This window comes from Neolamprologus brichardi, chromosome 10, assembly GCF_056152115.1.
Source record: "Neolamprologus brichardi isolate AB-2024 chromosome 10, ASM5615211v1, whole genome shotgun sequence".
Lineage (NCBI taxonomy): Eukaryota > Metazoa > Chordata > Actinopteri > Cichliformes > Cichlidae > Neolamprologus > Neolamprologus brichardi.
This window is the reverse complement of record NC_142113.1, coordinates 16123003-16355491: the sequence shown is the minus strand read 5'-3', so window position 1 is coordinate 16355491 and position 232489 is coordinate 16123003. Positions and strand designations below refer to the sequence as shown.

The following is a 232489-nucleotide window of genomic DNA, read 5'->3' as shown; positions in this document are numbered from 1 at the left end:
GCCAAATGGAAAATACAAAGTATAGATTTTATTTGAACAACAGAGTCTGCGTCTAACTAATCAAAAGGTTTTTAACCCATGAAGCAGTTCAGCAAACATGTAACGCAGCAAAAATACACTAAAGGTAGAAAAGCGTTTTAAATAATTAATTACTGACGGAAGACTCACTCTAGTTTACTTGAGATAATTTATTTAAATTCAGCAAGAAAGGGGAAAACAATTCACAAACCCGAGGGATACTAAACTTTATGCAAAACACTCACGGGGTGGTGTGAACCAAAAAGCCAACAAATGGTGTCCACAACCTGAAAAATGGCGCCATCTTGTGGCCTCTATCTGTCACTGTAATTCCTTCAAAGCTTTGTGGAAAATGCTTCACCTGTAAAACTTCCGAAGTCACCGCTGACAGTTTTGTTCAGCTACAGAGCGTTGAGCGGCTTCAGTCGATGACGTCACAGGAGAGTCAGAACGCAAAACTAGCAAGGAAACTTATAACGTTCATCTCTGCATCATTATATTTGGATGTAATTGGTGGAGAAATATCAGTTAACACTTAGCAGCGTTCCTCACAGCATTCACTTGGCTTACTCTACATTTACATCGTGTTTTTAAAAAGCTTGCTAAAACGTTTTCAGACAACTTTAAACGCCTTTCGACAGTCTGAAAGTTTTAAACCAGTCAGCTTAAAAGTTGGACAACTGTACCGACCAGTTTCCTCCAGACTGTTTTCATAGATCAAATGGAGACAGGAGACGGACAGCATAACGACCCCATTCGAAGTAACAGCGTGATTTCAGATGGATTATCTGACAGTTTGTTACTACACATAACAATTTCTAAAATTTTAAGGCCTCAGTCATACAAGCCCAGAGGCTGGTTTGTGACCCCTGAAAACCTCCGTGTGGTACGGTGTATTTCCTGGTGCACTGGGAATACACATATTTCTCTTTTAATCCACTTTGCAAAGAGTTGCTTTGCAAAGTGGATTATTTAGACTTTGCATTACATATTATATATAATTATAACAAAATCCTACTTAATTAGTTTAATAGTGTATTACTACAGTGAGGGCTGAGGAAAACATTGAAATAGTGACATTTATAGGCTGCTGCTCGTCGACTAAAGCCTTTTTTTTTTAAATTGAAGGAGCAGTCACACTATAATAATTTTAATGTATGCATGTTTGTATGTTCCCTGTGTAGTTGCACAAATTGGATTTTGTGGACAGTTTTGGCATCATATGAATGATAACAATAAAATATTTCTCTATTTATTGTTGTAGGGGTACCAATTCCCCAGCTGCTTCTTTTACTGGAGCAACATGAAGAAATCGATGCAATTCGCCCGATGGTCCGCTGGCTGCAAGTCGGTCTTTCACGTGGTGTCTTGACAGAAGAAAGCCTCCTTGTTTTGAGTCAAGTGATTCTTCAAGTGCCGCAAGATGAAATTGACGACAATCTTCCTAATAATGAAGAAGAGGCTGATGTTCTTGCAGGAGGAATTGAAATTAATCCACCTCAGGAAGAAGAAGGACCCTGGGAAAATATCATAGAAGAGATCCCAGCAGAAGAAATTGAATTAAACCCGGCCCAGCAAATAGTGGAAGAAATGAGATGGTTCTGGGAAGACGAGGGGTCTGCGAGTGACAACGAAAGTGTCCCTAAAAGTGACAATGATGACAGTGATCCTGATAACAGTGACAATGATGACAGTGATCCTGATAACAGTGACAATGAAGATTCAGACAGTGGACAGGCTGCCCCAGTGTTATTGCCCCCCAGCCCAGTACCGGGGGGTTCCAGGAGGAGACCAAGGGAAGAGGAGGACGATGAAGAGGAAGATGGGAGAGACAGAAAACATTTTAAATGTTGAATTTTGCTGCTGGACACTCAGCATTGCACCCCATCTTCCAATCCCAGTGTCCGACATGTAACTCCTAAGAGACTGAATCTTGGCTGGTCTCCTCTGACCCACTGATTTAATTCCCTGCCACCAGGGACCTTTTTACCCGTGGCACAATATGATTGTGCATACAAATGGATTAGCTTTTCAATACTACCCAAGAACGAGGACGGCTCACACTGGAGCCGACACTGAACTCATCAGTGTCAATCAAACTCATCAGCAACCAGCTTCAGGTATGTTGCTTTGACTGATCATTATACCTTACAGTGATATCACTTATGATTGTAATAACTTGTTTCAGACTTATTCACTGTTTATTAGAATATAATATACATTCTGTTTCTTTCTCCAGAGGAGCTTGAATCCGATAAAAGCAGCAGGGACAAATCCAGGAAACAAATGGTTAGACGGAAAGAGTGAAAGGGTACACCGTGCACAAAGTTTTGGACCTCATCACAGTGCCAGTTTGAGATGGGGTTTTGGTCCACTCATCTGGTCTGGATTCTGCTGACTTCAATGAAGGGATAGATCCTTGCCATGAAATGCAGGGATGTATTCATAAAATATAGTTTGAGTTAGAGTTAATGGCACCAAATGTGATTTAATAGAATGAATGAAAAACTGATGTGTGTATTAAAAACATTGAATATTAAACTGCAAATCTGTCCTCAGTAGTTTTCCTCTGACACCGATGCATAAACTCTACTGGTCAACTCCGTCCCAGCGGTAACCCAGTGGAATATTGAACTGTTTTGGAGCTGGAGCAGGGCCTTTATATCGAGGTATATTGTGGGAGTAGACGTGTGTTTCCCTAGATCAGGGGTGTCCAACTCCAGGCCTCAAGGACCGGCACTCGAGGCCTGGAGTTGCCTACACCATTCTCTGAGCATCTAGAGCAGGGGTGTCAACACACTTGAGTCAGATGATTAGTTCATTCCCAGGCCTCTGGAGAACTTCAAGACATGTTGGAGAGGTAATTTAGCCATTTGAATCAGCTGTGTTGGATCAAGGACACATGTAAAACCTGCAGGACACCGGCACTCGAGGCCTGGAGTTGCCTATCCTGACATAAACCAAACAGCATGTTTTTAAGATAATGATTTTACACATTTCTCCATGGATTTATATAGCTTTGTCATACAAAGTTAATCCGAAGTCATGCCCTTTAATTCATAAAAGCGCATTACAAACATAAAGTTACATAAAATGTGACTCAGGGAATTCACAAAAAATAGAAACAAACAAACAAACAAACAAAGCCCCAACATAACAATAACAGGATCGCCAAATGTATACTGCAGTTGAAGCACAGTACTGAACACCAATAAATAGTATCAATAAATAAATAGTAACAGCTTACAATAACAGTGGCAAAACAGATCAAACTGAAAGGTTCTGTTCTGTTGATTTTAAATCACTACAGCATGAAGCAGAGCTCACATTACCTGGAAGGGCGTTCCAGAAAAGTGGAGCATAAAATTCAAATGTAACTTCTGTATGTTTAGTCTTGACTCTTGGAGCAGAAAGTAAACCTTTTGCAAGTGATCTGAGAACAGTTCAGGGTAGCAGCTATTGTTAAGAGATTGGTGGTTGAAAGAGGAGTGAAAGAAGCCATGTATGTCCACTGTGAGCGACCATCTTTTAACAGAGGCGGTGGTTTACGACACCGTCTGCCATCTATAATCCAGTGTTGAGATCCCTTCCCAGACGCCTTAACGCCCACTCACATCCTGGGCCATCTGACCTCAGGAAATCACATGATAGGGTGGGGCTAGGTTTCACAATGAGCTCACTCAAAACCTTGGCTGATTGTGACCTACACCCGCTTTCACACCTTGGCTCATGTGATTAGGTAGAGGATCATTAGGGGGTCCATTGTCCCTCTCGGTGGGTTACTCCCACAGATCTTAAATCTGGGACTTTCCACCATTGGACCCTAGAACTGAAGAAGCTTCTCGGATGAGAGGTGAAACGTCTTCAAGCAACTTAAAGAAGTCCAGACGCTTTTCTTTCCAAGCTCCTTAGAGTAAAAGGACAAGCTTCTTATGAATCCTTAGCTTCTTCTTTTAGGAGTCTTTAAAGACACCACTGGAGTTTTTTTTTCTTTTTAAATCATGCCAAAACATGACCCCTTTAAATCATTATTTAGTGTCAAGGTGAAGATAAGACTGATTTTATAATTAGAAACACCCCCCCTCCCCCCCCACACACACACGTTCCATTTTCTTCATCTCAAACTTTCTATCTCAGTCCAGTGAGCTCTGAATTCACAGTAAATTAGAATCAGGTTTTAAGTTGTATCTTTATTGAAAACACAGGAAACAAATGCAGCATCTTCCACAGTAATATTTACCCACATACCCAGAGTACAGCTGTGTTTATGCATACAAATAGCAAATCACTGAATATTTATGTTGAACCATATCTGAGTCATCATTATTACTGGAAACATTCCAATATTGTTTCAGTGCTTCTTGGAAGAAAAGATTAGACAGAGAGAGACGGTTACATCTGTGCAGCATGTTGTTCAGCGTTTTTTATGCAAGGGATGTTTGTGGACGTAGACAAAAAGCAGAGATGGGTTAGATGTGTGTGCTCGTGCACTAGCCTGTATGTTTTCTGTAAAATAGCTTTCTTAGCTGTGTGTATGATAGAAGAAAAGCAGCAGGTAGACCATCCAGGACCAGGAGTTCTTCAGAAGCAGGCTTACAGCTGAGCAGCTGAGAATATTATCTGCCAAAGAAGAAAAGTGGGTTCACACAGACCTCTTAATATTTGTCTTCCCCTCGTGCCCACTGCTTCAGATCCACCCATACATGCGCACTTGCCAGTACACTTACCCTTCTGAACAGTGATGTTTTCACCCTGCCCAGATATTTTGCACAGGAAGGTGGTGTTGTCTGAGAGGTTATCTCTGAAGTCTGACAGCGTCATTCTGTAGCCGACGGGCTCCAGCTCCTCCACTCTGCTTTTGTCTTTGAACTCCTTATTTGCTGAATCACCGGACACATTGGTGTTAATGGTCTCCTGCCTGGGTCCGATAGACCACGAGAACTGATAGGTGTTGATTTTATTAGGCTTGGGCTCGATCAGACAGTCTACTCTCAGTTCCTCATCATCTTCCACGCACACGGTAATACGCTTAGATTTTACTGGAATGAGCATCACTGGGACAAAAAACACAAAATTACATACTTTGTGAAGCAGTTTCAAACCTAAGCATTCAAGTGCTTTTTTCCCTCCTCGACAGTAATATTTCCTAAAAATGTTTCTCACCTCCCAACACTCCATATACAAATAGAGACTTAAGCATGTTGAAAAAGTCCCATCCACCTTTAAACTAAAAAAAAGAGGAAACCTGAGGACAAAGAAAGAAAGAGCAACACATAAATTGTAAACAAGCTTGCAGTGACGCATCAAATTGTATTATGATCTCTGTGGGTTGGGCTCTCTGGGTTCATATGAGGTCAGATTGGGTGAGGTCATAACAATATTTCTAGTATGGATTTTGATTTAAAAAAACAAAAACAAAACAAGGTTAAAATGCTCTGTCCTCTGCCTACATCCACAACTTGATCCACCTGTGGCAAAATCTAATGATGATGCAGAATAAAAAAAGAGGATGTCACGGTTCTGGTTTTCCCTTGTTTGTTTAGTTGAACTGTTTCTCATGCCTTTCCAATTACATTGAAACACTTCATATTTATCGTTATCACAAGCATTATCATTTTAATCTTAAAGGTTAAAGCCTGTTTGTCTCTGCTCGCAGCTTTTGCCTGCTATCATAATCTGGGTATTTCCACAGGCTTGCTCATCTAGTACCATCCAGCGACCCAGTCCTCACATATAGTCCCTGAAGGTGCAGATGAACATCTTCTTGGGGTCTTACCTCCTGCCAAGGCTGAATGATGCAGCAGCTTCTTCCTGCGTGGTCTCGTCTGGCTGTGGAGCTGCAGGAGGTCACCTCAATGTGCTGCACCACAGAGCCCGACAAGTCTGAGAAGAGATGGAGCAGCACAGAAATGTGGAGGGAGAGTGGGAGGGATGATGGTTGAAGAGAGAGTGCTGATTCGTCTTTCTCCTCTGCAGTGCCTGACGAAGGACATCGGTGGGCAGGCTGTCTGCATGGAAAGGAAAAACTCAGTCATCATTTTTACCAACACAGTGTGAGGACAGTGAGTCTCCTCTCCTCCTCCGGTCATCTCACCTTTCTCGTACATTCTGAGTCCTCTCCTCCTAATTTGTCCTTCATTTTGTTATCTTGTACGCTCTGTCTGATTTACTCTTCTGCAATATTAATGACTTTCAACATGATGAATAATTCTTTTAATGCGTTTTATGCAACAAGAATATGACTATAACCTTACTGTACTGAACAGAGGTACGACACAAATTATTTTGCAGTATAGAGAGAACACACACACACACACACACAGAAGCTAGAAATTTCTAGCACCAGTTACAGTGACTCAGGGTCTCCATCCAGAGGCCAATTCAAGGAATTGCACAGACTGATGCAGATTTTATATAGAGCTCGTCTAACGTGACTGTGCTGGGTTTCCTGTATATGGACTGATATAGAGACTGATTAGTGAAGGGCCCTGCCGGGCACGCTATATTAAATCGCCACAAAGTGGCTACAAAGAAATGTAAAACAACTGATATTAGACACATAATGTCATACAAAACACATAAAACAACAAAGAAAAGAGTAAAAAAATGATCCAAATGAAACAAAAAGTGATAAAAGTGGGACAAAAAAATAGGTGCAAATGACCACAAAGCTACAAAGATTTGTTACAGATACAGAATAACCGAAGCGAGACAAAAACTGTGATGCAAAATGAGCAGAGATGGAAAGCAATTAAAAGCAAGTAACAAAGTAACTATGAAGACATCAAACTAATATTAGAGTACAAAAATAAGTTTAAAGAGATGTAAAATGATCCCAAGGTTACACAAAACGAGAACAAATACACAATGTGAAACATAACTCTCTTTAAGTGTGGGTGTCCTCAGTCGTTTACATGTTGGTTCCCATGTTCATTTAATCATCTGTGTACATATCAAATATCAAAAGTACTGTGTAAAAATGACAATATGGAAGCCATCTGCATCATCCACAGTCTGATATTTAGAGAGTAAAAACATAAGGAAGTATGCAAACTTCTAATATGAACATTTTTTTTCAATACTTTTTTACTCTCTTCACCTGTTTTCATGATCACATGGGATTGTGCAGTTCCCAGGCTGTAAGAACACATCTGGACAGGTTGCTTGTTGCTCAGATGATAACACTGGCAGATTATTAAAATTCATACTATAGCTATAGTCCACTTACAGCTGCATGAGCTGAAAGCATTGACCTCACAGAACAGTGCTGCCTCTTTCCCTTAAATTTTCAATTGCATTCTCAGTCTTGCTTCCTTATATGCTGTAATGTTGTAGATTCGATTTCGGGTGCCTTTCTGGAGCTGCCCTCTGCAGCAGTCACTCTGGACATACAGGCAAGGGTTTAATACTTTATTTTGTAATCATTTCACCGTGATGCAGACTCGTTCATACAATTAATGTTATCATTAAATAAAATTTGTTAAAATTAGTTTATGTCATTTTCTATAATGCAGGGATGGGTATTTCAGCATATTCACATATGACAGGAAACTATTGAGTCATTTAGTCTTTCACATTCTCGCCATGAATTACTAGGATTTAAAGCAGTTTATATTTTGATCTTGTCTGATATAATGCTGTGCAAAAGTCTTAAGCCACCCATCATTTATTTATTATTGCACAGTTTTAAAAAACTTCTTGAAGGACATTCAACCAAACATTGGATGTTTGGTTCCTTTTGTCTTCTTCTCTGTCAAGATGATCCCACAAACTCTAGGAGTACTTTTGTACATGGATAATTCCACCAATTTTGACATGGTATCCAACACTACAGGCTGTAATCCAGACTCAAACAATGACAGAGTCTCCACTATGCTTTACAGATGGCTGCAGACATTCACTGTTGTACCTCCCTCCTGACCTCCTCAGTAACTACTGATGATGATTTAAACTGAGAGTTTCCTGCCACCACTGATTTTCAGATAAGTCCTTGTGGAACTTAGCACATCTCTGGTTTTTCTCCCTGTTTCCCTTCTTTAAGAATTATTTCTTGACAGTTGCCTTAAGATCATTTCTGACGAGGCTTCAGTGAACAGAAAATGGATCTGCTTAAGGTCCAGATGCATCCAATTTGTAAGGACACGTTGCATGTTGAGATGTACCAAGTTTTTGGCTAATAGCTCGTCTAAGCTTATTGATGTGAAAATACTATTTTGTGTCTGTTAAACTGTGATATCTTGGCATTTTCTTTGTAGACTTGACTAAAGAAATGAGAAACAAATGATGTGTTTTTGACAGACAGTTAGTAACAAAATGCATAAAGTTGGTTCTTTGTTAAATTGTCTGTTATGTGTGGACACAGCGCTGGTTCATCCCTGAGTTAGGTGCTTTTGTATGGTGGAACGATTCATTTTACAGTACACTGACTGGATTAAAATGGGTGAAAAAGAAGAAAGACTTTAGAAGAAGTCTGCCTTCTTAAAGTATAAATATATATTTATATACATACAAGAAAATATAAAGTAAAATAAAGAGACAGCACAAATCAGTTGAAACATTTTTTTTCCTGCAACACCTAGGCTCCATTATTATTAACTGATTGCTTAATTCAAAAGGTATCATGCAGTATAGACCACAAATGTAACTGTGGCTGTATTAATGTGTAAGGTTTCAGCTCGTTGTTAAAGGAGGGTTGGCAGGGGTAAGTCCCCCCGGACCACAATTGCTGAATCTCTGCTTCTGTCCGAGCGCTTAATTGCGTCAACTGAGAGTGCTCATTTAAAATAGGATGTACACACTAACAGTTTGCGCTGCTCAGCCCTCACACAGTGGCAGATATCTGTCAGGCGGGACTGGGGGTAGGCTCTCTCGGAAATAATCTGCCCACGCGTTAAGCTGCTTTATCCCCGCCAAGCCTCGGTCGGACAGAGACGCCGTAGCTCCGCTCGCAGTCACAGCCTCAATTAGAAGAGGGGCAGAGAAAGGAAAAGTGACCAAAGGTGCGGAGCAAGTTTGAGAAATCGTTTTCTTTTTTCAGGATAGCAGTGTGTGAATCAGAAGTGTGCGCTGCTGTTTGCTCGGATACATGACTGGACTCAGACAGACGCTCCTGAAGCCGAACCTACTGCTGTCTGGGAGGCAGGAGGCGTAAAACAAGTTAACAGAGGGAATTTAATAGCCACAGCCAGACGCTGGCAAGGGTGGCATGGGCATGGAAAAGGCTGGAGTGTGGATATTCCTGATAACAGCTTGTTTTAATCCAGGTGAGCTACTCTGCTTTTACAAAAGCCCGTTAATTAATGTTAATGTGATGGTTCTGCTCAACCAGGTGAAAGTAGTGCTGTGTGATACGATGTCGATCCGCTACCTGTATTGCCGACACCAATACCAAAACCGATACTTTGAACCTGTAGAGGCAGCTGTAATTTAAGAGATGAATCAATGTCAATTTGCTAATTCTGAACACAGTTTAATGACTACTAAATCACTGTGATTTTTACTTTGCACGATAATTAGTTAACAGCATAAAAGCACACCTTTCAGGTTCTTGTACATCACAGTCAGCATAAAAGGGTTCATAAAGTATTGGACTGATCATGCTAATATCAATTCAGTACCATTAGTATCGATACTGCCGATTTTTGGATTGATCTGCCCAACTCGAGGTGAAAATCATGATTTCTCCGCTCTTTGGCGATCCCAGTGAATGGGATGAAGTCAAAAAAAAGAAACTCATTTAATATAAACAGGTTAACCCAAAAGATAGAGAACTAACATGATTTTCAGAGCTTTATGATATTTATAAACCCTTTATAAAATAGAGAATTAACACATCTCTGACTGGTATTTTATTAATGCACACTTATTTTGGGTTGCCAGGTTGTGGGTGGTTATTACTTCTGCTAAATATTAGTGCATTTTTGTATGTTTATACACCAGGTGGATATATTAATACACATTACCATTAATGATAGCATCATAAAATGTTTGCATGTTGCATTAAAGGCAGAAAAAATCTAGACATATTTGTTGCACCCTGGATCTTTTTTTTCACTGTGATTGACACGTTCACAGCATGAAACTCCACTCTCATCTGCCCGTTTAAGCCTTTTCATCTGTCAAACTACAATCAGCAGTGATCAACTCCACAGGAAGTCGTACAGAATGTCAGCAGGTGCGCTGCTGCAATCACACTAAAAACACAGGTGCCAGCGGAGAAAGTGTGCCACGTATAAATGTGTGTGTATGTGTTTGGATGAATGGAGTAACTCTTGCTGTAATGTAACAGGTGCAGCGGTGTAATCACACTAAGCCAGGGTCAAACATGCAGCTGTCATAAGAGTTGTGGTCTTGTAATATTGAAGCAGAGGGTGGGCGGGTGGGACCGAGGTATACATATTGCGTAATGGCAAAAGCTATTGTGGCTGCATATGGACGCTGAGCTGCTCTGACATCTGCTGTGATTGCTTTTTTCGCTCGTTCAGTGATAAACCCCCCAACTCCTGTGTGAGCTGAGCAGTAGTTTGCCTGTGTGCATACATGTGTTATTAGTGAGTATGAGGCTGGTGCATGTGTGCAGGATTGTCATGTTGAAGGCCAGAGCTGTGGATTAGAGCAGGGTGCAGAAGGGTGTAACAAGTTGATTGCTGCCAAGTCCCAGCCGGCTGACTGTTGCTGCAGTGTATCTGTCTTTTCTCTGGGCTCATGCAGACTCAGAGCACCTCTGCAGGTCTGTCGGATGGTGTAGGGTGTCACCAGGCTGATGTGAGTGCTGTCGCCACACTGTCCCCCCCTTTTGGAATATAAAAGTTTGAAATCCGTGTCTGTGGACTGACACAAAAAAAGGCTGAGTGAGACCAACAAATAGACATCCTCATGAATTCTAGCATAATCCACTGTCCACAGCTGGAACACACAGACGCTACCCCACAAAAATAATCCATCACAAACACACAGCCCGTCTGTTGCCTCCAGTTTTTTTTCTTTCTCTTCTGTGTACCCCTTTCTCATTAGAGTCTGCAAATATTATGTCTCCCCCCCGCCGTCCCCCATTGTCTCTCAAACATTTGCTCTTCCTTCACATATATTTTCCTCATTTCTCAGCATCTACCTCCCCCTCTTGGCTCTGTGTTCTCCTTTCATGTCTCAAACACAGATGCAGCAGCCATCATAATCCTTCATGAACTGCCCGCTGAACACCGGCCAAGCGTACTCTCCACGTTCCTGTGCTGCCACAGGGATTACACACTCGCATAGACACAAACATGTGTGGGTGTGTATTACACGCGCACAAACACACGTGCACACACATTCCAAACAAACACAATGAGAGCTTATAATCGATCTGGGGGGAAATTAAAGAGAAGTTGTTGTTTTTTTTCATTTCATATTAGACAGAAATAGGCTGGAGCTCACACAGTTTAGTAAATGGAGTAAATGGAGGTCTACAAGTCAGTTTGATGCTGTTCAACCTTTTTGTTGGTGTTGCTGTGTGAATTTACATATAGTGGCATATATCATATCATATATGTTACTGTCAGGCCACCTGTAGTATGCACAAGGCAGGCTTTGGTGTGAGTGTTGTGTGTTTTTGTGCATGAGCACTCTACCTTTTAAAGAGGGCCTCTTTACAAGTCTTACTATATTAGTTTTTTAATATCTGATTGACTTGAAGTTTTGAACTTTTTATAGTAAATTTCTCGCATAAAAAATGGACTTAGTGTCAGTCAGGCCCCCAAAAAGAGAGAGGGAAATAGTTTGGTTTTCCTCTTTTGCCAGTTTAATCACTCAAATGATTTTAGAATGTGAATATAAAATAATAAAAAAGAGACAAATAGAGTGTATAATCCCTGATCAATCACAGATTTGATGGCCTAAAGATTAAACTGCTAATCTGTCCTCTTCCTCTGTCACATCAGGTCAGTTTTTTCTTCTGGGTAGCAAAAAACTGCAGTTTATTGCAGAAATCTTTATTAACAGAACCACGGCAGGTGATGAGATCAGTCTGAGGTTTTTTTTAAACTCTCAGACACATGTTTGTAGTTACTTTATTTGTTTGGTATTGAGTTTGATCTCTGTGAACCAGTCCAAACTTTGTTCATTTCATGAGTTAACCATAATTTAGAAAGTTGTTTAACTGCAATTGAATGTTTAACTTGACCAAAATTGTAAATTAATTTACTGCAACCATAACTACAGATTTATGGCTACTGGTTGCTGCAGAGGTACTTTAAATTTAATGTATTGTCACATTAGGTCATTGTTTTTCATTGGTTTTGTGGTTTCAGACAGACTTTAGGAGTTGTTTTAATTAGAGTTTCAATAACTAGTAATCTCTTTAGGGCTGTATTTTACTGGTTGCTTACATTTGCTTAGCAAGCAAAAGGTTGGTGGGTCACTTCCAGCCGGAGACACAAATCCCCTTTGGGGTTGTGTCAGGAAGGGCATCCGGTTTAAACTGCTGTCAGATCAAACATGGAGAGCGACCTGTTTGGGCGACCCCTTGTGACAAGGGAACAACGGGAAAAAAAGGCAGCTCTAAAGAAAACAGAGATCAGCATTTTTACAGGAACTTAAAGTAATTACAGCGACAACTTGTACAATAATAAAACTCATGCTTGAACTGTTAATTAAGAGATGTAAATTGATCGTGATAATGCTCATAAGTTGGGGCCTTTCTTCCTTATTTTTTAAAAGCCTTCTACAACACCTGCAGGCACCTCTATTTTGAATTGTCACACATACAAGAAAATGTTAAAATTTGCCTCTTACGTAATGGCGCAGAAAGATGGGGGATATCCACTCAGGATGCGAGGGAAAGGTCCAGCATGGTCCTCTGGCTGTTCTGGCTGCACGTTGCACATTCAAGTGTGAAACAATATTGCTATTGTTTTGTGCTTTTCCCATGCTCTTCTGTTGCCCATGCAGTGCTGTTTATGGAGTATTGCCATGTGGAGCTGTGAGGTCATTTCCCATACTCTAAACAATGGAAGAATGTGAATGGACGCAATAGGAAAGAGGAACGTGGGAGAGATGTAGGGCAAATGAGATATGAATGTGGTGTGTGTGTGTGTGTGTGTGTGTCAAGTTGGACTATCGGTTCTTACCTTAAGCCCATAATGAGCTCAGCTGCTCAGCTCAGTAGGGGTTGCTATCAATGGGAGGTGTGTGTGTTAAAAAAAAAAAAACCCACATAAGTGAAAGTGGGTCACGCCATGGATGAAGTTACAATTACACTTTTCAGTGGTACTCGCCGTGTTGTCTCATATTAACCAGATCTGATTAACAGTGAAAGAAAATTGCCCGGTTAAGTGAACTGCAAGAGCAAATCTTAAGCGGTGGGATAAGCAGCAGGTTAAAACTCACTGCTCGACATCTTTGGGGTTAGAAGCAGGAAAAATAGGTAGATTAAGCAGATCTGTGGGGTCAGGAACCTTTTCTCTAAAAGGAGTCATTTTCATGCATGGAGCTGCAAACTATATGTGAGCCTTACAATGAAGGTGACACAGCCTGTTCAGCAGAAATTAGCATCATCGTCACAAATTGGTGTAAAAAATCTTTTGGAACATGCGATTCCTCTGCAGTCAGCCATTTATGATAATCTGGTACTTAAATAATGATCTTTTGTTCTTAAATTAATGAAGTGGAACAATTCCAGGCTTTTTCCACCACCACCACTAGTGTATATGCCACAGGTTAACCTACCAGTATGCGCAACCTCTTTAATCAAAATTATATTTTTAATGCTAAAATAGAATTACTGGGTAAAACTTTATAATAATGTCACACCATTAAGTGTTATTAAGGTATTAGCAAGTGCTTTATTCATAATTTGGCTTTCTTAAAAGTCAAGTTTGTGACAGATTTCTAAAATATTGGTCTAATAAATGTGTTAAGCAGTGTATAGTTAAGGCAAAGACTCCTTGTTATCTTGGCATGAATAATTTCTTGTCACAGCCACTCGAAATGTGTTTCCGCTGCCACATTTGTTCCCAGTCCTAAATGTATTTAGCATACCTTACCATAATGACTGGAAACAGGGTGCAAGAGTTTTCCTGGCTTATATAGCTGGCTTCCCAGCCCCTCTGGTAGTTATGGTACAGTATATTTCCTGAACTGTCTGGCCCACATAAATGTCACCACACATTTCATTCTTCATGATTTTGCAGGCTTTTTCAAAGTTTTAAGTGTGAGTTGAAAGAGCTAACATATGATTGAGCACACCAAAAGACAAATGCTGTGGCATTAGTGAGTCACTTTAGGATCCTTTTAAATGCCATTTACATATGTGTTTATAATTTTTTAGCCATTAGTGGCATTTTTTTTTGCGGCAAGCTGTTATTTGTTACTTTTAAAAAGCTTTGAGTTGAAGTTGAAGACAAATGCTCCATTGTTACCTTTCTGAGGTGCTATATCATAGAATTACATGAAGTAAATGTACGCCATAACCTGTACTTATTCTTGTCGTGCTGTCAGGCCACAAAAAAATAAAATAAAAATTAAGGGCTGTCCTAGACACATTCTTAATATTGTCATGATCAAATTCTTTTCAACAGTAAATCAAAGAAACTGCAGTTCTAATAATGAATTTTTTCATTTACCTAAAAACTGGACAGCCAGTGTTGTATCATAGTGATACAGATATTTCGTTCTGCAAACACACAGCTTCTTTATGTTCATCTTCCACCAGCTGTGTTTACCTTGATTCAATATGTTTTCGGGGAAATAGCTTGCATTCACTGGCAACACTTTTGTTAAAATTGAATAGGAGGTGATGGCTGAAATATTACATATTTCCATATTTAGAACAAGAAGAATGCTCCAGGTTAATTGTTATATAGATATATATATATAAAAAAAGTGAGACTCCATTTACTGTAAAAACATCCACATAACTCTTGTCTTAACAAAATGGTTAGTTTAGAGCAGACTCTGAAAACAACTATGCATTACTTCAACCAAAGCAGGTTATAATGATGAGCTGTCTATATGCACAGTAGTAAATGGATCATAAATTCTGTAATGCAAATGCACTTTAATATCCTGAATGCTGTAATCTGACATTGCTGGCCTTCCCCCCCCCTCCTACAGACCCCCCGCAAAAGCACACAATGCATAAATGAAAATGAGCTTGCAAAGCGCAGTGAACCCCAGCATTAAAACAAAACTTGCTAATATCATAAAACACACAGCTGTGTTTGACCATGGAAAGATTTTATTCATATTGTGCAGTTGGGTCCTCCTAAGAGAGCTGTCCAAGCTCTTGAGTGCATGTTTGCATGCAAATGCACAAAAGCCTATTACATTCTCTGCAGATGTATATGATGAGACCAAACAAATCTATTCAAGTACTGAGTTTATACACTTTTCATGATTGGTTTCTGTAACGTGACAGGAAAATGACAACAGCCTTTTCTCTGTAAATCTGTGTTATTTTGTGTCCCACAAATCAGTGTTCACAATCAAAATTCAGTTTGGCAACGGCTGAAATTGAACATTTGAATGAGGTACTGATTAAATAGCTAAGAGAGGACGGTGAAATTAGACAGCAAATTACCTTTGCCTTATCAACTGTCTTAGTTCCTAATCGCACTGATTCAACAAGGTGCTGGAAGATGGCTACACTACTGCAACATTACTCAAGCAGGCTGGGGTGTTTAAATGACTCACGTGGTGGTCATTTATGCAAAATATTTGATGCTAATATCCAGATGTTGCAGATGAGATTGGGATTCATGAGACCAGGCAACATTTTTGTTCTATTATCCAAGTTTTGGTGAGCACACAAGAATTATGGCCTCATTTTCATGTTCTTAGCTGTTAGGAGTGGCATCCCGTGTGGTCTAAAGCTGCTGTAGCCCATCTGCATCAAGGCTTGATGTGCATTCAGGGGTGCTCTTCTGCATACTGTAGTTGTAACAAGTGCTTATTTGAGTTACTGTTGCCTGGTGAGCTCATCACTGGACCCACTTCAGTTTGCCTACCAACCTGACATTGGAGTGGATGATGCCATCATCCACCTCCTCTCTCACCTGGAGACTGCTGGGAGCACTGTGAGAATCATGTTCTTTGATTTCTCCAGTGCCTTCAACACTATTCTTCCCTTGGTTCTGAAGGACAAACTGGAGAACTCTGGAGTGGACCATCACCTCACTACCTGGATTTTGGACTACCTCACCGACTGACCACAGTATGTGAGGTCTCAGGGCTGTGTGTCGGACAGGGTCATCTGCAGTACGGGGGCCCCACAGGGAACGGTTCTGGCTCCATTCCTCTTCACCATCTACACTGCAGACTTCTCCCACAACTCCACCCAGTGCTTCCTGCAGAAGTTCTCTGATGACTCTGCAATAGTCGGCCTCATCACTGATGGGGACGACAAGGAGTACAGAGGACTGACTCAGGACTTTGTGGACTGGTGCCAGCTGAACTACCTCCAGAGTCAATGCCAGTAAAACCAAGGAGCTGGTGGTAGACTTCCGCAGGCACAAGCATCCTCCACTGCAACCACTGAACATCCAAGGTATGGACATTGAGGCTATGGACAGCTACAGGTACCTTGGTGTTCATCTGAACAACAAACTGGACTGGACTCATAATTCAGAAGCCCTCTACAGGAAAGGGCAGAGCAGGCTGTACCTGCTGTGGAGACTCGGGTCGTTTGGAGTAGAGGGCCCACTCCTGAAGACCTTCTATGACTCTGTGGTGGCCTCAGCCATCTTCTATGGTGTGGTCTGCTGGGGCGGCAGCATCTCTGCTGGGGATAGGAAGAGACTGAACAGGCTGATCCGAAGGGCCAGGTCTGTTCTAGGATGCCCTCTGGACCCAGTGGAGGTGGTGAGTGACAGGAGAATGACGGCTAAGCTGTCATCCCTGTTGGACAACATCTCCCACCCCATGCAAGAGACTCTGACAGCACTGAGCAACTCCTTCAGTGGGAGACTGCGGCACCCACGGTGTGGGACGGAGAGATTTTGCAGGTCTTTCCTCCCCACTGCTGTCAGACTCCACAACAAAGACTTTTGCAGCTGATCAAACCCTCACACGTGCAATAAGACTGCTATATGTGCAATTCTTGTACAATTCTTCTTCTGACGAAGTTGTACTTTTGTATTTTCTTACTCAGTTGTTTTGAAATACTTCAAAAATCAAAATCAAATTTCATTCCCATTCTGATAATCGATTTGAACTTCGGGTGGTCTTAATCATATCTCAGTGTATTTAACTGCTGCAATTTGATTGGCTGTTAGATATTTGAGTTACCAAGCAGCAGTGTTGGTCAAGTTACTTGAAAAAAGTAATCAGTAATTAATTACTGATTACTTCCCCCAAAAAGTAATCCCGTTACTTTACTGATTACTTATTTTCAAAAGTAATTAATTACTTAGTTACTTAGTTACTTAGTTACTTTTTAAAAACATGATTTACAACCTGAATAGGCGATAAAGCGATAGATCTTTCAGCCCAATTCTACTTTTTCTACATAATCCATCATACAAAATGTAATCAAATGGAAAAGTCTCTTTTTAAAACTTGTTTTGTTATTTTTAATCTTTTAACTTTATGCATGAAGCAAAATTTTAATTATATGCACCATTCTGTGACTGGAAGAAATTAGTTTAACATTTAAACCTATTTTCTGCACATTCCAGCACATACATACATACACACACACACACACACACACACACACACACACACACACATATATATATATATATATATATATATATATATATATATATATATATACATATACATATATATATATATATATATATACATATATACATATATATATATATATATATATATATATATACATATATACATGTGTGTGTTTACACTCACTCTTTCAGATGCAAGTAAAACACAGCAGAAAATAAATAAAGTCAAGACTAGCGGTCCTTTTGCTCTATTTTCACCTGTAAAGCAGGAGTAGGGTAGGCGGAGGGTTATCCTGGTGCAGGTGTGCCGCAGCGGTCAGTGGAAGGATACGGCAGTTTCTCTGTGAGTTTCCCATTACGTCGTAGCGCACTCGGTGCTTGCTTGGAAGTTTAGGGGGTTTTTTTCGCTGTAAAAAGAAGTTTTCTTCCCACGCACAACGGACACTAATGTTTTTGTCACTTTTTACGGAATCAAACTCAAAATAAGGTCAGTACGTCCACGCTTTAAACGCTGCACGCTCATACTCTCTCCCGCACTCGATATATGATCCATTGTTGATCTGCACACAGCTGTTGTCACACACCTCACACTCGCTTACGTCACTGTCATGAGACATTCTCGCAAGAAAATCACGGTTTTAGTAACGCAGTAACGCAGCGTTCCTACGGGAAAGTAACGGTAATCTAATTACCGTTTTTGCAATAGTAATCCCTTACTTTACTCGTTACTTGAAAAAAGTAATCGGATTACAGTAACGCGTTACAAGTAACGCGTTACTGCCCATCTCTGCCAAGCAGTACATAATAAAGTGACTTTTGTGTGCCACTGGGTGACAGTTGTTGTAAATTAGCATTATATAAATAGAACAGAATTATTGAATTATTGCCCTTAATGTTACCATTTGATTTGCCAGAAACCAGATGTAGTAGAAATGCTACTATCTATTCTTTAATTACAAATTCTCCCCTTTGTACTGCATAATCATCTGTTAGACGAACAGGTGTGCCTAACAAAATCCAGTGAGTGCCTATAGGATTGTAGCTGCTCAGTTTGTCTCCTTTGTTGTATTTTCTTGTTCATGATGCTCCAAATGTTTTCATTGGATGACAGTGAGCCAACAAACAACCATGTTCCTCCATACCATGCCGTTTGCTGGCTTTTGAACTGTGAGTCGTTAAAGAGTCCGTGCAGTGATTTCCACTGCAGACTCTGGTGATCTCTGGATTTTCTGAGTCTTTTGATGATTTTATGCACAGTAAAATGAAATTCCCAAACCAGCTCTGATGTTATGTTGAGAAATGCTATTCATCAGTCGTTGAAGCATTTGGTCGCAAACTCTTACCCAGAGTGGTAGAAACACCTCCCCATCTTTACTTCAGAAAGACTCAGCTTCGCTCAGCTCTGATATTTTTTAGTCTTGTTACACACTTTATCATGCAACAGACTGGCGACCTGTCCAGGGTGTACCCTGCCTCTTGCCCTAAGACAGCTGGGATAGGCTCCAGCGCCCCCGGCGACCCTGAAAAGGATAAGTGGAAGCGAATAGATGGATAATGTAACAGCCTATGAAAAAACAAACAAACTGTGAGGTTTATACCAGCAACTTTTTCCATATCCCATTTTTTTTTAAAAAATCTGTCCTTAGTATGTGCTTTTCAAAACCCAACAATTTCAGTTGCAGCATTTTAATACATATATATGAAGATATGTCCAACAAATTATAGGGGTTAAAAGTTTTGCAAATCAGTTTTCTGGTTATCTTGGTCTTAGGCCTTAAATCTGAGCCCTTGCAATTTTGCTTTGCTGAAGATTTTCAGTGCTAAGTGGGTGATTTCCCATGATGCTTAAAGTTCAGAGAGTGGTCAAACTATTTGAAAGGATTCTTAACAGTCCTGATTGAGGCAATTGAGTTTTGAACAATGCTCTGGAGTTCACTTTATGTTGGTAATGAACTGTGTCTACATCAGCAAGATCTCTGGAATTAAATCAGAGATACAGCTGTGTGTTGTTAGCACAGCAATAATAAAGTGTGTAACAAGACAGTGCAGTCCAGGAGTAGTAACGCAGCAAATATCACCGGAGCACTATTCGAGACCTCGGGAGAACCACAAAGCTGTATTCAGTCCTATCAGTTAGTATCTTTATCATAAACCCACTCTACTTCCTAATTCACAGCCACCTCTTTAATCATAAACAGACAGTTGAAATTAAAGCTCAATACTAATTCAATAGATCCAAATGCACACACTCTGAGACTGGCAAGATTAGAGCAAACAGAAAGTAAGCTTTTAATAAAACAATGATGGGAACTTGCAAGCAAAGTCGAAAGTTATTAGATCCTATTCTGAGCTGCTCCCTTATTCAAAAGCTAGTAAATATGCAGCTGGTAGCACTGCATATTTAATTTGGATTTTTACACCGCATGCCTATTTTTGCATGGCTCAGGATGTTTCACTTGTTAGGTGAATTTGTAAATGGTTATTCTTAAGGAGTCACCAAGCTAAGCTGATAATACGTCCAAAGTAAATAAGGAAACCAAAACTAACTAGACTAAGATAACCAAAGGCAGGGAACTGATAAAGATGGATTTATTTAAAGTTCAAATAATTTTTCTAATGATACTATTCAAAGTGCTTTAGACTACAAGTCCATAACCCTATATTCATACAGTACTGTATACACTCCAAGAACTGATTTATTAACTAATTTATTTTCTATGATAGAAAGTAAACTGAAGCATCTAATGGACTCTATTCATAACATGAAAATATTGGCCTGCAGAATGAAATATGGCACCTCGTGATCTTGTTTGTTTTCTTCTTTTTTTAATTATTTCAAACACGGAAACCCCTCCATGTGCAAATTATGTCTACGGTGTCTAATGTAGAATGATGGTTTGGTTAGTTAGTAAGTTCCACTAACTAACTTGTACTTGTGTATGTGGTGGGTGTGGCTCTGTGTTGGATTTGTTGAAGGGGATCAGTAAGTCAGTGGGGAAAGTAACAAATCACGCTTATTTTTATCTCTCTCTAATCCACAGCATTCCACCTCAGCTGACCCGTTATGCTGCTGAAATCACCTCTCAGAGCTCAGCTCACTTTATGAGCTCAACATGTTTGCTGAGTGTGAACAACTTAACGCTGTCAGCCTGTGTGTTTGTGTGTTTGTTCATGGGAGTGTTTGTGTGTCTTTAACCTCTTCTGCTTCTCCTCCAGGAATAAATGGACAGACTGTGGAAATGGATGATGGGAAGTCAGGGTATGTTGGCTCAAGGGTGGATCTGCTGTGCCGGTTCATTAACAGCTCTCCGCCTGTCAAAATCTCCCAGGTATTAATTGCTCACCTGAATGAATGTACTATGCCAAGTGTATATGGTCCAAAATGTACTAAATCACAAAAACACAGTATATCCGGTCCAGGGGGTGCCTCATTTGTCACCCTCCCATCAAGGATGGCAGATGGCTGCCTCTACTTGGGTCTGGTTCTACTGCAGGTTTCTTCTGGTGAAAAGCTACTTTTTCCTTCCAGCTGTCACTAAATGCTTGCTCAGTGTTGATCGTCTGGTTGTTAGCATTTTCCTTCTATTATTGGAGGGTGTTTACCTTCCAAATAGAGCACCTTTAAATCACTATTAAATGACTATTTTTGGCAGTCTTCAAAATTGAATTAAAGACTTTGACAGGTGGGATTGGCTCCAGTCCCCCCTGTGACACTAAAAATGGATTGATAAATGGATGGATGGATATAACAGACAAAGTAATTTGCCTTTGCATGCAAGCGTGGTGGACATAGTAATAATAGTAAACCTCGATCTATTTTCTAAACTGGTTATCCAACCGGGGTCATGAGAGGCTGGAGTCTATTCCAGCTGACATTAAGCAAGCACCAAAGTAACACCCTCGTCAGCCACTTACTCTCACATCCTCACCTATAGCTAATTTAAACTCACCAGTTAAGCTAACATATGACTTGGATCTTTGGGAGGAGATCTGAGAACCTCCATGCAAGCAAAGAAAAACATGAAAACCCCACATAAAAAATCCCCAAACTGACCATCAGGTTTGATCCAAGTGTGCAGAGGGCTGTGAGGCGCTGGTGGTAACCACGGCAACACGATGTTGAAAAGCTATAATGTTTTAAAAACATTTTTTCTATTCATCAACAAGCCACGAGACTCTTGTCGAAAATCTCCATGCACTAATTTCACTAATTTCAATGGAAATAGGAAACTATTTCTTCTGTATATGGATGTTCAAATTAAATCCACCATAGAGAGCAAAAACAGGAATACATAGACTCAAATTTGAAGAGCTGAACCAGCAGTTTTGCCACTGAAACCATTACGTTTATAGTACAAGTATTTATTACAACACAGAACAGGTTCTTACATGGATTTCTCAGTGGTGGTTTTCACAAATAGTAGAAATGCACTAACATTTAACAATAAGATGTCAGTCTTGTAAACTGCTTTTTATCCCTACAACATTGTCTCTGTGGTAAGAAGTCAATCTAAATCTGTATTTGAAATCTGTATTTGGTTGAATAAAACAAATAAATAAACACTGCTAAATGCAATCTGGTCCATAAGTACTTGAAAGTGGTGGAGTTTTCACAACTTTCTGTCTCTTCCCCATCATAGTTACATTTAAATGAATCAGTCAAGATGCATTTGAAGTACAGTTAAGAATTACAGACATTTTTTTAACCCCACGTTCAAAGTTAACTGAGCAAACTCATAATTACGCTCATGGATTTTTGTAATCACATGAAGGCAAATCATTTGCAGCCCATGACTGAAACCAAATGCTGATTTTCTTCCTCTGAGATGCTTTATCAGGTTGCTGCTTGTTTATGTGTATTTCTAAATTCAGTTTTATTGCTAGTAAGCGACAGACATGCTTAGTGGAGCGTGGTCGACTAATTGGCTCAGTCATTTTGGGGTTATTATCTTTTTGCACTGCATTTGATTAAATCAGAAAGTGTCATTTCGAAATTCATCCTGCTACTTCTGCCAGCAGTCACATTATAAATAAACACCAGTGAAGCAATTCGTTTGGCAGCCATACCTGCCCACAACCTCACACACTGACCTAGCAGGTGTGTGAGAACCTGGTGTGCTTCGGATAATGAGCTCTTTCTATCCTTCTCCCTGCTTTTCTTTTCCCCCATTATTCTGGTTAAAGCCAGTCTTAGTTTAATCTGTCCAATGAGCGTTTCAGACATCCTGAAAGGTGACTCTAGTTCATAGAGTTTGACTGTAATAAGCATACCACCTTGAGATTGTTCTTGACTTGGCTTTGTAATAAACAGGAAAACAACTCTACAGTCATCCAGGTCACTTGTGTTCCTGTTTGGTGTTACTGAATTGGCCAGTGTCTTTCAAATAGCTAATTTTAGACACTCCTTAAGTTTCTCCTGTCTCTGGATATCTTTTGTCTTTCCTGCCTAATTTCACCCCATTAGCGTCTCTTTGGACCTCATATTGAGAGCATATTGAAATTAACTTCAGACCTTTAGTCTCCTGAATTTATTAGTACTTCTTAGTAGGGCTGGGCGATATATCGAGTTGTTTAAAAATATCGATATATTTTTATACGAGATAAGATGTGACAATATCCTTTATATCGATATAGTCTATGTTATGTTATAATTATAGTTGTGGAGCCGCAAGTTTGCCTCTCTTTTGTCTTTACGCAACGTTACTCGGCCTCGCCTCTCCTTCACTGAACACAACTCCCCCTCCTTCCCCATCACTTCACCTGCAGGCAGCGAGAAGATGGACATGGCAAATCTCCGTTAACGAGTTACTGCGCATCGCCCCGTGCGTGGGGCTGGACGGCGTCAACGTGTTAACGAGCTAACCACGCTAACGCCATGAAGCCCACAGGGGCTGCACGACCTAAAATCCTTTCATTCTCTCAAAAGTTGACAGCGCGCCTTTTGTATGAATTCTGGTTGTGCTTGATGACCGCGAACCGATTTTATGTGGAACACGGAGCTCAGCAATCTGTCAAAAAATGTTTTAGTACGACTTTGGTAAGCTACGGAGCTGCACCGCTTGATGGATTGTCGGAGCATTACGGCTACCGAGGAGCCTCGTGTAGTGATACATCTGTGCTTCAACGTAATATTACCGTATTGTGTGTGTATAAGGACCATAAATGCCACCTGTTAAGAGACATGGTTACGAAGCGGATTTCAAACTCCAGGCTGTCAGTCACGCAGTAGAACTTGGGAACAGAGCAGCTGTGAAATCTGTCTCTTTGTTATTATGCTCAGCGTCTTTTAGTTTACATTTTGACTGCACAATTGTGAGCTCTTTGTTATACACAAAAACAACATAGTTTTCTTTTATTTATGGAGCATTATTATTTAATAAATGCTCAGAATTTATTTTTGAGTAATTCTTTTCATGTACATCTATGCTGTATGTTATTAAAAGTGCCTGTGTGACATCAGGGACACAGCTTTGACTAAGAACTCTCTTTTTGTTCTTACTTTATGGCTTTAAAAAAAATATCGAGATATATATCTTATATCGCCATCCAGCTTAAAAATATCGAGATGTGAATTTTGGGTCATATTGCCCAGCCCTACTTCTTACCGCTAAGTTGTTCAGTGGGTGTTGTTCCTGGACAAATGGGGCACTATGTAAAATGGGTTTAGTTAACAGTTAATGTAATATTATTTAATATTTTGATCACATCCTGATTATTTGGATCCAGATTATTAACTTGATTCTGGACCTCCTAACAGACTGACCACATGGTGAGGATGGGGAGCAGAGTCTCCTCTGAGCTAACAATCAGCACAGGAGCACCACAGGGCTGTTGTCTCAGCACTAAACTCTTCACAACACTGTCATCATCAAGTACGCTAATGGCGTCACCATCCTCAACATCATAAAAGGTGGGGGATGAGTCTGCATATAGGGACTTGGTTAAAAACAATGTCTAGTAAGAGGAGAATAACCCCCTCTTCCTCCTAAACATAAAAAAAACCATATGAAATAATTGCAGACTTCAGAACCCCCCCCCCCCCCCCCCGCTTCTAAAGCCATCAATAGGACTGAGGTAAAGAGAGCCGACAGCCACAAGTTCTTTGGTTTTCATGTGACATTGATTATGACTGTAAACATCACAGCAACCGTGAAAAAGCTCCAGCAGCAGCAGCTTTATTTCAACATGCTGCTCAGGAAGGCAGAAGTGAGCATTCATGCCCTCGCTCAAGCTTACAGAGAACTGATGGACAGCATCCTGACTCCTGGCATTACTGTCTGGTATAGAAACACCACCCAAGCCGAGAGGAAGGCTCTCCAGAGAGTCATAAAGACTGCAAAGGGATTATAAGGCTTCATCTTCCATCAATGAAACAAACCACTGTAAGATGAGAGCACTTCATATCATCCGAGACATCCCCATCCTTAATAACAATAAAAAAAACAATCAGCACACAGCCTGAGGCGCAGCACAGCAGACACAGCACACTTCCACTACAGCTTCTCTCCTGCCACAATCAGAATGATGGCAAAAAACAAAATAAGGACTGACTAAAATACACACAAGTGTAATAAACATTTCCATAGCATGCAATGTGTTTTCATACTATAGTTATTTAAGTGCTTATAGTAATTTACAGTGACTTGCTGTTCCTTAAACTTGGAATAACTTGAAATATTGCCCCTTAATTTATCTTTGTTTTATTTAGCTTTGACTCTAATCGCTGCTCAATGTCTCTAGTATGTGGCAAATAAAGATTTTTTAATCTATCTTTTCTCCATGATTTAATTTTAAATAGGTTATGATGTACAGGGATACAATTACAAAACTTGTGCCACTGTCTAAAAAATGATGGGCCTGACCCAAATGGGATAAACTCATTTCCTACAATAGTAATGTTGCCTCAAATCATATTTGTTGTGTGACATCTGTGGCTCATCTAAGATCTTCCAAACTTGAGCAGTATGATGTTCTCCCTCATGTCAGGCATCTTTTCTCCATCGTGAATCATCCTTCTTTCTTTAGGTAACATGGCAGAAACTGGTGAACGGCACAAAGCAGAACGTGGCAATAGCAAATCCATCCCTGGGTGTGTCTGTGGCCCCGCCCTACAGGGACCGCGTTACCTTCAAGAACGCAGCGGTGAGGCGACGAACTCCCACTCTTGAAGACACCACCATCACTTTCTCTTCACTTCGCCTCTTTGATGAGGCCACCTACATCTGCGAATACACCACCTTCCCTGCAGGAAACCGTGAGAACACAGTGAACCTGACTGTCTACGGTAAGGCAGACCTTTGATGGATGATCTGTCGGTGTAGCACAGGTGGATTGCCATCCTCCATCCTTGACAGGAGATGCTGGACGTAAAATTGTTAGAGTTATGATAAGCATAAAAGGTTCATGACTTTAGAAACTGGAGATTCATGAACAAAAACTTGTAACGTGAGGTCCATATTCAAATGCATCTACTCCTCATGTTTCTCTAATTTTAACAGACAACATCAATCGCTGTCATCATGTATCTGCCAGCAGGAAAACCAATATGAATGTCAGAGATGATGGATTTGGTTATTTGAATATTTAGAGTGCCAGTGGATTGCTCTCTTAAAAATATCAACAGTCCCACCATCTTTTAAGCTGCTTATTACAGAGTTTTTTGATTATCTGAACACTCACAGTCAGACATGCCAGGACATTTGAAGACATCATATTCAAATCAAGAAACAACCCAACTATTTCATAATTTTGTTTGGCCTAAATAAAAAAAAAACTATCATCAGTGCACCGTTTAAAAAAAAAAAATCCTGTTTTGTTAGGCGGTTCTTTATTCATCTGTAACAAGTTTAGTGTTTTTTCAAGGTGGAGAATGCACTGTCGCACTCATTTCTTCATTCATATAACAGAAGTTTTCTTGATTGATTTTGTTACTTTCCTAAATATACAGTGTAAACCAGCTTTCAGGTGACTGCTGTTGATACGCTATATGAACGAAAGCTTTCGCTTAATCGTTGAATTCAGGTGTTTACATCCGTACACTTAGCCTCTGCAAACATTTGTGAAAGAATTGGTTGTTCTTAAGGTGTTTAGGAAACATAGCAACTCTGGAAAAAAAGAGCCAGACCACGTAAAGAATCACAAGTCGCTGAGCTCCATAGCGCGTAAAAGTTGCTGACTCAGTAACTGCAGAGCTCCAAACCTCCTCTTACATTAACATCAGCACAAAAACTGTGCTGGGAGCTTCATGGCTCCTGTACATGTAACGTGTGGCCTGGTACTTTTGTCTATACAGTTTATATAAGGTCAAAGCCATAGTTTTACTTATCAGCACTTTCATCACACATTGTGTTGTATTACATTTTCACAGTTCGCCCAACAACTCAGATGAGTCTGTCCACACCAACACTGGTGGCTCGTTCATCCAACCTAAAAACTCCAGTGGCTACCTGCATCTCTTCCAATGGAAAGCCACCCGGTACAATCAGGTGTGTGGGAATTCACTTTTCCTTTTCACAGCGTGCTGTCCTCTGATTAAGGTTTGCCTTTGTCATCTTCAGATAACGAGAGTGTTACTGCTAAATCTGTCTCATCTCCATGCTTTCCTCTTTTTAAAAACTTCTACTTTTTGTCCACTAAAATAAACATTTAGGTTACATTTACTGCATACACATGTATTTGTGCATCTCCATTAAGTCGTCACTGATGTGAGCAGGTGGGAGACCAGGGTACCTGGAGAAGTGACCACCCGAGAGTACAGGAACTCAGACGGGACATTCACGGTTCAGAGCGACTACATTTTGGTGCCCAGCAAAGAAACGCACAAAGAGACGCTCACCTGCGTCACCACCTACAACGAGGAAGTCTACACTGACAGCGTCACCCTCGATATTCAGTGTAGGCCTCTTTTAAACCTAACAACCACATGACAGTACAGGCACTGAGAGCTTTTGTTGTGATAGTATTGCCAGCTAAATGTTTGTGCATGTGTGCACCAGATGAGCCAGATGTTTTAGTGGATGGGTTTGATGGAAACTGGTACCTGAACCGAGACAATGTTCAGCTGAGCTGCATAGCTGATGCCAACCCAGCCGTCTCTCTGTATCAGTGGAGAGTGTGAGTATAGCTCTAACATTTATTTTCTTACTTTCAGCACTCATGCAGCAGAGAGCAGATCATTTTCACTGGCTTCACCAGCGTGGTGTCCGAGTGTGATTCCAGCTTCTGCTTATGCATTATATTAAACTGCCATTTGACTGATTAATAGTCACAAACACCATGTAAACCCTTTATACTATTGACCAAATTACAATACTGTCAATTTAATTCAGTTTAATTTTTTATGCCATCTTGGGTGCAATGGCTGACCTAACAGCTCATTCAACAGCTATATTTTTAGTTGTCACAGAAACCCTGTCCCACAGCGATGTAAGCAGGCTTTTATATAAAGAACCAGTTCAAATAATATAGACTGAATGTAACTTTTAAACTCTTGCGAGCCCTGAAGTGAGGTTCACTCTTGGTTTTATTTCTTTCCCTTTTAGCTTCCTATGATAAAAGCATTCTTTCTTCCTTTTCTGGGGAGAGTGTACGTAGTGGTCTCTGTTGTCCTACTAGTCACAGTTTTAGCGCTAGATAGCTCCAGGAGAAACCTGTTTTGATTCAACAAGTCTTCATTTTCCTGGGAGATTTCATTTCTAGTGGCAAATAGTGGTAATGAGGCTTATAAGAACAGAAGGTGTTTTTATAATTTAGCTTCCACATGGGGAGATCAGTATCTGCTTCATAATTAAAAAGTTAAAGCCTAACAGCTGCTTCTGAGTGTCTAAGAAACATTATAATATCTGGTCTTACTTTATCAGTTACACAGGAGTCTATTATTCCTAACGGCTTTATATATTTTTGTAGCTTCTGTTTTGTGGGGTACTCCTGGGTTTGTAAACTTTGATTTCACACCACTGTGTACTGTTCAGGATTAATGGCACCATCCCGAGCAATGCTGAGACCCGAGACAACGTCCTTACCTTTAAAGGGCCGGTCACGTATGACCTGCAGGGAATCTACGTGTGCGATGCAACGAACAGCATCGGGACACGATCGGGCTCCGTGGAGGTCAGCGTTTTAGGTAAGATTACATGAATTTGAAATTCAACATTACTACTTCTGATATTGTTAATGCTTTACTATTAATAATAGTAATATATAACACTCCTCCAGAAACAAGGTTTTGCTTACTGTGACTGCTTTACACTCACATTTTCCGTGCTGCACAGTTTTTGGAGCTTTTCCTTAAAAGTGTGTTGTTGTTTTTTTTCTGCAGAAAAACCATTACCGCAGATCGCAACGAGTGACGTCATCAGCGTAATCGCCTTATTATTGGCTGCTGGAGTGCTCCTGGGCATTACTATCACAGTCCTGGTGCTTAAAATAAGAAGTAGAAAGTACGACGCCTCGTACGTAAACAGCTCTCCATCTTTTTGCTTCACACGTGCCTGTTTTTTACGACACGGTTTAAAGCCTTTAATACATCACTTATTTTGTTTTCTGCTTGATCAGTGACTCTCCATCCAGAAAATTGTCCCAGCCAATAAGAAAAAGGCCAGCAGATGACGTCCAGGTAACGTTTGCACTGAGTGGAATTTAGATATCACATAATTAAAAAGTTTGTAAAATGTCCACATGGATTTGGCTAATCCACTAATAAAATAGAAATAAAAATAAAATTGTTCCGGGCCACTACTGAGAGGACAGAAACTTCAGTGAGGACTTCTATGTCGTAAAGTATGTACCTATAGTTCAGGATTTGTACTAGCTTGGATACAATTACCCCTCATTTCTTCATGTTTTCCTGCTTTTTCCACTGTTCATGATCATTTTTAGAGGAATTATTTGTTTGTTTGTTAAACCACTTAACACCGACTGAGTCATTTAAGCTTAAAAAAAGTCACCTAACTCAAAGGATAAACCAGTGTTGAGTGTACACACTGGCTCAAAAGAAAGAACCAATTTGAAATTGTACTGTTAGACACTTTATTACCAGCAGCCCCCCCCCCCCCCCCCCCAAATTTAGTTATTTGAATGTCAACCTTAACACAGTTCGACAGGCATAAAATAGTAATTTGGCATCTAGATGATCCCCAAATAGGTTTTAGCCAAAAACCTTGATTGGTGTGCAGTATGTTCTCAGGAAATTTCAAGTAACTGGACAAATGGAAGACAACAGAAGACCTGAAAACTATTTACAGCAGATAAACAGTATCTGACGCCACTTTCTTAAGAAACAGGAAGAAAAATCCAGCAAGAACATGACACAGGAGCTGGGAGATGCATCTGGCCCCTCTCTTGAATAGCCTGCTGTTCACTGATGCCTCATCAGGATTGGTCTCAGTGGAAGTGTGGATGTTAAGAAGCTTCTTAATGAAGGGAAACAGGGAGAAAAGGGTGGCGGTATGCCGCATTACACAAGAACTGGCCTGAAAATCAGTGTCAAATTTATAAATGTCATTAGATATCAGGTCAGGATAGAGGTACAGTGACTGTCTTCAGCCATCTGTAAAACATTGTGGAGGTTCTGTCACGGTTCAAGGCTGCATTTCAGCCAGTGGTGAACATAGATTATAGTAGATAGAAAAACATGAATATAGCAAATGACCACAAACACACTTCCAATTCTATCCAAAGCATACCTGGATAGAAAAACACAGTGGAGCACTATCAGTCATGGATTGTCCTCCCCAGACCCTGGACATCAGCATTAGCTGCGTGGGGTCATCCTGACAGAGAATGGAGGAAAAGCCAGCCAACATCCAAAGAAGAGCTTTGAATATCTTTCAAGAAGCTTAAAGAATTATTCCTGAAGACTAATTAAGGAAATTACAATAAAGCTTGACTGAGAGTGTTCAGGCTATGTTGAAGAGTAAAGGCAGTCATACTAAATACTGACTGTAAATCTTATTAGAATTGTACAAACTCTTTTTTTTGCCTTATATGCCTTATGTATTTCCATGTAAGTTTGCACCTGTTTCCCATCTTCCTTCACTGAAAAAAAGACCATGTTGGATTTACTTAATTCAATAGTGGACATTGGTGGCACACAGTTGTTTTGCTTTGGCAGAAACTTAAACAACTTAGTTAAGTCAACACAACTTATTCATATTCAATAAACCTGTGCATTTTGTGTTGATTAAACATGATTGAAACATATGTAGATGAAGTAAGTTGAACTCCTGGAATATTTTAATCGTTCACAATTTTGTCATTTTATTCCACAACTATTCAATAGCTTTTACCCCAGTACTACATGGTCACTTAAATACTACATGTTATCTTCATATTATATAATGTTCAACAAAGTCTATAGTCTGGTTAACATAAACATTAAATGGATTTACAGCAATTACCTTCCTCCTATCTTTATACAAGTTGGAGGGGGGCTGGGGCATAACCCTGAAGTGATAGATTAAGAGGCAGGGTACACCTTGGACAGCTCACCAGTCTATCACATAGAGACAAACAACCATTTGGAATCACCAATTAACCTAACTCCAATAACTGCATGATTTTTAACTGTGGGAGGAAACCAGAATACCCAGAGAGAACCCAGTGCAAACTAGCCAGATTGCAGATTTGAACCCAGGTCTTTCTTGCTGTGAGACAACAGCACTAACCACCATGCCACCAATCCAGGATTGACAAAAATTTGAAATCTCATGTGATCTTGTGAATTTCATAAGTCCAGCAACTAACCACTCTTACTAGATTGTATCATGTCATCTCAACAAGAACAAATTAAGGTGTTGAATTTCATACAAATCATACATGATTTAATTACGTTCACCATAGAAAGATGAAATTATTTTGTTCAAATTACAAGTTAGACTTTTGTAAATGTAACAACCACCCAGCCTCCAGCGGCTGCTCGACTTGACTGAGATGGATGCCTTCCTCAAACCACGATCCAAAGCCGTCGAGATGAAATCACATGCAGTGTCGCGAGATTTAACATTGCTATATTATTGACTTACTTACTCACTCGAACATGATATGAACAATTTAATATACCATCTCTGCATATCATGCAGTTTCTTACACTATATCTACACTTCACTTTAAAGCATCAGGCAATTGTGTTGAATACACGCAAGATGCTTACATAAATCCAAGAGATGGACAATCCCTTTTTTCAGTGTAGTGAAATTTAAAACCCCCCCACAGATGATTCAAGACTCACAATACTGTAGATCTTTAATAAACACGCCTCCTTTCTTCACAGCATTCAGCACGGTTTTACGAAGAGCTTCCAAGCACAGCTGACTATGTGAGCTACAGACTGGCCTGTAACAAAGAGGATTACCCAGAGCCCTACTCCCCTCCAATCAACCCTCCTCTTACATTTCTTCCCCAGCACCCCTACCACTCTACTTCTCCAAACCCTGCAACGACCATCAGCAGCACCGCCGCATCAGGAAACACCTTCTCTCCTCCTTCACACACCACTGCCATCTTTAAATACCCCTCTGTACCAGGTCTGTCCTCTCCTCCCCCAGGAGTAGCAGCGTACACTTTTCCCAAAGAGCAGTATGTCTGAAACGACATCAGCGAAACGACACGAATGAAAAAAAAAAACAAAACCCAAACATATTTAACCTGACTGGACTACGAAGCAGTGTCTCTGCACCACTGAGGATAAGGACAATAAAGGTTTGGCTATTGGACTTTGAATTAAGGCCAGTTTGGAAACATTTTCTCTCTTTGTCCTGATTTATTGTGCTCTATTTGTTCAATGAAAAAAGGAAGGCTGTGACCCTTAAAGGTGAATTGAATTTCTTTTGAAAAATGTCTATTTCATGGTTGTATTAGATTTGATTATATCAAACTGAATGGATGGGATTATCTCTTGACGTGGTTGATTACTTACTTTATCCTCTATAGCATCATTTTGTAAAAAAAAAAAAAGGAAAAAAAGGAAAAAAGAAAGAAAAGAAAAGAGGAAAAAGAAAATGGAAACAAAAAGAAAAAAGAAAATACAGTTTCCTACTTGATATTTGATTCCCATTGTCTTCATCCTGTGGAACAACAGATATTACCCTTTGATTTTAACTCTTGGTTTAATGTAATACTACTGCTGTGCTTGTATTTTGTATAATCTACCTTTTTTTCTATGTAAAGAAAAATGTTTTTATTTGTGGTATCTGTGGGTTTTAGCATTCATTGACACTGGTTGTTTGATGAACTTGAATTTGTAGCATTTAAATAAAAATGATCACATAAACGTGCATCAACAGTCTAGTAGCTGGGTAAAACGAGCTCACCGCGACATGGCTGTGATGGTTGGACCCCCTTTTGACATTCAGATCTGTTTGAGATCTTCGTGGCACAGATTCAACAAGGTGGTGGAAACACTCCTCAGAGCTTTTGGTTCATACCGACATGGCAGCATCACACAGTTGCTGCAGATTTGCTGCAGGTCCAGGATGGGAATCTCTGGTTCCAACCAATCCCAAAGCTGCTCTATTTAATTAATGAATCTAATAATGATGTGTTATCCTGCTGGAATCAGGAGCCTCAAGACGATGAGTACACTGTGGTTATAAAGACAACCTGTGGTGTTTCAAGGACGCTCAGTTGGCACCTAAGGGCCCAAAAAGAAAAATCCCCCACCATCACACCACCACTCTGAGTCATTAATAAAATCCAGGATGGATTCATGCTTTTACGTTATCTACACTAAACTCTGACCCTACCATCTGAGACTCTTCTTTTCAGTTGTCCAGTTTGGTGAGTCTGAGATGCTCTTCTGCATACCTTGGCTGTAACAAGTGGTTATTAAAGTTACTCTTGCCTTCCTATCAGCTCAAACCAGTCAGGCCTTTCTCCTCTGATGTCTGGCATCAATAAGGCATTTTCATTCGGAGAACAGCTGCTCACTGGATGTTTTCTCTTTTTCTTGTCATTCTCTGTAAAACAGAAAGATGGTTGTGCGGGAAGATCAGCAGTTTCTTAAAATATTTAGAACAGTCCATCTAGCCAATAACATTGCCACGTTCAAAGTCACTTTATTCACCCTACAACTCCATTGTAATGCAGGTCATCTCGACACTGTCTACATGCCCAAATTCAGTGAGTTGCTACCATGTGATTGGCTGATTAGATCTTTGAGTTAACCAATAGAACAGATCTACCTAATCAAGTTTCTATAAGTAGGCGTCCCATTTAAATAATTGTGTTGCAAACACTGAAGTCTGCAATGACTTTCTTTCATTTTGGATAAAAAAAAAAAATCTCTCTAACATTAGTAACCAATTTAAATTTTATCTAGTGAGACTGCATAAACAGTTATTAAAATTTAACCTGTCAATGCTGAAAGGGTAACTGAATTTGTTTGTGTATGATAGTTTCACACACAAACAAACTCTCCCATGTACACAACTATGCACTTACGGTGATTTAAATCCCTCAGGGATTTAGCTAATTATTTCAACGTGCAAAAGAAGCAGATTAACAGCGGGATCAAGAAGTGTCAGCCCCACTAATTGTAAGAACAACCAGAAATGACACTTTAGCTTCCTAATGCTGAAGTCCTGTTTATTTAAAATGTGGATTTGGGCCAACAAGGCTTAGCACTGAAAGGAACAGGATATTAGCTTAGTAATAACATCAATGTTACAGCTTAAAACATGAACACTTAAATCACTTAAATCTTCATCATTCTGACACTGGTATCATTAACTATCATTAACTGACTGACTACCTAAACCATGTTAATTAAAACATTTTTTAATGCTTTATTTGTGTGTTTTGATTTAATGATTATAATGGCCATTATATTTACAATCTAGATGTTTAAAAAAACAGATCTATTATGGATTCTATGTCTGGCTCATAGCTCCCCCTCTCTCCTTGTCAGCTGCTACTTTCATGTGCAGTTTTTATAGTGAAAGCGAGTGCATCGACTCACTCTTGAGTCTGCTGCTGCCGCTGGGCTTTAAAGTTGATAGATATTGTAATCAGTTTCTGATTGTACCAAGGGAACGCCTTGTTCCTCTGCATAAATCTGATCAGATTTACTATTAAGCTCTCAGACAATAAATATATAAATGCATACGTTGTACTTCCATAAAATAAAACTGCTCCGAGTGGCACCAGGCTCAGATTATTTTCTTTTGGTTTCATTTTCTGATTTATTATGAACCTTAATATCTTGTTGGGATTTGATGAACTGACGCTAAAACTGATCTCATCTCACATTACATGCTACCTAAAAGTCCCTCCTGCTCCTCTACAAAGATAAAAACTTTCTTTAAAAAGAATGATTAGGAAAAATGGACCCCAAGACCGTGTATATATGCAGGATCAGTTTTTTATTAACTGGAAATATACATCTTGGTATGTGCAAGGATAAAGACCATGCTACGAGGAAACATGGCAAATGACTGCAAGATGCCAGATATCTAAATCAATTTCAACACTAATCCCATCAGTAGAGGTTAAGCTTCCCATTTGCTCCTGATATGATCCAATGAAGAAATCTGAAGCCTTTAATTTCACTGTTTACCTAACAAAACAAAGATACAATAAAAAAAAACATTGTTTGATCTTACTTTGACTATACAAATGAATATTTTTGCTGAGATCCTCGCCTACTAAATCATTAAAACCTCTTGTTTTTTGCACAAGATATTTTTGTATTTAAGCTGACACTAAAAGAAAAACAAAGGGCAAAGAAAATATAAGAAGATATTAATCTCTTTTAATCCCCCTTTTTTTTTATCCCTGAGCTTTGAGTGCATCCTCTGCGAGGCTATATGAAAATGACTGTTGATAACATTGATCAGCATTCCCACTTTGGTCACAGCTTGAAGAGGATGATGTAAAAAATAAAAGAAAAACTGCACTCTATGAATATGAAAAAAAAAAAGGATTTCATTACAGTAAAACCTCTGTGAGATTTTCACATGTGAAAGACGTGTAGAGGAATGTCAGCTTCATCCAGTGCAGCCTTGGCTGTATGAGTAGTTGCGTGAAAGGCTAACTCATCCACTCATGCATATGTCTTGCATAATAGATGATTTTGGTATAACTGATATTCTAAACCAGCAGGAGAAACAAAGACGGACAGAGAGAAAGGAAAAACTCATTAATACTTCGGTCTAAATCAGTTTACCGATCCTCCGTCCCTTCCTGCTCTCAGTCTTGTGAAGTCAGTCTCTGCAACTGGATTCTCCGAGAAACTCGTGCTTCAGAAAGACAGAACGATGAAAACCTCAGGCACCTGAGGGCAGGCAATAATGTGCTATTTTCAGGGCCACTAAATATTCATCTTTCAATCTCAAACACATTTTTTTGGAGTAAAGAAGTTGTTGGACTCAAGATCATCATGATACCATGGTGGCACCACTGCTAGGACTGGCTGTTCTGTTTCTAACTACCAGTCTGGTCACTTTGGGGGCAAATGGTAAGAGTTTTCCAGTGTCCGTGGATTAATTTACACTTTTATTGTTATTGTCTACATAACATCAGACACTAATTATTATAACATAATCTAAGTGGCAAGTTAATTTAGATTAAGAGAAGTATTTTTTTCAGTACCTGCAATTCTGTTGAATTATTGCATAACAGACAAACTAGTAAAGGCTTATTACAATTTCTATGGTATTTTTTTTACTCTCTGTCACATTTCAAAATTCATTATGCTCAAAAAAACGTGAGACTTTTGTACTGTTTTTTAAACAGAAAAACAGATAAATCTGTTTGTATTTGTCTCACATGGATCAAATGATGATAAACAGAACCTTGCAGATGAAATTAAAAACAAAGAAGAAGGAAAATGTGTTTGAAAAACTGAATCTGGCATTAAAAGAAATATTAGAATTGCTTTTTATAACATTACACTGCCTCTGAAACTGACTGTGTAATCAATCCTGCAACCAAACACTGACCGGGCATATGACACCACCGTCTCCTGTTGCTTAACAGATACCCACAAACAAAGTGTTTGTGTGTGGGTCCATTATTTTATTGACCCACACACATTGTACCCACACACATTGGCCATTGTATCCTCTGCCTCCTCCAGATGTGCAGATCAATCATAAAGGGGAGGTGGTGTACCAGGACACCAGTGTGTATGGGGTGGTGGACAACGCGGTGACCCTGGAGTGTGGTACCACCGTGCCTGACATGTATATATGGAGCTTCACCAAACCCGGCACCGAAGCAATAAAGGCTGTGGTGTATAATGTGGGTCAAGGAATAAAGACCCAGAAGTTGGCTGAGACACTCGGCCAACCAACAGTCATCTCAAACAGCTCAGCTTTACAGATTGAGAAGCTCCCTCTGGCATCACATGGCTTATTCACCTGCCAGGCCTTCTATGACATAACACAGGAGGCCAAAGTCTACTACTACTATGTCCATCTGACTGTTCGAGGTAAGAACTCCCCTCAGAAACAATGTTCTTCCTAAACACTCTCAGATCATGGCAAAAAAGAGCTAGTCTGCATAAGGTGAAAAACTTCAGCGGCTTTATAGAAACTAATATTTGAAGCAGTTGCAAAATAATCTTGGAGAAACTAAAAACCTTTGGGACATCTTTCATCTTGGTGCCCTATGTGTTGACCAAACTTTAAAAACAATAGTTAATGGACATAATTTTAATTCTATAAATATGTACATATAACGACAGCATTAACCAAGAGTCACGAAAGAGAGAATAGTACACTAAATGTGGAGGCCAAGAAAGTGAAGGCATAAAGTGACACCTTGATGTCCACACAAGTGTGGGCCCTTTTTTCATATCACCCTACACACAGTTTTGGAGCTCAGTTGGTCAACACAACCTGCCATAAATTCCAAGATGCTTATCAGTGTCACCTGCTGTGATCAGTGATTCTTGATTCGAACTACTAGCCATCAATGGCAGTACTTCGCTTTGCTGCTCAATGTAGTGAAAGATGTGTTTCAAAGAAGTTTCCAAAGAGACTTGCAGTGGAAACGTGGTTTCCACTAGAGCGATACAAGAGGAGAGCTTATGTATTTGGTTGCTCAGAAAATTACCAAGAAGGTAACTGTGAGCCAGGCTGTTTGTCTTTGCAGGCAAAGACCAGATCCTCCTCCTTGTGCATGCAACAGTTATCTTGTTTGTTGTACTTGTCTCAGCTTTCTACTACTATAAGCAAAGATTAAACAGATAGAGAAGGAGTTGCTGTTGGCCTTGTGACTACATCGGAAGACACAAAAACAGGCCCAAGACCCAGGCAGTGAGGTGCAGATGGAGACTCTGAAATATGTTAGAATCTGACACATTCTCTTGTACATGCCATCAAGCATTCCTGACAGAAGAAAGACAACAGCCAGAGTGCTGAAAATGGTGTGATAAAGTATATAATGGAGTTGAAGGGTGTGATGTTTATGACTGGGCTATAAGTGCAAAAGGTCAAATAGAGGTCCTTGGTACTGAGGGGGGAGGGGGGGGGGGAGCCTTGGGAAGATGAACTGATATCAAAGCCTCTTCGAAGCTGAAGATTGTGTTATTTATTGAACACTGTGACTCATTTTCAGTGAAGACGGTAAACATACCTTCACGTGTGTAACCTTATCTTAACCACAGTGCCTGTCAGCAAGCCTTACCTCCTAATGAACGATGCTCCTCCAGTGGAAGGATCTATAGTGTGGATGAACTGCAGTGTGGAAAATGGGACTGGACCGATCCTGTATGTGTGGCACTATGAAACCTACAATGGTAACACCACAACCTTTGAAATGGGCAACAGCAGCATTATTAACATGACCAACGTTAACCGCAATCACACCGGTTGGTACCGATGTGTGGCCAGCAACGCCGTCAACAGCGAGAGCTCCAAACGTCTATGGCTGGACATCCTCTGTGAGTGTAATTAGATCAGGGAGACCTATTTCTTCATTCGTAATTAATTTCTTCATTTAACAATTAAAAGAAAGTATCAGCATGTAAAAACTTAATGCACTGCAGGTCAGTGTTTTGAGCATTTTTCAGTTAAATTTATTTACTTCTGTATTGTTAAGTTGTTTAATGCCTTGTTAAGAATTTGGCTTTTATCCCCAAATTCAAAAAATGCTGATCACAGTACAAAAATTATGTAATTATCTGAATTTTTAGGGAATTACACATATTTTTAAAAAAGTTCCAGATGTCATGTGTTGTCAAAAATTAAAAACAAAAGATTCTGCACTTGTATTTTAGATTCTTATTAGAGCTGATTCAAGTTAGGGTTAATTTAGCTGCTGTATGTCTCAACTGCTAATGTAAAACTAAGTACGAGTCCTACTTTAAACTGGATTTCTTATTAGCTTTCTGTAATTTGCATATAACACGCCTGTGTTATGTGGGCTTGGGCTTGAAGCTTTCCTTGTTGATAAAGCTTATAGTTAGTGATGGATCAAGTTAGAGTTAGTTTTCTTTCTATCGCATAAAACAACGATTTCTTTGTTTCACAGGCACATAACACGCCTGTGTCCCTTATTTCTTGATTTGCGTTCATATTCTTTCTCCTCAGTTGGACCAGACATTCCTCAGATAGACGTGACTCCGTACACTATGACCAGGCGGGGTTACACAGCTCTGGAGACGGAGGCTGTTTCCTTGCTGTGTCAGGCCCAGTCCAATCCAGCCAGTCAGTACGTCTGGTTCTACAACAGCTCCCAGGTCTACACCAGGCAGAAGTTCACCATCACCAAGATCCTCCGTATGCACACTGGCGACTACACCTGTTTGGCACAGAACACCTACCTCAACACCAGCTCCAATAACACCATCAGCCTGACTGTCTACTGTGAGTGTGACCTCTGACCTCGTGGCCATGCTATTAATCATCTTACTCCTCTGTCAATCCTCGTATGCTGCACTGACCTGAGCTGTTCCATCGCTGTACTGCATTTCACCAGGATTATAAAACACTACAATGTCATTAAAATCACATCACAATTTAACATTTTTAATAAAACACTACAAACAACTTTTATTTTCATCTTTCTTGTTCATGAATATCCTACCAAGTTCTAACTTCATATGTTATCCCCCACAGACCCCCCAGATGGCTCCCCGTCCTGTTCTGTGGAGCCGGCTCTAAATCACACCTCTCTGCGGCTGCTGTGTTCCTGGCCTGGTGGTTTCCCCTCACCTTCCCTCCACTGGACTGGAGACCTGATACAAGATCAGTCCAACACACCCCAGCAAACAAGTTCAGCCTCCAGCACTACCATCCTCATCAGCACTGCAATCTCGCTGACCTCTGGAGGCCCGACTTCTAATAACAGCTTGTTTACGTGCGTGGGCTCCCATCCTGCCCTGAAACAGTCGACACAGTGCAGGACACGCACATGTGGGTGCAGAAATGTCAACAAAGAACAACAGAAAGTTAAACAAATGAGAGTGTAAATGTGAAGATTATACACTTTCAACATCACTCATTTGATTTCTCTTCCATCAGATATTCCCCCTGCAGAGCCAGTGTGTTTTGTTGACGTGACTAATGACAAACAGTACTTCATGATGTCCTGCTCCTGGGAAGGAGGGTTCCCTAAAGCCTTGGTGTGGTGGGAGGGACCTGCGGGCCAGAGCATGGGTGGAAAAGAAAACTCCAACATCCTAATCCTTCCGTACGGGACAGCTCACAGCGGGAAACCTTACACCTGCTATGCCAGGCACCCACTTCTGGTTCAATCCAAGACCTGCAGCCTCACACTGGGTCAGTGCGAGTGATGTTCAGCTTACTTACAATCTGAGAACCATGTTATCACTTCTACATAAACATTTCACAAAGTTTTTAAAGGATCCTTGAAATTCTAAGCCTTTGAATTGTGACAACTTTATGTACAAATCCAGACATGTTTTAGACCTTTTAAATGGAAGGAAAAATGCCATTATTAATATATTTGAAATTATATTTTCTAATTCAGGATGTTACATAGAATAAGTTAAAATATGTCACGTTTATCTAAGTGATGCTTTGTTATAACAAATGTTCATCATACGAATTTGCTCAACCACATGAATTCAATTTAGTTTTATTTATAAAGCACCATATCACAACAAGAGTTGCCTGAAAGTGTTTTACATTGTAAGATAGACACTACAATAATACAAAGAAAGCAGAGAAAACTCAAACAATCATATGACCCCCTATGAGCGAGCGCTTTGGCGACAGTGGGAAGGGAAAACTCCCATTTAACAGGAAGAAGCCTCAAGCAGAACCAGGGTTGCTAAGGGTCGGGCATCTGCATCGACAGTTTGGGGTGAAGAGAGGAAGACAGGAAAATAGGACAGCTGTTATGAATAGAGAAACTACTGTATTCATAGAGACCAAAAGAATTTATTTTACCAGTTTGTAAACATGTTTTATATTTCCTATTAAATCTGCATTTTAATATATGAGCAGGCCATTACAGATGTTGTCTGGTCAAACCAAGAACAAAATTATACTGGTTGAGAAAAACTTTGGGACAAATATTATGAAGTCTTTGGGCCCTTTCTTAGGTTTGAACCTGGATTTGACTAAAGCTTACATACCAGAGGTTAACATATAATCTATATTTTTAGTCAAAAATGTGACAATATTCTTCTTCAACAGACCTGCATGTATGAATTTGTCTTAAACACAGTGTCTGTCAGTAAGCCTTACATCCTGATGAGTAATGCTTCTCCAGTGGAAGGATCTTCAATGTGGATGAACTGCAGTGTGGAAAATGGAACTGAACCGATCCAGTACACCTGGCACTATGAAACCTACAATGGTAACGCCACAACCTTCACACTGGGCAACAGCAGCATCATCAACATGACCAATGTCAACCGCAACCGCACCGGCTGGTACCGCTGTGTTGCCAGCAACGCCGTCAACAGCGAGAAATCTGACCGCCTATGGCTGAACACTCTGTGTGAGTTTTAATATATAAACATTTTTAAAACAAGTTTTCAGGTAAATACATTGGAAACTACAAGCAATTAAAAGCACACAACTGTTACAGACCACAAGTAAGTAAAATGTTTTGTTTTCTATACTTGGATTTTTTTAGTACCCAGCATGATTCATTTTTTCTTTGATATTTTATGTCTGATTAAATTTAAAGAGAATGTGCTGGTATCTGGCACCAAGATTTTAGTAACAGATCCTTTAATTCCCATACGTTGTAAGATAGGGCCTCCATAGATATGACCTATATCGCCGACAAATCCCACAGATGCTCGAAAACACCTCAGACTTGTTGTTGTACTCCTCAAACTATTCCTGAAACATTTTTACTTTGTGGCAGGGTGCCTCAATCCTGCTGAAAGAGGCCAAAGCCAACAGCAGAAGCCTGCTGATGCTGTCTGCTCTTGTTAACCATAACAGCACATCCCACAAGTTGGCAAGAATCCTGAAAGTGGCACAGGGACCAAGAAAACCACATCATTGTCTGTACTGTCTTCTCCTTGCTTCCTGTAATATCAGGAACAGAATTAAAAGTCCCTCTTTTCCCGTAATTACTCATTTACATAATATCCTCAAATCCTAACAGTAACATTTTGACCCAAAAGAGAGTGCTCTCAGGCTTACTTGTTGTTCCTAGATTTTCCTAAAGTACACTGAGAAGTGGAGCCTTTAGCTATCAGGCTCTCTCCTGTGCAGCTCCCTCTTTGGGTTTGGGAGACAGAGAGCTACTCTACTTTTAAGATTGGGCTTGAAGCTTTCCTTGTTGATAAAGCTTATAGTTATGGCTGAATCAAGTGAGGGTTAGTTTTCTTACTGTAGCATAAAACAAGATTTCTTATCAGACTAATATGAGTTTTGCACATAACACGCCTGTGTCCCTTATTTCTTAATTAAAGGAAAGAATTCATATTTTTCTCCTCAGTTGGACCAGACATTCCTCAGATAGATGTGACTCCGTACACTATGACCAGGCGGGGTTACTCGGCTCTGGAGACGGAGGCTGTTTCCTTGCTGTGTCAGGCCCAGTCCAATCCAGCCAGTCAGTACGTCTGGTTCTACAACAGCTCCCAGGTCTATACTGGGCAGAAGTTCACCATCACCAAGAGCCTCCGTATGCACACTGGCAACTACACCTGTTTGGCACAGAACACCTACCTCAACACCAGCTCCAATAACACCATCAGCTTGACTGTCTACTGTGAGTGTGACCTCTGACCTCTTGACCATGATTTCAACTCCTTTGTCGGCCCTGTACCACTACCGTGTGTTCTTCTTCCTTGTGTACTCACAGACACACAAACAATTTCTCTTGGGAAGTGGAAATATCGAATGACGAAAACACTTATTTTATTCTGTTATAATAATTTCTACCTAACGTCTTTAGTATCGCTGCCAAACAATAACCTTTTTCTGTGCTATATCCCCACAGACCCCCCTGATGGCTCCCCGTCCTGTTCTGTGGAGCCAGCTCTGAATCACACCTCTCTGCGGCTGCTGTGCTCCTGGCCTGGTGGATTCCCCTCACCTTCCCTCCACTGGACTGGAGACCTGATACAAGATCAGTCCAACATAGCCCAGCAAACAAGTTCAGCCTCCAGCACTACCATCATGCTGCCCTCTGGAGGCCTGACTTCTAATAACAGCTTGTTTACATGCCTGGGCTCCCATCCTGCCCTGAAACAGTCGACACAGTGCAGCACACGCACATGTGAGTGCAGCAATGTCAACAAACAGTAAAAGATAAGTTAGAGGCAGTTTTGTGATCATGTATCTGAACATGTTTATATCTCTCCTCTCCTTCATCAGATATTCCCCCTACAGAGCCACTGTGTTTTGCTTATGTGACTAATGACAAACAATATCTGACGCTGTCCTGCTCCTGGGAGGGAGGGGCCCCGAAAGCTTTGGTGTGGTGGGAGGGCCCCGAAGGTCAGAGCAAAGGTGGAGAAGAAACCTCCAACAACTTTACCCTTCGCTATAGCACTGTACAATTTGGGAGACCTTACACCTGCCATGCTAGACATCCACTTCTGGTCCAAACCAAGATCTGCCGACTCAAGCTGGGTCAGTGCACATTTTCGTGATGTGATGAGATTTATTCATTCTTTTTGATCGATGCTGATGCAGTGCAGAGTCGTATTTGTATACACAGGAAATTATTTGGGGTGTTCCTTCCACCTGAAAACAAATGATCTACCTTTCAGTAAACTAACATGATTTTAAAATCAGCATCTGAGGTCCTTTGATACAACACATGCAATAACTGACCACCAGCTAAAAAATCAATATGTGATGTCTTACTACCCAAAATTATACACCAGTACAAATATATTCAAAATGATCTTATCAGTGTTCATAAGCTGGGGTATTTTATATTTTTTATTTTTAAGGTTCATTGTGCCTCTAAAGCTGACCATTTAAGAGTTGTCTTTGCTTGATCTATTAAAAACAATCTCAGCGACAACAATTTGTCCTTTTAACTCTGCAAAACACGACTGGTTAAGTCTGAGCATAATGACAAATGGTATACACATGTCCCTTTATCTTCATAAAATAGTATCACTGCATCAGCATTTATTAGTCATTTTGTATTTAACATGCCCACATCCGATTAAAACTATACTATCCAAGAAACTTTGAGGCTCTTTCTCAGTTTGGCCAAAAGTTCACATATAGTGGAAATGAAATTATAAGATCATCTTTTTAGTGTTTGTTTACTGCCCTTCAGTTCTACTACTGACTTTTAACATCCAAACACGTGTGTTATTCATCTTCATTGTAGTCCCCGTCAATAAGCCTTACGTCCTGATGAGTGATACTTCTCCAGTGGAAGGATCTTCAATGTGGATGCGCTGCAATGTGGAAAATGGGACTGAACCGATCCGGTATGTGTGGCAACGTGAAACCGGCAGTGAAGACGTCACAACATTTGCACAGGGCAACAACAGCATTATCAACGTCACCAACGTCAACCGCAACCACACCGGCTGGTACCTCTGTGTTGCCAGCAACAATATCAACAGCCAGACATCAGATCGCGTATGGCTGGACACCATCTGTAAGTATTGAAGCTGAGGTAGGGAATCACTGGACAAAAGAGAAAACAACCAAAATCATGATATTTTGGTCAATGGCTTATCTTTTCTGATCAGACTGAGTGAATAATTTTTGGCATTATAGCTGCTTTACAACAAATGACCGCCACAGTTGGTGACCTAATGGCAACAGGATGCAGTAATTTTTGTGTGTGATCCTACATGGATCACATGATAAAACTTTTCATTGTACCCTGGTTTGAATTTTAGCTCTTAACAACATTTTCTTGCTCTGCTTTCAGCATAAGTTGTTTGTTTCTTGTATCTCTTACATGCACTGCTACGTTTTCTCATCAGTTGGCCCAGATGTTCCTCAAATAGATGTGACTCCACCTCGTACAGTAAAGCAGGGCTACACAGCTCTGGAGACGGAGGCTGTTTCCTTGCTGTGTCAGGCCCAGTCCAATCCAGCCAGTCAGTACGTCTGGTTTTACAACAACTCGCAGGTCTACACCGGGCAGAAGTTCACCATCACCAAGATCCTCCGTGTGGATGCTGGCGACTACACCTGTTTGGCACAGAACACCTACCTCAACACGCGCACCAAAAAAACCATCAGCATGACTGTCTACTGTGAGTGTGACCTCTGACCTCTAACCATTATGATCAGAGAGGAGAGGTTCAATTAAACCTCTCCTGTAATGCAGAAATCCTCATAGGTTCCTTTGTTTTAATTCATTCTTGGCTGTGGGGATGAACAGTCTGGGGATGACGTCTGACTCAGATACTAATTAAAGATGTCAATAAGAAATAACAAGAAGCAGAAGTGCCACACCTCAGTTTCTACAAAGACAGACCATGCTCCATGTTTATTGGACAAATATGGTAGAGAAATATAATGGCCACTCCAAGGCGACTCCTAACCCATTTTAACGTGTTTTGTGTTGGTCAAATGTGAGACAAGCCTTTGTTATCCTTTTTGGTCAGGAGTGGTTTTCTCATTGGAGCTCTTCATTGGATGCCATTTTTGCCTAGTCTCTTTGCTGTTGTTAAATCATGAAATCTAACCTTGACTGAGGAAAGTGAAGCCTCGATTTCTTTAGATGTTTTTCTGGGTTCTTTTGTGACTTTCTGGATGAGTTGTTGATGCACTACTGGAGTAATTTTGGTAGGCCTGCTACATCTGGTAAGTTTCATCACTGTTCCAAGTTTTGATTTGTTATTTGTGGATAACTCGCTGGAATCCGAAAGATTTCGAAGTAGCTTTGTAACCCTTTCCAGACAGATAGATGTCAGTGACTTTGTTTCTCATCTGTTCTTGAGTTTCTTTAGAACTTTGATGTGTTGCTTTCTGAGATTTTTTTTAGCCTACTTCACTTTGTCAGACAGATTCCAGTAAAGCAGCTTCTGGTTCTGTCAGTAATCAGGCCTGGGTGTTGCTCATGAACCTGAACTCAGCTTCCCAAAATATGTGTATATAATCAAATAATTTTATAACTTACTCATGCCCAACATTATAAATACACGACATCTTTCCTGGGCCTTGATTTGACCATACTTTACACATCATTACCTTGTTACCTCTATCATATCCCCACAGACCCCCCTGATGGCTCCCCGTCCTGTTCTATGGAGCCGGCTCTGAATCACACCTCTCTGAGGCTGCTGTGCTCCTGGCCTGGTGGTTTCCCCTCACCTTCCCTCCACTGGACTGGAGACCTGATACAAGATCAGTCCAACATAGCCCAGCAAACAAGTTCAGCCTCCAGCACTACCATCATGCTGCCCTCTGGAGGCCTGACTTCTAATAACAGCTTTTTCACTTGCCTGGGCTCCCATCCTGCCCTGAAACAGTCGACACAGTGCAGCACACGCACACGTGAGTGCAGCAATGTCAACAAACAGTAAAAGATAAGTTAGTGGCAGTATTGTGATCATGTATCTGAACATGTTTATATCTCTCCTCTCCTTCATCAGATATTCCCCCTGCAGAGCCACTGTGTTTTGCTTATGTGACTAATGACAAACAGTACTTGATGCTGTCCTGCTCCTGGGAGGGAGGGGCCCCAAAAGCCTTGGTGTGGTGGGAGGGCCCCGAAGGTCAGAGCAAAGGTGGGGAACAAACCTTCAACATCCTGATCCTCCACTATGGCACAGCTCGCAGTGGGAAACCTTACACCTGCCACGCTAAACACCCACTTCTGGTCGAAACCAAGACCTGCAGACTCACACTGGGTCAGTGCACATTCTCACTGTACAACAAATAGCAGATATAAATTGTTAAATAATTAGTCTGTACATTGTCACACGTAGAGGCACCAGTGCTGCAGACACAGCGCAGAGTCGTGTCTGTGTACGAGGGGAGCGACGTTCAGCTTACCTGCAGTCTGAGAGCCAACTACCTTCCTGTCAATGAAATCACCTGGTTTAATAATCAGGGTGTCGGTGTCCAAGACACCTCAAAGTACATGCTTCTGAGAACGTCTGCATGGGCCAATCTGACTGTGAGAGACACAGATGAAACTCAAGACAGCGGCGAGTACAGGTGCTCCACTTCCAACGCAGTGGGAGGAACCGAAATCAATATCACTTTAGTCATCAAGAGTAAGGACCTGTTTTATTTTTCTGATCTTTTTTGGGCTTGTTGAATAATTTCCCTGTTGAGAACTGTATTACATTCCTTGAGTCTGTACAGCATATGAATCTCAGTCAGCTTAGAATAAAGATGTGAAGCGAGAGGGAAATGTGTGGACTTCTTCTCCTGATTTTTTCCAGTTAAAAACACCTTAAATCAGAATTCAATACACCAAAAAATTACATGGAAAACTCATTCTTTCACTTTTTACTTTTGTGCAGTTCAGACAATGCTTTCACTGTCTAAATTCAGCCAAGGGGTTAATATCTCCAGTTTAATATATTAGTAATAGAAGTATTACTTAAAAGTAATTAGTAGTCTGGGAATTGACTACACATTATTTAATGGAAATCCACACATTAATTGATTAGATATACAAACTGGATTGATGTCATATTGAAGTCATATTTATTTATGTTTGTTTTATGTGTGTATAAGAGTACCCCATGCCACCCAATGCAACCCTGGTCAGAGTGATGTACACCAGCCGACAGCGTAATGAGGTGGAGCTGGAGTGGGTGGTGGAGAAAGAGGAAGCAGGAAGTTGGACAGGTTTCTTCTTGGAGCACCAATGGTTGTCTGAGCGTCCACGAAGGAAAGGAAGCGGGAATGACTCTTCAAGTGAGCGGGTGGAGGAGAAAGTTAGTCCCATAGTCTGGTACCGTAACATCCTCCAGGATCCAGCTGTCAGGATTTATACAGTGGGGAGCCTGACGCCAACGGTTACCTACCAGTTTCGCATCATACCGGTGAACCACCGCACTATGGGACACCCTTCTACTCCAAAGAAACCAGGTACAGGAAATGCGAGACATATGAGACCTCTGGCAAAAAACTGGGCAAAGTGGGTGGGGGGCTTCAACAAAAATGTATTAATATTTATCTGAAAAATTAACCCACAATACTCTAGTTCAACAGAGTTTACATTAATGGGGAACCTAGTAGTCATTCCTATTATGGGATAACGGTACGGTGAACGCTTATCACTTTGCAGATGTGTTTTCACAGAGCTCAGCTCCTTTGCAATGTTTAACTCTGATGTGTTTTAGTGGAACCACGCAACAATTTGTACCCCGCTGTGATTGGAGCAGCTATCGGTGGGATGATTGCAGCCATTGTCACTGTTCTGCTGCTCATGTTCATCCTCCGTAACTGCAGCATCAATCCTCGTGAGTCCTCCACACACGACCACCACCAGCATCCTGCTGACCTATGCATAAAGCAACATTATGCAGCTTTAATACTCTGTATCTTCCCCCCAGGACTCCATGACTTGCTGTTTGGCTTGTAAGTATATGTGTATCTGTTGCAACCTTCACCCAGCACTTTATTAGGTACACACTGGTAGTATTGAGTTGGACCATCTTTTGCTTTCCAATCTGTCTGAATTCTCTGTGATATTTTCTGACCTGAACAGTTTCTGTTATGTTTCAGTCTTGTTTCCAGAACAAAACGGCTACATGTTAATCAGAAGTTATTGTGGGTAACCTCTGCTTGTACAGCTTACAAGGGATAACCTCAGGAAAACACAGAATCTATTCTAATGATCATCAAGCCATGTCTTTATTGATCATTACTGAGGTGTCAAAACTTGTTATTAAAGGTACTCGAGAGATGTTCAAGGGGTAACAAGTTAAGTAAGGTCTTGGAAACATCATCCAGTGCTTTTTAGTTCAATTCAGTCCAATTCTATTTTATTTATACAGCACCAAATAACAACAACAGTTGCCTCGAGTAGCTTTATATTGTAAAGTAAAGAACTTACAATAATAGAGAGAAAACCCCAAAATCAAATGACCCCTATGAGCAATCACTTGGCTACAATGGCAATAAAAAAACTTCCTAACAGTAAGAAACATCCAAAAGAAATTGACTCAAGTTGGGGGTGTTTCTACAGCTTATAGAGGTCACCTGCCCCATCATGTCAAGTCCTCCAGGGGAAAAACAAGGCATTTTGTACTCAGCAGATATATAATTTCTTCAGTTTTTTCTAGTCCTGTGCCATCATTTTCTTCCAAATTGTACAAAACGCCACCGTCAAGAGATGCCTGAATGGAGCTCTTCATCCTGCATTTGTAAATATTAGCGAGTCTTTTCTGCTTATACTTTTATCTGTCAGCTGATTCAAAACACTGCAGCAAGAGTAATAACAAGGACTGGAAAGAACGAGCCTGAATAATCAGGCTCTATTATATTATAAATACCTTTTTGTACTATATCATCCCAATAGAGGGCTTCAAGCTCCGTTTCAAGGCTTATTTCTGATTCTGAGAATTTCTAGAATCAGCAGGCGAACTCCTGCTCTACCTCACTTTTGATTAAGATTGCAGTAAATAAAGCAACCCTCAAGCAGCTCTTAGTTATGTTGCTACAGCCTGTGTTTATGTGCCGCTCTTGGATAGCAGGGATGTTTGCTTTCTCTTTTCTCTTTCCCCTCCACCCCTACAACCACTCAAGACAGATGGCTGCTCTTCCCTAAGCCTGCTTCTGTCAGAGGTTTCTTCCTGGTAAAAGAAAGTTCTTGCTCCCAACTATTGAGGGTTTATATTGCAATATAAAGTTCAACAAGACAACTGATGTCAATACCTGCAAATGGTGGGCCCACTGGTGGGTGGTCCCATGAGGCTATTTAGTATAGGTTTCATAGTATTCACAGTATTACTTATTTTTAAATAAGTAAACTTGGTAATGGACCATCTGAACTTGAGATTGTTCATTCTAGCATTTATTCCCAGTTACTTGCATAGTACGGACTAATAATTTTTTTTTTTTTTTTTTTTTAAAAAGACTCACCTCAGATCCCTGCACATTCAGTATTTTTTACATGTGAACTTGTTTTTGTAATGTATATATACACAGTATAAGTCTAACAAAAAGAGGCCCTTTGAAAAAAAAGAGGTCGACATCAAGAGACGATGAGCTGCTTCTGAAGTTTCTAAGCAGGAAAGGGGAACTGAGACTCAGGGTTCATGCAGTTCTCAAGAGAAGGGAGCAGCAGGGAAAATTTCATGGTTTGATGCAGCAGTTGAAACTGCAACATGGACACTTTTGTACATATTTCAGGATGTCAGTGGGGCAGTTTGAGTTCGAGTTAGCAGAGATGGGACCACATCTGAGGAGGCAGAGAAATCATTTTAGAGACGAATGACCCGAAGCAGTCAGTTTTGAGCTTAAAAGCGCACTTGTTGCCAAAAGCATTAATCTGACTGGTGAGATCTGTTTATTCTATACTGAAAAATTAGAAAAATCGAGCTTGATCCAAAAAGACAAATGCAGAATATTCATCATGTGAAATTAACGGCTGTGAACAACTTTAGTAAGACAGGCGAGTCCAAAAACTATTTGGACTAACGCAGGAAACATTAGCATGAATTTTACTAGTTAGGTTTATAAAGGCCTTTAGACACAGAGGCAACACTCATATATTTTCCCCTTTTGGACATCTACTCTTTGCCTTTAATCATTAGCTTGACATTGTATCCTACTGTTTCTCAGCTGCTTCTACTAAAATGAAAACATAAGCTTTAAGCGGGTCAGCTCTAACTCACACTTATAGCCACAAATGCAGCAGGGCTTTGGCAGGTATGGCAAAAACCTATTTATGCACAGGTAATGACCCCTTCAACAATAAGGTGAACAGGTGTACCTAATGAAGTGGCTGGTGACTGGTAATGAAACATTTCCAGTTCGCAGCGCTGATGGTAACTAATTATCTATTAGTAATGCCTTTTCATCTTTGATGATGACTGCAGGCAGCACAGCCAGTCGCAGGAAAACATCAACTTCCCAGAGGATGAAGTGTTTGGTGGGTCAGAAGGAGCAACTGGTGGCTCATCCAGTCCAGGAAAGTTGAATAGACACATTTATAGATTCATAGTCTCGAGTCCAGATTAAATTATTTTCTATTTTTAATTAATGAAAAAAAAAATCCAATAGGTTCTATTTTATGGATTTTGTTGTTGTTGTTATGTGATTGTTTTATGACTTTATGTTTTAGCAATAATCAATGCCAGCACTCTTAGTTATCCATCTGCATAGATGCAAATGATGAATTGGACTAAACTTCATTTTCTAACAGATATTTGCTCATTTTTCCCTCATTATGAGCTTTGTTGAAAAAAACAAAAGTCTTTGATGTTTGTCTTTTTCCAGGTCCAGCAACGGTTTTACCCCAAGCAGCTTCAACCCTCACCTCCTCACCCATGAGTGCCACCCCCATCCCCATCACCACTAGCCAAGCCCCTCGCTCTGGAGACGATAACAAGCCAGTCAGCGCCACCATCACCGTCAAGGCGACGGGCTCATAGTCACACGCAACTCTCTTTCAGCTGTAATTCACATGTGACTGTTTTTGTTGACAGTTTGCTTTTGAGCTCTTTTAAAATACCGTAAAAATTTATGAGTTCCCCACATCGACTTTTCACTGCAACGCTCACAGTCATTTAAAGCATGTTCGACACAGTAAATTAAATGTTATACAGAAAACTCTGACCAGCCTACTGTAGTTTTTTTATTTATAAAATAGGAGAAATATTTTGTTTTAGCATCTTAGCCACATGTTTTGAGAAGCCCCTGCAGCTTCTTCATTCACAGTCAGAGGCTTGAATTTATAACTGGGCCTACCTTTCATCTAAAAATGAAGTGAAATCTTTGTTAACTTTCTGTGTGTGTGAGAGTGCGACAGAAAGAGTTAGATGAGTTGTATGTTTGGGTTTAAAGTATTACACTGGAAATATCCTGTATACTTATATAAGGATGAACTATTTAGTGTAGATGAGTATCCGGTCGATCTACGTCCCTACCCTCACCTATGGCCACGAGCTGTGGGTAGTGACCAAAAGAACAAGATCGCGGATACAAGCGGCAGAAATGAGCTTCCTCCGAAGGGTGGCTGGCCTCTCCCTTAGAGATAGGGTGAGAAGTTCGGCCATCCGGGAGGGGCTCAGAGTAGAGCCGCTGCTGCTCCACATCGAAAGGAGCCAGCTGAGGTGGTTCGGGCATCTGGTAAGGATGCCCCCTGGGCGCCTCCTGGGTGAGGTGTTCCAGGCATGTCCCACCGGGAGGAGGCCCCGGGGCAGACCCAGGACACGCTGGAGGGATTACAGTGGGGCAAAAAAGTATTTAGTCAGCCACCGATTGTGCAAGTTCCCCCACTTAAAATGATGACAGAGGTCAGTAATTTGCACCAGAGGTACACTTCAACTGTGAGAGACAGAATGTGAAAAAAAAATCCATGAATTCACATGGTAGGATTTGTAAAGAATTTATTTGTAAATCAGGGTGGAAAATAAGTATTTGGTCACCTCAAACAAGGAAAATCCCTGGCTCTCACAGACCTGTAACGTCTTCTGTAAGAAGCTTTTCTGTCCCCCACTCGTTACCTGTATGAATGGCACCTGTTTGACCTCATCATCTGTATAAAAGACACCTGTCCACAGCCTCAACCAGTCAGACTCCAAACTCCGCCATGGCCAAGACCAAAGAGCTTTGGAAGGACACCAGGAAAAGAATTGTTGACCTGCACCAGACTGGGAAGAGTGAATCTACAATAGGCAAGCAGCTTGGTGTGAAAAAATCAACTGTGGGAGCAATCATCAGAAAATGGAAGACATACAAGACCACTGATAATCTCCCTCGATCTGGGGCTCCACGCAAGATCTCATCCCGTGGGGTCAAAATGATCATGAGAACGGTGAGCAAAGATCCCAGAACCACACGGGGGGACCTGGTGAATGACCTGCAGAGAGCTGGGACCAAAGTAACAAAGGTCACCATCAGTAACACACTACAACGGCAGGGAATCAAATCCCGCAGTGCCAGACGTGTTCCGCTGCTGAAGCCAGTGCATGTCCAGGCCCGTCTGAAGTTTGCCAGAGAGCACATGGATGATACAGCAGAGGATTGGGAGAATGTCATGTGGTCAGATGAAACCAAAGTAGAACTTTTTGGTATAAACTCAACTCGTCGTGTTTGGAGGAAGAAGAATACTGAGTTGCATCCCAAGAACACCATACCTACTGTGAAGCATGGGGGTGGAAACATCATGCTATGGGGCTGTTTTTCTGCCAAGGGGACAGGACGACTGATCCGTGTTAAGGACAGAATGAATGGGGCCAAGTATCGTGAGATTTTGAGCCAAAACCTCCTTCCATCAGTGAGAACTTTGAAGATGAAACGAGGCTGGGTCTTCCAACATGACAATGATCCAAAACACACCGCCCGGGCAACAAAGGAGTGGCTCTGTAAGAAGCATTTGAAAGTCCTGGAGTGGCCTAGCCAGTCTCCAGACCTCAACCCCATAGAAAATCTGTGGCGGGAGTTGAAAGTCCGTGTTGCTCGGCGACAGCCCCAAAACATCACTGCTCTTGAGAAGATCTGCATGGAGGAATGGGCCAAAATACCAGCTACTGTGTGTGCAAACCTGGTAAAGACCTATAGTAAACGTTTGACCTCTGTTATTGCCAACAAAGGTTATGTTACAAAGTATTGAGTTGTATTTTTGTTATTGACCAAATACTTATTTTCCACCCTGATTTACGAATAAATTCTTTACAAATCCTACCATGTGAATTCATGGATTTTTTTTTCACATTCTGTCTCTCACAGTTGAAGTGTACCTCTGGTGCAAATTACTGACCTCTGTCATCATTTTAAGTGGGGGAACTTGCACAATCGGTGGCTGACTAAATACTTTTTTGCCCCACTGTATATCTCTTGGCTGGCCTAGGAACGCCTTGGTGTTCCCCCGGATAAGCTGGAGGAGGTGGCTGGGGAGAGGGAGGTCTGGGCCTCTCTGCTTAGGCTGCTGCCCCCGCGACCCGGCCTCGGATAAAGCGGATGAAGATGGATGGATGGATGGATGGAGTTTGTATCAAAGTGCCAGATCCTTTTTTTCTAATAAGGTGAAATCAATCAATCCACAGTGATGAAACAAGGTGTGAAATGTGACTGACAGCAACAATACTGTAGTTGGGGCAAATAAATATATATTTTTAAATTCATATATTCAGAATTGAACCACAGGGTGAGTCCATCCATCCATCCATCTTCTGCTTATCCAATTCAGCGTCACCACTCAGGACATAGTGTGGTTCATCGACCAATTAGAAACAACTCCTCCAGTCTGCATGTTGAAGCATCCTTGAGTTGCCCCCAGTGTGTCTATTCAAGTGTGAATGTGTATTTGTGAAAGAAATCCTAGTTTCAGACACTAGAAAATGTCACTTTATAAGGCACATCTCTCATTCAGATCAGTGGATATGTGCATTTTTACAACAATAGCTTCTAATTACCTGAAAAAATTCTGTGATTCACTTTTGGAGTTCTTGTAGATGTTTTCTGCATCAACTGATGTTAGGGTGATTTGGATAGGATGGCCAGTGCTGGACTCGCTGACAGTAGTTTGAAATTTAGGCCAATTTTAGATGATTTCAGTGATTTCCCCTAAAGTAAAATGATTGATCTAAAAAAAAATCTTTTTAAAACCTCTTTTTTAAGCCTTTATTCTGATGCCTTACAGATCTCGGCATAGTTACACTGCACACTACAGTAGCAAAGAGAACATTGTAGATATCAGGTGATGTTACTGGAGATGGTCAAAGAAGATTAAGTGTTTGTAGTCCACATACATAAAAAAAACAGCATTTTTTTTTATTGAGACTTACTACCCGTTTCGTATCATTCTACACAAATTTGGTCATATTTGGTCAAGACTGAAGCTTTACACACAATATCTTTTATAGCTGTATCAAAAGGTGTTCATTACTGGGGATGACTGGACAACATGGAGGCAAGAACATCTTGAATGACTCTATACATAAATCATGTAGCATCTTTCAAAATGCTGAATTCTGTGTTTAGAGTGCTAAAAAAAGACAAAGCAAACCGATTGGAAGCCACCATAAATTATAGGTAACAGAAAGATTACAACCAATTAGACACTGTATAATTTGTTTATGAACATGTATGTGGATCAAAATTGAAATTCTTTTTGGGAAAACATGGGCACCTTTTCCTTCGACCAAAGAGAAAAGGAACCATCTTTTTTCAGTGCTTATCTTCTTTTCTTTTCTTCTTTAAAAAAATGTATTTGTTGTTTGATGTGTGGACATGCTGCAAATCAATTTCCCACTGGGGACTAAAGAATAAAGTCACTGACCACTGACTCAGCTGAAAAGCCTGCGTCTCTGATGGCATGGTGTCTACAAACTTGGCTGCTGAAAAAGTACCATCAATTCTGAGAGGTGTATACAGGTTTTAGAGCAACATATGTTCCATCCAGGTGACATCTTTTTCAGGGAAGGCCCGAATATTTCAATAAAACAATGACAAACCGCATACTGCATCTACTGCAGCAACATGTCTTTGTAAGTAGAAACGTCTAGATGTGAAAACATTTGAAGTATCATCAAGCAGCTATATCCACAAAACTCCAGCAGCTGCTCTCCTCAGCTCCCAGGTGTTTACAGACTGTTGTCAGAAGAAGAGGGGATGCTACACAGTGGTAAACATGACACTGTCCCAACTTTTCTTGTCTATATGCTAAATATAATACAAAAACAAAACATGCCAACAAATAGAAAAGAGCTCTTAGCCAAATTGTTGTAGTGAAAGGCTGCATCTGATTTGAGAAATTATGATTCTGAACGGCACATTTCTGTGCCTGAGAACCAGTCAGTCAGTATTGAGAGCTAAAATTCAATCTCATCAGTTCTCACCAAAACTATCTATAATAATAACAAATAATAATGATATTTGAGGAATTAATTGCATGGGACTATAGACGCCTTAATTTCCCTCAATAAATCTCACGCTGGGATAAAGCTGCATTTTAACATTTGATTAGTTTTCGCTAAATAAGGGAGTAATCTGCTGTATTCCAGCCTTCTGTTTGTCTGCCAAGTGAGGGAAACTGATCTGCGCCCTGCATTCATTCATGACAAACGTCTCACATTACATACTCATGGCTCCACCAAGCAGTCTATTCTGCTCTTGTATAAACATAAACACATGCTGAAAATTGTTTAAAATTACTGAATAAAAGTGTTCGATGGACAGACTGTGCATTCTTGCAGTCCACTGTAAAGTGGAGATTACATTTTTAAATGTTAGCATGTAATGAGAGCATGCTGTGAGGCAGCATGATGGTGAAATACTGAATACTTTTACTGAATAATTTTAATCCCACTGGTAGAGTTTACTCTGCTCCTTGGATTCTCATAAAACCTTTGAAATCTGAAGCCTTTAATCTCACAAGTCACCCAAGATGACTGCACATTACAAATGCAGTTTAATCGTACTCTGACTGCATAAATGTTTTTGCAGAGCTCTCCACCTATATATTTTTGTCTTGTATATATTTATACATTTACATATATATAGAGAGAAATTTTATATATGTTTATGACATTCCAGAGATCTGAAATTTGTATGAAATTCCAGTGTAGAGGATTATGGTATTAAGTCCGCAAATGACAGATTCAGCTGCAACTGTGACTGCATTAGTTAATGTGCAGGTGTGTGTGTGTGTGTGAAAGGCCAGCCCATCCACTTACGTGGCTTTCTTGTATAATAGATGGTCTCGGTGTCAGTGTGTTATTCTAACCCAGCAGAAGAAAGAAAGAAGGATGGAGGGATAGAGAGAAAGGAAAACACATTAATAATTGAGCCTAAATCAGTTTACTGACCCTCCGTCCCTTCCTACTCTCAGTCGAATGCACTGGAATCTCCAAAAAGACCTGCAGATCAGAGAGTACGAAAGACGGAACATCAGGCATCTGAGGGAGGGCTGTAATGATCAGTTAGGCTTCACCTTTTGATCTTTTCCACATTTTTTTGGAGTAAAGAGGTTGTTGGACTCGGGATCATCATGATACCATGGTGGCTCCACTGCTAGGACTGGCCATTCTATATCTAACTACCAGTCTGGTCACTTTGGGGTCAAACGGTAAGAGTTTTCCAGTGTCTGTGGATTCATTTAAACCCCTACTTTTTAAACATCCTTTATAAAACCAAATTAAGAGAAGTGAATTCTTCAAGATCTGGAATGTTGTTGCAAAAATGTAGGATTTGAATACTTGCATGTCATACATTTACATTTTCTGAAAGCACATATCAGTATGTAGACTGTATAAATAATGCAAAGTATTCAATATAACATTTCAAAATTCACCAAGAACATATATTTGGCATTTCTGTAATCAAATTTGGGGTGAGCAGCAAATACACTGATGCATCTACAGTTATTTGGTTCTTACTGATTTAAATGACGGGTCACAGGGCACTGTAGATAACAAGCAGAAAGGCTATGTTAGCAAAAGCTGTTTTAGAACCTGCATGTGGAAATTAAGAAAAAGAAATGCCTGGGATCACTTGTAACAAGGTTACACTGCCTCTGAGACTCACTGTGTAATCAATCCTGTGACCGAACACCGACGAGGTAAACAACACCAGCGTCTCCTGTTCCTTTACACTCATATCTTTGTATCCTTTCCCAACTCCAGCCCTGCAGATCAACCCCAATGGAGAGGTTGTGTACAAGGACACCCAGATGTATGAGGTGGTGTACCAGGACGCCAGTGTGTATGGGGTAGTGGGCAAAGCCGTGATCCTGGAGTGTGGTCCCTCTGTACCTGACATGTACATATGGAGTTTCACCAAGCCTGGTACTGAAGGCATAAAAGCTGTGGTGTATAATGTGGGACGAGGACCGAAGATTCAGAAGCTGGCTGAGACGCTGGGACAGCTGACTGTCATCTCAAACAGTGCAGCTATAAGCATTGAGAAGCTGCCTCTGGCTGCACAAGGCTTATTCACCTGCCAGGCTTTCTATGACATAGAGAAAGAGCCCAAAGTCTACTACTACTACGTGCATCTCATTGTCCGAGGTAAGACTTCCTGCTGTCACGAATGCTACAAATCTTTAGTCAGTTTATAGCTGAAACAGTGGCGCTGCAAGAGACTGACATTCAGTCTTGTTGCCCAATTTCTCCAACAATCTTATATATTCCAAAATAGGACAGTAGACTTGTTGTGTTTACTTGGGTGTATTATCCTAAATTATTATACAGTGTATTCAAATGACTGTAGTGAGTCATTACTATCCCTGTCGCCATGTGCATTGGAGAGAAAGAGGAAGAGATGGAACACTGCAGAAAAATAAAAATCTGGAGATATTTCTCTCTTTTTTTGTCCTTTATCATCTAAGAAACTTTACTGTTCAGCATGTGCTGCTTTGTCTTTTGATTATTTGTTGGTCTTTTGAACAGAGCATTTTAAAACTTTATGAAAAAAAAGCTTCTTTACTTTATTTGGCAAAGACAATTTAGATTATAAAAGTCTAAAACACAATTCCCTATAATCAGGAGATTATAGCTTTGTATTAAGGTTGGCCATAGAGGGACCATAGACTGCATACAAAGATGAATACAGGCACTACAGATTATTTCGAGCTTGTTTTTTCAAGCCCACAAAATAGGAATTTTAGGATAAGGGGGTTGAGGCCCAGCTTATGCAAACTAGCTTGCTTGGCAAGTGCCTCCATAAACTGTATTGAGGTTTTGCAGACAGGTGACCACTAACCACACCAGATAGACAAACACAAAAAACTACAAGCAACTGTGGCACTCTGATAGCAACCAAAGCAATCACACAGAGAGTTTTGGTGTAGCACTTTCTTTGCAACCAGATTCCACAAGTGAGAGTCAGCAACCTCCAGGAAACATCGCCAACCAGCCAAGAAATATGTTTGAGAAGCTCATTAAGTGCAATATGGTAGACATGAAAGAACTATTGCTAAACATTCATTCACTTCGACTGGAGCACAGACTCTAGAAAAGCTGTTAGATTAAATACCTAAAAGGAAACATTATTTTGTCAAATGACTGCAGTGAAAATGCTAAATGCTAACAGTGGTGAGCTCCTGTTTTGTAATCGAAATTAGCATAAGTAAAGGCAGGAGAAAGTAAAAAATTAGCCATAGCAAACAAATTATACCTAGCCTTTGTAGGGCCCCTTTTGACACTGGTCTCATGTTCAATCTCCAATGTTGCTGCTTGTGGGAACTTTCAGCTTTGTTCTGTTTGTAAAATGACCTTTCTAGTTACTGAACACTGTGTTTCTTCGTCGCTAATGCAGTCCCCGTCACTAAGCCTTACCTCTCGCTGAGTGAAGTATCTCCAGTGGAAGGATCTACAATGTGGATGCGCTGCAATTTGGAAAATGGGACTGGACCGATCCAGTACGTGTGGCAACATGAAACCCGCAGTGGTAACATCACGATCATCGCACAGGGCGGCAGCAGTGTTATCAATGTGACCGACGTCAACCGCAACCACACCGGCTGGTACCGCTGTGTGGCCAGCAACGCAGTTAACAGTGAAAGCTCCAACCGCTTGTGGCTGGACACCATCTGTAAGTTGAGGAAGTTGGATCAATATGGAGATTTTTGTAAAACTTTTTTTTTTAAAAGAAGCAAAAAGAATAAGACAGTGGTTTAAGTTACAGTCTTAAAGAAACAGAAATTGGTATGACTTTGATATTTTCTGTCTAATTTAAACTTGTCTTTGGCATTTTCTGTGTGAGTAATCAGTAAATTACAGGTAAACTGTGCATCATCAGCATTTGTCACTCTCAGAGAAAATGTCATCTTGTGAAACTAAACTAACTTGGATGAAACATTTTGTTATGAGTCAGCTTTTGTGGACAATTTTTTAAATAAAGCAGAAGATCCATCACATTAAATTTCACAGCAATGATTTTTCTCCTCAGTCGGCCCGGACATTCCTCAGATAAACGTAACTCCGTACAGTATAACAGAGCGGGGTTACTCGGCTTTGGAGAGAGAGACTGTTTCTTTGCTGTGCCAGGCCCAGTCCAATCCAGCCAGTCAGTACGTCTGGTTCTACAACAACTCACAGGTCTACAGCGGGCCGCAGCTCACCATCACCAAGATCCTCCGCATGCACACTGGCGACTACGCCTGCTTGGCTCTGAATACCTACCTTAACACCCGCTCCAAAAAAACCATCAGCCTGACCGTCTACTGTGAGTGTGACCTCTGATCTCTGATCATGCTATTAAGCATCTTACTCCTCTGTCAATTCCTGCACTCTACCCTAACGCCTATTGTTCTCTCTTGTTACTGCAAGGAGTGTAAAAGAGTCAAATGTGATCAAACTGTTCAGATTTGACATTTTCAGTACAATACTATCAACGGCTTAAACTCCTAAGACCCAAACTCTTCCATGGCATGCATTTTTAATTTCTCTTTGATATTTGGGCATATTGGGACCCGATGAATGTATAAACAAAGAATTACCAGAATTTTTTTTTTACCTGATTTTTGTTCCTAAGAAAAAGAGAGCTACATATGAGGATATTCATTTTTAATTTTAAGAAAACAGAGGCAGTATAATGTCCTCATAAGTGGATATCAGGCCCTTGTAGAGCAAAATTAAGTATTTTGGTCTAGACAACCCAAAATGTGATGTCCACATATGTGGATGCCAGGTCCTAGGAGGTTAAACATCTTGGATTTTCACACAGGATCTCTGACCTAGAAACATCTCCCTGATCATTTCACTTAATGCAGAATCCTTTTCAGTTTCTTTTTCTGAATGTCTTCTGACTCCATTCAGCACATTCATCTGATATACTTATTTCAAAAGCTTAAACAACTCACACACACACACACACACACACACACACACACACACACACACACACACAGCAGATAATGGAAAGCTTGCTGACCTGTTCTCCTGTTTGGACCATCTTCGAAGTTGATGGGACTCTCTGGCAGGTATCTCACTGTGATGTCACAATTATGGCAAGCATGTCATTCACTCTCCCTTTTTTTGTTTTTGCACACGTCTTATGTTTTTGCTATTTGCTAAGATTACATTTTCAGAAGAACTCCACCACCAACAAAAGAAAAAAACTGCAAAATCATAACAACATATCTCTTCTTCGATAATTTTTGTATAGTTATTTTAACCAAACATCCGTAACAATGTAGCAATAATCCAAAAAAAAAAAAGAAAGAAAAAAGGTTCCGGGCCCTGATGACGTCAGTTTACTCCACTCGGCACATCATTACCTTGTTACCTCTATCATATCCCCCACAGACCCCCCTGATGGCTCCCCGTCCTGTTCTGTGGAGCCGGCTCTGAATCACACCTCTCTGAGGCTGCTGTGCTCCTGGCCTGGTGGAATCCCCTCACCTTCCCTCCACTGGACTGGAGACCTGATACAAGATCAGTCCAACATAGCCCAGCAAACAAGTTCAGCCTCCAGCACTACCATCATGCTGCCCTCTGGAGGCCTGACTTCTAATAACAGCTTTTTCACTTGCCTGGGCTCCCATCCTGCCCTAAAACAGTCGACACAGTGCAGCACACGCACATGTGAGTGCAGCAATGTCAACAAACAGTAAAAGATAAGTTAGAGGCAGTTTTGTGATCATGTATCTGAACATGTTTATATCTCTCCTCTCCTTCATCAGATATTCCCCCTGCAGAGCCACTGTGTTTTGCTTCTGTGACTAAAGACAAACAATACTTGATGCTGTCCTGCTCCTGGGAGGGAGGGGCCCCGAAAGCCTTGGTGTGGTGGGAGGGCCCCGAAGGTCAGAGCAAAGGTGGGGAACAAACCTTCAACATCCTAATCCTCCACTATGGCACAGCTCGCAGTGGGAAACCTTACACCTGCCACGCTAAACACCCACTTCTGGTCGAAACCAAGACCTGCAGACTCACACTGGGTCAGTGCACATTCTCACTGTACAACAAATAGCAGATATAAATTGTTAAATAATTAGTCTGTACATTGTCACACGTAGAGGCACCAGTGCTGCAGACACAGCGCAGAGTCGTGTCTGTGTACGAGGGGAGCGACGTTCAGCTTACCTGCAGTCTGAGAGCCAACTACCTTCCTGTCAATGAAATCACCTGGTTTAATAATCAGGGTGTCGGTGTGCAAGACACCTCAAAGTACATGCTTCTGAGAACGTCTGCATGGGCCAATCTGACTGTGAGAGACACAGATGAAACTCAAGACAGCGGCGAGTACAGGTGCTCCACTTCCAACGCAGTGGGAGGAACCGAAATCAATATCACTTTAGTCATCAAGAGTAAGAATTAGTAATCTATGTTTAATTCTAAATTACTTTCTTGCTGAATGTAAGATCAGAATACTATAACACCTCTGATGTTTGTACAATTATTGTCCATAAAGTTACAGTCAGCATGAAAGTCGATATATAGCTACAGTGGGGCAAAAAAGTATTTAGTCAGCCACCGATTGTGCAAGGTCTCCCACTTAAAATGATGACAGAGGTCAGTAATTTGCACCAGAGGTACACTTCAACTGTGAGAGACAGAATGTGAAAAAAAAATCCATGAATTCACATGGTAGGATTTGTAAAGAATTTATTCGTAAATCAGGGTGGAAAATAAGTATTTGGTCACCTCAAACAAGGAAAATCCCTGGCTCTCACAGACCTGTAACGTCTTCTGTAAGAAGCTTTTCTGTCCCCCACTCGTTACCTGTATGAATGGCACCTGTTTGACCTCATCATCTGTATAAAAGACACCTGTCCACAGCCTCAACCAGTCAGACTCCAAACTCCGCCATGGCCAAGACCAAAGAGCTTTCGAAGGACACCAGGAAAAGAATTGTAGACCTGCACCAGACTGGGAAGAGTGAATCTACAATAGGCAAGCAGCTTGGTGTGAAAAAATCAACTGTGGGAGCAATCATCAGAAAATGGAAGACATACAAGACCACTGATAATCTCCCTCGATCTGGGGCTCCACGCAAGATCTCATCCCGTGGGGTCAAAATGATCATGAGAACGGTGAGCAAAGATCCCAGAACCACACGGGGGGACCTGGTGAATGACCTGCAGAGAGCTGGGACCAAAGTAACAAAGGTCACCATCAGTAACACACTACAACGGCAGGAAATCAAATCCCGCAGTGCCAGACGTGTTCCGCTGCTGAAGCCAGTGCATGTCCAGGCCCGTCTGAAGTTTGCCAGAGAGCACATGGATGATACAGCAGAGGATTGGGAGAATGTCATGTGGTCAGATGAAACCAAAGTAGAACTTTTTGGTATAAACTCAACTCGTCGTGTTTGGAGGAAGAAGAATACTGAGTTGCATCCCAAGAACACCATACCTACTGTGAAGCATGGGGGTGGAAACATCATGCTATGGGGCTGTTTTTCTGCCAAGGGGACAGGACGACTGATCCGTGTTAAGGACAGAATGAATGGGGCCAAGTATCGTGAGATTTTGAGCCAAAACCTCCTTCCATCAGTGAGAACTTTGAAGATGAAACGAGGCTGGGTCTTCCAACATGACAATGATCCAAAACACACCGCCCGGGCAACAAAGGAGTGGCTCCGTAAGAAGCATTTGAAAGTCCTGGAGTGGCCTAGCCAGTCTCCAGACCTCAACCCCATAGAAAATCTGTGGTGGGAGTTGAAAGTCCGTGTTGCTCGGCGACAGCCCCAAAACATCACTGCTCTTGAGAAGATCTGCATGGAGGAATGGGCCAAAATACCAGCTACTGTGTGTGCAAACCTGGTAAAGACCTATAGTAAACGTTTGACCTCTGTTATTGCCAACAAAGGTTATGTTACAAAGTATTGAGTTGTATTTTTGTTATTGACCAAATACTTATTTTCCACCCTGATTTACGAATAAATTCTTTACAAATCCTACCATGTGAATTCATGGATTTTTTTTTCACATTCTGTCTCTCACAGTTGAAGTGTACCTCTGGTGCAAATTACTGACCTCTGTCATCATTTTAAGTGGGGGAACTTGCACAATTGGTGGCTGACTAAATACTTTTTTGCCCCACTGTATATAAAAAGTTACAAGTGGTCATCACAAAGAAGTCATACAGATGGGGATATTTCTGTTTGTGTTATCTCTGTAGAGAACCCCATGCCACCCAATGCAACCCTGGTCAGAGTGATGTACACCAGTCGACAGCGTAATGAGGTGGAGCTGGAGTGGGTGGTGGAGAACCAGGAAGCAGGAGGTTGGACAGGTTTCTTCCTGGAGCACCGATGGATGTCTGAGCGACCACAAAGGAAAGGAAGTGGGAATGAGGAGAAAGTTGGTCCCGTAGACTGGTACCGTAACATCCTCCAGGATCCAGCTGTCAGGATTTATACAGTGGGGAGCCTGACGCCAACGGTTACCTACCAGTTTCGCATCATACCAGTGAACCACCGCACTGTGGGACACCCTTCTGCTGCAAAGACACCAGGTACAGGAAATGTGAGACATATGAGACTTTTAGCAAAGAGATGGGCATTTTCGGCTTGTTAAGCTTAAATAAAAAGAGGCAAAATCACAAAGATGATGTAATATAACATGTAAGATATAATATGTAATATAGATGATGCATATATAGATGTAATAATAACTTTACTGTTCTGAAAGGTGTGTTCAGTTTCAAACTTCTCCATTAACATGACATAAAACATGATCATGATGAGCTCTAAAAGTAGATAAGACCCCAATTAAACAAATGATACAAACATATTAATGATCAGTTCTTTGCTGAGGAAGATGATCCAATCCAACTGTGACTGACAAAGGTATGTGAAACATTGCTTTCTGTACAGACCTAACATTATGCAGAAGTAACTGCAGCTTAAACATCGGTCTGGCATACAAGAAATTGGCTTAAAGTTGGGACTTTGACTTTACCTATTAAAAGAAAATTTGCATTAAATCAATTTGTGATCGAACAGGATCCTCATCTTGCTGCAACACCCAACTTTCTCCTGACAGGCGGGAACGAAGTGATCTCTTTTCTCCAAACACGCAATTTACAATTAAAATACAATTAAAATACAGTTAAACCAAGCATCTATTTTGTTCTCACACAGTGGGCCAAATATTACACCAACAGGACTCTTATGTGCTGTGGACAGAGTTCTTTTTGAACAGCCAAGCACACCATGATTGCTTATTTACTCATGAATGTGAAAGAGGGCTTTATTACACAACATGCTTTGATGTTCAACCACTTCGATGGAGGATAACAAAGACTTATTAAAAAGGATCTACCTAGGTGGTAGATAATATTTTTGTGTCATTTGCTTAACTGTGTTGTCTTTTTTACACTCGTGTTAAAATCAGATGATGCTCCAGGTTATTTTTATACAGGAATATAAAAAATTCTTTCGAGCAGCATTGCTAATTATGAGATACAATCTTTAATGTTGTGTTATGATTAATGTGTCTAACTGTGGTGTTTTTTTTGTTTGTGTTTTGTTATCCACTCAGGTGAAAGACTCAAACAAAAACACATGCAAACAACGACACATACCTCATGGTTACACACCTTTCCCTCACTTCCTTGTTACTTTCTTCTTTTCTGTCCTCCTGATCTTCCCTCGAATTCATCCTGTGTGATAAATGTGCCACTTTGTATTATATTATTGCAGGAAACTGTTCTGAATAAGCCATTTGTTTTATTTAGGTTGAAGAGAAACCTGTGCAGTTATGGTCAGATTTTCATACACTCATCATTGGCATGAATGTAATTTTGGGTTTCAGCAATTTCTTTGATTTTTTCTTTTTATAGGCTTGTATGATGGTGCAGCATATGTCTTTATTACAGATGTAATAAGGAATTATTACATCTGAGGGCACTCCCTGGATTGACTAATACTCACAACAACAGGAAAGTCCAAGAAATTCAGTGAAGAGATTTGCAGTTCGGAAAGTCTCTTAGAGCCATTTCTAAAACAGATTCTAAGATCATTGGTTCAAACAAGAGTGTATAAGTACAAGTTATTCTGATATGCCTCCACTTTGCCAAGGACGCAAAGAAAACCCAAACGGTCACCCTCAGATCAGAGGAAATTGGTTATGATGTTCAGGAACAACCCAGCAACCAACAAGGCTCAAGCCTCCCATTAACTAGAAACTGCTGGAACACCAGTATCACTTTCAACACAAAGTGAACTATTTGACCACAATGACTAATAGGTATGTTTGGAGGAGTAAAGGTGAGACTTTCAAAGCTAAGAGCACTGTGCCAGACATCAAGCATGGTGGTGGTAGCATCATACTGTGGGGCTGTGTTGCTGCCGATGGCACTGGCATATAAAGTTCATAAAGTGGGTGGAATAGTGAAGAAGGAGGACTACCTCCAAATTCTTTATTTTCATCATTAATCAGCAGCTACATGGTTGAAAATGCAGATGACACAGGCTAATTTCTATTCTCTGTTGATTACAGAAAAAAAGAAAATTGTGCACCCAATTCTTGTTTTTTTTTAGTCATTAAAGATGTATGCTGTACAATCCTTCCACCCTGAAAAAAGAACAGTTCAAATAAATCATTAAAACCCTTAATTTATCATAAGATTCATGCCCCTGATGAGTAGATGTAAACATCTGACTAGAACTGTAACATGGTAGGATGGTTCAGTGGTTTTCAACCCATGTATGAATGAATGAATGAATCCACGTTGTTCTGTTCAACAGAGCTCCTTTTAAAGAAGAACCTAAGCAACATTTATTTACAGGATAATAGTAAAGTGATGTTTTCAAATCATGACCATGATACACTGACCTGGGTTGAGAACCACTCGAGCTCCTGGATGTAGCTGCGGTGTTCTGACAGATATGAACTTTTTTGCAATCTGTAACTATGATGTGTTGCAGCTGAACCACGCTACAATGTGTACCCTGCTGTGATTGGAGCGGCTATTGGTGGGATGCTCTTTGCAGCCATTCTTACGATTCTGCTGCTCGTGTACATAATCCGCAACCGCAACAACAACCCTCGTGAGTCCACCGCACATGAGCACCAATATCCTGCTGATCTGTTTAAAATCACTGTGATGTTAATGTTGTCTTCTTTCCACCAGGACTACATGACTTGTTATTTGGCAGGTGAGTATCTAGATATATGTCTATAAAACCAAGAATTAATGATTTCCTGTTTGCAGTTATTGCTACAGGCATGGCGTTTTAACATTTCCTGCTTCCAGGCAGCACAGCCAGTCAAGGGAAAACATCAACTTCCCAGAGGATGAAGTGGTCAGCACGTCAGAGGGAGGAATAGAGGAGATTGGTGGATCATCCAGCCTAGGCAAGATGAGCTACCCTAAGTGACCATAAACCCATAAACACACATATAGACCCATATAGGATGTTGCTGATGGCCCACATGGAAGTGACGGAAATATCTCTAAGCAGATGTTTCAACCGTCAGCAGGCCTAAAAATAGTAATGCACATCTGTCTTATCTGCTGAACTTTGATGTTTTGCAGGTCCAGCCATGGCTTTACCCCGGGCATCTTCACCCCTCACTTCTTCACCTATGAGTGCCACCCCCTCAACCACCAGCCAAGCCCCTCCCTCTGGAGATGATAATGAGCCAGTCAGCGTCACCATCACCGTCAAGGCGACAGGCTCATAGTCATATATCTGACCCATCCAGCTGGAAAAGCACAAAACCCTTGAGCCATCTCCCATTTCTTCATATTTTGCTTCCAAGGAGACAGCAATACATCTTCAGGCTTTCTGATGGGTTTTTCTTTGGACATTGGCTGCTTTTTCACTCATTTTCAGTCCAGTCCTTGTACCTGAGCATTTTCACATTAATGTTTTTAACACTGATAAGAAAGCTCACTGTTGTGTCACATGTGACATTAAACACAGCAAAGAGTCAGTTTGAAATCATGTCTTTGGACACCCTGTTAATATCAGATTTTCATGAAAACATTATTTTGTCATATTTCTTTATTTCAATCTAAAAAAACCCCACAGAGGACAAAAGAAGTGGCAGGCCTAAAGGCTATTTACAGCAAGTGAACAGTATCTGAAAGTCGTGTCCATGAACAAATCCAACAAAGACCTGAAACGGGACCAAAAGATCAGACTTGATCAGAAATGTGTCATCTGACGCGTGGCTGTCAAAAAGCCATTGTTAAAGAAAGAAAACTGGGAGAATAGACTGAGGTATGCCAAAATACACAAGAACTGGACTGAAAATCAGTGGTAACAGTTCTTATGGAGTCACGAATCCAAATTTGTCATGTTTTACTGAAATTGTCATCAATACATACAGAGGAGGTCAAGAGAGAGGTACAAGTGGGGTCCACAGCCACTCTGTCGTGGTTGGAGCAGCATTTCAGCCTGTGGTGTTGGAGCTTTTCAAAACCGACGAAATTATGATGAGCAAAGTACTACTGTTTTGATCCAACATGCAACATCATCTGTAAACCATCTCATTGGCAACAACTTTTCAGAAGGACAATGATCCCAAACACACTGCCAGTATAATAAAAGCTTACATAAACAGAAAAAACACACAGTGGAACACGAATTGGCTTCCCCAGACCTGTATCTTTATATTATTGAAGCAGTGTGGGATCATGTTGACAGATATCCGAATAAAAAGCAGCCAACATATAAGGAAGAGGTTTGAATGTCATTCAAGAAGCCTGGAGAACCATTCCTGAAGACTACTTAGCCTTGAAAGTTCAGGCTGTGTTGAAGAATAAAGGTGGTCATATCAAATATTGACTTGTTAGAATTGCCTTATACTCAATATTTCTATTTATGTTTGCATATGTTTCTATAAATAACACTTATGTCTGTGTAGATCCTCACTTATTCTAGGCCGTGATAGCCTTAAGATAAGACTAGCAAACTAGCACCTAACAAAGTATAAAGCAATGAGGTGTAACTCCAGACTTTAACAGTACTGTGTACTTGATTTTCATGGATAACAGCAAAGCAACAGTGTGAATTTATCAAAATACTCCGCGCACAACTTTGGTCTTTTAATAATTTATTCAAGACTTTGGACTGTTTAAACATAATCAGAGAACATCAGTCTTTAATAGCAAAAACACAAATGACAATGTAGACATACTCATACTCACTCAACAGCAGAATACATGAAAAACATCAACAAAACAAGTAAATATATACACAGGTTTGCCTCTCTACAGTCCATAGTAGAGAGCATTTGTGTGAAGATCTGCTCACTTAGATGGGGACCAAAATCTTTTGAGTGCTGATTATGTCACCGAGCTTGTGTTTGATCTTCACAAAGAGACGCTTGAACTCCAAACCATCGCCCTGGAAACACACACACACACGACCGTCTTGATTAGATGAAAGTGCACTCATACACTGAGGACATTGTACTCTTAGACCTGTTCATTAGGTGACTCAGACCAGTGAGTTTCTCTGTATCAATTCTGCTACAGTTTGTCTTTCAGTAGTTTAAACAAACATGAGTGAAACCAACCGACCTATAAGGATGACTGCGTGCATACATCTATATAGATAGAGTTAAGTTTACAGATATTTTACATGAATATAGGCTACAATCTAAGCCCTATATGCCTACATCTGTTTACCTACGGGTATCATTAAAAACAATATTGTTTTACAGACACAAATGGATGAACATTAGAGGTAATATACACTAACAAGTTCCACTCAGACAAACAATATAAGCAGTGTGTCTAAGTGCTCTGATGATGATAATAATAATAATAATAATAATAATAATAATAATAATAATAATAATAATCCATGTAAAGGTTTTCAAGTAAGTTTATTGGTTCAGCCAGTTTAATAATCCTTATTTACAGACAGCTGAAACCAACTTTCCACCAGTCTGGGGAAAAGACTGAAAATGATCTTCATGTCTTCCATTGTCCAAGTTCAAAAGCACAAGTCACAATGTTTGTTGTAAAGTCATATGGATTAGAAAGCTTTCAAAAGGACTCCATGCAGTCCTGCAAAACACAAACTACATCCTTACTGCAAGTGCCAAAGCCCCAAGAGCTACATCTCAGACTCTACAGGACTCAGTTTGCATGCTAAATATTAAGCAATCATTTAGAAAAAGGTCTAGTTGAAACAGACTGAACAAGTAGGGCTTGTTTAGAAAGGCTGCCTTTTTTTCTAAAAAAAAAAAAGAACAGGCAGCACAGCTTAGGTTTTCAAAGTCGCATCTAAATACACCACAAGACTTCTGGAAGAATTCTTTGGACAGATGAGACAAAGGTAATTATGTTTAACTATAATACACAGGACCACGTGTCAAGCACAGTGGTGGCGGTGTCAAGATTAAGGCTTGTTCTGCAGCCACAGGACCCAGGCACCTTGCGGTCACTGAGGTTTCTGTGTATATCAAAGTATTCTAGAGACAGATCTGAGGCCATCTGGCCAACAGCTTAAGCTTGGCCAAAACTGGGTCATGCAACAGGACAACGATCCCAAGCACAGCAGCACATTTATCACAGAGGTTTTGCAATGCTCCACTCAAAGTCCAGACCTCAACGTGACTGAATTGCTGTGGTGGGACCTTAAGAGAACTATGTATAAACAAACCTCAATAAAGTGAAGCAGTACTGTAAAGAAGAGTGGGCCAAAATTCCTCCACAATGATGTGAGACACTGATGTAGCTACTGAATCTGAATTTCATTTTTCACACGACTGCATGGACTGCAAGCTTTAGTGGTTAAGATGTCCGAACGTGCAGAAGGCAGGGGATAAATTGTGTTAGAAATAATATACAATTCATTTTTAAAATGGTAAAACCTACCTTAGACAGTCTGAAGTCCAGCAGCACTCTCTGATTCATATCAAACAAATGAATTTTAAAGATGAGCTTATTATTGCGTTTGTCAAGCGTGCTCACGGTCACCTAAAATGTGTGTTATAAAAAATAAAAGTATGTTATGATGAGATAACATACTTTATCACAAGGCTGTGTTATCAGGAAATATAAAAATCTTGTATATTTGAGTATAGATATACCTGTTTGGTGCTAGTGAGTTTGAAGCCAAGTGCCAGGGCTTCACAGATGTCTTTCAGGGCAGTTAAGGAGGCATCAGCACTGACAGTAGTGAAGAAACGCGTCATTCTCCGCACTAACCTCTGCCACGGCGACTGTGCACAGAAAGAAGAAATGAGGACATGTTAAATAGCTCACAGCAATAATGCATCAGAGTTTTGTTGATATTCAGATGCCTTTAAATCAAAAGAAACATTGGAAAAAAGGTAAAAAAAGAAAAAGAATAATCTCTGTCTTCGTGTGCTTCAATGACAATAAATACACATATAAACATTTACGTAGTGAAACTAATCCAGCACTGAGTATGTGAATTACCTGACTGGCTCCTGGTGTACCTAGTAACTGACTACCCAGTAACATGTGCTCAGGTTTGGTCGGCTGGGAGAAGCTGACTTGACCGTCATTTTGACTAATTAACAACATGGCTTCCCAGCCACCGGCTGCAAAGTCAGGCTGAGAGCTGGAAAACTGCATCCTGTCGTCACTACAGAAAGAGAAAGACATTCTTAAGATTATCAGACACAAAAAGAAACTGAGCTAAAATGAGAAAAGCGCAAAGTTCTGACCTGTTGGCCCGAGATATGAGTGACCCATCAGATCGAAGACTGTTGTTCCCTCCTGAGTGCAGAAAACTTGTTGGCTGCTTCACTCCTACAGAGACAGAAAGACAAGTATGAGTACAGTGAACACTGAAGCTAAACTAAACCTGTTGCTGGGACTTGCCTTCAGTAAACCAGCGGTCTTTCTGGATGTCTGTGATGGAGATGCGTGCATCTGGACTGGCCAGCAGCAATTTGGATAACAAACCTGAATTTAAAGAAGTTACACATGAACCAAAGAACAACATGTAAAACATGCAGTAACTAAACTTACAATAGCTTGACACTCACTAAGAGGCAGTGGTTGTATTTTCTTCCAAGGAGGTAGATATGTTTTCTTCTGAAGCCAGTCTGCGTACTCCTGACAGCTCTCAGTTGGCTGGTCCCACGGCAACTCTAACAAGGAAACAACAAAAAGGTTTCCTCACATTAACTGCATGGACTTCAATGATGCACGACCTCAGGGAAGTAGAGTTTGCATTTTTTCTGATGATGTAAGACATGCTGTCTGATCTTTCAGAACTGTATACAATAAATAAACTGAATTTTTAAACAGACCTCAATCTAAAATAAGCTTGTATTGTTTTGTTTTTTTACCATTGCAGTGATGTGATTGTATTTCAAGATAACTAAATCACCTTGTGTCTATAATTTGGTTAAGTTTACAACCAACTCTTAAGCGTATAAACACAGATATCTATATCTGTATGTGATATAAATATATCTATAAAACTGTAACTTGCCAGCGTCCATCGACTAGAAACTTTGTCACAAACATGTAGTGACAAAGTTTCAAGACAACGTACACAGCTTTCACCTTAGAAATACTTATGTTAAATTTAGTCTTTTCCCCTTCACGTCCCTCCTGCTGGGTGTCACTGCTAAAGTAATGTGCCCTCTCACGGTGCAAAGCTCAAGCATCTCAGTCTCTTCCATTGGTTCTAAAAGGCAACTTGAATTTTTGCCTCAATGTTTGTCATGTTCAACAACAAAAACAAAAAACAAAACATGTTTTCAATACACTGTGTGTCAACTCCATACCAGCACTCTGGACTAAAAGTTTCACCCTCCTGGGGTAAACAACTTTTCTAGCGCACAACTCCTTGTCAGAGAGATGGACTGCTACTACTGCAACCTCAGTAGCAGTGCTGATTTGCAATGTGGAGGTTGGGGCAGTTAAACATAGAAGTTAATCTTTAAACAAGTTTGACATTCATGGTGAAATCAGAGACGGGTCAGAGCTTTCATGGGGAAAAGAAGAAAAAAAAAAAAAGTCAAAAACTGCTGAACAGAGGCCAAACTTAAATCCAGTAAGTGTTTAGATTTTTATGGGCAGAGTGAAAGAACTTAAATGGCACCGTGTACAACAGTGAGAACCATGTGGACCTGTACGTACTCTCAACATCACCAGAAGGGCACAGTCAGGAAATCCATCAAATGAAACAGATTAAGGCTTTAATGTTTTGTTGTTGTTTTTTTAAATATATACACTGACTGTTTACACTTCTATTATAAAAATTCCAACCGCTATAACCAAAGAATTTCATATATAAGAGATAAATAAAGTATTTCTTCTTTTATTTCTATTACCATGTGATCTCCTAGCTTGTTTGTACTTCACTGACTTAAAATAAGATGATATTCAGGTAAACAGGTCAGGCTGTAAAGATTGAAAACTGAATCTGCTCGACTGTAAAGTTCAGACAATGTCAGACTGAAGATGGAGACGAAGACTGAGGATGGTCCTGTCTGACATCAAGCAGAAATATGACAGCAAGTTACAAGACAGTAAACATGATGAAAAATCAGCTATTTCATTTAGTAAAATCAGTAATTCAATCAAATGCAAATTCACACAGCACAACAACCACTTGCAGCTTTGACACTGGCCCTGCTGACCTAACAGCTTTGTGATATCATCAACTTCTCGTTGCCAATGCTGTCATATGGTATTGGATTACAGATGTGTGTATGATCTTCAAATTTTGGATCTTACCACCAGCCAGCATGGCAGTGAGGACTATGCCACAAGCCCAGATATCTGCAGGCTGAGCTCTGTACTCTGTTTGGCTCAGAAGCTCCGGAGCCACGTAGGGAAGAGTCCCACACAATCGATTCAGAAGACGCTCTCGGCCTTTAAAGCGAAACATGGTTGCCAGGCCAAAATCTGTCAGCTTCAGGTTATCTGAAGGTAAAAAAATAAAATAAAAAAAATCAACCCCAGAGGGCGGTGGTTATAAGAAATAAAAAAGAATCCTAAAAAGAGAATCCCTCAATAAAGATTACATTTCCTCACCTTTGTCATCCAGCAAAATGTTCTCTGGCTTTATGTCTCTATGTGTGATGCCAAAATCATGGAGGTACTCCTAGAAAAGGTCAAATAAAAAAAAAAAACTTAAAAAGAGAATAACAGCAGGAAAATATGCAGGAAGTCACATAAACACAAAGATGTTCTTCACTCACCACAGCTGCTATTAGCTGCTGGAAAAATCTATGAGCATCCTTTTCAGCCATCCCTACATCAGGCTCTAAAGAGAGCGTAAAAGAAGAAAGAGAGTAAGCCTGAAATCAAATATTTGCAAAGAATAATTACTGAAGACTCCAGACGCATTTCAGCTAAGTTGAATTCATGTATTCATGCTAATCATATCTGAGTCAGGAAAGTTACAGTTGGAAGAATAAATCAGCAAACAAAAGGTTTTTCTTGTCAAATGTGTGTTTGCGGCTCACCGATTCGGTCAAACAGCTCTCCCCCGGTGCAGTACTCCAGGAAGAGGTACACAGTCGGTCCTTCCTTCCGATGGCCAAAGAAGCGTACAATGTTGGTGTGTTTGAGCATCTATGAGTTAAGTGCACACACAAAGATCCTCAAAACAGTGCTCTCAGCTATCATTCTACTTAGCTAAGAGCTTAATGTTTGTAATTAATTCTACAAATATAAAAATAAATCCAACTTCAGTCTGTGTTAAATTGCTTACAATCAGTTTGTACCTGTAAACTAGAGCAACAAACTGGTCAGTCTCAGCCAGTTTATCTTTATGAATCTCACCAACATTAATAACAAATGCCAGTTCTTTATATTTTACTTTAGTATGAAGTACGACTTCATACATGTTTGCTTTCAGTTTGCCTCTTCGGTGTCTGTTCAGCTAGTTTTTGGATCTTCTGTCATCATGTCACATCATTTTAGATGAGCCAAAAAAGCAGACACATCTGTACATCTGCATGTTTGCTTTCAGCTTGCCTGGAATAGCATTAGCTTTAACAAACTTTTCCCAACAAATGACACCCTCGAGCTGAGGGCTACCAACGTCCCCAGATCTGCTGAGGCTAGAGTTGGTTTTCAGAACCGTAACAGTTTTTTATCTAATTCTTACAGTCTGGGACTGGCATGAACAGGCTGTGGGTTTTTTTTAACTGATGCAAGGAAAAGGGAAATGAGAGCATACAAAGCTGTGATTTAGTTAATTAACAATTTATTTCATGCAGCTGTTTACTGTATTAATATATGGATTCAAGAACAGCTGGACTTGTTTTACAACACACCACTGAGCCGCTGCTTTCATTCATACTAACTGTGCAGGTGAAGGTGATGGATGTACCTTGTGGATGCAGACCTCCTTCTTGACATTTTCAGCACACTCTTTTGCCTGCGAGGTATCGATGACCTTCACTGCTACCGCCTCTTCGGTCTGTCTGTTCACCAGCAGCCTCACTCTGAGACCAAGAACACAAAGAGGAAAAACCGGTTAGATCATAAAGAGAAAAGAGAACACGGAGGTGAAGAGAAGTGAGAGGAAGTCTGAATGGAAACAGGATGCACAAAGAGCTAAAGTCTTCCTAAAGTGTTTCTAGATATAATTTTCAAGTAATTTAAACTCTGTTAAACTTTTCAATAAAATCAGAAGGTCAGATGTCAAAGTCTGTCTGTTTTAGTTGTTTATATTTTGTTTATTTTTCCCCTTCTATATTTTACTGCATCGCTGTTGTGCATTTTATTTATTTTAGTTGCATTTTAGATTGTTAAGTACTTTGTGCAGCATGCAATATTGAAAATGTGCTATATAAATAAACTTGACTTTGATCTCTAGAAAACAAGAAAAACAAACAAACAGAAATATTTAAGATCATTTTAAACCCACTCAAAGAGTCAATCTAAAGTTAAAAGGTTATTTTTGTGCAGTAGTTTTCTTCTATAACAAACTTTGCGCATTGGTATCTCTGGACACCTCATTTAATGGTGGCATAATGCCATAATTTAAGAATGATAGAAGCAGTCATTGCTACCCTGACTGTTTGATTTGTTTTCTAACAATTCCATGGCAAAAAACATGGAATTGTTCTGGTAAAAATGGTTAAACTTTCAGATCAACACTACATTAAACATGTTTTAGCACATGTAAGGTCTCATTTTTACCTACATTTTGATACCTGGTTCATCTTTCTTTTTTTCAAGGCTAACTGTGACTGTGATGGAGTTAGGTGTCTCCTGTGAGTGATGTTTTTGGATTATCAGATGAACATTTCTAGTGCATATACATGTCTGTCATAATCCCATGAAACAAGGAAAAAAAACCTTGTGCGATGGCTAGAAGAGGACAGCTATTAAAGGCGATAAGCTAATGACAAACAATGATAAGGAAGCTTTCATACTCTCCGTAGGCTCCTTCTCCCAGAGTCTGAACAACGTCCCAGTCCTGCACAAAAGGCACCGCCATGCTAGAGACAGAAACACACGCATTCATCACTTTCGCTTTGTAATATTTACTTATGTATTCATTTTTTCATAACATGGGTCCTATTTCTTCTAACAAGTGTCTGTTAAGCATTTACCAGTTTACAAAACTGTTAACTTTGACAGTACTTTGACAGAGTTCTGTCAAATCTCATGATGCTCAAAAGAAAACCGCTAAGAAAACTAAAATACGAAAATATGACAAAATAACCTACCTGCTCAGCCTTTTCACACAGCAGCGACTGCCACATGTAGCTATCCTTATAGCTCAGACGCACGTCTTCATCCTGCTGCACTGACTTCTGAAGATTTTTCACAAATTTGGCGCGTTGTTGTCTCATTGGCGATAACTTCCGCTTGGATGTCATTTCCGCCTTGTCTTCTTCTACGCCTCTCTTCTTCTTCTTCTTCTTTGAGTTTAGCCGGTCAGACACATATTTCTGCCACCTACTGTTATCCAAGTCTTATTCGAATTAAACATGCCAGATTTACAATTCATTAAAACTGATGTCCTAATATCTATTCCCTTGTACAGTATATTTACCAATATTTATACACTCACTTAATGTAATTACATGTTAATAATCTAATGCGACTCATTGTGCAGTGTAAAAAACTACGTAAGAAATACAGATTATGACATTTACAATAACATGCTAGCTGCATGTGGAATCCACAAGATTCAATTTTAGTAACAAAAAATGCTACAATACAAGTGGGTCAAAAATAAGGGAATTGCAATGCAGCTGTGAGTTTCATGCAAATGAATGTTCAAAAAGCCTTTCTTCCCATGTGAGAAAACATTTTCTAGTTAATGGATGTTACAAAGCTTTTATTTAAACCACTTTCAGGTGTCTGAAAGTGTGAAGCTTCAGCTGGAAGCTCCTGCAGATACTGTCATTTCTGAAGGCCCTTACAGAACTAAGGCTTTTCAAATTGAGGGCACTAAAGGGAAAATAATAGTGCCTCAGGGTTTATTCCCTGGAGGAACTGATGTGTCCAGTATTCACACTGTAAAACTGCCCAGTTAGTCTGTGTGGCATGTAAATTAAAAAGAAGACAAAAAAAATCACATTTTCAAAACATAATTTCTTAAATGTTTTTCATAAAACAAACTCAAAGCCAGAGAGAGCTTGAGGCATGACGGAGTGTTTAATCAATACTTGAATCAATGTGTCAACAAGCAAGCCTGGTGCTTTTGGGAAATGATGAAGCGAATGTTTGTACTTTGTCTTGGTTTCACAATGACTTTGTTTTTTGTGTAACATGTGACAGCATGTGTACACATAACGGGAAATCTTGGATCCAATAAAAAACTTAGTTAAGGTCAGGACACACAACACAAACCATGCAACCTACATTTGTAGTTGATGCATTTAACTATTTCATATATAAACAATTGAATAAATGAAAACAGTACATCAAAAAATCAAAAAATCTGAGTCAAGAGCACTTTTGTTACTGTAGTGCTTCACCTTTTGTTTTAAGTGAAAGATAATTGCTTAATACAGCAGTTCAGCTGCTCAGCTGCTTTCTGTTTGTCACTTCTTACTGCACCAACCAGGTGTTATAACACAACATAGTGTTATAACAACAACATCACATAGTTTGGCATCTTTTTCATAACATGAGCAAAGTCTTCCCTGAAAAAAAGATATCAAGAAAAAAGACTGCAAAATATTCCTAGTAAAGTGTCAAGTGTGTCTTTAATGGAGGACCAGCTGGAGATTGGGGGCATTCGGGATCAGTTCTTGGCCTCGTGCCTTGTGTACTCTGAATTTGTCGGTTTTCCACGTAGTCTTTCCCAAAGTGATGAAGTGATCTTCATTCTTATTGCTGAAAGATGCAGACTCTTTGTATAGCAAATCTTATTACTAATGAACCTAATCAGTTTGGTAAATGTTTTGCTACTGGTTGTATTTATTTATGTATTTAACTGAGATGCTGGCATCAGCACGTAATAAAAGTAAAGCGAAGTTTACAAATAATAACTACTGTAAATAGCGTCCTAGCTCACATTGTAAGTGATATATTAGATAAGAGATCTTTGCGTGATTCTAAATAAGTTATCAGTTGAGAGGGATTTATGTAAATGTGGAAATTGTTTGAGTGTTTTCTGTGATAAACATGTATTGATCCTCTTTTACGGGTCATAAAGTTAATAAGTACCAGGATGGTCTTTGTCCACTCCCAGTTTAAACATCACTCTCTATTCTGAAATAAATCAGCCACTTCTGCAATATACTCTCATTTTTAAACTGTCCCCCAGTTTAACTTCAAGATGGGATTTTCAATCCACTGGAGTTGGCTTGCAGCGCTTTTATGTGCACTTTGGATGGGTAAGATACTTTTATTTTAGATAAAAAGTTATATACAATTTTGAATTTCCAGTAATGTGTTTGTTGTTTATTTAGGTTTATGCATTGTATAAGGTTTAGTATTCATAACATAGATATAAAAACTGATAAATATTCAAATATATTTATTTATTAACTAATATATAACTGAATATTTCACAAACGTCCTTCTATCCATCAGGTTTTAGAGACTTCTATGCTTACTTTTCTTGAGGTACAATAGTTTTATGTTCTTAAAACTATGTTATGTTCTTAATTTGAGGTAGTTATATTGCCAAGAATAAAAAAAATAAAATAAAATCATTATCAAGTAGCAACATCATCAAATGTGAACATTATAGTGAATTTTAAAGATTTTTTTTTTTCAGAAAATGTAAGTCTGTTCTAAATTTTGTTCATCATCTATTTATGGAAATAAAGAAATAATGTTGTGTTAAATATAAAATATCTAACTTTTTGCATTTTTTTTTACACATTAAAACATAACAATTTAAATTCTTGTAATACAAACAATACTTCGCAAAGGTAAGTAAAACAATGTATAAATACTTTTTGATGATAAGATCACTAACCTGGTGATTTTAGTAAAAGAACGTTTATTCATTGCATACTGTGTACTTTAAAAAAGGCAAATCTTCAATTTTACACTACTTTAGTAATTGTGTAATGGTACGTATGTAAGTGTATGATATACTTAAATTGTAGCCTCTGAGATCTGTGGACATTTTTTTTTCAGGAGCTGGTGTTCGATGTGATTGCCCTGAGAGTAATTTGCAAATGCAAGGAGGGAATTACACACTGAGTAACAACCTGGAGAGAGGCAGCATCTTGGTATACCATTGTCCCGAGGGCTACTATCCATACCCAGCAATAACCCGCTTATGTCAGGCTAATAACTCCTGGAGACCAAAACCCAAAAGCCAGAGATGCAGGCGTGAGTGGCAAAGATGTTTCTCCCTTGCCTCACACTGCCTGATAACAACATAGTAATTGAGGGTGCTTTTGTTTTGTTTCACAGTGATTGAATGCCCAGACCCCAATGTGCTGGAGTACGGAAATGTCTCCCCCCCTGAGGAGAGGTACTATGTGGACAACGAGACCACGTATGAGTGCTACTCTGGATACAAAATGCGAGGCTCAGCCACACGCGTGTGCTTAAAAAATGGGAAGTGGAGCGGCTCCACTCCAATCTGCAGCCGTGACTGTGAGTCCCGAACAGCAATGATTAAAACTTGATCATTGCTGTTCCAGCTTTCTAGATTTCATTCTCGTATTTAAAAAAATACAATTTATTATGTATTTTTAGACAGACTGAAATTGACATTTTATACCTTTAGATTTGACAGCTGTTAAAACACACAGTATGATGAATGTAAGTTTTTTTTGTAACCCCATGACGGTCTTTTCTTGAGTAGGTGCTTGCATTCAGGCCTTCCATTGTGTTTTTAACATTGGGGTTTTTTCTTACCAAAGCTGGGGATCATTGTGCTAATCCCGGTATCCCACCTGGTGCCTCAAGAGTGGGGAATATTTTTGGAATTGATGACACGGTGAGATACACCTGCAATGGAAACCTGTTTTTGGTGGGCTCCAGTGAACGAGTGTGTCAGGAGAACAGCCAGTGGACTGGCAATGAGCCTGCATGCTACTGTAAGCAAACACATACTGTTTACACTCTGTGCCATCATCTTAGCCACTCTTTGCTCTTTTAAATGTTCTGGTTGTATGATATATACTGTTTCCCCTTTGGAGGCCTTAATGGTGGGAAGCCAGTGTGGGATCACGTCCTGCTGTGACTTAGTCACTGGTTAAGCAAATAGGATCTGCAGATGTGTACTGACCATCTAAATATCACGTGTGCAGTGACAAGCATAAGATCCCTCACCAGCTTCTCATCTATAAATGTTTCTTGAAACTCCTGAGAGTCACCTTGTTATAAGGTCTTTCTTTAGTATAATTGTTATATATCACATATGTATTCCTTGCAGATAAACACACCTTCGACACACCACTGGAGGTTTCAAAGGCATTTGGCAATTCAATTAAAGAGAGCCTGACCACTTTAGAGTCCACAGGTAAGTTATTGATCAACAAGTATATACTCTCACTGGACACTATATTAGCTACATCTTGCTAGTACCATTCTGGAGCCCAGGTACAGGGTATCAAACGTTCAGCAGAGATTTTGGTCTATATTCACATGACAGCGAAACGCACATTTGTTGGCTTCAGATGTGAATCATCCCCAAATGTGTTCTGTTGGGTTGATATCTGATGGCTGGAGACCATTTGAGTTAATTTGTTGAAATCTTTGAGAAACCAGCTTGAGATGATTTGGGATTTGAGACCTCAGTAGATGGGTACCCTTGCGAAGTTACCATGTCTGCTGCGAAGCACAATACTTAGGCAGTGGTATTAAAATGTGTTCTGTTTGGCCCAAAATTGGTCAAGAAAACCATCCCACATCATTGGACGACCACCAGCAGGGTGAATTGCTCGTGCTTTCATTGAGTTGTTTACGTATCATGAATGTCTTTGCACTACAATCTGAATGTTGCAGCAGAAATCAAGACTCATAGAACCAGGCAACATTTTTCAAATCTTCTGTTGTCCATTTTTTGTGAGCCTGTATGAATTGTAGTCTCGGACTCCTGCTCTTAGCTGACAGCAGTGAAAGCCAGAGTGGTCTTCTGCTGGTGCGGTCCATCTGCTTCAAAGTGTGATGTTTCAGGCATTCAGAGATGCTCTCCTGCATACTTTTGTTGTAACCAGAGGTGGGAGATGTACTAAAGTAGAATTTCAGGTTTTACTTTACTCAAGTATTTATTTTTCTGGCAACTTCTTCTTGGTGTCACAGATACTACTGTCAGAGTCAGGTTACATCAAGAGCAGCAAAGCTGAATTTGATGCTGAGATTCATTGCCTGAATTTGGCCTTTATATCAACTTTATATTGGAAATCAGCCATGTTTGTGAAACATCTGCTTACATCTCATTGAACTCAGTTTTGTAAATCCACGAACAGCATAAACCTCAGAGAAGAAGCAGCAAGTCAGCTGATCGCAGCTTGTACACCAAGAAAATCTACAACTCACAATAAAAATTATGCTGAGGTTATTTTTTCCCCATGCTGAGTCAATACAACCGATCTTAGGGTTACCACACCCTGTACAAATTTTCCAGTTTAGGTGTGAAGGCAAAGTGACCCTCTAACACACAGGTAACAAAAAAAAATAGAGCTTTTTTTAAAAATAAAAGTTCTACTTTTTCTCTACTTGTGTTTTACATATCTGATGAAAGCTTTAGTTTTTCATTTTTACTTGCGTAAAAAAGTTGATTCAGTACTTTAACTTTTACCAGAGTATTTTAACACAAATATCTGTTCTTCAACTTAAGTATAAATATGGGTACTTATGCTACCTCTGGTTGTGACAAGTGGCTATCTGAGTTACTGTTGGCTTCCTATCAGCTCAAAGAAGTCTGGCCATTCCTCTATTTCCTCTGACCTCTGGATAGGTAGTTTTTTCTATGCATATTCTAGGAATGGTTGTGCGAGAAAATCCCAGTTGGTCAGCAGTTTCTGATCTACTCAGTCACCTTTCTTCAGTCTGATGCTCGGTTTGAACTTCAGTGGGTCGTCTTGACCACATCGGCATTAGATTCGATTTTTGCTTTAATGAGCAGTTGAGCAAGTGTATCTAATAAAGTGATGGGTGCGTTTTGCTGTTTAGGCATATTTAAATAACAATAAAACTACTTGTGGCAATGACTGGGGGTGTTATGAGAGAATTAATCATAGCATAATAATGCATGCTTCTTTATTGTTAATTCAGTCCAACAAAATATGCAAACATATAGTGTAACAGAGTTGCTATCTGTATAATAATTTAACAATGACGGTCTTTATTCAGACTTTTGTTTGTGATGTGTAAGCTGACAGTATCTTTTGTCATTCAGATGAAACACAGGAGGGGAGAAAAATCAGGATTTCAAAAAATGGCACACTTAACATCTACATTGGTGTGGATATTTCTGACAGCATCAGCAATGATTATGTCAATAAATCCAGAGACGCTGTCGTGAAACTCATCACAACGGTGAGAAACAAACAGCTTTTCTTTTAAAGATTGAGAAAAAAAAGTCAAAAGTAGAGTTTTCCAAAATGATATGAAAGCATATTTTACTGGAAGCTTTTTGTTTTTTATGCTGCTACAAAACTCTCTTTGTGCTATAGCGTGCAGATTTTGCAAACAGTCAGCAACATTGGGCTTGGACTGGAGTTATATTAGGATTGCTTTGCAAATTGCAGGCTCAGTTTGGAGGTCTAACGGTGTGCATAGGGTGAAGCTACAGGCTGCTGTTGAAGGATGCTGGCAACATATTCGCTGAGTCTTTAGAACATTTGATCAGATATTTGATAAAATGACAGGCTGCAGTTTAATTATTCATGTGTCACTGGTTTATTTCTGCCTTTATATGTGACACGTGGCCCCACGGGGGTACGTGAGTGTGAAGCTTTTTACTCTGACACACTTTAAGGAGTGCATCTTCCATGATGTACACATAACGTACACACTAAATCTCATCCAATCTGGCTGCCACCGCAACGGCCCATTAGAAGTAAATTTCATTATGTATTACAATTCATAACCGTGACTGATGCTTCTTGGCATGAGTCCTTTGGCTGGTTGTCAATGTTCAGCACAGGATACGCTAGCTGCTGATTTATGGACCAATTACTAAACAAAATAACAAACATAAGCAATCTGAAATGTAAGGAGGTGTTGCATTAAGTTTACACGTGTTCACAATGGCGTGACAGAAATTCATATGCGATCAACAACCTTTTATGTAACCGATTTCCTTTATGTATCAACAGATTTCCTCCTTTACCGTGACCCCAAACTACGAAATCATCTTTTTCTCCTCTGAACTCTATGAAATTGTCAACATTATTGACTTTATGGACGGCACTGCCAAACTATCAGATGTCAAAACTAAATTAAAAGAATTTGATGTTGGTGGTGAGTAAAGCGCGTATTGCTATTGTACTGTGTTAGTTTGTTTCTAACAATAAGTTATGGAATGTGCGTTTTGTGCTTCTTCCTGCTCAAAGACAGAAACACGGGAACAAATCTGAACCTTGTCTTTGAGGAATTCTTGGAGAAAATGGCTCTTATAAAGATTCGAGCTGGAGAGAATTTTGAGGAGCATCGTCACGTCATCATCGTTTTTACAGATGGTATTTCCAGCCTCTTGATTAACTCTGCCGTCAACAATAAGAAATGCTCGTTAACTTCATGTTATCACAATATGGGGGTTTTTTTTGGCTCTAATAATGTCTAAAAATATCGGTTTTGCCACTGGAAAGATTCATCAATCACAGAACAAAAGGCAAAAGTTTTTTATTCATTTCTATCAAAAATAGTTATCACAGTTTTTTTAAAAAAGGTTTTGTCATTGTTTTTCACAACAGGGGCTTATAACATGGGCGGTTCACCAGAACCCACTGTAGCAAAAATAAAAAACTCAGCGTATTTGAACCTGGCAGATGGATCCAGAGACGACTATCTTGGTGAGTTTTCCATCCAATTTGTGCATGTTTCTATTTTTATACAGTGTAATCATTCAACCTTGATCCTTCTTTACAGTAACATTTTATTGATACACAACAGTTTCTTGTTCGATGCTCGCTCAATAGCATTCTGTATATATTGTATATAAATAAACATGTTATGCTTCATTCTGCTACAGACATTTATATCTTTGCCATTGGAGATGACATCTTTGATGATGACCTAATGCCCCTCACAGCAGGAACTGGAGGAACCCATTATTTCAGAGTTAAGGACTTAGAAAAACTACAAGACACTTTTGATGAAATGATCAGTAAGTTGTGTTTGAAGTGAAGCATGAACGTCCATCTGTTTGTAGTTCAGCTGTGTGTGTATTTGTGTGTTTGCATTCACTCCAGCATTCATCATCCAGCACTAATAAACACAAGGGAGACAAATGATCATAACTGGAGGCCTGCTTGGTTCTCTCGTTTCCTAAAGTACCTGAGATCAGAGCGATTACTCTTTATCTAGCCTGACACCAGTGATGTAGCCGTGATAGAAATATGATCATGTATCCCGCTGGACCTGTGTAATGCAGTTTAATGTAATGCAAAGGGTTTGCGATACTGAAATCCAAACTGAATGCAGCCTAATGTTCATTGTTCAACTTCAGTCTTCACTGCTGCTGCTACCAACTACTACTAACAACAGCAGTACTGATGATAATAATTTATAAAACCAATTTAGAATTGAACAAAATTGCAAAGTGCTTTGCAGAACAGATGAAAATGAAATTTTAAAAACTTCAATAAGAAAATAATGATAACAGTCATGAAAAAAACATCTTACTGTGAAACTGCACACTCATTGAGCTGCAGTGTTAATGTGGACTGTATTTTACAAAATATAGATGATGTTGTATTCAAGAAGACTTTAAAATGAGGACCTGTGAGCATATTAGGAATGGGCTTACTGTGCTTACATATGCAAGCACAGTTATTATAGTTAACAAATGCTCTCCACAACATAAAAACTAAAATGAAAGCAAACCCACTACGTAAACAGACATTAAACTTTAATTATTTCAGATTTAAGGACTTAGAAATTAAACTGAATTACAAACAAACACATTAGAAAATACAAAGCCTGGGGAATTTTTCCCATTCCCTTCCATACAGGCAAGCTGCTGACCAATGAAAAAATCCAAGTTGCTTCATGTCACTCACAGAAGCTACGTGCAGTTTTACATGCAGTCATATGTGAGTCCATGACCATAAGCAACCTATGACCAGATGATTAATGTAACTATCGTGGTGTCAACCACTGGCTTTTTGCATCTTGCAGCTAAGATGTTGATTTTGGGGACTGGAGGGGCAGGTCTGAATGGGAACTCGCACACGCATTGTTTTTTTGTTTGTTTGTTCTTTTTAAACATACTTAATATTTCAATAATAAATTACAGAGATCAAGACAAAAAGCCTTTTCCCCTGTAAACTTCTACAGCACCACAATTACCCCAATCTGGTGGCCGTCTAATAGAATTTAGGCTTAAAGTACTTCTGAATTGGCACTTTGAAATTCATTTTTCCGATCTGGAGGCTACATCCATGTTGTATGCTTATGCAACCTGTCTGTGCAGCAGGCCACAGTCCCTGTCTGCCTCACGTCCTTTATCATTTTACCTGTAACAAAAAGATCAGCTGTTTCCTGCCTCAGTGATTACCGCGATTACTCGCCCCATCTCCCTGACTATTTTAAATGGTAAGCTAAGTGCCCCTTCTCTTCTGTGCTAAAAGCTGCCAAAGAAATTTAATTGATGAACACATGACAAAAAATAATGGATTCCTTGTCTTCTGCTACCTACATGAACAACACTGGATTTTCCATTTTTAATGATCATTCATTTATTGTTTTCATGCAGATGAAGATGAAGTCAAGGGTCTCTGTGGACTTCACAAAGAGTATACCCGCAAGGATACCCGCAATGAGCTGAAGAGGAAAATGTATCCATGGATGGCGTTTATTTCTACTCAGGTGAAAGTTTCGCTGTTCCATTTAAACCAGTAGAGTAATGCGACTGAATATATAAATCTCTATCTTTACATGTTTGCTACAACTTTGTGCTGAACATTAGAGGGGGGGTGGGGGGGTGGGGGGGTGGGGGGGGGGGTGGTGTCTGATTTACTCAGATTTAAATAAATAAATCTGAGTAAATTCCCATAACCCCCCTGGAAATTACGCCCCTGCAAAAACTCATTGATTTAGTGAATTTTTATTTTTAGGTGAACAGACATCAGAATCATCTACCACGTTGCTATGTTCTCCCTACCAGATGTTTTACATAGTAGATTAATTATCTAAATTAAGCGTGTCTTGCTTCAGTGCATGAAGCAGTCTAAGTATATGATTGTTTTTATTTCAAATTTAAGGCTGACGGTCACTCGAAGAAATGTATGGGCTCTCTGGTGACGCCTGAGTTCGTCCTGACTGCCGCTCACTGCGTGTATGGTTTTTTGCCTGAAAAAGTCACTGTTGAAATTGATGATGGAGATAACAAAAGTAATGAAAACTTTATCTAAAGATAGCATGATACCCTGTTTTATAAATTTGCTATAGATAAATATGTCTAATCTTATTGATTTTTTTTGATATTAACAATAATACAACTGATTTTTTTTTTCAGTTAAAAAAGCAAAAACTTTATTTTATCATCCACTCTACAATGTTACTGCCAAAAAGGATAAAGGCATTAATGAGTTTTATGACTTCGATGTGGCTCTGATCCAACTGGAAAAATATGTTGTCATATCCAATGAAGTGAGGTAAGAAATTAGGCTATGCAAATTATTCTGTTTGTACTGTACTGATTTACTGATTATTGATAAAACACTTTTTAATGTTTGGAATGTTTGAAATAATACATTTTTTCAGGCCCATTTGCATACCTTGCACCCTGGAGACCAATGCTGCTCTACATTTGGTGGACCAGAGCTGCCAGTCACAAGGTGTGATAACTTTGTCTGTATGCTGTATAGCTTCATCATAGAGCCAAGTCTGTAAAAACAACAAAAGATATAGAATTTTATGTAGAGCTGGGTGATGTTGCCTAAACAGACTATGAGTTATTGAGCTCAGAGCCACACTGTCCTTATATATTTGTAAAATTAGCTTTGTCAATGTCTTGCTGAAATAAGCAAAACCCTAACAGGAAAAGTGGATAACTGGACTGCACGTGGTTGCAGACCTGGTCCAGTTTTAGAAGCAACCATTGGAAAGGCAGCAAGATCGCAAGTTTATCACACACAGTTGTGCTGCAGTGTCCAACCACTGTTTTTCTTGTGTTCCCCACAAGGAAAAAAATGTGTATCTCGTGACCAGCGTTTAGATGCAGGATGCAGCAGACAAAGTGATCCAGTGTTTAGGGACTCACTTTGCAAATTTTCACTGACACGCAGATGTTTGCTACACATTTCCATTATTCTTATTCTTCGTGCTGCTGCTTGGTTTTTTTTTCTCCCCTAATTACTACTTATGTGTCTGGTGTGCATTGGCTCCCTGTCTGATGGTTCTTTATTGCTTTTTAGCTTTTCCCCCTGTTTCATCAGAAAGCTTGGTCTTTTGTTGGGTATACACTGTGAATAGGTGTGCTTTGTTAAAAAAAAAAAAAGTTAAAAACTGATGGAACGGGTTGCAGAGTGGCTCACCTGTATTCTTCTTTCTCCCTGTTATCTACAGAGAGACTTCTGTTAAAAAATCACCTCGAAAGACTGAATTTCCTGACAAAGACACAAAATGTAGTGGACCTGAAAGATGTCCATGCTAAGCTTGGTGATAATGTAAGTTTTACACTTGTGAGCTGTGTTGTGCATGTGTCTTTGGGTATGTAAGCACAGGTTCCTTATTCTTCTCCTAAAACCTCTCCGATGTAGAGATATGAATGCATCAAACATGCAGTAGGTGTAGAGGGCATAACTGCTGATACACTGAGAGATGCTGTGACGGATAACTTCATATGCACTGGTGGTCGGGAACCTTTCAGAGATCATATTGCATGTACCGGTAAGTTCCTAATTTTATATCAAATTTTATACTCCAATACAGTGACAGTGGTGCAGATGAGTGACTCGGACTTTGTTTTCTGTTTTTTTGTATCTCTGTGTGTTTCTATTCATTGGCACAGGTGACTCTGGAGGTGCTGTGTATAAAAACTTTCAATATCGCACAATACAGGTAGGCTGCAATATACACGGCGCAACCACTGCACTCAAAAGGTTCTGCTGCAGAGCCATTACAAACAGAAAAAACACACATTTTAAATTTGGCTGACATTCCGTGCCAAAGTCCTATTCTGAACAGGCAGACATCCAAACAACAATTTTAGCAAGAAGAGCAGGTAATGAGCAAAGATTTCCTTGGTTTGGTGGCGTGAGTGGTAACACATTGGTGAGTTGACAGTTCCGGGAGACAAATTTGCAGGACTCAACCCCGTGATTGTCAAGGAGAAAGCAGAAATAGTAAAGCGATAAGTCGTGTACGACCGCTCCCTAAGGCTATCTTACATGTGAGGGCAAATCAGTGAAATCTAAATCAGCTACTTTGTTTTGTACATCACAACCAAGTATAACATTAGGGAATAAATTCACTAAGAAAATAAGTTCATGTCATTTTACCTTGTACATTCTTTTTTAAATAACCAATTGTTTTTTTGTTTTGTTTTTCTGACAGGTCGCATTGGTCAGCTGGGGAAGCCAGAAAGTGTGCACAGCCGGTGGTCTTAAAGAATCAACGTCAAATTCCAGAGACTTTCACATTAATCTCTTCAGAGTTGTCCCTTTCCTCAAGAGTGTACTTGGAAATCAAGACATGGACTATGCACCACTTGAGTTTTTGGAAAATTAACCTCTTTGACATGCTGCAATTCATTTTGGGATTTCTCTTATACAATGTGTGCTCTGTTTAAAACACTGCCTTGGTTTATTTTTCTAATTGAAGAACATGTGATTGAACCCACTGAATCATTCATTTATTCATTTTGTCACACTGTAAATTCACAGTGAAAACAGACTTTCACAAAGTCTGTTTTCACTTTTTTACTCAGAATTTTCTGAAATAAAACCAATAATGGAGGTTTGAGCTGTGCTTTGCTATGTTTTGAACAGAAGCTCATTCAAGATCAGTTCGATCAGGGTAAAAGATATGACCGTTTGCAGGAAAGAAATGAACATTTTATTAGACGCACATAGTTCACAACCTGCCAAAACAAACTAACAAACAGACTTTAGCTTCTGTAAACGTTACAGACCCAGGTCACAGTTCATGAACACGTCCCTCTTTACAAAAGGGTCGATAAGAGAATCTTCACTAATACAGCAGATGGGCATTGCAGTATGGATACCAGGAGAGCGGCTGGGATTAATGAGGAATGGGAGCTGCTGTGTAATGTGACTGTGTATAGATAGTTTTTATATGGGCGCTTCCTGCTGTGGAAGGTAACTCCATTGAAAAGTGCAGAAATGCATTTGTTATGGTTTTAATTTCTAGTTTCAAACACTTAAGTGGCTGCATTGTTAGTGATTGGGTTGATCTTTATATACACGGACACATTAACCTCATGCAGTCCCACTGATGCAAATGTTATGAATTCAATCGGCAAAACTAAAAAGTGCCTTGCAATCCATTTCACACACACACATACACAGACAGAATACAGACAAAATTAGGACACAACATTTCTGCAATATCAAATATAATGTCAGTGGAGTGTCACACACACACCTGCAAACAGACATACCTGGTCCTTTTTTGAAAGAATTAAAAACAACTTAATGACAACAGCATAGATGTCAAAATTTTCTATCATTTTCCAAACAGATGCCATGATCGCATGATCTTTGACACATCCCATGTAAACAGCTTGAAATCCTAAGGTTTTTATTCAGACTGAAAACTATGTGTATACAGCATATCTGCAAAAACATTTTTGCACCTCCAAAGCTCAACATTTCCCCAAAACTGACATAATGTGTGATACAGATCGCAGGGCCTCTGTACAAATTAGCATGATAATAAAATTATCCCTGACAAACCTTTAAATCCCGCCTGAACTGTAACGCTCTGTCTAGAAAGCCACAATAATAAGAAGGATAGCGTATACACGGTGATGCTGCTTGGTAATAAAATAACAGAGAGCCCTTTTTTAAATAAGCAGGATGCTTTTTGTTTCTTTGTAGATATGGACAGAGATCTATCACAAAGCTAGCACACAGTTTGGTTAATGGTAGTGCTTTCCTTCCCTCAAACCCATTTCCAAAACTAGATTAACAAAATGAATGACTAAAAGAATTACTTCAGCTATTTAAAAGGTTTCATCAAAACTCTTTTATGGACACTCAGCTCTGCTGATAGAGCCGTCCGGCTCCCCTCAGGTCAGTGACTCAGGGCCCATTTCCAGCTCTCTGTGCGGGCGTACGCAATGCGGACACTTGGTGTGGGCAGCGTGCCAACCTCTGATAAGCCAAATTGAATTTAGTGGAAAGTTGAGTTCTTTTGTAGCATGTAATTAAGTTTTTTCTTTCTCTTTCCTGCTTAAAGACTGGAATTAACTGAGTTTGACAGTCGTCGTATTTTTACAGCCCGCAAACAAACAAGCTCATTACATTACGAATGATTTGTTGTGGTCAGAGCCAGTTTATGGCTTCAAATCATGTTATTTTAATTACGTGGCTTTGTCTCAGTGAAATGTGCGTTTAGCAGTTCTCTCTGCTAATGCATATTGGCTTCAACATCACAGAACAGAGGTACATTTTCAACATTAATGCTAGGCTTCTTTATGAGGGGGAGTGTCTACACATGTGTGGTGGTGCTTTGCGTTAGTGATGCACTGGCTTCCCATGGGAATATTCATCTGGTTTCCCTTTAACTAAATGGTAGAGAGGGTGGAGGCAGAGAAAGAGGGAATATGTGAGAGGAAGATTGAGGAAGAGAGGCTTAATTTAATGAAACCCTCTTCTGGTCTCAGATGCTATAAACAAGAAGGAAATTTAAACCAAGGCCCATTCCTTATTGAATCCCTCTTGAGGACCCTATAACCCCTCTGTCTTCTCTTTTATCGTTCAGAGCGCAGGGTAATGCAAACGTCTCGTACTCCTCCTTCAGTTTATACAAAGCTGAGCCCCTGACTGAAATCAGTCTACACCTAAACTGATTAGCTGTGTTTAGATAGCGCAGCATGCATGAGGACAGTATTTTCAGAGCGGCCCCGCTGCCCCCGCCCTGGCTCCTTATTCAAAGCTAGCACACACAATATATTCCTGATGAAGCATCCTGCTGTTTAAACTCTGGCTGATCTGTCTCTCTGCGAGCCTTAAATCAACCTTATGGGCCATTTCAGAAATTACTACCATTAAGAACTGCATACATACACTTTTCCTCCATTTGTGCTCTGAAAAGCGGGTCACGTGCACATGCATCCTTGGCTTCAGTTCATCCTGCTGACTGAATATAAAACTGCAGCGGTAAAACTGCGTCTCAGTAATTTGACATGCTAATGCCTCTGCAATTGAGCTTGTCTACAAAGTTGTTTTTTTTTCTACCAGTCTTGTTATCTGCAGGTTTCCTGTCTGTAACTGGAAACAGCAACAAATAGCTAGTGGGTCTCTGGCCATGTAGCAATTTACCTACTAGCACCTTTAAAATTCCTGGGCTAGAAACCACAATCTGTATTCAAAAGATGGACATAATCACTGTGACATCACCCAGTGGTTTTGGACTACTTGAAACTAATCTGAAGTTTAAGATTATGAACTTGTTTTTGTTTTTGTTTTTCAAAACAAAGTTATTCCACTTTGAAAAGGGAGGAGTGGTGAGACATGAGCTAACAAGGTAAATATGCATGCACTGTTGTAGATCAGAATAACAGTGTGTACAGAGAGCTGGCACTGAAAGCAGCTACAATCCCTTATCTCTTTAGTGAGTAAAATATATATAACTATTCAAAATGAGTGCTGCACTGAGAATTTGACATGGGGGACCATGTCAAAGTAGTGCATGAACAATTCATATAACACACCAGTTTACAACCCACACTGTCTTAAGCAGGGAAATCATCACAACGCACAACAATTTGTGATACAAAAATACTTTTAACACTAAAACATTTACAAAGCTACGCCTCTAGGCAGCAAGCTACTTATAACCAGGCAGCATGAAGCCTTTTAATTACTAAATTCAAGACCATTAAAGACAGATGGAGGAGGAAGAAAAGATATCACAGACCCACCAAAAGTTATGATCTTCACCAAAACGGTGAAGATGACACACATGAAAATGACCAAAAAATTGATCAAATTATTAAGTCAAAATTTTGAAATCATAACCCAGATTCTTTTACTTACACATGGCAAAAAATGTCATTTTTAGTTGCAATGAAGGAAAAAGCTTCCATAATAGCAGACAGGCAAAGGTCTTTGACTCCCGTAGTGCTTTTTCTGATTAAACAGAGTCGCTGCCCAGTCAGAGCTTGATTGTAATAGACACCTACAGCCCCTTGTTGGCTTCTGTCTCTCACTTTGGCTGCAGATAACAGCAGTGGTGGTTACAGGATGCTAGTTTTCACACTGGACTGCATGTTGCATCTTACTTTAGAGGAGTTAAAGTGTTAGCTAGTCGGCTTTAGCAGCCCAAACTTTTTCTATGTCCCTATTTCTTTCCTGGTTCATACAGTCTATGCACACTGCTGCAGAAATGCTGGCTCTTTGTTGATATGTAAAATCACTGTCAGAAAAGAGAACTACTCCCTGAGTCCCCAACTTACATTATTATTAAAAATAAAAAAGACTACTTAAAGACATTAAATGGTCTTAATTATCATGAAAGATACACTCCTTCATGATTACAGGAGTTATTTGGGGGGTGGGGTTGACTTACTTACCATGCCTCATTAAATCTTGAAAACAGTCGTGAGGTTGTTGATATTCCCTGAGCTGTACACTTCAGTCTCACCAGTACACAGACAAGACCTGATAAAAGAGATTTTAATAATAACGGCCTAAATGTGTTGTAGGGCTTGCCTGCTGGTTGTACGTGTCTGCTGTGTTTGGCTCTGTCTTGCTTTGTAACGAGAAACAATCCGCAAGAATGTTGAGAGAATATCTTAAAATATCCCTGATTGAGTTAGAGGGGATCATTTTCATGTAACACTTTTGTAATGATAATATCCAAAGCTTAAGTAATAAAGGAAGGAGTGAAATCTGCCTCTTGTCAGCATTTACGATGAGAAGCACTTGCATGATTAGATGTCTTGCGATCGATGCAGCCTCTTCTCCCAATCATTAAGACTGCTCTTAACAGATTACAGCCCCCTCCCAAACATGCAGCCCTTCCTCCTCTTCTCCCTGCTCCTCCTCCTCCTGTCTCACACACTCCCCTTTTTCAGCAGAAAGAACTGGAGCCGAGACGCTCTCGTACTTCTCAAGCTTTATTTTTTTAATTTTAGCCTCTTTTTATAGCCTTTTCTTACACCTAAAGCTGAAGCTCACCTCTTTTGGTATAGGTGGCCGTTATCTGCTTTCACGTGAGCACTTCTGATGACCTGGCACATGAATGGACAGCAGAATGAAAAAGACTAAACTGTAATACAAGATTTTGTGGTTAGAGAAAAGACAACAAAGATGGACCTGCGGACAATCCTTTATCACTTGCTGCTTTTCTGCTTTGATCCATCTACAGCCACAAGCCTCATAACAGGTAAGACGCACTCACACACAAAATTGCTGCAAAGATACGTCTGCTTGATTTAAGTGTGGATCTATTTTTGCTTCCTCATGTGCTGAATATCTGAATACAAAACAATCTGATTGTGTGCTGAACTTTTGGCTCCTGAAGCAGATATATTTGAAGCCAGAGGTAAGCACTGTACTTCTACTGAAACTGAAACACTCTATAAAGACGTATAACTAAGTGTATTTTTGTAGTTTTCCCATATTTACTATTACAAAGTAATTTATTTGTTGGTGTATTACAGACTATTTAGTAAATGCAAATGTGAAGCCAATTCAGTTTATATCCAGCATGAACAATGGTGTGTGTGTGTGTGTGTCATAGGCCAGCGCGTGTGCAAGGCAGGAAAAGGGAAGCCGTGCTATAAGCTGGCCTACTTCTCCGAGCTCCGCCGTAAGCTGAACTTCGTGGAGGCAGAACGCGCCTGCAGACGGGATGGGGGACAGCTCCTGAGCGTGGAGTCTGAGTCCGAGCAGAAGATCATAGAGCAGCTCATCACAGAGCTCCGCCCAACTGATGGAGACTTCTGGATAGGTCTCCGCCGAAACCATGGAGGCGAGGATAGCAACTTGGACTGCTCTTCCCAGTATTACTGGCTGGATGGTTGCAAGTCCACATTTAGGTGGGAACAGAGAGTCAGTTTGTGAAAAGTTAATTTTAAAGCTGTGATGTAAAAAAAAAAACAAAAAACTGCCCCTGGTTTGTTTCCACCAGATGAGAAAACATAGACTGTATAAAAGATGGATGTAGCTTGTAGAGATTTTAGCTGAATTCTTTTTAACGGCGTGTAGGGGTTGAACCATCTTATTAATACTTGCATAGAAATCTATGAGTAAACAGCCTCTAGCTGGTTTTGTGTCCTCAGAAAATACTTTATGCATGACTAAATCGGCAGTTTTAGATAGTGTTACGTTTGTTTGTTATTTTTGTTGTTTGCATCGTTAGAGAATAAGTGTGTGCATCTCCCCTGTACATTTGAATTTAAATGACCAAAAATTGTGGTGGTGCAAACACTCATGGCTTCTTAACGCGACTTCATTAATCAGCTGATTGAGTGGCTGCGTCCATCGTTTTATAGAGTCTGTGTGAGAAGACAGGTTTTTCTCGTTTGTCTGATCTGCTCAAAGACGCTACCTTTTGTTATTCCAGACCTACTTATGCTTTTCACTTTTGTGTTAAACTTGGTGAGTTTACCTGTAATGAAATGTGCTATATAAATATAATTGGCCTTGTCGTTGTCAAAACCAGTTTGGTAGAAAAAGGAAAAAAAAAAAAAAAAAACAGGACAAAAAATCTTTATTTCAAGGATTCACATGAAAAAGGTTAAATGCTCCCTTTTTTGCAGTACAACTGATATTGTTTTTAGGTCTATAGTGTAGTACAGCACAAAATCTTGCAATTAAGATTTGCTGTAACATATTCAACAATTTTTTTTAAACTTGAAACCTTTTGATGCCAGCTTTAAATAGTGTACAGCTTAAAAAGCAAAACACCAAAATATCTTTTATTTCATTTTTTGTAATTAAAATGATAGTTAAAGCATCCATTACTCAATCTTTAAAAAAGTCAGGTTTCAAACACTTTGTCGCTTTATCACTTTGTCACGTTTTATTTCATTTTTGTTCGTTATAATACTCATATGTGCTCATATTTGGTGTTAAATAATCAGCAGCGGGCCAGCAGAGCTCGACGAGGTCGAAGGGACAGTAGTTACCTCTCACGTTACTTTACAATACCTTGAAAAGTCATTATAGATTTTTTTTTTCTCCAGTGATGCCAAAAATATGTTGCCTACTTCGGCTTTAAAGCAGCTTTGAGACAGTGGTTGCTTTGTGTGCGTCTGTATAGGAACTGGCACTGGGATGAGCCATCGTGTGGTTATGAGGTGTGCGTTGTAATGTATCACCAACCGTCCGCTCCTCCTGGTATAGGAGGGCTCTACATGTTCCAGTGGAACGACGACAATTGTGAAACCAAGAACAACTTCATCTGCAAATACACTGCAGGTATTACTCAGAGGTCATTTAATCTTTGTTTGACTTGAAATTGTTGTTACTGCTGAATTCATTTTTTTTTCTTCCCAGAGGAGCCACTGGATCCTTCTCCTTCACCTAACTCCACTCAAACAGGTAAAAAAAAAAGATATTAGCTTTTAGGCTGATGTTGACATTTTGAATGTTTAGAGACTGATAGCTTTCATTACAGATGTCTTCCCTTCACCCGTGGTGCCATGGAATCCAAATGATCACAACCACAACCAAACAGGTCACTATGATAAACATTTCAATCATTTGTGAAAAAAATCGGACAAATTTAGACCTACACCACAATTACTAAATCTGTATCTTTGTTGTCTGTCTTTTATTTAGTTCTGAATTTGGTTTACATCATCATTCCCACCATTCCCCTCATACTGCTGCTGCTGACAGTGACAGGCGTCTGCTGCTTCAAGCTGATTGTCCGACGGTGAGGATCCAAAATAAAGGCAAATACTAAATGCAAGAATACTAAAGACAGCAATGTCATGCGGTTATGGTGACATAAACACACAGTGGGCATGAATCTCATGGTAACTGGGAGCAAAAGGTGGAATTTATTTGGGATTTTCTCTAAATCCACACAGGGCCAGAATTATTCATACATCCCCACTAGTATTTGACCTTTCCAAAGTTCCAACCTCAACCATATTGAAAATTCATGGAGCTGGTCCATGCCAGGAAACTGAGCAATTTAAATTGACTTTACCAATTCTAAAAGGAAGAGTGGTCAAATATCCAGCCAGAGGAATACCAGAAGCTTGTTGAAGTCTACCAAAAGCATCTGGTTGCAGTGTAACTTGCTAAGGGAAATTTAACCATTTGAGGAGATTAATGTTTCCCAATTCAGTTTTCAGTATATTTGAGATCATTGGCCTGTTGGGACACCCAACTGTGTCCATGTTTCAGTTCATGGCAGGTTTGATCCTTCAAGCTTTCTGGGTTCTTCCTAAAAATCCTAAACAAATTTCCTCTCATCTGGGTTAAAAAATCTGAGTTTCTACTGGACCTTGGCAAAGTGATGGCACATCAGAATAATTTGTATTTGTGTACACTTGTTTGAACTGATGATCTTGAAATCTGCTCCAAGTAACCTTCCCAACATCCTTCTCAGATATTCACTGAGTTCCTAGGACATTCTTATTGTTCTAAGTATTGGTCAATCCAGTGAGTGCTGTTAAATAAATCCTTTATATGCTGGAAAAGGAAACTACCAGTTTTAATCAGTTCTGATCATTAACAAAATGGTAAATGGTCTGTATTTGTATAGCGCTTTACTGGTCCCAAAGAACCCCAAAGTGCTTTACACATTCAGTCATCCACCCATTCACACACACATTCACACACTGGTGATGGCAAGGCGAGGCCTTGTCAAGTTAAAAGACACTGTAGTGCTTCAGCAACTTCAGCACAACTTATTAAAAGATTTAAATAAGTGTATGTATATATTTGAGCCTGTGTGGATTAGAGAAAATCCTAAATAAATTTAAACTTGTGCACCCAATTATTGTTCTTTAACGTTATTGAAGATTTATGCTGTACAATCATATTTACTCTGGAAAACAACTGTTTAAAGAAATCATTAAAAGCTCAAAATGACTGTGATATTCATGCCCATGACGACTGCATCTAAACGTCTAACCACAATTGCCATGCTACTTTCCCTATTTCTACCTCTAATGGTATAAAAAAAAAAAAGGTTTTCCTCTTTATAGCATTATTTGAGCTCTTCTTCCAATTACATGCTCACTTTTCTTCCCTATCAGTAGCACTTAGTCCGCTATAGATTGACAAATCCGAAATGGTTTAAAAAGGTAATTTTTTTTTTAATTAAAATGTCTGAAAGATTTCTAAACACAGCTGAGATCTGCAGTTTTTCATAGACATGACTCATACTGAAGTACACTGAGGAGGAGTATTTTCAATGTTGATTAATACACAATATTAATTTATGGCAGCATTCACAATGATGTATGTGGGGTGACATAACACACAGTAACAATCCATAATATGAGAGAGAGAGATAGAGATAGAGAGATAGATAGACAGAGTGAGTCATGTTGTTTTTTGTATGCGTGAATGTTTTAAGGTGTCTTGTTTGGTGTCTCCTCTCTCTCTGTGTGACAGGAGGAGGAAACAGCAGAAATCCGAAGTATGTCAAACAGACCCAGGACTGTGCCCAAGCCCAACTTCAACTGATGTCTACAACGTCATTCGTTCCCAGAAGGATGACGACCTCGTGTCAGCTCGCCCGCAGACCAAGAACACCTCCTTTTTATGCCCCTCCCCTGATACACCAACTGGTGACTACGATAATCTGGGGGGCCGGGACACAGAGAGCGGCTTTGTGACACTTGCAAGCGCAGAGAGCTGTTTCCTAAACTTTGACCTCAACGACCTCAGCCTCGGGCGCCGTGGCACTAGTGACTTCTGCGACACCAGCTTGGGCCGCTCAGGGAAGAGGGACGTGAGTGGCAGCAGTTTGGGTCGCACGGGTCACAGAGAGTTCTACGACAAGAGTCTGGGTCGTCGTACAACGAAGAGCGAGCATTTCGGCAGCAGCCTATACAGGGACCACGGACTGTATGATGGCAGCACCACAGCAGGGAGTGACCTCTATGATCCCAAACTAAGACCTGGAGGTTACACACGAAAAGCTGACCTGTATCAGACATACTTCACCAATGGAAAGGAAGACACTTACCGAACCAGCCTTGGAACCTACGGAACCTACGGAAACCGAAAGTCCTACAACGCAAATGTGGATTGCTACAGAAATGGCTTGAATTTGGACAGTGGAAGAAGATACTTCAACGAGCATGAATGGATCAACAGGGAAAACTACTGAGCGCCTCAAAATCTCCTTTATTATGTGTACAGCACTGAATGAGTGAATGATACTGAGAGAGTGGCTAAAGACTGTGCATGGTTTTAAATGTTTCTAGCCTGTTATGTTTAAAGGACTGAAAATCAGGTTGAAAAAATATATAATTTATATTTTATTGCTGGCCCAATAATTCAGCCTGTAGCCTGCTGGTAGACTGTGTAGCATTAGTTTTTGGTAAATGAATACAATTTTGTCTACGAATACTAAAGTAATCGGGTGGTGCAAATAAGCCATTTTTGTTTATGCAGATAGTTTGATGTGCTCCCGTTTCATGATGTCTCAGCCTCTTCCTCTACAGTGATGCTTACTGAAAGAACGCAAATCAACGAAAAGATTCGGGTTACTCAGAATCATTCAGACCTACTGTAATGAATTTCTTTTGAAGACAAGGTCCTAGGATTATTTGTGACTTTATTACAGGGAGGTAGAGGCAGAAATACATCAAAGCAACAATAACAAAAGGGGAGTCTGTTACTGGCATTTCCACAATTTTACGCATTGATTTCTGTTTACAGTTCACCCTGAAGGGTCTGCGTATAATGCCTTAAACGATGTCCATTCAATCTGTGCCGTTCTGTGCTTTAAAACTTCCAAAGGCGGAACGAAAAGTGTTTTAGGTTTGGGGTTAGAAGAAACAAAAATGCATGGAATAACAAAGACAATGTCTCAGGTTAAAGTTTCGTCCTATTTAAAAATGATCCAAAGTGATAATATTACACGAGATCAATTCCAAACCACCGGAGTACCCTTGACACAAAGGTCACCTACATGGTAAAGCCTCCAGATTTAATAATTTTTCTGGACCTCACTAAAGCATCCAAGCAAATATTTCAATATATGCATGCATAGGAAGTTTTTGGAAAGAGCCATAATACAGTTACATTACATTACAGAAATGACCCAGTAAAGAAGCACCTACTGTAAGCTAAGCTCACCTTTTTCTTGTGTACACGGCATCATTAATAAAATGTAGACGTTTACAGTTGACTCTGAGGATTATGAGCATCTTTGTCTATAAAAGCATGTGTGTTTTCATGTGTGTGTCGCAGCCTGTTTTGCATGGTCGTGTCATGCTGTGCTTGCTTGGTAAGATAACTGAGGTCTTGGACTGTTATGTTTGCTGTGCTTGAAAACTGTTTTGTACACCCAAGTATACCTGAGAGATGCGGGCTACCTCAAATAGATTAAACACAATAAACCAGTACTGCTCGTGGAAGTTGGTTGTATTTATCTCCTGTGTGGTTTTATATTGCCTTAAATTGTGAGGAGACCTTAATTTTACACACTTATTAAAGTATTTATCAAAGCCATTCTTAAAAAACAACGGTAAAAGTGCAACGGTGGCTGCTACAATTTAGCTTGAGTGCCTGCAGCCTAACCAAACATTACGGCATGCTATTACAGTGTAATATAAAACAAAGCATCATTATTATTACTATAAATTCAGAATGTATTATGTCTTGATATCTCTCCTGTAAGTGAAAGTGGTTTGTATGTTTGCTACATAAGGAATATTCCAATAAAATGAGATGAAAAACCAACCTGTCAAATAGTGACTTTACTGCCCCAATAAAAACAACATCAGATTTATATTCACAGTCAATCATGATTTTATTAAGTTAAATTACTTAAGCATCCTTGGTTTTATTTATCTTCCACACTCATACCCGACAGAGCACACAACAGGACACTGTTCAAGCCCAGACGCGAGAGGATTTCTGCGTTTCACTGGTCAGAGAAATTCCTCCAGTCAGGCCACATTTTCAAGTTTCGAATACGGGCTGAATTAATGCAAATAATTTGTGGTGTGCATCCCCTGAAAGACATCCGGCTCAACACAGGCATACAAAATAAGATAAAACGTCCAGCTGATACCCTGCCAAGCATTTTCTTTCACTCTCACATGCACTCTCTCACACAGCTCAAAAGCAGACTGATGTCTTTTCCACATATTTTTCTCAACTTTTTCTAATACGTTTCTGCCTTTCATCCACACGCAAACACTGTTTGGTCACCAAAAAGTGGTCCGGGGTGGTGATATTCAGAGAGTCTGTGTAGTGTTGATGACAAGTAAACAGGGGGATTGATGTCTTTAAAGGGTCTGATAGCTTCAAAGGTTTCGTGAGACAACATGCACACTGACACACAAATACCAGCTGTTTTGAGAAGAGGTGATTGACGTCTTTTGTTGGGATTTTGTACAACTGTACAGGTTCGGGTGTAAAAGGTCAGCCGTGGCTCCGCTTACGAGGCTGCTTTTGCCGCCGCGGTTTTAAGATGGCGTAGCGCCTAAAGGTGGTGTGGTGGTCAGATATGAATGGGATGTAGAACGCTCTGAAGAGAGGAGATGACCTGAGAGAAAAATGCCTTACATGTAAACAATCTGCTTCACACTGTAGATCTCCTTAATGTTTACATTTTCTCAGGATGTTTCCTTTTCTTTTTAACTGCAATACGTTATGCTTTTTCCTTCATTTACAGATTTTAATTTTACTGTTTTTTCCACTTATTTGTAAAACATTTACTTGTAAAACTACCTTGATGCTTGAAGAAAAGGCTTATAAGCGATGATAGTCCACTCCTCTTTGCTGGCTGAGTAACGTGGCTCAAGCGGCGTCTCTTCATCTGTGTCTAGGTCCACTAAGTAGTGGCACTGTTTTAAATCAACCTGCACAGACAAGACAAATACATTTTTAATTTATTTGCTCTTAACTACAGTATTAGTTAGCAAACATGTCTGTGTCTAAGGAACTTACATATCTGCTTGGCTCCTCCAGGTTCTGATCGTTCATATTAGCTGGGATGATCTGTGTGGCCAGAGGACCAGAGGCATACGGCTGAGGCAGCTGCCCCTTAAACTCAGACTGAATGAAGTGCAGTTGCCAGCTGGAGATTAAAAGAGAGACTTTTAGCTTAGTAAAAACATAAAAATGAGAAATCACCCTTACAGACTTTATCAGACACTGAAAACCTGTACAGATTTTCTGGACACTGACTTGTGTGGGAGAAGAAAACTGCTCGGGAAGCGATACCACTCTTTGCCAACACATACGCTGACAGGCCTGCTTTCAGGGACCGAGTGAAGAGTCGGATCCTTGGCAATGCGGTGAAATTCTGGGTACAGGTCCAGAGGGGCATGGTAGCCTGTAAACAGACCAAAATATCATGAGCCTTTGCTCAATGCTGATGCTGGTGCTTAGGGAAAATGGGACACACAAACACACACAAACCTCTGAAGAGGGCGACAGAACGAGACAGCGACAACACAGCGAAGACCACCACTGCGCTTAAAGCCAACCAGTTCGAGGAGACGGTGTAGTGTTCCAGTCGGTATCGCTGGAACAGGAAGTGGTAGCATTTCTGTAAATAAAATGAATAAAATCCATTTCATTTACGTGCACATTTGTGACCAAATGGGCCTAAAAATGCTGAAATCAACTAACACAGCTGGCTGTTTTGCTTTGAAAGCCAAAATTAGACAATGGCAAACTACACCTGTAATGAGGAGAGGGCAACTGCCCCGCTGAGGCAGATGAGAGGGTAAATAGGAAAGAAAAAACGCTCTTCTTTATGAGGTCTAGTGAAGAAAACCAACATCCACAGATACATGGGAGAGAGAGTCAGCCAGTACGGGCGGCCCAGGTTCTGCACTGAAGAAAACATGTGTGTACAACAAACTCTGTAAACATGCTGGAAGATACTGAATATACTGCACTGTGGAGCACAGTGACTTAGAAGAGTGCTAACCGGTGGCATTTTGTAAAAGTTAAAGAGTTAATGTGAGACAGTAGATGAAGGTAACTACCTGGACTAAATCACGAACAAATGTATATAGGTGAGTGAATCATTACAAGTGTAATTCGAACACACACGCACACAAGCCAAAATCAACATATTTTGTGCATACGCAGGAAAACACACCATTGAACCTGTGTAACAGTGTCTCCATGAGAGCAGTGAGTGGCAGGGAAAACAGTGCCAGAGCAAACACCAGGTTGAAGTTCAGGACGCCGTTTACAAAGTAAAAATGCCACGGCTCCGTACCTGGAAATTAAACAACAGAAAGCAAGTGAAGTTACCCTGTGCCCAACAAAAACTGCAGCAACAAACTGTTAAATCTTAATATTTGCTTGATATTGTCATTGACGTATTATCAGTCCAACAGTTACTGTAGTAAATTAGGCAATTCATAAAAGGCATATCCAACATTGTATATCCTAAATATCTCATACTTTATATAAATATCACATGTAGATGTATTGAGGTATTAAATGTGACAAAATAGGTCATTTACCATATAGATCAGGCCCATGTGGTGTAAAGACATTGTACAGGAGAATATTGAGTGGCGCTATGACCAGTTTGCCATAAAAGAAAGAGTCCACCGCCACCAGAGGTACCTGAGAAACACAAGATGAGAAGGAAAGTGAACTGACGCAGGTCACATAAACATTAAGCTCCTGCATAAAAATATTCTATAATTCACAAAGAACTACAGATACAGATGGACAAAAGTGTTAAGCCACACCACTTAAATCTTTGAATTCAGGTGTTTTTTCATCCCATTGCCACAAACTAAAAGAAAATCACCAACCTAACTATGCAGTCTGCTTTAAAAAATATCTGTCAAACAGATACATTTTGAGCGTAGTGCTGTAATAGGATGTCATCATTTCAACAAATGAATTTGTCAAATTCCTTCCCTACTAGATATTCCACAATCAGCTGTAAGAGGTGTTCCTGCAAAGTGGAAGGATTTAGGAACCACAGTAATTTAGCCACGAAGTGATAGAGGACATAAAGTTACAGAGTTAGGTTAGTGAGTGCTGAGGTGCACAGTGTGTCATCAAAATCCTCCTGACTCAATAACCTCCACTGGATTAAACATCAGCATAAAAACTGTGCACTGAGAGCGTCATGACATGGGTTTCTATGGCCGAGCAGCACCTGTAGGTGTAGGTGGCCCAGTATTTTTTAGTATAGTTTACATATGTTGTGACAATGTGACACATGACAGCAAAATGCATTATTATATTCCTGCTCCTGTGGTACGCCCACAGAGATTTTGTGGGGAACGCTCTACCTGTGACAGAGAAGAAACCCATTATTCTAGTAGTTCTATATTCTTACCAGCAGCAGAAGCAAAGCAATAAATGACCAGGTGATGAAACTCTTCCACTGCCTCTTCAACACAAGCAAGTCGAAAGCAATTGGAAGCCTAAAGAGAGAGAAGAAACTTCAATGACACAGTAGCTGATCCGGCTCACATTCATCCCAGTTCATATGTTATTGTAATGTGTGAAATACAGCAGAAAGTCAAAAAAGTGATACATTTTTCTTGTCAGTGGTTGGCTGTATTGCACAAACTAAAAAGACTTAAACTCCACTGAAAGTTCAAGCAAGCCCGTAAACATTCATATCCAAAACAAAGTAAAAAATTTTTTTTTAAAGGTGTTTGAGTTTTTTCAAAAAAGCTGTATTACAATTAACACATAGTTAAAAGCCTGCAATGCCAGTATTTACAGTCATACCCGATCAATGCAGAGAATGGCCATCCAACAATGGCGCCGGCAGCCACGCCGATGATGGCTAACGGTGTCGAGTCTTGGAACCAACCCGTCATGGCAACCAGTGTTGTGTACATACAGAAAGATGAAGGTAGGAAAGCTGTAGAGAAAGAACAAAACGTAATCAGAAAAAGACAAACCACAAACACAAAAATGTCCCTACAGCGTTAATGGGAGCACAGGAGAAATAAATCATAAATATGAAATGTTCCTTAGAGGCAAACACTGCACACTGTTCGTGTGGCAGTTCTGCTCTTCTCTGCCAAAAGGCCAGAAAAGCAAGGCTTTGTAATGAGTTGCTTGATGTAAAAACCAACAGATGTAAGGATGGAGGCAACTGATAGTCCCCAGAAATGTAGCTAAACATGACCAACCTGCAGAGGAGCAGAACATTCCTGTGCTCAGGACGAGGAATGCCAACATCAGACGACCCACGTGCAAACCAAACTTCTTACAAACTGCTCTGTGGCACACACACACACCCACACACACACACACACACACAGAAAATAAAAATGCTTAACTTTAATAACATATCTTAATCAGAAAAAAACGCTGCAGGAAAATTGCTTTGTAACAGACGATTCTATACATCTACGAAATTATCCCAAAATGTGAACACCAAAGTGCTAAAATGCCTTGCATTTAAGAGGAGGGTAAACTCACTTGTAGAAATAGAGCTCACAGACACAGCAGGAGAATGCTAAGACACATCGCACAAAGTAGAACACCAACACCTGCAACACAGTCATAACACAAGCCTGAAACTACTGCACATGTCCCTCTATAACGTTACACACACCTGTGTGTGCACACATGTGTGAATTCATGTATTTTAAACTTTAGATGCCCCGTGGAGGAATACTGAACTTTTTAGTCTATCCAGATTTTAGTTTAAAGCTTCTTTTAATAGAAGTATTATGTCCTGCAGGTAAATATAGTTTTCAATTTTAAAAAGAAAAAGTATACTGATGGTGAGCTTGTCAGATTTTACACAGAATACATTCACTGTGGTGTTAGGATCAGCATAGAATTTCAGAATCGGTGCATCCCTGTTATAAAATACAGGAACGTCAACACATGGCAAAATCCGACCTTGCGATACTTACCTTGTTTGTCTGTAGAACATGGGCGTGCAAACAAGCAGGAAGTGCATGTAACCATAAGTAAGCATAGGACCTGATGGCATACAGTGGAGAGTATTCCCATGTTTGCATTCCTGTGCCGTAGAGCAAGTAGTGCATCTGTCAGAACACAGTAATAAAAGACAAACATAATCCATTGGAACAAAAGAGAGATGCTACAAAATGATTCTGAAGCAGGCATTAGAAAAACTGTCACACAAAACACTATGGTAGGGCTGTGCGATATGACCAAAATCTCATATCCCGATATAACACATTTATCGTTCTGATAATGATATAAATCACAAAAATGTAACATTTTCTGTAAATTCTGTGAATCTCGGGCAACTCAAATTGCATGAAGTGTTTCCAGCTGGGCCTTTACCTGGAGTTGAGTGTTTTAACAGATGCATGAAACTATACATTTTTAGACATAAGTTGTAATGGCCACCATTTTCTTTCAAAGTTTGACTCTAAGGTTTATTTTTTAGCACCTGACGCTCTTTTTTGCTTCTCATCCGTAAACTCTCGGCATACTCTTTCACGTGATTCAATTTATTTTGAAAAGTCTCAACAGGATCTTGAGCTTTATTGTGAAAGGTTTAGGAGGAAAACAAACGAGCCACGCGGTGGTTTTACCGTCATTGCTGCTAACGACAAGTTTAAGTGAATATCAAAACAATGAAAAAATATTGCTGTAAACAGTTTATTTTACGACACCACGAAACAAACGACAGCGTAATAGGAAACGATAGATGTTTTTATATTGTCATCCGATATATATCGTTATATCGAACAGCCCTACACTATGGCACTTTCAAATGCCCCACAGCAGAGATCCGTACTCACAGGCTCCCAGTAGTTAAACGTCTCATCGCAGTCGGAGATGTTGCTGAGCAAAGCTGCACAGAAGCGTGCAGAGAGCAGGCATTTAAATGCAGTCGAACCTTCTGGAGCCCATACCTGACCCCCGCGACTTATTGACCTATTACAAAATAAAGATTAATATGAACATTCATTCAATGCATATGTATACACTTATGCTAATATAAATCAGAACGTTCCCTTTACACAAATAAAAAGATAAATAAATAGTCTACATCTTAAATAATATAAATATTTATGTGAGCATTGAGTGGGTGTTTTATCACATACCAGTTTAACTGCTTTACTACACTCGTGCGCCTGCTTTTAATAAAATATCAATTAAGCCTCATTATTTCAGAGCTGGGAAAATAATACACAGATAATCCCAAAATGTGCGTGCCAGTCTGTCAATCTGTTGTGTATTCCCAGCTCACAGTTCTGTTCACTTTTACAAAACACTTAAATATTTTCTCCAAATTTATTCCAGTTTCATATTTACTTTAGGAAATACTCTTTAAACAGTTTCTCTCTTTTCCAAACCAACATTATTAGTACTATTGTGAATAACAACTTCAAATGTTTATATTGTTTCTATATTTTTCTCCAATTTCTTTTCACCTTTTATGTTTCTTATCCTGCCTCTGGATTTTGTATTTTAAAAGTATCTGATAAATTATTAAAACCAATGTTTTTTTGTGAGTTATTAACAACAAAAAGAGAGCCAGTGTGATATTTATTTTAGTATAAGAAATATCAGCATCAACAAACTTTTTTCAAAAATTTATGTAGTTCCATATTTCTCTGTTTCTTTTTTTTTTTACAATGGCTAATCAAATATTGGTGAGTTAAGTAGCAGAGAGGGCTGCTTTTCTGTTAATGACATTAATAACGGGTCCACTGAGGGGCAACAATGAGACTTGCCTATAACAGGAATGTTTTACATGGTGGAGGCCGCTGACATTTTCCTTAGTCATGTTTTCTGACTGTTTTTTCACTAGTTTTGCATTTGGCCAGGGTCAGTGTCACTACTGGTATCATGAGGCAATACCTGGGCCATACAGAGGTTGCACAGGTAGTCCAACTGCTCCAGGATAGCACATCAATATGTGGCACTTCCAGGAGGCTTTTTGTGTTTCCCAGGACAGTCTCAAGAGCATGGGAAAGATTCCAGGAGACAGGCAGCTACTCTAGGATAACTGAACAGGGCTGCACAAGGTCTTTAACCCATGAGCATTACTGGTATCTGCTCCTTTGTGCAAGGAGGAACAGGATGAGCACTGCCAGAACTACAAAATAACCTCCAGCATGCCACAGGTGTGAATATCTCTGACCAAAAAAATTTAAAACAGACTTCATGAGGGTGGCCTGAGAACCCAACGTCCTCTTAAGGATGAAGGAATTGATATCAATGACTGGCTTTGTTTTAGTCTGACCAAAATGGGACATTATGTTTTGGTCATCCGACTCCACCAGGTTGCACCTTAGACAGCTCAGTGATGCCCTGGTCCAGCTCTGCAAAGACATCCCCCAGGACACCATCCCACATCTTATTAGCACCACGTAGGACCATACAAACTACTAAGTGGCATTTTGAGTTGCTGCAATGGAATTTCAGCAGCAGCAACTAGCCTGTCTCATCTTTTTATCACTTCGGGGTGTCTTCCATCAAACAATGTGGTATCATTTCATTCCTAACGCATTATCCAGTCCATCTGAGCATAGATATCCAGCTAGATTTTTTCCCATTGCGATTTGATGTTTTTTTTCTAAGTGTTAGTTAATTTTTTCTGAGCGGTGTATACATATGATTCTGGTCTGAGCAGATATTCTCATTTCTGTCAATTATGATCACTCCTAGTTAAAATGTTATCATTTTCAACTCTGCCACCTCCAGATCTGACTCCAAACCACACATCACAGCCGATCACACTATCATCTTGTAAAATATATAAATAATGTGCACTTTCTATCGGTTAGGAAATACTTATATCTTTATTGTCTAACAGTTATAAAAACTTCTCGTGTAAAGAGAACTGTGTGGATAATACAAACGTGTGATTTGCGTTCACAGTGTTGCTTATGTGTTGCAGTGTATCTTTTGTTCGCACCCATCATCAGATTAGTCAGATTATAGTCGGCTCAGCTGCAGCTCAGCCCTGACCCTCACGTTACGTCTTTTATGACACGTCACCTTACAAACTGTCACTTTCCCCCCAGCAACCTATCAACAACACCACCCAATCGTCTCACACGAGCGTTTGTGTAGGTCCAGAGCACGAGTTTACCCACGCCACAACTGGCACCACAGCCAGTTACCACATATCTGACACTAACAGAATGAATGGAGCTGACCACTGCGATTGACTGCTCCGCTAAAACATAAACAACGCAACTTAGTTAGTACGGTGGACACACAGCTAAACAGCCACTGTGGTTCATATTAATGTAAATACACACTGGTGTAGTTTGTTCGATGGTCATTACCAGGCGTTGTTATCGTGTCGTTACAGTCAAAACTTACTAAGGTATCAAAGTAGCTAGCTTAGCTAGCTTCCCCTGCTCAGGCTGTCAGTCACACCTCCTCATGCAGCTTGTGTCTCCTCTGGATTCATACTCACTCTTGCCGAGTCTCTGTGGTTTTGCTATCATCGGTGACTTTCTCCTCTTTGGGTGCCCGAGTTTCGGCGGGGACGTTCACGTTGTTTGCATCTTGTCTGCTGCCTCGCCTGGTTCGCTGCCGAAGCGCCTTGGCCGCCATGTTTACCGACGGTACTGCTCCCGAGTCGTGATTCGTTCATTTTCGGCTGTGTCCGGTTATTGACAGCTCTAATCATACAGTTCAATTAAGCGTTGAAGTTACAAGTACTCTCTACTGCGATTCAGTAAAGTTTCAGTTCGCTTTAGATTACTTTTATTTATTTAAACGTATTTGTTATTAAAAATAAATAAATAAAAACGTTTAAATAAAATAAGGAAATGTGTGTGCGGGGGAAGGTCAGAGAAGTTCAGATAAACGCGAACTCAGCACTCTGTAAAGGCAATTTTCGCTCTCAATAAAAACATGCATCAGTGCTTACTGAAAATTAGACCTAAGATAAATTTTTAGTTCCAGTTTTAGGTCAGTTCACGGACTAAACTTTCAATGAAACCAGGAGGAATTACGAAAATTACATTTTGACCTCTGACTTTTTGGCAAAAATCACCAAGCCACCTTTGTTTCAACTATTTAAAATATTTGTTAATTTTCAGATCTTATGATATTGTCTCTATTTAATCTTTTCTCCGCAACTCTTCCCTTGGATTTGATCTGTGTTGCTGCAAACACAGAGTAAAGTTAATTTTTTTTTTAAAACATCTTAAAAAAATCTCACAAGTAATAATTTTCATCACATTTTCCTTGCTGAAAGTACCGTGACTCATAGAACCTGCTCTAGTGAAATGTATATAACCTTTGCATTTGCTGCCCCACATGTGTGACCACCTTTATGTTTTAACATAGCCTGAACGCTTTCTTGTCATGTCATGTCTTCAAAACATCAAAAATTTTGAGACATTGGGGAGACCAATCAGTGAATGATAGTGTTACATTGTGAGTTTTTCTATCGAGCCATGGTTTCACTGCATTAGCAGTGTTTTTGTTATCATTGACATGCTAAAAAATAATGCTGTTGGCAATCAGAAACTTTCCAGAAAGCATTGCATTGTGGATCAGAATCTGATGGTACTTTTTCTGTGTTTATTATTTCTCCAGTTTTAACAACAGCACTAGGTGAAACGCAGCCCGAACAATGAGAGAGGCTCTTGTACATCTCTCCGGACCTCCTCCGTACATATGATTAAAATTTGAGTTAAAACATTTTTTTAATTTGGATTCATCACTCCATAACATCAACATCATGTTTAAACTAAAGGAATGGGAACAAATTATGTGCTTTCATAACAGGCTGCTAGTAACAAAGTGCCTAAAGGTACAAATTAAAACAGTTTTTTGTTAGGTTGTCTATTATGTGTAGATAAAACACTTATTAGGTTTCTTTTTTACGTTTGAATGAAGTCAGAAAGAAAATAAGACTATTTTAAAACTGCAAGAAAGTCTGACTCCTTGGACACCAAATATAAAGAAATTATGGGTGGCTGAAGACTTTTGCAGAGTACTGTGGTAAACGTTTATTCTTTTGTGACACAGTTAATTAAAGGAATTATTTTATTTAAAGTTTTTTTTATATCTTTACAACGTGTGTGTAATGTGACCACTAACTAATCTCATTCTGTTCTTATTGAGAATTGTTTACTTTATGTCAGTGTCACAATGTTGCCATGTGGTGCACCATATGTGTCTTTTACTCTTTTACAGTAACTCCAGAGGCCAAAAATTTACATTAAATAACAGATTTATTGTTTCCTTGAAGCACAAACATATACACCGAATTACAATCACAATGTAGACACAATAGAGCAAACAACACCTCAACAACTGTAAACACTGTTTATCTGCAGATTATACATTTATAATTTTCTATGCAGATATAAACAGATAATGCCTCTTAAGAGTAAGAGTGTAAATCGTCGTTCTTCTCTGAGTTTCAAGTGATGGCTACCTGATGGTGACTTGTAATCGAGAGGAAAGTAGAGTCTCCAAGTGTTTGTGAAACTGGAGTGCTCGTGTGTGTGACAGAGCATGTGTGTGTGAGTGGTAGATGAGTCTGTAGCAGTAACTGGTCTGGCTCAGATCAGGATGTGAGAACCTGTCAATGAGTTTAACTTGCTCCACGGTCCCACAACTAGCCTCTCGGACCACCGCGTGGAAATTCTTCTCCTCCCACGTAGGCCCAGTCCAGAAGCTGATGTCAAAGATGAAAGGTTCGGGATACAGGCAAAAAGGATGAAACGGAGTCCCCGGCGATGGGTGGGATGAAAATTGTTTTAAGAAACGTGGGTCATGTGACCAAAGCAGCCTCCAGTCAGGGAGCGAGAACAGGAGCACGGCGAGTAGGTCCAAATTTAGAGACGCAGTGATGCGGACATGATTGTTGTTGTCACTTACATCGCTTGCAAACACCTTACCAACCAAACCCACTGGCTGCGCTTTCAGACGCAGACCTCCCTGCTCTGTTACTATGGAGACGCCAAAAGGAGCAAGTAGCGTTTCCAGCTTTTCTCCGAGCAATTTACCCGGCTCACTTTCTGAAGGAAAAACACCTTGGATGAGGAGCTCGTGAAAGGCAGGCATAGCCCAGAGGCCGATGGGTACATTTCTAAAAACCACACCACTAATTCCATATAACAAGCTGGTAACACCATTACAGCTCCCACAGGACTCATCCTTCTCATTTCCTTCACTTTCATCACTCACCTCACAGTCACCGTGACCATCGGCGTTAATTATCGCCTCTTTTTTAGCTAGAAGCTCTTCCATCTGAGGGAGCAATGATGGACGTAGCATGTGCATACCACTTTCCCCTTCAGGATCAATGTCAAGAGAGCATGCTGACCTGAAGCTCTCAACTCCTTTGATTCTCACCCTATCTCCTTTATTTGAGGCAAGACATGTGGGCAGCAGAGTCTCTGTGGGTCTCGGATCATTTTCTTTGTCTGCAGAGGTATCAGTGTCAGAGGTGAGGTCTTTCTGAAGCAGGTGGATCCAGTAGCATTGTGCGCTATCGATGCCACAGCAGTGTGTCTGCAGCTGTTTTGCTGTGAGGAGGAAGGGGATGGTCTCTGTCATCATGGAGACCGGCCATTTCTTCATCAGACCTTCGAGAAGAAAATCTTGCACCAACTTCACAGGGTGGACAGAATCTGAGCAGAGAAATCTCCTGATGAAAGAAAAGAGGTTGTAATTATATTTATGTGATTTATGTGTGTGTTGGTGGTGCAAACACCCGGGTAGCCACTGTGTTACTGTACCTGAATATGTAATCACTGAGCTCTGCTGGTATTTCGTACTGCACTTTCTCTCCTTCAACGACCTCCTCCACCTTCAGCAAATGAGCAGGGGTGTAGGGGATGCTGCGAGTAAACATGTGGACCAAAGCTTTCTCCACATGGAAGCCTTTATCCTGGCTCCTGTCCAGCAGCGATATCATCATTAGTGCCAGGCATGCAAACATACAAGGAAAACACAAAGAGATACAGCTGGGTTGCTTTTATACATAGACTCACCTTTACTCCTTACCTGTATCCAGTGCACTTGTAGCTCTGGTGCTTATCATTTTCAAAAGGATGGATGGCACTCAGAATTAGATCTGCCTCCGCTGCCATGGCAACCGCCTGCCAGCTGTTGTGCCACTCTCGCTTCGGCTGGTCCGCTGGTGTTCCTCCTTGTCCGTTGCACAAGGAGACGTGAACCTCCCCACCTTCAGCCAACACTTGAACACAACTGGAAGAACAACAAATTCACATTTTAAAATGTCAATACATGTATGACACGTACATAAATGATTATTTTCTAATAACCAAAGAAGCAAATGTTATTATTCAGTTACCCTGCCATAACACAGCTCGATTTCTCATGATAGTGGGTTTCTTATTTAGTGATCGCAAGAAAAAAAAAGTTTATTTCCTCTTTATTTATTAGAGATCAAAAGAAACAATTAAGCAAGGAAAAACTTTAATAAAGTGCTAGACACCAAGCGACCTCACAGGCGGGCATGCTTCAGTGCTGCTAGTGAGACTCAGTGAGAACCAGATAAGAAAATCGGATAGCAGATAATCAGATTTTGATACTGGCATTTAGGGAAAAGCCGTTTTCTCAGTAAATCTGCCTTTTTTCCAAGGTAGCAAGATAAATTAACGTGTCACCACAGGCTTTATTATTTTATGTTTTCTGCAGAATTATACTAAATAAATAAAAAGAATTTCAAGCACAACCATTCACTGTCCGATATAAACAGTTCCAATTTTTAATTTAAAAACATGTTGCAATAGACACAATAAACAAGGTTAAATGATGATATCATTTTGAGATCACAGTGCCAAGCCAGAAAATTTTTTTTTAATGAAGTGCGAGACTCCCAGTCTCCTGACAGGCCGGCGCACCTCCTGCTGAGACTCCCACAGAAATCAGAAAACCAGAAAGAAAAACTGACCTTTTGATAGTGACAGTGGGGGTAAAAGGCTATTTTCTCAATAAATCTGCCCTTTTCCTCAAGGTAACAAGGCCTTACCACAGAGAAACAAGCTTTATTATTTCAGGTTCTCTCCGTTCATTGTGCCATTAAAACTGTTTACATTTTTATTTAAATCAGTAACTATTCGATCAAATAACAGCTAGAAGGGTCTGAGCATCCTGTAGAAGCTTTCATAACCTGGTCATTAGTTGCTTAAAACACCTTAAGTAGACACAAGAAGCAAGATTAAGTGATGATATCAATTATATTTAGGCAATAAATTGTAATTATTCCAGTACATGTCACATAAAAAGGGATATAAACTGTTATAAAAACAAACTGAAAAACACATACAACCTTTTAAGCCCCAATAATGATGAGCTTGAGGCATCAACAGCCTCTTTTAGACTTCTTGCAGAGATAGAAATGAATGCAAGTGATGCATGTGATGATGTTGTGATCATGGCATGATGCAGTCCTACCTGAGGAAGAAGTTTCTGAGAAGTTCTCTGTTCTTTTTAACCCCACTCTTTCGCCCATAGTGAGGGAAGTTGAACACCACACGGTCAAATCGATGGCCCTGCAGAGAGGCGCATTCGTCCAGCTTTGTGCAATCCACCTCAAACAGCACAGTCCCTCCTGAAAGAACAAACAGTGTTAAAGATAGTATGCAAAAAAAAGAAAGAAAGAAAGAAGAAGAAGGGGGGCACAACTCCATAAAACTCAAAATAGCAGCAGTTATTACAGCTGGTAAAAAGCCGTACCAGAGTCCTTGATGGTCTGGATGTTATCAGCTGCGCCTTCGTGCCGCAGTGCCTCCTCCTGATGCTGCAGACAAGTGGCCGTTACGGTGGTCTCTGATCCGGAGTACAACTGACAGGCAGAGGCCGAAAAGGAGAAGTTCCCTTCTCCCACCATTAATACTGCCCGCGAAGGAGACATATCCAGGGTAAAGCGCAAACAAAGCTGCTTCCCAAAAACTCAGCTCTGTGAAAACTTGTCCCCAAAATCTGTCCCTGAAAGGGATGAGCCGCGTGTGCGGGTGACAGCGGCCACCTTCAGTCTTCTTCACGGGTCAATATTGTGGTTTTGGAACCATGTTTAAGCTTTTTGTTTGTTTTTGTTGCCTGAGACAGGCTCGAGCGAGCGATACGCTGTTAGTACCGCTGCTGTTGGAGAATAAAAGCTGATGACCTTCTCCAACTCGAGCTCCGCAGTATGTGAAAGCCGAGCTCACCTGTAGCAGCTTGCGTTAGAAGCGGCGTCGCAGATAAAATAGTCCGACTAGAAACAAAAGGCTCCCCTCCCGGGGCCTCAAAACATCAAATCAATACAATAATAATAATTGCCTGAACGGGAGCCAATAGTCAATAGCTGCAATTTTAATAACTTGGCCGCAGAAGTGCTAGTTTTATACAGTAAGGTGTAAAAGTGTGCAGTTTTCAAATCCGCAGGGTTCCCGCCGTGGTTTCAGAGGGACTCATTTGTGGGGTGGCACACGAGGCAGCTATTTGCAGCATCAGTGAAGCTCAGCATCAGCTGGCTTTGCATCTCAAGTTGGTGTTTGTAAAGAAATTAAGGGAAAATCCGCCTGACAGTTTTCCTGATGTGCGGTTCTCATTTCCGCTCGGGATTTTAAGGTCTTTCGATCAAATCGGAAGTAGGTAGTAGAACAGTTAGCACACATACATGTCTGTTTTTACCGATGCTAAGGTCATACTAGCCGACGGATCTGCGGCACCTGCTCATATAAACCTCAGAACACCATGCATGACGTGCAGAGCCATGCAGACCTGGTTTTAAAATTCTTGGAAACCAGTATGATGAGACATAACAAGCTCTCATACATTTAAAATGTAGGTTTGTGCTGTTAATTTTGATGCAATTTGTAATTCTGATATTGAGGTTTTCTAAAAAAAAAAAACAAACAAAAAAAAAACAAACCCAAAGCTGACTAAATAAAAATAATAAACATCAATTTTTTCCCCATAAATGCACTTAAGAAGAGGTTAGTCCTCTTCCCCTGTTCTATCCTCGCACAACAGAGTTTTTCTTTTTTAGCAGGTATGAGAAATAAATCTTGTCTTTGTGTCTTGTAGGGAGTGTTGCACCCACATGGGCAGCGTTCTGGCTTTGTCTTCCAGTCCGGGCCATCAGAACTGGCCTTTCTCCACAGACCCACCTCCTTCCCGCTGGGACGCACACCCTGCTCACTGGGATAGTCCACCGCGCTGGGAGAGGAGGGATGGCCGCCTTCCCAACCCAGGCAGCTTTCACTCGTTGCACAGGAGCTGCAAAGGTATCACTGGTTAGCATAGAAGAAGTGAGGAGTGCTCACCATGCTTAAAGTGAGGCAAAAAAGACGCTGCAGTTGCAACTGTTTTGCTGTAAAATGGTTAAATGTCAATTACAGTTTTACTTCTATTGCACTTCTAAAGCAGCAAGGTTGACCCAAGTTATTTTAAAGTTATTTAAAAAAAAACAAGATAAAACCGTGGATAAAACTCCATGTTTCCTTGTATAATGTGTGGTTCTAGCTACTCATAATCCTTTGAGGCTAAATAAAGCAGTCCTCATGTTTCTAAATTCTGTTACTAGCTGTGAACAGCTACAGAAATACAGATTCTATTATCTAAATGTTTCTTGACATGATTGGTTTTTTCCTCTTCAGACGTCTTTCCTCAACAGATTGAGGGTGTTAAGATGATACTGAATAAAACCCTGAGCAGCTTCTTCAAGGTGATTTTTTTTCATTCACTTTAATTTAGATGCAAACAGTTTGTAGCATTTAAAGGCGATAATTATTAACCAAGGAATGCTTTCAGGTCAGCCATACGCTCCACCTCAGCGCTGTAAGTCCGTCGTATTATCGATTTCACGTGGAGCACCTGCAGAGTGACGACTATAGCAAAGACAAGGTCAGGTTTGAGTCATCACAAAGCTATCTTCATAATAAAAAATTTTAATGGTAACAGCGAGGGAGCTGCTGCCTTTTTGTGTTCACAACTCGCATTCTGTTCCTTTGTCAAATCTCAGGATGCTCCAGCGTTGATCGGGGAGATGGACTCCTCAGGTAGTCTGAACGCCCACGCTCTGCTGCATCTCACTGAGCGCGTGCGAGCCAGAACAGTGTTTCAGGTGTGATCATAACATCTGACGTCTGTATACATGCCATTCATTCATTCATTCAGTTCCCTCCTACAGCTATTACAAATCTTGACACCTTTGACATCTTTCTTCAGAATATTTGTCTTTACTTTCTCTGTTTGTAATGTATAATTCTCCATGAAAGGATACCTGATCTGTTTTCTGTTATAAACTTTATCTGTAGAGTAACATTTTTTGAACTGCTCAATGTGTTTTAGACCCAGCAGTCCCAGTTTGTAACGTGGCAATTTGAAACTGAGTACAGAGGGAACGATTTTACCGCTGCTGTGACATTGGCCAACCCAGACGTCCTCAGAGAGTCAGGTGAGAAATGGCAGGTGGAAAAATGAGCAGAGGATTAACCATTAGGGTCTGATGTATGGAAAGTTGGAGACAGTGCTCTACACTGGAGTTATAGTTCCCCTATTTCTAATGTGGACCTGGCAGAGGGTGTGTTTCTGCTTCAGGGGGATCATAGCCCTCACCCTACCTGCAAAGGTCCTTGCCAGGGTCCCAGAGAGCTAATTTATACACAAAGAGTCAGTCAGAGCCTTTCTATAATTACCCGCACTAAGTAATGTCTGAAAAATGAGAACACCTGTTGAGGGAGGGCAGTTTAGATGATTGAGAGGAGGTTGAAGAAGAAGGAATATGCCTTCTACAGGGGTGAACTGGTCTGTTAGAAACTGCTGTGAGCTGTATGAGGTCCTGAGGACTGAGACTCAGGTGGAACGCAGGATTTATCTATAAGAAAGCCGCATCATTACAAACTATTCCACCTTACAAGCATCAGATCTGTGTGGAACAGCTGACCTGTATGATGTGTAGAAGAAACAACAAACTGATCTCAATCTTTTTTAATAAAGATATTGTTGCTGTGCTCTTTTTTTCTTACTTTTTCTGCAGAGTATAGGAGCTTATTAAAGTTAATATTACACATGATTGTCACATCAATAGCTGAATTTAGATGGACATTTTCAGTATATACTCTAGGACTCATAGATAGAGACGTTTTTAGAAAAGAAGAAACTACAACTTTCACAAATCCTACACCAAATAACAATTTTTTTTACTCTGCAGCCATAAAAGACTGACAGGCTATTGTCGGCATAACTTTATAAGTTGAGAACAAGGTCACGTAGGATTTTGGAGTTGATACCATAGGTGTGTGTACTAGGAGGCTGTGGGGTAGCACTGGCAGGTATTTTTTAGAGTTAAATTCACAGATAAACTGTGCAGCAAACCTTAGTAAATCACATTTGTTTGATTTGTTTAAATATTTTCCCAGCATTTTGTGTTGTAACTTCTATAATACATTTGCCATAAGATCAGCCACCAAGTTACCTGCATTGTCCCCACTTTTCAGCTACAAAACCGACACTGTGGCTACTCTCATTAAACCCTGACAGTAGTTTCTTAACCCTAAAAGAGGACTTTGTTGTAATGCAGTGTTAGGAAATCTGGTCCATAGACACAGTTATTTGTGCCCTTGCTTTCATTAAATATGTATTTAGATTTCCTTCCAGAGCTCGCTGGGAGTCACAATACAACATCCATGCTGCCAATAGAGATACCTCTCAAAGTAAGCCGATGGATTTGCGGTGTTCATCATTTTTCGTCAAAATATGCAAAATGGTCCACAATGAACGTGAGTGCAGTCATACAGCTCTGCAGTGCCAGAGATCACTTTCATGTAGTTTGTTTTTCCTTCTTCTGTCAGATATAATATTGTTTGACAAAATGCTACAGTTAATCTGTCTTGATTCACGCTCAATCATCCAGGTAAGGAAACTCCAAAAAGTTGATTCCGTTCATCTTAATGCAGCGTTTGAAAATGTAGTTGAAAATACCCACCAATAATAGGACTCAAAGATCAGAAGTGTCTTAGATTTGACTTTAATAATATTGTAGTATTACATGGCGTACAGGAAAAAATAAATAAGCAATGGCAGTTGACATTGTTATATTCTAACGTCAATACATAGACGGGTCAGCTGTAACACAGATTTCAAGTTTACACGGTGGAATATTTGAATCCTGCACTCCGCCTGAGCTGTCAGATACGTTTGTAACTCTGACGGTAACTCTGTGAAAAGCAGAAGAATTCAAATTCACCAGAGAATAAATAAGGGAGAGACATGGCATCAAAGTTAGATAGAGCACAGTCCCACAGGTTAAGAATGAAAAAGAGAAAATACATCCCAGGAGGCGAGAGCTAAAGGAACTGATGAACATGGTCAGACAGATGACTTTATGTTCCTAAATTCAGTCTGACATTTTATCACTGTTGCTCAGTTATACTTTATTAATGTAAACTTGCCGCACTTGCCGTGTGCATGCACATGGATGTGTGCATGACCAGTCTGCTCCGTTACTTAAGCAAAAAACACTCCACCTCTGGTCACAGGCTGCCCCAGTTCCTGTACATCTGTAGTGAGAGCTTAGTCTGGATTGCTGGCAATATGCGAGACTCATTCCCAGTGGGTGTCTGCCAAGACCGACTGTTACTGATTCTTTTTATAATTTTTATGGACAGAATTTCTATGAGCAGCCATGGGGTGGAAGGTTGAGGGTTGGCAGGTCTCAGAGGTTTATCTCTGCTTTGCAGATCATGTCATTGATTTCAGGCGGTGGCCTCCAGCTTGCCCTTGGGCAGTTTGCAGCTGAGTGTGAAGCGGTTGGATGAGAATTAGCTCCTATATGTCTGAGGCCATGGTTCTCAGCCAGAAAACAGAGGTGTGCCCACTTTGAGTTGGGAATGAGTCGTTGCCTCAAGTGGAGGGGTTTAAGTATCTCGGCATCCCCTTCGCGAGTGAGAGGAGAGTGGAGTGACAAATTGATAAACAACTTGGCGTGGAAGGTGCAGTGATGTGAACGCTACACCAGTGTGTTGTGGAAAAGACAGACATGAGCATGAAAGTGAAGTTGTCATAGGTGACTAAAGGAAGAGTGGAGCAGTGGAAGTGCTTCCTCCAAACAACTTCTCGATTCACCCTGAGAAGCTTCGTCATTCAGGAGGGTAGTTACTCCTCTACATTAAAAAGAGCCCGTTAGGGTGGTTCAGGCATCTGAAAGGATGCCTCCAGGGCACCTCCTAGGTGAGGTGTTGCAGACGTGTCCTATTGGGACATGTCCAAGCTTGCTTGGGAACACTTAGGCTGTGTCCCAATTCAGGGTCTGCACGCTTGAAGTACGCGCACTACGCGTACTACGTACAGTGCGTACTATAAGTACGAGAAGTGCGGAAGTGAGAGGCTTGTGAAATGGGACGGTCTAGCCTTCGTCGCGCTGTTCAGGTTGCCTAGCAACCATGATACTAACTGCGAGAAACGCGAGATTGTGTGACAAAAATGAAGGAGAAAAATGTTTTGTTGGTCATTCATTTTTGTCATGACATCACTTTGATTAGTTGAGTATCTGAGGCTGAGACCACAGGACTGTAAAACATGATAGTTGGGCTTCATTTCTGCACTGAACAGTCAGTTCAAGAGTAGTTAGTAAATAACAATTAGCTCTTGTTGTTCATGAGACTAAAGTCATCTCACTGTGGTAATGTAAATATAATATGGCCAATATTATAGTATTGTCAGATTATTATGATGAGAAGCAGGTCTAGGCATCTCTACTTAGAAAGCTGCACATGGACCTGAAAGAGTGACAGGAAATAGATGGATGGGTGGATGTTGGCTTTTCTTTGTTATCCCGCAACATGAGAAGAAAATAATTTAACACTTTTTCTGGTATTTTTCACTGACGTGCCCCTTGATGATTTTTCTGTTATCTTGCTGTGTGTTTTTCCTGGACAGTTATCCTGGTGGCGCATTTCCTGCAGAGCGTTTCTTCTGGGCTGGTGTTAGGAGGAGAGCTGGTCTACCATCGGGGACGAGCAGAAGAAGGAGGCATCCTTACTCTGGCTGGACAGTACTCAAGTGAGATGTTGTTTTTACTCATGAATCTGCCTCACATATCACATTTTAACAGAGCTGGTATCATCTCTCCTTTGTTGAGCTTTGATTTAGCCACAGTGGGGGTGATGGGTGGGTGTTCTGTCTCTTCATGCAGGACCAAACTGGGTGGCAACATTGAATGCTGGCAAAGGAGGTGCCCATGCAAGCTACTATCACAGAGCCAACAAACAGGTACAGCCAGTGCCACCCATAAGCGTAAACACCATTTACCTTAGTGGCATATCATTAATGTATGTTTGCGCTTTGCAGATACAAGTAGGGGTGGAGTTTGAAGCCAGTACCAGGACACAGGAGACCACAACATCCTTTGGGTATCAGATGGAGCTCCCAGAGGCTAATATGGTCTTTCGAGGTAAATTTCCTGATGTAACTTTGAGTCATGCGCAATGTTAACTATTATGAAAGCACAATGCATGAGTCTTTTGTTTCTTTGTGTGTATCCAGGTATGATAAACAGCCGGTGCATAATAGGAGGTGTGTTGGAGAAGCGCCTGACTCCTCTCCCAGCCACACTGATTATGGGTGCCTTTGTAAATCATAAAGGTGATAAACTGCAAGTGGGTCTAGGCATCAACGTGGGTTAATCATCAGCTAACCCCCGCTGGAATTACACTCCGCTGCCTGGTATCCGTCCAGAGGCACGTTTCAGAGGCTTCATTAACAACGTGACCTTCCGAGACTTTTTCAGCCTCACCAAAACACTTCCTGTTTCTTTAAGTCACCTACCTCTCTAAGTGGAGGCAATGTTTGTCTGACTGAGTGACAACAAGAGGATTGCACTGAGAGGAGTGGATGAGCACCTCGAGGGGCTCCACGTACAGTATGTGACTACACAGATGTTTCAGTCTCCCTAAACCCAAACTGTGCATCCACTCCTGGACACTGAACCAAAAGGATAAAAGGCATACGGTACTGTAAAGTTAAAATAAAGATTTTATATTATGGGTAGTCCTAAACAAATCTAATGTAAGTACACTGTATTAAAGAACAATAGTCTTTTTAATGTATTTGCCCATCAGCTACAATTTTAATAGACTATTTACACAAGATGCTTACAAAAGATGTGTTTGCCCATCTAACAGGCAGTGATTGGTTTACATCAGCGCCAGTATCAATTAAAAACAAAGCTCATCAACTCACCTGCCAAAATATAAAAATTTAGCTTGAATGTACAATCATTTGGTGCTCTCTAACCACCACAAACAGAGAAAGCATTAAACTGACAAAGTTCAGCGCTTACTCATAAAAAGTCTGTGTGGGCTAATCTGCACACAAGCAAATGCTTAGAGGATCATTCCAAATGGCAGCAAATGCTGAATCTGAGTATGAGTAAATGGGTCGGCTCACGTTAAAACGTCAGTAAGAACCTTAAAAAATATGCATGAGTAGGTGAATGTTTGTTTGATTGGGTACAGATCTTTTTTTTTGTGTGCCGGCATATTATAGTGTGCAATCCACACAGAGAAAGGTGCTGCTTCATACTGTATATAGTAATTTAAGGTTCTGAGGGTTGAGAAAGAGGCTATGCACTAAGTCTGCTGATTGAGGACTGCGCTGTATGTATACTGTATAGATGAAGGCATTTGGTAACACTGACTGTATGCAACCTGCACTACTCGTACTGCGCTCGACCATTTACAGTCCTCTTCAACTGGGAAATGTTGCATATATATGATTTATTCATTGTATAAAGTCAGCATGGAGAGAAATGGAAGGGATGGCTATCTTTTTGAACTTAATTTATTAAAGATGTTATTTCTGTCATTGTTTCTTTTGACTGTATGTCATGCATTTCAACAGACAGCTACCTACCTACAGTAAGTCTGAACCTAAACTCGGCACCAAGGTACCTTTTTACGTCCTGTTGCTTATTCATAGCTCAGCAAGACACAAACACGAAAGCCAGATATTTTTCACTTAAATCATTAGAGCTGAAGATTGCAGATTCATTAAGAATTTGCTTAAACTGAACATTTTCCACTCTCGGATCCACATGCAAATATTCCTTCCCATTATCTTCCATTAAGTTGAGATGATTTTCCCTGATATACTGTTTTAGTGGTGGATGTCCCTTTTAAACAAGGCCAAAGTTTCAAATACCGAAATCTGCACAAAGATAGATGGAAGCCCAGACCTCAGACTGCAATAAGATGCTACATTTTGGAAAGAAAAATTTCTGTGTTTGATTTTGGATGATGGCTATGAGAGTGAATACCTTTTAATATGCTTGTGGAAGGCACACAGCTCATGCTGACAGCACAGAAATCCCACTTTCTGTTTGTCAGGGGCAGCTAGTCATAAGAAAGTGGGTTCAAAGGAGAGGGTGTGTTGTGAGATTGCACTGAGGTCTAATGTGTGTGTGATTTAAAAAAAAAAGAAAAAAGAAAGAAAGATTGTTTTTAAACTTTGAATAATGTGTAACATAGTAAAGGATAAGACCTGAAAATGATAGGTCCTTTATAATCTCTTATTCCTTCGTATTTGCATGCTGCCTCTAAAATTATTGTAAACTTTTGTCTTTAACCTTCTAAAATCTGAACTCTTCCATGGCATGCATTTTTAATTTCTCTTTGATATTTGGGCATATTGGGACCCGATGAATGTAAAAAACAAAAAATTACCAGATTTTCTTTTTACCTGATTTTTGTTTCTAAGAAAAATGAGAGCCACATATGAGCATATTCGTTTAAAACAGTAGCAGTATAATGTCCTCGTACGTGGATATCAGGCTCTTGTAGAGCAAAATTGAGTATTTTGGTCTAAATAACTCAAAATGTAATGTCCACACATGTGGACGCCAGGTTTTAGGAGGTTAAAAAACTAGAAGTGACTTAAATAATGCAAGAACAGATGATAACATATCCAACACTCAGTTGAGACTTTTTTTAATATAAAGTATGAAATTAATAATACATTGTATATACATATATACAAATATTGGTATGTAAACAAGTCACTTGTTGCTAATATGGCATTAGTGTCCATTATCTGGCCACAAAAGACAGAGTGGCAAAGAAAATTGCGGATACTGTCCATTTAAACCTGGGAGTCTTCTTGCTGTTATATATCTTTGAAAAAAGAGAGGAATCCTTTCGATCCTTCTCCCTTCATTCTCAAAGACTTGCTTCTTTGGAGTCCTGTAGCACCTTTTTCCTGCTGGCTCTCTTTCTTCCTCTCCTCCTCCCTTTGCTGAACCTGTTGATTTATCACCACCCGCATGTCCTCCTGCAGGAAGAGCAAAGGTTCAGATTACAAAAGTATAATAATTTTTTAAAGTCCATTTTTCCAAAAGAGACTATCTGTAGTTTTGAATGCAGGTACACAAACCTGCCAGGCCTCCAGCTCTTGAGACAGCGCCACCTTCTGCTTGATGGTGTTGAGAAGCTGCTGAGTTAGTGATTCTTTCTCTTGACGCACCGTGACCAGTTCACTTTCTAAGGACCTAAATGGAAATTTAAAAAACAGATTTATCTTAATAAAATCTAAATAAAATTGAGAGAAACTAAACTAATCAGCAGTTTAGCGTAGCATTACCTGTAGCTTGGCTTTCCTGAACTGCGGCCACACAGCTGAATTTCCTCCCTCAGAGACTCGAGTTCTTCTCTCTGACCTTCAAGCTGAAGTGTAAATACATCACTCACATTGATCATAACATTGCATATTAGAGAATGATTGGCCTCCAAAATAAATGTGATATTATAAAGTAAAGCACAGATAAAAGCTGAGCAGAGGAAAATAGGCTACATAATGTCACACAGTTAACCTCAAATCGTCACATCACACACGTCTTCACAATTTAATCAACACATGTTGATTAAATTAATTCAAACTTAAACATACTGATTCTATAGCACATTATTAAAAAATGTAATTCCGTGACTTCAATTGGTGCTTCCTATATTGTCTGTTTTTGCTTGACAAATCAGTCTTTTTCTATTCCTGCAGCAGTAAGGACAGTATATATACAGCATACAGTTTCACTGACCTCTTCTTTGAGTGCCTGTATTTCTTCATCTCTCGCTTGCAGCACTGTGGAGTGAGCTAGAAGAGCCTCTTTAGCCTGTAACAGGAAAGATATACACCACATCACAAAAAGTCAGAGGGGTCCAACACTTATCTAGGCATTTGTGCTGTTAATGCAAATTTGTCCTGCAAATATGTTGCTTTTTTGGGCAGACTTGTGCACTATGGGGCGAGATTAATGTATTAGCAAGGTAAATTTGAAAAAGTGAGATTTTTTCAGTGTGGAAAAGGACTCTTTTTACCTGCCTAGATCACCACATTCACTTATGCTGAATACATAAGTTGATCTGTACCAATTTATGTCAGTGTTTTCTCAAAAACGTTTGAACACTCACAACAGACGGCTGAAAAAGTAATATGTACTAAGATGAAACAGCTAGGGGAACATTTTGCAACTAATTGGGTTAACTGGCAAACAGGTCAGTTAAAGACTGGGTTTAAAAGAGAGTGTTTAAGAGAGACAAAGTTTCTCAGGAGCAAACAAAGGCAGCGGTCACTAATCTTAAAAAAAACTGTGCCTACAAATTGTGGAACAAGTTCATAATAATGTTTGTCAATGTAAAAAAGTGAAGACATCATCAGCTACAGTACATAATAAAAAGGTTCAGAGAATCTGGAGAAATCTCTGTGCTCAAGAGACAAAAATCAATATCGGATGGATCATGTAAACATACACGAGTACAAGGATTATCCAGACAAGCTTTGGTACACAGGATCGGTACACACTGACTTAGACTGTGGAGTTACTCGGTGTGTGTGTTTCTGTGGGCACCTGTGACTGCTGAATTTCACTCAGCAGAGACAAAGGTTCTGCTTGTGTCCTGTCCAGGATGCTGTCTTCATCCAGGTTCAGAGCTTTTTGCTGTAGAGAGCGATTCAAGGTGCGCAACTCAAACACCACTCCCTGCTCCTGCTCTATCTACACACCGAGCACATGCACACACACAGATCGAGAACGTGTTAGTGACCTCTGCTTGTGATGAGCAATGCTTCCTGCAACAGATATAACTGCTTCAAGTTTCATCGGTCAACACCACGGCTGATCCTAAATTTGCCTCCGATTTAATGCTCACCTCTGCTTCTTTCTCTTTGAGTTTCATCTGCATTTCTGACAGTCTGTCTCTCAAGCGCTCTCGCTCCATGCAAAGTCTTTGGTTGTCTTCCCCTGAAGCTTTTAGTTGTGTCTCCATGTGTGACAGCCGCTCTTGCAAAACTCTGTTCTGTATGAGAATGATCAAAAGGATAGACTCGCAATATAGAAGCTGTTTTAGCATTGTCAGCCCAGATGTCACCCCAAAGCCTACTTCCTGCACACCTCGAGGTTGTTAAAAGGTTTATAAAATCAGCATCCTGATTGTTGGTTTACACCTCAACTGAACATTTTAAGAATTTTCCACTATTTCTCGTTACAGTTATTTTGTAACCAGATTTTCATGCTTCATGATGACACGAATTATTGTGACTGAAGACTTGTCAGACCTCCATGACTTTAAGAATTTTACTTATTTTTGCTGGTATTTAGTCTCAAGCCAGACTCAAGTTATCCGTACATGAGATTTGATTTTAGCTTATGCTATATGAAAATTGACTCCCAAAAGATGTGGTTTGTAGACTTTTCATTGAGAACTTAAGACTTGCCTCTAAAAAACAGGTCTTGTACTTTCATGTGGTGCTACTGCTGTTCTTTGTGCTTTTTGGGTGTGCTGTTCATAATAAAACCAAAACTTTTGTGTTTGCAATGTTTTACTTATGGGTATACCTCTGCTTGTATGCTCTCTAACTGTGTAAAGCTGATGTTTCGGCTAAAAGATGATTCTTCCATTTCGTCTCTGATGGTACGCAGTTCAGTCCTCAAGGAATGCTCCAGTGTCACAGCCTAGATGTGTGAGAAATGGGAGAAAGGTGTGAATAATAAAGGTAGGACTATCTAAACCCGTTAGTCGGCATTTTCCTGTGATGCAACATACGTGCAGAGATTCACTGATCCATTAAAACAAACCTCTGCCAGCTGCTCAACCAGTCTCTGGTTATGGTTGGCTAACTGAATCATCTGCTCGCTTTCATCTTTTCGCCGGTCACGCCCTTGACTCTGATGTTTCTCCACCTCAGCCCGCAGAGTTGTTAAATCAGCAGTTAGCTCCGCCTCCCTCTGTCCAAATGCCAGTTCATTCATCTCCAGCTTCCTCTGAAGAACGTGCTTCTCCTGCTGTAAAGCCTGTATTAAACACCATATGAACCAGCTTCAATAACCAGACTTTCCTGATAACATGTATGATGGCTCCACTCCATGGACATGGCAGTGTGACAGCAAGCCAGCATGCTCAATAGGAAAACTCAGAAAAAAAAAAAGTTACAAAAACATTCAAAGAACATTTAACATGGTATTTCATGAAAAATACTTTTCTGTTTATTTCTTTGTGCTTTTCGATTCTGCACTGGGGGCAGATTTATTAATTAAAAACCTAAAAGCTGTAAAAACAGTATAACTAACACAAAGTCACATGAACCTGATTTATGGTGAAGATCTACTTAAATGACTTCTTCTAAAGTTAAAAGTACTTAACTCACATTAAGTTGGAGCGCATGCAGGTTAAGTAATGCATACTTATCAGGAATTGGAAGCACCGTGTTATGTCCCATACATTTCACTGTAGCGCAAAATACTGCAAATTTTTGGTATCATCTGATACCAAGTAAATAAAAGGCCAGTATTGTTGATACTGATAATGATACTTTAATTCTGAACACATTTTAATAACCACTTAAATCATTGTGATTTTTACTTTGCCCAATTATTTGTTGACACAATAAAACACACCTTTCAGCTTTGCATGTATTTTAAAACCTTTTTAGAGCCCTGCGATGTAAATTTTCCTGTCTCTAAAGCACTTTGGGTCAGCTTCTGTTTGAATGTGCTATAGGCTATAAATAAAACAGACACTACAGTCAACACAAAAAGGTCCAGCCATTTTTCATAGTGCATGTTTGGGGTATATTTTCCAAAAATATGTTTAACCCAATTGAGAAGGCTACATACTGAACTTAGAGGATTGAAACAACATATTGATCTCATCACTCTAGTATCAGTCCGATACCAGTAGCGGCATTGGTATCGATACTAATGATATTTAAATTGATTGGCTCACCTCTAATGCAGTTGCAGAAACACTATTTGGAATAACAGCGGATTAAGAAATCATGACATGATGGCTGCCATGTAATCATGGATCATTATCATAGCCAGCCTAAAAGATTGTTATGGCTGTATAACATATGATTACATATGGTAACTGGGGAACATAGCTGATGTCACATGCTATGACCATTTTTAATGATTAGACTGCATACTAGAACTAAAATGATGAATTTGTTTTGTACTGCCACATTTAATGTTAAATTTATTGTTATCTCTGTAGAGAAAAAAACAAATGGTTTAAATACTTTATATATAGATAAAATCTATCTATATATCTATTTCTGATAGCATTTTCACACTGTGTAACTTGAATTATTTTGTAAAGCAGTAGTCAGTAATGGTATGTCTGCAAGTCCCTTAGTGATCTATGGCAGCTTTATGAGACAAAGTTAGCATTAGCTTCCTAACAGCTAACCAGACATAATCTCCTTCAGCACAGTGAACACTAAAGTGATTAGCCAGCTAAAGGTATTGTATAAGTTTCAGTCTGCGGTTATACATTGTTGGAGCTCTTTCTCCTCCAGTGGGGGTGGTTATCATGGTTGCATTGTCTCCTTGCTATCCGACAAATCTTCTGCCCACTGGTGGAATGACTGTGCACTGCAGGCCACATCCAAAAGTTTTGCCTTCATGCAGCGATTTGCTTGTAATTTTAGCTAATCTTACTTCCCATTTCATTTTGTGTAAAAATGTGTTTATCAAATATGACCTTTTGGGAGATTAAGGGACAACAGTAGCTTTAATCTTACCTCCAGCTCCCTTTCCCTCAGCTCCAGAGAGGCTGTCAGCTCCTCATTCTTCTCCAGTAAAGCCCGTCCCAGCTCAGCAGCTAGAATCAGGTCAGTCTCTATGCCTCCTCCACTGTCAGTGCTTCCAGGGGAGGATGTGGATAAGGGGAGACCAAAGGAGAGAGAGACCGAGGAGGAGGGAGAGAGGGGAAAGAACGAGTCCTCCAGGCTGGGTGAGGGAAGACTGTTTTTGCTGAACATAGCTGACAGATGAAGGATCAGTTAAAAAGTACTATCCCAGGTCCTGCAGTTGTGATTCAGTCTCCCACTGGTGGAAGACAATGGCTAGAGAATCAGGACTTTCTGTTTCCTGATGGTTTAGTTTACAGGTGTTTGGGTTCCACTTTTGTTATCCAGAGTATTCCTTGTGCTTCAGTGTGTGGTCCCAGTGCTTATATCATTCACTTCTTCTTCTCTTCTGGTGTTTACCGGGACATCTTTGGGCAAGAAAAGACATTTAATAACACAGAAAACCTTGTGTGAATATCACACTAGCTGCTTTCTGGTAATATAATCCAGCATGGCCTAAAAGGAGATCTTTTGTCTGACAGGTGCTTTTGTAGCTCTGACCGAAACACCAACCTGCACTATTATCATTGTCTCCTCCCTAAATTCCACAGGCACTGTGAACTGCTACTTCTTGTGATCACTACAATGTGTTGAGTATTTCAAGTAGACTCTTAAGTAATACGTTTAGGTCAAATTATCAATAAACAATCAGCATAGGCTTAAAAAAAAATCTTTTTGTTTGATAATTCACTGCTATCATGAATAATTCCCAGATTATTTTTATTCAAATTTAGACCGTGTAAGCTGAATTTCAGTCGCAGTGTAGCAGTGTCAGTATCTGGAGTCTCCCCAGCCTCAACTATCAAGTCTGTCACTATTTGCTTCTCACCGGTATCATGAATCTGTGCTGACATGCTCTTTAAAGTCCTTTAAAATACAAGTAATAAACTCAGTCCTACTTTATTGCCAGTACAACAGTTGACAGAATCCGTGTTAACCTATTTTCCACCAGACTTTGAAAAATGATAAGTTAGGTCTTACCTGACAGCTCTCTGCCACCGCAGGCTAACAGGTACAGTCTTCCTGTTTGGGAGTGTTTGCGCAAGAGAAGCTCAGCTGGTTTCCTTGGTAGTGGAAACGTTCATTATGTAAATAAAGCACATGGCTCCACCTACTGAGTTCCAAAGGTGAAGCGAGGGAAAAAGCAAGAGGAACTGAGAGAAAGAACAGGGAATACTGGAAAAGTGGGGTAAAATTAATAGCTGCTGATTGGATATCAGGCAGTTAAACAAGGAAGTGATTAATTCTGAGGAATTCACTGGGGGGGGGGGGGGGGGGGGGGGGGGGGGCATTGCGTGACAGATGGAAAAGTCTAGGACACAAGCAGGGGTCTGTCTACTCCCCACCCCCTTTGCCCCATCCTGTTTACCTGCTTGAAGAATTTCAAAGGAGCTCTGTGTGTGCTCATATGACGAAGGGTTGGGGGAAGAAGAAAAAGGGGACTGCTTCTGCTGCACCTTCATTTTAAGAGTGGCCAAACAGACTTACAAGAAGACTGAAAACCAGGACCTTCCTAGCTGAGAAAAAAAGGCTTTTCCATCAGTAGGTGCATTGACGTAAAGACATGGCTTTCGAACTGTGGTTTGCTCTTTCCCTGTGCCTTGTGTTGGGAACCTCTGAAGCTGGAAAGCAAATGCCTAAACTCTCTGACAAGAAACTCTGTGCTGACTCCGAGTGCAGCTGTAAGTATCAACTGTTTTATTTTGCTTCTGAAAAAAAGTTCAGATTCATATCACATTATAGCTCATGACATTTGTCCCTGCACAGATCCTATCTTGATAGCTCGTGCACTGCAGGACTATTACCCTGGAGACTGCAGGTTCATCCCCATCAGGCAGGGGCAGCTTGTCTATGTTTATGCAATGCTAAAAGACAGAGGGAATCTCTTCTGGGCTGGCAGCGTGAGTAAAAGTGACATATTTATGTGGCTATAAATGGCCTGGGCACGGCTCTAACCATAAAACTGTGAAAACGTCACAGGCTTGGGCTTCCATGTGCAGCAAAACATTTAAAATTTTTGAATGTTATCAAACAAATGTTATCTGCGTCATCTTTTCCCAGGTACAAGACGCCTATTATGGACAACAGGAAGCTCGCATTGGCCACTTCCCCAGTAGCATAGTGGAGGAGACACATGCTCTCATGCCAGCCACAACTGAAGTCAAAACTACTGTAGGTGAACACACACACATGCACATGTGCATTTGAATTATTTAGTGCTTTCTCCTGATTCAGTGTATCTTCTTTTTTCCAGAAATGGGACTTCTACTGTTACTGATAATACACTTCCCAAGAAACTTAACTTGATATGATGCACACTGCTGACAGCTTATTTTTATGCATCTAATAACATGAGCGCCAATAGAAGTATGCATAAACTCTGCACAGCAATGAGTGCATGTATTATTATGAAAACGTATTATTATAATTTCATGTCTCCATTGATAGTCTTGCTGTCTTTTGATGACTTAGACATCAGCAGCGGTTCTGCAGCCTTGCTTTGTTGACAGATGAACGATGTACATTGTCTGTAATGCTCCTGTTTATCTGAGGTTTTGCAGATAATAATAAAAGTTGTCCATTGTGCACTTATAAATGAAGGAAGCACGAGTTGTGCCCTCCTTTTCTCTGCTAAAGCTATTCCTTTATCGTGAGCATTGTGTGTCTTATCAACAGGCAATGTCAGATTGTAAAAACTGTTTTCAAAGCAACAATGAAGTAAGAAATTTCAATTTATTAGATATCTATATATATTAGACTTTTGCATTGTTTAATAAATAAAGCGTGCTGCAAAGCATTTATCTGGTGCTTTTTGAGACCAGGCTAAACCTTCATTCCTGAAAGCTCCAGTTCCCCAATATTAATAAAGTGTCTGAAAAAAAATTTATCAGCAGCTCTACATTCACTGTACATAACCACACACACCTTTTGCTGCATTGTTGCATTGCACAGGTTCAACTAGTTACTGAAAACATTCTTCAAAGATTTTCACATGATATCATCAAACACTTGCTGCATATTGGCTGCACATTCATGACGTAAATCTCCAGTTTCACCACATCCCAAAGGTGCTGTACTGCATTGAGAGCTGGTGACTGTGGAAGCTATTTGAATACAGCAAACTCATTGTTTTTTTCAGGTAACAGGTTTTAGATTATTTAAGTTTTGCCACATGGTGTGTTATTCTGCTGGAAGCATAAGATGGGTACACTGTCATAAAGGGATGGAAATGATCATTAACAGTACTCAGAAGGCTGTGGCATTTAAATGATGCTCGGTTGGTTCTAAGAGTGCCACAGCATCCCCCAAATTGTTACACAACCACCAGCCTGAACAGATACACGGGAGGATGAATCCATGCTTTCACATTGTTTACGTCCAATTCTGATCCTGTTTTTTAGCTACACCTTTATACAGTGTACCTAATAAAGTGGCAGCAGAAATCAAGACTATTAGATCAGGCAACAGTTTTCCTTCTATCTTCCCTTCTTTTACTATTGTCCAATTTTGTCAAGCCCATGTGAATTGTAATTGACAGGTGAAGGACCTAATATAGTTTTTTGCTGCTGTAATGGCCTGTGTTTGTATAGCGCTTTACTAGTCCCTAAGGACCACAAAGCGCTTTACACATCCAGTCATCCACCCATTCACACACACATTCACACACTGATGATGGCAGCTACATTGTAGCCACAGCCACCCTGGGGCGACAGAGGCGAGGCTGCCGGACACTGGCGCCACCGGGCCCTCTGACCACCACCAGTAGGCAATGGGTGAAGTGTCTTGCCCAAGGACAAACGACCGAGACTGTCCGAGCTGTAGTTCATCTGCTTCTGATTCCTACTCTGAAACTTCAGCAGATCATCTGGACCATGACCATGAGTTCTTGCCATTTGATTGGCTGATCAATATTGATGTTAATGAGCTACTGAACACCTTATTAAGTGGTCAGTGAGTGTATGTTGTTATTTGAAGTCCATTTGAGAACAGCAACACAATAGACAGAAGAAAACCTTGACAATGATTCAAAAACACACACAACCGACCTGTGAATTTGAATCTCCATATTTATTCTACTTGCTGTTGTCAGTGTTAATATTCCAAAAGGCTTAACAAATATAATAGAGTTGTAATTCTTGCATCTACAGGTATAAATGCGCTCACGTACATTCACAATCATACTACCCTTAGCAACTCAGAGGTCATGTTCCCCAGTGAAAAAGGGGCCCTGTCTGTTTCTCTCCTTTGTCCACAACTTTGCTTCTTGCTCATTCGCTCTCATTCTCTCAACACGCCTGGTCCCGAGGCCTTTGGTGGCTTTTTCTTCTTCTGTTTATTTATTTATTATTTTTTTTACTAAAAACAAACGGGCTGTCTGTGCCTCCAGAAAACCTCCTCCTCACACATGCAGAAACCAATGCTCTTCCCACAGAATGAACACAGCACATTTTCCATCTTACTAATACCCGCTCACTCTGCTCTGTGCGCTGAAAATACATCTTTTGTTAGTGTGTTATCACTTTTAGTGGATAGTACTCATTAGTATTAGTATTTCTCTGCAGAACCAGTAGATGCTGCAAGCTTATCTGGGTTCAGTTACTAACTAGCACATTTGCCACTGAAGTGAAAGGTTGCTAGAGTCATGTGCTTCTCCAAATGCCTGATGGTGGTTATGAATTTGTCTTTGGAAATACTGTTACATGTGCGACTGTATTTTGCGTAGAAGCCTAATCTATTTGATTATGATAGGGAAATGAACTCTTGGGAGCTCAATATCCTGGAACTCACCATGATGTGTCTATAAAAGCTGTACTGTCAAAAACAGACTCTGTTACACGTGCTCCACAGTTTTGCTGAGACAACACAATAATAGTGAGTTAGGGGTTAGGAACTGGTTTATTAGACAGCAGTTTTAGACATCTAGAACTGTATGACTACTCTATATGTGTACGGCACTGCCAACATAACAGACAATATAAAGGGTTAATAGTAAAGCAGCATCTGGTGCGTCAGGCTCTGCTCTACATTTTCTGTTTCTGTGTTCCATCTTCACAGGAAATAGGAATATTGCGCTCCAGCCCAGTAGATGACCGAGGTGCTGTGATTGTCAGTATACCATCACACGACAGACTGGAGGTGACCTCGGCACCTGTCACACCAGAAGGAAGCCTGTACTTCCTCAGAAACTCTCTTGACACATAGCCGTGGTCATCCTGAAACAGAATTAGTGATTGCATCAGAACAGTGTGGCTAAATTTATTTTCTGGTGTTAAATTTGCTCATCTGACCTGTCTGTCTTCATGTTTGCCGTGTATTGTGATGAAATCATCACTAACGCTGACAGACAGCTCATCAGGGGAGAAATGCTTCACATCCACATAAATGACATAGCGATCCTTTTCCAAGCGCATCTAAATACATACAGTAGAGCAGTGAGTCAGCCTGGGATAAAAACCCATAAAAATCTTGTTTAATGAAGGACTTGCACCTGAAAATTACACAAACACTCATGATATCAGTGGAGGTTTGGACTCTGATGATCATTAATCCAAACCTCACAAACGAAAGGCCATAAAACACTGACATTTGTGCGTAACTCCCATGATGTAATAATCTTAATTACACAGGTGAACTGTACTCTACCTCACTGTGTCCATTGTCGGGCCAGTTGAACCAGCGCATAAACAAAGGGCGCATCCAGGGGAAGGACCAGGAGAATGGCCACATCATTGGCCAGTCAGTGAGAGGTTCTGCCATGGAGAGGTCAGGAAATCGATGTGGGAACGCCCGGCGGTACCAGGGATACTGGATGGGGATATCCATGGTGAGATTCCAAGAGGGTTGTAATAAATGACGAGGCAGGCTGACTAGGTCTGATTTGGTTTGAGATGGGTGCTGCTGTGCTCTCCTGCACTGAATTTATAGGTCTTTCCCTCCCATCCAAGCCAGACTTTGCCTCTGTTCACCACTTCTACACCCCCTCCCCTTCGTGACCTCCCATGCACACTTGCATATGGACTCTGCCAACAGCCTGATCTTTCTGGAACAATGATGTCAACTGTTTATCCCTCCATCACTCCCATTGTTTTATCTGTCTGATTGAGACTGGTTCTCTCCCTCGCCGTTACCCTCTATCTGTCCCTGTTCTCTCGGTCATGAGGTGACACTGGCTAGGAATACTGCTGACATCCTCCATGTTCATTCCCCAGGAAATACTCCTGTCTGGTGTGTGTGTGCCTGTGTGTGTGTTTTTGTGAGGGTTTGTTTGAGGAATAGCTGCCAGAGCATTAGCCTGCTGTGCTCTGAGTGCCAGGAGCTTTAGGTTTGTGTGTGGAGTGGATGTGTGACTGAATGGGAACTGATGAGTTTGTAAGGGCCAGCATTAGATGACACTGTGCGTATCATTTTGCTATGAGCTCAGATGTAAAATATGAAGTCCTTTGCGTTGGTTGTGCCAATAAATTTCTTTCATCCTCCCAGTCATGTTAGTACTGAAGGCTATATGCATTAAATTATATCTGCAAGCATAGAGGTTCATCAGAAGCTTTTAAACCATCACACCATGAATTTTAGTTTTAGTGCTTTGCAGACCAAGCCCAGGCACTGTGCCTGAGCCAAAGATCAGTCCAATCAAAGCTGGAGTTTTTATCTATCATTAAATTGCGAGCTGCTTAATTGCCCAATATAAATGTTAGGTTTATGGACAGGTGGAAATGAATTCAGGTAAGAAAGCAATAAAGTCACTCCAAGGCACTAAAGCATGAGCATGGCAGGTAGCAGTAAAAGCCCTGACTGTAGTGAATTAAAGGATTTGTATTTTACTGATTATAAATGAAAGCTTTGTAAGTGTAAGACATTATATGTTTAATCAGTCTTTGTTAAACTGTTACCTTTTTAAAACTGTCCAAAAGCTCAGCAGAAATATGTACTGAATTCCTTTTTCTTTTCTTGCCCTTAAGGCCTTTCAGGAAGGTTCTCCAAAACGTGGTTAACGTTGTTTGTCGCAAACTATAAGTTTTCCCTACACACGGGAAACTAGTTTTCATTCTTAAACCCAACAAAAGAATAGAAAAGAAACAAAGAAAAGGAAAGGAAATACGGTATCCACAAAGTCGGCCCTATTAGCGTCGCTTGTTACCATGGTGATGTGTCTTGTCCCGGTCTCTTACACTGGAGCAGTTTTGTTGGTGTAGTTGGAAATAACCAACATAAATGTGCTAGCCGGTCAGAATCGTTTTTGTGGACGCAGAAATGGATTTACCAGCGTCGTATTATGGGGAACTTGATCAAAGAAACCCAGTACTTTCAGCTTTTAAGCGAGAGATTAACTCGTTTATAACGCTGATGAAACAAGTGGCTTCGTCGAACAACCAGGACAACAGCACTTATGCTAAAGGGTGAGATGCTAAAAAGCCAAGTCAGCGCTAGCTTATAAAGCTCATATTATAGGAAACTTTAGCTTCCTATAATAAAATCAACGTAGGCTTATTTCAATATTTTTTTTAAAGCTAGTTGCGTGCAGTTTTTATTACCGTCATTGTTCCACTAAAATGTATTTAGCTAATACTAAATGATACACTGTGTAGCTTATAATTAGTATGGTGTTTATGATTTGACCATAATATATATAAATGTTTGATAAGGTCCAGTGACTAGTCTCAAACACTTGGCTTGTAAGAAAAGTCTTGAGTGCACCATTTACATTTTTTGCTTTGCTATAACTGCAACACAAATCTGCTGTATAAAGCAGGATTGCAGTGGCCTTTAAAAATAACTTCAATATCATACTGCAAGCTATACTTTTTAGCAGACGCTGACAGTTGTTGCAAGCCAGCATCATTAAAAAAAAAAGAACAACCGAGTCATCAGCGTACATCACAGCATAATTAAAGGCTTTCTCCTATCATGCATCCACTGAATGTCCTTGTTTAACTTTTTAAAAACATCATGTAGAAAATGAAAATAACAATGTTCAGTTTGTCAGTATCCCAAAAAACAGATTTGAACATATTTTATATTACATAGATCTTGAACCAGTTAGAGATCTCTTGGTGTTGGTGTTTGCTTATTTATGTTATTTATTTTAAAGCTATGCTTTTCTGAATTCATTTTCAAAGGATTAAAATCCTGGTGGAGATATGGAAAAAGTTCAAACATCGACTGCCTTTGAAACTGTACCAGGAGCACATGTTGCAAATTGCAGATTTTCTCTTTGGAATAAAGGTAAAGGTATCCCCCAAATCCCCCAAATTAGAATACCTACTAATATTTGGTTACCACAGACTTTTTCTTTGATTAAATATTAATTCAGTCTGCGCGACACAGTTTTATCAGTCACTATCGTCAGTCTTGGTTGCTGTGAATTCTTTGTTTTACTACTTGACTCATCGGTTTTGTTCTCAGTATTTGCAATCTTGGTTTTGCTGCAGTAAAACTATAAGAAGCCTTTGGATATGTTGTCTTCTGCGCATTAATTACATGTTAACACATTCACAGTGTTATTTTTCTTCCCTCTGCTTCTTCAAGCTGTACCAGCTGGCTCTAAGGCAGGGCTACAGTCTCCACCTGTCACAGTTCAGCTCAGTGAAAATAACTGACATCACAAATGTGGATCAGTTTATGGCCTGCTTCTTCCCCGAAGGGCTTGATACAGACCAAAATATCTTTGCCATGAAGGTAAGGTACACATCACTGTGTGACTGTGTGTGTCCTGTGTATCTCTGTGTAGAATGTTGTGTAATAACTGTTTCCAGGATTTGCTTTGTTGTTTTATGCTACAAAGAAAGTTTACTACGTTGGCTGAGGTCATTGACATTTTGAGACATTTTTATTAAAAATTTGCTATTATTCTGTATGTATCCATGTGTCTGTGCCTGTGTGTCTGTCCTCTATATGTGTGTGTTTGTGTCTGTGTGTGTACAGGTACGTGCCATGCAGGGCTGTGCCCTGTGTATATTTGAGCTGGAGAGACAGCACAGTTTCCTCAGCCAAAAGGGGCTCTGTAAACTGCTGCGTGTGCTGAACTTCACGAGGACCATGATGCAGGCATTTCAGCAACATGAGCACCTCTACTGGCAGATATATAATGGTATATTAGAAGAACTTGTATAATTCAGTGTGATATTTCTATCTAGGAGTAATATTGGTAGAACAAATTGAGCTCTCAAAATGTGAAGATAAAAATGAAAATGAACTGCTCATAAACTGTTTAAATACTATTGTATTAAGTATTGTGAGGTGTATCTGCCCTCCTAATGTATTTCTATCTCTTGTCATCCAGGTTCATTACACATTTACAATGTCTGCCGTTATTTGATGACTATGCAGTGTAGCGCGCAGGTACTGTTCACTCCTGCCACTTTTCACTTCTGCTACTCATTCCTAAAGCAGGGATGTCAAACATAAGGCTCACAGGCCAAAATCAGCCTGTCAAGGTCTCCGATCTGGCCCTCTGGGTTGCTTTGAAAAATGTGAAGAAAGGCATACATTTGGGGTTTTTAACTGTGATTTGTAACTGTGATTTCCTAATGATAAAGACCTCGTCTATTGCCATTCATACTACATCAAAGTAAGCAGTAGATAAGCAAACAAGTTCCAAGTTTTTTTTACTCAATCAAAGTGGGCTGTATCTGGCCCACGATGTGAAATGAGTTTGACACCCCTGCCCTAAAGGAAAAGAAAAACATGAAGGATGGCGAGAAAATCATGTGTGACAGAGACTGAATGTCTAAATGAATGTTGGAATATGGCTTTGGACTGATTTTGAGTGACAATATTTCAGTTTTAATTGATTGAGCCTCTGCACATTGCAGAACACACAACTAAATCTGTGTAATATTGTTATATAATGAATGTAGTGTATAATAAAATTGTGTAGTTGTCTTTTTAATCCTTTGTGATACTTACAGCCTCCGTTTGTCATCCTATTCAGGCACTGGAGTACCTCCTGTGGGCAAGCATCAGTTTGGAGTTGTCCATCCCTCTGATGACAGCTAAGTATCTGCCAGTGATTGTCACACTCTACTGTGCCGTCTGCCAGTGTTACTATGACAACCATGCTGAGGTGCAGGCAGAGGTGAAATACGTCAGCGTCAGACACCTACAAATACACGATTTGATCCTTCACAGGCTGATCTAATCAGTAATAAATGCTAATTGTAACTTGGTGTTCATCTTTATATAATTTTCTTAGCCTGCCTGCTGTTAATCAGCACAAGGCACTAAATTATTCCTCATGCTTGACTGTACAAAAAGAAAGTCTTGCTGGTATGGTTAACCCATGAGTATATTTGCTAATTACATTTGTTTGTATATTTTATTTTGAAATGCAACCATCATATTGTTGCAATAAAAGTTAATTGGAGTCTGAATTCCCATTTTGGGCTCTTTGTGTGTCCTCAAATGCTCTCAGGAATTTGCCCGGAGAGCCCTTGGAAAAATCAACGAATTAGCAAAACTCGGGGAGCACAGTGAAGTTCCTGCCACCAGAGAGACTCAGAGAGCTTACAAAGATGCCTCCATCAAGGCAAGAAACTTGGCCTTGAGATACATCAGCACACTATGTTGTTGTGATAAAATGCTGTTGTTTCTTAGTGTGTTAGATACAGCAATTTCCATACTTACATGCTCACAACTGAATATAGTCACTTCTGAAGAAGCTTACTTACCTTGTCAGTGTTTTACAGTATCGCTGTGCTCTTCTTTGGTTAACATATGAAAGGCGATTGAGAGCGTTCTGTTTTTCAGCTTGGTGCCATGATTTTCAAGCGAGCAGCATTTGAGACCCGAAAGAGACCCAAAACCCTGTACAAGAGCAAAATCAAAAGCACCCTGAAGGACATACCTAATGTAATGGGATCTGCTTTACTGCCATATCATCATATTTAATGTTAATTCTTACTTTTAAATGCAGTGTAATTTAGGGGCTCTTGTTAGTTGTTTAACGCTGTATACTCTGTGTTATCACTTTAAATCTTCCATCACTCAATGCATTGCCTTTGTTAGATTTCTTTAATAATAATAACAATTAAATAACCCCTAGCCATATATTTTAATTGTTTGAACCCTAGATTTCTGTCTTAGTTCTGTTTGTTTTTTACAACCTGTTTGCTTCTAAGGAAATCTAATGTTGTGAGTCGGTGTTGTAACTAAAATCACATGCCTATGTGTGTGTACTGTAGGTGCCATGGCCTCGTACCCCAACAGAGCGCCTGCTAATAGGCTTGTTTGAGTGCAGTGCAGCACAGTTCCTGGGCATTTTGGAAGCACTCTGGGACAGCAACATGCGGCCACTTCAAATGAGAATGCCTGAAGATCCAGAGCTACAAGAGGTCTACCTGGAACTCTTGTCTGCTGGAATTAGTTTGTTATCTGGTTAGTGAAACAAGTACACAATAAAAAACATTTTGTGATTTCAGTAAGGTGAGGGATTCTGAGTGGGTAATGTACATGTATGGCCATGTCTGTTAAGGTGTCACTGGTGAGCAGAGGTATGATGACCACCCGTGCCTATCTCCTCTTGTACTGACACAGAATTCGACTCTGATAGATCTAGCCATTTCAGGTGAGTCATTTTGGTCCTTTATTACAATGAGCATGTGTGTTTGTTTTGTGCATTGCTTTAAAAGTCAGTATGAGATAAGGAAATGTGTTGTGTTGCTAGGAGAAAACAAAATACCCATCATATCTGCAGTGAGGTTCATCAAACTGCTGTTTCAGTACAAGCAGCTGGATGCATTTACTGAACTCAGCACAGAGATGCTGCAGGTTTTGACTGTAAGTAGCACACAAGCAAAAATGCTTTAATTCATATTAATGAGAAAAGTGGAATACATCAGGTTTCACTTGCATTTCAAGATTGATGATTCGGTTTGGGGCGTCCACTGTTTGAATGATCATCAGGGAAGTTTTTATTTAATTTGGCTTTCTCTAATCACAGAGTTTGGATGGCCAATCATTCAGGAGGGAAAAGCAGGAGCTTGCTTTGCTTCACAGTTTCAACATTTTGCTGTCTACCCAGAGGAGCCCTCCTAAAGAAGACATCACAAGCAAAGGTAGCAATGTTAAATCTGCCAGACTTATTACATTTTTCAGGCTCCAAACTTTTATTTTGAAAAATAAATCTTATTAATAAAGGATTCATTAAATAGCTTTCTGCCTCTCTGTCCTTGAATTTTACATTTTTGTTTGTGTTTTTAAGCTGCTACAGAGTTTATCAGTATATTAATTTTTTACCGCATGTAATACATCCAATTTTGATCAAAATTATCAAGATTAGTATATCTGGAATCTAATTTTTCAAATCAGTTACCCCAGCACCATGCTAGCACAAATTCTGAGTAATGTTCAATCAATATTGTGAGAATAGAGCTGGTAAAGGTTTAGATATTTCACTGAAAGCAAGTAGGTATTATGTAACTTCTGTCCAGGGATCACCACTTACCTAAATCAAATAGAGTACATATGAGAAATGTCAACTGCAAAACATGTCTGGATCTATTTTTTCGTGTTGTTTTTAGATCAAATAATGTACTAAACATTGATTAATTGTTAGTATGGTGGTCAGTGGTGAGCCTTGGTTCCTCAGATTATTCAAAACTAATCTCAGCAATCACAATATAAAGTGGTCATGTTCTCTTATGTTTCCACAGACCAACATAAGGCTTCACTTTCTATGAGTGATAAACTGATGGATCTGGTAGAAACCCTTCACAAATCCGTCTGTGATTCTGCTCCTGTAAGTTTCTATGCCACGTACTGTTTGCAGGTGTTTGTGTTGAGGATAAAGGATTAGGGTTCAGGCTAAAGTTAGAATTCAGAGGAGGAGATTTATAAGCATATAAGCTGTGTGTGTTCGTGTCTGTGTAGGAGGTGCAGCCAGATGCAGACCTGATTCTGGATATTGTGTTGTTCCTGTGGGGTAAGATGAAAGCGGTGATACAGAGAGATCCTCTGCAAAATCAAGAGAAGGTGTGTGTTCAAATAAATATTCCCTGCGGCTGCTTCCGACTTTATTGCTGTTAAATATAAAACTTTGCATATTACATTCATGAATTTTCATTGTTCTGTTCATTTGTCCTTTTTGCTGTTTGTAAATCTATTTTTGCAGTGGTTGTGGTGTCTTTATGTGTTGTATGAGGTGGCCCTCCCCTGTGACCTGGCAGCTGTTGACTGTATCATGATAGCAGAGATGAGCCACACATTGGGCAGGCTGCTTGAGAATGCAGCTGAATATTTTCTTGAAACTTCAACGTCAGGTGCGAGGTTATTTTCTGCCACTTGCCCTGTTACGGTCTGCTGGAGATTTAAAGCTATTGTTGTTTGTACTGTATCTATTTGATCTTGCACCGTCACAAACACACACATACGCACACATGCACTACAGACACAAACCAAAGCTTTGAGAATATTTTTATTCTCATGTCTTCTCTCCAGAAGTTTGCGAAAGACACTGTGATGATGCAAAGCCAAACTCTTTCTCTATTCTTGAGGTATGTAAATAGACTGGTTGGGCATACCATCAAAATGTGAACAAATGACATCTATTGCGTGCTACTGCGCAGTGTCCTGTCTCTTGTTTACTGAAAGTATGAAGTGAACTTTTTATATGTGTGTTTGTGTTTGCAGAGTTCAAGCACAGAGCTGCTTCAGAAAGTGTGTGAGGTGGTAAAGAGGGGTCTTGAAGCTTTGGCAAAGGTTGCGGCTATGCTGGCCCCCCAGGACTGCTCAGCTTTCACTGACTTTGCGTTCATGCAGGTACACAGTCATCTTGTCCCACACTCATTTCTAGCATGTTGGTAAATATTCTTTCTCACATTTACTGAGTTTATTTACTAAATCTTGTATGGGCATGCAGTTTTTTGTTTTGTTTTTTTAAATTGCACGTGTTCTTCTTCTGATAGAAATTTAGTCCCCTCCAGTCATCGGCTTTTTCCACAACCTCTCCAAAATCATCAAAACACAGAAATGAAGACGATGGAGTAAATCTGAAAAAAGGAGAGGTGGAAACTCAGACAGAATCTGACTTTAATGGCTGTCGACAAACTGAAGCCACATGCACGTATCTTTTGATCAAAGATCTCCACCTAGAGTTGGACATTATCCTCCACAGGGCTTCCCTCAAGTTGTTGCAGCTAAATGCAGGTCAGAGTTGCTCTGGTGGTTTTACTCACCAGTGATTTTGGACAAGTAGTTCAAGCTCTGCACTGACTGAATTGGCAAAATATTGCTACTTCACACTTGCACATTTATAAACAGAAGTTAAAATCTGGCAACAGTAAATCATAGTTAGAGGGAATTAAATAAATATGCTTACCGACAAGTTGTATGTCTGACTATAATATAAATTGTGAGTAAACTGTCTTTGTTTAGTTGTAGAGTCTGAACTGTTGGACCGGATCAAAAAAAACAAGGTGTCCAAAGCTCTGTTCCTGATCCAGAAAGCTTTGCTGGTGTACAACAACATGGAACAAAGTGACATCAGTGAAACCAAAAGTCTGCTGGAGGTTAAACAAGCAGAATACTCTCTCAACATTTGGTTGATTATAGCCACATTTGGACTTACTGGTGTTTAATATTAGTTTTAAGGACATGTGAAAATTATACTGCTGTGCGCTGTTGATAGGATGCTGCTACCCTCATAGAGAAAGCAGGTATGGAGGAGAGAAAAGTGTACATGTCCTCAACTCCTAATACTACATCTGAAGATAAAGGGATAGTAATCAAGGAGGACAGACAGAGCCCTCCACCTCCTCCTGTCCTACTCTCACGCAACGACCACTCCATGACCTTTGCCCCAGCACCTTATAACTTAGAGGGACAAGTGAGATTTACATTTAATTAGGCCATCATTTTACTAATCTTAATAACCTAACAGTGAGCAAATAATCCACACATGTTCAACACTTCTTTTGTTTCCTTTGAGGTGTGCTGGTACCAGCTTTGCGGTCGGGTAGCTGAGGGCATAAACCGGAAAGTCCGGCTTGGAGACTGCAGCCTTCCAGGAACTGGAAATATGGTGCAGTTTATTTCTTCACAGAAGAAGAATATCAAGTGTAGTGAAAACTTATTTTTGTCATTATCACTTACCTCTGTGTATATGATTTTGTTTCAAGGTACCTGCTGTATCTGGTGAGTGTGTGCTGAGGGTGGAGGGTCTGGAGCCCAATCAGAAGTATGTGTTTGCTGTTGCAGCATACAACAGTCAGGGAGAGCTACTGGGCAGCACTATAGGGGGGACAACATTACCACTGTTGGCATCCATGCCTGTACCGCTGCTCTCTGCTTGGGCTCATTTGGCTAAGGTACAATTTCAAGCTACTCTACACTTGTACCAAGTAGACAGAGAAAGGTTTGGGCTATGTTTTTAGCCTTGTTGACTTTTTCCTCAGGTGGCTTTTCAGACAGAGCAGTATGCTGTAGCAAAAAGAGCCTGCAGAGAACTTTGGAGCCACTGCACCTACCCTGACAGTGAGTCCAACAGCACAGAGGGCAGACTAGCCACCACAGGGTGAGGAGGGAAACACACAGCACACAGTACCAGTCAAGGAATTTTCTTTTTTGTTTTGTATTTACTTACCTCCTACTCTGTCTTCATTTATCATGCTAAAGACTACACAAAGAAATCCTGCAGTACTCCTCTCTTCACTTGTGTCAGCTGTTTCTCACGTCCATCTTCATAGAGACAGAGATCAACATTCAGCAGGGATCACTCTATTGTGACTCATTCAGTGACAATGGACCATTTATCTGGGAAAAAGTAAATACCTGAGTCTTGTTGAGCACTATGCAGTGACACTAACTTATACACTTATTTTGCATTTTCTAAATGGAATGCTCTTCCTGTTTGTACGCAGGAAGCCAGACTGGCAGAATGCGAGCGAATGCTGGTGGCCATGGACTTGGCGATGTGTTTGAATGATGCGGCTGCTGCTTTGCAGGCTGCAGTTAGCTGCTACGGGCTCCTGGCACCTATAATGTTCCATCAGATTACTTGTGACTCTGTGGTGCAAGTATGCAACCACCACGTCCATAAAAGTATTAACAGTATAACATAGTAAGAACTATAAATGAATAATCATACCTCTGTTTGTGTTCTGGTGTTCAGGTACTAAAAAAATGCTTGATGGTTTTGGAGGAGAATTCAGGTCTTCTAAAACAAAAATGGACTGGAAACACCTCAGAATCTTTTATCCACATGATAGCCTGCATCACCTACTACCTGGCAAAGGTGTCTGTGTGTGTGTGTGCGTGCGTGCGTGCACATATTGTTCATGTTAATGTGTGTACAAATATATAACCTTTTCTAATTGTATGCACAGGTTTTAAAGTTTTATACATAAAAGTTTTGATTACTTCTTGCACTCATAGTTTGCATGTATATATTTGCACTGCATATTGGTTGACAACGCTCCGTTGGATTTACCACTACATAAAATCTTTTTGTATAGTTTGAGTCCATGCTACAATGCCAATCCATTTGTGTATTTATTATTTTGTGTTGACTTTTACTTACATTTACAGTGACTTACATGGAATTTAAAATAAGAATAAAATCAAAACTTTGTGCAAACTAACTGGGAACTCTTCTGTTCTTCCTGACAGACGTTGCGTGAGCTCAGGAAACACGAGATGGCCAAAGCACTGGTGGACTGTGGCTGCAGGCTACTTCAGGATGTCTATCATGCCCAGCTGCAGATTAGGAGACTCACCAATCAATCTGAGGGTGTAAGAGCTGTTTTCTGGATGCTGTTGTGATATATTATGTATATACTTAAGTAAAGTACGACTTCTAGCATTTTTGTGCATTTCCATGTGTATAGCGTAAAACAGCAGATCAAGCCACAGTCAAGAGTGAGATGAAAATAAGTCGTCAGCTGAAGGCACTGGAAAGAAAGAACAAGGAAATAACAGTTTCAAAAGAAACACACACCCCAGAGCCTGGTAATAAACACATGTACTCACACTGGTCCTGTTAGTGGTGTGCAAAAGTCTTAAACCATTCCTTATTTCTTTGTATTTTGCTACGTAAATGGGAAATTGGTGCAGTAAGTTATTGAAATGTGGAAACATACACTGAAATACAGTAAATAATGAACATCTTTATTCTTCAACACAGCCTAAACTCTCTTGGGGATGCTTTCTTGTGATTTGCAAGTAGTCAGGAATTCAGGAATGGTTCTTCGAGCTTCTTGAAGGACTTTCAAAGCTCTTCTCTGGATGTTATCTGCCTTTTGTTCTGTTCCCTGTCAACATGATCCTACACTGATTCAGTAATGTTGAGGAAAAGCCAATCCATTAGTGATATTGTGTTTTTCTATTCAGCCTTTACTGCATTGACGATGTGTTTGGAATCGTTGCTATCCTGAAAAATGATGCTTTCCAGATGATAAGCATCTGGAAAAGATACAATTTAAAATTATTTTCCAAGTCTTAAGTGGCTTAATAAAAGCATTTTCTGAAAATGGTCATGTACAAGCACTAGACTGAAAATGAGTGACAAAATTGCCAATGTCCAAAACCCTTCAGAAAGCCTCGGGTGTTGTTCAACAACACTTAAAAAATGACAAGGTTGACTCTTTGAAAACAAATCAGGAAGAAATGAGGGATGGCACAAGATTTTTGCACAGTAATGCTTATAGAAGAAAGTTTGCATTTTTGTTATTAATCCTGTCATTTTTGGACTGATTTCTATGTATTTTTTCATATATTTTTCCAGAGACTTCTCAGACACTAACCGTCTCAGAAGATCCAAACTTATTGTACGAGCTGATCTCCAGTGGCACATTAAAGGATGCCTACATGCATGGTAAGCTGTATAGTCTTTCATATTTTTTTATGACGTAATTATTAGTATTGCTAATTCGTAGGTTTGTTCGTGTGTGTGTCCTTGATAGTAATGAAACTCCGACGCAAGGTGTATTTTACTGAGTTTGCTGCACTGCTACTCCAAAGAACCATGAAAGAAGGCCATATAGACCTTGTGTTGGAATGGGGGCAGAGCCTGTTTCAGTTTCTTTCCAGGTGATAAAGCTCTTCAATATATTTTCCAAAGCTAAAGACACCTAAAGATATCAGAAAGATATGAATGTCTGTTTCATTAAGTAAAGTTCGTGAATAGTTTTCTCTTTGGCAGCCGTGACGAGGCGATGGTACTGTCCGCTAAATGTTTGGAGGGGCACGGTCAGATTAGAAAAAGAAGTGGAAACCAGAATGCAAAAGGAAACAAAACCTCCCAGGTGATGATACAACATGTGCACACATGCATGTAGTTAATAAGGGCAGGAAATATCTGAGTTACACTGACAAAAATGTACATTACATCTCTGAATCTTTGGCTTATCAGGCTCAGTTTTAGTGCCAAAATAATGCTGCGACTTAAGAGAAAACTTTGTTTTTACTTTGTTGCTGCAATATCAACTAAAAACAATACCATGTGCTGCCCTTTAAACAGAACAAGAACTCTTCTTCACATGATGATACAAGAAAGAAAGCAAAGCATAAATTGGCACAGAATATGCTTTTGAAAACGAGGACTCACAGGTAGAGTATCTGTGTTTTTGTTTTTCTGTTTTCAGGAGGTTTCTTGATAATTTCTGTAAGTCCATATATAATAAATGTGTTCATGTTTGTAGGGAAGTGCTGGCTATGGAGAACTCGCTTGCTATGATTTCATCTGTGATGCAGCGCCGAAAGAAGAGGCTACAGCTGAGGCACACTTGCGCTGTGGAGAGGGTGTGGAGATATCACCTGAACTACTGCATGGCTCAGGCCCATTTAGCAGTGTTTTACCAGCGTCTGGCCCAACAACACAGAGGAGACCTGGAGCAGAGGTTCACACACAGAGATGCCAGATATTATCCTTTACTTTTTCATTTTTTTTCTCTTTGTAATAAAAGACTCACACTGAAGACAAACACTAAGAAACAACATTTTTCTGATTGATGCTAAGCAGCTTTGCCTTGTTTTTGGGTGGCAATGTATTTACTTTTACGTGTATTATCTGAGCTGAGATACTGTAGTACTTCACATGGTTGACTAATTATAAAATGTCCTGCACTGTTTGTTCTTTTAACAGATACAGCCAGTTTCACCCTTTGTGTTTTTCTCTGGCTTACTCTGGTGTCCTGGTATGGAGGAACAACTTGCAGCAACATGAGTTGGAGTCTTCAAATGAAGCTGTTTTACTTGAAGACTCATCTGAACACATGGACTATGTGATGACAGCTCACAGAGATAGAGGAAGAAAGGAAGGTGAGAAGAAAAAGGCACACGGAAAATAAAGTGAAGAGAAAAGCTAGCATCTGGTCTGTCTGTCATCATTTGTCTTAATCTTTTGTAGCAGCTGATGGCTCTGTCGCAGAGGACAGATGTAAGGAGGGAGAGGGCTCTCCTCATTCTGTGGAACAGCAGATGGAGGCACAGAGGTGCACTGGTGCCACACTGCTGGAGTCAATTAACAAAGTTGCTGTGCATCTCCGGAGAGCTATGGTACCATTGATACATATGTGGATGTAAACTTATATATGACTTTACAGTGGCTCATCTGCATCCAACTCTAACCCCAGCATCCTCCTGTGTTACACCAACCCTCTGCATGTCCTCCTTCACTACAAACGTGAACATTCTCTGTGGTCTTCCTCTTTTCCTCCTTCTTCAACAGCCTTTGTCCAGTATATCCACTCCCCCTCCTCTGCACAACTTACAGTCCAACCTGAGCTGTCCCTCTGATGTACTCATATCTAATACTGTTCATTATTTTCCAGGTGTTGGCTCATCGTGGCAACCACTGGACCACTCTGCAGTGTGTGTGTCAGGCACTGTGGGACCAAAGCTGCAGAATCACTGTCCTTGTACAGAGAGCTGCTCAGCTTGAAACTCCATGTACGATTACAGCAGAACAGCTACACAGTATTCTCACCCCACTGCTGGTGCTGGCCACTGACTTCATCATGGACATGCTGCAAAAACTAGGGGTGAGCTTAACATATTGCTATTTGTACTAATAGCTGCTTTCTAAAAACTTGCACATATTTTTATTCCTAGGAAAGTATAAAGACAAAACCACAGCTTACATGTCACTATGTGTACTTTTACATTTTCATCTGCATTTCTGCCCCTGCTAGCTCTGGAGTTTGTATGGCAGTGACTTGACTGAAGATGAGCTAGAGTCCAGTCTCCACTTCTCAGTCCCACTTGATGATAGCACCCAGGTGGATCTGCGTTGGGTCCGCACGTTGGTGTTGCACACTCTTGAGCGGCTCCATGACAGTGGCAAGTGGGAAAGCCTGGCCCACTTTGCTTTACTTTTCAACTCATACACACGGTGAATAAGACGTACTACAAATCTTCTTCTTCTTTTGGCTGCTTCTGTCTAATCTATCACATCAACTCTCTGCATGTCCTCCTCTGAGGTCTTCTATAAGACTTATTACAAATAAAAACAGTTGTTAGGGAGAAGTAAATCAAATGCTCTTTGAGGTCTTGGCATCGCAGGAGATTTGTGTGGGGTCGTTGTACTTTGCATGAAACATAAATTCACCATAAGAAGCCAGGAAAACTCAAAATCATGTAATATAGAGAAACTTGATGAATACTGTGTTTTTTCACTTGTTAATGACCAAGACATTTAGTTCATCACAATCTATGTTCCTGACAATGTTTTGTGTATTTGTTTCCATCTATGTAACGATACCAGGGATCGGTATACTGTTATCGTAACTCCTCTGCTTGTCCACGCCCAGAGGATGTTACTTGAAAGAATAAACTCTTTTGGAGGCCCTTCAGTCCCACAGCCACACCATGTCAACACACAGAAAGCCACTGGAAAAGAGGTAGCACAGACCCATACACAGAAACGCACACACAAAGCATAGCAAAAAAAAAAAAAAAGTGCTCCTGTGCATGGGTGAATGAGGCAAGTCGTGTAAAGCGCTTTGAGTTCTCAGATAAAGTAGAAAAGTGCCAGCCTATTTACCATTTACACTCCCATTTACTGTAACTGTGGCTCACTTAGCTACCACCTGAGATACCACCTTTAAATCAACCTCAGACTCCTCCTGTCCATGTGTCAAGGTATTCTTGGAGAAACCAAAGTTGCCCCTGATGCATTTATCAGAGTGTGAGTGTGTGTGAATATTAGAAATAAATGCTTAGGTATATCTAAAAGCACCTTATGAATGTGTGTGTGAATGAGAATTTTAGTAGGACGCTCTTTGAGTAGAAAGGGGCTATATAAGTACCGGTCGTCATTTGTTGGTTAAAATCAAAGTGTAAGAAGTAAAACTAAGGCAGTACAAATGGTTTTATACAGAAATATTGTGGAATATTTGAAAAACTTAAATAATTTCAGTTAAATATCTCATAACTCACAGCACCACGGAATCTATGTTTGTTCTAGTTGCAGTCCTTAGTTAATTTATCTCTTGTGTCTACAATCTTGCATTGTCTGTATTGTGCAGTAAATGAGTGTATATTATGCTTTTCAGGTGACCAATAAAAGTTATGCAGGCTGCCAGCTTCTCAGTGGTCGGATCCATCACGCTGCACAGAAACGGCACCTTCACAAAAAAGCAGCACTAACAAACTTGATTCCTCGAGATCTTACAGGTTTACACAGCCAAACAGCGCATCTAAAATAATGTTAACACTGGTTTGTGTGCAGTAAATAGTAATGACTAAATACTAGAGTAAGAACTAAATGTTAGACAATAACTTGCAGCAGCGCAGGTGTCACATTTTCATGTACATGCTGTATTTTTAAGGTGCAGAGATACAGCACGCCATGTCCCTCGTTTGTGTCCCACTGGATGTAGAGGACACGCTGAGCTGTTATCATCAAGCTCTTGAGAAAAAACCATATTGTCTTCAGATGTTCCAGCACAGTCGCTCACTGCTTGTGCTGCTTCTGGCAAACACACAACCCTGTAAGTTCTTCACTGTTTGAATAACACATACACATGTCGCACACAGTATTTTAAGTTAACACTTTTTGCACTGCTTGTGTCCCTCGTGAGGTTTTATGATGCCGACGCAGCATTGTCGGAGCCGAGGTCTCAGCCATTCAGCGAGCTTTGTGAATTTCAGTCCTGTTGTTATGCCCACTCCAAACATCCAACCATGTGACCTGACAGAGGAGGACTACAGTACTCCAAATGCTATCTATGGCTTCCCTATCAGCCGTGACCACTTGCAGACTATCATTTCTGCATACTCCACTTCTATAAGTACGAGAACAAAAAATGTTTAGAAACTGTCGAGACTTTTATTGCACATTTTACATAAATAAGGAAATATCAACAAATGCAGACTAAGTGACCTTACAGCAACATAGGATGAAGACATATGAACACATATTTCAGTGGGTCAGATGGTTTACTGTCCTTATAATTATCATTCACCTTTTCCTCAGAATACCTGAAGGCTAACAGCCGTGACTCCCTCAGAGTTCTGGCTCTGCATGAACTGGGAAACCTACAGTTCTACAGTGGAAACACACGGTTAGCAAACTGTTGTACACGAGTGTGTTGGAACAAGTCTTCAGCATTGTATTTAAATGCACTTACTTGTATTTAAATGCATTTTCAACCTTTTATCAAAAGCAAAACTCAGATTGGCATAATTTATGATTTATTATGGTAAGAATTTTATTCCTGGTGTTTTTTATTTCCAGAGCTGCTCACTCATGCTGGAGTAAAGCCGTAGATTGTGCCTTGCAGAGCTCAGGTGTTTTGGAGAAATGGGATGGCACGTCGCCTGGGAATGGCTCCCTGCAAGAAATTCTAAGGCAGGCTGGAATGTGGGGATGTCTGCAGGCGGCTGTGGTCACTGCTAAGATAGCACAGTAGGTTTCACTGAGGTTTATCATTGATTTGATGTGTTTTTTCATGTGTTTTCCAAGCATACACCTTTAGGTTTCGCCAACTCCTGCTGCATGTTTTTTGGTTCTGCAGGTTTATCTTAACTTCTGATATCAACCAGCGGACAAAGTACTGTCTCCTGTCTGCTTACCTGTTTAAGGTAAAACACATGGTTTGAGCAGATATACTGTTGCGTGTTTTAATGTGTAGGTATGCATGCGTATGCATTCATTCCTACATGCCAAGGGCAAAGCATGTAATAGACACCCAGTTCGCTTTGCCTCTCCAAAGGGTGAAATGGACAAGCATGCAGAAGCTGCATTACCAACAGGGGGAGATAATACATTTAAGCCAAGACATCAGTAGTGAGCAAAAATCATATAAAGTGCATTCTAGAGTCCTTCATTGCCAGAAACCATTAAGCTAGGTGCCTAATATGTATTTACATGTAAATATGTTAATAATGTCTATGTAAATAATTTCCCCTGATTGTTTTAATGTTGTCTTGAAATAAAATATCTCCCTCTGCTGTTATTACAACTTACTGCAACTTCTGCACATGTGTCCACTTCATGCTTTGGAGAGGCAAAGCATGAAGTGGACACAGTGGACTGGAGTGTCTATTACACATTTTTGCTTCCTTCTTTAGAGTTTGCTGTGTTGCTCCATGGCTCAACCCCAGGCAGACCTCCAGTACGCCTCCTACAGCATCGGAGATGAGTTGCTCCCTGGAGTTGACCTTTTCTCCGAACCCCACAGGCTTCACCTCGGCACAACTGTGTCAAGCCTGAACTTCATTTGCCACTGGCTTTTAACCACTGGCTACTGCATCATGGTACACAAACACAAACACTGCCCGCTATTCATCAGTGCTTATGATAAATGACTGGCTTTGTGTTAAGTTGTGTTTGTAATTTCAGCTGCTTCCTACACTAGCCCTCTATCTACATTTTGTGGGGACTGTGTGCAGAGACGTACAGCACACTGTTAAAGGCAAAATATTGAAGGTCAGAATTTGTTGTTTTTCCTGTGTTTGTATTCAAGTGTTTTGCTCTCATGGTGGATTTTCTAATCTGCCTGCGTGTTTTCTGCAGATACGTGCCCTTACTGAACTGTGTCTGTTCGCTGAAGCTGTGAAGGACGCAGTTCAGCTCACACGTGGAACAGGTGTCCTTCTGCCTCATGGACAATACATTGCCAGTGCCTGTGTCCAAGTAAGAGCATTTTGTTTTTATAAGCTGAAAGAGAATTTTCAGTGTCTTTCCACATTTTCATTATTTTCATTTCAGTACACTCGTGTCCTTTGTTGTCCTGGTGCTGGGAAAGGGTTTTTTAATGCATTGAACTTATGGAATCATCCATATGGAATTCTTAATATAGTTATAGTAATGATTACATTGGGTTTTTTTGTGTATATGCAATATTTCACTGTTGTTGAGATTATTTCAGTTACACTTCTGGCCTTGTGCAGTTTTGGCCTTGTCCTTGAAATGTCATGTGCAATACCCTCTCAGGAAGCCTGTCATATCTGATCTGTTTTAAACTGTGAGCTGGTCCGTCTTGTGAGCACTGCAAACTTCTGGTTATCACGTGGTAAAAAACTGATTTGAAACACTGTAAAATGCTGTTTTTCTATATGTCATAGCACAGTGATTAGCACTGTTGCCTCACAGCAAAAATGTCCTGAGTTTGACTCCACCACCAGGTCGCAGCCTTTCTGTGTAGAGTTTGCATGATCTCCCCACAACCCTAATAAGAGAATTGATGGATATATGTCATAATTTCACATATTTTTTTGTTTTCTTTTGTGCAGCCTACAAAGACATTCTGTAGCAACAAGTCTCTTCTGGACAATGCAGAGGTATTCTCCACATTACTGTAAAGTCACACTTCAGAGTTTAAGTCTCTTAGTCATACTGAATTGGGTCAACCCCCTTGCCCGTCCCTGTCATTTTGGCCTTCCAGGCAAATTTGAAAACACAAGTTAACCAGATATATGCACATGAAGTCACAAACATATACACAAGTACTGTACTAACCTCTTTTTTGTCTTTGTGCTGCTCTTTCAGCTGCATACAACTTCTTTTAAATAGATGCTCTCTAAAGTGATGTACTTCACTGGATTCTTATGAATGTAATCTGTGTGTTTGTGGTGCTTGTGTTAAGGCTTTGGAGGAACTTGTGAACTGTGACTTTACTCCAGAAGTCTGCACCCTGTATGGACCAGCACTGTGCCTCAGATTTAACCTTGCTCGTGTTCAACTAGTTCTGGCACTTACTAATGCTATCGCAAGCTATCCTGTGCCAGGTCTGTAAAAAGAATAATTCTCTTTCTTTTGTTTTGTTTCTGTTTGAGGTGATTTAAACAAAAAGATTAGAGGTAAAATTGACTCTAAACTCACATTTAATATATGCGTTCACATGAAAAAATTACATTATTGTATACATAGTGCTGACTGTTAGCAAAAAAATTGCAATCTAAAAAGTTAAAGATGATTTGTCCATTTTTTATGGGAGTAATAAATTTGCATACACTCACATTAAAATATACTGTTCTGTATTTGTGCCCTAAATGTTCAAGTTCTCTTTAAAAGCAACTTCGGTGATAGAAAAAGTTGAGCGGATGAGGCAGTTTTGATGCTTTACAATTGTGAAATTTCAAAAGTGTGGATGTTTTGCAGATTCTGTGGAGGGAGAAGTTTGTATCAGTGTAACAAGTTGTTCGGTGGACCCAAAAGATGATGAGCAGGACAGACCAGACACTGATGATTACTGTCCAAAGACAGGAGAACAGAAAGTTTTCAATATTGATGCTAAGAATCTAACCCCAGAAAGGATAAAGGTAAGACTCTTGGGGATTTAAGTTTTCTTTATTTCACACAGTAAATAAAGGACTCAAGGTTGATCTGCAGAATGTGAACGATGCCAAAACACACAATAATTCCACATATTTTTTCCTGAATTCCTCTCCTCCTTTTGTAGTCCTTTAGGTAACATTTACACAGACTTTTTGATAAGACTTTCTAAAACCTTATTGAAATATATGAAAACAATCTGACCGAATTATCTCAGGCTCATTAAAATAATTATCCATTCACAAGTACAGGGTAGGATGAGGTGAGGCACACCCTTAAGAAATATAAAGTCAATTCTCTGCCATTTGTCATCTCTTCTGTTACAGTTCCTTTTGCTGGAACGCGCCTCCTCGTGGTTAAACACCATTTCAGAGCAGCTTGAATCTCATTCCTTGTGCAAAACGGAAACCCTGGAACTGACGATAGAATCCAATCTTCTAAAGGGCAACCTCTACATGCAACAAGGACATACGGCACTTTGGTACGATGACTTTATGCACGTCTACTGTGTACATGTGTATACAGTATCTTACCTATCCTAACCATTTTTATGTCCCCCCCTTCAGCTTTGACACGGCAGTTTCATCTTTGAAGCTGCTCCAAACATCACCTGTGACTGTGAGAGGATCCGGGGCTGTAAGTGATTGGGCAAAATCTTTATATAAAGCATTAACAGAATCCAGTAGGTTGAACCGTGAATGCTTGGTTACAGCAACTGTTACATTTCAACCATAATTGAATTTTAATTCTATAAGTAATCATAATAAGACAGCAGAAATGATTTGTTGTATACATGATCTTTCTTAAGGATGATAAAGATTTTGGTGAGTCAGACGCCCAGAATGGAGACTGTCCCGGAGTAGTTGAGGCCAATGAGAGGATTGGAGTTCATCTGTGGTTACGTTGCCGCTTGGCTCTGGTCCACAGCCTGGTTGCCCACAACCCTCGCACCATTGAGCTTTTACCAGGTCTGGTCACGTGTTTGCTGTCTTTTTTTTTTTTCAAAGTGGTGGATTGTACCACAACTTACTACATTACTATTACAGCCACTAAAAAAAGATCACAAACTCTTTCTCTTTCTCATTTTTCACATTATAATGTTATTATAATTATTAATATTCCTAATATTTTTATTATTACTATACTTTTTGTTAATTTACGATGTACGTGGCACCATCTTTTCAAGGTAAGAACATTAATGACGAAGCAGCCCGGGTGTTACAGGAGGGTTTCGATGAATGTGCACTGTGGGGAGACCTTGACATTCAAGCCCTGCTGTTGGTTGAAGGTGCCAGACTGGAAGCCCGGAGAGGCAAGACTGACAACAGCATGACAATGCTGCAGGTACCATTGCACACAAAGACAAACACATTTTTTTCATTCATTTTTGCAACAAAAGTAACGTGTTGAAAAAATCATTAACAGAGCAGGAGACCAGAGCATGCAGTGTACATGTCTGATGTGTTGAATTCCAAGGCCATGCAGTCCTTGATTTAACCTAGATTTATACATGATCTTTGAATAATTCGGATCAGTCTATACGTGATCCAAGTTTGAAGAATTCCCTCAAGACGTTCCAGAGATTCTTGTGTTCAGCAGATTGGGACAGAGCTCAGGTAGAGACCCCATTCTCTGGTTTCCTGAGACAGTGGCTGTTAGTCACTGTTTATAAATGCAGGTAAATATAAAAAAGCTAAGAAAAAAAGCTAAATGAGATTAGATTTAGGTAAATGCAGTCACACTTTTGGTCTCAAACTAGAAATAAAACGTGGACACTCTTGAGTTGGTGGCTCACATGATCAAAAATCTTGTTTTGACGTCATGTATTGAGCCTGTATTTGTGATATAATTATCAGCATGGCTACACTGAACGTGCAGTGAATTAAAGTAATCACATTCTCGGCGTTCGCCGTTTGTCCCTGTGTGTAGAAAGCAGTGAGCCTGCTGTCAGGACGGACACGCTTGCCACAGAAGTCTGTCATTACGCTGGCTCAGGCCACTTTGCTGCTCAGTGACTTAAGAGGGGCACAGAGTATCACACCTCTACAGCTGATGCAGAAACTGCTGAAAAAGCAGGCAAGTGAAGACACAAACACTAACACACACATATGTGTACATCATATTATCGCTGTATATTCTGAAAGCAGACAAACATAACATCATAACATTAACATTTATCTTTTTCCCCCTCTTCTTTCAGCTGTGTGATTTTGGTGAAAGTGTGGAATTAGTTGATGGAAAAATGTGTTTCTTTCCTCCCGGACCAAGCAACATCTACCTCCCATACTTCAACATACTAAACCAGACCAGTTTGCAAATTGGTAAATTAGAAACCTTCTGTTTATCATGCAGCACAAAGTACAACTTGGCCTTATGAATGTCATGAGTTTTAACAGTATATATTTACAGACCAGACGACTGATAGGCAGACAGCAGCCCTGGTATTTAGAGCTATGCTGCAACAAACAAAAAAATAAAAATAAAAAGTTCATAGTTTGAAATTTAAAATTCATTTTCTCTGAAAATGGATTTCATGCAGAAGGTGTGGATCGTGAACCCCAGCTAGGATTTTACACTATACTCACTGAGGACATAGATGATGTTCTGTTTCCAAAATCTTCACCATTAATTGATCTGTTCACTGTTTTTTAATTCAGGGATTTATTATTCAGACTTTGAGTATTTTACAAACATATTCTGTTGTTTAATGGCTTTACTGGGAGCCCCAGGTGATCTTTTTAAATTGCTATTACTAAGATATTTAATTTACTGTCATTAGAAGGTTAGGAAGATCACTACTAATATTTAGTTAGTATCACTACCAACTAATAGTAATATTAAACGTTTAAAATACTACATTTTGGGTAATTTTTCTGTGAATAAATGTCTAAAAATGTCATTATTCTATCTTCTGCATCGCTTTCTGCAGGCAACATCATGGGTCAAAGTAAAATGGAGACACAGGTTTCTGCAAGCCAGTCATCATAGTCCACTTCAAGGCAGACTTTGACACTCTATCCAGAATGAGAGCGACTCGAGAAATTTCATCTCCAAGCAATCCAACCACCTCCAGTCCTAAATTACTTAAATGCATCTTTTGTGCATATTTAACGATAGAGATGGATGCTGAAGGCTTTTATTTTCCTGGAGACCAAGAGTCTTGTGGAAAAGTTTGTGTAGCAACACATTATTTTATCAACTTAGTACATATGAGCCAAAATACTGTATAGTTTCGCATTTCTGGATATTTTAAGTCACTTTTAGTTAACGTCTAGAATAAAATGAAATGGTATGCATTAATTTAGCACCTTTTAATCTAAGATACTGAAAGTTCTACAAAGCATTGAAATGCAAATGTTCATTTATCAAGTCACACACACCAAAAAGATCAGCCATGGGTTTGGTGTCTTGTCCAAGGACACTACTATGCGTGAAATTGCACAGGCTTGAACCACCAACCCTGCAAGCTACCCCACAGCTACACGGTGCTACCAGAACTCTGTGTAGTTTTTGTTGTTCTTCTTGTATGTTTATCTGCATCAGTAAATGGGTCAAATAAAATAAACACAAAAGAAAAGAGTAGTTTCAAACTGACGTATGAAATATGGGAGCCAGACAACTCTGAAAAGATGGACACAGATGTTAAGTGACGACTATTCGGTATGGCAATGCAATGATACAGATACTTAAAGTAAAAGTATTCATATTTTGATCAAGTGTGGGTAACAAGTGCTTTCTGTCAGAAAAGGAATCCTTAATCTCTGAATTGACTTTTCTTTTTTGTTTCACAACAGGGTTGCACCTTCACCTGGATATTCTTCTGCTATAATTACACACTCTTTTGATCTTTCATTTCATTTCAGCACACAAATAACATCAATGCAAACAAAGCATCAGGAGTATCAAAAATAGGGGTCACCAAACATTAATTCTGGCTTTTAAATAATTGTAACTAAAATTGTAACTAAAAGTTAGAAAGATTTTCATTTTTGTTTTCCTGTGAACATTTGTACACCATTCAGCCACAAGCTTTTGACCACAGACAGGAAAATAAAAACAGTGATTATCTTATTAAAATACATTGTTCCCCTGGGAAACCTTGGGTCTTCCCCTTACTGGATTTCGACGCTAAAGCCATCTTAAATACTGCACTCCCCTAATAAGGACAGCCTCTCCTGGTAGGACAACACCTCAGGGAACCTGACCCAAACGCGTCAATCGACAGGGCTTAAGGATCTTTGACAGATAAAGAAAGAAATCTTGAGAGGTGCCTTGATTGGTTTTGGCAGCTCCAGTTTTAAGATCGGTTATAAGGCCTAAACAGTTCTGAGGGTGTCTAAAAATAAAACTTAAATCAGCGAGGAAAGTAAAAATGACAGTGGCTTAGTGGTCATTAAAATGTGTTCAGAATTTTCAAATGAATGTTTTATCACATAAATCATTACTCTTCACTACAAAAGCTGATTTTATAAGTTAAAATTGGTATTGGTATTGGCGAGACTGGCCCTATAATTACTTGGTCTCAGAGTCAGATCAACACAAAAAGCTACAGTTTTGCACACCATTAGTACTTGATCGGAACGCTTCATAACCGGAAGTCGTGTGCATTTTTATTGTGAAACGTTCAACCGGATGTTCCGAGTGTCTAATCTTGCTTCACACCGGTCTGCATGCCAGAGTAACGGTAGTCGTTTCCTCAGATCCCCCAATTGTCTGGGTTTGTTGACGTTTGCAGAAGTGCAGCAGTAGTTAGTAACGGGGCTCTGCCCCATGTTTAGACCAGCCGTGTGACAGTCAGCTAGCTAGCTGGCTGGCTTAAATGGGTTTTCGAGTGAGAAGATGATCGCCTCACTCTCGAGAGGAAGTTTGATGGATGAGGTTCTTCACGGAGGCTTCAACGAGGTAACTTTACTCGGCGTTACTACTGCTAATGTTTATTACTTTGTGTTTGTTGTAAATTGTAAAGCGATTAAATTTCTTAAACGTCAGCCGGTAGGACACTGAAGTTAACCTTAGATTTTTTTTTTAAAAAAAAGCATCCTTTATTGTAGTTTGTGCAGCTCAGGTAATGTTGACGCCGTTTTTGCTAATTTCATATGACGGTTGTAAATGAAATAATTGGACAAATAACTGACGTAAGATGTAGTTTTATGCCTGACTTGGATGGCTACAATAACGTTTAACGAAACGGTTGACAGGAAGTGAGACTTGACTGCTACCAAACATCGCAATTAAACATCACAATTAGCGTGAAATGAGCATTTCTGGTTTGTGGAGATGGGTAGGTTCTTTGTGGCGTATCCCGGACAACGGGGTGTCACGTGACTGACCGATACCGGTAAGGATGTGGTAAACCCACGGAGTGTACGAGTGAACCGTGTGAAGTACAATGGGGGAGTATGGTGAACTCTGCACCTCTACTCTGAACGTGAAGGTACATGACTGACTTCACGGAGTAAAAGTAAAATCCATCGGGACAATAGGCGGACCCTGCCCCCTCTCCCCCTGACCCAGTGGCGTAAACAAAGGCACCCGTGTGTTATGCCGTTGTCGCAGGCTTCTTTGGCAGCCAGTCTAATGTGTGTGTCTGTGGTTTGTCGGATTTGTGCATCTGATTGATGGATTGCAGCAGCAGCTGGCAGCATATGTTTCCTGGGTGAACTCTCAGCTGAAGAGGAAACCAGGCTTGAAGCTCATCGCAGACCTCAGGCATGATCTGCAGGATGGGGTTGTGCTCACACAGCTAATCGAGATAGTTGGTAAATACAATCCTGCACACTGACACACAAACAAATGGATGACATGATGAAAGAACAATAGAGGGAAAAAACAAAATAAACCACTAATAAGATGTTGTTTAATTTAGGGTTGAACACAGTCTGTGCTCAACACCTGTTTGTCTTTTTTAACACTTGTTCTTTACATGGCCGTTAATGTTGTTTCGTATTCTCTTTGGGAGCTGGGGAGGTGCTGGAGGGAGTGTATGCTGCTCCACAAAACAAAGAGGAGAGCAGGAAGAATGTGGAGGAAGTCTTGCGCTTCATTTCCTCCAGGCACATACGCATGCCTCACATATCCGCAAGAGGTAAACTTACAGAAAAATATGTATTTCCACTCTTTTTTTCTTTTCTTTATTTCAAGAGTATATGTTCCTAAACTTTCTGTGGCTCATTATTCACTGTTGTAGCCAGGAAGTGTTATCAAAATTAGAACTTAAAGTCCATAAAACACTTGTATCAAATATATGTATTTGTCTATAAGTGTAAATAGTGTCTAAAAGTGCAGGGAAACTCTTAACATGTGCTTCTTTTCTTTTTGCAGACATTGTCGATGGTAATCTGAAATCCGTAATGAGGGTAATTCTGGCATTGGCGGCCCATTTCAAACCCACAGCCAATCACAGGAATGCTTCTGGGAGCGGGAGGAGGTTGACGAGAGGCCATGCCAGTCACAACCCTCTGTCTACTGTTGCTCTAGCTCAGGGTGCCGCTGCTACTCTGGCATCAGCTCGACACGATGCCTCACTGCCCACACATACCGCACGCCTCCACAGGTATGCTGGCCACATGTTGTAAATATAATCATGGGTGTAAACTCTTATCCCCATAGATTTCTGTTTAGAATCATGCAGAGGCTGCTTTCCTGTCATTTGCTTTGATGTAGTTCGGACAAATGTAAAGTTTTTGTCGTAAAATTCCTCTGTCCACTTATTTTAATTTGCACCTGAAAGTGGTTACTCTTTTCATACAAGTCAATCAAATGGGCCTACAGATCTAACAGACTAAAGTTAGCCGGCTTTGTAGAAAACACCTCAGCATCTGCAGGGGGCACTGTGAGATGAATCGTGACCTGCTGCCGAGTGAATTTAACTGTGGATTCAGTTGACAGCGTCACTATGAACACACAGTTATTAGTTCAGAGGACTTTCACTCACTTTTATAAAACCAACACCATGGAACTGTCACATTCTTAACTAGTAATTTTTAACCCCACAAAGCCAGTTTTTTAATGATCATACAGTTGTATGATTGAGTTGTTTAATAATTAATGCACTGCCAGATGTGCAGTGCCTGAAAGCTGTGTTCCAGAAATAATTAAAGATATTTATTGTCAAACTATTTAGCAGCTCTACGTTTTTTAGATTTGAGTGCATTAGAAATCAATTGTGTGTCTTTGTGGAAACTAGCAAATGCATATTTTGAAAGAGTTGTATTTCAGCACATATGGCTTAATCATTGATGTGTATTTGATAAAAGTAAAGCTGCCAATCATATGTTTTTGTATTTGCACAAGACTTCTTATGTCTTGAAGCTCAAAAAGCTCATTGGTATAAACGGGGCTGTAGCATACAGTCAGGTATGTTATTATTGTTTGCCTGTTTATGAAGTCTGTTGATTTATTTGTGCATTATTCTTGTCTTAGTTTGTCAGAACTGCAAGAAATTATTCATATTCTAATTAAGTAACTAAGAATCTGGTATTTGAGCTCCTATTCTTTATCTGTGGAGGAAGCAAATAATTAAAGCTTCCTTTTAGTCACATTTCAGCTGAACCTGTGCTCTCTATGGCAGAGTACAGCTGTGTCATTAGCCCTAAAAGGGCTGATTCTTAGCTTTAAATGGCACCAGAGATGGTCTTTGCTGTCCTCTGGTGGACAAACACAGATCGTCACATTTCCATCCTCACAAACGCTATAAAATAAAGAATGTCTCTGTGTGCAAGTTGAAAAGCTATTCGGTTGTCTTTCAGTGGCTGTGGATTGGATGGGGAGAAGAGTGTGTGTGTCCGTGCACTGGTCGAACAGTATGAAAGAGGAGCCCCAGATGAACAGGATAACCCTCAGCATAGCAGGTAATTCTGCACAAGCCTGTGTTTGTCATTGCTGTTATAGTCATGCTGGGCAAAAATTAATTTAGTGGTCTGAAATTATATTACTAGAAAGCTGTCATATTGCCATGTTTACATAACTCGATGCATATAAAGAGGCTTGGCTTTGCTGGCTGAAAGTCATCAAGAGGTTTATTAACCACCACTATACAAGGTAACAGAGCTTTATTTCTAATTCATTTTATTTGTAGAAATATAGTTTGTTATATTATCAGGATGAAGCCTCTTACAATAAAATGTTAGAATTATACTATGAGTACTTTGGAGAGGTTCAGCTCAAACCCTAGAGATCACATGAGATTCCTTCTTTCTTTCCACAATTTTTTCCTTTAACAATATACTCAGAAATACTCAGTCCACCTATCTGTGCATATAGAACATTATAGTATTATAGCTGATATCTAGAAGCTTTAATACTATAAACATCAAACTACAATGAAAGCCCGCTCAGAGATGTTTACACAGACACTCCTTGTTTTTAATATTATGAGACATGTGCACCCAGACTGGCCTAAATTGTTTGTGTCAACAATGCCCCTGACCTTTATCAGAGACCCCCTTCTGTCTATTAGTTTTATTTGACAGAGTGATGTAATTAAATGTTGTTTTTAAAAGTATTTTTACATTAGAGAGGGCCTTTTAGCTGCTAACTTATTTAGGGTTGTTACAGTGATGGATTCACAATTTGATTTTACGCTGAATGCTCTTTCACTCTTTTATTCAGACTTGGGATCATCACTAGGAGTAGACTAGCTTGTGAGCCTCTGAGGCTGGGTGTGTGGATTTTCAAGGGATCAGTAACTTGAAAGTAACATTTGAAGATCAGCAAATCTTTCCAATAAAACGCAGACAACAAACTATTAGCTATATAGTTAGGTAGCCATGCACTACAGGCTTGACTTAAAACACACTACTTTTCCAAGTTTTCTCTCCTACATTTGCCACTTTTATCTGTAAAAGTATCTGAATGTTAGTGTTACATGCAGCTCTGTTTATGTAAATTTGATATCTGTCATTTTTAAAACGTATTTTTCAGCAGTTTAAAAACAGAAAACCACATTTTTGTGGTGTGTGAGTTTTACTTTGCAGAAACTGCCTGACAGAGCATATGACTTTGGTCTTAGCGCTGCAAGTTTTGTTCTCTTTGTGTGTGTGTGCGTGTGCATGTGTGTGAGAGAGTACATCTGAGCAAACCACAGGCAGATGACAGGGGAAAAAAAAAAATCAACCTTTGTCTTCTCAAATCACATGATCCATTTTGAAGTTATGTGATCATATTTTTAGTTACAGTTATTTTTAGAGTGAGGGTTGAATTAATTGATTATTTGTAGTCCAGTGGGGGTTTGTCTTCTCAGAGAGACACTGATTCATCAGAGATATAAATAAAACCCGATGCTGCCATCCTTCCCATATGTTGCTCATTTGAGAGATACTAAGCTGCTGCGCTGATTGCCATGGTTACCCTTAGCTAGCTAGAGGCTGGGGAGCGGATGTTTCAGCATGAGGAGATTCACAAATTGCCATTAGTTTGTCTTAGCTGTAGATGCTAGACTCTTGCATACAAAGTCAACTACTTGGAGTTGTTAAGTACCAGCTGAAGCGGCCATAGCTCGCTATGGGGGGTGCGCAGATAAAATGGTAAGGCAAGACACTGATGCTGTGTGGGTTTGTGGTGATTCCTGAGGTTTATGTGAGGTTATGCGTGTTTTAGCATAACTGAAAGTCTGGTTAGTTCAAGTGTAAAAAGTGAGTGTAGTATGGTTATCACGGGTTGATTTTGATCCCTTCAGGCTGCTTTTCCTCCAGGATATGAGACATGAGATATTTATCTGCAAAGATTTGCAAAAGAGACACCCTGGTAGCAGTTTACATGCTTTGCTTACGACATGTTTACAGTGCTTTGTGCATGATAACTGTCACTTTTGTCTCGTGGTTGTTGTGTTTCTTTCTCATGCTGCTAAAAATGCAAATACGTGTTATGAAGGACATGCAGTCAGAACCTGAAACAAAGACATGTGAGTCAGCATTAAATGGAGTGTCATACATGGTTGTAGAGTAATATTACTTCTGGTGCGGACAGTAAACTAGGAAAGGTTACAACTGACCTTCTGAAGGTAAAGCATTTTTTTCCAAGCTAGGAAGAAGACCCTGAGGTGAAATAAAGAGACTGGAGATTTCCAAAATATATATATTTTTTTTTTTCTGGAGAGGAGGCTGTTGGTCTCTGCTATCCTACAGAAAAGTGTAGCTCTTCTGTAGGCGTGCAAAATAGAGCTGACAGAGAGTTAAACGAATGAAAAGTATTTTAAGTCTTTATGTAGGTGCACACATCTACATGCTTCTGTAGTGCAAGATGATTAATGAATGTTTTGTCCTTTATGAGCCTCAGCTCTGTTAGTCCGCTGTCATCACCAAGAGCTCCACCGAGCAGCCACTCAGACAGGCAGGAGCAAGACCAGGAGCAACAGCAAAGCAGTGGTGAGACACAACTCGTCACTTCAGGTTCATTTCTAAATTTCTCCAAATTTCCCACTGACATCAGTGACACTGTGTTATTTGTTTGTACACGTGTGCGCGTGTAGCCGAGTCATCTCAAGTTGCAGTGGAGATGGCATGGGGGGACTCTCTCAATGATACTTTGGAGAAAGAGGTGCAGGAGACACGAAAAATGGTGTCTGCATTACAGGTGTGTTCATCACAAACCTCCATGTTTGATCACTGATGTGCTTCTTCGCATATTGTGAAGCACTGCTTGTATTTTGCTCGTGTTTTCGTACATATAGTAAAAGAAGGCTTCAGGTGATTTTTGAGATTTCTTGTTAAAAGAACTGTGTGGGGGTCATGGTTCAGTTCCCTGCACTGGGCCAGAACACACTACCCTAAACAACATAAACACGCAAGGTCCTGTTTATGTTGTTTACCTACTGACTTTTCTTGATGCAGGATTGTAATGCAATTCTTAGTAGCTTTTATTTTAGTTCTTAACTTACACCGTGCACTGCCTCATAAGGCAACCTGCCAGCTAATGTAACACCGTGCAAACTGCTGTCACATGTGTGTGCCTTTGAAGGCTCTGCTGCTGCGTGGTTCACTGCCCGAGGACGAGCAGGATGCATCTTTGACTTTGGAACAAGGGAACACATCTGAACAGCAGCTGGTAATAATGGTGTCTTTTTCTTAGTTTTTCCACTCACATTTGTTGCCTTTATTTCATCCCTGCTGTCTGCTCTCTATCTTGCTGTCTCTCTTTCTCTGTCATTCCTGTGTCATTTTCGTCTTCAACCCTTTGTGTTCACTACAGATCACGTTACTGTTTCATAGCTGTGGTTTTTGTGTGCGCGCATGTCTCAGAGGGTGACACGGGTATCAATTTCACTGTTTTCTCACTCCATTGCAGTTCTCACACACATTCCCTCTTTCTCCTTTTCCAGGTAGTCATTCGCAGTCGTTTAGATCAGAGTATGGAGGAAGCTCAAGAGCTGAAGGTACAGTTAGTTTTTACAAGGTTTTTTTAATATCATTGTTTTCTCCTCTTGTTTTTGTTGGGAAACATGACGCCTAGAATGGATTTGTGGCGAAACACACTGCGATTAATTATTAACATTATTAATGTTGTGTTTGCTGCTTCAGAGGGAACTGTTGTGCTGTAAGCAGGAAGTGAGGAGCTTGCAGGGAGTCAAGGTGGGACAAATCTAGACCCAGTTAATGATCTTAGTGCTTAGTTGAAAACAATTCTAGTTGTGTTGAAAAAGTGCAGACTTTCTGTTGGGTTGTTGTTGTGCAGGACGCCCAGCAGCAGAGACTGTGCACTCAGGAGGCGCTGATACTGCAGATGAAGCAAGAGCTGCTCAGAGCCAGCATGACGAAGGATGAACTCGACAGCAAAAATGTACTATACAATACGATTCCATTTTTTGGTTGTTTTTTTATTGCATAAAGTCAGAGTCTTGTTTACAAGAAAGTTGGGCACTTTGCATTATAGATGTGTAATGCACAGTCCCTCACCTGTGGAAATGTGTTGCAGGCAGAGCTACAGTGGAAGCTGGAGGAATGCAACAGGCTGTGGGCTGAATGCAAGGTGACCTACTCTAGCTTATCATTTGATTCTCACTTTAGCATTTATCATTACAACACATTTGTGCAATAAGGTTTGACTAAATGTAGAACCACATATTTCCTCTTTGGTTGGTTGGGCGTGAGCAGAAGGAGGTCGCTCAGAAGGACAGACTTCTACAGCAACTCAAACACAAGCTCGAAGAAAGCCAGGACATGCAGGTGTGAAGCTCTCTCGCTCTCACTCTCTCGCTCTCACTCTCTCGCTCTCTCTCTCTCTATCTCTCGACAAGATGTCTTGATTAATGGAGAAGTATTAATCAGTCTTTTTAACCACATGTCAATTAAACCACTGCCCTGAAACATAGCTTTAGATAGGAAGTCCTCTTAAGTAGATCTATGAACTCATCCTAATAAGTAACTTAAATTTCTAGACTTTCTGTCTAGCATTCATAATGATGAACGAATCTTGGGTTTCAGACCAAGTATACCAAGGCATGCAGACCGGAGCAGTCAGAGAACCAACGACCTTTAAATATTCCTTGGAGAGTCAGCGCTTGTTTGCATGTATAGCTCTAGAATTGCTGCAGTTATCCGAGTAATGGATGAGCAATCAAAGGAACCATAACTGATTTAAAGAAACATTTGCAGTTTCACTGTACCAGCGGTGTGTATATGGTGCACCTGTGAGACAAAGAAAAGCAGCAGTTAAATGGTGAGTGGTGAGTTTAGAGTTATCGGACAAGAGGGCTGCCTACTGTTGGTGTGTTGCTGAGCCAGGTGCTGAGGAAATCAGATGTGTCTGTATCTTCATAGATTGCCTGGCAATCTATGAAGATTTTTGGTTACATTTTTATATGTTTTGTGTGACTTCCTTGGACTGACCTGCTTGAGGTTTAAACAGTACATACATATTTGTAAATGGTAAATGGCCTGTATTTGTATAGCGCTTTTACTAGTCCCGCCTAGGGACCCCAAAGCGCTTTTACACGTCCAGTCATCCACCCATTCACTCTCACATTCACACACTGGTGGAGGCAAGCTACAGTTGTAGCCACAGCTGCCCTGGGGCAGACTGACAGAAGCGAGGCTGCCATATCGCGCCATCGGCCCTTCTGGCCAACACCAGTAGGCGGTAGGTGAAGTGTCTTGCCCAAGGACACAACGACCGAGACTGTCCGAGCCGGGGCTCGAACCGGCAACCTTCCGATTACAAGGCGAACTCCCAACTCTTGAGCCACGATCGCCCTACTTGTACTCTTCATATCATTTGTATTCTTATAACATCAAACATCACAATTTAATCTGTAAGATTCATCAAGATGATACTACTTGATTTTTAATATATTGAAGCAAACGATCATGTTGAATGAAATTAAAGATGGTGTTTGCAGAAAAGTTTCTCTCAGTTTATCACACTGTCGCATATCTAGGTTGTGAAACTGATTCTCCTGGAGATTAGTTGTTAAACCCAGTGTCAACAGGCTTGAGGTTAGCCAAGAGGGTGCTCTTAGGCATTGTGGTCATGCTTGTTGAATATTGAGCTGATCTATGCAAGTTGGAAACAGAAGTGTTGAAGCTTTACCCTCTTGCTGTGACTGAGTTTACTCCTGATAAGAATTACTGTGATGTCCCATCTTCTGGCTTCCTGGGGTCATAAAATGCTTACACATTCTTAGTTTAAAGAACATGTATTAAGACGTCTTTGTGGTTATCACCGTTTATTCAGGGCTCTGTCAATGATTGCCACTACATCACATTGATTACATTAATTCGTGATTTGGCAGAATGAACTACAAAGAGAGTTGGAGCATAAAAACAGCATGCTGCAGGAGCTGATGAGCAGAGATCAACAACAGGTAGTATTTTTCTACATCGGTCCTTTAAGCAGGATGATTTTATGTTCTGTCTGCATCAAACATAAGTTCAGAGTTGCAATAAACAGCTGATTATTCCTCTTTTTTTCAGATTCCCACCAGTGCAGAAAATAATGGCTGTTCTTACCCTGGAAATCCTGCTCCTTCTGTGTCTGGCGTAAATATTATTTTTGTCAATAAGACTTCTCAGTATTTTGGCTGATTGCTTTACACTTGAAATGTCATAACCCGTATTCTAAATTTTAGACCAGCAAGTTCTTTGAAATGCTGAGATAATGTGATAAGATCGTTTGAGCATTGATCACTGCTGATCAAATGATTACCCAGAAGGCACTATGCTTCAAAATAGAGTTTCTGTGATATAACAAACGTCGAATATATGCAGAAATAGCAGTGTAAACAAGCATGAGGGGGTTTAGCTCAGTTTGTTTGTTTGTGCTCTGTCAGCAGGCAGAAGAAGTTCAGCTGCTCAGAGATGCACTTCGGAGTTTGAGGAACAACTTCAGAGACCACGACCCGCAGCACCATACACTGGACACCCTGGAGCAGGGCATTGTATCACTCATTGACAGGCTGCATGTTCTGCACACGCAGAGGGTACAAATACCATGCATTCACAGAACACCTGATAAATTAGTCTTATGAGTTTAGTTAGTACCTGTGCTTTGTGGGTTAAAAGCCCAAACTGTGTGGTGTCACGAGTCGATTGGCAAGTCTGCTGTAACTAAAAGTAGCTGCTGACTTATTAAACTATCAGCTGATGATCACTTTAAAATCAGATTTTTACCCTGAATTTTTCTTGAAGATTCAAAGAGGGTTTTTGTTTTTTGTTTTGGTCATTTTATTCAGGGAAGGGGGAAATCTCCGAGATGCAAAGCCCAACACGGAGATTTAGACTCGTCGTCTTCCACAAGTAAGAGCCTTTAGTGTGTCCCAGCTTCACAGCCATACACTGTAATCATTTTACTGATTGTGTTCTTGTTGTTTTGTTATAGAGAATTGTCAGTCCCACAGTGGTTCATCTTCCTCCACAAAAATCCTTTATTTTACTGGAAAATCTCCAACGCCTTCAATGATCACTATACCGAAGAGGTTTGTGTGCAGCAACAATCGAAAGAATATACTAACTGTACTGCTAACTACACTGACTGAAGCGCTTCACACCTTAGACTGTATTTAAAAGATGGTTATTTTGGGTCTCTATAGTGTCATAAACTTGCAATCTTTCTAATGGCCAACAGGAGGCATGGTTAGAAAAGACGTTTGATTGTGTAGAAGTCTGAGAACACAGACCCCTCCTTTGATCTATGACCTCAGGAAAAACGTTCCCAATGAGTTTATGACTTCAATCATTAGTTTCACACCTTATTGAATATAACGTGATCATTTTGGAAATTGTGGACTCTGTTGGCCTCCGTTTCCTTGTCAGACCCACCTTTTACGTGCCACATGATATTGACAACGAACAAAATGCTTCTCAAAATGTGGCTGCTTCCATCTTCTGTATACAGTCTATGCCTGAGACTTATTATTTCTATTCGGCGTACTCTTAGGTTGGCTTATCTGATTTTGTAAAATCAGCCTGTGAGAGACAACGTATCCAATCACCTGCCCTTTCCAATTCCCATATGCTTCAGTGTAGTAAACTGTGTCAGGTCAGGCCAAGAAATTCGAAAATTATAATTAGCGTGACACAGTTTCTTTGCACATGTTGTCCAGGCTGGGTGAGGTGACTCTCAAGGATGTTAAGGCAGCTGTTGATCGAGAGGGAAACTACAGGTACCACTTTAAAGCCCTGGACCCAGAGTTTGGCACTGTGAAAGAAGAGGTGAGAAAAAGCAGCACAAGTGTAAAATCAAATCTGGTGCACACTGCTGAGAGTTTGTTATTATTACCTAATATGCTAAATAATCCTAGAATTTCTTGTACTAAAAGCTAATTAGTCTTTACTCTTGCCTGCAGGTATTCCTGGATGAAGCAGTTGTTCCAGGTTGGGAAGGAAAAATAGTGGCCTGGGTAGAAGAGGATTGTGGTGAGGAAAGGTAACGGCATGATCCATCTGTCTCTGTTTGTTCTCCTAAATCTCAGTGTTGGGGAGCTAATTATGTTTTCTGTCTCAGGCCGCTGTAGGTTCAAACTGAGAGGCTCTCGACACTTTTTACTGTGATCCCAGAGGCACATTAAGGCAGCAAAGGCACAAGTGGACTTGACCTTCTATCAAAATACTGTAGGAGCACGAGGTTTGGGTTCATTGTAACTGATGTCCATAATAGTGTAAAAGTCAGTGCCTTACACAGTAAAGCTATTTATGGACTCAGAAATAACATTTTAAAGGACCTGTCGAAAACCACAGTAGTGTTGTTGTTTCACCACAACTACAGAACATTTACTGTAGTCACTGTTTAGTTTTTATTACTTGTTCATCAGTGTTGCCTTCAAAGAGCCACCTCTAGATTACATGTTACAAATTGATGTTTTCTCTTATGTCTTCAGGTACGTTACAGTTTTCATTACTATAAGCTGTTACCTTCAGATAAAGAAATAGGATTTGGGGGATGGGGGGGGATGGGGGGGGGGGGGGTGTTGTACATGTTTTGCGCTGTGATTTGTCTAAACTGTGGTCGACAAAATATAGAGAGACAAGACACGGCTGTATTTCTGTGTTTCGTGTTAGTTACATATGATGGCATGGCGGTCAAAAGGACTCATTTGTGAACTAAATCAAGAGGAGAGTTGAATGTGGCTTTGTAGCCAATCGGCGTGCCTTGTAAGCATTCTCAGATTGAACTTCTGATAGTAAAAATGCATTTTGTGTAAATTTGTGTCTTCACTATGCCTTTAAATATATTCATTTTATGCCTGCTGTTTGTTTAAAGAGATTATAAACCGAGGATGTCCCTCCTCTGGTCGAAATATGCTCTGGATGTGAATTTTACATCAGAACGTTCACAGGATCCTTGTTCTGTAACATTTAGCCATCTTTCTTTTTACTGTGTGTGTGTGTGTGTGTGTGTGTGTGTGTGTGTGTGTGTGTGTGTGTGTGTGTGTGTGTGTGTGTGTGTGTGTGTGTGTGTGTGTGTGTGTGCGCACACACAGATGTGTGTGCTTGGGAAGTTAAACTGGTTGTCACACATGTCATTGTTTCTCCCTGCCCCTGTCTTGCCGTTTGGAATAAACTCCTGCAGAATCCATGCAGACGTCTGTTTATTAACTCCTGCTTGAATACCACGACTGGCTGTACTGTAGAACGTAGAATATACTGGTGAGAGGATTATTGAACACCTGAGCTGTTTGCTAAAAGTTATTTTTTAAGTGAATACTGTCTGTTAACAGCTTTTATTGTATGTTAGGTATTTTTGAAATAAAACCTGAGACTGTTTTTTAAGAAATGTGTTGTTCCCGTTTTTATATTGCACATGCAGTACGTTTCCATGAATATCAATGTCTTTATTATTGGTTTCACCTGAGATGAACTGGGATTGCAATGGGTTCACTCATTCCAACTGATACAGAACATATTAGGTTAATCTCTTCTATGATTGGTCAAGCTTTCATTATTTTCTTCATTTTTTCGGTGAATAAATGTCAAGGCGTTGCAAGTTGTCTCCCTGTTTATTGGAGCCTAAGGTGATTTTAATTAGTGAAGTAAAGTAGAGAATGATGGTCTCAAATGCATTTTCGGTTCATTTAATAGTTTAATCATAAATTATAATTGCAAGTCTGGACTCAACCCTAAACACTGGGAAATGAGGACTAAAATAAAAAGCATAAAACCAGAGCTTAGAGGTTAAAAACTTAAAATCTGTGTCCATTTAATGTGTTTTGTGCAGAGTTACCCTCATTGTGTTGACTACTATCACACAGAATTGGATGGATTGAAAGATTTGCTAATTCTTGAAAAGAGCAGAATTCTTGAAACAGAGTTAATTGAACAGATTAATATAAACAGAAAAACAACATCTTAACACAAAGAAAAGCAAAACAACCCCAGGGTGAAAAGCCTTAAACACATGTAGGTCAAAAGTCAACAAAGACAAAAACTCTTGGGCATATCAGGGCTCTTATTTATTTGTGAGGAGTCACCAACTCCTCCTTCTTTTGTTTTGTAGCTTTGTATACTTTGCATTTAAATTTATTAAATTCCCATCTTTTATTTCCCTGACTGAGTCCAAATCTTTTTCATAAAACACAGTTAGCTAGTAGATGAGACTTACTTTGATCAGTATGTAATTTTACACCATTTTGCGTCCTTCATTATAGTCGACACATCACTTTCTGGACACTCCTGCTGGACTCTATCATCCATTGTCTTTATAGTTATTTGACAGGTCTGTGATGTGTTAGATATGAAATGATGATTATTTCACTTATAATAGGACTACCCCATCCAACTTGGCAGTTCTTGACTTCTTAACCCAGGTGCACTGCCAAGAATAGACTCTAAATCTCACTTCTACCACTTCAGTCAGTCTGTGCTATAGAAACAGCCGATACAGCACAAAAAATGACCAGGTGCATCTTCATATCAGCCATATTCTACCAACCATAAGGCATAATTTCCACCATGTTGGTAACTGGTTCCCATGTTTCATGTTTGTTCTCTTAAGTGCTCTGCTTACGCTGTTATCTTGTGCTCTAGTTGCTCCCGGATACTTCATGACGCATGTTTAAGACTCCCCTCTGGGATTCTGTTTTCATACCTGCTCTCTGGGAATTCCTTGGCGCCTCACCTGCATGCCCTCCTGCCCACTCATCACCTCGGACCCAACTGAACTCAGGTCAGCCACCTCACACTCACGAATCCTCCTGGACTCACGCCACCTCTATCACTCCTCCTGCAAGTAAGCTAGGAAAAACTGTCATACTCACCATCTCTTAAACTCACCCTTGAACTCTATTCTCCTCTCTCCCAAGTGTGACCATTACATACCAGCCATGATCCAGTTACCTTCACTGTCCCGTTTCTCTGGTTGCTCATAGCTACGTCACCACGCCATGTTTACCAAACCACTGTATTTTGTCACTGCTAATTGTTACCCCCGTTTTAATTAAAAAACATTGTTAAAATGCTCCTTTCACCTCCGCTCTGGGTTACTGCACTTGGGTTTAGTTTAAGTTACCGGCCTCTGGCCCCTTTAGACATGCTCGTACGTCATTGTCATGAGACACACTCACACAAATAAAACATGGTTTAATGAAGCAGCATTCTTATGGGAAAGTATCAGTAGTCTAATTACTTTTTTGCAATAGTAATCCCTTGTTGCTTGAAAATTAATTGGATTACAGTAACACGTTACTTTATGTTACGCGTTACGTTTTTGCTATTTTTGAATAATAATGGTTCACACTCATTTGTTTCACAATGCGCATCATTCCACAGTGTCAGAAAAACAATTTCACACTTTAATGTTCATCCTCTTCACTATCTTCTCCTCTTCATCTGAGTCTCCACCCTTTTGTTCATTTCAAATCGTACTTATCGTCTAAATTTCCATATTCAAAATATAACAATAATAATACAAAAATATCAGACAGATATTTATATATCTCTGGGTTTGTTTCTTGTAAAACAAGATTTATTTTGTAAGAGCTCAGCAGAGATACTTTTATTCGGCAGCCATCTTGGAATTTTGAAAATTATTTTAAAAATTATTAATTGGCACAAAATAATAATAAAAAACTTTAAGACACAATAAATGTTCTTGTCTGTCTTCAAGTCATTTTCAATAAACAAATTCAATAAATCAAATCACATTCAGAGTTATTCTTGTATTTTCTTACATTACCACTGTTACAAGTGTCTATCCAGCCAATAGCCTAAAGTGCAGCATGTTAGCTACTAATAATATCTTTGTATTGTTTTTGTCTGGACCGATATTCACAGGCTTGCTCCTTTTTATTCTTGTGGAAAAAATCATTTAAGCACCGAAACGAAACAGATTTCCTGAAAGAAAGTTCAAACCTTTGCCAACCTACTCCTCTGTCCTCTTTAGTCCTTTCTTGTGTGTTGAAAATAAAGGCTTTAATATTCTTTGTTGTCTGGGTCTGCTTTCTGGGTCCAACTTGAGGCTTGGTTACGATACATACAGTATGTCAAGTGTGGCAAAGGAAGTGTTTGTACTCCTGGTGCTTCATGAAAACTGACACGACAGAACGTTTATCCTCTGTGGGATAAACACTGAGATTTCCTGGAGGTTTGGATGCACATTTAAAATGGACTAAAATAAAATGATCAATTATCAAGATACACAGAATAAATACAAAGAAATATAAAAATGACAGTAAGCAGTGTGAAGCCACTTATGAAAATGTAATATATCTTATTGCAAAAAAGTGTGTGGGGTACTGAGTCTATAGTGAGTAGAAACTTACTGTAATGTCACAAGTGGGAGGAGAGTTCAGTTCAGTGATAGCTGCTGGATAGAAGCTGTTCTTTAATCTGGCAGTGGGTGAATTCAGTAACCTGTACCGCTTCCCAGGGAGGAGCAGAGTGAACAGACCAGTGGATGTCCTCCAGAGGCGGCAGGGGCTGGCCGATGATGTCCTGAACAGCTTTTATCACCCTGTGGAGAGTTTCTCTGTCTGCTGCTGAGCAGTTCCCAAACCAGACTATTATACAGTACGTCAGGATGCTTTATATTGAGCAGAGGTAGAAAGACTCTAATAGATTTGCACACAGGTGGGCCTTCTTTAGTATTCTGAGGAAATAAAGTCTCTGTTGTGCCTTTTTAATAATAGGAGCACCGTTCGTTGTCCATTTAAGGACCTCCCAGAAATATAAAGCAAGCACCCTCTCTACGTCAACCCCTGATTCCAGTGGCCTGAGCGCCCCTCGCTGTCACCTGAAATCAATGATTTCTCTCTTTTTTTTTAATGTTCAGGGAAAGGTTATTATAACAGCACCAATCAGATACTTTAATTATTTTGTGGATATGTGATATCAGCAGAGATGGGAAGTAATGAAGGACAAAGCTTAAAACCATTCAAGGTTAAGCTGTGATCTTTTTTTCTGTTTATAATTAACACTTTGTGAGTTTTTATGTCAAAAAATAGCTGATGAGCTTTATCTCCATATTCTACCAGTTGGTGGTGGTAATGCATCATCATTTGAATATACTAATAACAGAGTTACATTAACTGATGATACTTAGTTTAAACAATCATTCACCACACATTTATTTAACTCGGCTTGTTAACTAAGCATCACTCCATTAGCAACTGAACTAAACTGTATATTCTGAGTAAACTTAACTTTTTTATTTCTTAAAAATAAAAATATACCTTTCAATCAATAGAGGTTGGTGGTGTACCAGGGGCAGGGGGGTGACTTCTGAACTGGGTTTTCCTCTTCTCTGCTTCATCTGTGGGGGAGGGAAAAGAAACAGAAAACACCAAGACAACAGTAACTGTTTAGTTGTCCTGGCAGTTGAACAGAAATTGTAATGTCGGTGAAATGGATTCAGTTTTGTTTACTGATATTTTGCAGTATTGAAGTCTGTGTGATAAGGGTCTGTAGATTGGCCTCCCTCCATTCGCCAACCTCTAGCTCCCTTGTTAAAGAGAGAATGTGTAGTTTTAAGCCTCCTATTATTTCAGCAGACACTTTTCTGCTCACATAGTTCATATTTGTGAGTTACCTTAGTTTCATCTATGAGCTCACTGCACACCAGATTGTATGATCGCCGTACACAAAGGGTTGTGCGTTTTATGAGACTGTGGCATCCCAGTGAAAGAGGAATCTAATGTGATGCTTAGGAATGTCTGATTTGTCTCATCAAGCAAGGCGCACATCAGCCTGGGATGAGAGGCTGGAGCTTAAAACAGGGTTAACTCTTCCTTCGGTTGATGTGTGTTGACATGACAGCAAGATTTCAGAAAAACTCATGAAATTTTTTAACAATACTTTCAAATATTGTAGATCGTGCTAGACACTCAATGAAACACATGGAGGTTGTATTTCATTCTACCGAAGTCCTCTTTTATTTGAAGAAAACTCATTGCAGATTCATGCTAATAACTTTGAAACAGTTACAACAACATATATAAAAAAGTGGGCTTTCAACAGTCACCTACACGTGAAGTCCTCTACCCCACCACCCTCAGAAAAAACATACATTTCATGTTGTTCTCTTTTTTCTTTACAACTGTGAAAGAGTCATGGATTCACTGACTCTTACTAAATGACCTCTGACAGTCCCCCATTTCTAAAAAGGAGTTCAAACTAATAGAAACAGACTGATTTCCCTGTAGCCTCCTTCAATTCACCTAAATTGTCACATGTGTAATCCTGCACTCACACTGTATTATTTTTGTTATACCTACTCCACTTTGCATACAGAGCTAACACATTAACTGAAGATGCCATTGTTCCAACGCTCCACACCACCATCTCCCGCCTGGAACAACAGGGGCGTTATGCCAGGCTGCTCTTTGATGACTTTAGTTCTGCTTTTAATGCGATATTCCCTGACAGACTAATATGAAATCTGTTGGATATCGGACTTCCTTTTATCATCTGCTGCTAGATCAGAGGGGAAGACTGAAGAATGTTGGAGGGCTGTGGAAAAAATAAAAGATTACATAACAAAGGTTCATTTTCACATTTTTTTGGGGTCCAATTCTCTTTTTGCTTTATACATTCCCCCTTGTCCTAAATTATTAGGCGCTACAATAATATCTCCTATCATCTCTATGCTGATGACATTCAGTTATACTGTTCTTTTAAAGTCTCTGAGTTTTATAAATTGTCTTGTTTAAGTAATTGCCTGAGAGAAATCAAGCAATGATTAAACGACAAGTTCCTCCAGCTAGACTGATAAAAAAAAACTTTAATTATTGCTCCCAACCATATCTTTTTACTTGTTTTTACAAATCAGTTTTAAATCGTTTTCAGACTGTACAAAATACTGCAGCAAGACTCTTAACATGCACCAACAAAAGATCTCATATCACCCCAGTTTTGGCCTCCCTTCACTGGTTGCCTGTAAGTTTTAGGTTTCATTTTCAAATTTTACTTCTAACCTTTAGGGCCCTACATGGTCAAGCTCCACAGTATAGATATCTGACCCGCTGAAACTGCATTCATCTTCCCAAGCTCTAAGGTCATCAGGTCAACGATCGCTGATTCCCCTAGCACTCGATGGAAAACTTGTGGTGATCGTTCCTTTCAAGCAGTGGCACCACAGTTGTGGAATTCTCTTTCACTGTTTTTACACTGTACTGACCCCACTGATTCTTTTAAAAAGCAGCTGAAGATATTTTCAAATAATTTGTTGTTTTTATGTTGTATTTTATTGTTTTACATTGTCCAGCATATTGACTGTTACCTGCAATGCCACTTTCTGACCAACAGATGGCACTCTTACAAATACCAAATCAGATTTGGTATCTGTAGTCACTAGTCAGACAGTGCTTGTGTCATCAGTGTCACTTTAACATTACAAAGTGTAAAAACAAGTAGAAGATATTTACAATAAGCAGACCTCAGTGCCGAAAATTTAAAACACTGAAAAGCAGGCCAACTTTGTGTCATCCTCCGAATGCTTCATGACACTCTTAGACAGTTTTTATCCTTCAAGGCTGATTTGACTAAGTTATAATGTGTACATGGTTTTATTTATTTACTTATTTTACTTAAATTCACCAACTCATCACATTTATTTCGACTTACTTTGCTCCAGCCAGCTGTGTTTTTGTGGTCACGCGGGCATCGGACCTTTAGAACCTTTGTGAATTGGTCAAAATCCAAAATAAATTCAAACTTGTGCACCCAGTTCTTTTTTAAGTCATTAAAGATGCCATGATGGGTATATGTAAACTTCTCACTGTGATCCATTCAAATCAAGATTCTCAGGCGGGCTGAACCCAGGCAAACTTCCCAGTGGAATCTACTGCCATCATGTGGTCATTGATGTGATTACAGCATAATTACATTTATCGCTAAAACAGTTTGAACAGTTCTTATTGTAATTTTTTCTTTGCGTTACTTTGTTTCTTTAGCATTGTACTTATATTGACAGTGGTGGTGTTTTTTTGTTTTGTTTTTGTTTGTTTGTTTTTGTTTTGGGGGTATTCAGCGACTGAATTTTGAGCCGCTGCGATTTACGACACCAATGACAAAGCTACGACAGCACAAGCAAGAAAGCCGTAAATGGTTGTGTTTGGGGCTGGAGGAGGTCATTAGAAAGTGAGGAGTTAAATAGGGGTTGGCTGTCAGGGAGAAGAGACCCTCGGTGTAGGTGTAGTTCTCATGCTGGTGTAAGTAATACATTTATTCACCAGCTCTGTATAGTATCCCAACCGCTGCGAAATGCTTCGTCTGATCCTGCGGCTCAGGCCGTCCTCCGGGCTCCGGTGTCCCCGTGCCCTCCCGGCCGGGCCTGCTGCACTCAGCTCCCGCTCTGCTCCCGGAACCAGCTGTCTGAGACGGCTTCATTATGGAGCGGGGTCCCGAGCCGCCTTTCTGGACTCCGGCTTCAGCTACAGAGCGACTCTTCTGCGGTCTCCCCACCTAGCAGGTGGATGTCAGTGCAAGCGCTTCTACAGCCTGCCGCCACACCAGAAGGTAACGCTACCGGAGCCGGTGTCAGGTTGCTATAGCACCCATGTTCACCGCGTTAGCTAGCTTGACCTCCCTGCCTGTTGCAGAGATCTGTTAAAAACGCTTTATTTGCTGGAAATCCGGCTCTTCCCTGTGTGAGGTTAGCAGGAACTGTTGAACGATTAGTTTCTCCACTGTTCACTGGAAACACTGTTGTGACTGTGCTGCGGTTCTCCTGAATGACACCAATCCGTCAAACCTGACTTGTGTGCCCCAAACACGGAGGTCATAGGAAATACTTTGGCTATAAAACACATGCCTGATGGTGCTGAGCAATACTGCAAAATTTGGTATTGATCCCGATACCAAGTAAATACAGGGTTTCGGGTTGCCAGTCCCGATACTTGTAACCTATAAAGACAGCTTAAGTAGGGAACAGCAGTATGTTATTGTTTATGAGATGATTCATCATAAATTTGCAAATTGTGAACAACTTTTAATGACCACTAACTGACTGAGCTTTACCTTCCATAATGGCTGTATTTTGTTTCCACAACAAAGTACAGCTTTTAGCTTGTCGTGTATTTTGAAACCGTTTTTTTTAGACTTGGAATATAAATGTACCTTTCTCTAAAGCACTGTTATTTAAATGTGCTATACACTTACAAATAACAAGGATGTGACAGTCACCGCGAAAAGGTTCAGACACCTTTCAGAGCAAATGTTTGAGGTATATTTTACTTTCTCCAAAAATAATTGATCTAACACAGAACTTAGATCTTAGACATTAGAAGTAAATTATAGGTTGTATCACGATCTGATCCCAATATCAGTGTTTGTTTCAGTACTATCTATATTTGTCTCTGTCTGAGACATTTTAACACAGCGCATTCATTGTAAAGTTTTAAAAAGACTAGATTCATACTTTGTCACTTTCCCCAAGTGTATTGAAGTCAATTAGAGCAGCTGATTTGTGTTCTCCTCTGCTGCATTAGACAGAGGACTTGGAGGGAGCTGATGGTTAATTGGTTGTGGAACAACTTCAGGAACTGCTGAAAACATGAAACAATTATAACCTGGGAAGTCTGACATGCTCGTCCTCCAATTTAAGTGACCTGCTGGTTTATACCTCTTTGTCAGTCGGGAGTGCTGCATGTGGAAATTACATGCTGTCCCCTAAATCATGAAACTGGCAGCTTCACTTTCCCCTTACAGTCCAGAGGTGTGCTCGTTAGGTTAATTGAACATAGGTGCAGATTTGAGGTTGTGAGCCTGAATGAAACCCTCCATTTTTGACTCTAAAGTGGAAGACTTCTCAGTAGTCCTTCTACCTTTGTGTTACTTCACCAATAGCATGTCATTCATCTTTGCTGTTATATAAAAAAAAAACTCTATAAAAATCAGCTGTGGTGAAGTGGATGTAGGTCATTTTATGGGGCAATGAATGAGGTGATGATGATGATGTAGCAACAGCAGTTACAACACCTGACTTTTGGCACTTTTTTGACTGGCCTTTTGAAAAGTTCCCAGTGAGAATACTCTAAAAGGATGTTACAGATAATTTTTTTTAATTTTAAGTTTTAGGTTAAACTTTGATTATATTCATTTGCTTGTTCTTCAGGTGGAGCTTCCTGCACTGTCGCCCACCATGCAGACAGGAACGATCGCTCGCTGGGAGAAGAAGGAGGGGGAGAAAATCAGCGAGGGTGACCTCATAGCTGAGGTTAGGAGCCGCGTGTGCCCACACTGCCACAAAATGCGATCGTGGTGTACATTTCTAATGTTGCCTCTCTCTTTGTAGGTAGAGACAGACAAGGCCACTGTGGGATTTGAGATGCTGGAGGAATGCTATCTGGCAAAGATCCTGGTTCCTGAAGGAACCAGAGATGTCACCGTTGGAGCCGTGATTTGCATCACAGTTGACAAGTTAGTGTGTTTGGACAGTCCAGATTCAGAGCTGAGGCCTGTTAGTTCACTGGTGGTTGTTCTTTTATAGTAATGGGACGAATTAATAGTTGAAAAACATTAAATGGGGAGCACTCTGTTTTGATAGTGGCAAAATGCTGCTTTTATTATTATTTACAGTCCTTTAAGTGCATCATTAATCCTAGAGCTTTAACAAACATGACTTCTACATTTGTTATGTAATGTAATGAAATGTGCTATATCAATAAAATTGCCAGGTGCCACAATCAAATATGGGAGGTTAAAAGCTGACAGGGTGCCGTATGGCTCGATGCAGTTGTGTCAGTTTTTACTCATTATTTGTGGACCTATTTTCCTCTGCAGCCCTGACTTGGTCTCAGCCTTTAAGGATGTAACACTAGATTCAATCAAAGCAGCCGGTGCCACTCCTTCACCTACTGCCTCTGCTCCGCCTCCACCACCCGCTGCTGCTGCGGCAGCTCCACCTGCAGCCCCTGGAAGCTCTTATCCCGCACACATGAAGGTAAGTGAGCTCTCCCATAAACGAGTTCGGTCAGAAAGCCGTAGATTTGTGATGTAGACAGCATCTGTGTATGATGCTGTGTTTTGCGCGCGTAGTCTTGGTTTGATCAGGGTTGTCCAGGATCACTGTATCAGGGCAGTGAAGCGGGTACCACTATGGACTCTTCTGATCATGCGTCAGATTTTACTACTTTACTACAGTGTGTGGAATTAAACAGTTTCCATGTATCTGTTATATCGCCAAAAGTTGATTCTGTTCATCTGGACGTAGCATTTTGTGGGAGAAACGTTTCGTCACTCATCCAAGTGACTTCTTCAGTCTCAGCTGACTGCAGGTTTCCCCAATCTTATAAACAGTACATTTGCATAATGACTGAAACCAGCCCACTGAAGGAACAATGGACTGTGAGGTCAGTTCCTTAATCTTAATTATGCAAATTCTCATGACCCTTGATCAACAACCACTGACCAAAACCCACTGATCAAAAACCACTGATCAATGGCCATGAGTACCATTCACAGAGAGTTGGGGAATGGCTGCAATCACAGTATTGTAAGATGGTGACAGATGTACCCTTAAACCCCCTCCTCGATTCAGAGATGGTCTTTCCCTTTTCACGTAAATGGTCTCCTTGACTCCGCGCTCAAACCAGCGTTCCTCCCTGTTTAGGATGTGAACATCCTCATCCTTGAAAGAGTGTCCACTGGCCTGTAGGTGTAAATAGACTGCAGAGTCCTGGCCTGATGAGGTAGCTCTTCTGTGTTGTGCCATCCTCTTCGCCAGAGGTTGTTTGGTTTCTCTGATGTATAAATCCTGGCAATCCTCCTGGCACTTAACAGCGTACACTATCTTACTTTGTTTGTGTCGGGGGACCCGATCCTTGGGGTGGACCAATTTTTGGTGCAGCGTGTTTTGGGGTTTAAAAGCCACAGAGACCCGGTGTTTAGAAAAAATGCGTCTCAACTGCTCTGATACTCCCAGCTTTGACAAAAGCCCAGCTGGGATAACCACATTTACTCAGGGCCTTCTTGATGTGCTGTTCTTCTGCTTCCCTGCCTGCTGTGTCTGTTCGCTCTGTGTTGTAGCGTCCTGATGACACCCAATTTATGCTCCAGTGGATGATGAGGGTCAAAGCTTAAATACTGATCCGTATGCGTAGGTTTGCGGTACACATCAGCTTTTAGATGTCCCCCATTACTGATGGAAATCTCATAGTCTAAGAAGGCTAACTTGCCATTTTTAGACTGTCCTATCTGTTATATTTTGAACTTTCTCTATTTGAAGGACTTTTTTCTTTCTCTTTATTTAAAAAAAACAAACAAAAATAATGTCACACCACTTCATCATTTAATCAGAGGGAGCCATTCGGTCCCTTCAGGGGTCATCTTGAAGAAATTTTCTCTAGACCTTTAACAGTGTTTGTAACTTGACTAGATGCTGAAGAGGTTGTGAGTCTTTTTCAGGTCTAGTATTTTTCACATTTGTGGGAATTTGTGTTACAGATCGCACTTCCTGCTCTTTCTCCAACCATGACGATGGGAACAGTGCAGCGCTGGGAGAAGAAGGTCGGAGAGAAGCTGAGCGAAGGAGATCTCTTAGCTGAGATCGAAACTGACAAGGCGACCATTGGTAAATCCAAACGGATTTGAACACATCGAACCTAAAGCGTCTCCACTTTCAGCACTACAGAGGAAAAAGTATTTATATGATCTTACTTTTAATATAGCTTGGTCCTGTGTGTTTGCATACAGGCTTTGAGGTGCAAGAGGAGGGGTATTTGGCAAAAATCCTGGTGGCAGAGGGAACCCGTGATGTTCCTCTGGGCGCGCCGCTCTGCATCATTGTAGAGAAGGAAAGCGACATTGCCGCTTTCAAGGATTACGTTGAAACTGGGGTGGTTGAAGTTTCCACACCACCTCCACCTCCAGCACCGGTGAGACTCACAGAAAACCTGCACTTTCAAATAAGAAGTCATTTGGCTTTTGTACAGTTTTAAGATGTCTTAAGAACACTTTGTTTATGTTGTAGGTCGCAGCTCCAGCTGCTGCATCACCCAGTCCTGCTCCACCAGCAGCAGCTGCTGCCCCTGCAGCACCCAGAAAGGGTCGTGTGTTCATCAGCCCGCTTGCCAAGAAACTCGCTGCCGAGAAAGGAATTAACCTGGCTCAAGTCAGCGGTACGTAGCTGGACCTATGTGATGGACGAAGAGCGTTTGCTGAAGCTTTTACATTTTAACTTTTTCATTTTAAATACTCTTTTGTTCAGGGTCTGGCCCTGATGGACGCATCACCAGGAAGGATATTGAGAACTTTGTTCCACCAAAAGCCGCACCTGTAAGGGAAACCCATACTGTTGAGTCACATTAGTGCCCATCAGCCCAGTTAAATCATGTGTAACCATTCTTATTGTTTAATGGTCCTTTTCTTAATACCGATGTAATACGGACAGTCTGATCAATAAGTCCATGTCAGTCATGCCCATTTTCCTTTTAAATTATACATTTAGCTGTTGCAGGACAGTGATTTATCTGTTTTGGCAAATAATCACAATTATTAATTAATTTCTTTTACCTCTGTTTCTGTTGTCTGTAATGCAAATTAAATCTCTACGTCTGCAGGCTGCTCCAGCTGCTCCTGCATTTGCACCAGCCCCTGCTGCACCAACTGGCACCTTCACAGACATCCCTATCAGCAACATCCGCAAGGTGAGCACCACCACACACCTGCCTCTTGATGGGCCATTACATTCTGTGATGACTTCCGCTGCTAGCAGTCGGTGCATTAGCGGCTCCTTCTGTGCGGGGTGCTGTGCTGGTGTATTGAGAGCTTGGAGGCAAATGTCCCGAGGAGATTTCAGTGTAGCTCTGTTATCTCTGACCTGTGCTAACACATTTTGCCCCACAGGCGGGCACTCCATTTATCAAAACAGACCCAGCCAGCACACCTCATTCCTCTTGGTGATGAATAATGGATCAAAGCTAAAATGCATATATTTGTCTCTCCTGCAGGTCATTGCTCAGAGGTTGATGCAGTCCAAACAAACCATCCCCCACTATTATTTGTCTGTAGATGTCAACATGGACCAAGTGCTTGAGCTTAGAAAAGAACTCAACGCTGTGAGTTTGTGCTTTGTAATAGAGGTGTAACTGTAGCTTTGTTTGTATCACTGCACTAAAACCTCATTTCCAGCATCTCAAAAACGATTTCACCCTCTTCTCTCTGCAGGAGGTGAAAGCCCAGAATATCAAACTTAGTGTGAATGATTTCATCATCAAAGCTAGTGCTCTGGCCTGCCTCAAGGTTCCTGAATGCAACTCGTCCTGGTTGGACACAGTCATTCGTCAGTGAGTAAAAACTCATTAAGAGCCACATGGAGTTTAGTTCCTATAAGCAGCAAACAGAAAACACGTTCTCCTGACTGTGGAAATATCCATCTTGCTTTGTATTCCCAGCCATTGTCTCTTTGGATCTTATCTTTAAATGAGTGCATGCATCACAGAGTGTGTTTACATGCCGTTGGGGAACATTACGCCAGTAAGTCATTTAAATGATAAAACCTTGTTACTGAAGGCAGAAACCATCACAGCCGAAAGCAACTAGTGCAGACTGGTGGTTCTCTCACAGCAGCCGGGACGTGTACAACCACAAGATAGATGCAGAGAAATGAAGTTAACTTGATAGGGAAGTTTTAAAATTTAGATTTTTAATTTCAAGATAAATTAACTTTATTTTGTTTTAATTATTGCGCTTGATTGAAACATTTCAAAGTTGGGCAGCATGATTTTAATAATCAAAGACAAAGTCTCATTAGCACTGACGAGGTGTCAGTTTATTTGCAGCAGAGGTGAGAGTAGCAACATGAAATTACATGATTTCTAACATTGCTTGTAGCTGAAATTATTTCCATTTTTTGTGCTGTTTAAGTGTACATGAAATCACTTGCACAGTAATCAGTTTCCTAGACTGCGTGAGACTTCTTTCTTTATTTTAGTTGTTAAGATGAAGTGTGCAGTATTGATCTAGAATGATAGTGGTTTACACATTCGCCCAACAAGCAAAACATCCCAGTAGGAGACGCAGATCTCTTTGGGTTTGTGTCAGTAATGGCATCTGGTATAAAAATGTGCCAAATCAAAACATGCGGAGCTACTTGCTGTGGCCACCTTTTGTGAATAACAGAGTGCCTGAAAGCAGCTTGTTGACTTAGAATAATAATGCAATATCTCCCTCAAGTGCAAAGTGCAATAGTTAAAATGCCTTTATTAGACCTCCCATTATATCGGTGTGTTCCACTGCCTACTTGTATCATTGTTAATGCTGCTATTAGCATTATTTACCTCCTCTATTTATAGTTATTTATGGTAGTATAAAACATATTGTTATACTTTTATTCTAATAAGAGTGCCTGTCTGTAAATATAAAGTTCACCAGTGCTTCCAGTTGTGTTGTATGCTTGTGCTTAAATGACATGTAATCTTAATAATGTGATATTTCTCGGGTTGGCAGTTTCAGTTTTGCCAGCAGAGAGCGCTCGGAATAAGTCTTTCGGTTTCGAAAGGGTCGCCTTGAAGAGAGAACTGTGCCGGCATCTGTAATGACTTTATTTATGTTTTCCAGGAATCACGTGGTGGATGTGAGTGTGGCCGTGAGCACAGCCAGTGGCCTCATCACGCCCATAGTGTTTAACGCCCACATCAAAGGACTGACCTCCATCTGCTCAGATGTGACTGCTCTCGCTGGCAAAGCAAGAGACGGCAAACTGCAGCCTCACGAGTTCCAGGTAAGGCTTTTTAATATTCTGAGTGAGTGATAATTTCTTTTTTTTCCTTTCTTCACAAACCTAAATTGTCCTCTTTATTTTCCCAACCAGGGAGGTACATTCACGATCTCTAACTTAGGCATGTTTGGCATCAAGAACTTCTCGGCGATAATCAACCCTCCTCAGGCTTGCATCCTCGCTGTCGGTGGCTCAGAGAAACGCCTCATGCCTGCTGACAATGAAAAAGGGTCTGTGCACTGACGACAGTAATGTAACAGAATGGCATGGTATCATTTTAAACTGCCGTCTAATGCAGTGGGTCCTTGCAGGTTTGACGTAGCCAACATGATGTCGGTGACGCTGAGCTGTGACCACCGGGTGGTGGACGGCGCGGTCGGTGCACAGTGGCTCGCAGAATTCCGCAAGTTCCTGGAGAAACCCGTCACCATGCTGTTGTGACGAGACTGTACTGCCATCAAACTGCAGCAACAGGCAGAGGCTTCTCACTGAAGCGATCCGATTGGTCTAAACTGGTCTGGATCCTCCCGTGATTGGCTAGCCCTGGCACCAGGTCACTCCCTATTACCCAGAAGGGGAAGAGGCAGGACTCACTCCGCTTACTTGTCTGTCTCGCTTTCTTTCCTACCGATCTGTCTCCCCTCTTGCGCTTTCTCACCTATACTCTATTTATTGTGGCCCCCATCTTACACGAGACCAGAATTAGGAGCAACTTACCCTAGAAGAGCAACTGGCTGTGCGTCACTAAAAAGGGAAGTGTTACATGTCAAAGCAGAGAGCAAATCTATCCCGTATACCCCTATTTCTGCCAACTTACATACGGGAATCTGTGAATGTTAGAAAATAGGAAATGCTATTTGTGGATAAAAGATTTAAAATGTTTGTATGCTTGTTGGGGATCTAAATGTTGAGGCTCACACAGATCTACACACCTGTCCCTGTTATGATCCCAGACACTCAAAATACAAGATGTTTTCTGTAGGGAGGGGGAAGCTAGGGTTATGTATATTCACTATGGATGGAAAGAGTTGTATGTGTATATTTGTATATGGTGGTGAGACGTTTGGATAAAACAACTCAAGCTCTTGGGAGACCTCACCATAGAACTTATTAACTGTATAGCTCAGAATGAAAAAGGCTGCCCTTACAGGAAATATCGAACGGTTTTGCCAATTTTCTCTTCAGCGGGGATGTTTTTCTAGTCTCAAACATTCTGTATTTCACAGCTGGAACGCACAAAGGTGGTGCTGGATGCTATTTGTAATTTGAATAAACTGGGTGAAGACAACCTTGTGCCAGAAGCTCCTTTGTTTTGTGTCATTGTTGTTGGTAGACTTGATGTAAGATTGTATTCACACACGGTGATCTGCCCAAATCGAAGTGCAAGTGACGTACCTTGCTTGGGCATTGGTCTGATTGCAAACGACACCTGAACCTGGAGCCTCAATGACCACATTGGTTCAGGTATGTGGATGACACCTGGGTGAAAATCAAATCTCAGGATGTGCCACAATTCATTGATCACATTAACTCGGTGGACCAACACATCATCGCCAGTGAGGATATGAAAAGTGAAAGGTTAGCCTTCTTAGACTGAGTTTTCCATCAGTAATGGGGGACATTTAAAAACTGATTTGTACCATAAACCTGCACATACGGATCAGTATTTAAGCTTTGACTCTCATCACACTGGAGAAGAAACTCCAGAGTGTGATCAGAACGTTACAACACAGCGTGGATATCATTCCCACAGATATGGTGGACAGGGGAGCAGAAAAGCATATCAAGAAGGCCCCGAGTACATGTGGTTATCCCAGCTGGACTTTTGTCAAAGCTGGAAAGGCACCTAAAGAAAGCTCCAGGCGATCCAGGAGAGAAGGACAACTGCTGTCTAAGCGAAAACCTTTAGTGATCCACAACGTACCATTTCAGTCAATTTTTCATGTTAGAAATACAGGAGGATGATGAATCAAAGGAAAAGCCTGAATGTTTGACTCCTACAGTGAGTGGAGCTGGTGGATGTGTCTTTGTGTGTGTGGTAGCGGGGGAAAAAGAATAAATCATCTGTGTCTAATATCTGTCCCTATCATCACCTTCATCCTTCGAAGCATTTCTATGTCAGTGGGAGTGCCTCCATCTGAAGAACTTAATAGTTTAATAATGCCATAAACTTTGTAGTCCAGATCTTTTTTCCCTTCATATGTTGGTGCTGTTCTGGGTGCGGATGGTGTTGGCATTTATTAAAATCCCCATGATATCATATATATATGTACACATACATGGAGCACCACTCTTGTACAGCCCATTTGATTTCCACAGCACAGTTGGGTCTTTCTCCATAAACATCACAGTGAAACATGGCAGCATTTACTTATGTTCCCATATGAATTCCATAAATGTGACAGCAGTTTATATGTTTAGACGACGACTGCAGAACATGCCCGGCAGATCGACTTAGTGAGTCATTACTAAGTGAACACATTTCATGTAAATACATCAAAGAGAAGCTCTGGTGGATTTTTATTTTGCCTGTAGGTCATAACGGAAGGATGTCATCATCTGATGACTCTTCTAGTGTCAAAAACCCGCCTCTGAACATTTCTTAGCACCACTGACGACCTTCATTTTTTTCTTGAAGCCTTGAAGCTGTAAATAACCAGATGATGCAAAATGTTAAAGCTGTTAACACAAGCAGAGAGTGTGGATTTTTGGCTTTATGGTAAAAACAAAATGCCCAAAAGCTTATTTGTGACAACACCCAAAAGTCTGAAGCTCTTTGGTTGTTTGTTTGAATCCAGGCTCGGGCCTTTCTGTGGTCTCATGTCTGTGTGGGTTATCTCCAGGAACTCTCAGGTACTCCGGCCTCCTCCCACATCCCAAATACATGGGATGTGGGAGGATTTAGGTCAATTGGTGCATTTAGGTCAATTGGTGATTCTAACTTGACCAGGATGGGTTCACCCTGGGCAGGTCTCTGTATTTTGACTGAAATCAGCTCCAGCCCCCTCAGAGACCCCGAATTGCATAGATGGAAGAAGATGTATGGATTATGAACATAAATGAGCATTATTTGCTGACAAATGAATCCATTTTAAGAATATGTTCAGTTAGTTTACTATACCTGGTGCACGGATTGTTTCACCTCTGCAAAGATGAAACATAAGATGCTCCTGGATTTGGAAAACAACCATGAACGTTTGACACTCCCGTGGCCGCACCATGTTGCTTACCTCTTGATGAATACATGCACGCTGTAGCTTCTCCTGCCCCGCAGTAGAAATACTTTCTACTGAGCAGCTGCAGTTTTCGTCACGCTACACTAACTAATTAGACTACAAGCTCACGCTGTAGGTACCACTGTAGGAACAGCTAATAGGAGCAGAAAAATTCCTTGTGCACTCGCTTACCTGACAACCTAATTAGAGAAAATTCTCCCAGCTGACAACGGGACAGAGACAGAGGGTGAAAATAACAGGGAGGGGTTGATCGCAGCACTCGATACATTAATCATGCATGCCTGGGTTTTTTGGGCCACCAGCTTGGAGACCGTAGGGATGAGATGACTGCCTCTCTGTCTTCCCTAACAGCTATGGGTGCTACAGGGAGATGGATGTTCTGGACCTTGTGTGTGTGTTTCACCGCTCAGGAGAACAGTGAGTAGGCCTGTCTTAAGAAAAGATTGAATTATTGCTGCTTTAGTACACTGCAGCAGCTTCGAGTGTTTGAAGGATTTGCAAAGTTTCACGAATGTTTGCTGCGACTCTGTGATTCTTTGCACGGATATTGCTAAGGCAGAAGATTCATTTCCTTCTCTAGTGTAAAAGGAGATGTGACATAAATAACCTAAAACCTTATGAGTATTTAGAAAGGAGCATTTAAGTTTTTCCAGACAGAAATGTAAGACTGTGGGCGACCTCTTGATGCATGCGTGGACTGTTCGCTGTATACACATGCACAAATTCATCAAATGAGATGATATTTATTTAGTACGAGCTACAGGGGCTTTATTCATGTTAGTGCCGTTATTAATCAACTGCCTCTAAAGCGTGACCTTTTAATATTAATACAATACAGTATGTTTGACATTTTGAGTCTTAATGAAAGTCTCTCTTGAGGCCAGCATTTTCAGAACTTGTGATCTACGTAAAAACAACAAGAGAAATGACCAAACACATCCTAGTGAAGTGGCCTGTTGTTCTTCTCGTCCTGTGACGGATCTGGCTCAACCTCAGAGCTGTCAAGTTTAATTAACGACTACTGTGCTCGCTCAATTCCCACGCACACAAAAGGGCCCGGGGATGGCACAGAGGAGGAGGGAGGAGGTTCATTATTGCAGTAATGAAGGGGAGAGTGAGGCCTGGTGCTGTCTGCACGTCAGCAGAAAAACAGCAGATGGGTGACGATAAAACAAGAAGAAACACCTGTGTGACGTCATAGGTATGGCTCGTCTCATTTGAATCTTTTCCCCCTCCTAGCTGCGCTCAGGGTAACCATGAGAGAATCCAGTCTGGAGGTGGCTCGAGGGGATTTTGTCGTCCTGCCCTGCTCCTTCTACACCTCCGCCTCCAACCACCTCTCCACACTCAACATCATCTGGACGCTGACTCCCTTCTCCAGTCCAGAAGCCCCGATACAGGTGTGGCAATACATCTGTCAGGGTGATGCCTTGCAATTGCATATTTTAGCATGGCTGTAGCTCATGGGGTGGAGCAGGCGATCTGCTAATTAGAGGCTTGGTGGTTCGGTTCCCTGGCTGCTCCCCCGTGGGCAAGATACTGAAGAGAAATGTCTTCACACAGAAAGAACAACCCTGTAGTGCGTCACATAGAAAGCACTCGAGAATGAGGCATGTTGTATAAAGCCTTTTGAGTGTTCAGGTAGAAAGGTGCTATATAAGTTCCAGTCCATTTATATTCTCTACATATCCTGTTGTGTTCGAGTAAAGTTTGTTTTAAATCAGTTTATTTCAAACATAAGGCACAGGGGCCAGAAGTGGTCCGGTAAACACTCCAATCTGGCCCACTGGATGGCTTTGGAAAATGTGAAACAGGGAATAAGTTTTACAGCTTTTCCTTCTGGCAAAGGTCTTTCCAGTGACCATTCATACTACACCACACACACACACACACACACACACCAAATCCAATTTTTTTTTTTTTAAAAGAGGACATTTTCTGTGAATTAACAAAAACTTTGTTTCATTGTTACAGGACAAACTGCGAAATGAGCTTCCAGAACTTTTTCTGCACATTTTCTACAATTTAAGCCTAAAGCGTCGATCAGATTTTTTTTTTTTCACTTACTGCAGCAGTATTTCTTTATTGTGTAGAAAAACTGAGGCGTACCATTAAAACTGCAGTTATTTTCTTATATATCCCCAGGATTAAACATGTAGCTAAACATCTTTACGCTTAAGATCAAAGTGTTTGTGGCCCACAATGTAAATGGACTTTGACATCCTTGTTTTAATTGATTGCCAGGTGATTGTGTACGATCACGGGCAGGTGATTGAAGACCCCTCCCTCATTGGCAGGGTGGGTTTCACAGGTAAAATGTAAGATGATCCTCTTTTCATAGATGAAACTTGATACTGAAGACAGATAAAAACATTATTTCACGTGCTCCTTCTGCAGGTCTTCCCCTGAGTGCAGATATCATGCTAAACGACACACGGGTCTCAGATGCTGGTATTTACCGCTGCATGGTTAACAACCCACCGGAGATTACAGATCCCGGCATCGGAGAGCTGGTGCTCAGTGTTCTGGGTAAGTTATTGTGTATGTGACACATTATGACCGTTTACCAAAGCAGGAATTGGTGATCCGTTTGTCTTTTTTTTTTCTCTTTGATTCTGACTATGATATTTGTTGTTTTCCAAACCAAATCTGCCAAAACTGCTGTGGATTTATTTGTAGTGCAAATACCGAGGAGCCAAACAGGTTAGGTTAATTAAAACATTTGAAGCCCTGCCGACAGCAATCGTGGTGTGCTGGTCGTTTTTGTTTTTAGTTCAGACTCACACAATTTTCTAGATACAATCACGCGGCGTAGGGGAGGTTTCCTAATGACTTTGGCGGCTCTGTGACTTTTCCTCCAATGAACAAGCTGCTGGGAAGATTTCTATAATATTTGGTAACACACATTCACACGGCTCTTAGGGTGAATTCTGCTATCTTAGTTGATAAACCGAGTTTGTCTCTGGTGTGAATCGGCTGATAAAGTCATAATGTTGTTCAGTGCTTTGGTTGAAGCAGAGCGCATCCAATAAAGGAAAAATATTTTGAAACCTTATCAGATCTCATAATTTTGACAGAGAATTGCACAATCCCTGAAGGTTAAAACTGATTTGGGAGAGCTGCTCTAATGTGAGTGTACTCATTACACTATTAGTTTGGTTTACACTGATAAAAGGTTTGTCTAAAGTAAATCCAGCAGTTCCCATGCTTTTGGGACAAAGGACGCATAATCTGAATAGAGGTGAAGCATATGCTTAGAAGCACTTTTGTTCTTGGAAGTCAAAATTTCAGCTCATCTCAAATTTTTGAGTTATCAGCCTTAATTTGCTCAAACTTCTAAGTCAAATTTTTAAGATAACTCAAACCTTTGAGACAATAACCTGAAATTCTGACCTATAAATGGCAACATTTCTTTTTTTTCAGTGGCAGAAATAAGCTTCTACAGAGCAGAGCCTGGCAGAGCATAACGAAGCACGAGCATGTTCTGTTGTTACAGCAACATTACTTGTTGTAACAATAAAACAAGACTATTTTTAAACTGTGTTGTCACATGTTGACATGACAACACAGTTGACCACAACCCCCAAAATATACACCGTCAACTTTAGCTGTAATACAGATAAAAAGCACAGATAATGTGAAATTGGGAATGCTATCCCAGAGGCATACATTGATAAATCCATTTATACAAGCGAGTTTAAATGTTATTCAGTCAGTGGTTTAACAGATAGTTTCATTTTTACAGACCATCTTTCAGCTTTGCTTCTAAAAGCCACCGGCTTAAAAGTTCAAATGGGGGTCGTCTCAGTTTGTATCACATCTTTTAAGAAATTCATCTGTGGGTCATGTATAGTGCCGCCTTCGCTGCCTGTGTGCCAGTGGGATGGAGACATCAATATGGGAGGAAGTGTCAGGCTGTCCTGCTTGGTGGCAGAGGGCATCCCCACTCCAGAGATCCGCTGGGATAAACTGAATCCAGATGAAATCTCCCTTCCCATCAACATGGAGAGTCAGTTACACACACACACACACACACACACACACACACACACACACACACACACACACACACAGATATGTATTAAACTTAAAGCACCCCTTGAGCTGAATCAAAATAATCTTGTGTGCAGATCGTTATTTAGATCTTAAAGTCCAAAAAGAGTCAACTAAATGACCCTAAAATGACGCTCAGTAAATGTGTGAATTTAATAGTGCAAGTGAAATATGATGGATATTATAATTGACTCCATTATAGCACGATAAGGCTTCCGGCTATGACAAGCAGATTTAGTGCCTATTAAAAAGTATTTAACCACTTGGTGACTTTTTCACTTAAGGCAAAAACACACACACATGGGTCTGCTATAGAAAAAAAAAGGGGAAGGGGTATTAAAGTCATAAGTGTTTTAAAATGAAAGTGTATTTAGGACTGTTTAAATGAAAGAGAAATTTAGTATTGCACTTCTTAGAAAAACAAAATTGACTATTTAAAGAAAGAATGGGCTGAATTGGAGCATCATTAGCAAATATAACTTTAACTTTAGTCTCCAGTGTATGGGATAAGCTTTTTATTTCAGTTTTTCCCCACAGAAATAATTATGTCACTCAGCATGAGACCTGTGGCTAAAACACGAGTTTTACCAGATCTGGTACAAAAGAGCTTTTATCAAAGATCTTTGATTTAAAAAGAAAAAAAGAAACACATATTTTCTATTTAAACACTTGAGTGGAAAGAAATGTCATCATCATGAAGGTTATTCTCCCACTAATGCATATCATTAACTCCTGCTTTGTGTTTTGTCCTGTTTTCTGTCTGGTGGTTTCCAAATGCTCACTTTCACTCACTCCCTCACTGGTTGGAGCAGATGGCTTCTCCTCCCTGAGCCTGGTTCTGCTGGAGGTCTCTTCCTATTAATAGGGAGCTCTTCTCTCCCCAATACTGTAGGGTTTTTTCTTTAAATGTAAAGTTCCTTGAGATAACTTTTGTTGCAAACAGGTGTTATATAAACCGAATTAAAGTGATTTTAACAACATAAAGTAGTCAAGTGCTCTTTAAAAAGAGCACTGATGTGTGCTTGCTTATTTTCTCTCAGGTTAAATACTCATACATGACACACGCTTTAGATATTAGCGTTCACACATGTGCAGGTGATCCTAAATGCTTTAAATTATTGTTTTTTGACAGTTTTTTCTACTCTTAGGAGGATATGATAAATATGACTACCTCGCAGCCACAGGTACTCGGTATAGTGGCCCCAACCCACCAGCTTATCAGATCTTTTGCTTCTGATGGGCAACCAATCAGGAGAAGGTTTCTTTGAAGTAGTGCGGAGATCCTCAAAGAGAGGGAAGCTCAGTTTGTCCTCTTCAGATGGTGGATGAAATAAACCCATCTATAGGATCAATAAGGATTATTTTGAAACATGAATAATGCAAAGAGTTCAAGCTTAAAAATACATATTCCTGGAAATATGCTTAATGCTCCACTTAAAAATAATTAAAGGAATACCTAGAAACACAACTGATCTCATTGGGGGAAAAAATTAATGCCGGATAGCTATATTGATGTGGACCGGGTAACAGAAGAAAGGATGCCACCTTGTTTGATGGAAATGAAAATTATTAACCTACGGAAGACTAAATTCAAAGACAAATTCAAAGGGATCTCCTCCCAGATCTGGACCAGGGCATCACTGAGCTCTGGACTGTCTGAACTGCACCCTGGCAGTGTCGGATGGACTGAAACATAATGTCCCAGAGGTGTTCTATTGGAGCCAGTCAATGATATCAATACCTTAATTCTCCAGGAACTGTCTGCATTTTCTCACCACGTGAAGTCGGGTTATTGTCAAACACCACAAGGAACCCAGGACCCACTGCACCAGCGTAGAGTCTGACAATCCAAGGATTTCATCCTGATATCTAATGGGTCAGAGTGCCGTTGCCTAGATGATCAGATCCTGGTACTGCTGATGGTTTAAGGACGGCCCTGTCCTGCTCTCCTAGAGTAACTGCCTGTCTCCTCCATGCTCTTGAGACTGTGCTGGGAGACACAGCAAACCTTCTGTCAATGACACATAGTAATGTGTTATCCTGGAGCAGTTGGCCCTTACCCTAGGGGTGAGTATTTCCTAATACTCACCCCTGCTTGTCTGACACCACCAACCACTAGTGAAAACAGTCAGAAAAAATGAGAAGGACAAAAATGTCAGAGTCCTCCACCATGTAAAACCATTCCTGTCTTGGTGGTTGTCTTATTGTTGGCCTTCAATGCCCCTGTTGTTATTGTCATTAACAGCAAAGCAGCTGAAACCGATTAACAACCCCCTCTGATACTTAACTCACCACATCTATATCCCAGAAAGTTTAACTGCCTTAACGCTATATTCTGATTAAAAAGTGTTCCTTTTTAATTTTTTAGCCATTGTATAACGCTGGAAGTAAGTTTAATATATATTAAGCATGAGATTTGTAAGACAGCGCAATCACCGTCATACTCGTCTTCCTCTCTCTAAGGTGAACTGTCAGGCTCCGTTCGAATTGTCAACGTGTCCTCTCAGACCTCCGGCCTGTACCGATGCTCCGCCACTAACACCCTGGGAACAGAGAACTGCTACATCAACTTATCCATCTACAGCAGTAAGATCCTCTTTGTGCACCCATAACCCTCTGCCAGTTTTTATGCCCTGTGATAAAACGTTCTTGTATTTCTACCCAGCCCCAGACAGTCCCTCTGGTGTACTGCAGGGTGTGCTGCTGACCTTGTCTATGTGCCTGCTGTTGCTGGCTTTGCTGGTGCTCGTTCTGTGGCTCCATCACACAGGGCAGGATGGGAGGTTGAGGAAGGGGAGAGGAGACAAGGATGAGTTTTATAACGAGATACGGTACACGCCGTCCCTGATGAAACGCTCTTTTGTTTGATTTCTCAAAGACTTTCGGGACTTTTTAATGTATCCATGTAAAAGATGTCTGCAGCCCAGACCAGTGTTCCCTGAATGTTACTCCACAGCTGTAAAGCATCAGAAACTGTGAAATAAAAGTGGAATAAATGTTCTGAAAGGTGTGATAGCAATGCGTCTCATTTATGCTCATTTCCTCCAAACCAGCTTTTAAAGGTAACCATCAACGATCCCCTCAGCTTTAACCAAAGACAAAAAACTGCACTCAAAGTCAAGTCACCATCTTTCATGTAAGTTTTCCTTGTTTTTGGTCATAATTCTGAGCTAAGCTCTTACCTGGCTTCTGCTTCATGGACCTCGCGAACAAGAGTGGAATCATCTAACTTCTCAATAAAACAAATACCTACATTTCCCTGAAAGCGTCAGGCGAGAGTATTTATGCACATTATCAGAGTCGATAAATTTAGGTTGCCAGTGGGAAATGTCATTGGGTTTTCAATCCAATTCTTCCTTGTAAATCTCTTGAGAAAACCAAGCATTTCCCTTGGACGTGAGGTTGAACTGTTCAGTGTAAGAGGACAGTGACACTGCAATGCTTTTAGAGCATTTTTTGAATGAATAACTCAGGATTCGAAATGGGTGGTTGTGACTAACATTTAGTTCCTGCCAAATTTCTTCAGTTAAACGTGTGAGAAACTTGTGTTTAGCGAACACATTAAACTACAAACTGGTGACTCCACTGCCCCCCACCCGTGTCTTCATACTGTGAAAATATGGAGCAAGCTTATTATTATGTAAGGTCGCTAAGCTGTGAGCAAGCCCACCAATAGTAGCAGCGTTTACACACCTTAAAAGAGGAACAGCAGAGCTGTCAATCACAGTTTGGACACGCCCACAGCACAAGGCAGAGGCCTTAAAAAGTTTGGACAACTGACAGCAGACACATTAAAAAAATATATATATTTACCCCAGTTTTGCCTCTTCTTTGGCTTTTGAATATTTTCAGCAGCCACACACTGGCCACTTTATTAGGTATGCCTCACTAGTATTGGGTTGGGATCCTTTTACCTTCAGTGCTGCCTCAAATCAGAAGGTGCTGGAAACATTCCTCAGAGATTTTGGTCGATGGTGACATTACATCAGCACATAATTCCAGCAGATTTGTTGGCTGCATATCCATGATATGAATCTGCTGTTTCACCACATGCCAAAGGTGCTCCACTGGATTGAGATCTGGTGACTGTGGCAGCTGTTTGAGTACAGTGCCATAGTGCTGGAAGCACTGTGGTCAAAAAGGAATGAGCATGCTCCGCAGCAATGCTTAATTGGTACCAAGTGTGCAAGAAAATATCCCTCACACCCCTCCGCTGAACATGATGCTATCATGTTGTTTACACCAAATCCATTTTCCTTTGACCTCAACAAGGCAGCTTTGCCCAGAAATCTGCTGCTTACTGGATAGTTTTTCTTTTTTGGACCGTAGAGATGGCCATGCAGTAACTCAGTAACAGCTTGTCTGACACCACCAACCACGGCAGGTTCAAAGTCACTTAAATCACCTTTCTTTCTCTTTTTGACGCTCGGTTTGAATTTTCGGAGGTCGTCTTGACCATGTCTCCATGCCTGAATTGCTACCACGCGGTTGGCCAATTAGACATTTGTGTTAACGAGAAGTTAAACAGATTACCCGATGAAGTGGACAGGTGAGCGTACAGTTTAATTAAACCCGAGTGCCCGCTCAGTGGTGCTGTTTTTACTGTAGCATAAGGCTTTAAGCTGCTAGGACAAAGACTGAAAATCCTCCAGACAAAAACAACAGCAAAAAACAGACCAACAGGACAAATGCCAGAAAATAAAATCACACAGCAGTTAATTTGCAAACAAAGACAAAAACCTTTAATTTAAATAGGAGGGGGAAAAAAAAAAATCACATAAAAAAAACCTGTACAGAACATTTAACATCGACTTAAAGTTCTTAAATAAAAGACCCCGCCCCTCCAAAAGTAACTAAAAATAACAAAACTATAACAAAGTGGGATGGTGTATGATACATTTTTGTGCAAAAGAAGTATGAACCAATTCTTCCCAAACTGCACATCTTGATGTGGAGAGGGCGCCTCTCTCCACTCAGGTGTCTTTCTACAGGTAAACACGAGAGTCCCTCCCCTAAACATCAGCATAGTGTCTTTGATGTAAAAGGACCCCCCCCCCCCCCCAAAAAAAAAATAATCCAATAATAAAATATATTTATATTTTAAATATATTTATATACCAAACATGCTGTACAGAACGTCAGAGATTAAGAAATCCCTTTTTTTGGACACTTACATCTGTCTGTCAACTTGTGCTTCCCCGACTCCAACTAAAAGGAAAAAAAAAGCAAAACTGAACAAAAGTCGAGCTCCCTGTCGTTTAGAAATAAAATAAATGAGAAAAGAAAAAACAGAAAACAGCACTGATCAGAAAAGTCTCTGTTTTTCCTGAGTTGTGGGAGTTTCTAATGCAGTTTGAGATGGAAGCTGACACACTTTTACCTGTTTTTTCACAGCCACTCGAAAAAAAGGAGAAAAACCCCAAAAACTAAGATTAAAAGAAGGGGGGGGGGGGGGGGGGGGGAGAGAGAGGCTGCTGAGCTTCATCTTGTAAAAAGCTGTGCAGAAAAAAAAATTGTCTTTAACAGCATGCAGAACATCTCTTAAAAAGAGGGACTAAAAGGGAGCATCTATTGTAAGTCTTCCTGCAGAAGCAGTCAGTTCCTTTCCCAGTATACACCCTGAGAACACTGGCCTCCATCCAACTTTCCAGCAGGGAAGGGGAAAAAAAAAAACAAAAACAAAAAAAACCCAAAACCCAAACAAATCATTTATGAGGAAAAAACAGCATATGGCGATTCATGCTATGGCACGAGGTCGTTTAAGAATTCTTCACCCAGTGCGAAGAGCCGGAAACCGTCGGGGACAAAGCCAGTGGACCCGGGGAAGCTTCTGGGGCTAAAATTTTTGACAGAACTGCAAGTTTTTCTTTTCTTTTTTGTTTTATGAAACTCTCCCATTTTTCTGCTTTTCACAGTGGTAAAAAAAAAAAAAATAAAGGCGTGGGAAAAGAAGCAAACTTAAAGCGATTTCAGGAACACTTCCAGTTATGTTCCACACTTAAAAATAACCAAAAAGAGCCGTCGGTGAGATGGTGCAAACGTGACGACACCAAACAAACTGAGGGGAGGGGGTGGGAGGGTAGACAGAAGGCAGATTTCCAACTCAATATATCAACACACCATATAGACAAACCCCATTAAAGACATCTGTAAGACATTATTAATCAAATAAATATTCCACCTTTGCTTTCAGTATTTATTCAGCTTTTGTTTATTTCCAACTAAAACGCTGGATTTAACTGTTTTAGAAACAGCAGTAGTAGTGGGTATTATAGTAGTAGTAGCAGGAGATGCAGAAGCAGTAGTATAGTAACAGAAAGGCCCAGACTGCAGGCAAAGAGCACACTGGGGATACGCTGATGTATCAGCCAATCACATGGTCGGTTAACCAGTGGCAGTGGCTAATGGTTGTCGGTAGTGTCACATCAACAGCATGATGGAGGAGGAGGAGGACTTAAAATAGTTACATAATGAAGACGTCTTTAGTTTCCCTGGTGCAAAAGGAGGATAAGTAACTTAAAAAAACAAAAGAAAAACAAGCAGCTAAAAATATATATGGGTATCAGACAAACTGTTATTTTAGACATCAGTGCATCCCTAGCAAACACAGCTCTCCTCACAAAGCAGCCTGGACCCCAGCTATTCAGAAAGCCATGAGCTGATTGGATCTGATCAGGGAGGACATTAGTGATCAGTAATCCAAAGAAAACAAACTCAGTGCACATTCGACACCGAGGGATTCGTGAAGATTCAAGTAAAAAACAAAAAATAGAAGACATTCCACTCACCAAAGCAAAAAAAAAGAGGATTAAAAAAAAAGTTCCTTACACTCCCAGTTTGTGAATTTGTGATCAACACAATTTTTCACAGATTTGACTCGTCCTCTGTTTGATCCTGATTAATGGAAACCAGCTCTGTCTGAAGTTCTCCAGGATGCTAGTCAGATACAGGACTCCATGATGTCCAAGCCTACATACGCTGTAAACTAGCAGTAAAAGCACCACATGTCAGCTGGGCTGGAAGGGAGTGTTTTTTTGTTTTTTTTGGGGGGGGGGGGTGTTCCCTGAAACTTGCTCCGAGACAGAACTGTTGATATAGTCAGGCACCTCTGCAGGAAAATGGGCCAGAGCACGAGAATAATGTTTTCTTGTTTCATTTTCTTCTTCTTCCTCATATAATATGTGTATTTGTGCAGGGGAAAAGAAGTGGAGGCTCCTGAAATTAGCCAATATGTCATGTGAAATATTGTTTGATGCACAACTGTCCGGCGAGGATGGTTACATGTGGGGGGAAAGCAAAAACAAGGCTTATTGTGGTCTCCACGCGTCTTTTAGTTGCACGTACAGCAATGTACTGGTCCTTTTTCTTTTTTGGATTTATTATGAGGCCCCCCAAACAAACAGAAAAAAACCTAATGCTGCTGCAGACGTCAAGTTAGAGATTGTCCTCTAGTCTCCAGTATAGAAAAATAAATAATCCTCAAGCAAAATATCCCTTATAATTTGCACTAGCCTGTCTGGCCTGTCACTACTTTTACAAGTAGTGACAGGCCAGTCAGGAAAAGAAAAAAATGTAAAATTAAAAATGAGTACATCATCAGGTCTTACGAGTTGTGATGAAAGCTGACTTTGGAATAAACAGGTTGGCTAAAATGATTTCATGGTCTGACGTGCATCAGCTCAGCATGCTATGTTTAGCTCTCTCTTGACTAACAAGAAGAGTGATGTGTATATTCCCAGATCCACGCTTGATTCAGAGTGCCATCAGAGGACTTCCAAACTGTGGCTGCGCTGAGTTAGTTCAACAACAGTTCATGGAATGAGTCCCAAAGGCTGGAATGAGACCGGACTGGACCGGTCCACATTCGACTGCGGTGTGCTTTCACTGTAGAAACTGTCAATAGTGCAGACTCAGCGCAGGTGATCAAGTAAAGGCAGCTCTGTGGATTCCTCTCTGGGAGTGGGAGGGTCCGGGGATGGATCTGTCGTCTGAGTGGCTCCCAGAGGATCTTGCGTTAGACCGGCCTCTTGTAGGGATGCAGGAGGAGCAGGCTGAAAGAGACAGATTGATAATAAGGAGACGATTAAGTGCGTTTATCAACAGCACGACCAACAAGGCAGGCAAAGAAAAGCCCACTGCTTCATATTCACAGCTGAACAAAAAATGATTCAACGTGCTGTCAAAATCTGTATCATCGAGGTCCAAACAAAAGCAAATCAAGTCATTCACACAGGTACAAAAAGGACATCCCACTGAGGAATCTGGATCATGATCTGAGAAAGCATGCCATATTTATAAACCACTTCCTGTTTGAATTACTGAACAACAACAAGCCACTCACTGCATATGTGCATCTGTTCAAATTAGCTTAATGCAATATCTCAGTAGGTGTGACTATCAGCAGACGATAGTCACAACTACTGAGATATTGCATTAAGCTCTGCTTACATCATGTAAGCAGAAATATAACTAAAGATTTACTTCATTACTGGTCAATCTATCAGTTCTGTTGTCTCAGAACTCCTCAGACATTTGGTCTGGTAAAATATCCCCAAACACTCTAAAAAAATGCCCTGAGTGGGTTTGAAGAGACATTAAAATATTTTAAGGAACAATTTTTGGGGTTAACAAAAGCAAGACTCAAATCTAGGAAGCAGTAACCATAGAAACACAGCATATTCTTCTTAAACTCCTCTTTTCCATTTTGTCCATGTGCCTGATTATTTACTTTAGCATATTGCGAATACTCAGTTGTAAGCAACTCTACAAAAAACACTGATCTGATAAAACAGAATGGTCTGAGTGGATTTACTAACAACAGGAGGGCTATATTTGCTGGATTTGTTTGATTAATAGAGAAAGAGTCAGGTGATTTATGAGTCAGAGTGAACTAACTGAGCGTGAGTATCTGTATTTCTGGATCTTTTTAAAGAACTGAACAACTATGGACAGTCTCCTTACCTGTGTGCGTATGGTCTGTAATGGTGCTCCTTCTCCCTCTGTTGCAGCTGGTCCATTAAAGCCCTTCCTCCCTGAAAAACTCCACTTGCTAAAGTGGCTCTCATAGTTTAGTCCGCTGCCCGGGCCAAGGCCAGCCCGCTGGCCCGCTCTGTGCCCCGAGCTCTCCAGGAGACTTGCTGGGCAGAAGCGCTCCGGGCCTGGCAGAGGTGGAGGAGCCACTGAGCTGCTGAAGGAGAGCTGGGAGCTGGACAGCTGCTGGCCCAGGAGACCCTGGATGGAGGATGTACGCTGTAGGGATGAGAGAAGTCCTGCCTCCATTCTGCCCTCTGACTGGCTGAGCAGAGCTAATGGGAGAGGCTGAGGGTGGTGATGCCAGCTCTGGGTTGGACCAACAGGGTTGTCTGTGCCTGAATTGTAAGAAAAAAAGCACTTTTAACTCCTTACAATAAAATACTTGCAATATATTTCATCTTTATGTGACCATAACAAACTAACAAAAACACCTCCATTTCTGTTTCGGTTCTTACCCATCGAGGGCTGGACAGTGGTGATGTGTGGCTGTGGAAGGCTGGAGGCTGGTGTACTCTGGGTGGTGTGAACAGCTGGGTTGGTGGAGATGGAGGTGGAGCCGCCTCCACAGTCTGAGTCTTCTATGTTCCCCCCGCTGTTGCAGCCAGCCCCGCACCCTTTCTGTAACCTGCAGGGAGACATATGTTACAGTTATGTTTACCCTCTCTTAAAGCTCAAGTGTACATTTATTTAAGCAAAGAATTTGCACCTGTCCCAGCTGCTGATGAGCCAGGTGTAAATGTTGTGTGGGCTGACTGGTCCTCCCCACACAGAGCGGAGCTGGCTGTGTTCCCCAGCATAAGAGGTTGTGAGGGGGGACACGTAGATGGGGTAGCCGATGGGCTGGTCGCACGAGGAGTTAATCATATTCCTCAGTGCTTGTTTGGCATTTTGAATGCTTCCTCGTTCGGGGTTACGGTTGCGCAGGAAAACCAGCTCCTGCTGCTGCCCCGCCCACAACCCACGCACACACTCTCTGTTCACCTATGGAGGGCAGAAAAAAGAGAGATGAGGATCTGACAATCCAGGCATGTGATGAGTCAGAGACAACAAGACAAAAAAAGAAGAAGTGCTAAACGTAACAAGCTGCGACCTTGATAACTCTGAAGCTGAGGAATCTCTTGTTAAGCATGATGATCTTGTACTCGTCACTGCCGTCATCCATGATGTGGCGCAGTGCCAGGAGTGAAGGCATGTTTGCTAGAATAGCGCTTCGCCACACGGGGTCACCCTCGTGCGATATCAACATCTTTTCCTCATTGGCAGTGATGGCGTCAAACAGGACCATAGGATCCTCGTACTCATCTGGAGATGTAAAGTGATCCTGAAAGAAACACAAATTATACAAACAGTCTCACTTCAGTATAAAAAAAAAAGAGTAAATATTGGCACTCCAGCACTAGTTTTCTTCTCTGGTACCTGGTGCAGTTTGAGTGACATCCGCACTCCTGGTGCTACGACCCGATTCAGCAGGTCCATATCCGCAAACACCCACTCGTCACGAGGAGATGTGATGCGGAAGTCTCCCTTGAAGAGTGCATGAAGGCCATAGAGAAACGGTTCCAAGCTGTCAAACAAACAAAACAACAATAAATCTGCCATATTCTTAGCATATATATGCATGGCATCAGCAACAGTGACAGACATGGTTGTGCGGCCTGGTGAACTTACCTTGCTGACATGCTGTGTGAGGCCGTGCCCAAGGCTCTTCTTCCCAGGATACAGAGGCCAAAACAGAGGTTGACAAGTGGAGAATCTCTTTCGCAAGTCACCGGCTAAAACACAGTGAAGCACGAATAAATTGTGCAATGTTGTACATTTAATGCCTTCTGTATTTCTGTTATTAAACATTTCACTTGTTTGTAATGATGAAAAAAGTATCCTAATGACAGAAATAAAGTGGAAGACAACAGATGTCATTTCGAAAAATGCGACCAAATAGCATCTTCTTGTGCACATGAAAGCAAGATATACTTTATCCGTTATGATCAAAATATGTGTAGCATAAGGGAAAAAGCATTACAAAAGCAACCCATGCATGTGACGTTATAGTTTAGATGTTGTGGAGGAGTCTTACTGTTTGGCGCCTGCTGTTGCAGTACTGAATCCAGTCCAGGTAAACCATGCAGAATGAGGACGGGGTGATGCCAGACGCTCTGTGATCATAGTCCTCGTCAATGTTCAGGTTGAAGGTGGGGTCACTGTCTACGTAGTTTGATCCGAGACAAGGTCGTAAAGCCTCCTGAATTGTTTCATTGGTCAGCCACTCTTCCAGCTTAGAAGATCGACTCACATAGTAGATGATGCTCTATTGGACGCAACAAATACATAATCCAAAAAACTAGTCACGCTAGGAAAACATCTTTATAGACAGCTTTAAATCCACATCAAGGATTACAAGTATGTGCATATTTTAGCTTCATATCTTAGCTTCTAAATTTCTATGACTTGCTCTTCATCACAGAAGTAAAACAGCCTCGAGTCAACTAAAGTAAACAAAACCAACTGCAATAAAACGCAAAAAGCATGATGTGAGAACAGAGTAAAAACAGCTCCTGAACATTGGCTCACCTTGACGTAGTATGTGATGAGGATCTTACGAAGGTCAAATACTTGTAACATGGAGGCGGCATTGTTGTCGCTGATGCTGTAGCCTTCGAGCACGTACTTTGTAGCAGCCACCTCCCAGGCCAGCCAGCGCTGTCCAAAGGCAGCGTTGAATGACAACATGTGAGGCAGGTGACCTGGTTCACAGCAGCAGCAGCCTTCATCCTCCTCCACCCCCTCTGTGATTGCTTCTACCTCCCTCTGCTGACAGTAGGTACCTGGAAAGATGTGAAACATAAGGATTAGCTGCTCTATTAAAGGGCTCCAACAGATGACACTGACACAATCTGCCTGGAAAACACAACTTCAAAAGAAAAAAATATCTGCATAATGTGTTTAAAACTTTTATTGACAGAGTTTCTGCGTGTGTTGTAATTGGCTGACGGTTTTGGCTTGAGTGGCCTCAGGATCTTGTCTTTGTTCTTGGTTTGTTTGGCTTAGTCAGCCTGTGACCTCCAGCTTGGGCTAAGGCCGTTTGCAGCTGCGAGGAAAATTAGCACCTCCAAGTCTGAGGTCAAAAGTGTGTCTTCACTCAATTCAATTTTATTCATACTGCGCCAAATCAGAACAACAGTCATCTAAAGGTGCTTTATACTGTAAGGTAAAGACTGTACAATAACACAAAGGAGATCCTCCACATGTGGGATGAGTTGCTGCTCTAAGTGGAGGAGTTTAAGTATCTCTGGGTCTTATTCATGAGTCAGGAGGAGCGGAGCAAGAGATTGACAGAGTGGCACAGTATCTGTACTTGATGCTGCACTGGTCTGTTGTGGTAGAGGTATCAATTATCTCCAGCTACTCCAGCTCCCATAAGGTCACAAGCTCTGGGTAGTGACTGAAAGAACAAGATCATTGATACAAGTGGTGGAAATTAGCTTCTCTGAAGGGTGGCTGCTCTCTCCCACAGTGATAGGGTGATAGAGTTCAGAGCAGAGCCACTAACTCCTCCACATTTGAGGTAGTTTGATGGATCTGACTAGAATGCCTCCTACGTGAGGTGTTCTGGGGCATGTAGCCCTGGGGCAAACCCAGTACACCCCGGAGAGATTATAGCTCTCCATTAATTCGGGAACGCCTCAGTTTCTGCCCGGGTGAGCTGTAGGAGGTCGCTGGGGAAAGGGAAATGTTGATATCGCTGCTTAAACTGCTACCCCTTGCAGAAAAAGTATCTTGTGTTAAAAGGTGACCTTTTTTGTTTTCTAAAATTACGCTGGTAAGAGGTGCTGTACATAGGTTTCATGTCAACACATGACACTCTTCAGCTAATTTGGACTGACTTTAATGAGTTTTAAAATCAATAAAATCTTGGTGAGGTTTTTAAGAGTGTGATCATATTCTTTAAACGGTTTAAAAGCTGTATGCATAAAGAGAGCTCCAAACACTCATTCACTGGTCGTGACAGAGTGAGACATTATAATGAAACTTGGTGAAATGACTGTCAAAGTCAGAGTGTCAAATTTAACAATCTTTTACCCTACAGCTCTAGCAGCTGTCACAGACTCCAGCAGGAGAGAAACAAGAGGAACGATATGATTAAGAACAGGTAGAAACACTTCACTGCCCACACATTCAATGCTTGGCCTTGAATAATTTTACTCAGCTAAAAAATAAAAAAAGATTAAACTTAACCAAAAAAATCATCAGTTTTAAGGTCGTATCATTATAGATCATAAAGCCCCGCTTTGCCAAGTGACAACCTCTTCAGAGGCTGACGCACAACTTTTTTTTTTTGAATCCTCAATGACCTCAAAATAAACCAACAGACGTGAAACTGATCTCTTTTAAGAATAAAAATATGCTGTAAGAACTTAAACACAAAGTAATCTTCAAAATATGAAGGTGAAGTGGCTTTAGACGACTTTTCAATCTCTCCCCCTCATTCCTCTGCAATCAAGCCTTCATTTTCCACGGAGATTTCATACTTAATGGCAGACATAATTGCACAGGGTATGAATTTCATCGTCAATCGTGTAATTTTTCTATCGGCATGAAATAATGTGACGACATTTACATTTATTTAACATTTACTTTATGACAAGTTAAATTGAGAAACTTCTACGTCTGCTGCCACCTAAAGCTTTATATTCCAGGGAAATTAGTGCCATCAGAAACCTCTTTTTAACTACTGATTAAGCTACAGCACCACATCCCCATAATAAGTACTTTTTCACAACATTTGACTGATGTCCAAGTCACAACAAGATGGTAAACAACTAAAAACTACATTACTATTTCATGAGCTCTAAACATCGCATACTGCTGACCTCTGAACTCTAGACCCCTCAGCTGGAAGGTCACAAGGCCGTTGCCGATTTCGATGATGTGGACCAGAGCGTTGAGGTAGTCTGACGCGAGGATGAAGCAGTCGCCCGTGCTGTAGTTCCCCCAGCGGCCGAGCAGTAAGTCTCCACAGAGGCTGTGCTGCAGAGAGCGGGTCAGGTGCTCGTAGAAAATCGAGTTCAAATTGTTGTCATCGGCACCTTAATGATAAAAAACAGACTGTCACCTTCATTTCAGAACAAAAATCGATAAGCATCAGCAGGAGGGAACACTGTGGCATACCTGGGTTGCGGTCTAACTGGGTGGCAAGTCTAGTATTGGAATGATCGACCCTCTTGGTGCTGTAAACAGGACAAATTAGGATTAAAACCAAATAGATTTAATTTATATTAAGAGTGTAAGATATACAGTTTCACACTTGCAAAGGTTATTTAACCAAACACATACTTGTAGTCGCGCTCCCAGAATTTAACGGGCCTGGTGTATGAGGTGACAAATACAGCACTGCCAAGGACAGGATTGAGAGGTGTGGAGAAGATGGCAGAAAAGACAGCTTGGACAAAAAGAACAGCAGAGTCTGAAATAGCAAGAGTTAAGGACATGTCACCAAAACCCCCAAAGTGAATAACTTCACTGACACTTAGACTATCAAAATAAAGAATACAGCACAAAATAATAATAACCTCTGTGCAGTAATGCAAAACAATTCAATAATCTTGCAACAGAAAATACCTTTGTCACATCTTAAAGCTACAATTTGCCCTCTTATACTCTATCAACCTTAAATTTGGCACTGGTGTATTCCTACTATCACAAAATCAAGCTGAATAAGGATACGGGGCACAGCAAAGGGCTGAGCAAAGGCATGAAAGGCTGAGCCCCAAGTGATCTGCCAGGGGGCAATGTAGGTCAGCACGAAACGCAGCTTGTACAGCAGGTCCCACATCTGAAAACATTCAAACATTCATCATTATCAACTCACACACACGCGCACGTAAAAATTGTATTCATATTTGCTACAGAAATAAGACGATTAAGACTATTTGTGGGCAGGAAGCTGTTTCTAAAGTAGAACAAAATCATTTGTGACGAAAAAATGCTACAAATATGAAATGTTTTCTAACCTTGCTGAAGAGAATGGACATGAAGTAGTAATCGATTAAGAAGGTCTCTGAGAAGTGTGGATAGTCGTAGTGGAAGAAGAGTGTGGTGAAGCACAGTGTGACGTACTGCTGCGATGGGGTACAGAAGGACGAACGCAGCAGCTTCATTCCAGCTACCGAGATAAAGAAAGCTCGGCTACTGGAGGGTTTGAGGAAGAGAGAGGGGGGGAAAGAAAGAAGAAAAAAAATCAACACATGCTAACATATGGTTACAACAACAGAGTAAGAAATGAAATGATTATTCAACACCAGATGCTAGTGATTGCGCGTACGTGCTACAGTTTAACCCCTTTCTTTAGAGTTTGCAGAGAGCTGTGCATAATTTTACAGTGATGTGAAAAGAAAGGTTTTCACAACACTTTATACAGTCCCATGAAAAACTAAATCCACCTTTAATTCCTAGAGAATTAAGAGTGTAAGTAGCAGCAAGATGCTGCTAATAAAAAGTTCATTAAGTGATCATCAGCCAGTGTGACCTTAGCCAAAAGTGAGTTGGTGCAACAGAACAATAATTCCAATCACAGCAGCAAATCTACACAAAATGTGTGAAAAAGAAAAAAATTAAGATGCTGCAATGGCCCCAAAAAAGTCCAGACATTAACCTAACTGAAATGCTGTGGTGGGACCTTAATGGAGCTGTGCACAAAGAAAAGTCCACAAAACTGAATGAACTGAAGCTTTAAAAGCTACTGAATCATCAGTTTTTTTACACAACTGCAAAGACTGCTGTAAAAATCTTCACTGTGGTTTTCACACTCATTTTTTGAAAATGACAAAAACAAACTACTACTTCTTCAAAGAAAAGAAAATCACAGGCAACATACAATATACTACTACACTGCTTAATGAAATAAAACCTGACAAATTTCTCTTGATGTTCACATTTTTAAATCACCCGTTTCAAGAGTTCAATTCAATTTGAATGGATGTATATAGTGCCAAATCACAACAACTGTCCCCACAAGAAACTTTATACTGTAGGGAAAGGGGGTACAATATTAGAGAAAATGCCAACTATTAAAAGACCAGAAGAAAAAAAAAAAATCAGGCTCAGGGAGGGGCAGCTGCCACCACCGGTTGGGGATGATGGGAAAAAGAAGACAGCAGAGGGAGATGGGACATAGGGCACACATGGGAGAGTTCAACACATCCAGCAGACAGCAAATGTCCACAGGGAGCAGAGATAAAGAACAGTATAACCCTCGCATTTAAAATATTAACAGAACCAGGACGAGGAAACGCTTACTAGATGTCCAGCTCTTTGTGATTCTGGCCCACTGTTCGAGCTTCGGTGGTTAGGGAGTTCAGCACTACAGCTGGGTAGATAAAATATTTCTCCACACACTGAAGCCACGCGTACAGCTTCTCAAACCACATCAACTGAGCAGCATCTGGGTCAAACAGAAAGAAAAAATATGTTACAAATGTGGAGTAATTCACAAACTGCAGATATCACACCACAGCTGTGAAGACAAAAAAAAAAAAAAAGAGTTTTAAAAGAGGTTCAATACACTAATTAGCCACAACAATAAAACCACTGACAGATGACATGAATAAAACTGATCTGATCATCACTGCATGATTGTGAGATCAGTGTTACTCACTTGGGATTCATGTGGATGTTTCTGGGAGTATCGTTACAACCCAGAAACACCCATCCTCCTCCAGCAGGCTCGTATGCTCTACCACACTGCAAAAATGCTTCGAAATTGCCTGAAGAATTCAATAAAGAGACCAGGCATGGCCACTAAATTTCAAAAATCAAGCCTAAACTGGCCCACAGGAACTATCACTGTCACCATCTCAGTGCCAGACACCCCAAGGCTCCAATGTCCATGTTCTGATGAATCAGAGCTTTTCTAGTAGCACAAGGGGAATCTATTCAATATTTAGCAGATGCTTTTAAAGTTGTGGCTGACTAGCACCATTAAAAACATTGAAAAAAGTGTCTGTAAAATATTTAAAGATAAACTCAAGAAGACATGACAGTAATTTGATCATTTTAAACAACTTCTAACACAAAAATCTTGAGATAAAATAACTGATTTATTTTTAGTGTTGAGTGTATATATTACTTAATATATTAATGATATTCAAATCATATTCAAAATATGCAGCTGACTGTCGTTTAAAAATAGTTATGTATTGTCTGGTGAAGCAGCCTATGAAGTTTGCCGGGAGTGTTTTCTCAAGAGCACTTTCAGCTGGAGATCTTACTATTTTGTAATTAGAACAACTTATAACATTTCAGTTCCCAAAGCCTGTTATACTATATATGTATTTCTAGATGTTGTTATTTTTCTGTGCATGTGAATGAAGATAGAAGATGCAATCAGACACCCACCTCGGACCTCAAACTGACTATACTCTTTGGAGCGGAGCAAAGGGTGAGCCAGGCAGAACCATGGCAGCTGTTTGCGGAGCTGAGGCAGGAGATAGTGTGTAATGAAGCCAACAACTCCAGCCAGGATGTATAAGACAACGCTAAGAGCAGGCTGCGGAGCAAGAGCAAAAAGAGGAACATTTTAATTAAGTCTATATACAAAAATGATGCGAGTGTAAGGTCATGAATACTGCTCCAACTAACTTGAAGAGCGATGAAAACTGTGCTGGCACTGATGGCAAAGGTAATCACAGCCATGAGGGGACAGATGACGAGGTCCGAATGAAGAATCTCTTTCTATAAATAGACAGATTGATTTTAAAACTAATTAAATCATTACATAAAAATTTAACTGCAGGCTGGTGAGCAACAGTAGTTACCACAGAGTTGCGTAGCTTATCAGGAAGAGGGTCCTTGATTTCCACAGGGGGTTCTTCTGGGTTTCGGTTCTCCAGTTCTGGGAATAATTTAGACCGGACCAGTGACCTGATGTTACGGGTAAAAAGCATAAAAGAAAGAGTTACAAGAAATACCACAGAAAGATAAAATCTATCATCAAAGTCTTCACAGATGATCAAGAGCAGCAGTGTCTCTTGGCCATTAGCATAATTTTTATGTCTTGGATTGTAGCTAACTTTGTAAAACACACAAACTACACTTTAGACTTGCTATCCATCTTGCTATATAGACTTCTTTAAGTAACTGTTAATCTATTCTGGATTTAAAAAGAAGATTCAATAAAGACTCCCAAGACCATCATTGCCGATATGAAACAGGAAATACTGACCAAAGGATGGTAGGATCGCTGCTCTGGCGGCTCAGGTGGTAGGATAAGGCCAGGAGTAGCCCACAAAATGCGGAGAACAGTACTGGAACATGGGCATCCCCCCACGGTGCCTGATGGGAAAAAAAGGGGGGGAAAAAGTCAAATAGACGACTGTAATAGGAAAAACACGTTCAAACTCTTTCATGTCATGTTCAGTAAGTTCACACCTGACACTAACATGATCACACATTAACAGCTCCACGTACATGTGTAATTGCACAAAAGATGCACTGAGACTGGATTACTCAAGACTGTTGCCCACAATCTGAAAACCCATAAAGTCAGTATTAGTTGGGTGTTGGATGTCTTTTGGCGACTTGGCTTGCCTGAACATGTCAAGGAATAGAAACACAGCTTGCACTGTTTTGATTTATTCTTTTAATTTCCAGCTGAATAGTCAGGGGAAGTGCATTTCTACCTTTTACCAGTTAAAAATCAAACCCACTTGTCACTGAAATAATATCGTTTTACAGTACACCGTCTTATTTCTTTATATTTTGCTTCGAAGGAGTCAGACCTGTAATTTTTAAAGTGATCTTGAGCAATAGGTATCCAGGCTTTCAGAAGAGCTTTCAAAGTTTTTTCTTTGGCCATTGGCTGCTTTTTCATTCATTCAGGCCAGTCCTTGGACAAGAATGTTCTGTTAAGCCACTTAGCACTGACCAATGAATCATTCGACCATACCCCCCCAACTCAAGGTAGGGGTGCTCAACAGACAACTTGGCAAAGAACAAATTTTAAAGGTATCTTTATGTACTTTGTTACTTGTTTGAATTTCTTTAGTTGAATCTACAAAAATGGCATCGATAACATAGCTTGACAGACATAAAATAGTATTTTTACAGCAACAATGTGATTTCCAAAGAGGTATTAGTTGAAAACTTGTATCATAGAATGGTCTGCAGCTTGTCCTTATTTGAGGAAACTGGACAAGTATATAGAAATGCAAACAATAGAAAGTAGATGCACAAATGGTATGAATTTGAAAACCTTACATCACCTCACTCTCTAGTTAGTTATCGTATTCACGACACCTGCTCGCCCATCAGCCTTTTACAGCTGAGCGCTAAAAATTACAGCAATGCTTGCCTAGGAGGTCATACTATTAAAAAAATAAAGGTGTTCATACTAAATATTGACTCAAGCTCATAAGAATTGTACAAACTCCGTTTTTTTCAATAAATTGCTACAGAAGAGGGTGGTGGCTCACACACATAATACTGTATGTCTGCATAGATGCCAAGCAGGGAAGTGACACGCAATCACAAATGATCACTTGAGACATATGTGGAGAGTAAGCCGTCTACCTGTGATCAGATCACCCATGACGCACATTAATAACAGGTGCGAACTGGGACAGTCAGTCGGTTCAACTTACATTTATGGCACCGAGGCAAAATCCATACAGCAGGGCAGCCACCAGCACACTGCGTATGAGGCTGTACAGAGATGAAAGGGGGCTGGTAGTGGCTGAGGAAAGAATACAGAGAGATCAGACACAATTAGGCTGGTATGGGTGAGACACAACGACACAAACGATAGACAACTCTCATTATTCTGTTTGGGCAGAAATACTCAAAGTATTTGTTTTTACTAGTTTCTCTGAGCAATGGACAAGCAGAATCTCACACATTTTTTAAACGTTTATTCGCACTGTGGAATGTGTTCAAATAACCACATGGTTTTTAAACTGTCCTCCTAAAAATGGTCTAACACTTTCAACTTCCAAGTATTCGATTATCCCATTCGTGTAATAATATTCTTACCAGTTCCACCAAAAATGTGCATGTCAATCTGCTCCAGCAGACACATCACAAAAGTGTTGACCTGAGGTAGCAACCCAAACAGGAAAATGACTGGGAAACACAGGGCAAACACTGTTGGATGAAAAGAAGGGGAAATTGTGTTTAAAAATGGGTTACAGTTTAAAAACCCACTAATCCTCCACCTGCATAAAGCAGTGTTATAATCAGGATATATTCAGGGCTATTTAATTAACACTGCAATAAGAAAGATAGACCTATTCTGCCATGTAGCAATGCTAGCACTGTCAATCTGAACATCAACCTGATGTAAAAAAAATCCATGAATAACACTAACCAATGAGCACATCCCTGACACAGAGCAGGAATTGCGCAGAGAAGATGATGATGCCATAGAGGGAGAAGGGCTGCAGACTTCCAGAGCGCCCAGATAAGTCAAAGATCCAGATCATCACACAGCATAAGCAGAAATAGACTGGCCGACTGTACACAATGATCCAGTTATGCCCCTTTTACATAACAGACAAGGAGAGAAACAACGTTATACCATAATTTTAAGGTCAAAAGTATTTTATAAAATGTGGATTCCTAAATCTACTACTCACATGCATGGGAGAGGCTGCATCTGGCTGTACACTCTAAAACAAAGAGGCAGGAAATTTAGGCTTTATGTCTTTCACGTGTATGCTAAAAACAGGAACGACAATTGCTTGGCTCTAGCTAACCAGGTTAACTGAAAATTGTTGTGACCCTTGGACTGGATTTTGAGCACTTAGTCTTCCTACAACAATGATGTTAAAAGATTGCTTTAAAAAAAGTCCAGTATCATATTACTGGGGCCTTATTTTAAATTACACAATTATTGTACTCTTGACAGAGGATGCGTTGTAAGAGAAAGTCTTATAACGGTCTTATATAGGCTAAGTCTGACAACCATTCGTTTTTTCCCCTTTTTCCTTTCAAATGAACATCAAATCTATAAGCTCGAAGTAATATTAAATTCGACAGGATATGATTTTGCCAAATCTCCACCTGCGCGATCTGTTTAGAGATTTTCACAGAACCAAATGGGGGTTCAGAGTTTAGTGTAGACTGAACATTTATATGTTATGACATTGTAAGAACACAAGTTTTGGTCATACAGTGACCATTATTAAGTTACTTGCTGAAGACTTTTGGTAAGAGAAACAACATAAATAAGAGGTACCTTCAGTAAGGAGTACTGGCAACTAGCAATGACCAGGCAGAACTGGAAGACCCAAATGTCCCTGAAAAAGCCTTGGAGCAGCAGCAGGAACCCCAGGAATGCCACCAGGCTGGCCAGCACCACAGCAAACACGTTCTCTCCCACACGGCGGTTCCTGGGAAAGTAAGGTGCAGCCGTACATATTTGAGAAACCCTCAAAATTAAATTTTAAATTAAAATTAAATTAAATTTTGTCTTTGACCTGTAAAGAAAATGTGCTTCATGAGAAAAAAATTAAAACAAATGTGTATTAAGTGTTAAGTCAATATCCTACGGGACATAAGTCCTGTGACAATGAGGAGGTTCATCCATTACAAACAAAACAACCCATTAAAAAAAAAACCAAACAAACAAAAAAACACAGAGTATCAGTATTACAGTAAAACCTTAAAGTTTCATCTAAATCAGTTTACAATGCATCCTGTATAATAGCATGCCACAAGTTTCTATTTATTTGAAAGAAAAACACAGGATAACATTTTTCTGAGTTGTTGTTTAGTGAAAATATATTAAATAGATCCTTTAAAAGAACTTCGCTTATGAATGAAAATCTTTTGCTTCAGTGTAAGAGGCAAAGCAGCCTTCAGAAATGATACAGTGTGAACAAATTTGTTGGACTTGTTAATCCATCTTCTCTATCAATTCTCAATCAAAACCATGGACCTGTTTAAAAGTAAACTCAGTTAAAGTTAAATATTTACTTGAAATGATAATTTGTCAAAACTAAAACAAAAACAAATGTTGTTATGTATTAATTATTTGAGGGGCAACAGAGTACATTTTGTACATTTTTCTTTGCTGTCACAGAGAAAAAGTAACCAAATAAAATGTAATCCATTCTCTTTTCCGATGTTTTGTCTTACCTGTCTAATAAGGCAAGCAGAGCCAGTCGATCATATCGGACTCTCAGCCACTTTCCAGGCAGCACCCAAAAGCGATAGTACTGTTTAGGTTTGGCTTTCTCCTCAATCATCAAAGTGTTTTCTTGGGACTCTTGTAGAGACTCGTGATCCAGATCAAACTAGGTAAGAATTCAGAGATTGTGTGAATTAGGAAACAGGATCTAGAAGGACCGTCTGTGATAGTTAGCTTTGATGTGCCGACTGATGTCCTATTTGGAATAATCAATGAAGCACTGCTAACCTCGGGCATCTCCAGAGGCACCCTGCGCACCTGCATCCCCTGTAAAGCCCCTTGTCTGGGCTGTAGCATGGACAGGACTGGTGCCCCTTCTGGGACCTCAGTGGATGTGAAGCTTGAAGATTGGGACTGCCTCTCCCTTTCTCTGCAAGTGTAAAATTTCACAGCCTTGAATGTAGCTGTTAGTAATGTTTTAATGACAACAATAACTCTCGTAGTCTGTAGAAAAGAAAGACACTTGGCAATAAAAACTTTATAACTTACTGAACTGGGTCCTCATAGCCGCCTCCAGCAGGTCCAAATGTGTAGGACCTCTTTACTCCTGTTATATAACAGAGACACAGCAGAAATGAATACCCTCAACAGTGTAAAATCTGCAATCACAGACAGAGTATATAATAATGCAATCTGACAAGTGATTTTCTTTATGTAGATTCAAATACCAGTGACCATTACATTACAATTACTTTACATAATGCTTCAAAATAATAGCTCAAATAACAGACTGGTAACATTTCAAGGTAGCAAGTCCTAAGAATCGGTACTCAAGGAGAGTCCACTATTCATGAAGAGTTAGATGGAAAAAATGACACCACTCTCATATCTGACCATTTAATAATAGGATAAACAGAATGACTGTCTAGACAAGACAAGGTACTTACCACTCTCATCATAGAAATAGTGCACTGCCCCTTCTGATGTGTCGTCAAATGTGGAAGCCTCATGGATGCCACTGCGGGGTAGTAGAAGTGAAGAGGCAAACTGTAAGGCTGAGGGAAGTGTACGGGTGCGTGAATGAGAGGAGGTCCGAGCTCGCTGGAGGTCCTGGAGACTACAGGAAACAAACAAATGAATACAGCAGTTAATCTGAATCCTAAACTCAGTCCACCTACAGCTCACATGCTCCATGAGCTATACTTTATTAAATTATTTAATGAAAATACGACTTTATATAGACAAAATTTTAATCTGGGCTGTTATTCTTATGTCCATTATAGTGTAAACATACTAATATGGAAGGCATGGTAGAAAGAAAACCAAAAAGAAAAGTTGAGGACAAGCGCAAACAAACATATAGGGACATCTTTGCTTAGATGACAAACCTGGGAGGTGATCCCATGGTAGATGGTGGTGGTGTAGGGTTGCTCCCAGCATTGTGTCTCCTGCGTATGGCCTGGGTCCTCTTTACACTGCTGACTGATTCGTGTTTGCCCCCTTCCTCCGTGGCCATGGCTGAGGAAAGTTTATCATTTACATCACATTGTCAGTGTACATAATGCACATATCTAAGATTTAACTATAACTGCATTTTATCTTAATTCAGAACTTAGAATGTCCTTATGTTATTTATTCATTCATTAAATAAATAAGTACAAAGCTTAAGAGATAGTTAGGTTTCACACACCAGACTATTAATTAAACTTAATTTATTATAAATTTTTCAAAGCATGACTCCATGTTAGCAGCAAGGACATGGGTTAATGAAAAGATTTTGCCTCAATGTGTTAGGGGTGATCCGTTATTGAGGTCTCAGCAGTGAGGTGGTAATCAGGGTTTAAACACAATAATTTATACTCATCTTACTGATGCTTCTTATTTTTGTATTAGTAGTCTTTTTAGTCATTTTTCATTAGTAAACATTGTTTTAAATACTCCCATTTTATAAAAAAGAAAAACATCTGAACAGAATTGTAATTGAGCACAACAGTATTATTTACCAGCAGCACATATCTCACTCTGAATTTTTCCAAACTGTCAAACCAAAAAAATAATTTAAAATAAAGACAGTGAGTGAATAACAAAGAAATCAGATGCTATCAGCCATCTCATTCTCCTCTCCTATGCTGCTGATGTGGATTCATTAGATTTTGCTGCTAGAGAAAGAGCACAGCTGCAGCCTAAGCCAAATTGGCAATTTGTAGAGGTAAATTAAATTAGCAGTTAGTGTTTATAGTGAAGCTTGTGTTTTAACTTCTTTATCAAATTAGCCTAACAAGCGCTTTTTGAGTGTTTAAAATATTCATATAATTTGTTAAACAGACAATTTAATAAAACTTTATTGGGTTTTCATTCAAAGTTATTTATTCGATTAACAGTTTTGTAAACCATCTTTTAGTGCAGATGGGAACACCTCCTAAACAACTATGTCTTTGCTAAAAATAAGTTGCACATCGACCATAAATGGCACCAAAAGATGGTAGAAAATATTTTGCATAGTTTCTTCACATTCTCATGACTCAGGTACAAAGAAATGTTTAGGTACTGCACCCATTACACTTATTGGTCGGGTAAAAGCTGGATGATGCCTGAATGTTTCTGGTAAACTTGCATAATAAGGAGTTCTACTAAAATAATAAAGTTTAAGCACAGCAGCCAAAATTTTAATTAATACTTCCAACTTTCTCTAACACTGTGCTTTAGTTACCTTTCACTATTCCTACAGTAGGCATATGTGTGACTAGTCGACTAACCGACTAATCGTTGCTGTTGTCACTAGTTGGTACCAGACTTACTAGTGGTTTAATCTAATTGTTAAACTTTTAATCAATGCCAAATGTCGGTATATTATTGGGTCCTAAATGTTATGCACCCATTTGCCACCAAATGGCACATCATTGTTGGGAAACTAAATCTGTTAATCTAGGCCTGATCTTTCTGTTAACACTATTAGAATGAGATCATTGATACAAGCAGTGGAAAGGAGCTTTCTCCATAAGGTGGATGGGCTCTGCCTTAGTTATAGGGTAAGGAATTCAGTTATTCGGAAGGGGTTCAAAGAAGAGCAGCTACTCCTTCACATTGAAAGGGGACGGCTAAGGATGTCTGACTGACTTTAGATAAGCAGAAGAAAATGGATGGATGATTTACTGTTTTATTTTAGATTCTAACTTTTATTGAAGTGGATGTCATGAATTTCGAACAGTGTGCATCATTCATAATGCTTGGGACTTTTAAGTCGTGATTTATTAGATGTTAATTTGTCATATTTTAGTGGAACGTGTTTGGTTTTGTAGCATCTTTAACATCGGTTTATTTTAAGTGTTTTTCATCTTTGATGTCTGTCTGGAGTATAATGTGTATAATGCATGCTGCAAGGTGCTGCACATTTAAGCGGCATGATTCATCACTGAAGAATGTGATAAATGGTTTCAAATACCTATGTTATTAATTTTATTAATAGTTATTAATTAAAAGTTTCTCAAATGGAACTTATTACCTGAGTGGTGTTAAGTTTCAGACTAGTCGGTTAGTCTCTTTTTTTCCTCATTTAGTCATCTAAGAAATTGGGAAAATCCCTAGTATAACACACAGTGGAAACACCTGACATTAATACATACAGTATATAGGTAAAAGCTGTTCAGCCGTGGAAAACCATGCCACAAAAATGCTGGTGCAAAGTTTTTGTGCTGATGGTTTTGTGCTGGGGGCTCTGGAACTCTGCAGTTATTGACTCAAAAGAGCTTTGGAGACTTTTGCGCACTATATGCAGTCAGTGAGCCAGTTCTATAACTTTACACAGTTTGAGCCTTCATTTCTGTGGTTCCTAAACGCTTCCAATTTGCAATAATACCACTTACTGATAGTGGAATATCTAGGATGGAAGCAATTTCACAAACTGACTGGCATGCTTGAACACAGTGAGCTCTTTAGAATGAGCCATTCTTGAAAAAATGTTTCTCAAGGCAGACTCCTTGGCTATGGGTTTGATTTTATGCCAGTCTGGCAATGGGAGTGAAAACGCCTGAATTTAAAGATTAAGAGGGACTTTTGTCCATATAGGGTATTATGTTACACAATGTTAAAATAATCTGATTAAATAGAATAATCTAAAAAATAAATTTGAATAAAATATTATTTTCTAAATGTTTTCTTTATTCTTGTTCCTGTGCACAAAAAAGACACTTCAAAGCAGATTCTGTAAATTTGAATGTGTTCTTTTAAACCCCAATTTCATGCTTTATTCTGTAAAGATACAGTTATACCTTTGTTTTGCCTGCTTAATTTCGAGCTTAGTTTTGTGAGTGATTTTGTTAATAGTTTTGTTTTGTTTTTAAGACGGGCCCAGTGTAACTTAATTTCTTTGAAGCTCAAGTGCGGTATCTCACTATGGTAAGTGCCCCTCTGGCATGACAAGCCACAGAAGCTCTTATCACCAAGACCATGGGGTCCAGGCATTCTTAGTGTTGTTGTTCTACGTGCCACTACTACACCATAAAGCAACTAACTCATGACTAAATTTAATTAATTCAAAAGGTCAAATAATTTTGACTAAATAAATAAATATCAGTCAGCATTTTTCCATTTTTTTTAATCTATTGATGCCTTACTATCACTGTCCAGTTGCATGGGCAAAGTGCAGTGAGATACCTCATTCAGTTTTCAAGGAACCGGGGTTAACCCCTTGACCCACGGAAAAGGTCAGCCACCTCTGGCTCATTCCCCAAATGGCAGGGGGCGAAAGGCTAACAGCTCCTGTGCAGGGCCGCTATAGGTAGAATCTCTAACATCAGGCATGAAGGCAGCATTAGGGTGCAAAACCTCCCTATTACAGTTGAAAACTACAGACATGATGTGTGGGTAGATAGAGCATATAACTTACAGTTACTGTTATTTTTCATTGATGCTAAAGCAAGCTGTAAAAAGACTAAGACTAACTCTAAAACCGTAGTTAAATCTCTTTGGTGCATTACCAAAGCCAACATGGCAGCCTGATATTCCAGCCAAATACTTTAATAGTGGAAAATGCTCTTCCCTTATCTAGCAAAACCTGAAGGAGGTCTAACACAATTCTAACACAGCACTAATAAGAAATTTTGTTCGTAGCTGCACATCTCTCAAATACACACCCTCATAAAGTCAGAATACAGAAACTGCTCTTGCACTCTGAATGGTCTCAATCAACCTCAGGGGGAGACCCAACTCATTTAAATTCAGCCTTTCAGGTGCCAGTCTCAGCTAACTGCTCTGTGACACCTGTGACATCAGGCCCCTGTGCAAAAGCAGTGTCCACCGCCGGCTGTGGAGAAGACAAGTTAGATCCATCATCCATGGCCCGCTGGGCCAATATGGAACAATCAAAATCAAAGAGAGCCACTGCTCCCTCAACCTGCTCAGGGAAACTCTTATAGGAGTGTGCCTGGCCATGGGTGAGCTCCCCTAATGTTTTGCCCTCAATTTTTTTAGGGAAAAGAAAAGAGGACATTGTGTTTTTGTATGATGCAAACAAATATACGGACACCTTCAGACGTGGTGGACTATTGTGGGATTGAGTCTCCACTCCCCATAGAGTGGATTTCCTCTGTAGCTCCGCTCCAGTGGGAACATGCGTCACACATAATGACAGGAGGTGTTCACTGCTCCACACAATCAGAGTGTGAGCCAGGCTGTGTAATGTCACACAGCAAGTGCCTCAGACAGTCTGTATACACAACTGTTGTTATACTGTCTCTCCTAATCAGGACATAACAATTTTTCAGGAGCAGCAAGAAATGCCCCAAAGCCAAAAAACCTGCCGTCAGCTCCAAGTAATTTATATATATGTGCGACAAAGCCTCTGAGGCTAGGCGCCATTTATGGCCCTCCACTTGAAAACAGCACCCCACCCAATCAATGAAGCATCTAGTTTTCCTCATAACCACCTAACCTAAGGGGAACTGGCAGTGAACACTTTTGGGTCTCTCCGGTAATAGAGAGCCAGAAGATATCTGGGAGAAATTCGGCTGAGATGATGTCTCACATCCAGCTGCAGGGTGGACACACAGAGCTGAAAATCCTGCATCGCCAGCAACCCCTGAAGGATAACAGATTATTCAGGGCATCAGCCCCTCCAAGTGCAAACAAGCTCTTAATGAGACCATACTTCCTTTGCAAAACAGATTAAGGTTCTGGTGAAATTTCTACACAAAATCTTACAACAGAAAAGCCGAAAAATAAACACTGCATTTTACAATTACCTGATAAAATACGAGCCTATGAGAGTTGCAAATCATTGCAACATAGTCTTTTCTTGCTATTTGCTCTTATTGCAGACTTGTCTGATAGTGACACTGTAAACCTATTGAAAATGAAAATTAAGTTGAAGGAATACACTGGAGTAGATCCAGCAGGCGCTACTGAGACATAAGTAGACATAACAGGCGTTCTACAGTGATCTAAATATAGCAGCTCCACTTACAATGGTGCAGAGTATAATATATCTTGAATGGGTATACAGGCATGATTTTTGATTTTTACAGAATCATTTCCAGAACTTTCTGATCACACCTCATGGTTACTTGGAACTAAAAAAAAAAGTAATGGAATTTCAGCTGCTCTCTTATTTCCAAAGGGATTGCCACAGCACATGGAACCCCATGTTTGTTTTGACACAGACTTCATATCAGATGGAGTTCCTGACACAACCGTCACCTCTATACTGGCTTGGGTATAGTGCACAATCTGATATCAATGTGCCAATGTTGTTCTAGGATCACCAAAGCTAATGATGGGCCAGGTTCATCATTGCAAGTGACCAATCACACTGTTGTGATGTCATGGTTTTGCAACGTGGAAAGAAATTTGGACCAAACTCTAACCTTAACTCTATAATTATAACCGTAACTATAACCCCATAACCCATCCTAAACCACAACCGCCCCTTTTTGGATTTTAGTAAACATTGGCAGTTTTTTTCCCCATGACAATATAACTTGCAATGTTGAACCTGGACCAATATTAATTATGATGACCACGGACAACACCAACACAGGGATCATATCAGATACATCTAGTTAGATTACAGTACACTAGCTTGTGAGACCCTAAGGCTGGGTTTGTATCTCTTCGCTATCTTAAATAAAATCTTTCACAAATAAGGTATATGTATTAATCACTACACCATGGAGTCATTACTCGTGATTAAATTAAGTACAAATTAATAGTGGTCTGTCATCAAATATATTACAGAAATAAAAATATCAGCATCAAATTTGATTCCTTACAAATAGGCCTTACTATCAGCAACTCCCTATGAAGGTTAACTTTCTTAATTAGTTAGACCTCCAAACCATGATGAAAACTGTTTCAGTAGGGTAAGTTAAAACATATATTCTTGACTGAAAATTTGCAAACTCACCACCTCCAACAGCCCCCTCTTCAACCAGTTCTCCTGTTCTCCAGCCCATCTGGTTGCCAGTCCAAGAACCTCCAAGTGAATCCAGGCGATGATGGTGAGCTCCAGCAAAGCCATCAGAGTGTATAGTCCGGGCTTCCAGATCAGACTTAGAGATGGTGAGAGTCCGAGGTGCAGGCGTGGAGGTGGAGGGCATTGCAAGCAGAGTAGAGGGCAGAGCCACTGCATTGCTCTGGCTTCCACCTGCCCCATCCATACTTAGCACTCTTGCGTGAGTCTTAGCACTAGCGGTGCTAGAAGAGCGTTGAGCAGCACGAGGATGTGAGGGGCCAGCAGTTTCGGGTAAATCCCCTTCCCTTGGAGTAGGCAGTTGAGCAGCAGGGGGAAGAGTTGATGTAATGCCAGTGTTAGCAAGGTCTGGAGAGTAGCAGGAGGTAGAGGAACTAGAGTCATCATCATCATCGTCATCATCATCTGAGCTGTATCGGCGCTGAGAGCCCAGGCTAGAACCTGCACTCATGTCACTGCCGTCGTCCTCGTCACTGGAATCCTCAAACAAACTTTCACTGTAAGCCTTAGTGCCGAGTCGATTGCGCACTGGTATGTAATCTCTGTGTTGTCTATGATTGTGGTGACGCCTGTAAGAGCCACAGTCAAAACTACTACTGCCAGCTCCAGCGCGCCTTCTTGGAGCTTTCCTTCGGCCTGGCCTGTGCCCCATGCTACCGCCGCTGGCCCGCAGCAGCTTTAAGTCTTTAGGGCGTACAACCTGCTGGGACTGCAGAGCAGGCTGCTCAGACAGTAAGAAAGGGGTAGAAGATATGGGCAAAGCAGGCTCAGAACACACCAGACCCAGGGCCAGCCCTGAGGGCACTGAATTGGTCTGCCGAGGTGGGGGTAGAGGAGGAACTGGGACAATCCTGTCTAATTCACAAACCTCTGAGTGGCCACTACTTGAAGGGGAAGAGTTCTGGAGAGGAGGGGGCTGTGCAATATCAGAAGGTACAGATGGCAGATCTTCTCCTTCAACAAGTGTCCGGTCTAGCCCCTGGCTGAGGGAGAATTCTTTGGAAGGGGAGCGTAGTAACACACTGTCTGACAGATTGTCAGTATCACTGCCATCTTGCACTGCTGAATCCTCTGTGGGCTTGTGGATGTCAGACCCTATCGCTGGTGCTGAGGCAGAAACCTGTCCATCTACAGGCCGCGACTGGCTGAATGAAGGACTTTCCAGCTGAGTTGAATCAGTTTTTTCACTGCGGTAACTGCTAACAGTGCTTAGCGTCTCACGGTCTGTGGTAGCTCCACCAGCACTGAAACAACTGTCTGTTGATCCAGCAGCTAGTGCTACTCCGCTGCGGCTGCCGGGGTGCTCAGTCCCAGGAGCAAAAGCCACAGGGTCAAGGCCTAAACCCAGCAGATTTTCACTGAGTTCTTCACTTAAGCTACTCTTTATAAGAGGGCTTAGGGGAGTATCTCCCAAACTCTCAGATTCAGCAGAGGGGCCAAGGGGAGAGTAAGCCCCCAAATCATTGTCCTTGGAACTCTGATGAGACAACTGTTCTGTTAACATCTCCACTTGTTGCAAGTGTTCTTTCTCGCCTCCATCTTCTTGACTCGAGGGTGAAGGGGGGATAGACAAGGCTCCAGGTTCTTCAAATCCAGCTGACACTCCAGATACTCCTACAAGACCTTGGAACTCACCTCCAAGAGCGGCAACAATGCAGGATGAGACCCCATTCGGAGCCCCTGTACGGTAAGAAAACCAAACATTAGACTGAAATGCACTTTTGCAAGCTGTAACACTGACATTGTGAATTATGTTTCTCAAGATTCCATTTTTTCCCCCCTTTCCTAAATTTGTATGAAAATACTGATATACCTACAGCCTGACTTATACAGGAAGGATTAAACATTGTTTCCAGTATCTAATGCTCATTTCTAATCAGTGAAAAATAACAGACTTACTAATGGGGTCCTGGGAACTCTGACGTAGGATCTCACGTTGAGCTGACGTGACAATCACATTATTGCTTCCTTGTTCCCGCATTAACTCTTTGATATCTGAAATAAAAGGAAATTAGTAATTACAAATTTAAAACATATGCTTGGATAAAAATGTCAGACTATCTATTATATACATCATGATTTAAAATAAAAGTATGGCATGCAGAATTAAAACATTTAGTTGCTTACCCTTAGTACCCCCTGAATCCTCCAACTGAGGCAAGAATTCCTGAAGAGTAAGAAAGAATATACACAATGCTTTAAACCACCTGATCCACATGATTATGCATTACGAAACCATAAGAACATCGCTAAGTACTTAAAAAAAATCCCCGTTAGGTTGGTACTGAACTAAAAAAAATCTTGCAAACTACTATTATAGGCATACTGATCATGGAAAATACAATTTTTTTTTAACCTGGCACTAAGCCACGGGAGGTTCAGACCAATTAGCATTTAATGAGGAGCTACGAGTTAGAAAGATCATAGCAACAAGTGTACTTAGGTTAAACAGTAACTTGGTTTATTCAATCATCTGCTGTCTATTTTTTAAATTTTTTGCCTGTAGCCATATCACCCGCTAGCTTTTAAAGCTTGCTACATCTTGTAGTTTGCTTCACTGGTTGAAGTTCCTCGTGCTGACGCTGACAGACAGATGTAGTATTTTTTCTGAGCCGTTTTAAAAAAGGAGTCTAAGAAAACCATCTGACAGACCAAATTAATGAATTAAAAAAAATTCTAATAGGTAGAACTGGAGAAATGTTGGAAGCCAGAAGAGAGAATGTTGCATGCTAGTAAATATGGTAATCCTCACCGACACTTGGTTTAATCCAAACAGAGAGTGCTGGGAGCTGCAACGCACTGGGGGTGTTGAGTTGACTTTCCGAAACACAGTCATCTCTACACCAACATGACTATCCCTGTGAAATAGTCACATGCAGGAAGAAAAAAATTTCAAAGAATTCAGCAAGTCACAACATTACAACAGGCAAGTTATCTTTAAGACATCACATTACCTGTGCTGATTCCCCTCATGAGCACCTGACCCCTCTTCTCCTTCTTCTGTCCTTGGCGCTTCAGCTGTTAGTGAGGCCTGCTTTTTCTCTACAATCTCCCCAAGGTCGAACATTGCATGAAGTCGGTAGTTTACCACTTTAATGGCAGTAAAAAATACAGCAACCACAGCAGAGTACACACCTGCCACCAACAAGCTTGGAGGAAGAGCCTGACAAAGAGTTGGAATTTAAAGAGAGGAATTACAAAAATGAGACCAGGCAGTTACGTCAAAGAACTAGAACCAGGAAGGAAGCTTAATTGGAAATGAGGTGTTAAATATAGCTGGATATTTCAAACTTATTATGGAATTGTTTTAAATCAGGATCTTAATTTAATCACACAAGTTCAGGCAGACACCCTTAGTTTTTATTCCCCCTATTGTTACAAGCACTAGAAGTTAAACTATAAAGTTATTATCCCATGCATATGTGCTGAATGAGTCTCTCATACAGTTTACATCATTAAAAAAAAATTATGTTATTCAGAACATAGTATTTGACCCATTTTACACATGATAATCCTGGGAGATGATCAAGTCAGTTGAAGTTGCCTATGTGTAAAAAGGGCTTGGGCATGTAAGTAAGAAACGGATTATTAAACTTCTTGAGGTAAATTTGTGATTTGACCTATATAACTGAAATTACTTGAAGCTATCATGTGCATCATGGCTAACTTCTGAAAACTGATTTAAAAGGATTTGTGCATTATTTTGGTAGCTCCTATTTTTATTTGGTGATGGGAAAATGAACTTACCATGTACAGAAGAAAGGGGAAAGCCAGGAGAAATATCCAAAGGTAGAGGTGGAAGCAGTTGGAGAATGTGCTCTGGTGGGGATCCACATACCACCCTCCAGTGAGCGAAGCCCACACGCCCTGCCGCAGTATCTGAAGAGCTTGGGAACCCATCTCCACCTTCAGGTTCAACTAAAAGTTGAAACGCTTCCCCCAAGTCTGTAGCTCAAAAAACTGTGCAGCAGTTTGAGCCACGGTATCTTGTGTCTACGATGGCACGTCCATGGGGCATGGCAGGTTGACCAAGACTGTTTCATCAAGCACAGCAGTTTTGTGTCTTAGATATATGCATACACTTCAGCTGAGATAAAGAGTCCTTGCATATTCTTGTGCCAGTATAAGCTCCCTCCCTGCACCAGCGTTGCCACACTCTAGCCTAATCCTCGGTGGGTAACCAGCAGAGTGACTTTTTGACACACTGGTAACCCAATGACTGCACGAACAAGTGCTCATCTGTGAGAGAGATTACAATTAGTCAGTTTTCTTTTATGAGGCTTCACTTTAAACACTGGATTTTATGAAAAAACAATCTTGAAAATCTAATAAAAATCACCAAATACGTTTAGTGTTGCTCTTTTTGTTTCAGGTGCAACTTATAACGTGTATTTAGTTTGTTTTACTTTAACATTTTACTCTTTTCTTTCATCTATCCTTTACTTAATTACATTAAATCACAGGACACTAATTATCCTTTATTGCGACTGAAGTGACAGAATCGTTTTAGTGATCGATAAATGCAAAAGAATAACATAAGCTAGCAATGGCACGTGAAACAACGATCATAACAAACATAATTTGCCATTAGATGTCTTTCACACAAACAAAAACAGCTGTATGTTTATTTTCCGACAGCCTGAACTCCCTATGTTCACGTCCAGGCCATTGGTGTGCCAGCTAGATTAAGTTTTGTGACAGGCACTAGCAAGCTAACTGGCAGCTCAACGTATATTACAAAGATTTCTGTGCATTTCTCACCTCTGGTCAGCCGCCAGTGGTTTTCAGTGACCTCAGTGAATATGATAACATGACCTAAACCCGAAGATTATCTCCTCAAACTGACTGACAGACAACATTAGGATACCTAATGCTAGTTACCGGCTAATGCTAGGCCGCATATGCAAGCATTTCTATCTTGATGTCCCTATCGCTGACTGGGTAACTGTAACGTCACCCTAAAACAAGACAGCTTAACGCTAACCGCTAATAGGTAGGTGAAAGTCATTAGCTATTATTATCTCACGCTGGCTTGACAGATTTAATAATTGTGCTCACAGTGAGATGTTCTCCGATTTTGGATCCCAGCATAGCTCATAGTTAGCAATAGCTGTCCAGGTTGGCTTATATCCTCCTTCCGCATCCAGTTCATGCAAAATCTCAGAGCTTTCCGTCTCAGGATGCTAGCTAGGAAGGAAATCGGCTGTTAAAAAACTGTAGCTTCACTTTTTGCTGGCGTTAGCTAACTTATCATTTTTCCCGAGAGGCCGTGCTCCTCTTTGGCATGACTGGGTGACAAACATCATGTATGGGGAGCCGTGGGCCCCTCTCATGACGAACAACAAATGCTTCTTGGTATAAACGGACCCTATTTAAAAAAAAACTAAAACTAAAACTAAACAAAAACAAAAAATGTTTCAACGAGCTAGCTCACTGGGTAGCTAGCTCTGCTAACAACTAGTTGACACACGCACGCAAGCACGCACGCACGGCCGCAAAGTGAGTGAGAGACCGAGAGAGATTCCCATGGCGCTGATTGGCCATGTGTACTGACGTCATGAGGAGGACTTTTTCTTCTTCTTCTTTTATTTTAAAATATTCTTAAAATGTAATGTTAGTACAAACCAATCAACCACAAAACTACCTAAACAAATTAATAAAAATAAATAGGTCCTGAATGTTTACTTTCAGGTCCTGGCATTCATGTAGACGTTTCTTATATATGGGTTTACCAGCTAGCTCAGGTTAATGTAGGCCAAGCTAACCCCCATATAAGCCAGCCACACTGCAAAACTGCTCCCTACAATCCCAAAAGACCCTCACCTTGCTAATGGCTCAGTTCCAGATGCCGCCTGACAAACCCAGTTGTCCATGCTTGAAGAGATGAATTGGACCTACATATAGGTAGGTAGCTGATTTTGAGATAGGTAAAAATTTTACATTTATATTTTATATTTATTCTTTATGAATAGTATAGAACTCGCATTTGTGTGCCATTCTGCAACATTAGCCAATGATCTCTTGTTTTTTATGACAGTACACATAAACTCTTTACAAATAAAAAAGTTGTTATTTTAAAGCAAAAGAACATCTCCAACCATCTTTGTCTGTAAAATTGCCTATTTATTGAGGGCATGTTAAAAAAAAAAAGGTTCTTGTGCAAATATACTATATTGCCCAAGGCATTAGCTCATATGCCTTCACACACATATGAACTTGACTGACATTCTTAATCGAAAGAGTTTAATATAATGTCCGCCCACCCTTTGCAGCTATAACTCTGCAGAAAGTTGGTGACCTCTGTGCACTATGCACCTCAGCATCTGCAGACCTCGCTCTGTGATTTTAAATGGTGTACTGCTTCATGACTGAGTTGCTGTCATTCCCATTTGCTTCCAGTTTGTTATAATACCACTAACACTAACAGACTTGTGAAATATTTAGTAGTATGAAACACCTGAAATCAATTATTTGGATGGGTGAGTGAATACTTTTGGCTATATAGTGTATATATGAGCTGGCTTCCTTAATAAATGGGAGGTATCCTACCATTTATATTTGTGTAAATAACTCATTTTCTCATAAGTGGAAGAAAATGGATGGCTGGATGGTCAGCATAGTAGTGCGATGGTTAGCACTGTTGAAGGTCCTGCTTTTGAGTCCATTCTGGGGGTTTTCAGTGCGGAGCGCATGTTCTTGCGGTGTACAGCGGCTTCCTCCCACAGTCCAAAGACACAAATAGTCTGTCACTGTCTTAATCCTGGTGACCCATCCAGGATGTACCGTTCCAGTCCCACTGTGATCCTGATTTGGATAAGTGGAAGAGCATGGATGCACTCATTTTCTCTCAATTTACAGAGTTATGTGGAGGGAGTGATGCCTGAGTTAACATCACGGCTGTGGGAAGATGACACATAGCCAAGGTTAAATGTCAAGATATGAAGAGAAGCTATGAAACACATATAATTACTTGTGAAGTCCTTGGAAATAACTATATAGTAATTACAGTAAAAAGAAAACCTTGATTGAGCAGTGGTTGCTCATTTCATAAAATGTTATTAATCCCAAAGGAAATTAATCATTGATGGTCATCTGCTCACACACACACACGCACACCCACACACACACACACACACACACATAAAAAAATATGTTAATTAAAATACACACTTTGAGGTAGGCTTGAGCACCCCCACCCCGTGACCCTGAATTGGATAAGCAGAAGAGAATGGATGGATGGATAAAATACACTCATTACTGTCGTACATTACTATGCTTGAGGTGCATCAGGTCTAAAAGCTGCTCCTGCACTTTTCTGTTCCCCCTTCCAATTAAATCCCAGCGTGTTATACCTACAGCTTCAGTGTAGGGTAGGCCATATCAGCCGTCATCTGTTTTCCCTGCCTTTGCTGTTTTGTTGAATTAACCTTGTGATACCTCAGCAATGCTCAGGAGTGGCTTATCATATCCTGTAGCCACCCTCCTTGATACACAGTGTCAGCACAGATCAGGCCTTGCTGCACCAAAACCGTACTGACACCACACCTTGCTTACCCCACAGGATTATTGTCATCACTATCAGCACAAAGAGACTGATAGGACAGGTCATCCTGCTGGCTTGAAATGCAGTCTCTCTAAATTCTTGTCTTTGGTGATAAACATCCTTGAGATAAAGTGATGGCTGCTTAAGTGCAGGCAACTATAACCTTACATCACATCAACGTCACCGACTTGCTTTCCCCTCTTACAGTTCCACATGTTCTCAGCAGGGGGTAGTCAAACAACACCAACATGGTGCCGCTGTCAAAGATTATCATGAGGCTGCTGATCCTTATTGTAGTTATGTAGTTGAAGATGATAACCAAATTTGCCTTTGATAAATGCTGTGCGGTGGCATACTTTTTTACTGTGAGGAAATACCTCATGTGCTGTAGCCTCAAAGTTAGTAATATGGTATCAGCATATAGACTTGCTCCACATATTAAGGGAATATTCTAGTACTTTATTTGAAGGATTTCAAATAAAGACTGACTAAATTAAGTGTAGCATAGCCTGATATAGCCCGACTCCTAGTTTCCACAAACACTCCCTCATTTTTAATAATTTGACCAAATAGTAACTTTTTTCATAACACTTCCTGCCTTCTAAATTACCAATTTTTTCTTTTAAATTCTAAGTCACCAGCTTGAAATGCATGGTTTATATTTTGTTTTTTTTAACCCAAGTTGAGTACTTGGTACTCAAGTGAGGGAACAACAAAGTCCACGAGTGTCAGACCTGATTGGGTCACACTGTCGACAAATCACTAGCATCTCTTATGAGAATTTATCTTGTCTTTCTTTTTCTTTTCTTTTTTTGGACTATTTAAACTGCATTTAAGCCTCACAGAGATCATGAAATTCCATTGCAATGGACACCGATAGTATAAGAAGGTACAGAAAATATGCTTCATTATAAATAATAGGCATCCAGGAGCTACTAACATGCCAGAACAACACAGAGTCCAAAAGAGAGTGCGTGAGCAAAAGAGAGGAGTGAGAAAATGATGATGAAATTCAAGTGTAAGACACATTTTTAGCACATTACATGACCTGCAATTTGTGCAAATACTAGTTCCTCATGTTAAATATATTAACCTGTCTTGTTAGCCTTTGTAGAGTGACGTCATTGTGATTGTCTTTGGTCTATCCTAAAAAGATTCTTTGGTCCCAAGCACTAACAGACAAACAGAAGCAATCAATATGTTACACTGCTAATTTGCAAGAATTACTCTCTTATAGTAAGTAAGGCAACACTGGTTAATCTAAATTTTTATTCATTTCTATCCAGATTTCTATGATGTAGTGAAGATTTTAAAGAAATTGAATGAAAAGTGCTAGATGGATTTATGTCCCACGAGCCTGACTTAGATAAGAGACAAAGATGTAGCCGTGGTCAACACTAAGTAAAGACATGGCTGCACACACATCTTCAACCCTGCAGCACAGAAAATCTACACAAGCACTATTGTTTGGCTCCCAGAATTAGTGTGAGTAATTCAGTATTCAACCAAACGTGAAATACGGTCACGATCGTCCTGTTCCAGTCATCAAATTCACCAGGGAGGATATGAAAAGTGGCAAGGTAGCCTTCTTAGACTGTTAGATTTCCATCAGTAATGGGGGACATCTAAAAGCTGATGTGTACTGCAAACCTACGCATACGGATCAGTATTTAAGGTCTGACTCTCATCATCATCCACTGGAGCATAAATTGGGTGTCAACAGGACGGTACAACACAGAGCGAACACCATCCCCACAGACACAGCGGCCAGTGAAGCAGAA

The 232489-nt window shown here is 40.4% G+C and overlaps 18 protein-coding genes across 25 annotated transcripts; 11 read left to right on the top strand and 7 right to left on the bottom strand.

Annotated features, from left to right (window-relative positions):
• Window positions 1-4188: 4188 nt before the first annotated feature.
• On the bottom strand, window positions 4189-5969 carry LOC102791546 (uncharacterized). The gene is made up of 4 exons (XM_006800017.3): window positions 5795-5969; window positions 5182-5263; window positions 4746-5072; window positions 4189-4638 (listed from the first exon to the last, which is right to left on the bottom strand). Exons 2-4 carry the CDS (start codon window positions 5216-5218, stop codon window positions 4541-4543), a joined length of 462 nt encoding a protein of 153 aa, XP_006800080.1. The 5' UTR covers window positions 5219-5263; window positions 5795-5969; the 3' UTR covers window positions 4189-4540.
• Window positions 5970-8842: 2873 nt separating this feature from the next.
• nectin1a (nectin cell adhesion molecule 1a) lies at window positions 8843-32954 on the top strand. Its single transcript, XM_006800016.2, has 10 exons — window positions 8843-9281; window positions 20901-21013; window positions 25710-25968; window positions 27052-27169; window positions 27397-27578; window positions 27680-27797; window positions 28655-28806; window positions 29002-29134; window positions 29238-29298; window positions 31954-32954. The coding sequence occupies exons 1-10, from the start codon at window positions 9224-9226 to the stop codon at window positions 32266-32268; spliced, it is 1509 nt and encodes a 502-aa protein (XP_006800079.1). The 5' UTR covers window positions 8843-9223; the 3' UTR covers window positions 32269-32954.
• Window positions 32955-36065: 3111 nt separating this feature from the next.
• On the top strand, window positions 36066-51606 carry LOC148100890 (V-set and immunoglobulin domain-containing protein 10-like 2). Its single transcript, XM_087846832.1, has 12 exons — window positions 36066-36143; window positions 36735-37110; window positions 38290-38565; window positions 39215-39490; window positions 43059-43337; window positions 46642-46899; window positions 46978-47268; window positions 47738-48094; window positions 48349-48468; window positions 48562-48586; window positions 51052-51137; window positions 51452-51606. Exons 1-12 carry the CDS (start codon window positions 36066-36068, stop codon window positions 51604-51606), a joined length of 2577 nt encoding a protein of 858 aa, XP_087702958.1.
• A 5569-nt stretch (window positions 51607-57175) lies between these two features.
• On the top strand, window positions 57176-67805 carry vsig10l2 (V-set and immunoglobulin domain containing 10 like 2). The gene is made up of 13 exons (XM_087846833.1): window positions 57176-57246; window positions 57773-57827; window positions 57858-58185; window positions 59435-59710; window positions 60068-60343; window positions 61426-61704; window positions 61803-62060; window positions 62139-62429; window positions 64246-64581; window positions 66998-67120; window positions 67204-67228; window positions 67327-67427; window positions 67609-67805. The coding sequence occupies exons 1-13, from the start codon at window positions 57176-57178 to the stop codon at window positions 67755-67757; spliced, it is 2568 nt and encodes an 855-aa protein (XP_087702959.1). The 3' UTR covers window positions 67758-67805.
• Window positions 67806-69124: 1319 nt separating this feature from the next.
• chek1 (checkpoint kinase 1) lies at window positions 69125-76845 on the bottom strand. Its single transcript, XM_006800015.3, has 14 exons — window positions 76710-76845; window positions 76413-76478; window positions 75362-75476; window positions 74490-74598; window positions 74223-74287; window positions 74056-74125; window positions 73756-73944; window positions 72051-72155; window positions 71884-71967; window positions 71727-71811; window positions 71476-71644; window positions 71124-71255; window positions 70909-71010; window positions 69125-69427 (listed from the first exon to the last, which is right to left on the bottom strand). Exons 2-14 carry the CDS (start codon window positions 76475-76477, stop codon window positions 69335-69337), a joined length of 1383 nt encoding a protein of 460 aa, XP_006800078.2. The 5' UTR covers window position 76478; window positions 76710-76845; the 3' UTR covers window positions 69125-69334.
• A 1849-nt stretch (window positions 76846-78694) lies between these two features.
• LOC102790686 (complement factor B-like) lies at window positions 78695-89541 on the top strand. Its single transcript, XM_006800014.3, has 18 exons — window positions 78695-78833; window positions 79588-79785; window positions 79870-80055; window positions 80325-80501; window positions 80840-80926; window positions 82808-82947; window positions 83730-83874; window positions 83967-84092; window positions 84327-84425; window positions 84605-84739; window positions 86330-86442; window positions 86838-86967; window positions 87092-87230; window positions 87340-87413; window positions 88144-88244; window positions 88338-88467; window positions 88589-88638; window positions 89134-89541. Exons 1-18 carry the CDS (start codon window positions 78776-78778, stop codon window positions 89305-89307), a joined length of 2262 nt encoding a protein of 753 aa, XP_006800077.2. The 5' UTR covers window positions 78695-78775; the 3' UTR covers window positions 89308-89541.
• Window positions 89542-93850: 4309 nt separating this feature from the next.
• On the top strand, window positions 93851-99239 carry layna (layilin a). The gene is made up of 8 exons (XM_006800013.3): window positions 93851-94152; window positions 94291-94311; window positions 94510-94807; window positions 96034-96191; window positions 96270-96314; window positions 96391-96450; window positions 96555-96651; window positions 98349-99239. The coding sequence occupies exons 1-8, from the start codon at window positions 94077-94079 to the stop codon at window positions 99067-99069; spliced, it is 1476 nt and encodes a 491-aa protein (XP_006800076.2). The 5' UTR covers window positions 93851-94076; the 3' UTR covers window positions 99070-99239.
• Window positions 99240-100683: 1444 nt separating this feature from the next.
• alg9 (ALG9 alpha-1,2-mannosyltransferase) lies at window positions 100684-109436 on the bottom strand. The gene is made up of 15 exons (XM_006800012.3): window positions 109285-109436; window positions 106649-106784; window positions 105785-105919; window positions 105342-105412; window positions 105050-105138; window positions 104640-104775; window positions 104239-104326; window positions 103403-103508; window positions 103030-103152; window positions 102604-102758; window positions 102339-102468; window positions 102105-102252; window positions 101865-101994; window positions 101646-101776; window positions 100684-101460 (listed from the first exon to the last, which is right to left on the bottom strand). The coding sequence occupies exons 1-15, from the start codon at window positions 109422-109424 to the stop codon at window positions 101337-101339; spliced, it is 1842 nt and encodes a 613-aa protein (XP_006800075.2). The 5' UTR covers window positions 109425-109436; the 3' UTR covers window positions 100684-101336.
• Window positions 109437-111064: 1628 nt separating this feature from the next.
• On the bottom strand, window positions 111065-115031 carry fdxacb1 (ferredoxin-fold anticodon binding domain containing 1). Its single transcript, XM_006800011.3, has 5 exons — window positions 114540-115031; window positions 114258-114414; window positions 112842-113045; window positions 112574-112732; window positions 111065-112482 (listed from the first exon to the last, which is right to left on the bottom strand). Exons 1-5 carry the CDS (start codon window positions 114715-114717, stop codon window positions 111261-111263), a joined length of 1920 nt encoding a protein of 639 aa, XP_006800074.1. The 5' UTR covers window positions 114718-115031; the 3' UTR covers window positions 111065-111260.
• A 247-nt stretch (window positions 115032-115278) lies between these two features.
• On the top strand, window positions 115279-122654 carry si:dkey-71l1.1 (mitochondrial import receptor subunit TOM40B). Its single transcript, XM_006800010.3, has 10 exons — window positions 115279-115435; window positions 115875-116074; window positions 116447-116514; window positions 116601-116693; window positions 116812-116913; window positions 117141-117246; window positions 120729-120851; window positions 120985-121061; window positions 121140-121242; window positions 121335-122654. The coding sequence occupies exons 2-10, from the start codon at window positions 115891-115893 to the stop codon at window positions 121472-121474; spliced, it is 996 nt and encodes a 331-aa protein (XP_006800073.1). The 5' UTR covers window positions 115279-115435; window positions 115875-115890; the 3' UTR covers window positions 121475-122654.
• A 1186-nt stretch (window positions 122655-123840) lies between these two features.
• On the bottom strand, window positions 123841-130023 carry bicdl2 (BICD family like cargo adaptor 2). Its single transcript, XM_006800009.3, has 10 exons — window positions 129948-130023; window positions 128859-129334; window positions 126913-127128; window positions 126673-126789; window positions 125987-126133; window positions 125686-125832; window positions 124876-124950; window positions 124425-124507; window positions 124218-124332; window positions 123841-124115 (listed from the first exon to the last, which is right to left on the bottom strand). The coding sequence occupies exons 2-10, from the start codon at window positions 129096-129098 to the stop codon at window positions 123951-123953; spliced, it is 1305 nt and encodes a 434-aa protein (XP_006800072.2). The 5' UTR covers window positions 129099-129334; window positions 129948-130023; the 3' UTR covers window positions 123841-123950.
• Window positions 130024-130290: 267 nt separating this feature from the next.
• On the top strand, window positions 130291-131835 carry mia (MIA SH3 domain containing). 2 transcript variants are annotated; one of them, XM_006800008.3, is made up of 4 exons: window positions 130291-130648; window positions 130734-130867; window positions 131028-131138; window positions 131221-131835. In XM_006800008.3, exons 1-4 carry the CDS (start codon window positions 130531-130533, stop codon window positions 131242-131244), a joined length of 387 nt encoding a protein of 128 aa, XP_006800071.1. In that variant the 5' UTR covers window positions 130291-130530; the 3' UTR covers window positions 131245-131835. The 2 variants fall into 2 exon arrangements, with proteins under 2 accessions (XP_006800071.1, XP_087702957.1); XM_087846831.1 differs by lacking the exon at window positions 131221-131835 and having other exon boundaries at window positions 131028-131174.
• A 1180-nt stretch (window positions 131836-133015) lies between these two features.
• On the bottom strand, window positions 133016-134942 carry LOC102788181 (alpha-crystallin B chain-like). The gene is made up of 3 exons (XM_006800006.3): window positions 134610-134942; window positions 134255-134377; window positions 133016-134179 (listed from the first exon to the last, which is right to left on the bottom strand). Exons 1-3 carry the CDS (start codon window positions 134787-134789, stop codon window positions 133988-133990), a joined length of 495 nt encoding a protein of 164 aa, XP_006800069.1. The 5' UTR covers window positions 134790-134942; the 3' UTR covers window positions 133016-133987.
• A 1160-nt stretch (window positions 134943-136102) lies between these two features.
• Window positions 136103-159017, top strand: cfap54 (cilia and flagella associated 54). 2 transcript variants are annotated; one of them, XM_035911737.2, is made up of 57 exons: window positions 136103-136363; window positions 137084-137189; window positions 137493-137642; window positions 137889-138054; window positions 138247-138305; window positions 138898-139041; window positions 139378-139491; window positions 139713-139814; window positions 140147-140339; window positions 140437-140529; window positions 140629-140741; window positions 140905-141019; window positions 141617-141702; window positions 141834-141935; window positions 142075-142222; window positions 142401-142456; window positions 142593-142721; window positions 142868-143108; window positions 143337-143470; window positions 143590-143787; window positions 143890-143982; window positions 144080-144268; window positions 144356-144474; window positions 144576-144723; window positions 144821-144976; window positions 145072-145194; window positions 145569-145691; window positions 145787-145907; window positions 146683-146772; window positions 146861-146987; window positions 147100-147202; window positions 147418-147506; window positions 147599-147796; window positions 148042-148217; window positions 148306-148454; window positions 148730-148939; window positions 149090-149289; window positions 149662-149797; window positions 150452-150572; window positions 150728-150889; window positions 150980-151189; window positions 151375-151462; window positions 151636-151806; window positions 151916-151982; window positions 152472-152657; window positions 152743-152829; window positions 152917-153036; window positions 153636-153683; window positions 153989-154130; window positions 154504-154664; window positions 155004-155158; window positions 155244-155313; window positions 155486-155645; window positions 155966-156021; window positions 156607-156753; window positions 156878-156998; window positions 157607-159017. In XM_035911737.2, exons 1-57 carry the CDS (start codon window positions 136218-136220, stop codon window positions 157663-157665), a joined length of 7476 nt encoding a protein of 2491 aa, XP_035767630.2. In that variant the 5' UTR covers window positions 136103-136217; the 3' UTR covers window positions 157666-159017. The 2 variants fall into 2 exon arrangements, with proteins under 2 accessions (XP_035767630.2, XP_006800070.2); XM_006800007.3 differs by having other exon boundaries at window positions 155864-156021.
• A 295-nt stretch (window positions 159018-159312) lies between these two features.
• On the top strand, window positions 159313-171052 carry LOC102778637 (dixin-like). Of its 3 annotated transcripts, none has more exons than XM_087847292.1 (21): window positions 159313-159579; window positions 160307-160436; window positions 160637-160762; window positions 160999-161230; window positions 162426-162527; window positions 164953-165041; window positions 165146-165249; window positions 165634-165720; window positions 165995-166048; window positions 166194-166244; window positions 166348-166452; window positions 166588-166641; window positions 166767-166838; window positions 168404-168475; window positions 168585-168650; window positions 168941-169090; window positions 169343-169406; window positions 169489-169585; window positions 170213-170321; window positions 170456-170535; window positions 170614-171052. In XM_087847292.1, the coding sequence occupies exons 1-21, from the start codon at window positions 159517-159519 to the stop codon at window positions 170621-170623; spliced, it is 1917 nt and encodes a 638-aa protein (XP_087703418.1). In that variant the 5' UTR covers window positions 159313-159516; the 3' UTR covers window positions 170624-171052. The 3 variants fall into 3 exon arrangements, with proteins under 3 accessions (XP_087703418.1, XP_087703417.1, XP_087703416.1); XM_087847291.1 differs by having other exon boundaries at window positions 164947-165041; window positions 168944-169090; XM_087847290.1 differs by having other exon boundaries at window positions 164947-165041.
• A 7567-nt stretch (window positions 171053-178619) lies between these two features.
• dlat (dihydrolipoamide S-acetyltransferase (E2 component of pyruvate dehydrogenase complex)) lies at window positions 178620-187551 on the top strand. Its single transcript, XM_006800004.3, has 14 exons — window positions 178620-179057; window positions 180655-180756; window positions 180835-180959; window positions 181323-181482; window positions 182985-183111; window positions 183234-183415; window positions 183511-183658; window positions 183748-183815; window positions 184100-184186; window positions 184490-184597; window positions 184707-184825; window positions 186099-186261; window positions 186352-186488; window positions 186570-187551. The coding sequence occupies exons 1-14, from the start codon at window positions 178803-178805 to the stop codon at window positions 186697-186699; spliced, it is 1911 nt and encodes a 636-aa protein (XP_006800067.2). The 5' UTR covers window positions 178620-178802; the 3' UTR covers window positions 186700-187551.
• A 2193-nt stretch (window positions 187552-189744) lies between these two features.
• On the top strand, window positions 189745-196518 carry zgc:165604 (immunoglobulin superfamily member 11). Its single transcript, XM_006800003.2, has 7 exons — window positions 189745-189911; window positions 190734-190894; window positions 191739-191805; window positions 191892-192023; window positions 193348-193503; window positions 196011-196133; window positions 196213-196518. The coding sequence occupies exons 1-7, from the start codon at window positions 189818-189820 to the stop codon at window positions 196413-196415; spliced, it is 936 nt and encodes a 311-aa protein (XP_006800066.2). The 5' UTR covers window positions 189745-189817; the 3' UTR covers window positions 196416-196518.
• A 1793-nt stretch (window positions 196519-198311) lies between these two features.
• LOC102786887 (pecanex-like protein 3) lies at window positions 198312-228648 on the bottom strand. Of its 4 annotated transcripts, none has more exons than XM_006800001.3 (36): window positions 227927-228648; window positions 226913-227404; window positions 226120-226328; window positions 225918-226023; window positions 225293-225332; window positions 225065-225160; window positions 223100-224845; window positions 217089-217218; window positions 216648-216817; window positions 216250-216307; window positions 215989-216130; window positions 215709-215866; window positions 214807-214960; window positions 214205-214237; window positions 213937-214108; window positions 213603-213713; window positions 213215-213306; window positions 211798-211907; window positions 211391-211496; window positions 211215-211307; window positions 210972-211122; window positions 209874-210018; window positions 208589-208766; window positions 208302-208410; window positions 207912-208041; window positions 207747-207805; window positions 207449-207664; window positions 205149-205402; window positions 204655-204885; window positions 204249-204352; window positions 203997-204144; window positions 203671-203901; window positions 203287-203561; window positions 203036-203205; window positions 202509-202915; window positions 198312-201598 (listed from the first exon to the last, which is right to left on the bottom strand). In XM_006800001.3, exons 2-36 carry the CDS (start codon window positions 227063-227065, stop codon window positions 201458-201460), a joined length of 6828 nt encoding a protein of 2275 aa, XP_006800064.2. In that variant the 5' UTR covers window positions 227066-227404; window positions 227927-228648; the 3' UTR covers window positions 198312-201457. The 4 variants fall into 4 exon arrangements, with proteins under 4 accessions (XP_006800064.2, XP_006800063.2, XP_087703415.1 ...); XM_006800000.3 differs by having other exon boundaries at window positions 228224-228648; XM_087847289.1 differs by having other exon boundaries at window positions 208589-208763; window positions 228224-228648.
• Window positions 228649-232489: the final 3841 nt, after the last annotated feature.

Excerpts from the sequence above, each read along its gene's own strand:
- LOC102791546 (XM_006800017.3), bottom strand. The coding sequence starts at position 5,218 with ATGCTTAAGTCTCTATTTGTATATGGAGTGTTGGGAG. Across the intron at positions 5,073-5,181 it reads TGTATATGGAGTGTTGGGAG|TGATGCTCATTCCAGTAAAA; the intron begins GTGAGAAACATT and ends TTTTTGTCCCAG. Across the intron at positions 4,639-4,745 it reads AAACATCACTGTTCAGAAGG|ATAATATTCTCAGCTGCTCA; the intron begins GTAAGTGTACTG and ends CTTCTTTGGCAG.
- nectin1a (XM_006800016.2), top strand. The coding sequence starts at position 9,224 with ATGGGCATGGAAAAGGCTGGAGTGTGGATATTCCTGATAACAGCTTGT. Across the intron at positions 27,170-27,396 it reads AAGCCACCCGGTACAATCAG|GTGGGAGACCAGGGTACCTG; the intron begins GTGTGTGGGAAT and ends TGATGTGAGCAG. Across the intron at positions 29,299-31,953 it reads GGCCAGCAGATGACGTCCAG|CATTCAGCACGGTTTTACGA; the intron begins GTAACGTTTGCA and ends CTTTCTTCACAG.
- LOC148100890 (XM_087846832.1), top strand. The coding sequence starts at position 36,066 with ATGGTGGCACCACTGCTAGGACTGGCTGTTCTGTTTCTAACTACCAGT. Across the intron at positions 37,111-38,289 it reads TGTCCATCTGACTGTTCGAG|TGCCTGTCAGCAAGCCTTAC; the intron begins GTAAGAACTCCC and ends TCTTAACCACAG. Across the intron at positions 43,338-46,641 it reads ACAGTGCAGCACACGCACAT|ATATTCCCCCTGCAGAGCCA; the intron begins GTGAGTGCAGCA and ends CTCCTTCATCAG.
- vsig10l2 (XM_087846833.1), top strand. The coding sequence starts at position 57,176 with ATGGTGGCTCCACTGCTAGGACTGGCCATTCTATATCTAACTACCAGT. Across the intron at positions 58,186-59,434 it reads CGTGCATCTCATTGTCCGAG|TCCCCGTCACTAAGCCTTAC; the intron begins GTAAGACTTCCT and ends TCGCTAATGCAG. Across the intron at positions 62,061-62,138 it reads GACCTGCAGACTCACACTGG|AGGCACCAGTGCTGCAGACA; the intron begins GTCAGTGCACAT and ends TGTCACACGTAG.
- chek1 (XM_006800015.3), bottom strand. The coding sequence starts at position 76,477 with ATGGCGGTGCCTTTTGTGCAGGACTGGGACGTTGTTCAGACTCTGGGA. Across the intron at positions 75,477-76,412 it reads GGAGAAGGAGCCTACGGAGA|AGTGAGGCTGCTGGTGAACA; the intron begins GTATGAAAGCTT and ends TCTTGGTCTCAG. Across the intron at positions 74,599-75,361 it reads AGGAGGTCTGCATCCACAAG|ATGCTCAAACACACCAACAT; the intron begins GTACATCCATCA and ends CTTAACTCATAG.
- LOC102790686 (XM_006800014.3), top strand. The coding sequence starts at position 78,776 with ATGGGATTTTCAATCCACTGGAGTTGGCTTGCAGCGCTTTTATGTGCA. Across the intron at positions 80,927-82,807 it reads GACCACTTTAGAGTCCACAG|ATGAAACACAGGAGGGGAGA; the intron begins GTAAGTTATTGA and ends TTTGTCATTCAG. Across the intron at positions 88,639-89,133 it reads TTCAATATCGCACAATACAG|GTCGCATTGGTCAGCTGGGG; the intron begins GTAGGCTGCAAT and ends TTTTTCTGACAG.
- layna (XM_006800013.3), top strand. The coding sequence starts at position 94,077 with ATGGACCTGCGGACAATCCTTTATCACTTGCTGCTTTTCTGCTTTGAT. Across the intron at positions 94,153-94,290 it reads AGCCACAAGCCTCATAACAG|CAGATATATTTGAAGCCAGA; the intron begins GTAAGACGCACT and ends TGGCTCCTGAAG. Across the intron at positions 96,192-96,269 it reads CATCTGCAAATACACTGCAG|AGGAGCCACTGGATCCTTCT; the intron begins GTATTACTCAGA and ends TTTTCTTCCCAG.
- alg9 (XM_006800012.3), bottom strand. The coding sequence starts at position 109,424 with ATGGCGGCCAAGGCGCTTCGGCAGCGAACCAGGCGAGGCAGCAGACAA. Across the intron at positions 102,469-102,603 it reads TTGCCCTCTCCTCATTACAG|AAATGCTACCACTTCCTGTT; the intron begins GTGTAGTTTGCC and ends TTTTATTTACAG. Across the intron at positions 101,995-102,104 it reads AGTTTTCTTCTCCCACACAA|CTGGCAACTGCACTTCATTC; the intron begins GTCAGTGTCCAG and ends TTTAATCTCCAG.
- fdxacb1 (XM_006800011.3), bottom strand. The coding sequence starts at position 114,717 with ATGTCTCCTTCGCGGGCAGTATTAATGGTGGGAGAAGGGAACTTCTCC. Across the intron at positions 114,415-114,539 it reads CCAGACCATCAAGGACTCTG|GAGGGACTGTGCTGTTTGAG; the intron begins GTACGGCTTTTT and ends TTGTTCTTTCAG. Across the intron at positions 112,483-112,573 it reads CTCAGTGATTACATATTCAG|GAGATTTCTCTGCTCAGATT; the intron begins GTACAGTAACAC and ends TTCTTTCATCAG.
- si:dkey-71l1.1 (XM_006800010.3), top strand. The coding sequence starts at position 115,891 with ATGGGCAGCGTTCTGGCTTTGTCTTCCAGTCCGGGCCATCAGAACTGG. Across the intron at positions 117,247-120,728 it reads AGACGTCCTCAGAGAGTCAG|TTATCCTGGTGGCGCATTTC; the intron begins GTGAGAAATGGC and ends TTTCCTGGACAG. Across the intron at positions 120,852-120,984 it reads TCTGGCTGGACAGTACTCAA|GACCAAACTGGGTGGCAACA; the intron begins GTGAGATGTTGT and ends CTCTTCATGCAG.
- bicdl2 (XM_006800009.3), bottom strand. The coding sequence starts at position 129,098 with ATGTTCAGCAAAAACAGTCTTCCCTCACCCAGCCTGGAGGACTCGTTC. Across the intron at positions 124,951-125,685 it reads GTGAAATTCAGCAGTCACAG|GCTAAAGAGGCTCTTCTAGC; the intron begins GTGCCCACAGAA and ends TTCCTGTTACAG. Across the intron at positions 124,116-124,217 it reads AAGAGCTGGAGGCCTGGCAG|GAGGACATGCGGGTGGTGAT; the intron begins GTTTGTGTACCT and ends CTCTTCCTGCAG.
- mia (XM_087846831.1), top strand. The coding sequence starts at position 130,531 with ATGGCTTTCGAACTGTGGTTTGCTCTTTCCCTGTGCCTTGTGTTGGGA. Across the intron at positions 130,649-130,733 it reads TGCTGACTCCGAGTGCAGCT|ATCCTATCTTGATAGCTCGT; the intron begins GTAAGTATCAAC and ends GTCCCTGCACAG. Across the intron at positions 130,868-131,027 it reads ATCTCTTCTGGGCTGGCAGC|GTACAAGACGCCTATTATGG; the intron begins GTGAGTAAAAGT and ends ATCTTTTCCCAG.
- LOC102788181 (XM_006800006.3), bottom strand. The coding sequence starts at position 134,789 with ATGGATATCCCCATCCAGTATCCCTGGTACCGCCGGGCGTTCCCACAT. Across the intron at positions 134,378-134,609 it reads CCGACAATGGACACAGTGAG|ATGCGCTTGGAAAAGGATCG; the intron begins GTAGAGTACAGT and ends GTATGTATTTAG. Across the intron at positions 134,180-134,254 it reads GCAAACATGAAGACAGACAG|GATGACCACGGCTATGTGTC; the intron begins GTCAGATGAGCA and ends ATTCTGTTTCAG.
- cfap54 (XM_006800007.3), top strand. The coding sequence starts at position 136,218 with ATGGATTTACCAGCGTCGTATTATGGGGAACTTGATCAAAGAAACCCA. Across the intron at positions 147,797-148,041 it reads AGAGGAGACCTGGAGCAGAG|ATACAGCCAGTTTCACCCTT; the intron begins GTTCACACACAG and ends TTCTTTTAACAG. Across the intron at positions 154,131-154,503 it reads CGCAAGCTATCCTGTGCCAG|ATTCTGTGGAGGGAGAAGTT; the intron begins GTCTGTAAAAAG and ends GATGTTTTGCAG.
- LOC102778637 (XM_087847290.1), top strand. The coding sequence starts at position 159,517 with ATGATCGCCTCACTCTCGAGAGGAAGTTTGATGGATGAGGTTCTTCAC. Across the intron at positions 166,453-166,587 it reads ATGAACTCGACAGCAAAAAT|GCAGAGCTACAGTGGAAGCT; the intron begins GTACTATACAAT and ends AATGTGTTGCAG. Across the intron at positions 170,322-170,455 it reads TTGGCACTGTGAAAGAAGAG|GTATTCCTGGATGAAGCAGT; the intron begins GTGAGAAAAAGC and ends TCTTGCCTGCAG.
- dlat (XM_006800004.3), top strand. The coding sequence starts at position 178,803 with ATGCTTCGTCTGATCCTGCGGCTCAGGCCGTCCTCCGGGCTCCGGTGT. Across the intron at positions 180,757-180,834 it reads AGGGTGACCTCATAGCTGAG|GTAGAGACAGACAAGGCCAC; the intron begins GTTAGGAGCCGC and ends CTCTCTTTGTAG. Across the intron at positions 186,262-186,351 it reads TGCAGCCTCACGAGTTCCAG|GGAGGTACATTCACGATCTC; the intron begins GTAAGGCTTTTT and ends TTTCCCAACCAG.
- zgc:165604 (XM_006800003.2), top strand. The coding sequence starts at position 189,818 with ATGACTGCCTCTCTGTCTTCCCTAACAGCTATGGGTGCTACAGGGAGA. Across the intron at positions 189,912-190,733 it reads TTTCACCGCTCAGGAGAACA|CTGCGCTCAGGGTAACCATG; the intron begins GTGAGTAGGCCT and ends TCCCCCTCCTAG. Across the intron at positions 192,024-193,347 it reads GCTGGTGCTCAGTGTTCTGG|TGCCGCCTTCGCTGCCTGTG; the intron begins GTAAGTTATTGT and ends GGTCATGTATAG.
- LOC102786887 (XM_006800001.3), bottom strand. The coding sequence starts at position 227,065 with ATGGGTTCCCAAGCTCTTCAGATACTGCGGCAGGGCGTGTGGGCTTCG. Across the intron at positions 225,333-225,917 it reads TTGGATTAAACCAAGTGTCG|GAATTCTTGCCTCAGTTGGA; the intron begins GTGAGGATTACC and ends CTTACTCTTCAG. Across the intron at positions 211,497-211,797 it reads AGCGATCCTACCATCCTTTG|GTCACTGGTCCGGTCTAAAT; the intron begins GTCAGTATTTCC and ends CCGTAACATCAG.